A 288,358-nucleotide genomic window follows, 5' to 3' on the forward strand; every position below is an offset into this window, starting at 1 on the left:
TTTTTCTGTTTATAAAAACTGTAGTACGTAGTATACGTAATTCCGGTTCTCTAATTACATATTAGTTTGTGTCTTTCCACATACCTAATAATCTGGACGCAGTTATCTGGAGTCCACATGAATATAAATACAAATACATGTTGGAAAAACTCCAAAATACATTTTTAAAGTGGCTGTACCGTAATAAGTATGGTTACTTTGTAGACTTTCCATACGTATGTCCAAGTTTATTCTTACTTGGCATGTTAGGTTACGATTCCCTCGCAATCAGACGGGATATTTCATTAATTGATTATTTTTATGGACTATTAAGGGGTAATATATTTAATCCATCAGAGCTTGAATTAATTTCGCTATTAAATTACATGCTAATTCTTGTAAAACTATATGAACGCATTAGGTTAAGAAAATCTGTAATGTTTAGTTAGTATTTCGATGTAAAAAATATAAATAAATAAATAATAATGCGAGGCATTTAATATTATGGATTAATGATATCCGAAGACGACATCTGTGGTCACCACCCAAAATCAAGAACCCTGCATAAAAACGTATTTGCCTGTGGTATTTATATTTCACAAAATAGCCAATAAAGCAGCATCCCTAAGAATTTAACGAAGTTGGCAGCCTCCACTGCAATGAACGAAGTTGAGTCCAGACAGGATATTAAACTTGACACGGCGTTGGAGTGAGGGGAAAAAACGGGCAAGAGCGAGCGGGCTCACCACCTAGAGGGTTCTTTAGCTACGTATATCAAAATACCTAAAAAAATACTTTTTCTGTATTTCGTTTTTGTATATATGTACATTTTGTAAATAAGTTTCTATTAGTATATAATTTGATTATTTATTTTTTTAGTTTAATTAGTATTTAATTTTCTTGTTTCAAATATTGTATATAAGCTTATTATTATCCAATAAATAAATATCTCTTTTTCTGTCTAAAAAGGACCCTCAACTAACCGTGGGATATAATTAAATAATACCTACTATTTATAAATATATAATTATGACTGACTAAATCTATTACTCTCAAACGGTGTGCGACCACACATACAGCCGTCCTTCTCGGAGTCGCTGACCGGGCGGTTCAAACTCCCACTCATGCCGCCTGCAACCCTGGAAGTCCCCTTTTAGTCGCCTCTTACGATAACCAGGAGATACCGTAGCACTATTCTGGTACCGGAACTACAGAGACACTATACAAGTTCTATCTATCTATCAAGTAGACTAATAGTGTTAGTACCTACTACTGAACCTTTTTTTTTTCACGAGGGGGAAACCTTCAAAAGGTAGTGAGAGCGACACGGGGTTATGTGGTACTTTTACCGCACTAAAACCTCCCCGGTGGCCGTCCTCGGCGCTGCGTAGAGGGCTCCGTGATCTCCAAAGGAACGCGACCGGAGTCCTCTGTCCTCTGTCCTCTGCCCCGTCGGGCTCCGCCCAGGTGAGTTTGTATCACCACACTGCCTGGTGTATACGAGGAATGCGACCACACATACCGCCGTTCTTCCCGGGGTCGCTAACCGGGCGGTTCGAGCTCCCACTCTTGCCGCCCGCAACCCCGAAAGCCCCTTTTAGTCGCCTTTTACGACAGGCAGGGGATACCGTACCCTATTCTGGTCCCGGAACTACAGGGACAACCTACTACTGAACCTATGTTTAAAGTGGCATAGTTTGGGAGGCCTACGAGTACATTCCCTCTAAAATTCTTTGTGTACAAATAAGTTGTTAATATCCATAAACTTGGGTGATTTTTTATTTTCAACTTGAGAACGAAGGGTTCTTTTCGCGGAACCCTTAAGTTGTTTAAGAAAAGTTGATTAACTGCCAAGTCGATTGAAACCGCCCTCTAATGTTAATCTGCGCTCTTTGTACCAGCTTTCTAAGATTTTTTGTTTCACTTTTCAAAGCAATGACCCAATATTAGGGCAGACTGTTGGAGGCAGTTTAGGTTCAAAGTGATTGAGTAGGCTGACACTATTTTCGACTAGCTAGTTTTAATTAATTAATATAGGTGCCTGTTATTTAAGAAATATAATGTTTTAATAGAAAATCATATTAGGATAAAGATTTTAATAAACATTGTAACGAAAAATATTTTCTAAGATAATAGTATCAAGCGTTTCTTTGCGAAAATCCATGCAAAATGCGCTACCAATTTGTATGATAGTATTTTAAACCATGCAGTATGCACCACCCTCCCTCCTATTGTTCCAAAAAGGAGCGTCAAAGTAAATTGAATCACACAGCTGACTAATCGCTTGTTACATGATTTTAGGAATATACCAATTTTTTTTATTTATTATAGGAGTAGCAGACGAGCATGCAGTCCACCTGATGGTAAGTGGCTACTGCCGCCCATGGACATCTGTAATCAACCCCAGATAGGATTAGATATTCCTACCTGAGGTCAGCACAGATGCGCCGCTACCCCTGAGGACTAGTCTGTCTCCCTTACCACACACCCTTCAAACCGGAACACAGCAGCGCCTAACACTGCTGTTATTACGTAGAAATAGGTGTGGCGGTGGTGCCGCCGGAGTCGAACCACAAAGGGTTCTACCACCTTGAAATACCATCTATACATACCATACATACCATATTAGAACGGTAGTTTTAACTTTAAGATTTAGATTTTTTTTTTATTTTTTTAGATTTAGATTTATTTCGAAGCAATATCATTTGTAAAACTATTTTAGTTTTACAAATGATATTGTCATAAACAGCGGCAATAATTAAACTGTGTCGCCACTATTTACACCTACCTCGGAGTACGGAAATAAAATTAAGGAATATACAAAAATACAAAAACAATAACAAAAATACAATGTAAGGAATTAAAGTTATATGCATCTTAAATCTATGATGAAGTCCAAAGCAGATGTGGTGTACGTGTGTTTTGTGTATGTTGTAAGAGTGTGTGTGTGTTGGTGTGGGTGAGTTTATGTGCGTCTCATAGTTAGTAATTAGAAATAAGTGACTCAGTCCCACTTTATAAATATTTTTGTTCCCGACAGCCTGCATCAAAAACGTTCAATTTATTTAGAACTACACGCCTTCGCCCTTCACAGATTGACTGATCAAAGAGCCAATAGCGAGTAGTGAAATTAAAGCCTCCGGAACGATTAATGCAAGAATTATCCTAATGCCGGCAGTTGAGCTGCGACGCGCCCCGCCGCTCATCTGCATTTAAATTATGGATTTAAATAAAACTCCTAGTCAAATGAAAGCGGATAAAAATGAGATTAGGGGTGCGTACACACTACACCCATGTCATTTTGCGAAAATTAAATCCTTTATGATATAAGTACGGTGGCGCCATCTCTTAACAAGTTGCGGAATGTCGAGGCACCGGTATTTCTGGATCACGATATCGAAGGTTTTTTTAATATCCGGTACATATATACAAGCTCGGAACTTTGATTTTCGAAGCACATCCTAGGCATGATCCACTAGTCTGATGGAATCTTTGCCAAAGTATGAATGGAAATGAGTTAATTTGTTAGTTCAGACAATTCATCTTCATGGAACATGGTACTCGCTATTTCGTATTAGGTATATAAATACAGCGAATAAATTACATAATCCATTTATAGTACATTCATATAGCCGTGGATAGATTTTGTTTTGTGTACGTGTATGTATTAGGCAATAACCAACACATTTAATAGACTTCACAAAGATTTCTTATAAAATTTCTTTGGTCGTGTCGTACCGAGGATCGAACACTGAATCGTCATGCCAGACCCTTTCTTCTGGGCGCAAAAAAAGAAAGACCTGGATTTTAGAATGTTGACTACGATACCAGATAGTCAGAAAGAAAAATACAGAAGAATCAAATTATTTTTTGAAGTTCTAATTCTCTTGACGCCTTTCAGAAGAGTATTTTTAGCCAGACATAAGTTGCACACCGATGTAACACATAATTTTCATTGTAACCAGCGCCATCTAGATTAAAAACAAAATACTAACTCTTAATTAGTTACAGGCTTCATGCACGATCTGTATCTCATTTTAAACTGTATAAACATTATTAATAAGTGTAATGTGTCTCGACCCTACCCCAGGGGGAAGTTAATCCCTTTTATAACACACTAATTTTCCCGCGATCCGTAATTAAATTCTACTTTGAGCTAAACTTTTGCCATTGATAATGGCCTTTGATCGTATGGCAATTTTTGCTCAAAGCGAGGTACGAAAGTTATTGAAGAGCAGTTAAAAGTTGGGATTTGAGAGCATTCGATACTGCAGTTAGCGGATCGCTTAATGACTCGCGCTGATTGGTTTTTAGTTTGCTTTACTGTAGCCTCTTACGTAATGGTATACGATCCGATTTACACGAAGTTATTACTAATGAAGTTCTCCTAAATTTTACTCAAAACATTCGTGACTTCATTTTGGTCTACATTCAATATTAACTAGGTAATCATAACTCATTGTCCTCACGGAAAATGAGTTTTCTTCAGGATTCAGTTAATAAAAGTGAAAGCCTAGTGGTTAGAAACTTGGCCTTTCAATCGGGGATATCAAAGTTAAAACCTCAAGCATTTTTTAAGTTATCCGCGTATTAGAAATTAATGATCACTTGCTTAAAACGGCAAAGGAAACCTGCTGCCTGAGAAGTCTTAATAAAATTGTGTATCCATTTCGCATTTGCCCAGCGCGGAGGGTTGTGGCCTAAAACTCCTAAGCAAAGAGGAAACCTGTGTCTAGCATTGGGATTTTGGATTTCGGACATCGTACATCATAAAATCTAAATATATATAACTCAAAGGTGACTGACTGACATAGTGATCTATCAGGGCATAGCCCAAACCACTGGACGGATCGGGCTGAAATTTGGCATGCAAGTAGATGTGTGTTATGACGTAGGCATCCGCTAAGAAAGGAATTTGATCAATTCTATCCCCAAGGGGATAAAATAGGGGATGAAAATATTACTTCGTAACGCGAGCGAAGTCGCGGGCAATAGCTCGTGTATAATATAATCTAAATCTTTCCAAGTTATTCGATTAATTAACGCTAATAAAACTGCGTAATAATAACGAAAGGAATCGGAGAATATAATGAAAATGTAATAAAGAAAGACATTGGTCCAATTAACCCACGAACAGTGCAGCCCTAATAAGGTTTATTGAGGTTTATCAGGTATATATCGTTTTCCTTCTATATCAAACGACTCTATTGGGTTCTTTTTTAATATAGAGATAGCAAACAAGCAGTCCATTTGAAGGTAAGTATCAACTGCCACCTATACAAAATCTATGATCGATCCCAGATAAAATTAGAGTTCAATCTGAGGTCGGCAACAGATGTGTTGCTACCCCTGAGGATTAAATTTTATGTCTCGGATAAGTATAACTCCCTTACTACGTATATTCCAAGCCAAAATAATCGTTTTTTCGAGGGGGGAAACCTTCAAAACGTACCCGACGACGTGGCAGCGACGCCGGGTTATGTGGAATTTTTACCGCACTAAACCCAAAGGCGTCCTCAACACTTATTGGAGAACTCCGGGATCTCTGACGCGCCCACACCAAGCGCGATGCCCACACCATGTAGTGTTTATGACGGTATGCGATCACATATACGGCCGGAACGGAATACGGGACGGTTCGAGCTCCCACGCCGCAACCTCGCAAGCCCCCTTTTAGTCGCCTCTTACGACAGGGCCTATTCTAGTCCCGAAACTACAGGGACAAAACCAAAATAATCTACGTGCTTACTTAGCGTTACTACCTCTAAAGATTAACTAGGAAAACCTTGGATAATAAATATATCTCTCTTAAGGCGCAAATGATGACTATATTTTATTTGTATTTCAAAGCCAAAATAATATAATAACATACGCTTCCGTATATTCTATTTTTTTGTTAGTTAGTTTCATTATATTCTTAATAAGCAAGGCCAATAAGGCGGTGTGTCAGCCAGCGGCCATCCCGGAGACAAGTGGAGCGTCCGCACAATTGCGTGTCCGTGGCTTATTTATGGCGCGATCTGTTTCCCGGGACGCGGTGACAAAAAGGGGAAATAGTGTATTGGACACAAGTTTTTCTGGCAATGAAGACTAGCACTTTTGCACGACTTAACTGCGTAGACTATAACATAATACAAGTATCCCTATTTATATATTTGGGAACGTTTTAAAAAACACCTTGAAACATTTGCTTTATAATTTCTAACTACAAAGCCAAAAATCTAAATTTAATTTTATTGGGGGTTTACACATGTCTATTGGCGGCAGTAGCCACTTACTGCCAGGTAGATTGCATGTTTGCTTCTTTTATATTACCTATGAAAAAATATAAAAATCACCTGGCTAGGAATCGAACCAAAACCAAAGCTGTAACTCAACTTCTAGAAAGTGTAATTCACAAAAAAGCTCTATGTGAACATAAACATGTATAAGATAATATTTATTATATTTGGTAAAAAGCCCATTTTTCACTAAAATAGTGACTGGTCACTAACAGGATATTAAACATAATATATATTTACTCCAAAATATCATTAAATCTCCCTTATCACAAGCATCTGATAAAAGTTACACCATAAAAAACAAAAACAATATAGGAAGGTTGACGTGAGACGAATAAAGGCGCGGCCAATAAGGCAGTATGTTAGCCGACGGCCATTCCTGCTTATTTATTGCAGAGCGATCCGTTTTCCGGGAGCGGGAGACAATAAACAGAGGTAAGTGATATAGAGTTATTGACCACTGCTTTCTATATTGGGTACCTCGGTATCCTATGTTTTAGAAGTTGGAATAAATTCTGGTGTTAAGTTGTCATCGTCGCATATATATAAATTGTATTTGTAATGTATAACATGTAGGTACATAAGCCATTTGGAGGTAAGTGGACATTACCGTACATTTTTGATGTATTTTCGTCATTAATTTTGTTATTTTTTAATTTACAATAAAAAGTTATAGAACCAAAGTTATTCATAATTTAATTGGAGACCTTAGTTTTTTTACAAATTTTATGTGCGACGAATAGTTTATCTGTTATTGCGTGAAAACGATTTGCAAACCCTTTTCAAGATGGCGGCCGAGGGACAAGAGTTGCGACCACACAAACTTCATTTAGCTTCACACAAACCCCTCTTGACATCCACAAAGTAAAATTGCTCTGACTTTTGCACACTAAGGACCAAAATTGTAACAATGGAGTAATAAACAATATAGGAAGGTTGACGTGAGGCGAATGTACTGGTAGAGGCGCCCAATAAGGCTGTATGCATTACTTATTGCAGAGCGATCCGTTTTCCGGGAGCGGGAGACAATAAACAGAGGTAAGTGATATAGAGTTATTGACCACTGCTTTTTATATTGGGTTCCTCGGTATCTATTTAGCTTGTTATGTTATTGAAAACGGAAAACTTTTTTTAATAATATCGACGTGGAAGAGGGAATAAAAATAATTAAGATAAAATAAAATGTAAGTTTTTTATATAACGTGGGATTAGCAGTCCACCTGATGATAAGTAGCTACTGGACCATGAATAATGGACATGTATAATCAACCCTAGATAATAATAGATTCCTACCACGGATACGCCGCGATCCCTGAGAATGCTGGAATGCCTCGGAAAAGCATATCTCCCTTACAACAACCTACAAACCAGAACAGCAACGTCTAACAACATGTTATAAAACAGTAAGTGAAGCAGTGGCTCCACCGGATTCGAACCTCTAACGTTTTTCCACCTTTTAATTAACACCATTCTAAGCATTGTCGTTTGATTTACGCCTGCTTCCTCCCCGATCTCATTAAAGCGCTCTGGCAGTGTCTTCTAATTTATCCGTGACAAATAAGGGTTAAAAAGGAATAAATTAGGGTCTTAGGTAATAAAAATTAAGGTCCGTCTCCTACATTAGTATTATTGTTTTCTAGTATTAGTATATAGGGAACCCTAGTGGTAGAACCTGGCGGTTCAACCAAAGGTACCACCACACCTATTTCTAGTATGAAAATGTGTGGCATTCCTAGATTTAGAGATGAAGCATTATCGCTTCATCATTAAATTTAGTTCTCAGAAGTGTCTTCACATCGGTGATCGGCTGCAGGTCCTATTCTATTAGGCGTGCCATGGGTGGCAGTGGTCACTTACCATCAGACTACAAGCCACAAACTAAAAACAAACAAAATAAAATTAAATTGAAATGTCAAAATTCTTTGCATATAGACAATATTAATTATATTACTTCACGATGGATCACAAAGAAATCTGTATAGCAGAAGCTATATAACGTAAACAGGACGTCTTAGTAAATTAGTTAAAAAAATTCAAACAACGTCTACCCAATTCCGTTAATGCGATGACGATGAAAAATCCCCCCAGGTAAAAACTTCAGAGTACGGCAGGAAACTTTTAGGCCGAAAAGTTTGCTAAAAATATTAATATTGCATCCCTCGCATTTTGATTACGCCAGACAAGGACGGATGCTTCCCTTTGAAATCGCCTTACGTTTACCAAAAGACTTAGGTTACTTTACTTTAGGGTGGGTATTGAAAAGAGGATCCTATAGCGAGGAGCATTCAAATTCATTTTCGAATATCGGTATCAATTGTAGATTGTATGTATAGCGATGGTATCGCGTTCGAAGGTGGTTTGAAGCTATGAGCAAAGTTTGCTTGCAGAACCTTCCGTTTGGACTGCTCTGACCCGGCTTTCTAGCTTATTGACGATACTTTAATCAACAATCAACTAAGATTGTTTCAAAAATAAAAGCTGCCCAGTTGTCATAAAAGATTAGACTTAGTCATCAAAAGACATACTGTTAAGTATTCAATAATAAATTTAATAGGAATAGTATAAGATATCATTTGAACCATCATTGATCACAATAAAAAGATTGAGGTAGCTCTAAAGAATTTTTAAATTTTGATTTACTTTAATTATTTTATAACAATAATAATCTCAGATCGAGAAGAGATTTTTTTGTACACATTAAGTATGTTTAGATAAACTTCATCTTTAAAGCCATTAAGTAAAACTCTTAACCTGACGCTCTTAAGCTTGACGCTTAGGTATACTACAATGTTTTTTTAATTGTTTGAAATTAGTCTTGTGTAGTTCGCGAACGAACTAGTTCGGAAGAGCGCTGCCAGTCGAACTACGTGAACTAGATCCCCGATTTCCCGCTGCATAGTTAGTTAGCTCCTAACTGAACTATTTTATGGAAATCAAAAGGTATACCCTGTTTTAGCGCTCAAACATTTTAATTCATGTATTCCTTAAATCTTGTCACATAATCTACAAAATTCAAATCTACAAATTGATTCAAAAAAGGTACATCTTTCGCTCTTTTAGTTCATCTGTTCTTCTGTTCCCAAATCCCAACTGTTAGATAAGCAGCTGGGAGCAAACGAACCATAAGAGCTAACTAGTTCGTTAAGAAGCCTCGAACTAGATTGAGCGATCCCAGTCGCGAACTATTACACTTAAGACTATTTGAAATAGTTTTATTTAAAACATTGCAAATCTTCCCATTCACTAGAAGATTGGTTATCTATATAGCTAAATACAAAGCTAGCTCATATTAAACTTGTTCAAAGTGTTAGTTAACCTTAATTTAAGAGAAACAGTATTACCGGCTCTAGAACCAAATAGCGCGCGAAGTTCTAGCTGTGGGTAGTTGTTAAAACATCGATTCGGATGCAAATGCGGCGCCGAGCGCACTCGTTAAATGTTGTCGGTGCCTCTTGCGACTGTCTCGGAGTTATATCTTGACTTGGAGATTTAGATCTCGAATCATATACGCCTATAATATGTAGTATAACCTTAAATGTATACAGCGACAGCAGTTTTTCTGACACTTCACACCGCCATCATGTTCGAAATACCGCGATCTTTCGCTCGCTTTTGATTGGCGGAGCGTATGAGTGAGGTATCGCTCTGATTGGCGGAAGAGACCTAGATTTTAAATCGAGATTTAGCGCGAAGTTTGATTTTAAACTACTACCGTTACGAAACAAATGCACTGTTGGCCTATAATGGGTAACACCTTCATTTATCAAATATATTTCATATAAAATGTAGCCTATGTTACTCGTGAATAATGTAGCTTTCGAATGGTGAAAGAATTTTTAAAATCGGTCCAGTAGTTTTTGAGCCTATTCATTACAACCAAACAAACAAACAAAGTTTTACTAAGTAAAATATTAGTGTAGATATTCTACAACTGGCAATAATTTAGCAGTAAAGTGTTCGAAATTGATCTTACACTAATTCTGGAAATCCTTTTCAAGCTGATTCTGGAACTGAAAACCTGCTTTTTGCTCCAATGTAACAATGGCCCAGAGATACGAACAGGATTGCCAAACTCCTCCACAGGGAACCATTAAGTCCGCATCGGCTTGTATCACTAAAAATCGACCACAAAACTAACTTTACTTTGTTTTAACTAGTGCAATTTATTTACACCAACTAACAAAATCTCATTAGAGGACACTAGTTACCAACAAAAGTACTAGTTAAACTAAACTGGGGTTTACGAGGAACTATACGCATTTTAAACCCACCAATTTAAATGTGACCTACATTGCGCCTATATAAACCTTTATACATATGACTCGATCTAGAACACAACTATGTATTTTTAAATAAATAGGTTTGACTTATTACTATTTTTTTTACTTTTTTGTTGACAAGGGGCTGTCGGAGCGACACCAGATTATGTTATCTTTACCTGCTAAAACCCCCTGTGGCCATCTTTAGCGCCACACAGAGGACTCTGGGATCTGCATCGGAACGCAACCGCAATCCTCTGAGCGCCCTGCCCAGTCAGACGCTACCCTGGAGAGCTTTACGCTCATCCCATACATAATTTAAACATATTATTTTCACGTAACAATTTCATGTGTAAGTCCGATAGGAATATATACGACCATAAACGATTTTATAGGTTACATAAAATAAACTGAAGCCGCAATAACTCGGTAACAAATTAACCCTTTCCGTGTGAACGGGGTCGCTAATGCCCTTAAAGTCGTAGTACTTACGTGGTATCGGATTTTATGTACGTTTTACTTTTGGAACCCTGTAATATGTTTATGAGCTCCCGCTTCAGGATTTTACGTAGAAATCTTAGATTTTTAAAAAGTAAAAAGTAGTACTAAACTCAGTCTTAAAAATGAATCTTGAATGTCTTATCTAAGTTTAAGACAACATGAAGTTGAGACAGAGTGAAATTAATTTTACAGCTAAAAGTATTTTATTGTGTTGTGGCTGCCATGAACACCCACAAAGATACACATAGCCTACATGAACACCCAGATAAATCGGGATCAACGATAAATGAAACGAAAAACTAAAGGTATAAATTAAAATACCCCGACTTCAAAAAAAAAGAGCTACAAATAGCGGAACAGATTTTTTTATTCACAGCTAAGAAAATTAAATCAAAATTAGTTTATCCGTTCAAAACCTAGGATGTCACAGACATAAATAACACGATTCCTTTGCGGCGAGGGTTAAGTACACATATTAAAAATGTTATTACATTATCTATCGGCACCTTCACACCTATCGCATTCGCATTCGCAAGTAAAGTTGATTTAAAGCAGTTTGTCGTTGGAGGGTATGTATTGTCTATGGGCCAGTTCACATTTAGGTCTGCCTAATAGTTTTCCGTTTGCAGACTGTTTTCAGCCCGATATATTGATCAGCTACTTACAGCTGTCATATCTTGCTGTTCACACTAAGGCTTTTGTTCACATTACTTCACATCGACAGAGATAGATATTGATTGTCATTATAATGCGAACAGCAAGATCTGTGTCGGTGAAACTGTCGTCCCGACATAATGTGTCATTGTGGTTCGACTCCGTCGGCACCAGCACAGCCCCACCTATTTCTGCCTCATAATCATAAGGGCTGTGTGTTCCGGTTTGAAGGGTGTGGTAAGGTACATATACTTTTCCGAGGCGTTCCAGCTTAGTCCTCAGGGGTAGCAGCGCATCCGTAACCAACCTCAGGTAGTAATATATAATCCGATTTAGGGTTGATTACGGATGTCCATGAGCGGCAGTAGCAAGTTACCATCAGGTGGACTGCATGCTCGTCTGCTACTCTTATATTATAAAATAAAATGTGTACAGGCTCTGAGGGCCTGAGGGTTAATATATTTAACCTGTAAACTTTCAGTTGTCAAATGGGCGTTTCCCTGACAGAGCCGGGTAACGCAGACCCTCCTTTACCTTGTAGCCTGCGTAATTTACATTTCTTCCCCCAACATAAAAAAAACTTTTATACCCTTAAATCCTAAGCATTGATAAAGATCGGCTCGAGTTTTACTGAATTGTTTGAAAATCTAAAAACATGGTAAGTCAATATTTATTTTTATATTATTGATATTATACTTTGAAATAGCAAAATTCGGTACTGATACACTTTGCGTTTGGTGTTATTATTATACAGAAATAGATACATCCTAAAGACTAATTTGAAATGTTTGAAATGAACCCTTTACTCTTGACCATGTATGTCATTGACAGTACGATATTATCGTTCCTAAAATAGTGATATTTTCGTAACATTAAACTGTCGCTGATATGATTGCTCTATAGAAAATATGAAATACTTATACATATCAAAAAATTAAAATATTTCGTAATAGGACTAGGTTGCCGAAAAGTCGATTTTAGATATTATAAATTCATAATCATCAATACATCGACAATATCACTTGAATTTGTCCATACTACCGGTGTGGCAACATTTCAGGCCTTCGACATAAATATCGATATTGATGTCGATAATTTCACACTTGCATCCCTAACCATTACCGACAATATATGATATGACAGCAACATGCAAGTATGATATCGCGCGATCTGAATAACTAAGTGAGTGAATTTCCGTCGCCCGAGGCACCAGAATCGAGTCGTTCGGGCCCCAGACTTATTACATACCTCTCTGAACGTAACTTTGCTGCACATGCTAACTGACGTGTCTTACCCTTAACGGGTCAACGATTCGAGCGAAGTCGAAAACTATTACATAACTACGTACATAAGTACGAATGAATAGATTAGCATCGTTAAGCGACCTATGGTTCGCTTTAGTTATTCGCAGTAATTAATAAATAACTCCATATATGCGAAGGACCTTAGTGGTTCGAGTGTCGCCAGCACTGGTACATTTCAGTCCAACAGCTGTGTGACCGCGGCTTTATCTCTAAGAGTGAGGTAAAGAAATACTTATTTAAGTCAGCAGCGCCGCTTTATTTTTAAGAGTAAGGTAAGTAAATACATGGATGCATATATTAGGACTTCCAGCTTAGTCTTTAAATTAGTAATGCGTCTGTGAACTCCTTCGATCAAAATTCTCCAGAGGTACTCGTAAGGAAAATTATAGAAGAACATTATCTTCTTAAATTAATGCCGCAGAAATCTACGATAGAGGATCTTTGTTGCGAAGAGGAACCTGCAAAGGTATCTGGTCCCGTGAGAGCGACACGGGGTTATGTGGGTTTTTTACCGCACTAAAGTACCCCTAGTGGCCGACTTCGGCTCTTCGTAGAAGACTCCGGGATCTCCAAAAGAACGCAATCGAGTCCTCTGAGCGCGCTGCCCCGTCGAGCTCCGCCCAGGTGAGCATGACGTTCGCCATCCATACATACCGCCGTCCTTCCAGAAACTTTTTAAAGGTGGTAGAACCCTTTGTGGTTCGACTCCGGCGGCACCACCGCCACACCTATATCTGCCTAATAACAGCAGTGTTAGGCGCTGCTGTGTTCCGTTTTGAAGGGTGTGGTAAGGGAGACATACGTTTCCGAGGCGTTCCAGCTTAGTCCTCAGGGGTAGCGGCGCATCTGTGCCCGACCTCAGGTAGGAATATGTAAACTTAACTGGGCTTGATTACAGATGTCCACGGGCGGCAGTAGCCACTTACCATCAGGTGGACTGCATACTCGTCTGCTACTCCTATATCATAAAAAAAAACAATACATCATATGTGGTCATCATCCATTAAAGCTATCCGATAAAATGTAAAGTCGCAATCTACACCGATTGCGTTCTGACGACACCTTAAAGAAATATAAACTTCTCTATTCGCTTGTAGGTCGCGGTTTTCGTACTAAACTAACAAGTCTGAGTTATACTGATGAGCATACTTAACTATTGATATTTACTTATATTTTGCAAGGGAATAATTATTTATATGTGTATTGTGTATATTAGAATATGAAAACATATGTAAATTATACGGACTTTATGGTCTCAGATAGCACTGTTGGCGTAATTTTAAATATAGGTAATTATTTGAAGGTAGTAGAATCCTTTGTAGTTCGATTATGTCGCTACCACCTACCTATTTCTACTAAACAACAGTAATGGAAAGCGCTACTGTGTGCTAGTTTGAAAATGTGGTAACAAAGACATACTTACCCAAGGCGTTCCAGCTTAGTCCTCAGGTGTGAATCTATCGTCACCGACGTCAGGTAGGGATATAATCTTATCTGGATGGGTTGCTGATGATCTTAGGCGAGAGTAGCCTAAGTGGCTACGCTTGGGTGCTTGCCCACCTGCAACTCCTATATTATAAAAAAAACTTTTAGGAAAAAACGAACACACATGGTGTAGTTCTTATGTCCTAGTTTTAACAAATGGAATTTAAAAGTTATCCGATCTTATGATGATACACTTCTAGTATTCTTACTCACTAATTCCATACTTGTATTCGGATGCTATGCTTAACAACTCTACCTACCGATAATACCAACGTAGAGCTTGTGTACATTGCTACCGTTTGAGGGGAACTCTATTTCCTTTGTCAGCCTCACTGTGTGCACAAGGTTCATTATTTCTAGCCGACGTAGCGTGATCAGCTCTATGAAAGTAAAGCCAATGGATTTGAACCCAAAATATAGCCTGTTGTATTGTTACAATATGGATATTTTTATACAAAACAATTTTTAACCCTCCTCTGCAACTTTGTTCTACAATTTTCCGTAGAACCAAAAATAACAAAGTAATAACGAAAATAGATCAAAATTTGGAAGCAAATTTTTGTTTATAACTTTTTTCTGGTCTATTTATAGAAATATGACACAGAATTTGAAATTAATTAATCAATTGGAAAGATCAAAAACGAATACCCACTGAAATCGATCATTCAGTCAACATGAGTAATAATAAGTCTTAACCATTATTCAGATACATAACTTTAGATTCAGTTTGTTTGTAATTTGTATCTACAAATTTGATTTGTCGATCGATATGATAAATAACTTAACATATTTCTGTTTCCATTTACTTTTTATCCCGATGTTCACATGAAAATAAAATCAGAACTAGAGCATGAAATATTTCATAAATAAGTTTTTTATGCGTCCATGTTTATTATTATTTTTTTAATAATTAATTAATATAAAAATATTTACTGTTGTCTAAAATTATTTTATATAAATTTACTTTTAATTTTATTTTGTGTTAATAATAGTATTTAGACTGAATTGTTATTATTTTACTATACTTTTTACGTTCAAAACGTATTCTTGTTATATGTAACTTTTATTCCGAAAAAAAATATTCTCTTTTTTCTTTTAAATAAACAATAACCTACCTACTTAACCAACTAAAAATAAACAACAAAAGCAAAAGCGTACAGGAACAACATTCCAGAGGAATCGCTTCCTTTGTCTGATTCATAACTGCAATGTCCCTACAAAGTGCACACAGCACTCATTATTTGTATCCAACGTACCGTGAACTACAGTCGTGAAATCATGTAGTAGGTCGATACTTTGGACTACTTCTAAAGCTATAAATGGGTCTGAGCACTAGGTGGATACTTTTTACCTCTAAAGGTATAGAGAAGTGGGTCTGATTTTATACCCGCATAAATAATGACATGAATCTACTGAATGATTTCATTTTTAACCGACTGCGGTAATAAAGGTTTTCGAGCGTATGTATACTGTTATAGAAATGAGATTGTGCCATTCTTTAACATGTCTGTAGCCCAAATGGCTTGACGGATTTAACATATGAGGTGTTGTAAAATTCGTCCAAATTGTGGGATTGCCATAGGCTACAACCCTTCACTTTCAGTCAATTATTTTTATCAATCTAGTTTTTATCAAAACGCTTTTATTAGCTTGGGTTGTATCTATGTGTGTATATGTGTAACGGAATCTTTAAGCATAATTTTTACCAACTTCCACAACTCTGATTTATTTGAAACTTTGCACACGCATCAAAGACCGATGACAATGCATTATCTTTGTTTGATTAATTAATTCTCCAATTTATGAGTTTGTCCCAGACTAAAAATGAAAAAAAAATGCATGCAATAATAAGGTGCATTTTCCTGCGGTTCATAACTATTCTCTCCTAGATAATTGCCAATAGAATGATTGTAACATTTAAAATATCAATCACCCCATGCTTTTTTCTCTGAATTGAAACTCTTTATTCTTAAACTCTTTGTCATTAAAAATTATTTTCTAGTTTTTAGTTTGATAAGCAATAAAAGTGTGTTTTTTAGTTTTTTAAACTATTATTTATTTATAAGCTTTTATTTTGATGATAAATTACTAGTTATAACCATTTAACGCAGTCTCATAGAAGCAGTAACGTTCTATGCATCGAAAACAAGTAAACATTACCTGGTTGTTGTCAGTTGTGCCCACTGCTGGGCACGGAGCACCCCCCAGAGGAAAAGAACTTCAGCTCATAGTCCACTAAACTGACCACAGGCTAAATGGTTCACATACTTTTGAGTGCTTATAAAAAATCTCAGGCGTGTACGTCTCCTTAATCATTAAAGCAAGTAATAACTATTATTAATAAGCATACGGTGAGCAAAACTGTATAATTAAACGTTAGAAGTTTTGTGTAATATTTGAACGTACATTATATAATGTGTACGCCCCAAAATAATAGTAAGAAGGAACGGAGAAGTAGCGATCCTTTTCGTGAAGAAATAATATCCGTGTAACGTGCATCTAAGTGCACAAAGTTCACTCATTATTAGCCGCTAGCGAATCGTGTACTGCACTAAAGTCGTGAATTCATGAAGGTACCCACGAAGTTTTACTGCAGTCGTGAATACTTAAATTCATTTATACTTAAATTTTAATAGTTTGAAGCGTTCTCATTACAATGAGCAATTGCGCAATGAGTATTGAGCGTTGAGCATTGAACAATGAGTATTAATCAATGAGCATTGAGCACTGAACAATGAGCATGGAGCAATGACCTTGGAGCATTGAGCTATGAGCATTGAGCATCGAGCTATGAGCATTGAGCTATGAGCATTAAGCAATGAGCATTGAGCAATTAACATTGAGCAATGAGCATTGAGCAATGAGCATGCATGGGCATGGTATTTTAATAGAAGTTATTTTGAATATCATTTCAAACAGTTTTATATTAAATTACTAATACCTAACATGGTCTATATCGACTTTATGTAATAGTTCGTTCGTAAACAAGTCGGTCACGCTTACAATCCCGGGAAGCAATCTAATTGCAGGATTAACGCCGGGACTATCCGACCGTCGTCTTTAGATTAATTGGATACAGGTTCTGACGCTTCTATTCGCCGATAGGGACATTGTTACGAAATAATGTCTGCTTTAAAACTATCTTGAAATTGTTTTTCAGCGATAAATACGTATATATTCACATTTTATGTATTAAAAATGAAGTTAAAATTCAGTAAGCATAACAAATTAATCGTTTTATTGAATCAATTAATAAATTCGTTATATAAGTATTTATATAAACCCCGAATGTCGCTCTCCCTAGTTGATCCGGGCAATCCCGGTGGTAATAGTTCGTTCGTAAACAAGTCGGTCACGCTCACAATCCCGGGAAGCAATCTAATTGCAGGATTAACGCCGGGACTATTCGACCGTCGTCTCTAGATTAATTGGCTACAGCTTTTGACGCGTCTGTTCTCCATTAAGGATATTTTCACAGTCATACTCTCCTTTAAAAGTATTCTGAAAAAATTATACTACAATAATACGTACTACTAAATAAATGCATACATTTTTTTAGTACTCTACCCATAGGGAGACTAGAGTCGTATTTTAATAGGAGTTGTTTCAAAATTTCATTTTAATTACACTTTGTTCCTTGTATTATTGCAGGACCAGTATTAATCCTTACATCTGGACCGCGATTTCATACGGTACTAAGACTCACTAACAAATGTGTGTGTAATTTTGCTCATTATGTTACATAAAAAGGACATAAGAGTTTAAAAGTGTAGGAAGTCTACCAATCCACACATGGCCAGCTTGATGAATGGCCTTTTCACTCTTAGAGAAAACTCTTATTAAACGGATGATTAAAATCATGGATAATTATAATGTGACGTTCTACGAACTACTTTTAAACTCATTATACCCCGATTACACAGAAAATCTTTACAGCCATAACATCAAAATAAATGTTGGTGTTGACTAAAGACGAACCACAATGGACGTAATCAAATTATACGCTTTTAGCATCGAAGATTAAGGTTCAGATCGGCTTAGATTTAAAGATAGCCCAAATGGTCGTCTCCTTTATTTATACAACACGACACGACACTGGCGGTTATTTTGCCATTTTTAATCGGTACCGATAGAACAGGCTATTAATTTGATGAAATGAGACACAATTTATTTATTTATGAAGTATATACGAGCGACCACTACGCTATCACTGTTACATTACGTGCAGTACAATTTCATAGAATTATGCGTCCACTAATGTGTCGTGTCGTGTCGTACCAATAAAGAAGAGTCCTAGTCTCTGTACCAAAGAAATGACAACAACTTATCATAGCCGCCAGCGATAAATCGGATTTTGTCAAGAGCGCCATCTGTGACCAAGTCTTGCAATATTTGTTTTTCTCGACCTGCTCATAAATAATGACGTTCGAGTATTTGGGATCGGAATAGCAATTCCAAGTTCGAGCCACTTCAACTGAGTTGATTTATTGACGTGGGAAGGGGAACCGAAATCTAGTAAGATAAAATGTAAGTTTACTTATAGAATATGAGCAGACTAGCATGGCGTCCACCTGATCGTTAATGACTTATCTGTATTCACCACTGATAATAAAGGTTCCTTCCTGAGGTCGACCACAGATTCGCCAATGCCGCTGAGGACTAAGTTGAAATGCCTTGGAAAATGCCTAACTTATCTCCATTACCACAACAGTGCCTATTACTGCTGTTTTAGGCAGAAATAAGTAAAATTATTATTATAAATGTTGTTTAATGGATTTCTTTTTATAATATAGGAGTAGCAGACGAGCATGCAGTCCACCTGATGGTATGTGGCAATGTGTCCATGGTCATCTTTAAACAACCCCAGATAGGATTAGATATTCCTACATGAGGTCGGCCACAGATGCGCCGCCACCCCTGAGGACTAAGCTGGAACGCCTCGGAAAAGTATGTCCCCCATACACCCTTCAATTGGCAAAAATTGGTGCACGTAAAATGTTCATTATAATTTTTGTTCAATGGATTATCAGCTAAAACATCATACGACGTTCCCACTTAGTCGTCAGAACAACACACCTTTGACCGACTTCAAATAAAACACCAATTCCATCTGATTTTAATATCTATGTGTAGTGACCACTTAATTAATAGTAATTAGAGTAATTAAATAGTAATTGAATAGCAATATAGATTGCTATCTCTAAATTATACAAAAATATTTAGATGATGTTGTAGATATAGTAAATGATGTTTTATAAAATTAAAAACAGAATAATATGTTATTTAAGTTTCCCATATTCAAACTTCCGGTTTATACAATGAATATTTTATTACCGGAAACCCGGAAAGGATAGGAAATTGAGTTTAGTAATTATGTACATGTGTTCGTTATTTTTTAGTATTATATTATTAATGTAATCGAAATTAATCAAGTAGGTATATCAAGCTATACAGCCTAGGGCCGACATCGAGGGTCTGGATTCGATTTTTAGGCCAGGACCTCTGGAGTTATCTTTTTGTGCTTATTCAAAAAACTATACGAATGCTGCACCTAGAACCTGCGATCAAAATAATTAAACAAATCAAACATTTATAAAAAATAAATTCATAATCATAAAACGGTGAAACATCCAGTTTTAATTTAAATAAAGCACTGTACTATAGTACACCCTTTACTATGACTATGGACTATGAAGAAAAATAAATATAGTTCAAAAAACTAAAAAACACGCTTTTATGATAAAATCAACTAATAAGTAGAAAATAATTTTCAATCTAGGAATCAATTAAGGAACAGTAAATTGTATAATTGTGAAAAAAGCGTATACAAACGTACAATCCAAGCTAATAAAAGCGTGTTAATAATACAATTATATTCCTTAAATGTTTTGAGGTGTAAGATTTTATATATTTTGAATAATTCAAAAATAAAAGCAACAAAAGCTTAATGTTTCCTGAAACTCAACCTCTCATCTACACCACACCTATTTATGCCTTTAGTAACATCTATGGCCGACTTTACGTCTCTAATTTTATCTGGTGTCGATTGAAGATATCCATTACGGTGAAAGAATACTTGTGGTTCGACTCCGGCTGCACCACCGCCACACCTATTTCTGCTGAGGCAGAAATTGTGTTATGAGTAACAGCAGTTTTTAGTTTGAAGGGCGTGGTTAGAGAGATATACTTTTCCGAGGCGTTCCAGCTTAGTCCTCAGAGGTAGCGGTACATGTGTATCTGTCCTCAGGTAGAATATCTAATCCTAAGAAGAGAGTAGTAAGAGTTAATTACAGATGTCCATGGGCGGCAGTAGCCATTTACCATCAGGTGGACTGCATGCTCGTCTGTTACTCCTATATTATATAAAAATATCAAAAAAATCATGGGCAGCAGTGGCTACTACCATCATGGATGCATGCTCGATCGCTGCTTCTATATCCAAAACATTACCACATCCCATTCAAACGTTTACATTATTAGAGTAATTCTACATCATTATATTTTAATCACATTTAAAAATTACTTACTGATAATTGTAACAGTTTTTTTCGTATATCCGGTCAACAGATTATATTTAGTCAAAAACCTCCATTCAGGCCGTCACTTTACCTTCGCCGTAGGTCGACACATGTTTTATTTCAAACATGTATATATTATTTAAAAGTGCTATTTTAAGCTACATCATATATTGGAGCTGTTTGGTGAACTACAGCTACGAGATGAACAGGAGGGTAAGATTAGTATTGTTATCGCTCAGATTTATATATCTGTATACGCATACAGAGTTGCGCTTTGAGGGTCATGTTCCAGCTTGGTGACCTGACGGCTTAAGAGAGGACTAAAAGGGGGATTACCTGTCGTAAGAGAGGACTAAAAGGGGGATTCCGGGGTTGCGGGTGCCAAGACAGAGCCCCCAAAGCACACAGTTAGTAGGTAGCCTTTCAGTAGGCCTACCTCCCCTTGTAACCTCCGAAGTCGAAATATGGAGACAGGCATCAGGCCTATCGAATCGAATCGAATCAGGCTTATATAACCAAGGTAGAACCCATAGTGGTTCGACTCCGGCGGCACCACCGCCACACCTCTATGGAGCCTCATAAGAGCAGTGTTAAGCGCTGATGTGTTCTGGTTTAAAGGGTGTGGCAAAGGGGACATATATTTCCGAGGCGTACCAGCTTAGTCCTCAGGGGAAGCGGCACGGCTGTGGCAGACCTAAGGTAGGAATATCTTATCCTATCTGGGGTTGATTACAGATGTCTATGAGCGGTAGTAGCCACTTATCATCAGATGGACTGCATGCTCGTCTGCTACTTCTATATTATATTAAAAAAAAACTATTTTTTGTGACACAGATAGTGACAATCTCCTGGGAACGTCTAAAGGTACTTTACGAAGACCCTAAGTACGTTCATGTATACAACTTTTCATCGAGGCGACGCAGTCGGTCCGACCCTGTGTACTACATTGAATATTGCGGAGGATACCCCATCCATCTCGACAACAATTGGAGTGTATGTATTATAATATCTACATTGTTTCAAGCTTTATAAAATTAATGGCTAAGAGTAAGGTCGTTTGTCCACCGCACCGAGCCGAGAACGAGATTATTTTGGGGCTTTTAATATGTCGTGACGACGATAGTTTCTCCACCGCGACCGATATCGGTGGTTTATTTTGTTCGATCGATATCGGCGTGTGACGACAGTGTATGAACAAGTTCCAACGTGTTTTATATTGCTGGCACATCGGCGCGACAAAAACTCGGTGCCGATCTAGCGGTCACGCCGATCTACTCGAAATATCGGCGGCCGGGATGACGGTACTCGGGTGACGGACGTGCAGTGGACAAGCGGCTATAGTAAATGTATGTACGCTACTTCGGCGCAGTCATTAATTATCGGTATCAGCTCAGTGACGGTGGCGGTGGACAAATAGAGTTAGGTCTACTTTTGCAGCGATTAATTTGAGATGCAATCACAAAGATGCGAGATGTAGATATATACAATGACATATAAAAACTATGGATACGTTACATGCCCACTAACTATTTTACTTACGTATTACTATATTAACATAATAGATTCTATAAGGGATCGAGTTATTAGAACGATATGACAAAAAAGGCAACTAGTATTTGACATGTCTTTTCAAGTTTCATTCATACGTAAGTAGGTATTGACGTTAATTTTGCGCCTCTATCTCTTTACTTTTGGAAGTACGTTGGAGTACGTTGTCTTCTTGTCAGTTAAGTCATCATGGCGGACCAAACACGAAAAATAAATGTAATATAATAATTTCTCCTCACTTGTGATATGTGATTCCATGAAGCTTGTTTAGTTTTTCGTATAATCTGTACATTTTCGCATTGCACATTTTGAGAATTAGAAGACTAAAATAATGACGAATAACGTGTACGCAACTGAGTCGAGAAACTACAATTGTGTGTTTTTTTATGTTGTAAGTTTTGCCCGCTAGTAACGTATCTTTACTTATTATAACATTGGGCACATACAGTGGCGACACTGTCGCATCTCCCACGATCTACCCGATGTGTCACAACAGTTGCGCGTTAGTAGCGCGCGCGGTACGGAATTGCTACAAAAAGGGCCCCAGAGTAGCTTTTGGCAATGGAGAACAAAAAGTGTGCTTCTTTTCGGAAGCTAAAGAAGCAATCGAAAGCTAACTCGAATGCTAATCGAATCACACACGTTTGGGCGCCGGACCCACTCACTTTGATTAAGGACACTTGACAGCAACTGAAAATGAAAATCGGGATTTTTTTTTGTAATATTGGAGTAGCAGACGAGCATGCAGTCTACCTGATGGTAGACTGGCCACTGTCGGCCATGGACATCTATAACCAACTCCCGATAGGATTAGATATTCCTACCTGAGGTCGGCCACAGATGCGCCGCAACCCTTGAGGACTAAGCTGGAACGCCTTGGAAATGTATGGCTCCCATACCACACCCTTCAAGCCAGGACACAGCAGCGTCAGAAATAGGTGTGGCGGTGGTGCCGCCGGATTCCACCTTCAATAGATGTATGGATGCAGCATTAATGCAAAAACTAAAATGCACGTTTTCGACACCGCGGCCGAACGCAGCTAATTTAACTATTAAAATGTAACTATAAAATATATATCATGTATTTTTACACCTTATTTATATTTATTTATTTATTCCAGATCAACTTAATGGGTTACGAGTTTCTGAGCAACGAGTATAGACCTACTTTTGTCCAGGTCTATTTGAAACAGTGTGAATTCTTAAAGCTCATAAAATTAAATATCTTGTATAAAAGAAATGTTTCTGTACCGTTCGTCCCATACAAGTATGACACTTCTTGTCGGTTTGATCCAGTAAGTACTGTTTATATTATGGAACTTATTATATTGTATATTAGCAACCCGCCCGCACTTCACACAGGTACAATACAATAAATGTCATTTTTTTTCCACCGCCACACATATTTCTGCCTAATAACAGCCATGTTAAGAGCTGATGTGTGCTGGTTCGAAGGGTGAGGTAAGCGAGACATACTTTTCCGAGGCTTTCCAGCTTAGTCCTCAGGAATAGCGGCACATCAGCGGCCGACCTTAGGTAGGAATATCTAATGCTATCTGGAATTGGTTACAGATGTCCAGGGGCGGCTCGTCTGTTACACATATGTTGTTAAACATATTCTGGACTTTTTTTTTTAGTCAACCCATTTGCAATATAGTTTTTGACATATTTAGTTTGATATAAAAAACGTTACATCCATTAACTAGCTCGGTAAAGGTCGTCTTATATCGGGATCTTCTACTATACCTAGAAGTTAAAGCTTGAATAAAAACAAACTGAACATAATAAATAAATGCCATAATCATGTTTTTATAAACATGATCTATATACAAAATTTAAACATTATAGATGCTCGGGGCGCAAGTTTAATTTTCCGCCTGTAAAATTGGTCAACGAATAAGTCCTTCTGTAAGAAAGACAAAATGCAAGTTGTAATATGTTGCCGCCCCAAAAATTACCGCCTAGGCTAAAACCCCTCTGTACACAGCGCTCTACGCCCATGAATAGAACAGAATAAAATTTCCCGTTATTCGAAATACAATCTTCTTGAAAATTGTATTTGAATTTCTGAATGATATGTTTACTAAGTATAACTTTTCTATAATTTCTTTAATCCATTGCCCGTCCGCACGCTTGGCGTTTGCCGCAAACTCCAAAGCTCTACAAAAAGTTGAATTGATCAAAAGCTATGCTACAAGCCCTTGCAAAACTATACGAACCAGGTCAAATGTTCTATCCACACGTTTGAATTTGGATCAGTTTGTCAAGCGTGTGGACGCGACAATAATAAATTAGACAAATTCCTGACACTGTAACATGACTGTTAACGTTTCCTTTTTCAGGGAATATACTGCGGTGTAAATGTGACGTTACCCTCAACCCTCATTCCCTTTGAATTCATGCCATTCGAAAAAGGGCGTTTCATGGTAAATCATACATATAAAGGCAAGGCAGTAGCTATAGGAACGATGGACATGGAAATGAAAGTGTTGCCTCTTAGAAAAGTAAAGAATTAACCGAAAATTTTCCTTCAAAGAAAAATAAAAAATATGTAAGTATTGTGTTGCATATGTATTCGTCAATGTTGATAATTTTTCCGCGTAATGTGTTTATTCATCGTTAATTCGAAAACGAAAATATTTGTTTATTCATAAATAGTAACATCTTACTAAAGTAAGAATGAAAAGTCATTAAGTAATAATTCTGAGACTTATCCATAATTTTCCTGAGTCATGTAGAACTACATCTTCATAGTGAATATGGTGAGTGGAGGACGATGGCAGCACTAAAAATTAAATAGATTGATTCTTTTTACAGAAACATTCTTAAGCTTAAGTCGCTACAGCCCGCACCGATGACCGCCGCGCGTCGCTGACAGCCACCACATGTCGCCGGCGAGAGCTAATACTAGTGTGTTAGACTACTGTCGCTCGAGTGTACCTCCCTTACCACTCCTACACACTATCGTTAACTGCGGGGATGTCCCATCGCGCGACTAGCCGCTTTTCCAATATAATATTCAAGTGCAGTACCCTTACCAGGAGTTTTTACGTTTCGACAAATATGACTGTTTTGGTATTTGTTTACGTATTTGCCCATACAAATTCCAATCAGCGCCCCTAGCGGATAGTGTTAGAACTAGGAAATCGTATGGACCAATACGTAAACAAATACCAAAACAGTCATATTTGTCGAAACGTAAAAACTTTTGGCAAGGGTACTGATGATCGTACGGATTTAACCGACACAAAATTAAGAGGAAATGCAGTGAACCGAGCCGACGGTTAACCGCTAGTGCGTAGGAGGAGTTGGGCATACCTACGAGATTAATAAACACACAGATTAACAATCACACTAAAACATAATTGAGGGAAGGTTAACAGCCAATTAGTGATTTTACTGTATAAAATTACAATGACAGTATCCACGGAGAACCTCTGCGTATATAACAAAAATAAAAAACTGTGAAAAAACGCAGGGTCCTTCAACAAGGCATTAATGCAAGCTATAATCTCGCAAACTTTATTGAAATAAATAAATATATTATATGTTACGCATAGCACTTTAATGGATAGGTATTATAAATAATGCATTTGTAAATTAAACAGAGTACTGATGTGTTTTTAATTTCCCATAATGAAACATCCTGTACTCACATGAATAAATGATTACATACCCAAAATAATCTTAATGGAATTTAGTTATTTTTCACGTTCGTTTCTATTATGTTGAAGTATTATATTATTGTAATGATCATCCATTAAAAGTACGTTATGAAGCCGCATAGCATAAAGCCTGTTTATCAAAAGTCCAGGTTCGATTTTCAGACACGAAATCTATATGAACTTGCACTGATAATGGATTTCATATATAAATATATCGTGCGTGTCCAAAATACAGGGATACCAATAAATCTCACCTACAGGATAAGAGTATGTTATGTACCGCTGCTATTCCATGTACTTGTGACGTGTAGGGTTTTATTTATTTTAACTAATACGTGAACTTATGACAATAATAATTACACTATAAAGATTTTTATACTTGTAGATAGAGCGTAACGTATGCAACGACACGCGAAAAACAGCGCGTTCAGGGAGTCTGTCGCTTTGGCTTTGCAAAAGTGTCGCTTGCTCATTGTTTGTTATGAAAATTATTTTACTTTTGTGTAAATGTCTACCACATAATATCGCCATCGCCCAGGGTTGACTGGCAGAGAATGCCATTAGGCATTAAGTCCTCCCTTGTTACCCTTAGTTTAAGGTGTTTCAAAAATTAAATAAATAAAACCAATATGAGCAGCGCCATAGGCGCCTGTTTTATTTTTCCAAATTAAGGAAAACGCTGCCAATGTTTCACACGACCGACGCCTGCGACGTTCCAGACCGTGCCAGAGGTGTGCCCGCTCCGTTACCGTACTCAAGATTTCACCCTCATACATTTACGAACGAACGCGGATTTGGATTTGGATTGGATTTGGATTCTAATTCTTTCACGCTTCAATCAGCGCGGCTTTGGAATGCTTTTCCTGAGGAACTTAGATAGATGTGCTCGAAATAAACTTTTAAAAAGAATGACTTTGAATGTCACTATTGTAATTTAGTTCATCATTAGATATGGTGTCCACACCATTTTTCTTCATTTTCATGTAGTAATTTATTGTAAATGTATTTACTTCTTATCTATTTATATCTTATTCCTTTTTTCTTTTTTTTTCTCTCATTCTTTCTTTTCTATGTTCTCCGTTTTTATCATTTTATTTTATTTCCTATTTATATATTTTTTTAGTATAGTTAGTTGTACCGTCTTTAATTTTTCTGCACATCCCTAAGGTTGACTGGAAGAAAATGCTATTTAGCATTAAGTCCGCCTTTTGTACCACATTGTTTTTAACATGGTCAATAAAGAGGAAATAAATAAATAAACAAGGCCAATTAAATAAATGCTTGTAATTTTGGATTTGGTACACTGTTTATCTTAATTCTACATAATCCTATTTTTATCTATTTTAAAATGCATTTCCTGTAAATTAACTGTTTTATGTGTTTTCGGACATCACATTTATAGTTCAAAAGGCGTCGATTGACACAGTATTTGCCTTTCGTTATTGTACTGTGATACACGTTTTAAATCAAATATGAATTTATTTTTCAAAAGTGCTGCATTAAGCTGCATTATACATTGCCTGCCTGGCCTGTTTGTTAAACTACAGCTACAAGTTGAACAAAAGGGTAAGATGACTCAAAGCACATGGCGCCCATAGATAGGTGGAATAAATTTATAACGGTAACACGTGTAGGAATTGCCCATTAGCCGCCAGCAGACTATTAAAAGTTTCGCCTCTACCGACACTTGTAATTCCATACCCTTAATCAGGGCCGACCAGATCATTACCCATAGTACAAGCTTTAATTGAAGACTCTTAAAACACCCTCTGGGTGTTTTGGCGAAACAAAAGATCGTCCACGATATATTTGCCGCCCCTAGAAATCTGCCGCTCTAGGCTTCAGCCTACTCAACCTATTGATAAAGCCAAAAGGCGAGGTGTGTAAATTCTACCAATCCACCTTTCCCAGAGTAGCAGATTATGACGGGTATACGTCATAATCTGCTACTCTCACACAGATAGAAAATTGTATAGTTTAATAAGCTTTCAAACTAAAGAACCACTTTTAAAATCAGCGAAGTAACTGCATATAACTCATATCATTAATCAGTCTGAAATGGTAATAATGAAAGTACGGAAAGGAAATACATATATACGAAATTTGTCCGTGTGATGTCAAGCTAACGAGATTTTGTATAATATGGAAATATAAAAGAATGATGCTTGGTACCAGCCACAGATGCGCAGTACCTATGGACTAGTCTGCCTTTGGCCGTCATATATCTATGCTATTGCGTCTAGAACCCAAGACAATATATTCGCTTACACTACACGCTAAAATATGTCTATATTTCATTTCTAAATTGATTAATTACTGGTTAATTTTTCCATACACCATTTCTAAACACTAAACCGGCTCCACGATTTTTTGTGAGGGTCCCTGGTATTCCTTAAGATGGCCCTGGATTTTATATACCTCCACAGTCTGAAGAGTTTTACATGGAAGCTTAGATTTATAATATGGAAATAGGTAACGACCTAGAAGTCTGTCTAATGGTAAATGGCCACTGCCGCCCATGTATATCTATAATCAAACCCTGTCTCAACTAGATACAAGTTCTGCCTGTGTTCTGAGGCGTTCCAGCTGTCAGGTGTAGCAGCACATCTGTGGCCGGCCTCAGGTAGGAAAATAATCATATCTGGATTACAGATGTACATGGGCGGCAAGTCAGTCACCGATGCTTTACTCCTGCTGAGGGCTAAGTTGTCACGCCTTTGATAAGTAAGTCTCGCTCACCACACCGTTCAATCCAAAATACAGCAGCGGTTAACTCTGCTGATATTAATCAGAAATAGGTCTGGGGATGGTGCTTCCTGAGTCGAACCACAAACGGTTCTACCACCAAAAAAAGCTCATGATAATCCCTATAATTTCTTATTTTACAGGTAACTTTGGTCTCTTACGAACGTATAGTGGTACTTTACGAAGACCCTGAGTACGTTCATATGTACAACTTTTCATCGCGGCGACGCAGTCGTTCTGATCCTGTGCACTACATTGAATATTGTGCAGGATACCCCATGCATCTCGCCAAAAATTTAAGTGTACTATATTACATACCTTCTATATCAAAAACTTATTATATAACCCATTAATTTATCAATAGTTAGTGACCATATAATTTCTAAATCGAATAGTGGAGAACAAAAGTTATATCTGCAAAATGAAGACACTAATGAAAATGTCAAGCGAGTTTCGTTATTACATAAAAAGAGGATAAGTAATATTGAATTATGATTTATTAAAACTTTTAAAGATCACATTACGAAAATATTTACAATACGCACTACAAATTTTTAAGGTTGAACAGCCTTAATGTTTAATTTAAAAAATACACTTCCTTTTAATGCTTTATCTATCATTGCAAATATTGTGAAAAGACTTACACCGGCAGTGAGCGCAGGCCCTAAGCCTAAATGCAATTAATTAATACTGACCGATCATGGTACGTGTGAGTTATGACCGAGCTCATCTTATTCCTTAAAAAAACCTTATACTTCTTATCAAACTAAAGTTTAATGCAATGAAATGATAGTATTTGGAAAAGTTTGAAATGGAATTTTAATAATTACGTTATCTATTTATCTATTCCAGGTGAACGTAGCGGTTTACGAGTTTCTGAGAAACCAGTACAAACCTACTTTTGTCAAGGTTAATTTGAAACATTGTGAATTCCTACAGCTTATAAAATTAAATATCTTGTATAAAAGAAATGTTTCTGAACCGTTCGTGCCATACAAGTATGAATATAACGGTACTTCTTGTCGGTCTGAACCTGTGAGTACTTTTTATATTCGTACTGTTTCTGCTTATATAGTACTTGCACATGGGAATTTGGTTACTCATCAATTTATACTCATCAATCAAACAACAACAATAACTTTTACAACAAATTCTTCACAATCATTTCAGTACAAATAATTCAGTACATAAACATAACTGGTATAATAATAGAAAAAATATTAGAAATTAAATTAACTTAAATACATTAAGATTAATCAAATCATCTTTAATGTACAAATCTATCACATCACTTTCATTTCATACTATTACATATATATTTTAAGAGCACAATTTTTAAGTAGGTGCGTAGTCGGATTTGTTTATGTTAGTTTTTTTTTATTTATTTATTTTGGAAAAATAACAATCTAATACGCCCCTGTACAAATATATTAAAAACTAAACTTAATCTTTAGTTACACACATTATATGGGTCTTTAGTTGCCTGAAATAAAGGAATTTTATTTTATTTTATTTTTATTTTAGTTGACATTTAAACGTAGGTAATAGAGAGAGCAAATTATCATCCTGTAAGAAACACAGATTATATAATAAATAAGCTGTAATTTGTAAAATATTGCCGCCCCCATTTATATCGCCCAGGGGCGGCAGTCTCGACATTCGTATATTATGATTCATAGTTACTGTAAGACAACAACCAAGATGACGTTGATACAACATAATTCAACATTAATAATTTCAGTTACTCTTAAGATTTACCGTACTTCGGGCTTTTACAATTACATATTTATAGCTTTGACTAACTTTAATCTGCTATTATACAGGGTGAATTTTTCATGGCCTAATGATGCAGTTTTAGTTTTTTTATCAAAATCGGCCTTGTAACTTGTAACATTTTAGCATTCTTCGCTAATCTTTATAGTTTCGGATTTGGCCCTGAAGGCCCGTTTGAAAAATTCACCCTGTATATAACAGCCGGATAAAGTGATTATTTTATCACATTGTCAGGACAAATTAGTTATTATACATAATAACCAGTAATTATATACAGGGTTATGGAAAATTCGATACATTCCCTTGGAGGGGTAAAAGTAGAGCTTATTTGCAATAGGTTTTGTCACTCTCAGAAAGGCAAAGAATTAAGTGAAAATTTTCCACTTGATTTTATTTTCATATAATTTCGAAATTCTTGATCCTAAATAAGAATAATAGAAATTATGTTTTATATAATAATACGCCATCATAATATCACATTTTATTTCTTTGTAGCTAAACCTCAGGTATTCTATATTTTATATTAATGTTATAATAATTATATTTAAATGCACAAACTATATACAGGGTGAATCTCCATAAAGTGCACATATTGAAACAGGTAAAATTAAACCGCATTTTGTCGACAAAAATAATAAAAAAAAATTTTTTTGGGTTTTACGACCTTTTGAAGTTTTTTTTTTGGAATTGTGCACCTAAAGTAAATAAATCGCTATAACTTTTGAACTAAAAGAGTTATCATGTTCAAACAAAAATTACAATGAATGCCAATTATAGGCCGTACTGATCCATGAAAAAAACAAAACAAAAAAGCTTATCTTCCCAGAAAAAAATAGTCAGATTAGTGTGAAAAAAGCAATTTTTTTAGGTTAAATTTCAGTAATCGTGAATTTCCTCAAAATAATCTAGGTATTTATCATGTCCAACTGACACTCTTTGACAGCTTTCAGAAATGCATTTTTAGAGCGGCCAGACTTAGTTATTGTTCTGAGGGCCAGGCTATTAACGCTATCTTTGTCCATCTCTCAATACGATAAAGGAATTTAAAGAGTACAAATATAGGTTAATTAGTACCGAGCATAAGTACTACGCGAAGTCTCTTAGAGATTAAAGGTATAGAAGTTTAAGCCAAAGAGTATACTGGTAAATGTTGATTCGAAAAGCAGAAGGCACATCTAACAAATTGCTTGAATTAAATCGCTTTATCCACACGCTTCAATAGGGAATATAGAATTAGATTTGGTTGTTATTTTTTTCCTCGGTACATTACGGTTCTGAAATTACATGTAAACCATTATTTTTTCTTTATTACGTATTAAACCGTTTAAAACTTTAATCAAAAATCGTAAATTATGCGAGCGAAATTCAAATTTGCAAAACGCATTCCCATTGGTGGAATCGAAAAATGACGTCACATAGCGTGTTACGATGTTTATCGGCGTCGATATTCAAACTGTTTAAGAGAAAAATTGTTTTTGTCTATATTCCTACAGTGTTATTTATTACCTAGTGCGATTTGTCTACATAGTATTATTAGGAATAATCAAGAACAAAGATTGAAAGTAGTTTTGTCAAAGCACAATCGGACTATTTACCTAAAATATGCAAAAAGAATAAACTGGTTTTTATTCATAGGTCAATTCAGAAATATTTAATTGATCATAACTTATTTTGTTAATATTCACCTATCTTTATAATATTATAATAGATTATAATGCATTTTGTGTGTTTCAAATAGATAGTGTTTGATGTAGAAGTCGATAAGTACCTAACGAAGTAGATGATAAGTGCAATATTTTAAAATTATTTACCTAAAATTATTGTTTGTTACAGTAAATGCAAATGTTAATGCGATTTTGGAGATACTTTATCTGTTTCCTAAAATATAATGTATTTATAGTAGTGATTTTGCACAATAACTCTAGGAAATATTTATAAAGTGGTTATTGAGCATTTCCCATGATGTAAATAGAGAAGAAACCTGAAAACGTTTAATAATACCTTTATGTGCATACGGTTATCATCAATATCAATACAAGTCACGCTACGTGATGTCATTCAAAGAGCGCGTAAAATGGCGGCGCTCAAATGTAAAATTTTATTGATAATTTAAATAGTTTTTAAAAAAATATTTCAAACACTAATAAAATTGTTCACATTTTTTCTGCGTTAAAATGATGTGATAAATGGTTTAAAATACTAAAATAAAAATGTGCATATTCCCTATTTTAGATGTATTTGCAAGCGTGTGGATGCGGCATTAAATTTGAAGGTATTAAAAGCCTGAATTAACATAGATATATGATAAAAGCTCGAATCTTTATTTTCTCTTTCATTTCCTTATGTGGGGAATATGCGAGGTATTCATTCATATTCATATTCATTCATTTATTTGCTTATTTGGTACAATCTGGGTTGGTAGGAATATTAACAATTTTCCTCACACTTAGCTTCATGGAAGCATGCAAAATTTTAGAAATACATTATAATTATATACTAATGATTACATTACATTGTATTATTCAATATGGATTAGAAAATTTACTTAATGATAACAATTATTAAATTTATATTTTAGCATTAATTTTGTACATATTTAATCATAAATAAAGTCAATAATGTCAATAAATGAGTTACAATGTCAATAATAATAATAATAACAATTTTATAAAATATTATGTCAATAAATACAATTAATTAGTTAAGTAAAGTTATGTCATGTTTTAATTAAATGTGTAATGAAGCCTCTTGGTGTAATTTTTAATTTTTATAACACAAACTAGGTATCGCGTGGGTGCGCGAGCTGCAAGCAGCTCGCGGGGAAATGTCTTGTTTAGTTTTGCGTGCAAGATTTTTTACAATTTTTTGTTTCTATCATCGATATACTACTAATAAAGACGGTTTCTATATTGAAAATTTATTGAAAATTTGTTAATTTTTGGGGCCGTTTGTAAAGGATACGAGTTAATATTTGCAAAATACCAAGAATTTGGGTCCTGATTTTTTTGTCTAAAAGCCATACATTTTAAAAACATAATGACACAATAGCTTGAAATATTACATTCAAAAATACTTATTTATAAAACTTGTTATTTTTTGCATGGCAATACTAAAATATTTTTTTACCAAAATGTGTAGTCTATTAGTACATACGCGTCATACATTATAAGGCGTTCAAAAATATACAGCAACTTGAAATATTACATAAAATAGTGCATATCGACCCAGGAATGCGTTATTGCTGTTACGCCAAAAAGTCTGGAAATACGTTATATACATATTTGGAATCAGATTTTTTTCTGTGTTGAATGATCTAACACTCGTGTAGCTCCAAGAGCATTTTAAATTCATTTACAGCGTAGAAAATTTCAATGAAATGTTTTTTTTCGACCTTAAATTGCAGTAACCCTGTAAAAGTCCTTCGTTTTATTGTACTGCGCCTGTTACACTAATTTCACTATCAAAACATTTAAACACAACACGGGTTACAGCGTTTTCGCGGTCTGAGAATTTTAGTCCCAGCTCAGTTACAGTATTTACGCGGTATGAGATTTAAAGGCGAATTATAGTTACAGCGCTTATATGGTATAAGAAATACAAATATGTCATATTTAAATCCTTAATTATGTAAAATAAATCACTAAACTTTTAATCTTGTAATGGATACACACATATAAATATGGACATAAAAACTAAACCTAATCACTTGTAATGGACACAAAAACATATCTTACAACATTTTAAAGGCATCCAATATTTAAGTTTCACAATATTTACGATATTTTTAAATGTACTACGTGTGCTCGCGCCCTTTTGACGGAGGCGACGAAAATGTTCCATTTGCCGAGCGGTAGGCGAAGTGGCAGGACGTGTAAGGTGTTCATTAAAGTACATTTAATTATTAAAAATAAGAAGCATTTTAGGTATAAATTGAATATTATAATTACAGTATTTGTTCAGTAAAAAATTGTAAAAATTTAAGCTATTAATGGCAAAAAGTGCTAGGTAGGTATATTTAAAATTATTGCTTCTACCCATTTTTTAACGCGGAGAAATGCAGAAGAGCCTCAATGAGGATTCATGCATATCAGATCAGAAGATCGGGGGAACAGTGGTATGTCAGACTCTTACCAACTAAAACTCCGCGGCGTTCCTCTGGACGTTCAGAGACGGTTCACGAGAAAGCACGGCACGGACCCGGCAACCAGACACTTCCATCCATAGCGCGAACCACCAGCACTACCTCTAGCGTGTGCTGGGCCATCTCTTCGAGGTAATCGTCACAGTGATGGCATCTGGCCGTCGACACCCGCCCGATCCAGCACAAATAATTCCAGAAACAACCATATACCTAGAGTACGTGTGTCCGAAGGAAAGACAGGACGCCCTTGCGCTTACATAACCACTTCTCAATAACGCACGAATTGCCTCAATAGTCCTCAGGACGGCTCTAGGATGCACCAACCTTGAGTTCTACGTCTCGGTAACCCATTGGCGCAGCTCAGCTCTGTGTCTCTCCAGTTCCTGTCGCACGGGCGGGCGGCTCCAGGATTGGTGTGTTTCCTCGCGCCAATAACGTAGCGACGAAAAGGTCATCGCTCCTAAATCCCAGAGCAAACTTCCCGCCAAGACGTAGGCTGCCTCACATGAGATAAGGCAGAAAATCTACCCAAGGTCGCCGCCGACCTCAGGCGCTAAGGGGTCCATCCAAAGCTGGGTCCGACATTTCACCGGCTATTCAGGATGAATCCCAGATACGTTCGCAACGGCCTCACGTCGATACGAACTTCGGAGACGACGATTTAAGCATCCTGGGGCGGCGCCTTCCGAGGGCCATGAAGCATCGCCATGATTGCCATGAAGCACAGTTTCGGATTTTTCAAGATTTTTAAACACAACCGCCGTACGCGGCCCACTATGAATACCGTGTAAGCGGTGACGCGCAGGAAAGCATCCCTATGGTTTCCGCTACAGACAGTCATCAGGGTGTCGTCTACATAACGAACTATGCTGACACCCGGAAGGGGAGTTCCTCGCAGCACTCAGTTTTAGTCGATATTCCACAAGAGAGGACCCAGCATCAAACCTTGTGGAACTCCGCACCATATTTCCCGCCGACACCACCGGTCTTGGCCAGGGTATTCCACCATACGCCTAGATAAGTAGTTCCCGACAATCTTCTCCGGGAGAGCCTCCGTGGTAATGGGACGCCATTCTCTTGCAATTCCAGGGGCGGGTGTCAAACACGTTGGCCATATCAAGTGATACAGCCAACATTACCTCACCCCGGGTAACTGTATTCTTCGCCAGGGACTTCGCCTACTGTACCACGTCTGCGGTGGATTTCCCTCTGCGAAATCTCAACTGGTTGTCAGACAGATCCAGACCGACATCTTCGAGGTGCGCGTCCTCGTCAAGCAACACGACGGAACGGTACGCGGATGGGGTTGCGCTGGACGCCCTGCTTTCCAGGAGGACCAGACGATCTGTCTTCCACTGTTGTAGTATTCTGGACTGATACCCATCTATAAATCAAGGTTTAATGTGACTGTTGTGAACGCCTTTGTCCAGTGGACGTCTAGACTAAGGTATAGAGATTTTTTTGTGAGCTTTGATATATAGGTGTATCTAGAGGTTGTTAGCATGATCGGCTATTGAAACCACGTAACATACGCCAACGGTTGGTCAATGTTATCGTACCGAACTTTCGGGCTTTGCTCTTCGCGAAAGGTCATGCAACATACCGGTTGACCCAGATACTCACCGGACATTGCCGTTTTGGTGAGTATTTAAAAAGGATAGAGGGAGATGACGGCATAGCACACGCTGCAGTACTGCCCAGCGTGGGAATCTCAGCGGCGGTTCCTCTTGACAAAAGTGGGACCGGACCTGTCTCCAGCACCATTATTGGAGCTATAGTTAAGCGTAGCAAAGCCTGGGACGGCATGATCACGTGCGACATTGTCATGTCCACGAAGGAAGACACCGAGCGAGCTAGCACACAGCTTGGAGGAGGAGTCGCCGCGGGCATACATAACTCCCATCTGTCCCTGTAGTTCCGGGACCAGAATAGGGTTACGGTATCCTCTGCCTGTCTTAAGAGGCGACTAAAAGGACTTCCAGGGTTGCGGGTGGCAAAAGTGAGAACTCGAACCGCCCGGGCAACGATTCCGGGAAGGACGGCAGTACGTGTGCTCACCTGGACGGAGCCCGACAAGGCAACGCGCTAAAAAGACTTCGATTGCGTTCTTTAGGAGATTTAAATTTCGAGAGTTAAGGTATCATTATATTCGTCTCAATGACCCGAGTGTCCTTAGATAGGTGTTAGAAAAAAAAATCACAATGGCGGATTTTTGGCGCGAAATAGTAACACATTTAAAAAATAAAGTTAACCGAACCTATCGAGCAGGGTATCAAATGAAAGGAAATTAAACGGAGATTATAAAAACATATTTGTATATATATAAAACAGCAAGGTGACTGACTGACTGACTAACTAAATGACTAATTCATTTTTCGGAAATCAACGTACAGTCGAAACCACGGACCATAGAGTTCTGAAATTTTGCACATAGGTTCTGTATGTAGCGTTAATAAGTACTGAGGAAGGAAGAAAATTCTACCCCTAAGAGGGTAAAATAGGCAGTCATGTCAGTTTTTTTTTTCAATCCTTTAATTTTGAAGCAACTACTGTAAAATGTATTATTTGGCTTCCTGGATAGGAACAAGGACATACCCATTTATCCCCCCTTCCTAAAAATCAACCCCGTAGAGATAAAATCGGGGTTGAAAGTTCATTTGAACAACCGTCAATTTTGAAGCAAACGCTATGAAATTTTGTATCTGGTTCGCTGGAAAAAAAAAATGAAATTCTACCCCTAAACGAAGTAAAATAATGTTTGGAACTTTAAATTACTGAAGTTATATATTTTATGGAGCATAAATTGTGACTTTTTTTTTTCGCGAAATAGTAACACGTTTTAAAAAAGTTCTACTTCATCCTTTTTAGTGCATTCGTATTTTTGATTTTTTAATAAAATTACATGTTTTATATTTTCTTTCTTGTTCTAACCTAACCTAACAAATTCTACATACCTACTATCTTTTTCTGTACTAATGTTACAAAAGTAAAAGATTATTTTTTATCATGATTCAAATATATATAGTGATTGAAGGTGGTAGAGCATTTTGTGGTTAAACCTCATAACAGCAGTGTTAAGCGCTGCTGTGTTCTGGTTTGAAGGGTGTAGGTAAGGGAGACATACGTTTCCGAGACGTTCCAGCTTAGTCCTCAGGGGTAGCGGCGCATCTGTGACCGATTCCAGGTAGGAATATATAATCCTATCTGAGGTTGATTACAGACGTCCATAGGTAATAGCCACCCACCATCAGGTGGACTGCATGCTCGTCTGTTACTCCCATATTGTGAAGTGTAAAAAAGTGAGCGCTAAATGGCCGAATAGACAGGTGGTATCCCTGTATCATCAGGATTAAGGAGTTTAATATTGAATATATGCGCAAGCACAAATAATTTACTTTTATTAAGTTGAAAATAATTGTATATTAACAGGGTTGAGTAGGTTAAATTTGTGGTCAGTACATGGATGGGTGACCGCCACGTAATGTTATTTGTCTCCTCAAACGTTATCGTGCTTTTGAATTTACGTTCAGCTGCTGTTTCCAGATGTTAACATATAAGTCTGGTAAAACCTCAAAAAATATTGTTTTAAAAATTAAAAGTTTTAATGTTATTGGATATCCACAACCACTGTTTTTCTTATATGAACTAAAGGATTTACTTTACCTATTCGACTTTCGTTATTATATCGGACCATCGAATCTATATACCTACCTGTAAGAATCTAGACTGTATTTTGAACTTCACGTCAAATTCAATTCTGGGAATTCTGGAATATCAAATTCTGGGAAGTAATGATAAATGACAAACTAAAGGAAAAGCGTAAATTTTAAGAATATACATATTTTTTCATATTAATTTGGCAGTTAAGTTCCCGCCATTCATTAATTTAAACATCTCGCGTATTAACAATGTTTTTGGTCTAATATTTCAAATCATTCAGAAGCGGACGTTTTGTTCTTCTAGAATTTATATTTTTATGTTTGACTTAGTTAAGGTTATTTTTAGGGCCATTGTAATAGATTTTCAACTTGCTCTGCGCGGAGTTTCGTTTAATACAAATGTAAAATTGACAATTTGGGAGAATGACTTTTTCAAGTAAAATCCTAGTGATTACTTAACAAAAAGATATAGAAAATCATATGTAACGTTGAAACGAAGTTGTAAAAAATAAAAAATAAAAATTTACGTATTAATAAATTATCTATTTTTATTTAAAATATAAATCCTAAAATAAACTTAGTTGCCAACCTATTAGTTAGTCATACTAAGCCGTATGTCACGGTCATAACATCGAAGAATTAGTTGATTAACCAACAAATTACTTCCCAGAATTTGATCCTTATAAGCGACACTATCAGATAGTGAAATAATATAGAAATTTATTATTTTCCAAAATGAACTCGTTCGATTCTCGGCTAAGGAAGAAGATATTTTAAAAACCGAAAGATGCAGTTTTAGTTTTTATCAAAATCGGCCTCGTAACTCCTTTCAGCATTTTTCGCAAATCCTTATAGTTTCGGATTTAGCCTTGAAGGCCTATTTGAAAAATTCACCCTGTATAGGTGTATCTGGAGGTTGCTAGCATCATCGGCTATTTGGACCACGTAACATACGCCAACGGGTGGTCAATGCTATCGTACTGAACTTTCGGGTTTGGCTCTTCGCGAAAGGTCATGCAACATACCGGTTGACCCAGATACTCACCGGACATGGCCGTTTCGGTGAGTATCTAAACAGGATAGAGGGAGATGACGGCCCTACGAGGATTCCGCATAGCACACGCTGCAGTACTGCCCAGCGTGGGAGTCTCAGCGGCGGATCCTCGTGTCAAAAGTGGGACCGGACCTGTCTCCAGCGCCATTGTTGGATAGCTCCAAGATATACCTGATGATCACCTGCGACATTTTCAAGTCCACGAAGGAAGAAGCCGAGCGAGCTAGGGAGCGCGCAGCTCGGAGGAGGAGTCGCCGTGGGCGTAGATAACGCCCATCTGTTCCCGTAGTTCTGGGACCAGAATAGGGTATCCTCTGCCTGTCTTAAGGGGCGACTAAAAGGGGCTTCCGGGATTGCGGGTGGCAAAAGTAAGAGAGCTGGAACCACCCGGGCAACTACCCAGGGAAGGACGGTAGTATGTGTAGTCGCATACCGTCGTGCACGCCACACCGAGTGGTGAGCGTCACGCTCACCTGGGCAGAGCCCGACGGGGCAACACGCTAAGAAGACTCCGGTTGCGTTCCTTTGGAGATCCCGATGTCCTCTATGCAGCGCCGAGGATAACTACCGGGGGGGTTTTAGTGCGGTAAGAATCCCACATAACCACGGGGTTATGCTATACGGGATTATGTATATGCTGTGGGAACGACACGGGTCGTTCCCACAGCATAGGGTATCTTTTGAAGGTTTCCCCTCTTGTCAACAAAAAAAAGGTGTATCTTGAGGGAAGTATTATAGGTACCTTTTTATGTAATATAGGAGTAGCAGACGAACATACAGTCCAGACAGTAGCCACTTACCATCAGGAGGACTGATAAAGCCTTGTACTAAAGTAAAAATATTGTTTAGAAGAAACAGACGAGGAAGATGTTGATGTATAAGAAGAGTGATACCATAAGAGACAAATTAATCAATGATGAGATGAAAGGTTTTATGAGTTGAGTTGAGGCGTTAAAAAATCAGAAAAGTTTAATTATAACGTTTAAGTGAAAATTATTTAAAATTACGTATAATGTACGATTTTTTTCTTAAGTCATTTAAATTATATTTAAAACGTTAAAGAATTACATTTTCATTACCTGCAATAAAAAATAAAGTAAGATTTGAAAGTGTTTTAATTTTAGACCAGATCCCTAAATACGTCTTTTTATTTTAATATTAATTTTGTTTATGCCACAATTTACAGCATTTTTTTCGGATCGGATTATAGCTTTTTAAAGTAACAATGAGTTAAAAATATGATGTTTACAGCATATACGCTTCCCAAAAAAAGAGATTACATATGCATAGTGCATATTTTTTTCGTATGACAACACTGAAATATTTTTTCACACATTGGTACAGTATATACCTAAGTACCATTAAGCGCCATTAAGTACCATTAAAAGTGAAAATCATGAAAAAAATCTGTATGCCAGTGTTGCCAGTTGATTAATACGACAATGGTCAAATGTCATTACGGCATTGTTAACGACAGTTAAAACGGCTCGCCTGGCGAGATACCTTATATAAAATAAAATTCAAAGTCATTTATTTTCAACAAAACTATAGATATGTATATAAACAACATTCTAAACTAAACTATATATATTATACACCTAAATAAAAAACTTTATAAAAATACTAACTATAATTAAATATAATAGGCTTCATCCAAATTGTTGTCCTTCGGAAGAGTTCCCAAAACACTGGCGACATTACCCCGCTGAATAGCTAAGCTTATTCTCTGTCCGAGGTAAGTGCCAGCCCTTTGGTCATTGGTGCACTCGATCAATCGCTTGGAAAGATGTTTATAGAAAGATCGAGCGTCAGAACCCCACGGTCCCATTGTCTCCACGCCAAACGGCAAAAATATGTAGTCTCTACTGAGACTTGCATACTTCTGCAGTTTGCGTATCTCAGCGTCGGTAGCCACAACACCAGCTGCCCTTGATGATAACGTAAGATGGGACGGTGCCAGTGTGTCAACGCACGTAGCATCCCACACAAGACACCTCCCATTCTTCCACGGTATCAATGTCAAACCGTCAGGCCTCCTGCCATCGTCACGCACAACACCGTTCGGCTCTAATTGAGCCGGTACGTTGACGGTAGCAAGAGCCCTGCGGATGACATCATTCAAGGAAGCGTGGCGCGATTGGCGACCGGCGCTGCGCCGACAAGAGAGACCGTGGTGTCCCAAGTGGTCTACCTGAACTCCACAAGGACAACAATGTGGATGATTTAAAGTTAAACCCAGTCGCAGGCTGACGGCAATAGAAAAAGACGTGTTATCCAAAACCGTACCAAGATTACTCGACGGAATTGCATGTAACCAAAACCCCGACTCTTTAACAGAAACAGCCAGAAGACGAGCACGCTCAGCAGAACATGTACTTGAGTCTAATAATGATGTATGAGTCTTTCTGCAGAGCGGCTCGTCCCAGAGTCTTTGAACTGTCAAGTCTAAAGGGGGGGATACGCCAGGGCAAGCTTCGGACCACGCGTCCCTAGCCTCCGCACAGTACGAGATTTCTGTACGGCCTAAAGATGCATCTGTAATTTTTTGAAAAAGAGAACTCGTACTGTGAACAGAAGACAGGAAAGCAGGTAAAGCAACCGATGAAGCTTTCCTGATCCCGAGACCTCCAAAACGTATAGGTAAGGAGGCCTGGGACCAGGATCGATATCTAAGTTGCAATTTAAAATATTTGATAATGTACCCAAAATTTGAGAATCCAAAAATGACAGTAAATTTAAAAATTTCCAAGCCGGACAACATCTTAAAAAATATGTAAATTTCGGAACGAAAATACAGAATCGAATAATTTGATATGCCATGTGAATTTTGATTTTTCCTAAACGTTCAGAAACAATATCAAATTTTGATAATAGTTCATCGAAAAAAGGTGGAATAGAATCTTCTAATACGGGAGAGCCCAGGAGACGAAGCGATTTTTTATCTACAATTTTTAAATCGGGGGACAATGAATAAAATTTGTTTAAAACTATTTATATCACGGCGTGCGTAAATTGACGTTTTACGCACGCTTCGCGTGCGCAAAACCCCCATTTCCGACCCCGTAATATAAAATTTTATACAACACGCGGACGAAAAATGTTTTTCTGACTCGTGTGATTGCAGTCCTCGCCTGCGGCTCGGCCTGCAAACTCACACTTGTCAGAAAAAAATTTTTCGTCCTCGTATTGTAATGTACTATTCTCTTTCAGTAGCAGGTAACATTTCCGAAATAAAGAGTTCGCATTTTGAAAAATTTAATTCCAATCCAATTGATTTTAAAGCATTTAAAAGGTAATTAAAATCCTCAAAAACGCCAGTAGCATCGCCTCCTAAAGTCCCGTCATCAAGATACCACATGTTTAATTTGGAATTTAGTTTCGAAATGATAGGATGAATGGCTAAACTAAAAATGGCCGGCCCAAGTGGATCCCCCTGTTGACAGCCGACCGCAGACTCAATTAAATTATTGCTGTATAATAGGTGTGATGGAGCACCGTAGCATTGAAATAAATATGGGTAAACTTCCGGAATAACTGTTTTTATTTCTTCCAACAAAATGCTACGGTCGACAGAGTTGAACGCATTTTTGACATCAACCTTCAGAACAACATCACCACCACCGTTAGTTAGAAAGCTTCTAAGGCTGTGAACCGCTGCCTCGCAACCTCCCTTCGAACCGAAACCTAATTGTAAAGGTTGAAACTTTTTTTCCAGTGTGGGGAGGACATGCCTACAACATACCTTAGAAGCTATTCTCCTTAAAGTATTACCAACGGCAATTGGACGAATACTCCCGTCTTTCTTTTTTAGGGCGCATAAATTTGCACCATAAAGGAGGTTTGTTACTTCTGGATTCACCTTTCCCGAAAGCATAAAATTTATGAGGTTAGTTATGTCGTTTAGTAAGACTCTACCGGAGTCGCCGGTCACGCCGCACACAAGATCTTTAAAGTGTTGTGGCGTTAAGGCATCCAAACCACCAGCAGAGCCATTTTTGAATGACATAATCGCCCCATAAACATCTTTATGCGAAACGGTCAGGGAAGGAACATTTAAAGGTGAAGAAGATCCAAGAAGTAAAGGAGAAGTTGGTGATGGGTGTTTGCTCCGAAGGGCTGAAAGTGTTTCTGAAGAATCGGGGGCGACAACATCATTTGAGAAAAGGAGAGTGGAAGCGCCTTTAATATCTCCGTCGCTAATTTTCTTTTCAACGGTGTGAAAAATGGATGATGAACGAAGTGGCTGTTTTGTTTCTAACACATTATTAAAATTAGATCTCAAGCAATTATTTTTAATTTTTTGTGTGATAGAGGTTTTTTTTGTTAAAGGATCTGTAGCGGCATGTAAAATGTTAAAAGAAAATGTCAAATACTGCTCCCAATAATGTGTAGAATTTTCCTTTATAATATTATTAATTAAATGTGACAATTTTGTTGCAACGGATATACGAGCACCTTTTGGAATGCGTTTCACAATCGGAGTAGAGGTTTTTAATTTATACAAATATTTCCAAAAAGGCTCTTCATTGTAATTTTGATCAGAAAGAGATTGAGTAGGTGGGTTAACTAAAGAATTACTTAAAATTGTATTAATGGATTGGGAAGCTTTATGACACTTGCTAATATGAATATTAAGGCCTCTACGACCTTTGAAGTATTTAATTTGAGAGCAGTGGGGGCATTGAAGGAAATCAAATGACGTGTCGCCAGAATGGTTACAAAACGCCGATGCATTGCTTGGCCCAGGTACCTGCGACATGAATTCAAATTATATAAAATCTAAAATAATTATACTACATAATTTTAAAATAACATTATTAAAATTAATTAATAAAATGATACAATTATAATAAAACTATGAATAGAAAAATTAAACTATGTTTATTTATAAAAAATAAGACTAAAATTTGTTGGTACCTAATATTAAAATAGACAATAATTAGCATATATGTACACAACAACACTAAATGTCTTTATCACAGAGACTGAACCAAAATGCACTTCCAGGTCAAAATATGGAGGAACTCTTGGTAAGAGTACATCATTGGTAGTGTATTGGCACTGATGTGGCTTTTTAAAGCCATCTGCACTGCTCTCACTGTTCTTAAATACCTTTGCACAAAAAAATCGACATTCAGTGGTATGTTTTCTTATTTTTTTTTATGAGATTCTCAAAACGATATAGGGTTTTTCCGCACTATTTATTCACTCGTATTTTCTCTTTTGGGTAAAATTTCAGTCCATAATTCCACAATTTTAACAAAATTGAAGAAAAATTATTTTATACGTTTGACAACGTCAATCAAACAAATAAAATAAAATAAAATTAAAATAAGTATAATATTTAATATTATAAATGTAGGTATATATGTGTAATAATTCATAAATAATAGAGTACCCGTAATGTTGGTAACACCACGCCGTTTTCCCGCGCGAAGGGACGGCGCGAGGCGGGAAAAAAGCGCGCGCGCACCCAGTGTGGCCGACGAATCCTTTGAGCGCGCACAGGCATCATGAAAATGTCCAAATATACATCATAGATTATGGCCCTTCTTTAGTAAATTTTATATTTTAACCCTCTTTAATAACTCATAAAAATGTAGAAGATTATTACATTTTATATCCTTTACTTGAGTACGTACGACATCCACAAAATCTGTTTCTCTGTGTCTGTTAATAAATAATTATAAATTATTACGTAAGAAGAGAATCTAACATCTTACGTCCCTTCCCACTATGTGCATGGTAGGGCAACACTCCAAAAATAATAATCACGAGTAACATTCATATAGGTAACGTAAGCCGCAAACAATTTAACACATACAAACAATTTAACTCAAATAAATAGAATACTCAAAAACTCAAGTCATAAATAATTTCAAACCAGTTATTGCTTTCTTAACATACCAATAAGTTAGCTAATTAAGATTGAATCATATATGTACCTTTTTAAACGACTCATAAATAAATTTCGAAATATACTTATACCTATACTTATAAACCCTGTAATCGATAACCATTACTTCTCTCCAAATAATTTAAACAATTTGTCTTGCTTTTCTTCTTTCATATCTTATGACCCTTCTATGAACTCTGACTATGAATTCTTCTACTCCGAAATGGTAACAAGTGATTTAAATACTTTAGTGTTGAATGCCCAGTCCATTATTATTACATTCCAAAGACCACAGGTATTCTCCATTGTTTGATCCAATATAAACATGAAAACAAAAATAAAACTTGCAATTAATTATATTTAAAAATGTAACTAAGTAAGTACAAGCTGTAACCATACTTTTCCAATTGTTAGTAACGTAATGGATACTTAGGAATAACGCAAATAGAACAAAAATTCAATAACCTAATCCCTTTATTATTATTATACGGATAATATAATGTTAAACAATATAACATCGATAACTTTAAAAATCAATATTGCTTTCGAATATTATCAGCACAATAAGCCCAAGTACTAATATAGGACTGTTTATAATTATTCGTAATATACGTATAAATATTTAACACAAACTCCGAAACGTTAAGTGTTAAATGTATGACAAAATATTAATAATTTGAAGCATGCAAAAGTTGCCTTATAACATTAAAGTTCTTCTAAACAAATATAACATTTGCTCATAACAACGGTACTGCCATTTTATATCTCGACTGTGTAAGTAAGAACTTCTAATATGATTAATATTTTAAAATTAAATAATGATTTATAATAAAATAAGGTAAAATGAAAACATAAATATTTGACCCAATCAAATTCCTGTAAAACGGCCGGCTAGGCTACTACATGCCTATTTAATAAACTCAGATAGCAAACTTAAGACAATCTGTACCAACCAACATTTGTATCGATTCTTAATTTGTTGTATTTAAATATATCCAATAAATTAACTTACGCAGTTTTACGCAGGCGATCCCACTGGCTAAATTGTTGGGGGTGTCTCCAATGAAAGGCTTGAATCAAGCTAGTTATTTTTATTTAATTCCAAGACCTACACAAACATCGTCCTTGACATCTGCCGTTTCCCGCCATAATACCCTTTTGTTTTTTTTTTAAATCACGAGTACAGCGTTACTGCCAATTAAATATGTGGCCAGCATTATTTTTCGAGTGAAAGGTTTTAAACTAATTTTAATTTAATTTATTTTTATAATGTTGAACTAACGCAGTAAGGTATAATAATAAATGTGACCTTACAATAAATACTAAGAAAAAATGTAAAATGGTGCCGGTCATCGTGGTGGTAGACATTAAAGTGAGAGAAGAGCCTGAAACATTGCATACAAAAATGCATATGTATGAAAAAATATTTTTTTGGTTGACAATTTTGATATATTTTTTTAACAAAATGTTTTTTTTTTCAGACTATAAATACCTACAAACACCTCATACTTTGTAATGATATCAAAAGAATACAAGTTTGAAATATTACATACAAAAATACATGCATATGAACTTTTGTATGACAACACTGATATAATTTTTCACCATAATATTCAAACTGTTAAAATCGACAAACACCTCATTAATTGGAATGACGTCAGAAGGAGACAGCAGCTTGAAATATTACATACAAAAATGCATATGTATTTTTTTTTATTTTTTGTATGGCAACACTGAAATATTTTTCCACAAATTTGTACAGTATATATGTACCATTAAACGCCTCATACAGAAAACATACGTCAAATGGTGCCGGTCATTAAAGGGAAACAACAGCCTCAAAGTTTACATCCAAAAATACAAATGTATGATTTTTTTTGTATGGCAACACTTAAATATTTTTTTCAAGAAAATGTGAAGTCTATTAGAACCTACAATCGCGTCATACATTATAAGGCAGTCAAAAATATACAACAGCTTGAAATATTACAAAATGCATATGTATGAGAATTATTATTTTTTGTATGGGAATACTGAAATGTTCTTTTACCCAAATGTTAAAACTGTTAGTATCTACAAACGCCTCATACATTGGAATGACATCAGAAGTAAACAACCGCTTCAAATATTACATACTAAAGTGCATATGTATGAAAAAATATATTTTTTGTATGGCAACACTGAAATATTTTTCCACAAATTTTTAAAGTCTATAAGTACCATTAAACGCCTCATACAGAAAAATGACGTCAAATGATGCCGGTCATAGTGGTGGTGATCATTAAAGGGAAACAACAGACTCAAAGTTTACATCCAAAAATACAAATGTATGAAAATTATTATTTTTTGTATGGCAACACTAAAATATTTTTTTATCGAAATCTGCAGAATATTAGTACCTCTAAACCTCTCATACATTCTAATGATATCAATACAAGACAACAGCTTGAAATATTGCATATAAAAATACATACATATGAAAATTATTATTTTTTGTATGGCAACACTTAAATATTTTGTTACCAAAAGGTAAAGTCTATTAGTACCCACAATCGCGTCATACATTATAAGGTTGGCAAAAATATAGTAAAGCTCGAAATATTACATACAAAAATGCATATGTATGAAAATTATTATTTTTTGTATGGCAACACTAAAATATTTTTTTATCGAAATCTGCAGAATATTAGTACCTCTAAACCTCTCATACATTCTAATGATATCAATACGAGACAACAGCTTGAAATATTGCATATAAAAATACATACATATGAAAATTATTATTTTTTATATGGCAACACTGAAATATTTTCTCACCAATTTATACAGTCTATAAGTACCATTAAACCCCTCATACAGAAAACTGACATTTAGTGATGCTGGGCATGGTGATGGTGGTCTTTAAAGGGAGACAACAGCCTGAAACACCACATAAAAAAATACATATGTATAAAAATTATAATTTTTTGTATGGCAACCCTAAAATATTTTTTTATCAAAATATGTAGAATATTAGTACCTACAAACGCCTCATACATTAAAATGACATCAAAAGGAAACAACCGCTTGAAATATGACATACAAAAATGCACTTGTATGAAAATTATTATTTTTTATATGGCAACACTGAAATATTTTTCCACCAATTTACACAGTCTATAAGTACCATTAAACGCCTCATACAGAAAACTGACGTTTAGTGATGTTGGGCATGGTGGTGGTGGTCTTTAAAGGGAGACAACAGTCCGAAACACCACATACAAAAATACAAATGTATGAAAATTATTATTTTTTGTATGGCAACCCTAAAATATTTTTTTATCAAAATATGTAGAATATTAGTACCTACAAACGCCTCATACATTAAAATGACATCAAAAGGAAACAACCGCTTGAAATATGACATACAAAAATGCACTTGTATGAAAATTATTATTTTTTATATGGCAACACTGAAATATTTTTCCACCAATTTACACAGTCTATAAGTACCATTAAACGCCTCATACAGAAAACTGACGTTTAGTGATGTTGGGCATGGTGGTGGTCTTTAAAGGGAGACAACAGTCCGAAACACCACATACAAAAATACAAATGTATGAAAATTATTATTTTTTGTATGGCAACACTAAAATATTTTTAATCAAAATGTGCACAATATTAGTACGTACAAACGCCTCATACATTTTAATGTTACCAATACAAGACAACAGCTTGAAATATTACATACAAAAATACATATGTATGAAAGTTAATATTTTTTGTATGGCAACACTAAAATATTTTTTTACCAAAATGTGCAGTCTATTAGTACATACAAACGCGTCATACATAATAACGTTGTCAAAAAATAACAACAGCTTGAAATGTGACATACAAAAATGCACATGTATGAAAATTATTATTTTTTGTATGGCAACACTGAAATATTTTTTTACACGTTGGTACAGTCTATAAGTGCCATTAAGCGCCTCATACAAAAAAATGACGTCAAATGGTGGCAACAGCTTGAAATCTTCGATAATCCTGTAGAAAATGCATTTGTATGAAAACATTTTTTTTGTATATGGCAACATTGGATTTTAGATTTTTTACATAGGGTCCATTTGAAATAAAAAATATCTCCCATACATTACTTACATGCTCTGTCTACGGTTTCCGCCCAAGTACTCAAAAAGTGAAAAGCGTGAAAAAAAATTCTGTATCCCAGTGTTGCCAGTCGATTAAGACGAAAATGGTCAAATGTCATTACGGCACCCATAAAAAATAGTCCTGTGAAAAAATTTAATTAAAAATATTTCTCCTTCTACTTTTCACATTTTTGAATGAAAAGTTCCAAAAAATGTATGAAAGGTGAAAAAAAGAACTTTACCTGGCAACACTTCGAGCCGAGCTCCATAACCGCTCAATACAAAGCGACTCGCTCAAATGTTGCCAACCTCAAAATATTTCACTTCTAAAAATGCATTTTTTCGTACATTTTACAAAATGGCTGATTCAAGGTCCGCCATCTGGTTAAAAAAATATGACACTGCCATATGATAAAATTGAGGATACAATCCGGCCAATAAATCAAAAATATCGAAAAAATATTAATAAAACCACCGCGCTACGACCCCACAAACACACCTCGAAAAATGAAAGATTTCAAAGTCAAATATCTCGGCGGCCATCTTGTTTTTCCATTTTTTTTTAATTTTATCGTAACAGTCGTCCCACAATTAGTCGAAAATGACACCAATCTCAGATAGGCGCGCAGAATAAAAAAAAAGTTGAAAATCGCAGGAGGGCCGCCATCTTGAATTTTGTATGTTTCCCATTTTTCCTATAACCACCATAATATACCGAAAAAATATCTCATACATTATTACTACCCCCCACCAATAGTTTAGGCTGGGCTACTCGAAATGTCAAAAAAGTGAAAAAAAAAATCTAGCTCCCAGTGTTGCCAGTTAATTTGGATGAAAATGGTCAAATGTCATTACGACCCCCCTGACAAATACCCATGTAAAATATTTTCATTAAAAATGTTTCTCCTTCTACTTTTTACATTTTTGAATGGAAAGTTCCAAAAAAAGTATGAACGAAGAAAAAAAATCATAAACCTGGCAACACTTCAAGTCACGCTCCACAACCGCCCCATACAAGGCGATTCGCTGAAATGTTGCCAACCTCAAAATATTTCACTTCAAAAAATGCGATTTTTCATACATTTTACAAATTGCCTGACGAACGATCCGCCATCTGGTTAAAAAATTAAATAAATCCAATTTGATAAAATTGAGCATATATCCGAGAAAAAAAACGAAAAAAATCAAAAAAATATTTAAAAAAACACATCAGCGCCACCCCGCGAACACACCTCGAAAAATGAAAATTTTCAAACTCAAGTATCTCGGCGGCCATCTTGTTTTTTCAACTTTTTCTAATTTCATCGTATCAGTCGCCCTCAAATTAGCCGGAAACGATACCGATCTTGGATAGGTGCAAAATAAAAAAAAAAGTTGCCCAATCCAGCTCGGCCGCCATCTTGAATTTTGAAAGTTTCAGATTTTTCCCATAGACACGGAGGCAAACAAAAAATTCCACTCATACATCAAACCCACCCCCCACCACTCCTTCAGGTCGATGAAGTCGATTTTTCGTAAAACTGAAAAAAAATTCCTGCGGCCAGTGTTGCCAGTCGACATCGACGAAAATGGTCAAATGTCATTACGACAGCCAAAAAAAATATTCCTGTGAAAAATTTTCATCAAAAATATTTCTCCTTCTACTTTTCATATTTTTGAATGAAAAGTTTGAAAAATTGTAAGAGTGGGGAGAAAAAAACTCAAACCTGGCAACACTTCGGGCCAAGCCCCACGACCGCCCCAAACAAAGAAAATCGCTCAAACGTTGCCAACCTCCGAATATTTCACTTCAAAAAATCTGTTTTTTTCATACATTTTACAAATCGCCTAACAGACGACCCGCCATCTTGTTGAAAAAAAAAATAAATCCGATTTGGCAAAATTGAGGATATATCCGAGAAAATTTTAAAAAATGGCAACAAAATATTAAAAATCCCAAGAGATACGACCTCCCAAAAACACCTCGAAAATTGAAAAATTTCAAACTCAAATATCTCGGCGGCCATCTTGGTTTTTCATTTTTTTCCAATTTCAACGTAACGCCCACCTAAATATTATTCGAAAAAGAAACAAACATCAGCATAAAGTCAATAAATGAAAAAGTTAAAAATTTTAAATCGGCCGCCATCTTGAATCTATGGCATCTCATATTTTTCCCTTTGCCTCGGGGGGGAGAGGAGAAAACCCGCCATAGACAACAAAGTCGCTCCTAGACGGCATCATGGAGAACGGCGGTCATTCCTTACAGGATTATATATATATAATATTCATTTACATGGTAAAAGCATTTTTCTATAAGCCATGCTTTCAGTGCTTTTTTAAAAGTTGTCTTGGATTTCTCTTTAAACTCTATGGGTAACTTATTATAAATTTTTATAGCCATAGGATAAGCGTTTTTATTAAATTTCACGGTCTTTGCTAGAGGCAACACTAATTTATCGTGAAATCTTCCCCTATAATCACAGTTGTCTTCTCCTTTTGTAATAAATAGATAGCTGTGATAATGCACAAAACTACACATTTCAAGTATGTATACACAAGGCAATGGCAATATTTTTAGCTCTTTAAACAATGGTTTACAACTGGTTAGACTTGATACGTTGTAAATAGCGCGAACACATTGTTTTTGTCCAATAAATGCTTGATTAACATCTACAGAGTTACCCCATAGTATAATGCCATATTTTAAAATAGAGGCCACATAGCCATGGTAAGCAATCAATGCTGTTTTTACATTAGTGATTTTAGACAAGCGCCTTAAAGCATAAGCAAATTTATTAATTTTATTGCAAACCATATGTACGTGTGCCCTCCATGTACATTTGGATTTTTTTCTCCCTGAATTTGGCGAGTTTGGCCTGGAGAATTAAGGAAACGAGCATCGGCAACCCTACTTGTACGTCAATTTAATGTCATTGCAGTCAAAGTCATCTGTCATTTACGGATAGATTATTGAGTTATTGAAATTGTTTATTTATAGCAAATAAGGAAAGAAATAGAATTATACTTTCTTTATTACTTAAATAAATAAAGTAATAACAATTGCTTTCGCACGTCTCTTAAAGCGCGATAATTCAACCACGTTTCTAAAGTTAAGAAAACCTTCAATGTGAAATATTTAAAAAATGGCAAAAAATGTTGAAAGTTACCGAAAGTGAATGTAAAGCAGCAATGAAATGGAGCGAGGCAGTTACTTTAAAATTTGTGAAGATTTATCTAAAGCACGAGTGTTTGTGGAATCCGTCGAACCCCGGCTACAAGCTAAAATATAAACGAGACACGGCCTACTCCGACATCTGTTCCGAATTCAAATCGTGTACAATGAAGTCCATGAGTATACCTGAAGTGAAAATGAAAATTAAGAATTTGAGGACGACGTACGTTCAACAAGTACACAAGATCCTTCAGAAATCAAGTCCCGATTATATTTATGAGCCCTCTTTGGTTTGGTTTCATGAAATGGACCGCTGCCTTAAACACATACCAACTAATCGACATTCGGCTTTTAATTCTGTGAGTTATTCTATTACATCAAACATGTCTTAAATGTTTAATAATTATCACTAACACAAATTTATCTCTATTGCGATTGGATTGTAGGTTTACATATATGTATGTTTATTGCAAAAGTTACATATGACTACTCTTAAAAAAAAAAGCCTTTTGTGGTTCAACTCCAGAGGACCACCCCCACCTATTTCAACCTTAAAACAGTTCTGTAATATTGCTGTAGTCTAGTTTAAAGGGTGTAGTAAGAGATATTCCAGATAGCCCTCAGGGACAGCGACATACCAGTGGTTAACATAACTTGGAATTCCAATTCTAACTGTTGTTGATAAACTTATAATATTAAAAAAAATATATATATAAGATAATTCCCTGCTGATTTCTTAATATTATGGTTATTCATGTTTACTCTTATATTTTTCAGTCACAAAAGACACCTGAAGTAGATTCTTCATGTCAAATATGGGTTGACCAGGAATCTCACAATGATAATGAAGATGAATTAAACTCTGGCCCTTTGACTGCACACACCGATGATGATTACGACGACTCATCTCGTCCTGAAGAAACCATCTCTCAAATGAAAAAGGAAAGGCAGTTAACATCGTATAAGAAAATAAAAAAGAAAAAATTTAAACATAGAATACCTGTACAAAATTATTTGACAGATTCAGACACAATCAACGAAGATGAGTTTGATATTTATGGGAAGTTCATAGCTGCACAGCTTCGGAAAATGGACTTGCAAAAGGCTTTAAAGCTGCAACTACATATACACACTCTAGTTAGTGAAGCTAGGATCTCGGACATTGTGGACTAGTGCTCAGAGAACCATATTCTAATTTAATTTTGTTTTGTGCAATAAAAGAGTTAGTATGTTTCGGGATTTTACTTCCAACTTAAAATAACATCATCAACTTCTATCTCTCATAATATGCGGCTTGTGGCGCAAAGTAAATTTACCATCGAGAAAATAGGAAGGTAAATAAGAAAAATAACTATGTAAAAACTACACAGCTTTTAATTTTATTACTTCAAAATTTTAATTTGATTTTCTGTTTAGTGTTTAAATTATGTAAGATTACACAATAAATGACCGTCTAAAGTTTAGACTAAACGAACCGCGAATTTGATAAGTGGACATTCACAGTTTATACCGACAGATTGTCAAAAGATCTTGGACCGATCTAGTAAGATTCTAGCTCAGGACGATTCAATTATATGTAGTCTGCGGTCCATTGAAAATTTTAGATTATTTCATTCGATTTGTTTCATTTGCTGCTCTATGAATAATCCTGTGATAAAAATGTTTTTCATCTTTCTGTAGGAAATACGTGGAAAGTTTACAGTCTATAAATAAAAAAGAGACCATTAATAGAAAAACTACGATTTTTTACCAAAATAGGTATATTTTCGAATCGAATCAGTCTTGTACCTTTGGCATTCGATTAAAAAATCGAGTAATAGAATACACATCCCTAACTCGTCAATCTGAATCTTGAAAACGATGCCTATTGCTTATCTATAGTATATGTCAACTGTCATGTCATGTATGTCTATAATAATAATGTGTAAATGTTAATTAACAAACAAAACATTATATTTGAAACGCTATACTGAGCTCCTACCTGTTGTAGCCATGAGGTGGAGTGAAGACGAGACGTATAAATTTGTAAAATTATATTTAAGTCACGAGCACTTATGGAATTCCGGTCATCCGGGTTACAAGTTCAGAGAAAAGAGAATACAGGCATATCGAACACTGATATCAGAGTTTAGAAATGTTACAGGCATATTCCTTTCTGAATCCGAATTGAAAGTGAAAATAAAGAACCTTAAGTCAACTTACACGCAAGAATTGACGAAAATAATACATCGCTCCGCTCCAGACTGCGCTTACAAGCCCACGATTAAATGGTTCGCATTATGGCACAAATGCTTCAAAAACACCACTAGAAAGCGAATTGAAGATCCGCAATATGAGGTAGGTTTACAGAAATATACATTATTTTGAAGGTGATAGAAGTCTGTGGTTCGACTCCGGCGGCACCACCGCCACGCCTATTCCTGCCTAAAATGGGAGCGTTAATCGCTGCTGAATTTTACTTTCAAGGGTGTAGTAATTCTTTAAGGGTAGCTGCACATCTGTGGCCGACCGCAGGTACTCTTATGCACTCCTATATTATAAAAAAATGATTTTTTTGTTGCACTAAGTATTACTGATGGAGAATTTGAAAGATCATACAGCTCAGGTAAGATAATGCATCAGGATAATGCTCAGGAAGCATTATTTATCTCTATACAATCATTAATGTAGAGATGCACTGTCTGTCTTCATCCATGTAGTACCCAATCTCCATTGTACAAGTCTTGTACTTCATAACTTGGTTTCCAAGTTATACTTCACTTGACCAAACATAGGTCAACACTTCAAATATTATAAATGTAAATTGATGGTGATTGTTTTCTATCAGCACTTATCATTTAAAAGAAAGTTTTTAATTAAGAGAAGCCGATCAGTACATATTTACCTGTTATCAGCAGTAATTTTAATCCACAACCTTTTTCAGGAAGAAGACCAACAAGAAGACCCATCTGAAAAGATATGGGTAACTGAGGGCATGGAAAATGTGAATGAAGAAACAGATGGAGACCCATTTGTATCACAAGCTGATGAAGACTATGGTTTTATTTTAAAGTCGGAGCCGAGTGAAACACAAGTGAAAATTGAAGACGCACACAACACATACAAAATGAAACGGAAAAAAATGAAGCGTAGAAGTCCCAGCACCGACCAATCAGACCAGACATTCAGGGGTAGTATGGATTCCAGTGTAGATGCTAAGGAGGATGAATTCGATATATATGGCAAGTATATAGCATCACAGTTACGGCAAATGGATTTGCAGAAAGCATTGAAACTACAACTTGATATACAAAGCCTGGTGAGCGAAGCCAGGATCACAGACCTAACACGCAAACATTAAAGCAAACGTTTTTAGAAATAATCACATATCAATTTTAAAATAGTGCATTAATTACAATTTCTATGTAGGAATGCATTTGATGTTAGCAGTTGGAAATAATAGTGTGTGTAAGAGTAATGGTTGTAAAATAGCGTAATTTAATAAATTATTTTTGTATAAAATTCCAAAAAATGGGACTTACATTTCCACATGAAATATATTATTTCATTATATGATTTTATATGTATCTGAATGGAAACTTATGAAAATGAAAATTTTTACCGCCATTTCATTTGGATCAAGTTTGATTTATTTATTACCAACATTAAGTAGGAGTGTAGTCAATTTTATAGATTCAACAAAGTAGTCTTAGTATTAAATAAACTTAATAGAAGGATAGTTTTTATGTCTCATATTGCACACATTATGTCAATTTAGAATAAGTACATTATATGTTTAAATACAATAAACATGTAATATATTACTTTAATCATAATATGTAAATAATTAATTAGTTACTTAATAGTTTAAATGTTTTTAACATATCCGATAGAAGTGATATAAGTTTAGTATGACTAGACTGAAATCTAAATGTTGAAAGTCAATGTGCATTGGGTATAAAATTCTTCATGTGGCTGCATTATCATTATCATCATCATCCTTGATTGCAGTGCAAATGGGCACTATAGTAGAATAAACAAAAAAATGTCTTAAATAGTGTAAGTAGGTAATAGTGCTGTAGACGAAATTAATTTTTATAAAATGTTGAGTATCTTAGGGTGGGTTGCATCATGTAACTTTAACATTTACAGAAGGCTAACCAACGGTCAAATGCATGGTTAAAAAATAATTAGTTGCACCATTAAAGTTGAAGTTGAAATTAAGTCATAACTTATACTTAACTTTAACCGCTTGATTTCGATTGGTTAAAGTTACTGTATTTGTCAACTTCCATATCTATCAATTTCGAATAAAAATTGCGGTAACAGCGACACAAATGACTTTAATGACAAGTAAATTGATGTAACACAGAATTCTAACATTCCATCGCTACCATCAAAATTATTGTTATATTTAACTTTAACGCAAACTTTAACCGGGCTTTCGATGCAACCCACCCTTAATGTTACTGGCAATATTGTAGGGTTGATACCATCTATTCAAACCATTAGTTAATGCAAAACGGTTTTAATTAGTTTTAATTATATTTCAAGCAAACCAGTTTGACTGTGCTGGAAATTCCACAGCCATTCGGTGTAAATCAGTATTATGAAGAGATGTTAATATTTTTTTAAGTTATAGATATTGCAAACCAATACCAGTTCATCTGATAAGGATCACTGTCTGATCACGGTATTGGTATGACTCCAGGACATCTATATCCAAACGTAATTATGACATCAGACAAAATGTGTTAATGTCTTCAATGGTCATGATGACAAATTTTGAAGTCCCCTTCTATAATGTAGGTACATGTCTACTGATTCCAAAAATCATATTATTTCGGCAATAAATTCAGTATTAACGGAAATATTAGCATTTTTAAAACAAATTTTGAATTAAGCGCCAAAACGCTCATGGGTGTCATGGCGTCCGCAAGTGACGTCACGCTTCGATATCCCATAGAAAAGTTCAAGCAATACGGACACGCCAAAAAAATTACGTCATTTCGCCCAGATTAGCGTTTTAGACAAGATGGCCGACTGCATTATTTTATAATCTTATTTTATTGAAAATATAATGAATCCTAAAGTTTTTATTAAAACTGGGCTATTTTTGAGAATGCTTTCAACATATTGTTTTTAAATAAATCATTTATTCTTCGATTTTTTAATACTGTCATCATGCCCATTACATTGAAGTCATTAACACATTTTCAGCACTAAAGGTACCAGGTAACAGAACCATTATTTGTACATTAATATGTATTTAGTGTTGCCAGGTTGCCACATATCATGTATATATGTATAGTTATGAATGTTATTATATAATTTTACGTCAGTAGAGGAAATAAAAGAGAAAAATTGCAAGTCTGATTTTTTATTGCTGTTACAGCATCCGTTTATAATACAAACAAACATTATCGCTTACATTTCACAAGTGAAAATTCAGATCGATCCACTTGTACCAATCGTTCCTACAATTCGCGCTCGTGTTTCGTATCCAAGTAATATGTTCATGAAAAAATATACATTGTGTCTATGCTGCTGACATTTTCATATCCAAAAAAAGTCTCTCAGTGGGTAAATCACATCCAAATCTAAAGCTAGATTAAGTACTTGGTGTTATATAAACATAACCAGCGTTTTTAATATAACCAAATAAAAAATAAACAATGGAAGTCTGACTTCGAAGGCAGTGCGCATTCCGATGTTAAAAAAAAAACTAAACGTCTAAAAACTTAGGTTTAAATAATATTTAAAGTGGGTTTACACGCGTGATCGCCCGCCAAACACTAGTGAAAAATAACGCGCGACCGACCGTGTAAGCCGACCCTGAATACGACTAGAGTAGACGACAAGCAGTGTCACAATCTCAAAAATAATACATAAATTGACAATCTGACATTAAATCCAATGTGCGTACATATTTTTGGCCAGTCTGTGTTGTCCAACTCCGGCTTTACCACAAAATGTTATCAACATAACATTTTTGTAAAAAGCAAGTTGCGTTTGTTGACAAAATATGACCAAATGTCGTGGTTGAGCAGAAGCTATGCATATTCTAGAACTCACGTATGCAGCCAATTCAATTAGAACCAGTTTGACAAAAAAAAACAATTTCCGTACAACAAACACTTATATATAAGAAAATCCCCAGAATCGATGAGATACACTACTGGTACCGTAAGATGTTGACTAACCCTACAGTTGATCGTATCTTTGACTTGGTTTATTATGCAAACTGGTATCTTATATAATATTGTGTAGTTATTAAACCACATTATAAAATGCTACTAAATGCCGCGGTAAGAAAATTGGTGGCCCTTTGACTAGGTGGGTTGTCAAAAAAATCTGTAGGAAATCCCTAAACTTATAGATCAACTGTCGAGTCATCATGAGGGTATTTGAAGATTATTTCTGATGAACTGATATCCATTCGATAGAAATGCAATAGGTAGACTAACTCTTCAACGAGGACCAATTGAACAGAGTTCAACACAGGATGTTTTACAAGTACCAAATAGTGATCTCACCTCTTGAAACTTATATTAACGCTTTAACACAGCTGATCATATTGTTGGATATATTCAACAACGTAAATACATAACCATAAACAAAGAAACCAAATAAGACTCCTAAAGTGGTCCGGTGTAAAGTGGTACGCTGAGAACGCACGACTGCATACTGTATACCTTATATTACGAGCTGACACGCCAGTCATCCTATATAAGGAACACAACAAAATTATCTTAGGTCTGCATTTCTCACCTATTCGATAGACTTGATACCTGAAAGTGTGTTGCTTTAGATATCTATTTGGTTATTTTGTCTGTAACAATAGCGATAATATAAGCCTCAGATTTTAATTTTAAGATGAAATAAGTTTTAAATTAAATTTATACAGGCCAATTTAGAGCTTCAGTGTTCAACATTTTAACAATAATTAAATACAAATTCACAATCTCGTGTTCTCATTCTTCGATCAGACTAAGATAATGTTTTAACACAAAAATATATGTATTTATTGTACTATTAAATGCAAGAGACCTTTGAATTAACGTAAGCAGGGGTTATAAAGCAAAGAATCTCAATTTAAAACATAAAAATACCATAGTGTTCATGTATGTAACAACGCATAACTAAAAGATTGCAAAGTCTCAGAAAACTGTGTTAACTTTTAAAATTCTTATGTGTCTATAATTACTTACAAAAATCCAGGCGAATTTTTCACACACATTTTAACAATATTGTTGTATATTTACTTGAAATCTGAAAATATATATAAATAATATTAGCTTGCACGTTATTACATGAACATTTATAAGCGCCTGCCATCACAAGAATACATAAACGTGGTGTCGACACACGGAAACTGAATACATATTGCAGTTTTCTTATCTTCAATTATGACATCAGTGTTAAAAATCCTCACTCGAAACCGAAAAATACATTTGAGTGTTTTATTGCTGCTTAAACTTCCGATGAAAATTACTCTGTGAAACTGCAACTCATATTCTCAATATTTATATATTTTGCAGTCATATAATTAATAGAGAGGACTCGAACAAATATTCACCTTGTTCATAGTTCCAATAAATACGTACAATGAAAACTGACAGAAAAATACTATGTTTACTTGTCGCATTTTTATTTAATATACTATACCACCCTGTACATTTCGGAAAATATATTGAATGTAAAAAAACGCTGCATAATAATTTATTTCATTATAGCGACACCACCGCCGTATAAATTTTGGTGAAATCTGACATCTATTATAGTTCAAAATAACATAATAAAAATAAATGCGAAAAGTAAACACTATTTGAGAAAATATCCAAAACCTCGTCCTAATAATGCTCGCAACTCTATTCACATCTGCGTAGTACTTTCCAACCGATAACTACACTAACAACAACATAATAATGCCAACACGCATCGCCAAATTACGCTTAAAACTAGATATGTAAAAATATACTTACTGTAAATATTATGCGTTCAAACCACAATATACAAAGTAGATAACAAATTATTTTTTTAATACACATAGAGTTGCGAGCACTGAACGTGTACGCACCAACCACCATAACTTTGCACTTCATATGCGAATAACGCTTTTATACGTTTACGAAATAAGTGTGTGGATGACGTAATGCGATCACTAGCTAGCTAGCTAGCTTGGCTAGCGATGGCCATAACCCGTGGTCAGGGTAGAGGGGGGCGGACTAAGCTCGTCGGAGGTCTTGGTGTAAATGTTGAATGAGACCCGAGGCGGAAAGTTGTATGAGGCCCTTAGTATAAGAAAGTGATTAAATTTTTCAAGCTTTTACAAATGTCTACAAGGGTAATTGCCCTCTGGACCAAAGGTCCAGAGCGGACCGCCCCTGCGTCCTCCGATTAATCTGCCAGTAATGGAACGAAGTTATTTTTTAGCGCATTTTTTTATCTTTTTGCGGTTTGTTCCCAAAGACGGCGCCACTAGCCAAAAGCGTCAGCATAAAAGTATTGACTCTTACTTTTTAATTAGATGTTATTTGCATTTAGCTTTTTAACACCCCACATGACGCCTAGAACGACCGTTCCACTTGCTCTACCCGACACTGAACCTAGAACAAAGTATGCTGGTTGGTGCGTTCACTACATAACTTAACACTGCCGCCCACCGGAAGAATCAGTCAACACTTCAAACACAACTGTCATGGCTTTTACAACTGTCAAGTTGCGTGTCCGCAATTTTTTTATCAATTTTTTTAAATCTCAACAAGAACTGCACGGCGTCGCCGGTTCGCCTCGAGATCGCATGCACGATTCTATGCGGTAATTTAAAAATATTGCTATAAAACATCCCATTACCATCAGTTTTTCAAAATTTAAAGCTTGTATCTTGAAATAGAATGTACACACGATACTTAATCTATCCTTTCTCAAATATCAGGACGTTAAATTGACGGTTTCGTGTCCTTAATAACGTCTCCATACTATCCACGATCGTCTTACGATCCTGCCATCTTTGATTTGAAACCCCGCGAAATATAATAAAGTCACCGTAGGGCTGTCATCGCGTAAATTACCCCACAAAAAATACAGATACCCCGGGTTAAAGATCGTTCCAATCTTTTGCGCATCTATGTTGTCATATACCGAATTGGGCTTAAATGCAGTTTAGGAATTAATGTTTAAGTATAATTATCTTATTTATTACTGGTCATTAAATTAACCAAATTTTGTTCTGGCACTGAAAAGAACACGAGCACTTTTTTAATTTTTTTTTGAATCATTTATAAAGTAGGACAAATCTAAAGAACCCGGGGCGGATGGCAGCCCTATATCACAGAATCGTGTATGGTTGGCCGACCGGACGCCGCGCGCAAAACGCGAAAATTTCGACTAAAGTCAATAGAACTACAATTTAATACAAGACAGGAGACTCAATTCAGATCTCGATTTGTACATTTATCACATAAAATTTAAAAGAACACGCGTTTCATTGCAGCAGAGACGTACGCGGATGGAAGGACTTTCCGTGGGACACGTTGATAGAATTATCGAAATCCCCAAAAAACTAGACGATAAAAAACTCGTGACTTTTTAATAAATGTTAGTCACAAAGTTGACGATACAATAACGTTTTTACATCAATCCATTCAATTGGAAACCAAAACTGTCGCACGTAACTTGTAACGATCACAACAATGAACGGAAATGCAATAATTTTATCAACCGCCACTCCAATACAATAAAAGGTACCACAAGGTTAATCCAAATGTTTCATCGATGAAAAAATAAACGCTCTGATATCTATCTCGTCGCGTCGTATACGCGGTTACAAAACTAACACATTCGTACTTCTATTTGGGTTCCGTCGTACCGATGTTTGTATGGACGTTTTAAGTAACAAACGGGGACGCGAAAGAACGAAGTAGAAAAAAAACACAAAAAATGTAATAATAATAATAAAGAAACAATTGAGATCAGTGAAAAGCCCATACAAAAACCAGTATGCGCGATGCGGCCGCCGGGACCGAGCGGCGCTAGTGGCGACTGCGAATGACACGTACTTGTTCACGTACCATTAGGCTAACCGCCCATTAGCTACTCTTCCCTAGTTAAAGTTGCTTAAGGTTGTCGGTCGCTCAAACAACATATTTGACGCTTGAGTGTCAGCGGATTGAACGAATGTTCAGCTTACGCGATTGTAGCCAATGGTCGAGCAGCCTTACAGACACTCATAATTGTCATTAATAAAATAAAACAATTTTGCCAAGTATTTGTTTACGTACATTAGAAATGGCCAGTGATACTCAGATCATAATTTGTTCTAAGTCTGCCAGTATTGAGTTTATTACTATATGGTACTAACCACAGTACTGATGCACGAGTTTCTTATTTTAGTTTCACTGAGTTTCCAATGACAACGGCGCTAAACAAGGTCTTACCTAAGAAAATTAATACGTGTTAAGTACGTGTCATTTATTACAGACATTGAACGTGCCAGACACGGACCGTAGCAGACAAAATAATATTTTTCCATACAATATTATTGAAAGACAGCTTGTATCTGCGAGGCGGTGTTACAATAGATATAAATACGTTAATATATAGTATAGGAAAATATTTTTTGTCTACCATGTTACATCTCTGATTCGTTTAATGCCTGCAAATATAGACGGAGTCTTAGTGCCTTACCACCAGAGATGTGCGAGGTAGCTAAGCTATAAATGTATCAAATCCACCAATAAAATTGCTTATCTTATAACGAAATTTCAATTAAAATCAAGCAATCCTATTAGAGGATTTGACACGTATACATTTCTTAATAGCTTAGCAAATTGATTGAAAGGCATCTAAAGGGCCTGTGCTCACTGCCGGTACGTCACAACAGGATATATTAGTGCGAATGGAACTGTAAATTAGCAGTATGAACATAGATTTGACTAAAAATACAGCCAAATATAGTACTTCCTATTTGAAATGATGTACAAAAACATACGGTACGCTTTAGCTCACATCCTAATTCCAGATCCATTCCATACTGTTAATTTACAATTCCATTCGTTCAAACATCCCTTAGGGCGTTTGTCCACTGCCGCCGTCACCGTACCGTCACCGAGAACGAGATTATTTCGGGCCCACTTTAATATGACATGTCAAACGTGCTGTGGACACGCGGCTATAGTAAATTCGTTCGGCTCGTTCTCGGTGATGGTCCGGTGACGGCGGCTGTGGACAAACGCTCTTAGTGTGACATACCAGTGATCACAGGCTCTAACACCGCAGTTCCCAGCGTAGAGCGGGGTGTGTTTACGCCAGGCCTAACACCACACTTCCAGGGGTAGAGCGGGGTGTGTTCACGCCAGGCCTAACACCACACTTCCCGGGGTAGAGCGGGGTGTGTTTACGCCAGGCCCTAACGCCGCAGTTCCCGGGGTAGAGCGGGGTGTTCACGCGTCGGAGCAGAGCTGCTTGGGCGTGTAGACGGAGGCGTTGGGGTCGAGCGGGGAGCCGTCCGACAGCCGGAGCTTCGACACTGCGCCCGCGGCGGGCGCCATGAACTCTGTCGGCATCACCGCTAGCATTTGCGCTTTTAGCTCTTCGAGTTCTTTCTCTTGTCGGGTTATTAGACCTGAAAATTAATAGTGTACATTTTTTCATTAATACTGTGTACACAAATGATTATATTTGTGATTTTCATATATCATTTAGGAGATAGTCAGCTGTTGACACTCAGTCACTTAATCGGGAGACCCAGGACTTATACATCTGATTACTTTTAAACATTATCTGGGTATTAAAAATAATTACAACTTGTTAAAACAGTATTTTCGTCAAAAAGGAAAACTGTGTGACGGTTCTTAAGCAGGTAGGTATCTACCTGCTTAAGAATTCTTTTAATAAAATCACTTAGCTAATAACATACGGGCAAACACTCACATACAGAAGCGTGCACGTACGTGTACGTAACTATGTACGCACGAATAGAAAGAAAGAAAGAAAGAAAGAAAGAATACATACTTCCAACCCATATACATATAGCAGCGCTAAGCTACATGTTTCTTTCACAATCAAGCCGAATTTGGCCTTCGTTTCGCAACAACTTAAGGCAAAAACACATGTCGTCAGCCGTGGATTTCTAATGACTTTGTTTGTATGTTTGTCCTTAGATCGACATTCCTGTATTTGTATATTTCTTTATATGTATACGTTGATCCCCTGCTGCTAGCTCGCCAGCCCCCCACTATTGGGGGAGACGCTGCAGCCGCCGGCACCGTCGTTTTCCCTCGTCCCACGCGGTGTCCCAACACGCTCGACTCACCTTCCTGTATCTGCATGTGTCGCTTGGCGTCGCCGAGCGCGGAGAGCAGGTCGAGCTTGACGCGCGTCTCGGCGGACAGCGAGCGCTCGAGGTGCGCGGCGCGCTCCTGCAGCGCCTGTAACGCTCCCGCCAGCCGCCCGCCGCCCGCCGCGCTGCTCGCCGCGGGCAGAGACGCTGCGGCCGCCGCCGCTGCCTCCTCTTGCCGGGTTTCTAGTGCTCGCACCTGCAACGATAAGGGCATGTCTCTATACTGTCTGCGTGGAGACTCAGACGCACAAAAGGGAGGTCTTCTGATGTCGACGTCATGTTCATCACCTTAAGTTTAAGTAAGTTAAGATTGTTCATCCCTGCTTCCTCTTACGACAAAATATTAAACATATTTTAATACATTTATTTTTTCAATTTATTAACACTACATGTTGTTTGTTAAATATATATTGCGTAATTTTAACACCCATATATTGATTAATCAACCTGAGACAAACAGATTTGAAGTTGAGTACAAATAATTTTAACTCACTTCTAAAAGGTTTTAGAAGAATTGGGAACATTTTTTTGAAAATGCAAAAAAAATGTTTCAACATTTAGCTCTTTAGTCGTTTAGTTACAGCTTAATACTATAGAGCAAAAATAGGTGCATACTGTACTGTACTTCAATTAATGAATGATTCAATGAATGATACTCTAATAAAATTAATTTACTTAAGTATTATTTGATACTAACAAAACAACACAAATGTCCTATAATTTAATTTTAATCTGTCTCTTTTTCATTATATTTAAACATTTCCTCAAGGCTTTCCATCATCAACACCCCACCGCAGCATACGCACCTGTTCAGTGGCGTGCTGCAGGTCGCGCTGCAGCTGCGCGGCGCGCTCGCGGGCGCGCTGCAGCTCGCGGCGCAGCGCGCCCGCCTCCGCCTCCGCCGCGCGAGCCCGCGTCGTGCACTGCTCGCTCTCGCATTCACCACTGTGGATAGAATTTAATTACAACCTTGACTTTTAGACCAAGAGATCTGCTCTTCTAATAATGAAGACTTTATCAAAGCAATAGTTAATAAAGCCGTAAGTAGGTAAAATTTGTACAATTTAAAATTTCATAGTCATCAAATGTAATTTCTTCACAATACTTTCCTACAAAATTAAAAGGAAATGTAATTATATTTTGTCACTAATTCATTTAGAAACTTAACGTTTAAATAAATACTGAACATAATAAACATCAACATTATTTTTAAATTACAGATTATTTTTCGACAAAGTAAAGTATCTTAAGTGTAAATAATTAGATTTTTTATATAACACAAAACACAAATAAATAAACATAAACAAGCCGCCAAAACATACAGTTTATTATATTAATATTGAGGTTTTCAATTAACTTTTATAAGTCAAACATAGGTACAGGTACCCTTACAATAAAACTACAATACCTCTCAAACCTAAATACAACAACAATATGAACTAACAAAACAACAATATGAATGATAAAATGGTGTACAATAAGAGTCGTAGTGCGTTACCTGGGCGTCTTGTTGGCGTTCCTGGCGGTGCGCAGCTGCTGCTCGGCGGCGGTGCGCGCGCGCCGCTCCTCGCTCAGCCGCCGCTCCAGCGCCGCGCGCTCGCCCGTGCGCCACGTCGACACTCTGCGGACATTACTCTGTTATAGTTACTGCCATAGATAAGTATAGATATCAACGCCTTGTAATTGATGGAAGCCATTAAAACGGCTTAAACGGCTGACAATTCTGTCAGCCGTTTAATGGCTGTCATGGTGTCATAATTTACGCGGAACCATGCCTACAAGCGCAGTTAAGTAGTGCACAAACACGAAATCGAAGAAAAAGTGCGGGGAATATCGTTTCATTCGTAAATGATCTAAAAACTACATCTTTTAATATTTTCCAAACACGAAAACAGATGGCAGTGACAATTTCAATTGTCAAAACTGTTGAACCTCAGCCAAAAATCTTATAGTATCTGGGATTGATTACAGATGTCCATGGGCGGCAGTAGCCACTTACCATCAGGTGGACTGCATGCTCGTCTGCTACTCCTATATTATAAAAAAGTACGTACTTGTATTGCAGCGCCGCGAGGAGGCGGTTCGCCTCAGCCTCGCTGCTCTTCGGTGCATTCGCGTGCTATTCGTTGGTTAAAATACTTACCGTAGTGACATCACAAATCAGCAGTACGTACTTGTGTTGAAGCGCGGCGTCCCCTGCCGCAGCTGCGCGTGGTCGGCGCGCGCTTCGCCTCCGCTTCGCTACACTTCGGTGCATTCACGTGCTGATCGTTGGTTAAAACATTTACCGTAACCACGTCACATATAAACAGTACGTACTTGCGTTGCAGCGCCGCGAGCGCGCGCTTCGCCTCCGCTTCGCTACATTTCGCTGCATTCGCGTGCGTAACATATTTACCGTCGGTTAACGTAGTGACGTCACACAGCAGTACGTACTTGTGTTGCAGCGCGGCGTGCGCCTGGCGCAGCTGCGTGTGGTCGGCGCGGCGCTGGCGCTCCGCCGCCGCGGCGGCCGCGAGCGCGCGCTTCGCCTCCGCCTCGCTGCTCTTCGCCGCGGCCAGCTCCGCTTTCACGCGCTTCAGCTCCTCGCTGCACTCGCGTGCTGAACGCTGGTTGAAAATCAATCATATTATTATTGATCCTATTTATCATATCAAAGTTTGACGACGATCTTGGAAGAAAGAAGCAATAATTTAGCAAAAACGAATGATTGAATGAATTTATTTATTTGTAAAAGCATACACGAGCATAGTATTTATAAAGTTATTAATACATAATATTTGCATTCAGCATACAGCCTACCGGCCTACCGATTGATCCGGTCTACAAATCTTTAGTTCGTTTAATTTTGATAGACACGTTACATAAAAGTAGAAGTGAAGGTTACAAATTCACCACCCTTGCGAAACTATGTAGACATAAAAACCTGAAGTTATTTTAAAGAAACCAGTTAACAAAGAGTAGCAATTCGCCGAACATATCTGTGCATGTATGTGCACACACATTATATGTATGATAGCTATAATGTCAGTTAGTAAGTTACTGCATACAACCAACCATTTTTTATTTCCTATGATGAAGCCTCTCAACTGTTCTCAGAGAATTGTCTGCTTCTCTACCCGTTATTAGCAATGCTATAGAAAGTTTTATATGTACCTGTTCTCGTTCTCTTTCTCTTTCCCTCTCCCGCTCCCTCTCCTTCTCTTTGTGATTACTGTTCTCTTTGTGATTCCTCACACTTTCTTTTGTACTTTCTACTTCTTTTTCTTTTAATATTTGTTCTTTTACTGGAATCATCAAAAGAATCATTTCAATAAGTATCCATATATATTTTATTAACGATCTATGCTAATTCTTGCAAGTTATTTCTTCAAATGTAGATATACTAAAAAACTTGAATTTGGAAAAAAAAATAACTTAAATATTTTTAATTTTCTATCTGAAAATGTTTTTAACCATAAAAAGTTAAAAGAAATATTATTCATTTATACTCACTATGTTCTGTACTCTTATGACTATGACTATCAATGCTATCTCTTTCCTTATCTTTATCTTTGTTTTTATGTTTTCTTTTCTCTTCCCTTATACTAATAGCCTCTTTCTTTTCACACCTTGACGATTTTGCACTACCTATAACAAAATAACAAACACACAAAAAATTATTTCATATTAAGTTCACATGAAAATTTATAGAAATAAATAAAATTTAAGTGTATGTTATTATAATCGAAAAACAATTATTATTTTTGTATGTCTGTCTGTCTGACTGTTCCGGCTAATCTCTTTAACTTCTGGACCAAATATTGCCAGGAATTCCATTGACAGTTAGCTAATATTATAAGCTTGGGCGTTTATAAACTTGGGCTATTTTTATTTAATAAAAAAAGGTTTCTTTGGAAAACAAAACAATAAATATCCGAATAATAAAACAATAAACCGTGGGGATCAGCTCGTAAATGGAAATGATACCGAAATTCGTTAATTCATATGACAAACGAATATATTCATGAAACTGTAATAGGCAATACAAAATCATCAGCACACCTTTACTACTTTGGTCGTGCCTGGCGTCGTGCTCGTCGGCGCCCGCGCCGCTCGCCGCGCCGTTGCTGAACGCGTGCGCGCTCGTATTCGCGCTCGTGTTCGCACTCGTGTTCGCGCTCGTGTTCGCACTCGCGTTGGCGGCCGCCTGCGCCGCCTTGTCCGCCGCGAACGCAGCAACCAGCTTGTCCCTCTCCCGGCTGAGGGTCTGCTGTGCTAGGTGCTTTTCTAGTTTTTCTAACTGAAATTGAAAAAAATGTCGTTATAAATTTATGAAAATTATGCATCGCGTTTGCCAGAGAACACTTACACGTTTATTGACATAGTACCTATTATTGTAGTTTCAATTTGGAGCATCTCAATATTAATTCGTTATAATTAACAATATCTTTTATATTACAATTTTAGCATCATTCTATCTTTCAACGTTTGTGCTTGTCATGCCGCCAGAAATAATTGCCTCTTAGTTTTAGTAAATAAATTATGCGTTACGTCATTGCACGCTACCTCGACAAATACTAAAAATTATACTTTCCCGAAAGCAACAAGAGAAGTACTACTTCTAAAAATAACCAACCAAGACTAACCTTAACGTGCAACTGCGCATGCTCAACACACAGCCCGTCCGACTCTGCGCGCAAGCAGCGGCGCTGCAGCGAGCCGTTCATGTGCCGCGCGTCCGCCGCACCGCCCGCGCAGCTCTCCACCGACCCTTTGCCGACGCGCTCTAGTTTATTACTTCTAAACCTTGCAATAATACCAACCTTAACGTGCAACTGCGCATGCTCAACACACAGCCCGTCCGGCTCCACGCGCACGCAGCGGCGCCGCAGTGAGCCGTTCATGTGCCGCGCGTCCGCCGCGCCGCCCGCGCAGCTCTCCGCTGAACCATTGCCGACGCGCTCTTCTTTACTTTGATTCTGGAAACAAGTGATATACTGTAGTCGTTTCTTAGGTGTGATGTAGATACAAGAAATTTGGGCGTATACTATAAACCATCAATAAAAAATGTGGAATGTAACTTTATGTATAGATCGCTTAAGTAAGCGTTAAACGTTTAAAAATTGTAATAGAATTAATGTCGTATAAAATATATGGCCTAAATTTTTTTCGAAAAAAATTCGAAAAAAGAGGTTTTCCGCTTGTAGTGATGTCTACTGTACTAAAATTATTTTCCATATAAAAAAAAAAATACAAAATTTATTAAACTAAATTTTATTACTCCCACGAATCTATGTTTTGTCACCATGTATGTTTGTTACAAAGCATGTGTAAATTCTAAGATCACAAAGTTTTAATGTTCGTCATTATTAAAACCTCTTCATGAAATATACAAAAAAATTCAGGCGTTAATTTGGGGATTTTTTTTGCAGAAAAAATCAAATGAACCACTACCCTCAACGAAATAAATCTACATTACATTACCTACAAATTGGATAAATATTGTGTTTAAACGTACCTGATCGACTACCGCGCTCTCGGGCAGCGCGTCGCGCATTAGCTGGAAGTAGAACTCGTTCTCGGCGCGGACCTGCCGCTGCCGACGCAGTCGCAACCTCCGACCTACATACGCCTAGAAAATAAAATACAATTAAGTTGTACATAAAGTTTAAGTCGCTTGCTCTTATGTGATAGTTGTTCAATAAGACTGTCTGAAACCAGTGTACAGTAAGGTGTTTCTAATTTTATAAACATCATTAAACATAAGCTGTCTGTAAGCCACTTGCACCTTTTGCTTTCTAATTGGATGGACGGAAAACAATTCAATAAAGATCTATGCCTAACAACTGATGAGTTGTTGAAACGTATTGTTTTACGAGATGAAGCTGAAGTTACTTAATTCCCGTTAATCCGTTATTGAAGAGTATGTGGGAACATTTCACGGTTTTAGTTTACTCATAGGACACCCCGGATCGTCAAATAGATCATAAGGCAGCACAGCGCCGCCGAGCGGGCCGCCGCGGACCCCCCGCAGTGCACCCTCATGTACACCACCAGGCACACAGCGCCCCGCCCACACCCACCTTGACCCCGAAGCCGAGCGAGAGCGCCGGGTAGCCGACGCAGTGCGCGGCGAGCGGCCGCCACAGCTCCAGCGGGCCGCCGCGGGCCCCCCGCAGCGCGCCCTCCGCGTACACCACCAGGCAGCATAGCGCCACCGTTGGCAGGCATATACCTTTGTCTGCAACTGTACAACACACATACATTTCCTTTTATAAGTTTTGTTTATATAATAAATACTTCTATTTGTTCTGTTTATACGCCTATGGATTACAAAGGGCGCACTTAACGCCTACCCATTTCCATTTTCGCATTTTCTACCAGTAAAACACATTTTTGGGCAATCAATCTGATGAATAAATGAAAATCCTGTCGATCGTATCATCTTAATTGCCTATACAACATTCCTCCAACGCTAGTGGTTTGGCAAACACAACTCCTAGCTACGTCGTTTATTACCATCTATTTTCACACGACATAGATGTTATCTATTAAAAATTTCAAGTATTTTATGGGTGGTTTTATAAAACAGTTTTTCATCAGGTACAGAAGTTACTATTTCTATTACTGCTAAAAATTTTAAAAATATATGTGTCTGATAGAAGAGTGTGATTAATTATAATTTCGACTAGTTGTAAGTCGGTCTGTATGGTAATATGTAATGATAAATGCTAAACACTTTGTTGGCTCTTTAACGAGAATATAAAGGGTTTTTAGAAAATACGGCTAATTTATAAACCCAAAATTTGCAATGTTCTAGCATCAAAAATTCATAATACTTGTTAGACAGAGGATGCGAGCACTAGCGATTAAATATATCTATAACTAGTTACATGATCCTAGTGAAGTGTGCATAAAATATCATAATCGGAGTATGAAAGAGGACACTATCACTTCTTATTCCACGTTCGTGGTAAAAGCGTCAGCAAATTAGAACTGTGAGAACTTACGAAGCTCAGTACCGTTATCAGTGAAAATGCATTTAGGTATACGTGAGTCACATTTGCTTATCACGTCATATAAGATATTAAAATATGATGACTGATGAGTATAGTGAAGGTAGATTGAAACAAACAACTTAAGTACTGAAAGCATGCAACATATCCAATAAACCTTTTATGTAAGTGTATACTGTGTATGTAATTGTAATTGTTCCTACAATGATTCTCTAGTTGTTAAAACTACCCTTGTGACGCAGCGATCACTACATCGGCCAGATACACATAGGTTATTGGGTTTGATTCTCGGCCAAAAAACATGTAAACATACATATCTTATCTTGGTTTGGGTGTTTGTATGTACAATCCACAGGACCCTCAAACAGTGAATCCACAGAGTGAACCCTTATGTATTATATGAGTTCTAATATAGAAAGCATTATTATTTATGACTTAAAAGAAAGAAATTACACTTACATGTGAACCACACATATTGTACCCACACATAGGTACTTGCTGCGAAGAATATATATTGTAGTGGTATAAAGAAGAAACATATCATGTCAGACGTCAGCGCTATACAGATGAAGAATACTGAGAACGCCTGTGAACAAAAAAATATTTGTTACAATACTTTAAAAAGCCTTATAGCCCTAATAAGCTCATTAATCTACCTGGTAGCCTCTACTGCTAAGGCACATTCTACGTAATATTTATTATAACACTATAGAACTATTGTGCTTGTATGCACACTACATTTTTATAAACATTCATTTGATGAATGAATGAATGGATTATTAATTGCATTCCCGGTTAAAGGATAATTTAATTTTAATACACGCAAGAACAAACAATGTTTAATAATATTAAATATACAGCTAATAATATTATTAGCTGTGTGGTGTTGATCGAAATATTTATCATTTATCATCTTTGCAAAATTGTCCCCTACCATTATGACTAACCGGAGACTATTTTCTACATAATAAAATAATATGAAAAATAAATAAACACTAATAATAATGAATATCTCAAATGGCATAAATTCAAACATAACTTACAAGTCCCTGATATTTGAAGGAGTCATACACAGATCTGAGCATCATCCAAAAGGGCCAGAGGAACTCGAAACGGAACTCCAGCATGTAGTCGGCCATCACGACCGTCGCCCAGATCATCACGAACTTCAGGTACAGTATAGAACTGAAATTATTGCAATTTTTTTCATATTATAAATATTAATCGACTTATTATATAGTTATGTGGTGTGACGTCTTTATGATCGAAACAAACGAGAATGCAGTCCATCTGATTGTAAGCAGACACTGCTGCCCGTGGACTTCTGCAACCAACTTTATATAAAAAAAGAGTTCTACCTGTAGCCGATCACTAAGAAAAGAGAACTGATGGAACAAATTCAGGAAATGGGCAGTAATCTCCATGTCAAGTTGTTCATCTATGGATTCAACAGACCTATAAAATAGAAAACTATGTAGTGCTGCTCCCACATTGCACCATTCCCTCCCTTCCTATGTATATCTGGTGGACAAGACTAAAGATTCTTCCTACAAGATATAGACCTACTGTTGCCAACTAGATCCACAGACGTCCACGTGATCCACGTGATAATGACAAAACACTCATAGTTAGAGGAAGGAAAATCCTCAGTGAATGCTAAGTATTTTGATTTCATTGATATTTGATAGGACAATGAATGATTTTAGAAAAATTTTAATGTGAAAGCCCACTTACATAAAATATTACAAATAAGTCCTTAAAAATAACGACATACATGAGATCAGATTTACGGAACTTTTTTATCAGATACAAAATAAATCATAGACATTGAATAACAAGTAGATGATATATTAATTGTTCTAGTAATATTCCCATGTCTCATCATTTTTAATTTCAATAATGATGAGTTAATTGGAGCTATTAATACATTACATAAGGAAATCCATTATAAACATTTATGATTAAGGAAAAAAGTCATTAAATCGGTCATGATATAACCTTTGTTGATGTATATGTTAGCTCTTATATTTAAAATTCTATATTTGACTTAAATATATATATATATATATATATATATATTTAACTCTATTTGCCTGCAATCTGCCTCTCAAGGCATTTAGCTGGAGGTTATGTGGTTTCTAGTAGGCATGCATGGTTCACGCCCAGTGGCGCACCCATTTATAAGTATACCCTGGGAGGTAATTCTTAAGAAAGGACTAGTCCTGGAGAGCTCTCCTTTTGATGCGCTTAAGGTATGGGTGGACTTTATTAGCTCACTGGCAAGCACATTTACATAATGCCTCATATTTATGAGATTCAATTAACATACAAACAAGAATCTGCCATAACATATAGATCACAATTTTGATTCGATGTTATAAATTAAAAGTATTGCACAATTAGAAGCAATCTTTCCTCCCCATCTTAGGGTTATTTATTATTATTATTATAAGAGAAACAAGTAGTCTTTGATTTATTTATTTTTGATCACATTGGAGCTTGGGGAGTTTGTGTGATGGTTATGTCAGCAAAATGTATGTATTTTTTTTACCTTACCTCTAATAAGAATTTCAGATTCTTGCCAATACATCCACAGATACTTTGCATAAAGATGGGAAAAGTGGGTCAAGATGTATAGAAAAATATGATTTTGTCACCCAAGCGGGACCCTAGTCTGTCAATAAAGTTTCATAATTTCACAAAAAGTTGTGTCACATTATTACTTAACATTTTTATTGATTATGATAACTAACATAAATTCAGTGTAATCTATTACATAAAAGAATTACAACAACAATGTTATCTAGTGGGTGGATTGATAAATTTTACAACATTTCTACATCATACCCTTGATCTTATGATAATGTCTTATCTACTTACTTTTTACATTATTTCATAATATGGACATTTATAAATTAAGTAGTAGTTAGTAGTAGTAGTAATATCTTAAACTAAACAAAATATCATATTTTATATTAATTTAATAGAACCAATGAAATGATGCAATTTGTGAACAAAATCCCAAAATTCTTCAGCTTCAATAGGGCTTTAAACTCTATGAATTGTGGTGTACTGCTAATGTATTTTTAAGTAAAAAAGGCTTACAATGATTTCTATGAGGTAAACAAAATATGTTATCAAAGCTTGATGCAAATAGTAACATAAAAAAATCACTTGTACATGTTTGTATATTTCTTTCTTATTCATGAAATCCACTTACAGCAGCCAATTTTATGATGGTAATATATTAGGAAACAATATATTAAATCCAATTAAAAAACTGTACAAGTGATAAGCCTGGAATCACCCAACAGGTGGCATTTACAAAAAATAACTTGTTTCAATTAAAATAATAAAACATTTATCATTGCTTTTTATTTATATATAAACAGTGGAACTTATTTGAATGTAATTTTGTATGCAGATGAGCTGCAATACAGTTCCATTGTCAATATAAACATCTCAATTATGAGTGTTATGTGGTGACAACAAAACATCTAAATATGAGTGTGCGGCACATCCCGACAGCAGGCGGAGCCGCACACACGTGTGAAACGAGTTTCTTTTTGCTTTTTTTCGTCCCAACTCCCATGTACGAGAGTTCGAAGCGCCAGATGGTATACTCTACCCACACATAATCGTACCCCTTGCACTTAGTAACTATTTCCTTCCAAACCTACACTTATCTCACATACTTCCTATATAATATAACTGCAAGTACGATTATTTAAACCAGAAAATACTTCTCCACTCACTTTCCGTACATTCCCTCGGTGATTTTTGTGCGCTTTAGAGGGCGCCGCATCTTTCCTGATTCGGCATTTCGCCTCTTCATATTTTTTCCTCCACCGTGTAAATCACGAATACAGGCTCTCAGTTCACAACACTTCACAACGATACATGTAAAACAACAATGCTCAAACGAATACTGCTTTTTGTTGTCAATCGGCCTATGTCCAGAATTTACGAGGGAGATGGATGAAATATCGGCAAGCTCTTTTTGCGTTCACTCACAAAATAATAATGTTGCCATATTAAGTACTGACTATTCTACTAAAATAGTTACGTACAAATATTATTGCATTGTTACGTTTCACTTGCGTCAACGCAAGTTGCGTCATCGATGTAGGCATTACTTTAAGCTATGGCCGCACTATGGTTTTTGCCGACAAAATACTATACATATTTGCTAATCATGCACGTGTTACCAATTTTCATTTAAAATCACAGCTGATTTCGTTCACTAAAGAACAATCGCAATAAGTACAAAAGTGCAAAAAATGCAAAAGTTCTTGTTTTGTTATTCAAATATTAAGAAGTAGTAAACGTTTATTAAAATAGTCTCTCTGAATTTATTCGCCAAGAGCTTTGCATCTCAATAAAAAGTATAATAAGTCTAAGACACCTACTGTTGTCATCGCTTCAAAACATCGTATTTTTACGATCCGCGATATCGATATCCTGCGACATCCCTATCTATGAATTACATATTATCATATCATACCCATTATACATAGGGACTATTTTACTGAGCCAGTCTAAGCACGTTACATTTTTAAATTAACTTGGCTTAGAACATTCATTCATCGAGTTAAAATCCCTAAATATTTTATGGTGATAATCCGTCAGATGTGAACACACAATTTTATGTAAGTATTTTAGAATATAAAAATATTTCAATCTTTTCCAAAACAAGTGTACTAAGTGGCAATACTGAATTTAAATATAAGTGAAAGTTAAAGCACAGACTATTATTACATTTTTGTGATGAATATGAGGCAAATGTCAAATCTATTCTTCTTCTATATCTATAATTCGACCACGGATCTGTATCAACATAACATAAACTCTTGTTTTTACCCGACTGCCAAGGAAGGGTTATGTTTTTCGCGCGTATCTTGTATGTTTGTCTTTCTTTATTTGATCCGATCTAACAAACGGCTGGATGAATTTCAACAGTTAAGGTGTCATTATATTTGTCTCAATGACCCGAGTGTCCTTAGAGAGGTTTTAGTAAAAAAAAAACAAAATGGCGGATTTTTGGCGCGAAATAGTAACACAAGTAAAAAAAAAGTTAACCGAACCTATCAAGTAGGGTATCAAATGAAAAGAAATTAAACGGAGATTATAAAAACATATTTGTATATATATAAAACAGCAAGGTGACTGACTGACTGACTAACTAAATGACTTTTTCATTTTTCAGAAATCAACGTACACCCTAAACTAAGGACCTTACAGTTCTGAAATTTTGCACATAGGTTCTCTATATAGCGTGAATAAGTACTAAGAAAGGCCTTTTGGAAATTCTACCCTTAAGAGGGTAAAATAGGGGAAAACAGTTTTTTTGAAATCCTTTAATTTTGAAGCAACTACTATAAAATTTTGCATTTGGCTTTCTGGATAGGAACAAGGACGCACTTATTTATCCCCATCCGAAAAATCAACCCCGTAGAGGGTAAAATAAGGGTTAAAAGTACATTTGAACAACCGTCAATTTTGAAGCAAACACTATGAAATTTTGTATCAGAAAGTTGGATAAAAATAATGAAATGCTACCTCTAACGAGGTAAAATAATGACCCAAACTTTGAATTACTGAAGTTATATATTTTATAGACCGGAAATGGTGGATCTTTTCACGAAATAGTAAAAATAGTTTCACGAAATAGTTTCACAAAAAAAGTTCACCAAACCTACCGTTAGTAGTAGTAGGATGACAAAATAAAGGAAATTAAGAGGAGATTACACATACATTATATAATATATCTTTTATATAAAATTTTCATTTAAGTTACCGTACTCCTCCGAAACGGTTTCAACGATTTTCACCAAATTTTATATTCATATTCAGTACGTCTGAGAATCGGCCACTATCTATTTTTTTTACCCCTAAGTGATAAGGGTTGTTCACCCTTCACCAACATTTTTTTATTTATATGGTTACACAATGTTTGCCGGGTTAGCTAGTACATATACATGTACATGTATATACACATCGAGATGACTGTCTGACTAAATGAGAAAGTTGCTGTGCCAGAGATCAACGCAAAGGGAAACCGCTGAACTTAAGCGTGTTGGAATTTTACACATAGGTTCTTTTTATAGCGTAAATGACACTACGAGGATAAAATATGATAATATTGTTTGAAGATCTTTTGTTTTTGAAGCAGACACCTACTATGAAACTTTGTATTTGGCTTTCTGGTAAAAATAATGAAATGCCTATTTCACTGCTTTTGGAAATTCTACTTCAGCCTTTTTGGGGCAGTCGGGTTTTTTTATTTTTTAAATTAATTACTTGTTAAAATTGTTTTCACAGATCTGTAGTGATTGTTAATTTATAAAATTAAAATGAAAACCGCCACACTAGCCGGACTTTGGCATTGAGATTGGGACTGGAGAACTGACAGGTGTCAGATAACATATTGCCAATATTGCCGTGTGCCATATTATGTCAAGGCAAGTGTCATGTCATCATATCGGCTAAATGTCATCGGATGAATAATAATACCAATTTTTGTGAGCCATTAGTAATAACTATATGAAGATAAAACAATATGCATGTTTCAAGTACAGCTAACTACTGATACTCTAATCTGTGGAAATAAAGAGATTGTCCACGAATACGACATTTCATTACTTTTCATGTTTTACTTTGCATTCATATACTGTTAAAATGTGTGCACTGAATGTTAACAATTTGGTGAATACAATAAAAAAGTTTTTAGCATCGCAACATATGCTAGCGTACGAACCATGGATCCAAGGGTTTGTTATGCATTTATATTCAAATTTAGAACAACTCATAAATAAATAAAATCGACACTTAAATTTACTTTACCATTCTTTATTTTCTAAGTAATGATCTTTTAGGCCTTATAATTACTATTTAAATTAGTAAAATGTAAGACAATTGTTTTGATTCAGATTATAATTACAAATATAAACTTTGCTGTAAAATAATTTATATCCTTCTTCAAATAACAGGAATAGGGCAATAATTTCAGGTGTGTAGAATACTGTATCGATGATGTTTCAACTGATGTTAAGAAAATTCAAGATTTTGCGCAAGAGCAATGGTTGCTTCACGACTTGAAAGAAATATGCCCGGGGTCCTTGCCACCTAACCTGGCTGCAGCAAAGAAGACGGTGCTCAGTGGACACCATGTATTGCAAATAAATGGAGCTTTAGATATAAGTAATCCCTCTTTCTGTCTTATAATCATAGTGTTAGCGCTGTTATGTTTACCTTTCAAAGGAGTAAAAGCATAATCATTTGAAGAAATCTAACATGGTCCTCGGAATATCAATCTCTCTGTGTCCATCTTAAGGACTTTAATCTTATCACGGATTACATTTGTGAACTGCAATCATGTTTGCTACTACTATATTATAAACTAATTAATTCTATTTAGAGACACAGTAAACTAAACAAGTATAGATATTTCTCATATAAGCGGCATTATCCATCTATTTTAGTTATTTAAGATTTTTTTTTTTATAAGCAGTCCATAATAATTCCTAGGTAAATTTACCCTGGTGGATTTTTTACTTTTCTGAATTTTTTAACTTCATTGTCACTCATAATTTACCATTAATCTGCAATTTTATGTCTTTTGATCTTCAAATTTTGCAAAATACTATTAAATAATTCATAACATATATTACTGTTTATTATGTTTACCTAATTCTTTGTTTAATTATGTGCTTAAAATGTTTTAGGTGTACCAGCTTATCAGCAGTATTTAAAGATGAAAAAGACTGATTTAGAGAATATTAAAGCTACCATGAATCCAGAAGAAAAAATATCTAGTAAGAGGTGAACCTTATTTTCCATGTAAATAAGCTTCATGGTTTTTTATTGCATATTTTATACATATTTTAAACTGTTATTATAAACAAAAGTATTTAAGTACTAATACAGTTTTTTATATAGTAAAAAAATCGTCAAATTTTATAATTATCATTATGATTTTGTATTTTGATAACTTAAATTAGATTGGGCTTAAATCTTTATAAATTGAAGCTTATTTCTATTTTTACTTTCAGAATGTTAAAGCTTGATATGACAGATGGCAAACAAACAATATTTGGGATGGAATATGATACATTAAGCAAACTGAATGCTGATATTAAACCGGGTTCTAAAATATTGATCAAAGGTAAATATTTAGGTACAATATAATTGAAAACTATTTTTGAGGGAAACTTGATTAAAAAGTATTCTTATGCATTTAAGCGTCAGTAAAAGGTAATATGATAAAAGATAATGAATACTTATCAAAACTAGCTAGAACATAGCATTATCTATTCTGCATCCTCAACATTAATTAGACTTATGTTGTATCAGATCCACCATTACCAGGCCCACAATGCAACTGTGGCGACTTCCCGCTACTCGTTAAGAGATGGCGCTATATGTATTCTGAATCACGCTATTGAAGTTTTCTCAACATCTTGCATACAAGCTCCGAACTGAGACTGTCGGAGCACGGCCCCTCCCTGGGTATGATCACCAAGCCCACAGGGAGATATCCCTTATCCAAATAACAATTATAGTAAGAACTTATGTTTGTAGGTCCTGTCCAGTGTAGGGAAGGCATGTTGCTTTTGACTGACAAAACAGTAGAAATGTTGGGTGGTGAGGTTCCAGAAATGGCAGAAACACAATCCTTAGCTGCACAAATTGCTTCAAAGTTGGGTCTTCCAATGATAGAATGTCCAGGTATGTAAATAATAGTATAATAACTGTTAATAAGATTTAATTAAAAAGTTAATCTTGCATTATGTCTAAGCCAGGATATGAAATATGGTATTCCATGGATTTATTGTTGGTAAGCCCTTGCTTTTTACATTTTAAATGTGAATGATAAAAGTTGTCGTCATTAACCCATTACTGTCTCACTGCTGGGCACGAGTCTCCTCGAGAAGGATTAGGCTATAGTCCACCGCGCTGGCCAAGTGCGTATTGGTAGACTTCACATACCTTTGAGAACTTTTTTTTAAGATTATCAGGTATGCAGGTTTCCTCACGATATTTTCCTTCACCGAAAGTGATAATTAATTTGTAATATGCACGTAACTTCGAATAATCAGAGATGCGTGCCGGGGATTTGAACCTCGAGCCCCTCGATTGAGAAGCCGGGTTTCAACCACTAGGCTATCAGTGCCGTACAGTCATCAATCCCTATGTTAATTATAGATTTTTCTTTCTATTCAGATATGGATATCATGGCAACAACTGCAGACAACCCATCTACAATAGACAATACATCAACCACACAAAATAGCAGTCGACAGAATGAAATAAGCAGACAAACACCTCAAGTCAACTCCTCAAATCAACGACAAATAACTACCTACCCAGTCACAAATCGTACAAATGAGACACGTAATCATATTGATCTAGATGTATATGCCTTGCCACGAGATAATGTTGGCAAAAGGCAGTCAGACGCTGAAAGCACAGCTCCCGAGAAAAGAATTAAAGTCGATAACAGCGCAGTTAACCCCAATGACTTCCCAGATGATGATGAATTGGCAGACTTGTTCCAAGACGAAGACTTAAGGGAAATTGAAAATCAGTTTGAAGAAGAATTCAATGAGAGTATTGAGGAGCCGAGCGGTCCAGTGGAATTACCTTCCGAGCCTTTTGTTTACATCAAACAAATAAACGAATTGAGTGATTCGGCGAAATGTGATAAAGTTTTTCGTGTGAAAGCACAAATCTTAACGGTTCTCAAGAAACTTACGTTAACTGATAGGTGGAACCTGAGGTGTACCTTGACTGACGGCACTGGCTGCATAGATGTAGATATTTCTAGCGACATTCTGTCCGACTGCCTTGGTTTCACGCCACAAGGCATAAGAGAACTTAAAAAGCAAATTTCAACAAATCCTGATTTAAAAAATCAAATTAATTTGGTAAGTTTATTTGAAATATTGAAGTATTTAATGTATAAATTTACTAACATAATAATTTAGTAACGAGATTATTCTGTACATTGTTTCAAGCTCAGTTCTCAGTAGTAGCAAAGTCCCTGTAATTGATTTCAGATAAGTTTCATTTATACAGACTTAGCAGGTAATTTCTCATAGCTAAAAAACATGTAATTACCTATATAACGCAATCAGCTTATGGCTAAGTAAATTTAATCTTTTTCAGGCATATGTTAAGACTTCAAATACCCTTAAAACACTGTATTGCATCATGGAGTTGACCATGTCGACCACCTCGCCCGTAATAACCAGGCTAATAGATTTCGAAGATTCTCACATCGATTTACTAAAGAAGAGAATAGACAGAAGTGGATTATGAAATTTCATGTGTACAGTACCTTGTAATTTAATTTATTATAAACAACAAATATGAAATAAATATGAAAAAAAGTACTCATTGTGACAGAAACTGAAGTTAGAAATATAACGAAAATGAAAAACAATTGACTTTTACAACTATATTTTAATTTAAATACACCTGTTCATAACACAGTAATATGTGTGTGGTTCAATATACAAAAAAAATATCAAATACATATAACATAATCAACACAAGCTAACGAACTGCACAAGACACACCAGTCCTGACAAATGCAAACATTATAACATATACCATCAAGAAGCTTACCGTAACACTAAATAATTTTAAACTAAAATCAGTAGGTCTACTGTAGTATATACCTATATACACAATTATGTGTTACAAGAGAACATTTCCACATCACATTATGTGATGCACTTTAGTTGAGGAGTGCTTCACTTGGCGTAAGTGTATATTTGTATATAAAGGGAATGTGTGGACCCTATATTAGCTTTTATTGCAAATATATGACAAAATTAGCAAATTTACTCCCTTGTTTTCTTACTTACAGTATATGTTTTAAATCACAGATTTCAGTTTCAAACCGTCCACACAAGATGAGAAAACTTAGTTGAAAATAATTTTATTGACAATATTGTGAAAATCAAGAGGGTGCCAGACCATGTGTGAATGGCATGTGTTTGGTATTTCGCAAATACGCCAAATACTTTGCTAAACACAGCGGTACTGTTATATCAATACGTTACACCAAGTGAACGCTCACAGTTACATGCATAAATAACTCAAAAAATAACTATATATGCTGACCATGGTCAGACATAGAGCAGTCTACTTTGGACATATTTGTGAAAATAACACCATACGTTAACAGGCGCTACTATTTTCGTTTACAAAAGTATAATAGCGCTACTAAAGTAACCCAAAGACTTCAACAATTTCTTCATATCGATAAATCTGTAAACACGCCACGGACGGAGAACTGCACTGTTAGTTGGCATTAAAAATACGCACTTTATACACGCATTTTAATTGGACGAATAATTTAAAACGACCAGCTTAACTTGAACTATGTGACAAACAAGAAACTAATTAAAAATAATTTCTTTTTTATATTTGCCACCCTTATACCTGACACCGATTTTAAAACAGAATCAATAAACAGTAGCATTTCTAAGAACAAATTTGAAACAAGTAAGATCTATTTTACTAGTATTATAAAAAATTGTTTTGCAAGTCTTTAGGTTACTTCAATGTATGAGTCAAAACAGCTCAATTAACGACTATCGCCTGTATTCTGCTAACGTTGCAAATAACGTTAATATAATTAACAACAAGGACAAATCAAGAAAATGTTTTTAATTACTACACCACTATTAGGTATCAAGTATGAAATGTATAAATGTGAACCTTAAGGGCATTCCTTACATAATCGTGGTTTAAAACTAGTGTTACATTAAGCCTCTTACGGCCCTAAAAGGCTAGCTACTTTTAGCAACGGCATTTCGATCATTATCGATGCATCACGATTTTGCGATTAGCCGTGTTCGGTAAACGCACGTTTAGCGATTGCATTAATTCTGCTGCTCGTACATTGGGTTTGGTTTATCCGCTTCCGAGAAGTAGCTTAATCGTATATTACCAATGTTAAAAGTAGCTAGTCTGTTAGGGGCCTTAGTTCAAACGCGATTAGTCGCACACGGACACAGCATTAAATAAATTGAGCACTCAACTTCAAATCATTATAATAATGTTAAAACTTAACGTTTCAATCGTTTTACAATCATTGCATTGATATTACGAAACTGTGTTGTAGCCTGATATCGTACTAAAGAGTATATTTTATTCAAGAATGTTACATTTTGAAACTGTGTTTTATACAATATTACGTTGTATTGTGACAAGTGTCCATATTTTCGGATAAATCATGACATATATTTTTTTAAAACATTGTATTGAATATGTGATGTGCGTCGCATCGCGATGCAATGTCGTTGTCGTGTCGTGGTTTCACGATGCACGTCGTAGATTTACACGACACGACGTCGCAACGTTTCACGGGGCGACATCGTATAGTTACGTTTTAGCCTCTTGACGAGCCTTCAAGGTGTCCCAATTGACGATTACTGTTACGGCGATTTTGGGCCAATCGTAACTCGTCAATATTTTAATATCAATCAGAATCAATATTCCATATTTTGATTAACGCCTTTGATCGGTCCTAACTTTACATTCGACATTTACGTTAAAATTCGAAATTTATTACACTGAATATTCATAATGGGAATACGGGTAATCACATTTTCAGGTAAGATGGGGTCAAATTCAAGAACGCTACTAGAGGAACTTTATTTCGTTTCACTTCAAAATGTACTAAGATCTAGGGTTGTAGCGAATACCAAAATTAGCGGCAGCACATGAGTTTTTATTATGTGAGCTATTATTTATTGTTACGTTCATGTGGTTGCAAAATTGCTAGAGGAAATCTGGCTATTTAAGAATTATGTGTTATGCAAATACTGAAAAATTGCGGATTGCGATCAAGCGAGTTTCGTTACAACCCTAGCAAAATCTTTTACGATCTTAATATTTTAAGATTATTAAGCCTAACTTCATCTAAGACAAATATTGGGAGATCTCATAACTCAGAATGTTTACATTTAATCCATCGTTGCTGACAAGTTAATGCTTATCGCATGACGTCATTTGTCGTAATTAAAAAAATTGCAACATTGTCGCTTGGTACAAGTTATAGGCCATATTTGTTGATAAGTAAGACATCAAGTGCATTGTCTTTTGTATGCATATGCATGTCTTATTCGCGCATATACAATTGTCTTTAACGATCAGGGCAATTTGTGAACATAGCAATTTTTTACACGATTCGTTTATTGTTGAGAAAATTCATTTAAATTAATCATTCCGTAATTAATTTATACACAAAATTAACATTAAATTGACACCTGAATGGAAGACTATGCCATTGAATAAAAACATTAGATAGGTTAAAAAAAGAGAACATTGAACATTACGTATAAAAAGAATCTCACACATTACCTACAATTTATTGTTTAAATAACGTTTGCATGATGTTAATTTATTTGACTAAAAATTTGCTCAACTTTAATTTATTACGTAACAAATCTTCAAATAGATTTCACATCATGGTACTAAATTAATTATACAAAAGCAATGGTTGGGATTAAAATGAAATCGAAAGTTAAATAATCATTCGTTAACACTAATTGTATAGTCCAAGTTACGGCACAACTGATTTTATTTCCTACGAAACGTTACACAATATCTCGAGGACAACACGAGAATATTTAAATATGAGAAAATACTTTGAGATATATAATGCTTGTATACCTGTTTCATATCACTATAATATTGTATATGTAAAGATACACTGATATACGGCCGACGATGCGGCGCCCATACGACATCATAACGAGTCCGTCCGACCTCGGCGCGCGGTACACGATTCCTGATCGTAAAATAGAATAAACAAGCCGAAACGATTACTACATGAAGCAATAAATAAAAATTAGAGAATTACGTTAGTCTAAGAACACTACGACACAGCTTTCAGTAATCGGCACCAAAGTAAAAGAGCCACGATTCCACCGGAACACTTCTCGGCGAAGGGGATATTTATAAATAGTTAATTTACAAACTGCGATCGCGAAACGATCTGAAAAGGGCGGTCAACGTGAGGTACAACACGGCGGCCGAAACGAAACAAGCCGAAACTCGGAAGCTATTTACAGCGCATTCGGTAAAAAACGTACGACGCCGCGCGCCCCGCGAGCGCCCGCCCGCCTCGCGCGCCGCGCCGGGCCGCCGCGCCTATAGGATCCGCTCGTAGAACAGCAGGTAGGCCTGCGCGCGAAGCACCTTCTCCTCGCTCACCTCCGACACCATGCTGTCCGACACGTAGTACCACCTGCCGGGCGGCGCCTCCGCCGCGGCCGCGCCCTCGCCCGACTCGTAGCCGGACAGCTCCGAGTCGGAGTCGGGCGCCGCGTCGCCGCCGGCCGCGGGCGCGGGCGGCGGGCGGTTGGCGCCGCGCGGCAGGAAGCTGCGCCGCCCGTCGCCCGCGCGCACCTTCACGTACGCCACGTAGTGCCCGCCGTGCATGCCGCCCGAGTGCTCCACCACGCCGTACAGCGAGTACGGCAGCTCGCTCTGCCCGCGCGACACGTTCGCCACCCGCTTCATTTTGTCCATCGCGCAGAACGGCGCCAGGTCGAGCACCGTCGGGAAGTCCACGTGCTTCGACATCTTCCGGAACATGCAGCGCGGCCCGATCTGGAACCGCTTCAGGTGCAGGATGAGGATGGCCGGCGGGCTCGACACGAGGAAGCGCTTCGTCGCGTTCGTGTACACGGTCTTCCCGTCCTTTCCGTTGATCCGTTCGGTGCACGTCTCGCAGCCGACCTTGTTGTTCCCCGTGAGCAGTTCGAGCGCGGTGAACTGGGTGAGGCACGACTGGACGCTGCACTCGTCGTCGTCGCAGACGTACCGCGGGGACAGCGGACTCTGGCGCGAGAACGACAGGATATCTCGAGAGACGTGCTTCTCGGCGTCGATGTTGTATATCTTCGGCCGAGGGACCGAGGGCGGAGACTCCAGCGGACCAGGTTCGGGCGGACTGTCCGGCCCCACCGGCGAGGGATACGTGGGCTTAGTTTTAACTTCGGCCATATCGAGTTTCAACTTATCCAACTTGTTCGAAACGTCGTGGTGATTGTTAAGATCGTTATATAGGGAGTCCTGGGACCCGTGGTGGTTATAGTCAGAGTTAACCAAGATGTCCTTGGAGCCAGAAGCTCCCAGATCGCGGGAACCGATGTCGTTTGTGTATTCAGGAGCGAACGATATTCTTGAAACGGGTCTAGCGTCCTCATTCTTAAAAGGCGATAATTTACTGTGTTGTGGACTGGATAGGTCTAGGTTAATTTCGCTCGAGAGTGAGCTATGACTGCCTAATTCCTTGCCATTGATGGGAGAGTCAACATTGTCGACAGTCTCTGTCGAGTTGTGTTTGGTGGCTTCTGGACTCGCCACACCCGAGTCGGGATTGGACAAGTTTTCGAGGGAAATGAGGGGCTTGTAATCGAGGGGGACGGCAGAGGCTGCGGTGTCTTCGAACTCGATTTTGTCCTTATCGGTAGATTCGGGAGTATTATCGGTTTTCTCTTTATCCAAGTCTACCGGGCTGGTGCGTATGGAGTCAGAGCTGATGACTTTCTCGGAGTTGTAACCAGACTCCATGTGGTACGCAGCGAAGTTGGCAGCGGTGTGGGCCACGGGCTGGCTGGCCGCGTCGGGCGGCCGCGGGACGTCCTCCAAATTGTCCTCCACATCTGCGTCAGATTGTTCTGACGACGATTTGCCATCTTCCTTAGCACCGTTAGTTTCACCGCATTTATCTTTCGGGGTGGTACCTGAAATAAATTTACTCCATATTATAATCACATTAAATAGTGTGTTTGTGTTCTAAAGGTGTTTTGCAAATGATTATGTATTAGCTGTATAGTTAAAAACAAAAAGAAAAACAAAAAAAAAAAAGAAACAATAACAAAAAACGTAAGCAATCTACGTACAGGTAGGTGTTTATAAAATATGTTTGCCTAAATATATCGTGCAAAATACCACCTTTGTTTTTGCGCGCCGCCTTTTTCGCAGCAATTCTCTCTTTCTTCAGCTGAAGTTTAGACTGTTTGTTGTCTTCAACCGAATTGTACGAATTCTCTTCTGAAAATGTGTTCTCCGATCAATTTTTGCGCCTCAGTGCTCTTACCCAAAGGCTTATTGGGGAATTCTTTAATATATTAGCATTTGGGTAAAATAAGTTAGCGTAAAACTATTATGAAAGTAAATAATAATGATATGAGAAAATCAAATCAATATGTTTCTACATTGTGTTATGTCAATATTATTACATTACTTGATAAATATTTGGTGAATGGTTGAAAATCATTTTCAATGAAAATAACAAAATTTAGAATGTTACATCATTTTCACATTTAAAATGTTATTGGAATACATCCATGTAACAATATAACAATTGGCAATATTCCCAAATACTATGATTGTTTAAAGTATACCTATAACATTTTATGTTATATAGATTGTTGTCTCATTTAATCATTATTATTTACTCACGTAATAAATCAACACAAATAAACGGGTAGCAAAAACAAACACTTAAAAACAGATGCAAAAAATAAACTTGAAAAGTAGCATGTTCTGAGACAATAATAATTGAAAATGAAAACATTTAGAAATTAAGAGAGTTGTATACCTACTCTGCAAGATCTTTGTATTAGCAAACTAAATAGATCATTTACGATGCATAAACTACAATCTCCACCAACCACCAAGCATAACTGCACATAAGTCATATTAAACTGTGACTGGGATATAGTATTCGAAAATATTGCGAAATATACATCGCCCAGCAAGATGGTGAAATGGTTCTACATTTATGTGCTATTTCAGATTTTGTTTTTACTCATTCTCAATTGGCGTAATAAAGTATTAATAATCAATCTATCCAATTTTATCCAAAAATTGACAATTTCTAGCAGACACATATTTATTTAATTAAATTTTTTTGCATATTAAAGAGCAATCTTAATGCCTGATGGCATTATCTACCAGTCAACCCTGGGTTGATGTGGAACCCATTTGTGAATTTGCAGCTGAGGTACATAACTTAAAAAAAACAACAAACAATAATAAAAACAGCAGATACTGTCACAGTCAAACTTTTGTAAGAAAAACGTTGGATAGATAGATTATCAATAATGGCCATTAGACATTTTATTATGCTACTTAGCTGTACATTAATTGATTGTGGGGTGAAAAGTTTAGTCTAGCTAGAGTTAGCGAGTCATGCCATGGGTCCTACCGTTGGGTGTTTTCCTGCGGACGACGGCGGGCGGCTGCGGGCGGCACGCGGCCACGGGCAGCGACAGGTCCAGGAAGTACTCCACGCGGTCCGACTGGTGGAAGCACTCCTGGCACTCCAGCGTCGACACCAGGAACCCGCGGAACACCTGCAACATTATTATCTTTATATATATATTTCTTATGTGCGTGTGTATGTCACTAAACTCCTCCTAAACGACTGGACTGATTTTGATGAAATTTGTTGTGTGTGTTCAAGGAGACTTGAGAATGGTTTAGATTCACAATTTAGTCCGTGGGAAAAGGTTTTTTTAATTAATTTTTAATTCGTAAGTAGTTATAGAATCGGAAACTATGCATTTGATCAAGTGATGATCTTTAGCAAAGTTGTTGGCCAAGAGCCCACGAGGGTTTGGGAGTTGGTAAGACCAATTTTCGACAGATGGCACCACTGTCATTCCAACGCAGGTACAAATTTTCCGATTTATGTCATATTATTTCTTTAAAATGTGGGCGAAACCGCGGGCACCACTAGTCTTATATATAAAATTCTCGTGTCACACTGTTAGTTACCGGGCTCCTCCGAAACGGCTTTACCGATTTTCACTAAATTTTATATGCATATTCAGTAGGTCTGAGAATCGGCTACTATCTATTTTTCATACCCCTAAGTGGTAAGGTGTTCACCCTTAACATTTTTTTATTTATATATGCTGTGTTGTCAAGTTTGCCAGGTAAGCTAATAAAAGCGATTGTGGTTCGACTCTTTAATAATAACTAACTAATTTTCATCATGTTAAAATGGAATTCCACTTATAGATGGAAATTGCAATGTTGACTGTCTTTGTGTTTACAACACCTGCACATTTGAGAATGAATCATTTATATTATTATTTCTTTGTGTTCCATAGTAAAGTATGTAAGTTAATAGTAAGTTCTTATTAGGAAAACATCCATATCAGAAGTAATTGTGCTATTCAACTCAGCATTTTTATAATGAAATGATTACTTCTGGAATTCCAATTACATATTAAACCAAGGTATTTACCTGTTCTGGCCTCAACATGGTATCTGAAGCCTGTTGTCCATAGAATTTGACCTTCTGTTTAACTTCGCCGTCAACCTTCGCGGGGTCCACCTTGGAGCTCATGCCGAGGCTCTGGAGTATAACAGACTGGTATCGACGGAGATCCTCTGATCTGGAATGGTGGAATTTTATATATTAGAAGTTGAAGTAGAAATTTACTTGTACTTATACAATTCTTTTTTTTTTATAATATAGGAGTAGCAGACGAGCATACAGTCCACCTGATGGTAAGTGGCTACTACCGCCCATAGACATCTGTAATAAGCCCCAGATAGGATTAGATATTCCCACCTGAGGTCGGCCACAGATGCGCCGCTACCCCTGAGGACTAAGCTGGAACGCCTGGGAAAAGTCTGTCTCCCTTGCCACACCCTTCAAACCGGAACACAGCAGCGCCTAACACTGCTGTTATTAGGTAGAAATAGGTGTGGCGGTGGTGCCGCCGGAGTCAAACCACAAAGGGTTCTACCACCTGCACTATTCAATGATAAATAATCATTTACACATAAAATCACGTGTAATCAAATTTAAATAAATTTGGAGGGCTATAGAGAGCGTCATTTTACCAAAATTCAAGTCACCATTGCCATCCTACATATCAAAAAGAAAAATTGTATGTTCCTTATATAATTACTTAATATAATATAGTATATTTATAGCATTGTTAAGTTTTAACTAAAAATGTCAGGAAATTACATTAATTATTACAAAAAATTATTTAAAGTATGTAATAACGTATAATGTTATCTAATATGATGTTGTTAATATTCTTATCTCTTTACCTTTAAAGAGAATAATTTGTAACAAAAAAATAATAACAATGTAGTATTAAGGTATATAATACTAAAATAGTAATAAATTTAACTTATTTCACTAATATAAGGATTTTATTTAAGTGTATCTTTAAAATACCTTATTTTTTCAAATAAACGCTTAATGCCAGAAATGAAATCTGAATGAAGTCCGAATGTTAGGAATGACAAGTGATTATTCAAAAAAAGTAACTATAAATATGATAGAAAGAGCCTCACCTGACAGCTTCAAGCATATGCCGCAAGAGTTCATGCGAGTCATGCTGGTCACCACCACCAAACTGTGGCAGTTTGTTCACCAGCGCCGAGAGAAGCTTCCTCGGTGTGTACACACCACCTTCACCTGAAATGGATTTAACATTAAGTGTTATATAAAGTGGTTATCGCTCATTGGCTTTGTAAATGTTTCAGAACAAGTCAGGTCACTATTTATTTATTTATGAAACAAACAAATACATAGTGCATTAAGTCTATCTTAAAGATAATACCCAGTAATAACAATTCAGTAAAGTTTCCTCTAATTACTCAAACATAGAAAAATGGAGCAAAAAAGGAATGGAAAAGGAGCAATATCTATTTAAAATTAAATATTTAAAATAAGTAGTACATAATTACACTATTAATAAATAATAATAACAAGGAAAAGAAAAAGAAACAATTATTAGTTTGGTATTAACAAAAAAGTAATATTTGTTTGCAACAATTAGCTGTAAATTATAAGAACACTTAATCAGTTGTAATCTGTTGTTTACTAATCAAAATACCATTTGTAAAACTTTGCCAAACATTTGACTATTCTTATACTGACTAATCTTCAGTGGATTTGCAGTATTGGTGCAATTTTAAAGAAATATCATAAACAGTTAACTGAGTAAACTCCATAGTAACATTAATTATTATTTATCTTAAAACTTATATCCCATTCGAAAATTATACTACTTATAAACTATAGTACATTAAACTTAGTAAATAAGTAGATTAAGTTTAGATAAAATTGTAGATTTTTATATTTTTATCTCAGAACACATGTGGGTTTCAGTGCCCAATATAGGATGTAACCATGCCACATTATTATTTCATAACAAACATTACACACAAGTGTTGTTGTTGCATTCAAATTCAACCTTGAACTGTTTAATCAAAATTCAACCTTCAGTCAACTGAATGCGGTTGAGAAAATTTACCTCAATAATCTAGTACAGAACAAAACAATACAACATACATCAGACACTATCCACACAGTTTTCACTTTCACAGAATTGGCATGAGAAAGTGGCACATGGTTATTTTTAGCATATCCTGAATATAGGTGAACTAAAACTAGTCATTCTGATAATTAGATGTAGCGTCTTATGCATCTGTATAACCTTGTATAAGACATACTTCCTTTGTCTAAGTGTAGTCATCTGTTATCAATTCTTAATAAACCTATTGTTTATATTCTTTTGTGAAAACATTGACTGATGCTATCTATTAAAAATTATGTAAAACTCTGAAATGGATATTGTGTAACAAGGTAGATAATAAATGCAAATAATGCACTTTTTTCGTTGAACAATGACGACAGTCAATAACTGATTCAATTGTATTTACTGAATAGTTATTAAATAATTCATTAAACTGAAATAGATCTTCAGTATACAAATAAATTTACATTTCAAATGTACATGATTAATTAGCTGTATTCACTAATGTATACACTTTGATTAAACTGTTTTTATACCAACTTTTAGTGAATCCATAGGCCTTAGTAGATTATTGACATGTAAAATGAATTTATTTGACTTTTTGATTGATAAAAAGTTTTTTGTGATGCTTTGGAATAATAAAAAAAAAACGGTTGTCTGTAAAGTCGGTTTACTGACGACAGTTGAACGTGACAACGTCATAAGGAAATACTGATGGAATGGTTTCATTTTTCAAAAGAAAATTTTAATTTTATTTATAATTAATTTATTGATCAAGGAGGTAAATACGCGAAGGCCGATTGTGCCTCTTTGTCGCTCGTTCCGCGCTCTTGCTTGCACTTCAAGCCTTAAATGGAACGCCTCAGAGCGAGGTAACGCCGCATGAGTCATGTTTTTTGGTGCGTGCAGCCGGCTCCATCGAATTATAAGACATTGTCACGTCAATAAATGAAAAACATACCTGCTTGCAGCTCTGCTAATGTTTCAGCTAATGTCCTCGTCAAAGTGCCCCATTCTCCTAATTGTCCGGTAATTGGTGGTAGATCTACCTCTTTGGCTTCCTCGTCATTCTGTTCTGGTTTCAGCTTCAGCTTGCCACCAGGCAATGTGAACCTTTCCCCCGGCAAAGCCATCTCTTGCAAGACATTTAACAAATACGGAGTTTGGACCAAACATTGAATAACAGAATTAAAAAAGCATGTGTTCCCTAAATTAGTCAGACCTCTAACCCTCGGCAGGCTGATGGCCATTGCCTTGTCCTTCCCCTTAATTTCCGTCTTTATTATGGTCTCTGTTATATTTGGATCATCTAAACTGTTGGCAGCTTTAGCATCATAGAAAAGTTCAATGGGGGGAAGTTTAGGGTTGCCATTGGCCTGCTTCTTGAGGTACTCTATGCACTCGTGCAACTTCTTGGCACTGGATGCAGTGACTTCATTGTTGCAGTAATAGCAATAAATACCCCAAGTGGTGGTATTGGCTGTGAGGGCATGGCAGTCAGAGTGGGGCGTGTTGAAGTGGTTCAGGGCGTGCTTGTTACGTGCTCGGCCACAAAGTTGCGTGCCACAACGCAAGCACATCCACAACGAAAGGTCCTCCTCGAAATTCGGATCTTCCACTTCGGTTTTGGGACTCTTTTTGCATTCCGAGCACTCCTTTTCGAAGCCACCAGTCTTCAGAGCCTTTTTCAGCTTCGTGAGATCGACGGCTTTCGCGACATGAGGGCATGCGGACTTCACGGTTTCGTCGCAAGATTCCGTGGACTCGTCCCCGTTCTCGCTAGGGTCGCTCTGTCTCTTTTTCTTAACCATTGTCGCGTTAAATCGGGCAGCGGACCGCCTGCAACGTAATCAGATACACTCTTTAATAATAACCATACGAACACAAAAAGAACAAATTGACAAATCTGTGTCGATAGCAATGGCACGCGTGACAACGCACATTCACCACGATATTCACGAGTTCCCGTCTAAATAATACGGAACTAGTGTAAATTCATCGATATAAAACTTACAGTTACATGCGCCAGCAAATTTTTTTAACTAAAATCGTCACGATAACTGAATCTCCAAATTATCTAAAATTTTGTCAGAAACGTAAACCACGGTCGTCAGACATCTTTGCAACTTTACAATGTTACCAATATTAAGAAATGAAAATAAAGATTTCCATTCATTAAAATCGCTAATCAATTAAAAATCGTTAAACCGTGAACGAATCGTTATTGGTCAAAACCCTAGAATTTATGTCAGTAACACGCCACCTGGTGGGGAACAGCTGAGATAAAAATTTGAAACGTCAACATGACCGTGGTGGAAGGAATTTAATCAAGTTGTGTATTTATATTGATTGCGTTAAAATTTTATAGGTGAACCACCGTATTGGCGCGCAAAGTGAGCCGAGTGGAGTTCAAATATGTAGTTTTAATATAGAGGTCATAAATCGACACTCGAAGTCATTGTCAGTGATACGAAGTTTAAGTTGGAAAATTTGCCACTATGTCGCTCCCAGGGAATGGAATATTTGTTGTGCAAGGGGAGATGGCCATGCTGGTTACGGCGATGCGCCGAAGTACCCGTTGGGGCTCACACTCTTTTCCTAACGAGGAGTATGATGTCCTGATGAAAACCTTCCAAGACCTGAAGATAATCCTCAACCAAGTTGACGACTTACGCCTGCTGGACCCTGCTACATATTTGAGCCCGTTCTTAGAAGTGATTAGAAGCAAGGACACCACGGGCCCAGTGACCAGTCTGGCTCTATCAGCTATACATAAGTTCCTGTCATATGGCCTAATAGGTATGTTGTTATCTTATAAGGTGCTATTATCATTTCATTTATTTTAAAGCAAAAAGTACAATTCGATGTAAAAAATTATATTTTTTCATGTGAAGAAAATCAGCACTCTTCTACAATTTACAAAAAATCCTATTATATGAACTATAGTTATGCTAAAACATTTTGAAAGGTGGTAAGATCAATTGGTGGTATGAGGAATGAAGGCAATTAATTGAAATGTTATCTTTCACATAAAACACATTTAGAACTGTATATTCATATTTAAGACTCGAAAAAAGTACTTTGTCAAGAATCCAATAAAATATTGTGCTTTTAAACATTAAAATAAATAACTTTCAGACCCCACACATCCAAGTGTGCCGGCAACAGTTGAAGACATAGCGGATGCTGTGACCCACGCGAGGTTTGTGGGCACTGACCACTCATCAGATGGAGTTGTCCTCATGAAAATTTTACAGGTAAATGACACTTACTTCCATGAAAAATAATCATTTAAGAATACTGTAAATATTTTTAATTTGTTTATTAATTTAATTTATATTTAAAGTTCTTATAATGTTAATAAGAATGAAATATTTATGTATCAAAAATATGTTTTTGTTGAAATCATTTCAATCAATCAAGATTTGCTGTGTGTATGTTTGATGTTCCTATAATCCCCCACCCTAATATTACAGAGAATATTAATAATGCTTTAAAAAATCATGACTTAATATTTTCTATTACATTTATTTTATATTGCATCACATGTGCAATATTTGTATTGAAAAGTGGAAAATTTTAAATGTGAATAATGCCATATGCAAGTTTCGTAATCATTATTACAGAAACCGAAATGCTACAATTTCTTATCATATTGGTCTGACTTAATTCTAAACCATGCTTCATTGTTAATAACAAATTTAGATGTCTAAAGTTTATCTACATCATTGTTATTTTCAAACAGCAATAATGGTAGTTTTTATAACAGGTACTCCGCACGCTGATGTTGAGCCCTGAAGGTGCTATGCTGACAGACGAGAGTGTGTGCGAGATCATGCTAAGTTGTTTCCGCATATGTTTTGAGACAAGGCTGACTGGTAAGTTAAAACATGTAAAAAAAGGCTAGAAATATAACATACAAAGATGCCTATTGGCCTGTTAGACTTTTAGCCTTTCCAGTGAGAATATTATGTTAAATTACGTTGCCTAATATAGAACACTGTGTGCACTTACGATATGGTTTAGAATATTAAATGTTAAATTTTAAAGTTTGAATCCAACAATTATGGAAGTTCGTTATTTCAAGTTCATATCTCTCTATTGCGCAGTTTACAAAATACTGCTTAGTCAGGTTTGCCTTTGAAATCGTAATGTGCAATTTAAATGTGCAATGAAGGACATTAAAATTAAACCCACTAAAACTACATTAAAATAATATTGTAATTTATAATATTATTATTTTTCTCATTCACATATAGAGCTACTTCGGCGCAACGCTGAACAGTGTCTCCGGGACATGACTCAGTTGATCTTCATGCGGTTGCCACAGTTCACACAGGAGGACACTATGGCCACCTTCACCACTGTTGGCTTCTCACTCAAGAGAAGAGAGAAAGGCACTAAAAAGAAGACAGTTACCGGTTCACATGGTGAGTGCTAAAATTAGATTTTTAGATTTTCATAGATATAACCGACTAATCTAATGTCTTAATCATTTCTCTATAGAAACACAGATAGATCTAACACAGTATAGTATGTAATACATAAGTACTATAAATAATATACTACTTAAGTGATATAAGATATAACCCACTTATGTCTTTAGTGTATGGGATATTGATGTGCGTAACCAAATAAAATTATTCCTTATCTTTTCTTATCTATGTAATAAAACTTAAGCACCAGCTGATAATCAATGATAATCAATAAACACAAATATTAAATTAAGCACAGAAATTAATTGTACAATGTGTATGAAGACAACAAGACAGTTTTTGCAAATCATCTTCTAGGGGGCGAAATAAGGGATGAAAGACGTAATATATTAAAAACATAAAAATATTGAAAAAAAAATTAAAACGTTTTTTAGCCATTTGGTAAGCTCTTAGCATATTAATTTATGATCTAAATAACTTCTGTACATATAGCAAGTATGTGTTACATTACGAAAATAAATTCATGCAACTGACAACAGATGGCGTTGTGCTTTCCCTGAATCACGCTAACGTTTGGTCGTCGTAGGATGTATAAGAGCGCGGAGTTACAGGTTATGGTCAAAAAGGGTGTTCGCCGCTTGGATGGCGCGTGTGCCGATAACGGTGCGCGGGGTATGGCCATCAAGACATACCCAACACGTAATTTTTGTTTTCGCGGGGCAGCTGGCTACCCTTATGTACCGGCGCCTCCTAGAATGAATAGAGCCTTATAAATTAAATAAGGTGCTCGTGCCGCCATGGTGTCTACCAGAATCTTGTCTATATAAAAGATAAGAAAAGAGATAAAAAAATAAATTAAATGCACAAACAATATACAAATGCACAAATAATTTGACGAAAATATATTAAATTTATGTGTGATATCAAATTCATTATCAATTTATCACTCAATATAAATGATAATAATATTTTTATCAGTGATTGACTGATTCATTAAAATGAATATACTATTTGTTTCTTAGATTTATTATGAGAATATAAGATTTTATTTCTTACTATAATATATAAAAAAGACATCACTTTTACCTAATATTTTATTGTATTTTTGATATTATTATTATGTATGTAACATGTCATTTAATATGACATATATTATTATGTTGTATATTTAATAAACATTATTATGCATTATTCTATTTTATTATTTTTTAATAAGCTTCTTATTTATTTTAATAAAAGCATTTTATTAACTTTATTTATTAAATTTTGTTTCAGGTACTAATTCATTGGAAAGGAAATCGCCAGTAGAACATGTAACTAACGATGTAGAACCTGAAACTAAGAAATCGAATGTTGTATCTAGGCTAATGTGAGTATCTTAATAAATCTAAATATATATAACTCAAAGGTGACTGACTGACATAGTGATCTATCAACGCACAGCCCAATGTACTGGACGGATCGGGCTAAAACTTGGCATGCAGGTAGATGTTATGACGTAGGCATCCGCTAAGAAAGGATTTTGATCAATTCTACCCCCAAGGGGATGAAAATATTACTTCGTAACGCGAGCGAAGCCGCGGACAAAAGCTCGTTATTCAATAAAGTTGCTTTCTATACTCATTCTACACTAGGATTCCCTGTGTCGTGGGTGCCATGGACACACAAAACAACAAACACCCAAATTCATCATTCAGATATCTATCTGGCCGGAATCGAACCCAGCGTTGCTTGTCAGACCGGTACGGTTACCGCTTCGCCACGCGTGTCGTTAGTATACGAATTAGTACAATTCAATCCTTACTTTTGATAGATGTTTTGACTGTGTCGATTAAAGATTACTTTTTTTGTATAACAATTTATTACTTATTAAGTTATTAATTATATTTCATTTATGATGCAATAATCACAATACAAGTATAACATAGAGCAGGCTTTGAGTTCAATCATAGACAGGGCAAATATTTAAATGATGACTTTTTATTTTCTTTCTAATTCTCTGTATTTGAGTTCAGGTGTTTGTGTGTGCCATCAATCTCAACACCTAAATTCATATTGTTTTTTTTTAATTTTGAACCATTGAAGACCGTCTAAAAATATTCTATTTATCTTTACAGCCAAGACAAAAACTTAATGAACGAAGCAGAGATAACGATAGAGCCTGTGGACCAAGTGAAGAGTCCGACCAAGAAGCACGCGAGGCACTCCTCCATGGACCTGGCTAATGGTAACACCTCCATCACGCAGCTGCTGGAGAAGTGTGTGAACAAAACTGAAAGCCCAGAGAATCCGGAGAGTCAGGAGGACAAGGAAGTGCAGGAGGAGAAAGTTGAAGAGACTGCTGAGGAAGTTGCTGAAGGTTTGTTGCATTTTGATTTTGAAGACTGAATGAAAGATTGGAATATAGAAAACATTAATTCACATATATATCTGTAGCGCATTTCAATAAATTAATTAAAAAGTAAATATGATAAATAAATATAAATAGTACGAGTAGCAAACACAAACGACATTAGCTAAGAACTTTACTTTTCTGAGGAGTTCCAATCCAACTTTCGCCTCAAAAATGACGCCCCGCACTAATTTTATCTGCGGTGGATTACATATGTCCATGGGCGGCAGTAGCCTCTTACCATCAGGTGGACTGCAGACTTGTTTGCTGCTTTTTTATTATAAAAAAAACTTACTTATCTTATATACATATTTATATATTTATATCCAGCTCCAGAGAGTCCAGAGCAACCCCAGCAAGAGCCAGAGACGGAACCAACAATAACGGAGCCCCAAACCGAGAGCAACGACAAACTGGAGGAGTACGTGAACCACCGCGGCGTACGGTTCACGCCGCAGGACGAGACGCTCAACCTGCAGCCGTACGGGCTCGTGTGCGTCAGGGAGTTGTTCAGGTATGTACTTTTTGTTAGTACTGTTTAGTATAGGCGACCTGCGCTGTCGAATTTGGCAAAAATTTTAAAGGCCTGGCCAAACAGAACGCGCATTCTAGCACAGCGCTAAGCGTTAGCGCTAGAAGAATATCCTGACTCCGCGCTCTAGTGCCGAGTTGTGTTGTACTAGTTACTACTATGCAGTCACACAGAGCGAGTACCACCGCCACACCCACTTCTGCCTAATAACAGCAGTGTTAAGCGCTGCTGTGTTCTGGTTTGAAGGGTGGTAAGAGAGACATACTTTTCCAAGGCGTTCAAGCTACGTCCTCAGGGGTAGCGGTGCATCTAAACCGATCTTAGGTAGGAATCTAATCCTATCTGTGGTTAATTACATATGTCCATTGGCGGCAGTAGCCACTTACCATCAGGTGGACTGCTCGTCTAGTACTCGTATATTAAAAAAATAATGTAATAAACCCGGGCCTTTGATGACCCAGGTTCCTGATATCGCTGTGCAACCGCCTGGACGCGCAGAACACTGCGGCCATGCTGCACCTGGGGCTCAGCCTGCTGGGCACCGCGCTGGAGGTGGGCGCGGACCAGCTGCAGCGGTACCCCTCGCTGCTGTACCTCGTCAAGGATCCGTTGTGCAGGAACCTGCTCAATGTGAGTTGCAGACCATCTGCATGTGATCGTCTTCAAGTAGAAGGTTACAGATGTCCATGGGGGGCAGGGACCAATTACTTTTTTTTCTTTTGTTTTACTATCAGGTGGACTCCATGCTTGATTGCTTCGAGCATATTTAAAAATTTTAAATGTGATTCTAGCTTGCTCTTAATAGAAATTATTAACTATTGTATTATGTGCGTTTTCTTACCTTTGCATTTCTAGAGTAGTCTAACTACAAAGACATGATTTACTATATGGAGAAAAGTAAAAGTGTATTGTCCGCTCTGAAGTTGTTGCGAGGAGGTGTAGTTATACAATTTACTATGACGACACCATTCATTTCTATATTCAGAGCGGACTAGCAGTTTAACGCGGACTTTACATTTTTAAATTACGAAAATACAGATAGGTCAAAAATCATTAAAATGCAGTTATCTGAGTATTGGGGAGCTAAGGCATCCTTCTAGTTCTAGCAGCCTCATTTAATATGGGTTACATATGCATAATTATTATAAATATATTATTATATAATGGTATAGAATTTTACAATAGTTCAAATTCCTAATTATATATTTTCTATTCTCAGCTCCTCAGCACAGACAGAATATCAATATTCGCGCTCGATCTTCAAATATCGTTCTTGCTCTTCGAGGCGCTCCGATTCCACCTCAAGTTCCAAATGGAGGCATACTTCAAGAAAATACTGGAAATCATATCCGCTGACACGACTAACGTTATGTACGAGATTAAGGAGTTTCACCACCTGGCACTAGAGAGTCTATCCCAAATGTTCAGGATACCTGGCCTATGCACCGAGTTGTATCTGAACTATGATTGTGATGTCTACTGTTATAATGTCTTCGAGGAGTTAACTAAGGTGCTATCGAAAAACGTGGTTTCCTCAACCGACTATCACACACATGTGCTGTCTTTAGAAGTTCTTTTGACCATCATCGAGGCTATAGAAATGGGGACCAGTCAGAAAGAGACTAAAAGTGATGAAATAGCTATTATAGAGGAGGAGACAATCAAAGACACGTATGGTCGTGGTGGACACGTGTCGTTGGAGCTGGGCGGGCTGGATGATGTGTCGGTGGTGAGTGATCACGTGACGCACGACATCAGCCAGTACTTCGGCGGTGGGCGCACCGGCAGACACAAACCCTCGACCGACCTGCCCACTGAAGCGGAGCTGGACAATATTAAGAATATGAAAACGGTGCGTTTAATTTTTTTATTTTATATGATTATGAAATTCAAGTAAAAAATCTATGTAATGGCAAGTAGTCACTGTCGTCCATGAACATCAATAGTTAATCAAAAGTAACATTGGAGTCCTATTTGAAGTCCACTAAAATGTGATTAGACTCCAGGACTTAGATGGTATACTTTATTTTAATTTTTATCTGTATATTTTCTTTGGTCCCCTGCCTACGTCTGCGAGCAATTTCTCAAAAATTAACTATCAGAAAATTCTCCAAATACAGTCGCATTTAATAGGGCTACCTCCACAATACATATTTAGGAAAGATGTAATAAAAAGAATTCGCTATTATTTTTTCGTAATTTATATTGGTATTCTTTCCAGTGGGTAACCCAGGGCACGAAGTTGTTTAACCAGAAACCGGAACGCGGTATAGAATTTCTACAAGAGCACGGTGTGCTTGCGACGCCATTAAATCCTCACGAAGTCGCCATATTCCTCAGAGAAAACCCCGATTTGGATAAGAAAATGATTGGTAAGTGGCTTATATTCTGTCCCATTTTTCGGCTGAAAATATTTTAAATGTGTACGTGTTACTATCACATTCATATTACTAAAATATAAATTGACATGTACAATTATTCGTATATTTTCAAATTGTATTGTGTATTGATTCAAAAAATTCAACTACATATCATAAGTAGACTGTTTCTGAAAAATAAGTATGTACACTAAGGATTGGACTTTTACATTTCAAGACATTCTTTATAGATCTTAGTGCAAGGACAACCTAGTGGTAATCCAAAAGCATTGTGTTTTTGGTATGTCTTTATCCATACTAATATAATACAGAATTTACTTACGCATTGTTATATCTCCGTAGGTAGTCTTCTACAATCTATATGTTGATGTTGAAAGAATGTTATTGAATTCTCGCTAGATGTAACTAAAAAATTAAAAATCTTTTCAAGTTTTCCTCTATGCTATAATAGTATTTTACTAAAGATTTGCGATGGATTTTTCATTCTATCAAAATATGACGCGATTTTCCATATAACCAGGCGAGTACATCTGCAAGCGTTCCTCCCGCGGCGACGAGGGCGAGGGCGCGGAGTCGTCCCCGAGCGTGCTCAGCGCCTTCGCCGAGAGCTTCGACTACGCCGGGCTGCGCATCGAGCAGGCGCTGCGCCTCTACCTCGAGACCTTCCGCCTGCCCGGCGAGGCGCCGCTGATATTCCTCGTCATGGAGAAGTTCGCGGAGCGCTGGCATGTTAGTAGTCTTCGCCGTTATTATCATTATTCTTAATATTTAATGTCATAGTCATTATCATTGTTGTAACCAAGTAACCTTTATCATTATTCATAAAATTGACAACATTACTCGTAACATCATCATTATTATCATTGTTTTTTCCGTCATCATCATATCATAATTGTAATTATTGTCACATTTCATCATCTTTAGTATTAAAACTACTTCGCAACAATCCGCTACAAACAATCTTTAGTCAATCACAATACAATCTTTAGTATTATCAACATGTCTTGAATTATTACCCTAACATTCATGGGTGTGGGTAAGTAGACTTCTTCGCACATTTTACAAAAAATATGGGGGTACTTATTTATGATGGGTTCAAATTGATAAAACTGTGGAGCACCAGTGCAGTGTGGTAAGGTCATTTTTGAGGCATCTGCAACAGTAAAAAATATATCGATTTCATATAGGGCTTGTCTTTCTGAATCCGAATCATTTTTCAAGTTCTTGGGTATCTATAAAGCCTTGCTCATTAAAGACATATAAACCATAACAAACAATAATCAACTGTATATTTCCTTACAGACGACAAACGGCGAACCATTCGCTAACACTGACGCGGCGTTCCGTCTCGCGTATGCCGTGATAATGCTGAACATGGACCAGCACAACCACAACGCGAAGAAGCTAAACGTGCCCATGACGGTGGAGGACTTCGTGCGCAACCTGCGCGGCTGCAACGGCTCCGGGGACTTCGACCAGGCGATGCTCGAGGCCGTGTTCCATTCCATCAAGTGAGTCGCGTGTGACGTAAGCAGTGGTCGCGCTGGACCATGGACCAGCACGACCACAATGCGAAGTTGAACTTACCCATGACGGTGAAGAACTGTCCACGGTTAAACGGGTAGAAAGAATCTTTTGTGTATAAATAAATGATAAACAACTAAAGTTCATCATTTCATTCATTAATTTCATTTCATTTAATTGAAAAAACGGGTTGTGTTATGGCATTTTGAAGGTTTTAAGACAACTTTCGTAGGTTTTAGACAACAAGCGTACCTAAATGCATGCGCGCGTGACTGTGACCGTAACTTCGCCGGCGCGTGTGAGTATGACTAACTGTGACCGTGAGCTTGTTCGCGCGTGTGTATGTGTGAGTGCGTGCGTACGTGCGTTGGGGTGAACGTGAAATTGCATGCCTTATCCCTACTTACACGTGTGCCCTTCCCCCAGGAACGAGGAGATGGTGATGCCGGCGGAGCGCGTGGGCCCCGTGCGCGACGCGTACCTGTGGCGCGTGCTGCAGCGCCGCGGCCGCACGCCCGCCGCCGCCTACCGCGCGCCGCCGCCGCACCACCCGCACCACGCACGTCTCCTGCCCGCTGTGTGCCCGCTCGCGGTGAGTGTGTCCCCCTCCCCCGCCCCGCACCGCCCGCACCACGCGCGCCTGCTGCCCGCCGTGTGCCCGCTGGCCGTGAGTCACCACCCACCTCCCCTGCCCCGCCCCGCACCGCACGCACCACGAGCGCCTGCTGCTCGCTTGCAGTAAACGTATGCCCCGACCCCCACTTCGCCCCGCACCGCCCTCACCGTGCACGCCTGCATCCCGCCGTGTGTACGCTACCACAGCAACAGAAGTTGGAAGACCAGTCGTGTGACGCGTACCTGTGGCTACTGCTAAGTGTTCCTATGCGCGACGTCCTCGCTCACCCAATCTTAACCATCCTATCAGCACCACGGATGTTGCGAACATCTGCATCTACATCTAATTTGCATTCATACCCGTATTAGATTTATTTCGTGCGGTTACAGATAACGATGACGACATAGATAACAGTGATGCTATTTTTCATTAGTTATCAATATTGTAACTGTAATTATTTTGTGTGCAGGTGACAGCCCTATCAGCGGCGTTCGAACGCGCGAGCGCACCGACACCAGAGGAGCTGGAGTCGGGGGCGGGCGGCGCGCTGCTGGCGCTGGGCGGGCTGGAGCGCTGCGCGGCGCTGCTGGCGCGGCTGCCCACCGCCGCACTCGCGCTCGACACGCTGCTGCTCACGCTATGCAAGTTCACTGGCTTGCTGGCGCCGCAGCACGCTACGTACATCACTATCGGTTAGTGTTGAAATAACATTGAGGTAGCTATCGAGATTGTGGAGCGCTGCGCGGCGCTGCTGCTCACGCTCTGCAAGTTCACCGGGTTGCTGACGCCACAGCACACCGCGTACATCACTATTGGTTAGTGGTTTTAATATGATGAAAGTAGCTATCGAGGTTGTAAATCACTTGATGGTAAACTGGCATTGTTGCCTGTGTAGAATCAAGGTTCTACCGGGAGTCGAAGATAGATGGGTTGTCATGTTCACACAGATGGTCGCCTCATAATATATAAATGAGCCATCATCTTAATACGCTTCCGTAGGAATCATATAACTGGTTTATGTTAAAAATAGGTGTGGCGGAGGTACCACCCAGTCCAACTATATTAGATGCTGCAAAATCGCTAGTCGATTCGAAAGTCTGACTGATTCGAATCAGTCCGACTTCGGTCTTCATAAAAAATCTACTAACAATATTCGTTTATTATCACATCAATTATTTAAGTATTAAATTGAAACGCCAATTTTATTGTATATCCAGGAGTCTACCTGGGCCAGTCGAGCAAAGCGCAGCTGGCGTTGCGACGCTTGTGCAGTACGAGCGCGCGGCACGCGGACTGTGTACGCGGTGGCTGGCGGCACCTGCTTGACATCGTGCGCACGCTCTACGTCGGCCGTCTGCTGCCCAAGGTACGGCACTGCGCGTGACGTCACTACGCACAGGGTACGACGCTAGGGCTGGCACACGTCCCCGTCAGCTGGGCACCTGGCCGGGCGAGCGGGGCGCAGCTGGCGTTGCGGCGGCGGAGCGCCACGAGTGCGCGGCTCATCCCTGCGACTGACATCACTTTACGCTAGATATGACACTAAGGCTGACCAAACATTGACTGTCAGGCGCGTACCGAGACAAACGCATTACAAAGCGCAGCCGAACCTGTGGCGGCTAAAATCACGTGACGCACAGACATTGAGGGTATGTCGCGTGAGGGTGTGTGGCTTAATTTACTGGTTGCATGTATATAGGGCTTCCTTCTTCTTTTTATCACTTTCAGCTCTCGCTACAGGTAAACACACCTTTATACATCCCGTCATTTGACGACCAACGAGGGGACTAAATAGTGCGATTGTTTTATCATTCGATTGACTTTCTCTTATATTTTGTAGAGTCTAATGGAAGCGGAGGACTACCTATCGGCAACGGGCACGGTGCCGCTGATCCGGGAGGCCCCGCGTGGTCCCGACTCCGGCATCCTGTCCAGTCTGTACTCCTATATCGCTCTGGGAGAGTCCGGTATGTTCAGTATCTTAATTTTATATTTATTTACTATGATATGTTGTGTTTGTACATTTTTGATATTATTTTTTACGCGCTACTCATTTAAAAATGTAATATGTTTTTAATGTGAACACTAATAATATAATTGCAAAAAGTTAGAATTATAAGAAAAAAAAACTAGCGAAAAAATGGAGTCTGTAGCAGTTCTTATAATCTCTTCTATCATTGTATGCAGAATTCAAATTGATCAAACCATCAATATCGGTCGACTCGGGGCAACATTTTTAAAATTTAAAAAATTTGTTGGCATTTAGGTACTGTCCAGCTAATCTTAAGAATATTCCTCCAAAAGCGGTTATTTTTAATGATTGAAATGACATACAGACACTTCGATTTTATATATTTATGACTGTCTGTGTCAGGTATCCGCACGCCCACGCCGCACGAGAAAACGCTGATCGACGCGGCGACGGAGTGCGTGACCAAGTGCAACTTCCCCGGCCTGCTCATCACAGAGACTAAGTTCTTGCAGCTTGACAGCTTGCAGGTAATGCTTGTAATATATTTATCATTAATATGGTCAATATAACCCTTTAATATACGACTATATCGGCAACATTGGCACTCTAATTTGTGTATATAACAGCAGTGTTTAGTGCTAACGGGTTCGTTTGAGTGGTAAGGTAAGGTGTCACACGAAGCATTCTGGAACTCAATTCTCTGATTACAGATGGCCGTAGGTTATGGTAACCACTTACTATCAGGTAAACTGATTCGTTATGTACCTTTTTATTTAATAGTCACAGGCGTTTTGTATGTATGTGTTTTAAATTATGACAGAAAGCATATTATTATCAATTTGTTTCAGGAATTGGTTCGTGCCATGGTTGCAATAGGTACACCCCCGGATGCAGAGAACTCACAGCTAAACCCACAGTTAGAAGACATCACAATATTCTTCCTGGAATTACTCGGACAAACTCTTATTCAAAATAGGTTCGTTTAATTCTTTAATAATCATTACTCCTCCTAAACACTTCTTCACTACACCTCGGTTTTTTTGACGGTCTATAAATTGCTGACCCAAAAAAACTCACATATGTGTGAAGTTTACCAATCCCCTCTTAATCAGTGTGTTAGAATATGAAGTAAGCCCATTTAATTTGGGGAAAAAATATATTCCCTGCAATAATGTAATGACAGTACTTAGAGATAAAAGTTTTTACCCCTTTTTTCAGAGATCGTTTATTATCAGTATGGGATGAAGCGGGCCCGCACCTCGAGCAACTAGTCCTATGGGCGGGGGGGCGAAGCTCCTCCACACTGACCAGGGTGCTCACGGCGCTGCTAAGGACCTCTGCCCGCCTGATGCGGTGTGAGGTCTGCGCCCCACAAGTGCTGCACCATCTGAAGCTGCTGTACAAGCTGCCGTATAAACTGTTCTATCAGCAGGCTGATGTGGTGAGTGGAAAAAAAAGATGGGTTAAGAATTTAGTGGTAACGGGGTTTTTTGCAACTTATTAATTATATTAATAGTTTCTTTAAGAGATATGATGAGTTTATGAAATATAAAGTTTAAATCTGTATTATTTTTTTTACAGATTTGTACATTACATATTTATAACTTTCAACACACATAACACACAAAATGAAATATACTTTTTGTACCTATAGGTCCCCCATACCATATGCTACCCCATACTTTAATTTTATATTAAATATTGCAGTAATTCTTCGTTACTTAAGCACTTTGGATTGAAATTTAAAATGTTTATGTGCTAAAACGGTGGATGAATAATACCACTTCCAATAGTAAGGGCATATTATGCCCTTACTATTATCAGGGTATTGGAAGCGGTGATATTTTGCTATGAATAAAAAGTGGTTTCTTAATTATTCATAAGTGACGTTTGTTCTTGCAGATCTCCAGCGGTCTGTACGAGCTGGTGAAGACGTCCGCGCAGAACATCCACAGCGGCGAGGACTGGGCGCTGCTGCTGGCGCTGCTGGCCGCCGCCGGCGCGGGCGCCTGGCCGCGCGACGCCGTCAGCGCTGTCGCATCCAGTCAGTGTTTTATAAGCTTTTATTTCATTTTTAGGGTTCCGTACCCAAAGGGTAAAAACGGAATCCTATTACTAAGACTTCGCTGTCTGTCCGTCTGTCACAGGGCTCTATCTCCGGAACCGCTAATAGATAGACACTTGTAATTTTCATCGAGTAAATAAAGATGGCCACTACAACAACAGATACTAAAAATAAAAAAGTTGAAAATAAATGGGGGTCGCCATACAAGAAGCAGCTATTTCTCCACGTTTTTCGCTTTGTCTATTAAATCGTAATAGGCAGACAGTTAACATTTTCACAATATATGTACTTCTATGGCTGCTATAATAACAAATACTAAAACTAAACATAAAATGTTAATAATGTATGATACGGAACCCTCCGAGTTTGAGTCTTCTCTTCTTCTTCCAGTCTCTGGTAAAACAGTAAAACAGGCTTTTGTGTACTTTGTTATAGTAATCGTGTGTAGCTATTAATAGTAAAGTGTGATAATTTATTACGGAATGAATTAAGTTCGATTAAATTTATTTTGATTAATATATTTTATAGTATAAATTGCCTAATAGAAATTAAATTATATTGTTTTTCAGCGTCAAGTCGATCGGAAGGTTCCGATGACGAGTACGAGAGACGGCCCACTAGTGTATCGTCGGAAAGTGAATTGTCAAATTCTCCGCAAACACAGGGTTGGATTGTGGTAAGTTTTAGTTCGTTTTAGTTCGATTCGTTCGACTCGATTTCATTTGTTTGACTCCTTTAAAGTGAAAGAAGTGTGAAATTCATACCATTAGGTTATCATATATATTTATTTACCTATTCAGAGAGTTCATTTAAAAAACGATTTAAAGAATTTTCACATGATAACAATTTCTACGACTGTGTGCGCAGGTGAAGAGCTCAGTGTGCGTGACGGAGGCGGTGTCGCTGGAGCCGGAGGTGGTGCGGCTGCGCGCGCACCGCGTGTCCGCCCTCGCGCGCTGTGCGGAGGCGCTCGCGCTCGTCGTGCGCGACGTGGCGCACGTGACGCCGCACAACTGCCGCGCCGCCGTGCGCGCGCTGCGCCTGCTCGCGCGCGCCACGCTGCACGACGGTACGTAGCCGCCGCGCGCGCCGCTCGCGCTCGTCGTGCGCGACGTGGCGCACGTGACGCCGCACAACTGCCGCGCCGCCGTGCGCGCGCTGCGCCTGCTCGCGCGCGCCACGCTGCACGACGGTACGTAGCCGCCGCGCGCGCCGCTCGCGCTCGTCGTGCGCGACGTGGCGCACGTGACGCCGCACAACTGCCGCGCCGCCGTGCGCGCGCTGCGCCTGCTCGCGCGCGCCACGCTGCACGACGGTACGTAGCCGCCGCGCGCGCCGCTCGCGCTCGTCGTGCGCGACGTGGCGCACGTGACGCCGCACAACTGCCGCGCCGCCGTGCGCGCGCTGCGCCTGCTCGCGCGCGCCACGCTGCACGACGGTACGTAGCCGCCGCGCGCGCCGCTCGCGCTCGTCGTGCGCGACGTGGCGCACGTGACGCCGCACAACTGCCGCGCCGCCGTGCGCGCGCTGCGCCTGCTCGCGCGCGCCACGCTGCACGACGGTACGTAGCCGCCGCGCGCGCCGCTCGCGCTCGTCGTGCGCGACGTGGCGCACGTGACGCCGCACAACTGCCGCGCCGCCGTGCGCGCGCTGCGCCTGCTCGCGCGCGCCACGCTGCACGACGGTACGTAGCCGCCGCGCGCGCCGCTCGCGCTCGTCGTGCGCGACGTGGCGCACGTGACGCCGCACAACTGCCGCGCCGCCGTGCGCGCGCTGCGCCTGCTCGCGCGCGCCACGCTGCACGACGGTACGTAGCCGCCGCGCGCGCCGCTCGCGCTCGTCGTGCGCGACGTGGCGCACGTGACGCCGCACAACTGCCGCGCCGCCGTGCGCGCGCTGCGCCTGCTCGCGCGCGCCACGCTGCACGACGGTAGCGTCCCATCAAGCAGTCACCACCACCGTCTCCATGAACACCACTAACATGACTCACTCCATAACCAGCACTGTCACACATTAGCATCACAATCACCAGCCTCACCACTACGTGCACGTTACAATTTGCAGTTCGATCTCTACAGTCAAAAAAATTATGATTACATTTCTGATTCAATCAAGTTTCACGATTCAATCTCTTTATCTTAATATTTTTCAACACCAGGTAAAACAAGTAAATCCCGGGAGAGCCGTAAGTCCCGCAACAGCCGACGGCGCGGGGGCGACGACTCTAGCGACGAGGAGCTGGACACCACGCACGAACAATATCACAACGTCAGCATACAGGTAATATTACTGCTATTTAACTAGCTTTAATTATATTATTCGACTCAAAGGGCCAAAAATAAAAACCTTATTTAGTTAAAAATTTAGATAAAATAACTTTATTTGCAATCAACACTATTTATTTTGTATATTTAATCATGATTAATTACATGCCACTAAGAAATTAATATGAAAAATAATATCGCAAATTTACTGTTTCAGTTACTAGACCTAATGCACACGTTACATAGTCGCACAGCGCAAATATTTAAGTGGTGGAGGGACGAGTCGGACCAGGGACAAGGTAACTTAAATTCCATAATCAAACTCAAGATTAAGTAATCTTGAATAAGATAAGAATTTAAATTTGTATTATATTTTCTAGGAACAGAGGATTACGATCTTTGGGAAGTGGCGTGGAAACCGTTGTTACAGGGAATAGCTGAATTCTGTACGGATAGGCGAAGAATGGTATGTTATTTTTCTAATTTTACGTGAAGGGGTATATTTAAATTTCGCTAAAGTTACACGTCTTTTACCATGGGGATTTTTTAAAATAAATTTAACACTAACGCGACACTCTCAAATAAAATCGATACTATAAAGTAGTGCTACGTCGATTTGATTATTTCTAAATTTTTTACATTTATTATATAAAATAGATTTTTAAATCTAAATGTACTGTTTAAATTTTGAAATTAAAAAAATAGTTTTCATAACTATCTCTTAATTAATAAGCCTGATATTGCTTTTTGTTGAACGTGCTAAACATCTCCGTTTAATTTCCAGGTGAGCAACAGCGCGATCGCGTACCTGCAGCGGGCGTTGCTGGCGCCGGCGTTAGCAGCGCTAGGCGGTGCGGGGTGGCAGGCGTGCTTCGAGCACGTGCTGCTGCCGCTGCTGCACGACCCGCCGCGCCGCGCCGACGCCGCCGCGCGCGCAGACACCGTCATGTGCAAAGTATGGCTGTTCTATTTGTACTTGTTAGTGCGTACGTATGTAAGTGTACGTGCTTGGAGCGTCAAGTATGATTGCTGTAATTGTATGTTCGTGCGCGGCGTGTATGTGCTTGGAGGACGTATTGTCGCTAAGAGGGACAGATGTTCGGCAGGTGAGTTATACAGAGTTTGGATGGAAAATAATGTATACATTTATATTTACAAATGTATACATTATTTTAGTAATAAGAAACTACCGTTACTAAAAATTAATAATCGACTTCAGATAGCATTATAGTTTTCTTTGAAATTACCTATAGATACATTATCACTTTTGAGAATTAAATTGAAATGCATTGTAAAATGTTTTCACCTTCAAATTTACCTTAAAATTATATAGCTAACAGACATTTAATCGTATTTTAATTATTGCAGTATTTAAACTATTTGGTAAAGGGTATGCCTATGCATACCCTATACCAAATAGTTTATATAGCATAGCACATATATATTATATGCTGTTTTAATATATCAATTTTGTAGATAAAATAAAAATAAGTGCATTATGAAAGTCTAGAACCTGTACGCGTTCCATTACATGAATTATATGTATGTTTTTTTTTATATTAAACCAGTAGTGTAACATTAAATCTGTGAACCAAATAAATAGAAAATAAACGTGTAAATGTATAAAGGCCATGTTTGTGTCATAGATAAGTATAGATATCTCACCGCCTTGTAATTAAAGGAAGCCACAAATGGCTGACTCATACGTAAAATGGTTGACTATTTTCCTAATACGTCTCCAACTGTCGTGGTATAACTTACGCGGAACAATGCCGACATGTGCAGTTAAGTAGTGCAAAAATAACACGAAATCAAAGAAAAAGTACGGAGTTATAATATTTTTCAAACATGAAAATAGATGACAGTGACAATTTAAATTGTCAAAACTGGTTGCATTTTCTTGTTTGGAGAGAGTAATCTTTACTCATCTATGGTTTTAGTATATCAATTTTGTAGGGAAAATAAAAATAACTGAATTATAAGTTCGAGCCTGTACGCGTACATGAACTATATGTATGTTTTTTTTTACATTAAATAAGTAGTATTATATTTAATTTATGAACCATTAAATAAATAAATAAAAAATGAACATGTAAATTATAGATTAGAATTTATCTATGGTGTAAGTTTATAGATAGTGATAGCCTAGTGGTTAAGAAACTCGACCTCTCGATCGAGGGGTCCGAGGTTCAAATCTCAGGTACGCCTCTGATTTTTCAAAATTATGTGCGTATTAGAAATTAATTATCACTTGCTTAAGCGGGAAAACGTCGTGAAAAATCTCAAAAGTATGTGAAGTCTACGCACGCACTTAGCCAGCGCGGTGAACTATGGCCTAATCCTTCTCATTCTGAGAGGAGACCCGTGCCCAGCAGTGGGACAGTAATGGGTTGATGATGATGATGTAAATGTATAGAGGGCATGTTTGTGTGTTCATAAATGCGCAAGTGTACAAGTAGCATGTCTGCGCAGGTGTTCCTGCAGCACCTGCCGGCGCTGGCGGCGCGCGGCGCGCTGGCGGCGCTGTGGGCGCGCGTGGTGCGCGTGCAGCGCGCGCTGCTGGCCGCGCCCGCCGAGCCGCTGCGCGAGGCCGCGCTCGAGTCGCTCAAGAACATGCTGCTCGTCATGCACTCCGTCAAGGTACAAACACAACGCATTACCGCACTGACACGCGCAAACACAACATTTGAAGGAACAAGCTCGTTGAAAACTGAATTAAAGTTATTTAGTTGGTGTCCTCGCCAAACTTCTAGTCCGCTCTGAATGTAGAAGTGAGTCGCGTCACAACAGCAAATTTTTATTAAATTAATGGAGTAACAAACGAGCTTATAGTCCACCTGATGGTAAGTGGCTACTGCCGCCCATGGACATCTGTAATCAACCCCAGATAGGATTAGATATTCCTACCTGAGGTCGGCCATAAATGAGCCACTACCCCTGAGGACTAAGCTGGAACGCTTTGGAAAGTTTTTGTCCCACCATATCCTTCAAACCAGAACACAACATCGCTTAACGCTGCTTGTATTTGGCAAAAATAAGTGTGGCGGTAGTGCCACCAAAGTCAAACAACAAAGGGTTCTACCACCTTCATATCAATTAGTTAGCTTACACTCAATTATATTAAGTATCATAAATATCAAGACTGCGAACACATTTAAACTTCTCCATTACAAAGTTTTACGACATAAATATAATGTATAAATCTATATCAAAGTCTTGAAACTATGATATTTTAAATAACTAAAATCATAATACTATTCATCTCTAGGAATATAATTTATGATAAAAGTAAGAGTAAATATCGCATTAAAGTCATCCAATACTTTCCGTTATTGAATATCGCTTTATCATATTTTATCAAATATAATTTAATATTTTTACCGCTTGTTAAAGAAGTAAAAATTGAAATATATTGTAGTGTTTAAATTTTCAGATATTTAGTAATGGAGATGGTTACAATGAATTGTGGTATATCACGTGGGATCTTATTGGTGAATTTCTACCCAATTTGAAGGATGAACTGTTTCCCGATGGTAATTATTATTATTTTGTAAATAAACTGAATTTGAAATAGCATTTAGAAAAAACGTATTTATGCACAAATAAATTTGTGTATCTATTTTATTTCTTTATTATTTATCTAGGAATTTACAAGTTGTTAGCGCATACATCATATTTTATATTTTATTTTGTAAGTAATAATATATTACCATTTAAAATGATATTTTTCCAGCCAACGACAACGCGCGACCGCCTCAAAGCGTGCCGCCCCACATGCAGACCGCCCTCCCCACCACCATGCCCACGCTTGTGCCCATCGGACCCCCCAGTATGCCCAGCAACGTACCCATATTACCAACTAACACCAACATGACCCAAAATGTACTCACACAAAACCTACACCAGCCTACCATTCAGAATATTACACCCAATAGCCAAACATTTGTTCAAAACAACGCCAATATTGCTTCCAGCATCGCCCCACCGTACACGTCAAACATTGGAACCAATATCACGCAAGTAACGAAAACCCAAGTGCCATCCCAAATGTCTCCCACGCTCCAACCTCATCCCATTCAAATCCAAAGATCATCGGCACAGTCACCAAACATATTGGTCGCGTCGATGACCAATTCACCAGTGAATATGGGGCACACTTCTCCCTTAATTGGCCAAGTTGGTCAATTGGCTCCAACAATGACATCTAGTGTAATTCAACCAACTAGCCAATCAGTACAACCAACAGTGGTGTCCTCCGGGGTTCAATCCGTCCCGGTCAGTGGGATGGTTCCCATAAGAAATCCTTTATACGACCAATCTGGGTTGACCTCTTCTGTACTATTGCAGCCTTTGAATGAGGTAGGTTACCTAATTTAATAATATGAAATAACCTATAATAATACACTTTAAAAAAAAATCTTCACTATTACTATTACTTTAATATTATTTTTTTGCTAGCTACTTCTCTACTATTTTTAGTTATTTTCTCGTTGGAATTTTGTACTACAACTACTATAGAGTTAGCAATACAACTGTCATGCCAACATTTTATTTTTGTGACTCAGTTTCGACTCAGCTGAAAGCACGACACACATTTCTTACGTTTCCTTATTGCCTATTCTTAAATACTAAATTTATTTATATCTAAATACTGCTAATCGATAAGAAATTTACTAATATTTTCGAATGTTACAGATGGTATCAACACCAATAGGAATATCGTTGCAAGGGCAAACTCCGATCCTATTCTCGAGGCCAGTCGAAGTTCAACAGACAACTGAACCCAAACCACACACAAACGACAAGGAACCCGACATCATAGAGCAAACACCCAAAATATCCCACGAAAACAGTTTAGACAACAAGGACGTTTACCAGAGCGAATTGTATGCTGAATACTTGACGAATCCGTACAATGATGCTAAAGAAGTATCTCCCAAAGAAGCCACTTTATACGATCCGGAGGAAAATCGTCACGTGCCCGTCACGAACGATCAAACGGTACCCGATCCGGAACGACAACAGTTAATCACGCAAAAATCCTTCAGCGCGAACGCAACGCCCATGCACACGAAAAATAAGGCCCAATTCGGATCAACGGATAACGTGAGGCAGGAGTCGAGTGTGTTCAACTTCTCGAGCTACTTCGGTTCGGTGAACGAGGCGCTGTCGCCGGGCTCCGAGGTGTTCGACACGCTCATGTCGAGCCAGGACGGATAGCTGGACGACTGGGCGGAGCGAGACGTGGGCACGTGGTTATGATAGTGCTCTATGGACTATAGACTAAAGTCATAGATTTAAAGCGTTAGATATATCTGAAGTGTGTAAAGGCGACGTAGATAATAAAAGAAAATTGTAATAGTGTGTAATGTAATTGTGCTTCATCTAACGATTAAGAAGGTAGGCGTTAACTCCACAAGCGATTAATAAAATGATTTCGTTGCTATGGAAGTTGGCCAAAAAATTAACAATAGGTCTTCCTTCTACAACATTATTTCTCGTCTATTCTAGGGTGGGGGTTCTGAACTCCTTACCCTTATGGTTGTTGTCCTTATAATCAACTCGTAGTTATAGGTATCTATAAAGCGACAGCTTCCGTTAAAAAATAGTTACGGACATATCACGCCTCGTTATATTTCCGTCTTGAAATGTGACGTCATGAACAACTAATTTAGTTGTGAGGCGTGTATCCGTCCGATCCGATAATTGTGCGAAATAATTGCCGTATTCGCTTGTGGGGTGCCTAAAGGGGATTCGTTTCTCCCTTTCCTATATTTTTCTTACTACTGCAGAACTTTTACTATACGTTTTTCTAAATTCTAATTGAGTTTGTGCATTTGATTTTCATCATATATCTCTTGTTTTAAATCTATGACTAAAATAAATACATGACCCCATTCTACGCCGTCGACGTGGTATATTGTGTCCGAAAATATAAAAGCAAAATTTAGTATGTACTTTTAATATTTATTTTCTTCAACATTCCAAGATCAATTTCAATAAAATCCGAAAGGGCAAAGTTGTTGTATAAATACCAATTTTGGAATATTTTGTTTGGATTTTTTTTATGTACTTTCTTATCCCTTTTTGTATTAAAATATTGGATATTCAAATATAAATGAAGCCGGATCGGTAACCTATTTAGTAGTTTTGCTTTTTAAGGATTAGCATCACAATACTATTTTTAATTCTCATATATAACTAATTGTATGACTAACTCTAACTATTGTATCTAATCATCTTCAATCTATATGTTGTGTCATTAACAAAATCGTGCATAGGTAATATACTTGATGCGAATCCTTAAAAACAACACGAATGTTTTATTTTCTTCAATTTATTTCTAACATGTATTAACTTATCTTCCAATCTTAAATTATTCGTATTTATTGCAACATTACTGGTACAATATAGATATATGGAATTTTAATAAAATTATTGTTTGAAAAGTGTGCATATTTTATGTGATTAAATGGCAAGCATTTTTCTTTGTAATTATTTAAATTATTGAAATCTTGTCAGCTGCCTTCGGAACATCCTTTATTTATCCATTCGTTTTGGCCTGTAAATCTAACCTAATATACAATTTATGACGGAATGCAATATGCATTTGGCATTCATACTAAACTAGACATTTACCTATTCAAATGTCATTTCCCTCAAGAAATTGCAAAGCTGCCCAGGACAACACTCTTCTCTATCATAAAAGTTATTTGTGTTCAATGTTTCTTATGAAGTTCTATTTAGTTCGTGTTTTAATATGCTAGTGACATTTTGTATAAGTGTATAATTTAATGTATAAAACTAAATTTTCTCAGGGTTACTAAAAGTTGGACTGTCGAGTGTATATTATGTAACTATATACAATTACCCATTGTTTCATTTTTGTATAGAGAGTTATATACTTAAATATCCATGTAATATAATCTTTAAAGTTATTGATAATAAAATCATGTTTAGCAAATCGATATTTCATTTTCACTATATCAGTTCAATTATTGTAATATATATATGTATAGGTTCTGTTGCTTTTAGGTTAAAATGAATGAGTTTTATTACTTATTGCAGCAGAATCCCTATTCGTTTCTGGGTTATGAAGAGATCAATCATCGAGCAAATAAAAGTGCAAGTTATATAAAAAACCAACAGTATATTTAATAATTAATTTACATTATTTACACGCACTTTGTACAAATATCGAGAGCGCCTTCACAGAAGGCAGAAGAGGCACTTGACCCACTTAACACTAATAGTTTATAACTAGTCTTTGAGACGGTTCATTATAATTTATCACACTCGGGAGACGTGGAGAGGTCGCTTATAGTAGGGGTGGTGGGAGCGCAGCAGTGGGGGTGCGCAACACGGCGCCTTGCGTGGTGGACACAGCGCCTTCCGCCACACCACCGCGGACTTGCGCGACCACGCCCACGCCCCCGCCGCGATGCCGCACGACAGCCACAGGCACACTGACACGCTGCTCGAGTCCGCCGCGTGCTCCACGTTCCCCACCTCCAGCGCAGCCAGCAACGCCAGGTTAGTCTGCGCTTCCCTCCGGCGCGCTTCGAGAACTCTCGCGCCGCTCGCAAACGCAGCTAATACTAAGTAGAGAAGTCCTCCAGCAGCCGCCCGCGCGGCCAGTCTTCCCACACGCTTTGCACCCCTCGAATCGAGCGCTCGGCGCACTCTCATTATTCCAGGACACGCTCCAACCGCCAGAGCGATTGACGTCACTAGTAGAGCTCCTCGTGGTACTCCAATCAACGCTGCGGCGGCAGCATCTGATATTCCACAGGTTCCAGTTAATTCGTCAGCTGTTACTCTACGCAACGCTAGAGCCGCCGCAGTCCACGCGCCCGCCCAGCCCCACGCCACCGCGTGAAGGTACGCCGCTGCCCGTTCTAACGCTTCAGTGGACCATTCACTGGCCGCAGTTAAGTACCACGCGACGCAGGCATTCGCAAACCAAGCGTCAGCTGCTAGTGTGAAGTAGTAGGTTAGAGAGAAGAATGCCACGCATGTAGGCGAGGCCAGCCCGTCAACCGCCAAGGTGGTGCCGGCACAAGAGACTACTTTGGCGCCTAACCATCCTCGCGTAACATAAGATAATGCTACGATAGCGTGGCAAGCCGCCATCCAAACGACTGGCCTCTCGGGATACCGATATCTGGAAGGCTCTGCACAAAATGTCAACAACGCGAAGGAAGTCGACAGTAGAGAAAACCAAGCGAGTGTATTGATCCAGATCTCTGCTATTCTCTTATCGGTCTGTGAATATCTAGCGTGTTGTCCACACGCGGGCCAACATTCTCCAGTCGGAGCTCTTGTATGTGCGGGCGGGCATCCGTGCTCCCTTAACTCGTGCTCGTGGAACGGCCAGCGAGGAGGCGGCGGTGGTTCGGGTTCCAGTTCACTGGCATTAGGAGGCCGCATGCAGAGCCGTCTATTCGGCCTCAGGGGAAAAGCGGCACAGTCCAGCATCACGTTGGGAGACAGTTGCTTCAGTTGCTCCTTGCAGTCTTCGACGACCTCCTCGCACAGCGCCCGACAGGCGCTCACGGAGCCCGACACCTGCTCCGAGCACAGGGGAGCAAAGGCCGAGCACAGCAGAAAGCGCGCGTGAACCGAACAGTGGCTCGAGAGAACGCCAGCGAATGAAGTCATCTGTAATGAAAGGAAAAAATACATTTATTAATTTATTTCGCACATAAAACATCTCATAACAGTTTTTTTTATAATTAGCATAAAATTATAGTAATAAAATTTATAGCAGACTATTAATCATCTTAAAATTCAGTGGAACAGTAAAATTGTCTTTTAATCTTGATACTTAATAAATGTAAAGTTTCAAATTTATTTATTAACTTCGTCGTAACCTATATTTTATTAAATGTATGTTTACAAAGTACGTATAATTACATATTTTTAACTTTTTAAAACTAACAAAGGGCAGCGTTCCCGTGCCGTGCCCAATGTTAGACAAAAACACGGCGCGAATGACTGTTAATGGTGGGACAAAGGCAAGGTCGCATGTGAGGTGTGTTTTTGCGGAGCGACGGATGTCGTGGAATTGATTTGAAAAGATTCGGGAGCCAAGGCGCCCGATTGTTGTTTGAAGGACGGGCGCTATAGAATGCGAGCCACGTACTCGAGGAACGGACCAGAAAAGAACAGATTGCGTACTTATTTCTCCTTGTCTGGTGCAAATAAGTATACTTAATTAGAAAGGGATGACGAGTAGTAAGTTCGGACTGGTCGCTCCCACGTAATTTTGCTCCTAGTTTTGTTTTGTGCCTCCGTTAAGACGGGCTGTCATTCCAGCTCAATACTGATGATTCTTAATTAATACACGGTACAGTGTGGAACGAATTAATGAATATTGCGCTTGTCGATTTTCATTCATACATTTACATAATCAACCGTTTCTTTAGTCGGTTGTTAATTGAGGTACATAAGTCGAATATTAATTAATTGAAATCCGTTTAATTTGACGATTTAATGTATTTTTTTATAAATTTAATGAAATACGTCGACAGAAACTTCGATCTTGTGTCAGTCCTTGGGGTAGCGTTACTAAATGTAGTAACAATAAAGTAGCAAGCCCATTTCCCATCTTTTGCTATACAATATTGTTGTCGTTGAAAGGCACAAATAGAACGCCATTCATTACACCTGGTTGGAAGCCACAAAAAGAATTACTTCACGGAACGGGTGGCCTTGGGGAGCAATTACAAATTTTAACTGATTTCGTGGTAGCTTAGTAACGGATGTTCCTCGCAAAATTACTATTCAACAAATTTAAACCCGTAAAATGCATTAGCAATGTATGCGAACATATCTATGTAAGTACGAAAATCTACATCTGGTCACCTATTTTCACTGTTTATTTAAAATCTAAAGCAATATATTATGCCGGAATATGTTTTGGTAGACAAGTTAAGTAAAGAAACAAAATGTTTTGTGTGCTATTAAGTGCCCTATTCAAATCCAATAAAAAATAAGAGATTCGCTTTTTATAACACTTAAAGGATATGTCTCAACTGACGGATAATTTTAAGTTAAAAGGTTTAAAGAACTGCCAATTCTATTGTCCAAAATTGTGAGTACAATGTTCAAGCCTCTCGAATATCCATTTCACAAACTTCACATTGAGCTTAGGATTAGCAAAAATACCAAACAGTTTACCTGCCAGAAGGGCTGTACACAATCCTATTAGGGAACGGTAGATTGCACTTAAACTGAAACGTTTTCTTTTTTTCCTGTTTCTTGTAGAAAAACGTTTCGTTTTGAGCCAACAATAGTGAGCAAACACGCGTGTTTGCCTTCGGAAAAGGTTTAGGATGTCGGCACCACTTAAGATGTTTAAGTTAAGGGGACGCACTCGGGTTTTGGATTAAGAAATATATTTTATGCTTTGTACTTTGAATGGAGATACCAAATAATCAAAATAAACATTTGATTAAACTAGTTTTTAAAGATCCCCAAACCTTTATTTTGGACATTTTTACATTTTATTTAGAATTATGTTTGCATCAATATGTGTATTTAGATGCAGTGCAAAAAATATCTCAGAATCCACAATGTCAAATGAAAAACATTTAATATTAAGTTATTTCACTCAACGTAACATGATCTTTACAAACATTTGTTCAAGCGCTCTCCTTTTAGATGTCTCTGGGTCACATACAAGGGATTCTATTGATACAAATATACTGAGAGCTGACACAGTTGTGAAGACAACTCTATGTTCAACGTAAAAAGTTCAGAATTGTTAGACGGCTCGTTGGCAAGCACTTATAGTTTGTTTAGTTTAGGTAATCTATTGAGTTACCCGATTCTCGGTACTTAGCTGTATTATTTATTTGCTTGGATAAACATTTGATATTTGAGCGCTGACTGGTGAAATCGTGAAAGCCTCATTGAAATTTAGTATGAGCTCAATGTATATGTTAATATTTCTTAGTAGGGCGTAAATATCCTGTTCGAAGTAGTGCTTTGTGACTAAATGTTTATGATATTTGTGCCCATATTAGGTATGTATAAGTATCACAATATCATAGAAATCTAGTTTTAGGGCATTCATGAATCCACTGTAATATGAAAATAGTTTCGTACCTATACTTCATTAATCTGTAGCTGTCTATTAGTTAGCGCGACTCATATAGGTTGATATTACAATCATTGAATGCAGTTTCAACTTGTAACAACAATCATCTTACTTAATGTCGTATATATCTTAGCTTCTTGTATATTTTTATCTGCCCATAAACCAAACAGTAGTGTAACATTGTCTCTATATTTGATGCAACACTGGGAGACAGGCAGCTTTGACGAGTGCACAACAAAGGCAGACGGGGGACAAAAAATTAATTACCGACGTGAGCCGAAAATAGCCGAGCGCAGGCGCACGCTTTGATGTCTTGCTCGGCGGGAAATGAACGCGGGTTGCAATGCGCGTACAGATAATTAAGAAAATAAATAGGCTGCATGTTGTGTTAAAGTCTGTGAATTTGTTGAGTAGATTATAGATTAGGGCATACAAAAATTTGTAATAAATTCAATACATAATGGCTTAGTGCAGATATGTAATTGTTTACATTTTACATTTAATAGGTGTAACCTCATGTAATATTATTGAATATAATAAAAAAAACTCTCAAATGTATGTGAAGTCTACTAATACGCACTTTACCAGCGCGGTAGACAATGGCCTAATCAATAAGTAAGTAAAGTACCTACTTGTACCTATGTTTCTAACTTCACTCCGGAGGGACCACCGTCGACCACTGATTTACTGCATTATAAAAGCAGCATTAATAACAAGTGCCATATTGCTTTGATTTGTAGACTACGTATAATAAGGGAGAGTCACACAAAGCAATCCCACTTATTCCTATGTGGTCTTAGACCTTACTATTTCAATTTCTTAGACAAAATCATTTTCACAAATTCGCGACATGTCGTTCTGTTCTCTCATTCATTGCTTCATCAAACAGAAACATAATTTCAGCGCGCTATCTCTCAACCTCTTAAGCTGTTTAATTGATGTGAATTGTTGCGCTCATTTTATCATCAGGCTCATGAGTGGTAATACAGATCTCAGAAGCGGGCCTTTGATCGCATCTACCTATCAGTTGCTTTGAAGTGAGCGCCAAGATGTACAGATAATTGCGTGATAAGGATGTCGATTGATCTACTTGCACTACTTACTGTGTAATTCTGTCAATTGTTACTATGGACTAATGTAACTACTGTGTATGTAAAGCTACGGTAATGGAACATGAAAGTAAAATAAAATACACTAAGATCAAAAAACTTAGCCTTTACAATTAACTTTATTATTTAAAGTTCAAATTATGAACAGTGGAATAAGTACGCGAAAAAATATTTTAATAAACGCTTTTATACTTATCCAGACGTAGAACGATAATCGAAATCGTAGACGCCTGCCTGGCCGGGAATCGAACCTGAAACCCTGTGTGTGGTAAATAAATGACCAATGTGCCACACGAGACGTCAAACAATCTATAGACAACTTTTCCGTAATTTTATAACTTAATACCATACAACTCAGAGAAGGCGGTTAAAACTAAGTAGTCGATTAAAACATAAAACGCAAGCAAAACCACCGACATCGCTAGTTCAACAATAAACCCGCGGCCGGTTTACGATAAACTAAAAACATGCTAAAAACCACTTCGACTCTCAATTCGCGCGGCGCATGTGCGTGCCACAGAGCGCATAAGGTACAGACATTCCTTCCTCATTGCTACTGGAAGTGGATGAAAATAAACTGAAATAACGTCTTTATGTGGCAACTGTACAACAATTTATGCATCAAAGCAACGTAACCCGCAATCATATTTCAATCAAAAGATCGTAAAGTTTTATTATGAAATAAAAAAAAATACTTTTACGTTATAATTTTATGCTTCTGTCGGCGCGTTTAGCCATTCTGTGCAATTATATCAATCTTAAGCTCGTGTTGGCTGTAGGTACATGTGTCATTTCTACACGAAGTATGCTCTGTAGCACTAACAAAATAAACCAAGCGGGTAATTCGAACCGCTTTTTATCAACAAGATGCGCGCTTCGTGTGTTTATCGGCGCGATCCTTTGATCTCCACCCCGCAATTAGGGTTGGCGAGTTATGAGTTAATTAAAATTACCGGTACACCGCCTGTCTGGTTTCTGTACGTTAATGATTCTTTAGTTTGCTGAAATGTCAAATTAGTTGACTGGAACCTTTATGTTGACTGCTAGGGAAAGTCTAGAGGGTATTCCACCACATCAAAGAATATGTATTAAATAAGGAATTGACGGGTTAGCGGCAAGGGCGTTACAACTGAGTGATCAAAGGGGACAACTGTATTTCTAGGGGAGGGAGACAGCTACGCCTTACAACTCCAAAAAGCTTTGACGACTGTTCCATGATTACAACCGGAAATACAACTGGCAGCATGAAAGAGCGATCGCCACCAGTGATCACCTATGCAACTCGAAACCGCTCCTGACGTTTCTTACTTTGTATATCGATTAAGATATGCTTACCATATAGTCGTAGGACATCGCATGCTTCGAATTCCTTACGCAGGGTGGTAAAAGGTTGTCTTGGGCCAAGTTAACATTTTATTTTCAAAGCCATTAGCCGTCACTAGGAGGATTACGTGAATAAAGTTTAACAGTTACATGCGTTTAAACGCAATTAAGTACTTTCTATCCATTAAAATTTATAGCCTTTTGGATAGGATTAAAAACTATAAAAAGCCCATTAGCCGTCCTTCTAGACAGGGGTCTCGCGACCAATGAAAGGAGGTCTGAATCATTTATGAGGCAGTGTGGATTGGATGTCAACTGACTTTTAACATTTGCAAGACTGAAAATGTTAAAAGTCATCTTTTTTATTTGATTGGAGTAGAAAACAACACAGTTGACCTGATGATAATTGGTAATTGATCACCTGTGCCCATGACATCTACCAGCTTTATAAAGAATAAGGGTTCTACCAGAAACCGTTAAATGCGTTGCTTCTTCTGATAACTACTATTACCCTCATATGCAAGACGGCCATGGGCCTTTCGAACCAAAGCCAATTTTTCAATAATTACATTGAACAAACGTTAAATTTCGATTTATCCTATCTTTCTAAATTCATGTATCTTCAAAATACATTCATTTCCGAAAGTCGGTTCGGCATTGAAAGTGGGATCTATTCTCGCCAGTCCATAACGCTAACATCGGATTAATTGGGGCTTTACGAGCGCCGACGAAGTATTTACGACGGGCCTTTACGGCCACACTGGACTAATCAACGAGCAGCTTCAGGGTTACAACGTCACTAGCACTTTGTACACAATTGTTCAGAAGCTGCCTAGAATCCTTGTATACAGGTTTATAGTAGTAGTTAAGAAGAAATTCACCATTTATGATGATGAAGTTGCAAAGAAAAGTGATATGGGCTCGTGCTGTAGTGAATTCTAAATAAGATTAAAGTAGTCTTAACCGGGGAGAGGATTGTATTAAGCCCCACCCTTTCGAAATCACAAAAAAATGGAAAGCAGAGTTCAATCTTCACGGAAGGAAATATACGGCCCTGGATTGGAGTTTTATCGTACAGCCATGTATGCAATATTGCAATGTTAGATCTGAGGATAATGCCTCGGTTGCCACGTCTGTAACACCCTACAACTGTGTTTGACACTGTAAAATAAAAAAGAGCAATCCATCGCAACTGGTGGTTGTGCCTCATCGAATCATAAATTTCCTACCACCTTTCACCTCCAATTTTAATTTAATTTAAATACAACATGAAAGGAACGAATTAATCGACCCGAATATAGCTGTACACGTGTTTAACCAGAAAACACATGGACATTTGTTCAAATATCCAAGTAATTAGACGATTACAAAGCTATGTTATTGTGTAACGAACTCAATCAAAATTCCTTTATCAGTCTTAACTGAGATTAATTAGATAGAGCATTCGTCCGTATTGCGAGTGCAATGCCCTTTTCGTTATCTGTAGCAATATCTATAGAGTAGATGTTGCCGCCATTATTAAGAATTAACACGGATCGCTCCAGCCCCAATCATACCTGAATCGTCTTCGAGGCCTGTCGAATCGATTTTTTAAAAGCGGACATAAGGTAAATTGTGCTTTATTGTGTGGAGATAATGGCTGAAGCGGGTGCAGATGTAAATTTGACAGCAAGGTCTATCAGTCGATCGTATTCTTGTTTTACAAACTTAAAGTGGGGATGTGTAAAGGAGATTCAACTTTAAGTTGTGTTTTGAAGGGTTGTGGTAATAGTGAAGATAAGTTGGTATCGGAGAAAACGGTCGAGAGTTCCGATTATGAATTGGCCACGCTCCGCCGGTCGGCTCCGCTTTTATACTCTCCAGATGAGATAATACTCATTTCCTCGATTCGTGTTACTTAAATCTTTTGATTTAATGCGTTTACGTTTTTTTTCTCTATTTCAACTTGATGGGTTATCATCAATTATGTTTTGTCTTTAATTAAGAGTAGACTGTAAGACTGATTTATTCATGCAGAAATAGAATTGATGTTCTGTTGAAATGAGTAAAAATACCTTACATAGAGAACGTTTCAAATTAGATATCACAACGTAATGACGGCAGATATTGTTTTACGCTCCTTATTAATAATCGATCGAACCAATGATTCCCTAGCAAAAAAATACATTTAACTTTCGTTCATGTTAGACATAGTCAAATTTCGATCGAGAAGAGCGTTAAAGATAATGATGTTAGGTTTGGTCTGGTACCCCCATTGGTGAGACATAAAATAAATTGCCAAGCAATAGTCAATGCGAAGGTTACAAAAATATCCGTTTAAAGTGCTATTATTATAAAGTACTGACAGACTGACAAAGTTCCCGCTCCCCACTTAGCGCATCATAAATCCTGTGAAGGGTTCCGTCAACACCACCCTTTATATGTCAGTGGACGCATCGTATCACACTATAAGTACACATCGTGAATCATATAGCAAGTCGAGAAATATTTGTTATACAATGATAACAGGAAGATGGTTTTACTACAACTTATTGAATTCCCAACTAATCGTGACTTTAGTGTTCTAAACGCGTCGATATTGTGCATTATTTTCAAACGAATCTACGGTTCATCAGCTAAGTGCTCACTGTGTGTAAATTAAACAACTATTATGCTTAAATTAGATCCCAAATTTACTATATATGAAGCCTTAACTTATAAAGGAAATAAATACTATAAATTAATTATCCTAACTAATATTATAAATGCGAATCAATTGAGTTTGTTTGTTTTTACTTTCACGCCTTAACGATATGCCGATTATCATGTCTTGTGTAAAGTACACACGTTGTCAAGGGTTCAGAAAAGGACATATGGTATTTTATATGCCGAAAATAGTACCGTACCCGAGGCATAGATAAAAACCTTTCGCGAGCGAAGCTGCGGGTAAAAGCTAGAAGATACATAAACCAACCAAAGGAATTTGTCTCATATACTCTTCAAAGCATAAATAAGCCACAGTCGACTTCCCCCGTGCCATGTTTCCGAGCGTAGCTGACATAGCAGGTTCGGTTCCCGCTTGAGTGCGTGCTACACATCACTGCCTCAGTTCGCTCCATTTGTCTGCCCATTGATTGATTTCCGAGATATTTTGGGTTTGAGTAGTTTATTACTTATTTATGTTTAAGCAAGAAAGTGGCAAGAAAATAATAAGATCCATACTACCTAAGCAGTCTTCTTATTTTCGGTTTTTAATTCGTCTATGAACGGAGTGAGAATTTAACTGAATCCTTGGAATTTAAATTAAAAATTCCAGAACTCCCTCCCACACTTCTCTCCTACCATTAACATTGTCAAGTTTAAACAATCGATTATTTTGCCCTGCATTTCTATATCCCTTACGAGAAAAGCCTGAGATAACAATAACAAATTAATAACAGAAAAATATAATGTATTTATTTACGAGTACCTAAACCACAATTTCTTCAGTGGCAGATGTGTATTAAATCTTGAAAGAATAAGTAGCACCTTTATACATTTCTATGTATAATCTGTAATTTATCTTCGTCTACAAAAGCATTACATTAGATAGAGTTGTTTCAAATATAGTACCCAAGCGTAGTAGAGTACATACGCGTATTTCCGTGCGCCCTACATAGAGCTCGCTCCATTGATTAACAAACCCACTTCCTGGGTACATGTGATCTCGTAGATTGCTGTTATTAAACTCACGATTACAACGGATAACAGTAAGTACATTGTTATTACTTGTTATCTATTCCATTACCGGATCTTCGACATCTATAATTGAAAATGGAAGGACTGAATTAACATCGTTACTTTTAATGTATTTACTGATTTTTGTTCTAGATATTTGAACGAAGAGAAAAGTTGTCTCTAAAATTGACTTTGAACTTTTTTAATAACAATCATTGATTATAGGCTTTACAATTTTGAGAACTTTTTTGAAGTACTTTCAAGTGTATGGGTTTCCTCAAGTTGTTTTCCATCACAGTTACAGCGAGTGATAGTAAATTTCTGCTAGACATAACTTTAAATAATCAGAGGTTCGAACCTGTGACCTCCGGATGGTGCGGCCCAATTTCAACCACTAAGCTGTCACTGCATATCGTTTTCTATTAACAAGAGAAAGCTATTTAGATGGAAGTGTCCTGTGTTTACACAAAGAGGTACCATGCAACAGGAATTCCTCTATCTTATTTATCGTACTAATCTCAAACAACAGAGACAGTAGCAATTCAGCTACTTAGCTACTCCCGTGTTTGTGCGACACACTTTCCTTAACAAACCCAACATTAACTGAGTAGATTGTAACATTTTGTCACCTCAAAAATGTAGGAATTTTATACGCTCATAATAAAGTTTATAGTTCATTAGGCAAGTACACTAATCAGTTTATTTCTTATTCTAAATAGTCGAAGCTAAATAGGCACTTTTATACCATAGAGAGCTAACCACCAGATAAATAGTACTAGGATCCTAAGTTTCGTGAATCTCATTTTTTTGTTTAAATCGGAAGATTGCTTTATTAATTGCATTCTCATCAACAAAAGTTAAAGTTACAAGCTTCAATATACAATGATGGTACAGGAAACATACATAGTATATTAGGTATTGATAAGCTGCCAGAAATAGGTACCATATAACATGAAACTAACAAACTCTCCACGTGTATTAGAGCAATTAAAAAGCTCATGTTACAAATACAACACGTCGTCGTAAGCCAGCTGTTAAACTGTCACATCTGAAAACATTTACTGAGGAGTATTAGGCCCCCATTCAGTGCTCCAATGAAAGCAAACATTGTTTTGACGCAACGGAGTCTCATAGTCTCAACGCATCCGTGGCGCCAGCTGTTATCAGCTGATAACCGCATTCGTGGAGATGTCGTCTCACCACGACCTCAATCAGTTGTTTAGCTCACGTTTTTAGTGTACACCAGTCATAGAAAGTTTCATGATCATCATATTCTTGAATAATGAAAGAAAACGTAATTGAGAAGTTCACAAAAGTGTGTGAAGACTACCAATAAATGCCTTGTTGTCAACATGTTTAATGGCCTAAGTTTTTTTCAATTTGGGTAGAGACCTGTGCCTTGCATCGAGACATTAATAGGGTACTGATAAAAATATAAGGCAGAGGCAGTCGCCTAACTACAAACTAGTAGTATTACGAACTTAAGAATTAAGAAAAGCGCTGAAGGCTGCGAATCACCCAAAATATTAAACGCTGTCAGCGACGTCTCAATGATACTTTCAAATCAATATTTCATCTTACAGATGCGGTGTTTTATGTTGCGTAATGCTTGCAATCTTGTGAATTCTAAAAGCAATGTATTACCATGTAACACATTTCGAAAATATTTAGTTGCGCACACATTACCTAAGTTACGCCTGGCCATTGCCGTTTCACAAGGCTAAGTAAACATTGACCGTTTGATCTTAACTACTTTGTAAATTGAAATCTGCGCAATATTGGAGAAGCCTGAGTCAACAGCCGCTCATGGCTATTGCGAAATCGAATTGGAAAGCTATTTTTAACTGAAAATGGAACAAAGTTTAACTTAAATTTGGGATGTTTTTAGAGATTCCTTTTCTAGCAATGTTATTATGGCAGCCATAAAACACAAAGTAGTAGAGTACTTACGTCTTCTAAATTCGAATAAAGTGATTTTCTTTGCCTACTGTAGATATTCAGTTTTAAATTTTCAGAATAAAGTGTTCATGTAAGAATGTATATTAATTATGTAATGTATGTTTATTAGGGTGTAGTAGTACCTACTACTGAATACCTTCAACATAGTTCTCAGAGGTTGCAACGCACGTGTGATCGATCAATCATATTTGCGAGTAATTACAAATTTAAATTTATGACAATGACCATTTATCATCAGTTGGACTGCATGCAAGTATGCCATTTCAGTTTCATAAAAAAAAGACTATGTACGAGTAATTTATATCTTCAATCTGTTTACACATTACTATGCATCACGTAGAACAAACTAGAAAGTTTAAGATCATGCACCGAAACTGAAAGTACGAAGATGTACGAAACAAAACGCTATCTTCATCTAGAAAAACTAACTTGGGCGCTAGCGCACGATCTCGTAATTTTAAGGAGATACGATCTCGTGGACGCATACCGGCCGATTATATTCCTTTTAAATCACGACCGCTCCGGCGTAATGAAGTTTCTTTTACTTTCCAATCTAATTGTGGAGTATCTTCACAGATATGCAAGTCTTGGTTTATGGACAGTTACAGTGAGGAGTTAAGGATTTAAATTCAATGCTTTTAATCTGCTTGCTCGAAATACTCGTCTTTTTAAAGAGTTAGGATATTAAGAACGCATGTATGGATATTCAGTGATGGCTCATTGGATCGTTTGTTAATTAAAGCATTGAAAAAACTAAATTGATGACTGAAAGACATAGCATAGCACACTATGACCGACATTCCTGTAAGAACAATTGAAGTTCAAGATAGTCAATTAAAATTATGTTTGGAACGTATAGAAAATGTCAGATCAAATATTTAGGGATTGAGGAGATACAAAACCAAGTATTGGAAATGCAAACGAGATAAAAATTGACAGTTCTCGTAAACAAATTCCCAACCAATTACAATTCCAATGTATATGCAGATAATTACGAAAAAATGTCTCAACAGAATTCTTTTACATATTTGCCTTACGAATCTTGCAGGACAACCCGCTCTTCCGATAAAATTCATAAACAAGCAAGAGCAAAATGAGACCGAGTAGGCAGCCGGCGCCCACCAAAAAGCAGCAGTGACTCAGTGAGTACATTTAAATGGCAATTTATTTGAATGCGATGCAAGGATAAAGCCTGACCATTGATGCCGCGGCCGACGTGAGCCCGCGGTGTAATTGACAAGTGTACGGGCCGCGGTTGGCGGGAGATTACTTTTTAAACCGCCGACGCTGGCTGAATGGATCGCGGAACATTCGCTAGATATTGAAATAAGTTTAAAATTTCAATTTTAAAAACAAAATTCACACTGATGTTTGGCTGAATGGGTCGCGTAAAATTTGCTTCATACTTTAAGTTTTTAAAAACAGATTCGGTGATGACACTTGCCTTCATGACAGCTGATTTGTCATCAGTAGGATAAAAATGTAAGTCTGAAAATGCGAACGCAGAAAAAAGAGCTTTCGAGAATCGATTCTATGAGTATTGTAATTGTAATTGTAAACCCTTTCATAATATAATCAGCAGGCATTAATATACTTAATTAGCTACGAATTTAAAACGATTTAAAATTCAAATTTAGAATTTGTTGACGTTCGCGTAAGTTCCGATGAGGATCTGACGTTTTCGCCGATCGTGTGCCCGCGCTTTTCTCGTTTAAGCGACAGACACCGCAATGAGGTACTTAAAAGGTACCAGTTGAATTAAATGGCAGTTAATGCGAGCAGGTTTTTCAGTGTTGCGTGTACCTATACGAGGGCGATAGGATCTCTACGTTTCTTATTGACGGCTCGCCAGAGTCGCCGGACATGAATTTTCATTATGTCGACCGGATAGACACAAGGATGTGAAACTGCACTTGTGTTTTTACTGTTTTAGTTTTCTTTTCTTGTAATTCAATATAACTACTTTCTTAAATAAATTTCAGGATAGATATTTTACACACAATAAGCATTTTTTACAAAATTTAGAAATAGTTGTTTCTTACGCCGCTTATTAGTAGTTGAATGAGAATAATTCTGTGGAGAATCTGCCGTTTATAAAAAACACGTATTTTTTTGTTAAGGATATTTTTTTATATCAATTTATATACGCAAAATTACGAAACGCAATGAAATCAAATCATGTTTCCCAAAAAAATTGCTGTCCGATACATGAAATCGGATCATCCGTTCCCAAATACCGATCCCGGTTCCTCAAGCCCATCGATCGACCGGCACTATCTAATTGGGCAACATTCCTCGCCCCGCCGCCACGCAGTTAGACCATCCCTATTATGTAGAGCCGTGATGCAACCGTACGGCTCATTTACACACTATTAAAACGTTATTGTACATTGATGGTCTTTGTAGCCTTTATTTCGAAGACAGGAATGAGTATGATGTTCTTTTACTGGCTCATTGTACTATCATCCAAACAACGTACACAATATGTGTACGTACACACATTTTATTTATTATTATTAACTAAAATTGTCTCATTCATGAGTGCCATGGATATTTTGTATCATCCAAACCCAAAAAGATTTTGTTAAAATTCATAACTTAACATTTACGTTCGTCCAATTACAAAAATATGTACTTCCTCTTTTCCTTTAACCTAGCGTTCAAAAACGTAAAGTAGATTCTGGTTTCCTCTGCTAATTGATTTAGATATTAATTCGTAATACATTTCAGTTCTTATAATACAAAGTTTCTTACAACATAGGTAAACTCGGTAAGTCTGTATCAAACAATACTTCAAAACACTTAACACCCACCTAATACATATAATCCGCTAAATACCTGTATTACATCGAGTTGAATGCAAAACCAATCGCATACATCTGGGGTCGTCGAACGAAACGAAGCCACAAAGCGGCGCGCGCGCATCGACCGCCGATACGCCTTTGATGTGCCGACACCCCCTTTGATACTAGCGCAATTATCGTATTGTGCAATTAATGGTAAGCTTCGGCTATCGTGGCGTCTAGTTATCTCTTTTATTGTCGTTGTATAGGGATTCGAAATGAATAGCTATGGTACTAATAAAAGTATTGATTACCTAGTTATTTGTTACCGTTATTTAGTATTTTTTTAGATTTGTCATATAGGTAGTTCTTAAATTGGTTTTTTGGTTTGAAAACTATTTCTAAAATATAACATCCAAGATATGACTGATGAAAGTATTTGTGCAAAATACACTTCAATCGTTAAAGTTAATGACAATTTAAAAACATAAAATTGAACTTCCTATCAACATTAATGCGATGGCGTCCATAAATAAAATCTTCCCGTACGGCATGGAGCACGTCGACTATATTTATGGTTAACGAACCAGTTTTTGAATAACTTAGCACGTTTTTTAGTAAAAAAGCGTGCTTTGTGTGGCCGCCTACCTGCTGTAATTAGGCGGGGCAATTTGTTCGTTTCTTGGGCCTTTTTGCCGTTTTTGCCGCGCAGGCGCCGCGGGCCCGGCTCCGCTTAATAGTTGGTTGCGTTTGAATTTCGATTGTGGATTGCGTGTAGCTATTAACGTTATGACAGGATGCGGATTTATGTCTCATTCTGAAACGGTTTCGCTGTAGTGTAAGTATTAAAACATCAAATAACATTTAGTACAGTACGAGAGTAGGTCGGTAAAGAAAATGTAAAGACAAGAATTTTTTTTATTGTACATTCGTAATTTCGATTGAAAGTATTAAAAAAAATTGGATAAATATTCTTTTTTGTTCTCAAGATAAAAGGGTATGAGAAATGAAGCTAATAAAAAACATGTAAAGAATTCAATACTTCGCCCCTTTAAAATCTAGTAACGACAGAACAATAGACCACTTTCATAGACAAAACGAATTCTTTAAAAACTTTCATACTCCCAACTCGGTGTAGCGTGTATTATCCATACCTGGGATAATGAAAGGGGGCGCTTCACGGAAAGGCCCAATAACACCTCGGTTCTATCCCGAGGCTTCGAAAAAGCCGGGTAATTTGTGGACAAAGAAGCCGGCAGATGTGGGGTAATGGGTTATCATGCAACTATTGCAGTACCGTTCAAATGTCTATTGTTTTCCTTTGGTTATTTTTAAGCTTTTTACGCAAAATAAATGGGTTGTAGTCTTTCAAAAGATTTCAGAGTTGTGTTCAACGTCCTAAGTAAAATGATTACAAAACTGTAAAAGACCTACAATGGTAGCACACCATTGTTGATATTTTTTGTTGCTTCTTATTATGATTATACCATTAAGTAATTAATATTTCAATTTATAAGATCATTTTAAAAATATACAATCAAAGCATATTTATACCATTTTTGGTAAAACAGTTTAATTTAACGTAGATAAATTGAAATTAACGCAGTTTTTGCGTAGCGATATCTAAAGAAAAGCAATTGATTTTACCATTGTATGATAATATTTGATAAATCGATAAATAGTTTAGATTACAGCTTGTGATGTCAATGACGCCTAAATCATGCTTTTATCTTGAACGGTGAGATATTACATGTTATTGAATATTTTGGGTTATGGGTTATGGGTTAAGAGTATTATTTTAGGGTTATAACACGTAATTATGTATTTTTAATATAACATTAAAGGTGCAAATGAGTTCACAGTCCATCTGGTGGTAAGGGTTACTGCAGCGCTTAACACAGCTTTTTTAGACAAAGTTAGAAATAGATGTGGCAGTGGTGACTTCGGAGTTGAACCACAGAGGATTCTACCACTTTCAAACCTTCAATTAGTAGTACATTTTGAGGATACTTGGTTTAGTTATTTTTTCACTGTGGAATAACTTTTGGTTCATCCCATTAGTTAATTTCGGATAGAAAAGTTGTGAGAGGTTCTGGTTCTAGGCAATAAATTTTATTGAATCATGTTATTTAAACCAAGATAAGTAAAATAAGCAATTTCTTACGTAACGACAAAAATATCAAGCACATAACGTGTCTTGGCAGTAAAATTAAAAGTTCAGCTTGCAGGCAACTTGGCTTGAACTCCCGTTGGCAAGCACGTTAACGAATGGAAGTAAAGTTCTTTAAAGTTGAAAAGCTTGGCCAAATTTCAATGTGCTGGCGCAAACGCAAACTTGGCAGTAAATACACTTTGGCTGTGCACTCAGCAGTAATTGCCGTGGGAGCAACGACCGATGGTTGCCGCCAAATCAGATGAAACTTTCGTGAATGGACCGGCCCACTGTAGCTAGCCCGAGATCTCAGATAAAGGTCGATTTGTACAGTTTAGAGGATGCCACGATTTCTTATGGTCTACTTTTAAGCAATTTTGTTCAGAAACGAATGTAAATGTGACTTTTTTACCTCCGCTAACTTTATTTGAAACATTTCTATTGATGGTATATTATAGGTACCTATGGTATTTTTAAGTCTATTAATTGTAAACGAGCAATTCTTGTAAATGTACTACATTTAGCTATTCTACATTTTCTGAGAAATATTCATGTACCTACTGTAGGTACCTACCTATAGGTACTTTCTGGCATTATAGTTCATTTTAGCGATGGGCGATTGTTCTAAAAAAAACAATCGAATAAATCGACAATCGACGGAATCAACAATCGATTGTCGATTTATTCGTAGTACCAAAAAAACAATCGAATAACAATCGACGTTCGAATAACAATCGACGTTCGAATAACAATCGACGTACGAATAACAATCGACGTACGAATAACAATCGACGTACGAATAACAATCGACGTTCGAATAAAAATCGACGTACGAATGACAATCGACGTACGAATAACAATCGACGTTCGAATAAAAATCGACCTTGAAATAACAATCGACGTACGAATAAAAATCGACCTTGGAATAACAATCGACGACCGAATACAAATTATACCGCGCGGCCACATGCGTGTGCTCAGGACAATGTGCAGGTGCGTCGTGTTGCAAAGTTATCGTCACTTGCCACTGGTTGGAAAATGTAAAGTATTGTATTACATTTTAGTCAATTGTACTATATATTGTTGAGAAATAATTATACCATAAATCATTGTGTATCAAATACTATGGAGTATCATCGATAATCCAGATGTCGTAGTCATCCCCTAAGTTCGTTTCATGACAACGTTTTCAAAAAGGTCATCTGAAAAATATAATATACGTCTCTATGGCGCATATTATAGAAAAAGATTATCAGAAAATATAAAAATAATGTTAACAACGCGAGTAGGGTGTGAGAGTGTGTGGCCACGAGGCGCAGTGAGCAGTGCGAGAAGCAAGGTGTGGACGCACCATTAAATAACGGAATGCAACGAAGCAGCGGAAGGGTGCACGACGCACGTGCGCTTCACCCACCAAATATATAAGACTGACTCAGATTTCTTAAACACAGAAATTAGGGGCTCCTCGCTGCTAGTAGCTTTGTGTATACTAAATAGTTGACCAACAACCAAATAGCTTCGATAGTTCCATTTTTACCTAACAATCGCGTATCGCTTGACTGCGCTGTTACTAGTTTTGCGTGAACTAAACAATCGACCAACAATCGAACAATCGAACAATCGACCAAGAATCGAACTATCGAACAATCGAACAATCGACGAACAATCGAACTATCGAACAATCGACGAACAATCGAACAATCGAACAATCGACGAACAATCGAACAATCGACCAACAATCGAACAATTTCGATTGTTCGATAGTTATTCGAATACAATCGAAGAATTTCGATAGTTATTCGAATACAATCGAACACAATAACAATCGAATAATTCGATTGTTTTTAGTAACAATCGCGCATCGCTAGTTCATTTCAAATCTAAAAACATACACTTTTATGGTATTATAATACTTATTACTAGTTTTATACTTCGGAACATAGGCGCTTCTTTATTTATTATCAGAAATTCGATATTTTACATATCGCTATGTACATTTACGTTGTACTGTACGTGTACATGTACATGTACGTTGTGTACATTTATACCAACTAAGGGCTTATTAAGTTGCAAATCGTGAAACTCGTGAATGAAGAAACGCTATGTTAGCGGTATGGTAGCGTCGGAACGTGATTGTCCCATCTCGGTTTTGCGGTAAACTAAGATTGCAGATAGGCGTTTTTGTGAAACATGACCTTTTTTGTGTATTCTACTTTTTTACCGCCGTAGAAAATAGTCAGATAAGCTTGATAAATGCTAACTTTGAATACGGTTGATGCGCAGAAATGTGCGTCACTTAACCTCACAAAATCAGATGGTTTATTTTTCATAGTAAATTTTAAACTTAATTATTTTTAAATATAGAATGCCACATTTTTAATAACACATTTTTAATAAAACATGTATAGTCCGCGAAAAATTGCTAGTCTGCTCTGAATATAGAAATGAACTGCGTCGCCATAGCAAATTGTATGACAACACCTGCTCGCAACAACTTCAGAGTGGACTAGCAGTTTGGCGCGGACTATACCTATACCCAAAAGTCTATAACACGTCTTTTCCGTAATAATAATTAATCAAGATTCATTGACAAAGTTTCGTAATTCAGTAGAATTAAATTAATCAAAATGTTTATTATTACGTTGTCAAATTGTTTAGAGTTGCAGTGTACGATTAAATTGGTACGTCTTTCCTTCTTTGCATTTGCATGATGAGTTTATCTGTAAGTAGCTGTACATTTTAGACTTTATAACTAAAGATATATAGTTTTTAAGGAAGATGTTATTAATGTACAACTGTTGATAAACCTGAATAAATTAAAAATAAAAATACCTTAATTGTACCTAAATATCGTACCCACCATTATATTGTACTCTTACCTAAATACTTAAATAGACACTAAGTTGAAACGCCTCACGTGCATGTTGCCACGCACACTCATACAGCACTCCACGTGACGTTAGATGTGTTATATGACCCCAATGCTCTTTGTGTGTAGTGTCAATTCTCACCATTAGACTTAGTTCTCGAGTTCAGACACTCGGATCTACGTTAAAAAGTTAAGTTTGTAACATAAGCCAATTAAGATTGTCATAATTAACTTCAAATAAGATTAGGTTCCTACATGAGGTATGTCACAGATGCGTTGCTACCTGAAGACTAAGTTAGAACGCCTGTGATTGAAGGGTGACAAACTTGTCAATTCAAATCGGAATAGAGCAGCGCTTAATACTGCTAATAATAGGCAGAAATAGCTGCGGCGTCGGTCTCCAGAATCGAAGCACAAAACTAACCGTTATCACACCTCAACCTAGATACTAGATAGCAATAGGTAAGCTAACAATAGATGAGCGATAGCGGGTTCGATTCCCACGCTGTCCAGCGACAATCCAGTTTGCGGGGTCGTGGATCGTGATACAATTTGCAATGTCTTCTTGCTGCCCTGTATTGTGTACTGTTTTTGTCGTTCAACAATTTTAATCGGCATACATTGGCTCAAGTATAAATATTTCAGATTGCAATTAGATGCGTCTTGTCAGTTATGTTGGTTGGTAAGTAATTTTAGTTTCCGATCAATTATTAATAACGATAGGTAATAATATTTTACATCTATGCAATAAAATAGATAAATTGTGTCTGAGCTTCTACGTTTATCTGTACCTTACCAAAACAAAGTATGTTTTCATTATTGTTCATGTTTACAGGCTAATTTGGCTGCTTTTGCAACGACTGAATCGATTTTAATGACACCCATTTCAAAAACGAAGTTATTTTTCACGGAATTTTGCGAAATGTGCTTGGCCCGCCCGCTATATACCACACTATTACTACATAAAAATAGAGAAATCAAGCATTTTAAATCCTCTAACATACCAACATGAGTACCCTACAATCTAGTAATATTCTGCCGCAGTAAGCAGACACATTATGAATAGGATTTTTAGTGCTTACATACCTAAGCCAGTAACTGGTACCGTCGGTTCAGGTTACCGAACAAAGCACTATAAAGATAAAACGAAGCGGCGGAATGTCCGAGCTCGGTAATTATAGCCGATTCAGTTACTACACAGACACCTGAGACCTGGGGTCTTGAATACGACCCTTTAGCGGAACTGGCCGGTTAAGTGTCAGCAGGGAATATTGCGCAGGTATCATAAAATAGGGCTGTCATATGTTATAACGTATTTGTTGTTAGGTAACGTGCGCTGTTAATGATAAACCTTATAGAAATCTGAAGATTACTTGTTCCTATATACAGGTTACTACTATACTCTTTGATTACTCATCAGACAAAGGTCGATTTAAGATCAAAAATGTATGTTGCTACATTAACATCATTTTGCATACATTAATACGATTGATTAATTGTTTACCTCATGTTTAAAAGGATTAGCCCCTGTACGTGTGTGTTACAGACAAAAACATCTATTTAGAGGACGAATTTTTTAAACATTTTATCACTTTCTCAGTCCTGTTACATAAGGAACTTCAGTAAAAAAATATGCTTCCAGACCCAATGGTTTAATGTGAGTTGTTTATCAGATATTCATAATTGGAATCAGTTGCTTGGATCAACAATAGCACTGATCGAAAAAGTTGTACTAATTAGGTTATATGGAGATTCATTTCTTGAAATCACCGCTAATTCAGCACAGACTCAGTTCCTCAATCCTTTCAACCTATACACGTGCCTCGCACTAAAACCCCCCCCGGTGGCCGTCCTCGGCGCTGCGTAGGGGACTCCGGGATCTCCAAAGGAACGCAACCGGAGTCCTCTTAGCGCGTTGCCCCGTCGGGCTCCGCCCAGGCGAGAGTGGTGCTCGCCACTCCGTCTGATGTGCACGACGGTATGCGACCACACATACCGCTGTCCTTCCCGGGGTCACGGGGTCCCGGGGGCCGGGCGGTTCGAGCTCCCACTCTCGCCACCCGCAACCCCGGAAGCCCCTTTTAGTCGCCTCTTACGACAGGCAGGGGATACCGTAGCCCTATTCTGGTCCCGGAGCTACAGGGACAAACCTATACACGTGCCTACCACACGAACTATACCCCATGTCTGCTGTATATATTGTCGTTCAGCAAATTTCATAGCACGAGTTATCTGGGCCGTTGTATCGCATCGTATCGCTCCTTTGTGATGCCGCGATACCTCGCATTAGTCGATACACATCGCCACTTAAGGCCGATAGCGATAAGGGATATAAATAAAAATAAATGGCTCCTCTTGCTGTAAAGATACCGCTATCGTGGCCAGGTAACGGATGCCGGTAGTACCATCGATTCGCTTCTGATCTGTTTCAAGCATTATCTTTGGAGTTTGTATCTATGAGCTGCAAATGTTGCTAATAAGAGAATTATAAATACATAATATGACGGTCCTTTCAACGTTACAACCTTACAACTTATGTTATGTATTAACATAGAGTAATAAATGTCACGAAGTACCCTATAACAATCAGGAGGCACGGTAGTGCCTCCGCCAAGTCGAGCCTAAGTTGTTCCCGAAACGTAACTTGTAGCCCTAAAATAAATCATTGCGTGTATAGATAAATAATAATAATTACGAAATACAATTGTAATAAAAATGTAATTTATATCAAAATCAATACGAGAACGAAATAAGTTAAGTTTCATCTAAAAATCTAAACCGTAGATCGCGTACCAAATAGAGGATAATATTATTAAGTATGATACAACTTTTGTATAAAGTGTACCATAATAAATTTCTTATTGTATTATTATATTATTTATCTTTTAAAGTATCTACATAGTTGTGACAAGATTTTAGTACAAAAATTATTTTTGATAAAATTGAAATAAGTACATGTACGAAATTATAGAAATCAGTTTTTTTGTTGTTAAAAATTGCCAAGAAAAAGAAAGTGATCAATAATAGATAAATAGGTGAGTCAGAGAATTGCATACCTATTATTTTACGTCTTTCTAAAAGTTAAACTTATTAAATCTATGACTAATCGCTAATAGCATTATCAAGTATGACAACTGCGTTCATTAATTAAAAAATGATTTTTATCTAAGTTTTTTAGATAATACGCCATTAGTACTAATGGAAATATTAATTATCAGTTAAACAAAATTAGTACAGAAATAAAATTAGAGTCGGTAACTTATACAGACTAATCTATCTAAATATATATAACTCAAAGGTGACTGACTGACATAGTGATCTATCAACGCACAGCCCAAACCACTGGACGGATCGGGCTGAAATTTGGCATGCAGGTAAACATTATGACGTAGGCATTCGCTAAGAAAGGATTTTGATCAATTCTACCCCCAAGGGGATAAAATAGGGGATGAAAATATTACTTCGTAACGCGAGCGAAGCCGCGGGCAAAAGCTTTTTCAGTACAAAACAAAGGAATCTGCAAATGTTAAGATGCAAATTGTTAATTAATATTTAAAATAAGATGTATTTATTACACTTATTTATATTTTAAGTACACAGCACGTGTCATTTTCATTAAAATTACCGAAACTTTGAACATTGGTGAGTTCAAAGTTCCGTTCTAAAAATGTTTTTTAAAACTGCATGTACTATTAAATAAGTACCTACGTACAAAATTACATTTTGATTAAAATTGTGAATTTCAGAAAATTTAAAACATCATTATTTCGTTCTTAAAAACGAAATTTTAAATTGTATGTTTTTAGATACATCTATACTGTAGGTACCTACAATGTATATATATATGCTGTGAAATGCACAGTAAATTCGCTCTAAGATGGTATCCTTGCTCAACCGGCGATTATGCCTAAAATAGCAAGCGTGAGAATACGACTGCCTACAAATGCCTCTTGATGACATTTCTGATAAACTCAAATGTACCGCTTGACATTTGAGGCAAATCTCGCTAGATTTAACTTCAAACAGATTTCAGAAATGTGTCGCAATGTTTTATAAGGCTTACGTTTATTATTTTTTCTAATGAGTTGAGTGAAGCTATGAAATACGAGATGGTCATAAAAATACTACTCCTACTTAAATAACCTCATATGCATGATTGCTTTTGGTGCATCTTTGATAATTAACACGAATAGAACATTTTTATAAGGCCTTAATATACTATGGACATTTTTACCTATTAACATAATACGTTTAATGTCGAAAACTTGTAAATAATTAAAGTTACATTAAATTTGTACTTCTCACAAGTGTCAAAAGAGATGCCATTCTTTAGCATAAACTTTATATTTGTCTAATAACATTGTAATAAATTAATATTATTTATTCCTATGTATGTAACTTGAAAGTTAATAAACGACTGATTACTACATATTGTTACATTTTACGAACAAAACGAACAATCTATCAATTTCGCTATAAAATTTCACTGCATCATAAATGCGAGAGTGTGAACGCAGCATGTATCCGCGAGCATGTGAGCGCGGCGGTACGCAAGGCCAACGTCCCTACAATCAAGATCGGGCCAAATCGGCGCGTTTGATGTCCGCCGCGCGATAACGCCGGCATATTGTTGACGACTTCATGTCGCTCACATAACTCACACCGCCCACGAGCAAACAATGACTTTATGTCCTTTATTGTCGCCATAAAACCAATTTAGACCGGCCGATAATGTTGCGCTACTTCGAATTTAGAATGATAAGTCGTGCGCTCGAAATGTTTACGTGTTGCTTGATAGATTGACAATGTTCCGTTTTGTAATTGTTAATACGGCATATTTATACATCCAAAAATATTAACGACGAATTTATGTTTACTGTTGATGAAAAGGGTGAAACAAACCTCTTGACCTTGCCAGAGAAGCCTTAAAAGACGCTTGTTTATGTATTTTTATTTCGTCGTTAGACGTCGTTTTATTCAGATAAAGTTATCTTTAATCATCACCTACAAACACAAATTCAGTTGTAAGCCTAAAAGATCAAATTGTCATTTGAATGTCACAGAAAGAGGATTCGCAGTTAAAATGTTTATCTCATATCATGTTATTATATTAATGTTTATCTTATTTAAGTTAAGTAAGATATCTTTATATAATATAGACTTGAAGACATAGTTGACCGATATTGCAGAAGCACAGAATAAACCAGTTAGTCTTGAAGCTACTATTTTTACACTTGAGTTATTTATAATAACGTAAAATTGAATCTATTAGAATGATTTTTTTAACGTATGGTGGAGAATAAGAGTATGTCCTAATTATTGGGTATTTACAGATAAAAATTGGATGAAATAAAAAAATCTTGGAAAAACATTATACTATTATTAATATAAAAACATAATTAATATTTTTACGTTGTTTGAAGTTTTATACAAGCTTATTTTGCAAATTATAATTTTAAATCAGTATTTGGATAAGGAAATATTTTATGAATAGAGTGAGATATGAAAGCACCCTGTGGGAATAATAGGCAATCCCATTACAAAAGAGTAGCGAAAGTCATTCCCACTCCCATCCCATAGCACCCCATGACATAGATCCCTATCAATGTTACAACCCATTAAACCCATTCAGCAACCAACCGTAAATCTCTTCCCATAAGGGTCTGAGATCTACGCAATCACGGATGGATTCCCATAGAAATAATATTACTGAAAGATTTACAAAAGGGGTCGTTAAACTTTGATGAGATATGGAATATACATGTGATTTATTGGTTTGATTTTTGGAAAGGTAAACTACCAGTAAGCTTAATTAATAAACATTGTTTTAGAAGTAAAATATGACAGCTTATGGAATGTAGAATATTAACTAGTGCTTATATTTATATTATACGTATTTTAAATATACCTATTTTCGCAATATATACGTAAAAAATGCATCTATAGATACGAAATTGACGCGTTTTTGAGTTTGTTTATTCCATAGTCTTTATGATTCGGTTATTCACGCAATTTTTATTATCTTACATTTCCTAAAGTATAATTAGTATGTATATCGCTAAAACACATGTATTCCTTAACATTTTTTTAATAAAATCTGTCAATTAATAATGGCATGTTAACATTTCAGAGGCCGAAATTACACGAATGTTTACTGAATTCGATGTAAATAGCTAATGTTCAGGACATTTAAACACCTTTACATAATCCAATGATACCCAGATAAAAACAAAAACAGTTTGTTAATAGGCTAAGAAGTTTCAAAACTATTTTACTCACCGCTTCTTCAGCTTCTTTCTGATCCCTGTGGCCCATGAGGTTGGGCATCGCCGTCCAGTTGTATCCTAGATCCTGGCACTGCTTCAGCCTGATCCTCTCGCACTTGCCACCTTCCAACTCCTCCTGGTCGGCCGCCACCAACCAGGCGAGGAAAATAACACAGAAAATCCGAGACATTATGCTCTCACGTATACAGGATGCAAAGTTAAACCAATATTTTGTGTCATATTCAAACAATTCAGTCACAAAAAACACTAATGATTAAAGTATCGTAAACATTAACTTATAAGCGAACGCTAACACGTCTTCCCGTCATCGCAGCTCGGAGCGGACTGAATTCAAATTTCAAACGCGGCGCGGCGAGTCAAAGCCAAAGGAAAGAACCGGTCGGCGGGCGGCCGGTGCGTTCAGAGCCGTGCATATGTTTCGATAAAAGGTCTGACTCTGTCTGAACGCATGAACAGGGCATTATGATGAAAAAACGACGAAAAGGGCCTAATTCGTGTACGGCTCACTGCAATCAGTGGGAGTAATTTTGTATCGCGTCGCCGTGCTATGCGCGGGAGAGAAAGGGACGGTAGAGACAATGATGCACATATTAAATTAAGTGTATCTGCCCGTAGGGACGGATTTTATTTTACGAAATTGCTGCAATAAAAGTGTTGGGCAATTGAGAGGTCCAGAAATTTTATAACATGAATCGGGATTGCGCTATACAGACCGGGAACAGGTTTCTATAATAATGATCTAACTATCTATTTCCTTATAAGTTTCATCCGTTAATTTTATGCGCCAATATATTAAACTAATATTTGGAATAACATAACCATTCCACTTAAAATGTACGTATGGATTGTATTCTGGCAGTAGAGTCTACTCAAGCCGTGTTTATATTTTACGCATACATTTGCGAAATATCGTAGAGATCTTTCTCAGGAATCAACCCTTCGATCACAGCTGGGAAGATGTGCGAGATACCCGCGACCTTTATCGCCCACTCTTTTATCTTGCGCACCAGAGTCCCAAGTAGAATACACAATTAGGCCCCCTCATTACATCACTCCAATAACACCTTTGATATCGTAAACCAAACGAAACATTCTGTGCTCTATCTGAAAGTAACTAAAATCGAAATTAGTTAGGCAGTCGACCATCTTTTTTGCTGGTCACTGCCAGTGTAAGCTGCTCCGTGAGTTTAAGGGAAAATGTTTCATGTTGAAAGATATTCAGAGATCGGGTTATAGTGGTCGGTGGTATGAATAGTTGCATTGTGAGAGCGAGAGGGCGCGATGCGCGTCAAAGGCGCCGCCGGCGGTGCGCGTACGCAGTCCGGACGAGAGCGGAATGCCTAATTAAGGACGCATGCGTGGACTGTGGGGTGTGGGGTTTGGTGCAAACAATACCAGTAAGTATTCATTAGTCATAAAAAGATATATTGAGAGATTTTTTTGTCAGGTGATTATAAAAAATCAATGTGTCATTCATATTAGGGGTTTACCGTTTTGTACATGTTTGTTACAATGGTCAATAAGTGGCATTACAGAAATCCGGACTTATTTTCCGGTCAGGTGAATACATAAAATTGGATTTTTGATATATAAATCTGTTCTTTGGGCGTTTTCCATGATATCTTTAACTTAACTTAATGGACCCCTTAAAGGGAGACCCCTTAAAAATAATATCAGAAATAGTATTGTAACCTACATACCGGCCACCCATTCAAGTGACTTGGTATTCGAATCCGAACGAACTGCATTACGTATAATGCAGTTTTTTTTTTCAAAAGGATTCAATTATACCATTTTAAAATTTTAACTATGTACTACGTTGAATAATGTTAAAGTTACACGAATTAGAACATTCAAATCGCTCTACTGTAAAGTTGTGAAAACGCACTTGCACCAGTTTACGTAGGACCCGTCGCTTTGACCCCTATGTGAATCCTACTTTGAGCGTAGGTATAGGTAGCTTCATCGATATCTACCTACTATCTAATACAGGGCACAACTAACGCTTCTAGCGACAAAAAAGGTAGTCCTTTCCACTCAAGGACCGGTCCCGTGTTCGATATTTTCATTGAACGATACGTATCAAGCGCGAATCGCTTTCACAAGCAACTTGAGCCACATAACAAGTACATTCGGCTCGGAATCGTAATTAAAACGTCAGATAGGCGGCGCGATTGACGGCACATGCATATGTGTGGCAGGAAGTGCCGCCCAATTGTAATGCACGGGCCACTATCGCCGAATATCGATACTTTGTTACGACGACATATATACGCTTGAGCCGTCTGCGACGAAAGCGATATGCACGGAATAGAATTGGCCGCATGTTTATTTATTTTGCTTATGAAATTAGAATAGCAAATGAGCTAGCATTCTACCAATCGTAAAATATTGTTGCATATAGACATATTATAGATATCTAATTTAATTATGTCGTCATCGTGCTAACCAGCACAATGAAACCTCATTACTTTTCCACTGCTGGGTACGGGTGACGGGCTTCCTCACAGAGGGATTGAAGCTATATTCCATCGGACTGGCCAAGTGCGAATTGGTAGACTTCAAGTTAACACATCCTTGAGAATATATTTCTTTAATTTCAAAGGCGTGCAGTTTACCTCACGATGTCTTCTTCGCCGTTATAGCAAGTGATCGTTAGTTTCTAATACGCATATAACTTAGAGGTCGAAAGTCGAGTTTCAAATTAGATATTGCTATTTTTTAACACGCTTTTATTAGCTTCAGACGTATGTATGTTGGTATGTTAGTATGTAACGGAATCTTTGAACATGATTTTAACCCCCTTCAAAACGTCGGATTAACTCGAAATTTGGCATACTTATTAAGGACCGATGACAATTCAATATTTTAAACATTAATAGTTTTGTACCATTGTCCTTATCAACATCCTCTGGATTAACGATTTTCGAGGCGAGATTTTTCAAACACCTTCAGCAAAGTTCATCGCAACTTTAGATTGCAAATAATTATTGCTATTTAGTTTCAATAGGCGTAACTTTTATATCGTGATTTTTAGTTTAGAAAATAATAATGTGATTTCCCTATAACTCAAATGTTCTGAAACATATCTATAATGCGCTCTTGTAGAATGATTTTTAGGATTCCGTACTCAAAGGTTAAAACGAAACCCTCTGCGGTCTGTTCGTCTGTCGTTGGGCTTTATCTCTTAAATCGTAATAGATAGACACTTGATTTTTTTACAAACGATGAATAATGGTGGTCGCTATAACGAGAAATACTAAAAATTAATAAATAATTATAGTTCAAAAAACTAAAAAACACGCTTTTATGATAAAATCAACTAAAAAGTAGAAAATAATTTTCAATCTAAGAATCAATTAAGGAACAGTAAATAGTATAATTGTGGAAAAAGTGTGGGGTGCTCCATTTATCAGGTTCGAAAAGCACCCCACACTTTTTCCACAATTATACTATTTACTGTTCCTTAATTGATTCTTAGATTGAAAATTATTTTCTACTTTTTAGTTGATTTTATCATAAAAGCGTGTTTTTTAGTTTTTTGAACTATAATTATTTCTGTTGTTACTTTGTTACGACGATGACACAAATACATTTCAGCCCTTTGCGACAAAAGTGACATGCACAGAATATAATTGGCGGTTGCTTATGACATTAGAATAGCAAATGAGCTAGCATTCAATCAATCGTAAGTGATTGCCGCATATGGACATCAAATATAATTAGGTACATTAGGTACAATGAATCAGGATTATTGTCCTGCAGAACGTCGGTCACAGATAAACAAGGTATAGGTAGGTACTTGATAAGTCTTACGGTCTTGAGTTGCAATTTTGAAACCCCTCATGTGGATAAATGCTTGTCTTTAAACTAGAACTCAACAGCGTTTGATGAGCCTTAAAAGAGTTGATTTGCAATTCCCTGCTCGTCTAAATAAACAATTCGTAAGGCAGAAGCTTTTATTTATCTTAATTACCATCCTAAAAAAGGTGTCAACTTTTTTTACCAGTTTTCTACTGAATTCCACTTTGAGTTATTAAAATTTGAGCTCACACCATAACTTATTATGTAAATTTATTTAATTTAAGCATTCATAACCCACGATTTATAAATACAGTAAAACTAAAATTTATGATAATATATGGCACTAACTAACAAGTATTTTTGATGAAGACCTACATCACTGTAATAAATAATTAAATTTATTACCCTTGATTGATGCTGACGTGGTAATAGAAGCATAAGTGAATGGACTATTTCATTAGTCGGAAAATATTTTCGACTTTCACCTTTTAAAAGTACAAGAAAACATTAAAAATTTTTGTCCCAATTGCGGCCCTAGTTGACATACTACTATTAGCATCGACGATTCGTGACTGTATCGATGCTGGATGTTTTGATGACTTCCTGCTTCGGTCGTGTTTTTTTTATAATGGAGAAGTAGCAAACGAGCATGTAGTAGACCTGATAGTAAGTGGCTACTGCCCATGTTCATCTCTCTTCAACCCCAGATAAGAAGGAAATTCGTTGATCGCCTCGGATAAGTATGTCTCACTTAGCACATCGTTCCAATTTTCCGAGTTTCCAAGCGCTTCTGTTATTAGGCAAAAAAAAACCGTGGCAGTGAGGCTCTCGGAGTCTAACCAAAGAGACCTTCAACCGAAAAACATTTTAACGATTGTTTAAATACTGCATCGTGTCCAAAAGTAAATGGTCTCTGCGCTCAAACATGTGCGGTAAGTAGCGTTTAATCGGTACATAATAGCTTCGGAAAAGCAGCTAATTCGTCGATCGCCGTTGCATACACACGTCGTTACATTTACTTATAGTAAATGTACGCAGAAGCCCTTAATGCTTATAAAGAACAATTAAGACTGTTAAGAACTGTCCACTATTTATTGCCTTTTGTTTCTTTTACTTGTCAATAAATTCTTATTTAATTCTTCATTGGCAACTCCAAGTACCGTCATCTATCAGACCCTAACTGACCGCCACAAAAATAATTGGAACGAAGTAATTAAATTATTTTAAGGTCCTTTCGCCAGATGTTCTATGAATAAAAAAAAATGGAATTGAATGTTTGCTTGCTATTCGATTTCTTATAACTGACAATTATGTAATTAAAATGTAATTAAAAGCTAAAACATTAGTAGACAAAAATTAAATAATAAAATAACAAATAAAAATAATTATATTATTTATCGTATTTAGTACCGAATTGAAAGTAATACTCTACTAACTTTACTCTCTTATACTCTTCTTCTCTACTCTATATAAGTATTCTAATCTAGTATTCTAGTAGTAGTATTATAGTAGTAGTAGAGTTATTCTCTATAATAACTATCTTTTATAATAGAATTTAATAATAAAAATAATGAATGGCCTCAATCATCGTCACACTTATTTCCTAACTGAAATTACGTATTAATTTGTTAAAGCGAAAACAAACATTTCCCATGCGAGCTCCGTTCACGAGCTCGTTATGCGGAGCGTTAGCAGAAAGTGGTCCTTCCAAAAAGCCGCCGGTACAATTACCGCGAGACTGGCGCGTCCCGGGGTCGTAGACACAATTAAGTGAATTTGCCATGGGACCGCAAAAACGAGATGCGTCACTGGATGGACAGGGTGGCCAGGCTTCTCGTAATTACAGGACAATATCTTTAACAATGGACGAATGAAAGGGATCGTAGACAGGTTTTTTTTAACAAATTTCAAGCCGTGCGAAATTTGACAGTTACTACTGACTAACCTTTACCTAATTTGTATGGTATAGTTTTGATTGCAAGGATTGCCTCCACAGTCGAATGCACAATACTTATTAAGTAATTGTTTTATTAGTATTCTTTCAATTCTACAGTTGCCGTCGAAAAAAGTATCATCTATTGAGTAATCAATATAGTCCACCCACCTATCACTTTTGAGGTCTACTGCTGGTCTTCCACTCATAGTCCTGCAAATTCCTCAACTTTGTCCTCCAAATATAAACGTTTATCATTGTTTTATTCCTGTCAACTGCTTAGAAGGACACCTATGCTTATTTAACTGAACGTGTCAAGTCTGTCCGTCAAGAATCTTGAAACAAAGCGAAGCCTTTAAATTCAGGGTGTTTGGAAAAAATCATCTGAGACTCATCTCGTAATCTAAGATTTCTAATTAAAAGTATTCTCTTTTATTCAAAATCCAGCGCCGTGTTCACCTCCTTTATTTAAAATCCAGCGCCGTTCTTTATCATGGTGTCCCCATAATGGTGGTACAATTTGAGCGGAATGCTGGCGTCGACAAAACGTCGTGATGCAAAAACTATGACGAGCGGGCTCGGTCGTCCACGTTTTTGTCTCTCGTACACGGACGCGGAAAATTCGAGCCTCGCTATCGTCATTAGACATCATTACGTACTATCGTCATAAATTGAGACCGAATGCCTAATCACAAGAAGCTAATTTACTTGGCGAAGCTTTGTTTTGTTGTTTATATCTCCTGATGGTCTTGGTTTTTTTATATATAATATAAGAGTAGCAGACGAGCATGCAGTCCACCTGATGGTAAGTGGCTACTGCCGCCCATGGACATCTGTAATCAACCCCAGATAGGATTAGATATTCTTACCTGAGGTCGGCCACAGATGCGGCGCTACCCCTGAGGACTAAGCTGGAACGCCTCGATCTGTCTCCCTTACCACACCCTTCAAACCAGACCACAGCAGCGCCTAACACTGCTGTTATTAGGTAACTAGGTGTGGCACAATTTTCTTGATGATGCCCTTCCTCCTTATGAGGAGTGATAACTGTGGGCTAATTAATGCCGGACTTGAAATACCATTACGAATTTATGTACGTAAATATATACTTAAGACTTTTTAATTTTATATTTTGAATCCTAAAGTATCTAATGTAACATGATTTCAAAATAGGAAATATTTTATTACCAAATGACGGAAATGCTTGAAATTGATACTTGCCAACAAATCTAGTTTAATTCTGTACCTATCGAGAACCACATCCTTCCTTTACTTAATCGCTTGTAAGGCTTCATAAACAGGCTTGAGTATAAAAATGTAACGAGGTAGGTACATAGATACTTCCTACTCTATATTCATTCTGAAAATATTATCTCTATTGTAAATATAGGGCATTGCAAAGGAAGGATTAGTTTCAATACTAAAATTACAAGTTGGAAAGTCACGTATTGTGTGACTTAAATTTTATGTGACTTTATAATTGCTAATCGTTTCATTGTATGTAGACTTGTAGTTTTTGTCGTAATACTGAGTAGCTTTTTACCTTTCAGTTTTTGTCATTAATTATTGCATTATCATTGTATTTAAATCCGATTCAATACATAGGTACCTAGTTTCTCAGTTATGAGAAATGATTAGGTGTCGAGGTGTCGACTAGACAAAAATAATTTCTCATTCAGTAGTTTTTGCAAACTCATCTCAGGCTTTTGTCAGCCACAAAGGCGGTCGGGGCGAGCGAAGAAAGTACCATCGCGTAGTAGAAAAAACCTGTAATGTAGTAGACGTCATGGGGAGTTCCGAGGTGTTAATGTAGCCCCCCGCAGCGCGCCAAGGCGGTGGAGTCGCCTAATTTATTCCGATTACAACAATTAAATCCGTATTAGGGACTCTTAATTACAAATGTGCAATTTATGTGAGTGACACAATGAGGTAATGTTTCGTTTTATGTTTCGGCGTTGTTTTTATTTAAAAAAAATTGTTAAGCGTGGGCATTTACATGGCATTACATGTTACATCAGCATAGTATTCTTAAGCTATCAGACATGAAGTTAGCAATTTATGTTTTGATGGATTAATTTATTTATGGATTAAAAAATAATTTGTAAATTCGCTCTCTGGTAGTGTGATCACGTCGAAAATACAACAAAAAAAAAGAGTTAGGTCATTCGATTAAAATCTACAGTAATCTAAACAGACAAAGTTAAAAAACATATTTACTTCTTTTATCTTTCGGTTTTGTAAATTAGTAAAATGTAAATATCTATTCTCGTAGTTATATGTTAATATTACCGAAGTTTCTAGTGTCTGCTACATAGCTACATAGAATTAATAAATTATAAACCTATATTTTATCAATTAAAAATTAAAGAACATTCCTGCGCGATATTTGGATTTCAGGGCAAAGATTTTAATGACGACTCCACAGCCCCGGAACAGCGACGTTCACTTCAAAATGAAACACAATGATAGTCTGTGGTAACATGTACGCGGCGTGACCCGGCGCCTGCGCGGGTTGCCGCACTTACATTATTCATGTATTCGGGAGCTGTCACCGTCGGTCACACCGGAATTACAATTCGGGGGAGTTGACACTGTGACGGGCGGGTTCGAATTGTGTTTTGAGGACGAGATAATCTTGGGTGAGGTGAAACATTGGGTGAGGTAACCCGTTGCAAAGGTGGTAAGAAGGGGCGGTAGAAATGCAAGGGCTCCAAAGAACCTGTTTTTGTACGTTTGATACTTGACTATTATTGCAGCCATAGTGTGGGATCATAGGAAAAGCATTTCTAATAAAATATGTTAAGATAATCGGGCTTCGTATAATACAGTATTTAATCTATGTAGTAGTTAATACAGCTAGAAAGACCACTCGTGGTGGTGGTAATGTCAGCAGAAACACTGACAATCGTAGATCATGGAAATAGGGGTTTGTTCATCAACATTTGAAGTAACAAATAAATCACGATATTAGTATTTATGTCGCATTTAAACTTACTCTTTTGTTGAGCACCGCAAGTAAATTACGGTTATGGAGAGCCGGATATGAACCCGTCATGTTGAAGCCAGACGTAATACTGATTGTTTACGTAGATACCTAGTTGACAAAAAAATCCTCATTGTTGTATATAACTTCCGTTTTTCAAATTCACATCTCATTTATTCAAAATTGATTCATATAGAACACTATTTGAAAGTCAAATCAAATCAAATCATTTTTTTTATTCAAAATAGGTTCTTTACAGAGCACTTTTTGAATGTCAATACAACTACCACCACTTCACAAGGTGATTCGTTATGGATAAGAAGCGGCGAAAGAAATTGCATAACACACATCTTTAAAAAAAATGTTTTTTACAATGTCAACTTAACGTAATGGTACATGTGGAGCTGGAGCTAATTCAGACCACACCGTTCAGTCAACAAACTAACACAGCTTCGGAAGATGTTTCGTTGTGAAGAAGCGGCGAAAGAAACTCTTTTATAATCTATAGTTTATTGTAACAACCAATACATGTAGGTAAGTATAATACGAATGTTATATTTTCAGCAACAAGTTAAGCCTATCAAATATTTTACGTTTCGTACACTCGCTTTTATTTTCTTCGAACTTCGTACCCGTGTACCTGCCTATAACCTCAGTAGACATCAACATAAGTTCAAATTTAATAATTAACAAAATAATTTTTACATTTACAAGTTTTATTACATGTTAGCATACTTATCGATGTAATACTATGTATATTTTTGAAGTATTTACATAAAAGCGGCGTCGTTTCATCATAACTCAACAAACAAAAAATCTTTTACCTAAAACTTTTTACACATTTATATTTATACCTTTAACGGTTCGACGAATTTCACACCCACGGAACGTCGGGGTCTATGAAAGAGGTGTTTATGGGTTATTTACCATTACAATAGCACCCAGGCTGCTTTCCAGTTAATATAGATGTAACGCTTATTGCAATGTAGTATTGGTTAGTTTGCTTTAAAGATAAAACCCTTATTGCGCAATTAGAGAAAGGGTTTAGGGTTTATTTTGTTTACGGGTAACATTGGCCTGAAATAATAAAGAAAGGTTCATAGAAATGTACATAATACTTTTTAAAAACGTAACTGTGTTTTATATTTTAGTTTGTTTGTTGAAAGTTATTGTTTAACCCGTTGAAGGAAGCGGCACCGATAGGATTCTTAAAAGTGCCTACTTTATTATTTTTACATTATCAATAGAAGAAGCGAGCAAGCAGTCCGTCTGATGATGATAATTGAAAACTGACGTCCATGGGCATCCATAATCAATCTCAGATAGGATTAGAATTTAATCCAAGTTTGGCAATACCTATATGCAATGCATCCTCTGAGGGCTATGTAGGAAAGCCTCTTGTGAGTACTTTTTTCTTACCACATCCTTCAAATCAGAACACAGTGTTAATCAGAAAACGGTAGAACGGTGGTGCCTCCAGAGTTGAATCACCAACATTACATCTAAATATCTTACATTATTAAATTTCACTAATATCATTTTATTTCTTATGTAAGCAATAAAAATAGCAAACGAATATAACGTAACAGGAAAATATTGCCCCTATGCATGAGTTACCATTTACAAAAGGGTTGAACGGTTTTTATGGAAATTTCGCGGTGAGAAGACTCTGGCAATTATTTACGTAGGGGCTTGTGTCGAATTGTACAGAAATAACAAAAAATGGATTTCTTTTTTAAAAGACTAAAGTAACCAACGAGCATGCAGTCCACATGATGCAGTGCCACCCATAACATGAACAGGGTACGAAGCAGGACGACGCCTCATATGTAAAGTGAGTCAGCTAGCATCCACCCTTTTATTGAATCAGAACTGATTGACGCTAGAACTAAGTGTGGCGTTATCTACTCCTATACCACCTTTCTTTATTCAGAAGTTTGCAATAATTTATATCTAAGGATCAAGGGGACCAGGAAAACATTCTAGCAACCTACCTTCTCCTTTCTTTAATTATAGTGAAATTTGATCTCAGCTACTCATTTTATGGGCTTTATAGTTTTAACGACAAGTGTGTGGGGTTGGGGACAGGACTTTGATGTGAAGAAGCCATGTGATATTAGTAGCTCCCAAAAAAACGATCAAAGCGACACTCGCGCTGTCTTCTTTTAGAAACCCTTTAAGTTTAACACTCTTCCGCTATTAACGGTTGAAAACAAAACAACAAAAAATACTTTACAAATATTAAAAGTCCTTAAAGACAAAACGCTAGAGGCGTAAGTTGCGTGTAATTTTTTTTACGTCAAAATGAAGAGTTAATTCTAAAAGCATTTTACTTTTTGCCTTACCGCCGGGTGGAGTAAGGGTTAGAATTGTGCAATCGAGTATCGGGGTATCGGTAATAAACTTTTAACATGACAACACGAAATTAAGTATTAAAACAACATGGTGGGAGACAATGCGCGGCGAGCTCAAAGGGTCGGCGGCGCGTTTGATGTCGGCGCGTTGGTTAATTTTACACCGGCTCAGTGCCCACACCAGTTGCGCTGTGCAACCCGTTCGATTAACAACAATGCATTTTATTATTTTAACAAATATATGGAGAGGTACGATGAGGCTTTAAAACTAATATATCACTCCAGGTGATATATTAGGTAGGTAGGACACCCCGAAGGTTTTTCTAGATATATCTAGGGAGTTTTGAAGACGTTTAACATTTTTTGGCACATTATTAGAGATATATTTTTTTTAAATTATCAAGACAGATTATTTACATCTATTTTTCGCTGCTAAATTGCAGGGGCACCTTTTTTTCATCGTCATTATTTATCATCACTGATCACCAGGCTTCAGAATAGTGATGCATTGAAAATCAATACTTTGTTAATAAACTTTTTAATTTTTACTGCAAATGACCTGTAAATGAACTGTAAATCTTGAAGCCATTTAAAATATTGTTTACAATTCTACTAAAGTAGTATGTTACGTGGTTAATGTAGGTGAACATGAACGTTTTCTACTTGTACAATATTAATGTGTTATTTTGCGTAAGTCTTAAAAACAACGCACAAAGAAACATCATGGGAGCTGCGTGTGCAAGCTTAAGTAATTACTTCTAATGGTCTGATTAAACGATTGCAGAGATTACATTGGCTGTAAATTGATTTTACATGTATCTGGCAATGTTACTGTTTACTTATCTTGATTGTAATCGATCATACCATAGTACTGACGTCGTTGGTATAGGTAGGTATTGTACCAAATTGAAGTGACTAATAAACATTAAATTATTACTCGCCCCTTGTTTGTATGTACGGAAAAATATCATCTAAAAAGTTTTTGCCTAGCGCTAACTCAGCCTCTACCTATATTTTTATCGGAGGTCCGAGGATCGCATCCTCTAATATTTCTAAGTTGTGTGCGGATTGAATAATAATTATTACTTGCTTAAGTGGTAAAGCAATTTATGCATCGCGAGGAAACCTGTGTGTTTGACTATTTTTAACAAAAATCTCAAGATTGTGTCAGTCTACCAATACGCACATGACTAGCAAGGTGGATTGTGGCTTAATTCCTCTCAATCTGAGAGAAGACCCAGCAGTAGAATGTTGACGACGTTTGTGTTATTGGTGCCGCCCGATGTATATTTTGAGAGAGTTGTTTTCTTAAACAATACTTTACGTATCTATTATTATGACCCGTTCAAAGATTATGTGTCGACAAATTTGGACACTACTGACGTAATAAAACAAAAATCGCTATTATGTCTTGAAGCCCGCATATGACTTTGCGATTTACCTTTCGTGGTACCACGCATATCAGTCGAATGGCTAGTAGCATATCGATGGCGTGTGAGCCTCCGATGTGGCTGTATTCGCTTCCTGCCGCCGGCGGACCGTGAAACGCACAGGGTGTAAACTACCCCGGCAATGTCGACATGCTCCACGGATTTGATGGAGGTAGAATTATATTTTTATTATGACGTATTTCATACGGCATTATTTCCATTACTGGTAGTAGGAATAACATTGGAATTTGGATTTTTTCCTGAAAATACAAACATTAGGTATATTTAGTAAAAAAGCATTGAGTGGGTACAAAATATATTTTATATGTGTTGAATGTTAATATTGAATGTGAAAATAAATCCAACACATCTCATAATTATGCTAAAATCCCTCAAGTCTTTGTGGCCGCAGGTCGTGCCAAATACCCTCCGTTGTTGGATAAAAATACTAATAGCAACTAAGCATTTAGTAGCATATTTCATAAATTTATACAATTTCTTTAAAACTCTTATTTTATTATACGTTAAATGATGTCGTCAATCCCAAGTGCCACCTATCGGGAACATTTAATAACGCGATAAAATCGATTACGCAAACGCGGATACCAATCAATCGATAACTGTTTTGTAGACGATTGACACTGATTGCGATTGATTGGGTTTCACGTAAGATCTTCGATATGTATAAAAGTTGATATTCATCAACACTTAACCTTTGATAAAAAATACTTAGAAAAAATAATGCTTAGAAAAAAAACATGAGTTACGCAAGCTGAATCAAATTTAGATGCTAAAGTATTTAATAGAAACAACATTTGTCTTATAAATAAATCTAGATTAATTTAAATTAAGATCCTGTAGTCGCACAGGTCTCTATGAAACAGAGAGTTGTCGGTCAAGTCATAAATTCTGAACTTTGACTTCTAGTATAGGTTTAGGTGTTTATGTACTGTTTGTTTTATTTTTGCAAGATAATTTTGTTTGACTTCATGCATTGAATTTTGAAATTAAACAATGCTTAATTATTTATACATAACAATTTATTAGAATTCCGTTTCATGTTGATCACGCAAATCAGATTTTAAAATCTTATTCTCAAGTATATCTGTAAGATAAATAACGTTTTCTACACTCATAGCTCCACACAGGATTCCCTGTGTCATCGGTGCCATGGTTGCACACAACAATGTGTACTTACATAAATACCCAGCCTCGGAACGTTATTCTAAATCATCATTGAGTTCTGTGAGCTGTCTCGCGAAGGTCATAGGTAGACGGCAGTCACTGCGTGTCAGACCATATAATGACCGCTCCATCGCGCAGGATAAAATATTTATGTCAAAAATCGCTCACCAAGGAAGTCGCGTGCAAAAGTTAGCTGTTAAATAAAGCGTAGGAATCGGTGAAAGCCAATGGTATATTGAACGTTTTATAAGGAAGTTTGACATTTATTTTATGTTTTAATAATTTTTATATCATCAACCCATTACTGCTGGGTACGCGGTTTCAAGCGCAATTGGTATGTTTCGAACAATTTCGATTTTTTACTTTCTAGCGCTGTTTCTTTTTTGTTGAAAGATACCTTGTGCATTTTAATTTTATTATGATACTTTGAATGATTCGTTGTTTTAAAATATGATTTATTTCGAGACATAATTATTATTTTTGGTTAAATTGAACTTATCTTATTAGGTATATAGGACATTCCAAATTATCTGGCACTGACGTGAAAGCCCCGCAGACCAACACCAGGTGGACTGTAACTGTGAAACCGTTATTAAATATGTATAAACGATAGGCAGTATAGGCGTATACATAACGTTCATATCATAGAGGCAGCGGTGCCACAAAGAGCCATCTGCCTATCAGAAGACTCGGTTAATTAGCCCCCTCCCCACCCCCCACCGGCGTAGCAAATTGCAGGCCGCGAGAACGCTTAATGATAGCTTAATTGCCTGTAATTCGAACCGATGTTAGTTCCACAACAAAATTATAGAGCCCCCGTGCACGGAGGTTGCCGAGTGTGTGAATTCCGGTTACTGTTTTCGTAATGCTTTCGGTCGAACTCGGTACAATATGAAAGCTCGGGTTTTACCGGAAAAGATTATAATTAAGAATACAAAAGAGGAATAAGTAAAATTGTCCTATTGCTCTATGTTTAGGGCCAAAAAGAATAAAAAGTAACTTAGATATACCTAAGAATAAAAAATGTTTGTGCACTTGATCCTTTTTCAATGCTCATTTAATCTTACGAATTGCTACAATTTTTATCCAGTGTGCTAATTTCCTTACATCATTGTACGGCTATAGAAGATTTAATTTAAAATTAAATTAAATTAAAAATTAAAATAGTTTAAACTTTAATCGTTATGTTTGTAGTCCATGAGCAAAATGACTATGACATAAGGACAAAAAGTCGTACTTATGGATAGACAGAAGGTTGGATACAAACATAGACAAAATTATAAAGGTTTCGTTTTTATATTAGACACAGAACCTAAAATTCGTCATAATGTTGAACGACGAACCCAGACTAATTCATAATAATTTCTATCCCATGTTTCTATTATCTCGAATGTGGGACAATTCGACATAACAAATCCACCTGGCTCCTAAGCCGTGGTTCATGGCTGTTCGTAACTCGAATTGATAGCAATTAAGAAACGCGTGGGACGGCCGCCTAATGGTGGTCGAGATAAAGTGGTAATTAACGAATCAATTCGATTATAGTCGGCAGCTTTGTACCGCGGAGTAGGCTAGGAGTTTGAGCGTAAATTACTTCACGTTTATTGCCACATAAGCGTCTAGGAATACGATTCGGCGTATGCTTGCAATTATGAAAATGGAATTCATTTATCTGTGCACTAAGTAGTTATAGGTAACTGATAATGCCGATGTTAATTGTTAATATTTTTTCTTTTAAGAGCTGTTTATTCACTAAAAGTCTTTATCTATTACGTAATTACTTTAAAATTAGTAAGTATATCATCTGATAATGAGATAAAAGTATTGAATTTACTTTCAATAATATGTAAGCAAAAAGTGGTAATAGTCCTTCCTATAATTTACCCCCCGGTAACCTTAATTAAATACTTAATAATTAAAATATCGACAGGCAAGAGCCGAAGCATGCCGTACATTCACTGTTCTTTCGACGTCATTAAGAGTTTCTTTTGTTACAAAAACGTAATGACCGATGGTTAGACGGAATAACAATTAGCAAGCGGCGACAACGACTTTACGATACGTAATTGTGGCCAATTACCATGGAGCACTTGGACTAGTGACGTGACAACACGGTTTTAGAAAACTATAAACAAAGAAATAGATCGATAGAAATGAAATAATCGGACAATATTAAAAACATATATTGCAATAAATATAAAATTAGGTATGTTTTTCAAAAGTTTGGATTAAAATGTTTTATTAAAATAATAATGTAAGTTACCTAACTCCTACCTAAGGAGATTAAATCAATTAATCCATCAAGAGTATAAACAAGGACTTATGCATGCCATTTACAACTTGCCATGCCATTTTGAACAACTTTATTATTTATGCATGCCAATTTTTTAAATTGATGTTAAAAATATTTAGAATTTTGATTTTTCATAACCCAAACTAATCCGCAATGTAAAGCATGTCGGAATATCCAGGCTTCCCCAATAGACAAGCCAGTGCCCGGCGGTCGGATATAAAAAAGGGTTCCAGCAATATTTTAAAATTTCAATCGATACGTACCATAACATCACTATACCAGCAAACAACTCGCAGATACCACCCTCGTAGTAACTACAGTTTAACTGAAATACCATTGTGTGGTTAAGCTTGCTACGAAGAATCAATTAACTATTTCGATATAACAAGTATTATATCTATTAGCGATAAATTACTTTTAAATCGTTAAATACAAATACATTTAACTACTTAGGGACCTATGTAGTAGCATGCCCTTATGCTTTTTATGTATTTTTAGAAGCTTTCTCATAATTGACTTATTTGCTTTATATATTGTATTGGAGGGTCATCTCTAGCAATACCATTTAGCCTCAATATATTGATCTAAAATCACATTAGAGGCGTTTGGCGAATGACAATGCATGATTAGACTAATGACGTCATTTTATACTCCCCAATATGGCGGACCTATTATTTTTATGCACCAGTAGCATTACCATGAGATGGCATAGAAACGCCACTATGGAAATGGTAAATAGAAAACTATTGTCATTTTGCTAGTGAATAACATAACTACTATCGTTACGGTATTTCTTGACAACGTCTGTCAAATTAATGACTCATGGGACCGAATTTGTATGGCAATAGATCATAATGACATTCGCTAGCGATTTGATTTCGATAGGTTTTTTACGTATCGAGTTACGTCACTACGGATTTAAGTTCTACGAGTAACCAGAGGCGCTGTACAATTTTTCATACATTTATTTTACGCAGTCGCTAGCGAGTAATACTTTTGTAAACTCATGGTAGTCCTACACCTTGAGAATAGTATTTAATGAAAGGGTTTTCTAAGAAGAATACGATTATCAAAATGACGTTACTAAATAGCTTATTTCTAAAACATTTTCTTAATAGAAATTTATTATCCTTATAAAATATGATATAACAGACGAAACATTCCAAATCGTAACACACTCCCGGCCTAACGGAACTGGAAATATTCGAACAAATCTTTTTGTCGAAATAGCCAGTAAAATTTATTTCTGAGCTTTGAGATATCGTTCTCATTGACATTCGAGTCCAAAACGCTGGCCGTGTTATCTGCCACTAATGAGAAGTTTCAGCGTGTTATCTCGTATGAATTTATAGAATTACATCTCTTAATGTGAAGCAGACATTTATTTGGATATAACATGAATATATGGTATTAAAGATTAGGACTTATTTAAATCTATGCGTAATATTGCAGTACCAAACGAGAAAATAGAAAAGGTACTAGACTCGTTTTTGCCTATTTAAAATGAAGTAGATAATTTAAGCAGAACTCTTGTTTATTATCTGTTATCTAAAAGTTATGATAAACTTTCAGATTAAGAATAGGTAGTAAACGTGTCTTATTTTATAAAGAGTTGTTGATATACTGCCTGATAACCTATCCACAACTAGCTTGATTGATGGCATGTACGACATTTAAATAGGTTAACTTAAATAAGTTATAGGTAAGTTTATAAAGAAGACAGCGACACATTATTGCAATTAGGAAAAATACTCTGGTGGATGGACGGTTTTCGATTGAGATGGGCTTAAATATACACTTTGGTGACTAAAAAAATTTAGAGGTGACGAATGGACCTACATCATTTTAGATATTAGGGGTCTAAGAATCTCATATTTTTTTTAAATTTTGCCGCATCCTTGAAATGACAGAAAGATTTAAATACCTACATGACTTAAGAAGAAGGACTTGTGCGCTTTAGCCTAGGTATATATCCTCCAGATATTAATATATAATTATTAATATATAATTGATTTATATATAACGGATTAATATATAATTGAGTGACATCAAAAATGCTTATAGTTATGTTCTAATACATGAATCTATATGCATATACATATTTTACCTACTCGTCAAATATTAATTTGAAACACATTAATGAAACAAATCATAGCTACACATCACGGATTGACATCGTGCCGAGCTGAACCCATCCCAAACACCCACACCGTGGTTATTATTGTCAGCAATTATGTGGCTTTGTTCTCGAGGTGTTGCTGGCGCCGGGGGGCGGCGCTAATGTGAGAGCTAGGGATCCAGCGATATTATATTGTTTGAGTAGGGTTGCTCTTTTAGCAATTTAAGATAATTGTCTAAAGTTTTAACCACATATTTTGTTATTAACACTGGCAATTATAGATACTAGGTAACTCAATTTTTGTGTGATTATAGTGCAAGCTTTAAAGTGTACCTATTTAAAAATATACTTATTATGTGTGAATTAATTAGTATTAATTAGTATTAGACATTAGTAAGATACATTTATGGCACGGGTATCCTACAACTAGGGTACTGGACACCACCACGTTGCTACAATACGCGTCGATAGAGCGTAATGCGTATTGATTGATGGAGACCAATACCATCTATATTGGCGGGGCCGAAATAGAGCTATATTTTTTCGAGAATAACTCATTTTGTCACAAGTTGATAATTAATCTTTTGAATGCACAAATACGTAATAATAACAATAACGTATTTGTTGATAAACTAATAAATTATTAGTAATAATAACAAAATAACTATTGACAATACTAATTTTCCGCTATGCGATCACCCTATTACGTGAGTAATAAAACCTAACCCTAAATTAAAACATTCGGAAATGCCAAGACTTGACTTGAAACAATAAAAGTCAATATTTATATTGTAACTATAAAAAAGAAATCTGAAGATTTTTACTTTTACACTTCCTATTTTTAACATTGGATGGAGAGAAAAAATGTATGTACGATTAGGTACCTAATAGATATTAGATACTTATTATGTTTTTTGTCTTTTATCTTTAGTATAAGATAGCTGCTTCACTGTCGATATTACAGGTAATGTTTAGTAGTATTTACCTACATGTTCAATTTTCTCACGATTTCTATCAACAATCAAGTCAACAACAATCAAAGTATCAAATCGTTAACTTTACAACAATTTCCTGTATCTTTGTTCGTTGGTATATTGCCGATTTCTATTCTATATTGCGGTTCGTCTAGACGTTATGAAACTATTCGCAATTCGCAATTAAGTATGTGTAGTGAAAGTTCTAATTAATCCAATGCAATGTTTCATTGTATTGTAATTTGCAACGGGCGGGTCATTCGATTGTGTCTTTATTGCTACGGCTGTTCATTAAGAAATACTTGTAAGAGTAGTACAAAAGAATAGCATAAATTATAACTACATTAAGATAAAAAGCGGCAATTAAAAATGCATTTAGAAGGAGAATTTTTATGGCTATCGCAAAACGAACACTAGGAATGCAGAAAACGTGTAAGCATGTCTGTATGTATGCAGTAAATAAGAAAATGATAAGATCTTTTGTATTTTTTGAAATGTTGCCACGTTTTTGTTAATAGGACACAGTGAAAGGCCTATAAAAATGCAGAGTTCATATAAATAAATCTTTATTTATGTAATAAAGCCAGGCCGACGGCATTAGTCAGGAAATCAAAACGCGCCGCGAAGTTGTGGGGAATCGATTGGCCACACTTCGCCGCCGAGCCAAAAGCAAATTACCTTCTTCGTTGTCAATGAAAAAAAAACAAATGGCCTTCCGAGAATACGGCCGCGGTTTCAACTCGGATCGCTCACATACCTATCCTTTGTATGTTAAGAATAACGAATCGCCACCTGGGCCCTAATTCTGTGATTTATTTTGCACTCAAATTAAGTTAAAATCGAATCGATGTCAGATTCGCCAAAAAGCCAACGATTTTACGTTGTCATTGTCGTAAAAAATTGCTCGCGAAATCATTTTAAAGCAGAGTTTAAGATGAACATATTTGTATGGCGGTAATGTTTGACCTTAAAAAGTAATTAATTGGTCCGTCCTAAGGATCATCTAGCTCTGACGCACTGTTGAATTTTAGAGAATTCGTCAAATTAAACCAATATTTGGTTCGTGTAATTCATGTTTCAGTCGACTAATACCCTTGTAGCTAAGCGATAAGTACTTAGAAAATAAGGAATTAAATACATTGGATATTTTTTCTATTGGTATTTTATAAATAATTTATACGAATATTATAAGTTACACCCACATTGCACCTTAACTATAAGTTCAGTTACCACTTAGTTCGTATAAAAACCAAATTATTACTGGTCATAAACGTATTTTTTTATTTCAGTAACGTAACTCTATCCAGACATCGATAACATCAGATTGTCGATGAATTTATATCTGCGTTTCAATCGGCTGTAAGTCGATTCGTTCGATTAGCCGCGGACATAAAAAAATAAACAAAAACCAACCTGAATCCGCAAATGGCTTTAATGAGCTATCGGGCGGAGTATCGGCGCTTAATTAAAACACCGAATGACGAATAATTTGTGTGATAAATATAGCTTGAACTTCGGAACTAGAAATAGACGAAATCCTTTTAGCGACTTCTTAAATAAATCAGTTAATCTACATAATACAGATGCATACACGATTTGTAAGCCTTTATTTAAAATCATAGAAGTTATAAGGTGTCTTAATTGTGCATCGTTGATCTTAGAATACTATACACGTAGGTATCATGAACTATGCAATGCAATAGGCTACAGTAGATAAACTTGCTGAAAATCTCAAGGATTCGTGGATGAGTTCCATATTGCATTGCAATTCCAATTTGCATGCATTCCAATTGAGATAAAGTAAGACTACCGCTCATGGCCATTTCTAATCATTTCCAGTAAGAGTAACAGTCAAACTTGAGTCAAACTTTGTTGTCCATGAGGATTAAGTTAGATTGATTTGTATAAATGTCTCACCCCTATCACATACTCCAAGCTAGAACACAGAAACTTTACATTACTGTTATAAGACAGATAGGTGTGGTGGTAGAGCCTCCGGATTCAAACAAAGGCTCTAACATTTCGAAAGTAGGTATAGAACGTGAAAATCCATTAAATCCACATGAATATTAAGAATAAAAATTAAATTCAATATTAGTTACATTATAAAACAAGTAAATGTAGACCACAAAACGACTTAATGTAAGAGCAGTCTTAATTAATAGCGTACTCTACTCATATAAAAGATACCCGCGATGGCCGGCCGGTTGAAAGCAAGGCGGGAATAATTACAAACCTCTAAAACAAAACTAAAAGCACGTAGATTAAAAATGGAAGTGAGCTTTCAATGACGACTAATGAATGCCCTCCATTTTGTCTTTTTTTCGTTTTCTTTTGCTTTTACATTGAGGTATGGGTTATGGCGGTCTGGATACGGCATTTGACGGTAGAGAATAAATTTATTAGTTTTTGATTTAGAAGTGCGTACTGGTAATGGAAAGGTTAAAGAAATATAAGTGTAATAAAATATTGTTTTTGAAGATCGTTCAAATCATGTGTTCATAATTCATTCATTCGTTAAAATTAAATCAATTAATTATCTATTTTCAAGTACCTGGTACCTGGGTATTAAAATTTTCTTCGGAAATTTGTCACTTATAAGTAGAGACCGCAGTAGGTAGTTATGTTTTTCATATTTTAATGGCAAATTTAAAAGTAGATTTTTTAGGACAATAAAATATTTTAGAAATCGCGCATCCAGTCAGACTTACTCCAAGTAGAATCGTGTCCGAAACAGTGACGTCAGCGTATTTTTTATCGATTAAAAATATCTCGGTGGGTTTAATATCAATATCTTCAAATAATTTGAGGCCTGGAAATGCTTTTTGCTGACGTACCTACGTCCGTTACTATTATTTTGAGCACAAAGCTCTCAATATCCTGCTGGATTTGTAATGTGAATTAATAAAGTCCGCTATTGATGTTAAGAATTAACTACAGATATAACAATATGAAATATGTGTATTGTCTATACTTTTTTGCTAATTATTTAGCGATCTGCTTAAATTTTTATATAATGTCAATTCCGTATTTAGTGTAGGTATTTTTCCATGTGTGTAAGTATCCTGGACACATAAAGTTAAAAATACACAGTGGAAACCAGAGGGGAAATTCTTTTGAAATCTTTATGTTACTCTTTTTACTGCGGCCATTAGGAAAAGAGCGTAATGAGGTAGACAAGTACCTACTTACTTACTTTTAAACCTTAAATTTTAGTGTTCATCTATAGTATAGTAAATAACGAGCAATAATATTATACACACATTTATAAACATTCTCAACATAAATAACAAGTTGAACATTAAAATAGCAAAACTTAACAAAAAATGTATTTTACATGTATTTAACGGCCCGCGTGGCGGAGCGGCCACCATACCGGTCTGACGCGCAAGGGGTCCCGGGTTCGATCCCCGGCCAGACAGATTTCTAAATGATGAATTTAGATTTATGTTTCTGGGTCTGGGTGTTTGTGTATTTGTCTATGTGTGTGTCCATGGCATCCACGACACAGGGAATCCTAGTGTGGGGCTGTGAGTGTAGAAAGCGTTTATTAATTACATTAGTTAACTTGAAACTATAATGTATCTACAACTCATACTTCTTTAAGTACGTACAGAACTATTAATAAACAAAGAATAAAGTCTCTTGTATTTTTTGTAAATCCCACAGATAAAGCTCGAAGATAGAGCCCATCTAACTCGACGAAGGCGTCGGTAATCAACCACACACCATAATCAAATTGTGCCACAAAAAATATCTAAATCATCGGCGGGATGCGGCCGACATTAGTGGTACTGGCCACTCACTGATGGCGCGCTCCATTCTTGCTTTTTGTTACAAATCGGATTTTACTGAACATAGATAACATATTTTTTTACGGTTAACTTTTGAATATTTAAAATCGGTAAGATAAAAAATTCCATTCCTACCTTTAAAATGAATTTATCGAAGTCAAATCATTGCATAAATTAAAAAGTACTTTATGAAGCAAAGTTGAACTTAAGTACCCATATTAAGTAAAATATTAACATTTAAAATCTGTAAGTAATTAAAAGACCGGCTCGGCAAAAAGAAACCAACATTCAAATTGATATTCATATTTTAATTGCATTGCCAAAATTACGAATTTGCGTAATAAAGTCCGTTGAGAAGGGTAAAGCTCGGGTAAATCAAAGTTACAAATCGAATAGGTATATAAATAAAATATTTCACTATGGCCGAATGCAACGCGCGCCGAGACATCGCGCCGCGGGAGTGAAAAAGAAAAAAATAAAACAAAATGGAGGCATCGCGCTTTGTGGCCGGCCGCCATTACCAGAGTCCATTACCTTGATCGTAATTACGAGTCATTAGAGATCTGCCCGCTCCCGTGGGGTATTAGTGCGCCGCAAGAGATATTGCCTTTTAATATCTGTAGTCTGTAGTCTGTACAATCAAGTTTGGCATTGAGGACTATTCGCAGTGTTGTGTATGACATATGTATGTTACGTCACAGATAGTGATGTGCCAACAAATCCTTTTTTTACGTTAAAAGTAAATTCATTGAAGAAGAAATGATGTTCTTACTCAAAAACCAGCTCAGAAACAGTTACCTAAAAATTCTTAGTATAATGCATAGGATGAATATCTAGAGGTATAGGTAGGGTACTATCACAAAATCTAAAGCTTTGGGCAAATAAGATTGAGGCTTTGCAATGACTATAAATATGACCTCGTTTTAAAAATTATAGGACATATTATGATAACAGTTTTAAGATCTTTGTTAGTTATATATCCCATGTTTAAGACTAATTACTACTGATTATGGCTAGGTGCACAATAGTTTTAGTTTTAGGTGCCTACTTATTTTTATTATAATGATTTTCCCCAAAAAAGATTACACAAGTTTTGATATCCAGCCAAACGTTCAAATGTTTTCGATTTCTTTCGGGGATAAGTATTCAATACTTATCTTAGTGAGACTGTCATCGTAAAAACGTATCAAAGTATTTTCTCATTTTATAACTTAGTATGGTAAGATTTATCTAAAGTACGTGCTTTTATTATACCCCATATCAATATCGAGTAACCCAACACTACTTTGCAAAAAAGGAATGAGTGCGGTCTGAACTTATCAAAGTGAATATGTCAAGCGACGCCGGCGACGTGCAATTAATTTGCAAGCAAGCAGTGTGAAGAGAACTCGAGCAGAGAAAGCTACTTTGTAACTGCCTTTGTTTTGCAGGATTTTTGTTATATTCTTGGATTCATAAAATATTAAAAAAAAAATGTGAGCCGTCACGGGACGCCTGGCAGATGTGAAATGTCGACATTATTTTGTAAAAGTAATATGCAGAAAAGAACATATTGTGATAGGAACTAAATATGTCATAATGATAAAATAAAATATTACGATTTTTTTCCAGATAACGATGACTATTTATTGAATTCGATTATATATTCACTACTGCATATAGACTGTATATATATACCATCGTATAGCGTGGCGCCACGGCATGCGTCGCCACGCCAGAAATCGGTTTTACGTGCGGCTATAGATGTTTCACATCAAAAATAAAGTGTTAGGTAAACAAAGAAAGAAAGAATACAATAGAAATAAGCAATAAAGAAAGAGGTAAGTAAATATCGACATTTCGGACTTTTATCTTTGTTAAAACAAGTCACATGGTCATATGTCATGATCTTTAACTTTTTTCGAGATCTAGAACATTCTCAATAAACCGCGTAACACTAAGTCATTAGTTTGCCACGCAAGTTCCAGATTCGATGCTCATTACCGGTAAACACTTCTGTACCTACTTATCTGTGTGTCCATGCTTCATGATAAAAGGAACCCTAATGTGTCATTATGATTACAAAGCATTTAGACTTAGAATAAACTATTTATGCCTTAATCAACTCAACTTTACGTCTATATTATTAAAGATCATAGGACAACTCGGGATATTATAATGTGAGAATAATACACGCAAGTCATTGTAATTAAGGCCTTACAATACGAACCGATCGCTGATACCATTGCAATTTGGAGTTACGATTTAATCTACCGCCTTTGTACCGATGTGAAAAGGGACATCACTCGGTGTGCAATTCTGTATTGTAAGCATTGGTCATTTTATAAGTCATCATTTTATAAGTACTTATTAAGTGCGTAGTAAGGGATATACTTTTCCGAGGCGTTCCAAGTTATTCTTTAGGGGTAGTACCCATGTCCGACCTGAGGTAGGAATCTAATTTTTTCTGTGGTTGGTTACTGATTTCCATAGGCGTCAGCAGCCAGTTAGGTATAGTCCGCGCCAAACTGCTAGTCCGCTCTGAAGTTGATGCGAGCAAGTGTAGTCATGCAAGTTGCTATGGCGACGCGATTCATTTCTATATTCAGAGCGGACTAGCAGTTTTACGCGGACTGTACCATTGCGTACACTGCATACTGCATACTCCTTTGCGCCAATGAGTTTTCGAATTCGGCCTTCTAAAAAAACTATGTAGAAATGCGCGCACGTAATTCCATTTGCACATGCAATAAATGTACCCCTCGTAGGTATAAGGCTTGAAAAATAAAAAACGAACATACTAGTACATATGTACAATTAATTTTGCGGTTTCGGAGCGACCAATTAAACTGAATGTTTATTTCTTCCCGCTAATAGTCGACAGAAAAAGTATTACGAATTACCCCGTTTCGAAGTATCCCACGACGACCGGATATTTTATTGTTATTATGTGTTATCAGCTTCAAAACTTTGGCCGGGTAGAAAAAAATAATTAGCCTTGTGACGGTTCGCCGACAAAAACTCACTTATACCTCACGACACGCGAACCTCTTTTTGTCGACAGATAAAATCTAAATGTAATCCACACTGCACTCTTTAATTAGAAACATTACAAGATTACAATCTTCAGATATTATTTATGTCTTAATATCAAGTTTTTTGAGTCGCGTGTATGGAAAGAAAAAATGAATTAATTCTCATGGAAATATTTAAATTGGGGTAAGTGATTAGGTAATGTGTTTTTACCAAGTAGGTTTTGCTATTATTCTTTAATTAAATGGTTCATATTTAGTAGTTACATCAAAATAATATTCAATTAAGTAGTAGTTATAAATCAGCTTAATGATTTAAGTTTTAATTACTAAATAAGTAAAGGTCGAATGCTTTGCTAATGTTCTGTTTATCACATAATATACTTACGTCACGTTTACTTTACGTTACGTTACGTTAGGTTATCGTATCGTCCCCGTGTCGTGTGAACAGCTCTATATGATTGTTGAGGTGTAATTTGGTACGGACGAGGATGCTAGTTTTTGTGGTCGGAATATTGTCATTCCAAGGAGATTTCCAGCTAAATAGACGTAGAAGTTTTTATAACTAGATGACGTTTTTGAAGACTTTTAATGACGGGTTAGATGTCCCAAAGATCGGCCTCTAATGTCCCACATTTTGACGAAATCGCTCCAGAATATTCCATTTATTTCATTACCTACCAATTACATAAGGCATTTATATTTGTCTTGTTTTGTTTAGATTAAATGGTTTTCGGGACAAACTTACTTACGATTTAATGATACACATACTAAATATAAACTTAATATAAATATTATCTGCTTCGTCAACCCATAACTATCCCATACATAGTCTACCGCGTGGCCAACTGCGAATTGGTTTACTTCCCACAACCTTGAGAACATTTTTTTAAAACTCTCAGATATGCAGGTTCCCCCACGTTGTTTTCCTTAACCTATAAAACAAATGATAATTTGTTAGTTATACACATAAAACTTCAAAAATCAGAGACACGTCTGGTATTTGAACTTCGGCGCCTTGATGCAGTGGCCGCGTTTCAACCACTGGGCTATCAATCTTCGAATACATTCTCTTAAATCGATAAAAATAAATACAGATTTATCGATTTTATCGTACCTACCGCTTCCGTATCATTTTTTTCCTTTATCGATGAGTTACGAGCGAGCTGGACCACTCAGCGGAGCGTTGGAGGTCTTTTTATTGTAGCAATAAATGTTTTCTTCGTATCCATAATAAAAACAAAAAATATTCACTTTTTGAATGAATTACGCAATTAATTATATATGCCCTATGCACCTATATCATTATAATATTGCTTTTAAACTTTAATTCTTATTCGTTTCATGTGTAGGTAGAATTAACGGAATTTGGGCCTTTGATTCAGTGAAGTAAACCATTGAACCTCTCTGTAGAAAAAGTGGAAACTAAATTGATCACTGCTTAATTAATAAAAATACTCTTCTATTTTATATGAACTGTACCGGTTTCGTTTTTAAATTATTGACACTACTAAAGTAGAGTTACAAAACGACCTAAATTAGGTACATTTGTATGCGAATAATATGTAATGTAAAAATGAGAAATTAGTAAAGGTCTTCACTTAAATATAACATACAATATTATATATTTCCATACACATTTTTTTTCCGAAATACGAGTACCCTCCAATTATATCTACCTAGCTAGGTATTATTGGAGACACTTCTGTCGCACGGACAGCGAATGTCAATTCTATTTCAACCTACTAACTTGGGCTTAAGTTTAGTACCTTAGCAACTACTATAACTTTAAACATAGTTTAATAAACATACAATACGCAACATTCCCCACTAGGATATAATGATCTAAGGGTGTTCGTTCTCATATATTTATCAGCGCGGATAGCTATCGCATTGAAGGATCAAAGGCAGTGGTTCGCAGGATGGCCGTTCCTCAACATCAAAGGGCAGGGTGTATTTCCACCGCGTAAAGATATTGTCACGCACGAGTGATCGACGGACAGCACAAAGATGCGACGCGGCGGTCGCTTTGTGCGTACATCTCTACGTAGGGTTATCACAATTCAAACCTATATTTTATTTTATTGAACGCTTATTTAATTGTCATTATTATTATTTTTATTGATTCCTAATTTTCTTCTCCCTTTTACGGGGTTAATCCTTCAGACCCACGGGTTATTCCCCAAGTGTATCTGAGTGGTTTATAAAGTGGGTAAGTCAGTCATGTCTGTCGTTTCGTTATCATTATTTGTTAGGAACTTGCGTACTATTCGACAGGTGTTGAGTATGGCGGCTTTTTGCATTGTGTAATATGTTTGAGGTGGAAGGTTAAGGATTTTTAAACTATTTAATAAATGTTTCGGAATGACACCTGTAGTGGAAAGTACCAGAGGCACTATGTAAACTGTCTGTAGATTCCAAATTCGAAGGAGTTCTTCTTTTAATTCAATATATTTGCTTAATTTTTCGGTAATTGACTTTTGTATATTGTGCGTGTTCGGTATTGTAACATCTATTAAAAAGGCAGTTTTAGATTTTTTGTCCAGTAAAGTTATATCTGGTCGGTTATGATGAATAGTTCGGTCAGTGAGGATGGCACGGTCATAGTACATTTTAATTTCTGTGTTTTCAAGTACAGGTTTTGGCATATATTCGTAGTAGGGTTTAGGTTTTTCGGTAATGAGGTTGAATTTAAGGGCCAGTTTCTGATGTATGAAGTGTACTATTTGGTTATGTCGATGGGTGTAGTCAGTCTGTAGTAGAGATGTACAAGCTCCAGTTATGTGTTGGATAGTTTCTGGCTGCCGATGACATTTCCGGCATGTATCAGTTTGTATGTTTTCTTTGAGTATGTATTTCTTATAATTTCTGGTATTTATGACTTGATCCTGTATCGCTATTATAAATCCTTCTGTTTCTGGGAATAGGTGTCCTAGTTTGAGCCATTTATTCGAAGCTATTATATCTATGTGTGGTTGTTCAAGGTCATATAAATGTCTTCCGTGAAGTTCTTTTCTTTTCCATGTCTGTTCTTTTTGTCTTATATGTTCAGCAGGTGTTTTAAATTGGATTTCTCTGTGTTTCAGGTTGAGGGGTGTATAATTATCATCTGTATCTATTATTGCTAAATGTACTGCGCTAGTTTCCATTTTGTTATAAAAGAACTCTCTTAAATTTTTTAATTGTTTTTGCCAAAGAATTATTAGATCAATAAATCCTCTTCCTCCTTGTTCTCTTTTTAATGTCATTCGTTCTATTGCTGATTTTGGGTGCAGGTAATTATATTTTGTAAGAACTGTTCTCGTTTTTATTTCTAAATTCTTAATATCTGTCTGTGTCCATTTAATAATACCAAATGAATATGTTAGGATTGGAATGGCGTATGTATTGATCGCTTTTGTTAAATTACGTGAGTAAAGCTGCCTCTTGCATACTTGTTTCACCCTCCTAATGTACTCTGAACCAAGTTCTTGCCGAATTTTTGTGTGATTTATAACTTTTGCCTGTAGGATACCTAAATATTTATACAAATCATCTTTATCCATAGCAGTGATAACTACGTCTTCATCAATATTATAATTGCCTCCAGTAATTTTTCCTTTTTTTATGTGCATAGTTTTACATTTGTCTAATCCAAAAGTCATATTAATATCTTTGCTGAATTCTGTGGTTACCTTTAACAGTTCTTTCATTTCTTTTTCAGTTTTGGCAAACAATTTGATGTCGTCCATATACATTAGGTGGGAGATTGAAGTATCACGTGTAAGACGGTAGCCTAAATTATTTTGTGAGAGAAGACGTGAGATTGGATTAAGAGCCATACAGAACCAAACAGGGCTTAAGGAGTCTCCTTGAAAAATGCCATTTCTAATGCAGATTTTCTCTATTGTCAGCCTTTCTACACTTGCTGTCAACGTTAATGTAGTCTTCCAATTAGCCATGGCATTCTCCAGGAAGGATATAATTGCGGGGTGTATTTTATAGATGTGTAATACGCGGATTAACCAAGAATGAGGGACACTGTCAAACGCTTTTTTATAATCAATATAGGTAATGTTTAGGTTTCTGCTATTTTTGTGAGCATGTTTAAGTATGGTGGAATCGATAATAAGTTGTTCTCTACATCCTCTGTGGTTCTGGCGGCATCCTTTCTGTTCTTCGGCTATTATATTGTGTTTTTCCAGGTGATGAACTATTTTCTTTGTGATGCAGGAAGTTATTAATTTGTAGATGGTTGGTAAACATGTTATAGGTCTGTATTGAGACGGATCTGAGGTGTTTGATGATTTTGGTATCATGTACGTTATTCCTGTAGTTAAGAAGTGTGGTAGTTGTACAGTATTATGAATTAAGTCGTTAGTTAGTTTTGTAAGTATGCCATGTAGTGAGGTGAAGTATTTAAGCCAAAAGTTATGTACTCCGTCTAATCCTGTCGCCTTCCAATTTTTTAATTTTTTAATGATTACAGTCATATCCGTTTCTGTTATTTCTGGAAATGACATTTCTTCTATTTGATTCCACTTCTCTGTTTCTTCGTCTATCCAACCTGCTGAGCTATTGTAGTCTGTTCGCTTTTCCCAAATTGATGCCCAATATGTTCTTAAATCATTGGCACTCGGTATTTCAGATGGGCTCACCTTGCTTTTACCACTTTCGTTCATAGATCTGTAGAACCCTTTCTCATTTACGCTAAATAATTTATTATCGGTCTTTCTTTGGAGTGCTTTCTTGTATCTGGCTAGTCTGTGTGATTTGAGAGTAAGTTTCTGCTTAAGAGTGTCTAAGTATTCCTGTCCTCTAGTATTTTCTGGTTCATGAATTGTGTGTATTTTGGCGTTTTCAAAAATTACTTTTACTATTTCTACTATTTTTTTAGATCTATTGCCTTTAATGTACTGTGTTAATCTACCTATATTTGCCCTCAGTTCCTTAATGTCATTTTCTAATCTCATTTCCCATGCAGGCTTTCTGATGCACTGTTTTTTCTTTTGTGTATAGTTAAATTCGGTTTCAATCTTGTATCCCATCTCTTTACTGATGACAAATCCACTGCAGTAAATAAGTGTATGTATTTGTGTTAGATCAGAGTCTAATGAATAGGATATTGGTAAAATATTATTATTAAAGGTATTTACTAATGCATAGAGCTTCTTGTTTGCTTTTAGGCGTGGGAGTTTAGGACGTGTTAACGGGTCTGTGCCTGAAAAAGTTACGAGCGCAGTTTGGAGCTTTTCTAAGAGATCCTGTGTATCAGTAGGTGGATCACAACTGAGTTCAGATTGATCTATATCTGGTAGAATAGGGTTCGTTATAGGCGTTATATGAGTTTGGGTTGAGTTATCTTGTAGAATCCTATGAGATCGTGATACATGTGGAGTATATGTAGGTCTTGAGTTTGTTGTTAATGCATATTGTGAAGTTTGAGGGACAGTATGTGATGGACTTTGGGACGATTGTATAAATTGTGAGGTATTACAGGTCGTGAGATTACTACTTTCAGCCTCATTTTTTAATTGTTCTGATACTTCGGTCTTTATTTGTTTAATTACCGCATCTGAAAGGAGTTTATTTCTAAGAATTGCTCGCATTTGGTCGGAAATACGTTGCTCCGTAACTTTTACGTCAGGATAATTAAGTTTAAATCTGTCAAATAGCCGCTTTCTGTATATAGTTTTATCTGTTTCTAATTTAGTGATATAGTAATATGTGCGCATGATAAACAAGTTTACATCATCATTCCATCTCATGCGCACTCTCGGTCTCCCAGCCTTAGTGGACGCGGGTAACAGGGTGTTCCTCTCCCGCGCAACATCTAAGTTGGGTGTTTCTAAATCTCTGACCTCCTCGTCAATTGAAGCTAATGATGGGGTATATGATACTGTGCTCGGGCTATACGGTTCTATTATGTCTGATGTGGCTGGGGAGCTACTTCTGTACCTATTTTGGGTCCTTCTACTACTTCTTCTAACTGGGTTTATATGAATTGACTCTAATCTTTCATTTTGTGATTGTTCGTTACTTGACGAGGAGTGTGGGGTATCTATTATATCTACAACAGTTGGAGACTGGGTAGTTTCGATATCATTTTTTCGGTTTTTATTTTGTTTTATTTTACTTCTTCTCATTTGGTTCCCACGAGAAGCTAGGGACTTGAAGTCAACCACGGCAGAGCCCTGCGTTCACCGTGGCAAGGGTAAATGAAACTGGGGGTCCCCTGGTACCCAGAGTCCGCATACTAGCGACTGAGGTTTCCCTCAGCCACGTGACCATCAGCCACGCCGCCTTTGGCGTATGCTGTTTCACCTCAGGCTTGAATTGGCAAGATGGGCGCCATTAATTAGAGCTTCGTTAGTCACTGGTAGGTTATAACTGATAGACAGTTGCCAGCGTCCGCCCCCTACGTGGCATCGGTGGTCATGCCGGACGTGAAGTTAGTATTGTTTTAGGGGGCTTATTATTATTATTATTTTGTTAAGAGACTTTTTGTTCTCGACTCGAGTCGGTTTTATGTGAAAAAGGTACGGGCTTACGCCAAGTAACCTTATTCATGTATGATTGTGTGATTGGGGTGAGTGGTGATGAGTGTATTTGGTGAATTGTGTGTATGTGTTTGAGTGTTGTGTGCAGTGGTGTGTGTAGATGAGTTTTGTGTTGCTGTGTTAGGACGGGCGTCTTGGTGGTTTTGAAGCGTGAGGGTGGTCGGGTTTAGGAAACGGCGGACTATGGAACAGGTATCTATAACAATTGATTTTTGCATTGGTATGTATGTATTTTCGTGAAGGTCTAATAATTTTAATGCAGTTTTTAAAGTTTTGGGTACTACACCCGTTGAAGAGATGATGATGGGAATGATTCGTACGATATCTTGGTGCCACATTTGTTTAATTTCGTCAGCCAGAGGTATGTATTTCTGAATTTTTTCAGTGTGTTTTTGTTTCAGGTTATGAGTGTTGGGTACAGTAATATCTATAAGGTAGGTGGTCTTTGAAGATTTCATGGTGAGTGTAATATCAGGTCTATTGCTAAGGATGGTACGGTCGGTTATGATGTCTCTGTCCCAATATAATTTTGCAGTGTTATTTTCCAAAACGTTCTTAGGTTTATATTGATAATATGGTGTGTATGATTGAAGTAGTTTATGTTTGAGGGCAAGTTGTTGATGAATGTGTTTGGCCACGTTATCGTGGCGATGTGTGTATTCTTTATTGGCTAATACACTACAGCCTCCTGTTATGTGATCTATTGTTTCTGTGTTTTGATGACATAGCCTGCATTTATCTGTATCTATTGTTTCTTTAAGGATGTATTTAGAATAATTGCGCGTTTTGATGATTTGGTCCTGTATTGCTACGAGAAAACCTTCGGTTTCGCCGAATATGTTACCCTTGGTGAGCCAGGTGCAGGATGCATTATAATCTATATGATCTTGCTCTAATTGATGGGGATATTTACCGTGTAATGCTTTCTTCTTCCAGTTTTCTATTTTCTGATCATCTTTAAGAATTTTGAGTTTAGGATCAAATTGACTATTGCTTAACTGTAGAGGTGTGCCAGATTGGGGTAAGTCGACTATTGCTTTGTGAAGAGCACTTTCATTAGCTTTTAGTAAAAAGTAGGTTCGTAAGTTATCTATTTGTGTGTAGTGGAGGTTTTTTATGTCTACGAAACCGCGACCTCCTAGTTTTCTCTTGAGGGTAAATCTTTGTACGGCCGAATGAATGTGGTGGATATTATGTTTGTTGCTTATCGATCTAGTTGCTGTGTTTAAGGCTTCTAATTCTGTATCGGACCACTTCACGACTCCAAAAGAATAGGTTAATATTGGTACTGCGTATGTATTGACGGCCTTTATCTTATTTTTTGCGGATAATTGGGTGTTAAATATTTTATGTAGTCTGTGTTTGTATTTAGATTTTAGTGTATTTTTTATATTTGCATGATTAATGGAAGTACTTTGTTGGTATCCTAGATATTTGTATGTTTCTCGGGATTCCATGCTGTCTATGGTTCCCCCCTGAGTTTCTAGTTGAAATGGGTTCGTCTCTTGATGTTGCCCTTTGATAATGCTATTGACTTTACATTTGTTGGTGCCAAAAGTCATTTTTATGTCTGCGCTGAAATTTTCTGTGAGTCTAAGTAGGTGATCTAATTGCTGTCTGTTAGCTGCGTAGAGTTTAATGTCATCCATATATAGTAGATGTGTTAGTTTGATGTTAGCATTTCTATCGATGACATACCCAAAGTCGGTTTTATTAAGTATCCTCGAGAGTGGATTAAGGGCTAGACAGAACCAAAGGGGACTTAAAGAATCGCCTTGGAAAATACCGCGTAATATTTTAATTTTCTGTGTACAAAGTGATATGTTTTTTGTGTGTAATGTTAATTTTGTGGTCCAATATTTCATTGTATGTAGTAGAAATTGTATTAATCTATTGTCAACTTTATATATTTTTAGGATGTGTATCAGCCAGGAGTGAGGAACGCTATCAAATGCTTTTTGATAATCTATATATGAATAGTACAAGTTTCTGTGTTTTTGTTTTACTTGATTGTGTATTTCAGTGTCTATTACTAATTGTTCTTTACAACCTCTTGAGCCTTTACAGCAACCTTTCTGTTCTTCTGGTATTATGTGATTTCGTATGATATGTGAATTAAGTTTGTGTGCAATGATGGATGTGAGGAGTTTGTATATAGTAGGAAGACAAGTGATTGGTCTGTATTTTGAGGGATTGGTCGTATCACCATCTTTTGGTTTCAAATATGTAATGCCTTGTGTTAAGAAAAATGGGGTGTCTTGTGGGTTACTTAGGATATGGTTAAGTGCATTTGCTAGATGTTCATGTGTTGCTGGTAGATATTTGATCCAGTAATTTTGAATTTTGTCGGGTCCGGGGGCCTTCCAGTTTAAAGTTTTTTTAATTGCTACTAACACATCTTCCTTATCGATAGTTATTTCAGGCATTGCGTCTATGTTTTCCATCTCCTGTTCTTCTATTACAGCCCAAGAGGTATGTGTGTTATGTTGAGTTGGAACGGACCATATGTTTTTCCAGTAATTTTGGATATCAATTTTTTCGGGAGGTTGTGAAATTTGTATTTGTTCTGAATTAAGTTTTTGATAGAAAAGTTTCTGGTTGGTGTTGAACAATTTATTATGTGATTTTCTTTCATTACTTTTCTTGTATCGACGCAATCGTTTAGTGTATGCTTGTAATTTTTGTTTGTTGCTATCTAACTGTTCTAATATCTCATCTCTGCTTCGACTATTTGGATTAATTTTCTGTTGCTTCTTTAGACTGAGATTTCCGTTTAAATATTGTGATAGTTGTCCTATTTCTTTTCTTAATATTGTAATCTTGTTTTCTATCCGCTTTTCCCATTGTGGTTTCTTCTGCTTTCTATTACTATTGTTTGTATTATTTTCTAATGTGTGAGGATGTTGTGTATGTATAGTTGTAACAGTTTGTGCTGCGCAGTATATGATTTCATAAATTTGTTCTATAGTTATTGAGCCCTTATTTTGTAAATATTTATTTATTATTTCGTTCATGGAATTTAATGTTTTTATAAAGTTATGTGTTATTTGAGGTTTTGAGATGGTGGGCCTAAGTGTTGGATCTGTTCCTTTATATTTCATAAGCATTTCTCTAAATACGTTTTCTATTTTCTCGTACTGTACTAAATTCGATGGCTGATTTGGTAGTTCAGAATCTTGTGTTTGCATATGTTCAATGCTTTCACAGGATTGATTTGCTTGTGATGTTGTGGTAGCGTGATGTGTGATAGATATCGTTTGTTGTAAGTTGAGTGTATGACTGTGTGAATCTGTGGTTGATTGACGGTTGTTTGTTAAAGGTGAAGTGTTAATGTTAGATTGATGATCTGTATGTCTAGCAGTGCTGTGATCATTCAATCTGTTTGAAGTAGATGAAATAATTAATGAAACTGACTGTTTTATTTGTTCTCGTTCAGTAGCTGGTATTCTGTTGTTCTTATGTATCACTCTGATCTGATCAGCGAGACGTTGCTCGGACAAGTAGCTCAGTTCAGGGATACTTTCAGAAAATGTTCGATGCAACTGTGGTCTCCATGCAGTAAGGTTAGATTCGTTTTGTGTGACTACGTAGTAGCAACGGAGGAGTTCTTTGTTTATGTCATCAGTCCACTTCATCCGTTGTCTACTTCTTCCAGCAAGGGTGGTTGCAGGTAGCATGTCCCGCAAAACACTTCTCGCTGGTGTGTGAATGGTGTGTGATGGTGAGTTTGTGTGGGGAGTTACGCGGCTAATTTGATCATTTTGTATATCACGCGCGGGATTTATGTTGTCAGTGGCGGGCACAGGAGAAATTGCATGAGCTTCCTGTGCAACATCACATGACAAGGGTGTTATAGTAGATGAACGTGATGATGATGGGTGAAATTGGTATGAGTATGGTGATGAGCTAGGTGATGGAAAAAGACTATGTGTAGATGATACGGGCGATGATGGGTGAGATTGTGTGTGTGGGTTATCGACTGCAACAGTACTCGACTGGGCAGTTTTATGCGAGACGTTGCCCCCCCCCAGAATACGTGGGGCAGCCCGAACCAGAAGGTCCGGGGCGGGATTCTCCCTCCCGGGTACCCGCCTGGGGTATTTGCCTGTTTCTTAGACGCATCGCATAATTTTGGGTACTATTGCTCTGTTGGTCACTGAAATAGTGTAGCTGTGAGCTATGCAGTGTCCGCCCCTCACGTGGCAACAGGTGGTCGTGCCGGACGTAGAGTTAGGTTTATGAGGGGCTTATTATTATTATTATTGTCATTGTCATTATTTAATTGGCATTTAGCATTGTCCTGATGACATTCAGGACCAATGCAGCTGAGATTAAGGTTTGCAGATTCTTTGGTAAATACTTGTATAAAAGTGTGTAATAGGTACTTACTGCATCTTTGAAGTCCCATGACAATCGATTCACCCATTTCAGACTTTTTTATATTTTCATAGGTAAAATATACAAAAAATTAAACTTTGAAAATTTACGAAATACGATAAACTTAAATATTTATAAATTGTGAAACATTGAAGTATTAGGTATCTATGTATTATTTTAGTATACAGCAGCATGATGGTGTTTTGTTTCTTTCTTTCATTTCAAATCGAATGTTTACAAGCGTGCCACCCCTACATTTTTTCCCTTTATGTAGTAGCTGAGACTCTTCATCATGCGGACGATTTGTGCCCACAGCCGCGTGACGATCGGCTTGACAACGTCGGGAAAAAATTATATTATCTGTAATGAACCGATGGGCCGTCCGCGAGGATTAACCTCAATGCAACCATTAAACCCATTCAGGATCTGAATTAAACTTAATGGTACATTTTTTCCTAAATGCCCTCTGATGTTTTATTTTTGTAACATTGACGATGTTTACTTTTTTTGAAGCTGTTTATGGAATTGAACGGATGTGACATTTTTGTGGGTATGTAGGTACTGTATACTTATGGAATATGGATATTTTTCTACGGTTGAGTAAATGATAGAGTATATTTTAAGTAATAAACGCTTCTGTAAGAAAGTTCTAGACCCCACATAAATATTATAATTTATACTTACGTAACTTAATTTTCCACCGATAACCATTAGAACAATTTGGTAGAGCGTGCTCCAGCCCTTTCTAGTTGTGGTTGCAGACCAGTATAGATAAAAAAAAATAGTATTTGTTATGTTAGCAGCTATAAAAACCTCCATTGTGAAAATTTCAAGTGTGTATCTATAACGATTAAAGAGATAGAGCCTTATGAGAGACGGATAGACAGCAGACATTTAATAAAAAGGTCCCGTTTTTATCATATAAGTACGGAACCCCAGACAGGATTGCAGCTACTCATGCATAGAACCAAATACGATTGTAAAGCTAAATACAATTGTAATTACTTTTATAAACAGCTGGCTTAATACGTTTTCATTAGTTACGCAATTTTGCATTTCTAAGCGGTCAGCTGTTGCCACCGGAAATTGGTTTCGATAAAGCTTTTATCGTTATACGAATATTGCTCCAGGACATGGGGTTACATTGCCTGTATCTATGTATAATATGAGTTGTCCCTTATCTCTACCTACCTTTTTACCGAAGACTAACTAATGTAGAGCAGCGATGCATAGATAGGTACTTTATGTAGGTAAGTAAAATATATATGTCTATTTTATTACATATAACATGTTTATTATAGTTATTGATTATATACCTAAGTATACCTAATTCTACGTTAGTAAGTAACTAAGTACATATTGTTTCATTTTATTTACAAGGACAGACAAAATAAGATAAACAAGTTATATACTACTATTTGCTTAAATTTTCAATATATATCTAATTAATTAAATGTATATGTGTATACCTATTATGTATGTATTAAATAATTAAATATTGTTTATCACATAAGTAGATAAACATGACTATGCTGAAAAGAAACTTCGCACAGAAATCTATAAAATAAAAGACGCATTTAAAGTTCTTATACATGATGGTGAAAAATATCTTCAGTTATAATGAATGTCGCAATTCGTTAGCAGGTGCGTTTTGAAATGGCAAAGCGGGCCGTAGCGGGCCGCAACCGGGAATGGACATTTGTAATAGCCGCTAGCTTATGCCAGCGAGTTTGCCTGTAACTATGTAATAGCTGTTTTAAATACAATAAGTTAGTAAAGTTAAAATTTATGTACCTAAGCAAAAAAAAATACATTGTCTACATAACTGGTTAGTAAAACTAAAGATAAATCTACAAAAAATCCCGTTGACACAATTGCATAATGAAAAGGGTTTTGATAAGATTTTGGATCGGTTAAAATTATTAGCAATTAATTAAAATTGTTGTATGTAGATACACAGTTTATAATTTATATATGAACGCTTGAACCGTGATTTGGTGCTAAGACTTTATAGTTGGTAATATAGTTTAGAGGAGTAATTAGGCCGAGGTGAGCACCACACAAAACCTCCCGGCTTGGTGATCCTCTATAGCCTCTACAAAACTTTATTTTGACCACAAATATGTCGTCATCATTTAAAGCTGTGTATTTCGTAAAAAATAGGTAAATCTCAAAGTCAAATTGCTTGTGATAATGTTACAAATAAATACACAAAAAATATTGATTTAAGCATAAATGTATACAGACACACAAGTCAATTTGATCTTTCAACAACTTCGCTCGCGCTAAAATTTAACCATTTGGTAGTACGTAAAATAAAAACATATTATTAAGTATGCCATTCATTTTAAAGACAAGCTATCTAGCCTTTCATCTAGAATGCTTAGGATGCTTAAAAGCATTTAACCATATAAAGATAATAAAAGTTGCGACAAAGTTACTTTTGTCTTTAATCTAAATACATACTATAGGACTATACTAAGTATTATAATATTATTTAACAGGTGGTAGAACCCGTAGGTAGAGGGCTTCGACTCCGGTGGCACCGCCACACCTATTTTTTGCTTCACACCGTTTAGCGCTGCTGTATTCTGATTTAAGGAGGGTGGTATGGGAGACATACTTTTCCGAGGCGTTCCAGCTTAGTCCTCAGGAATAGCGGCGCATCTGTTGCTGACCAAAGTTAGGAATATCTAATCCTATCTGGGGTTGAATACAGATGTCTATGGGCGGCAGTAGCCATATACCATCAGGGACTGCATGCTCGTCTGCTACTCCTATATTGTAAAAAAATAAGACTATACCTACTAAGCAGGAATTATTAAACATCATACTATCGCTAGAGGTTAACTCAGTGCATCTGTCTTCGGACAGTTCAATTAAGTGGACTGAACATAATTCTTACAGCCATCAACATTAGCATTAAACAGATAACTATTGCCGTAAAAATTATAGCTTCATTATCTTAATGGCTTAGCATGGGTCTTAGAAAAATATATAAACGTTAATGTATGTGACATTATAGATATATTACCTACAAAGGTATTGGATCGAATGTAAAATCGGCAAAGTGCGAAATGGATTGCAAAGTTTCCTAAGAAGATATAATATTTGTGTTATATACCTACCTACTTAGGTATTTTCTAAGATAATGTGGTTTAAATTTTGTTGATGCTTGCATTTATCGCAGCTTTTAAATATTTTATTGAGAAATTGCGTAAGTAATTGAGTATTACCATGATTAAATAATAAATACAAGTATTATAATTGATTTTTCATATAGATAGCTTGTGGACAAATATGGCATATTTATTATATTAAAATATTATAATTGTCTTATAAACCGCGAATATGAAATGGAATGACATGTGGATATTTATTACTTATACAACATAATACCTATATTCATTTAACAAATTGTCATTTTTATAGTAGGTAGGTGCATAATGCATCTTCTAACTTTGTAGATAGGTTCCAACGTTGGTTGGTTGGTTGTGTGCTTGGTGATAAAATCAGTGATGAGTATAAAAACGATTTTATTGAGTGCTGCAGAACTAGTATGTACGTGTGAATTTGTGTTGTAATTGCATGCGGTGCAGTAAACTAGCAATTAACTAACCAGTTAGTGTAATGAGGCCTTAAGAGGAAATCGAGTCTAAATCATTAGGTAAGGATCACATATATCTACAGACATTGAAGGTGCCAGATACAGATCATTCCTTCAAAGTCGGCGTTGCATTGGTGACTCCTCTGGTGTTGCAAATGACCTTATGCAATATTGACTACTTTCGATCGGCAACACGACTGCTTTATCGTTAGGTTCCACTATAAATGTCCCTGTAGTTCCGGGACCAGAATAGGGCTACGGTATCCTCTGCCTGTCGTAAGAGGCGGCTAAAAGGGGGCTTCCGGGATTGCGGACGGCAAGAGTGGGAGCTCGAACCTCCCGGCCAGCGACCCCGGGAAGGACGGCGGTATGTGTGGTCGCATACCGTCGTGCACACCAGACGGTGTGGTGAGCGTCAAGCTCACCTGGGCGGAGCCCGATGGGGCACAGCGCTAAGAGGACTGTGGCTGCGTTCCGTTGGAGATGCCGGAGTCCTCTACGCAGCGCCGAGGACGGCCACCGGGGGGGTTTTAGTGCGGTAAGAGTCCCACATAACCCTGTGTCGCTTCCACGGCACCGGGTACCTTTTGAAGGTTTCCCCCTCGTTAACAAAAAAAAAAGTTTCCACTATAAAAAGAAACATAACTGACACCGGCAGACACCACTTTAGACTTGTGCCAGACACGGGCACCCTCAATGTCACACACACGGGGGTGCACAGACACGGGGACAGACGTAATATTTTTCTATACAACGTATGTTAAATTATTTATCTATCGTAATGTTTGTAGATATAAACGAAGCCTTAAAAGTGTCGGTGACTCGATACACGTCTCGTTGATAAAACACAACTTCACAATTAAGTGTACATTCCCAGCATTATAATGTGATTTTTTAAACTTTTTCATCCATTACGGTGCCTTTAGCCCGTTTAAATGTAAACAGTCAATTAATTAATGCAAGGCGCGTAAGTAAAAACTCGTTATTGCAGCATAAAGTATCATGGGCGCATTTTATTGCTATTGCCTTAATTAATACAACCCTTTCATTTTGCCGCTTTTTGCCACCATTGAACTGTAATTTATTCACCGGTCTCTCATGTTCGCTTGTCCGTCAATTTAAAGTTCACGTGAAGGTAATTTATAGAGACATTTCTTTCGCTGAATGCACCTGAAGTTGCATTTATATAAACGTCATCGCCTAAATTATGTTATAAGTATTAACATGTAAGTATTATGTTTTATATACATTATTCTTCACTTCGCTTCTGGGAACGGGTATTTTCTTAAAGTAGGTAACAGTTTAAGGTCTATAGCGGTGGACCTAGAGTTTAGGCCACCCAGGCTCAAGTACAGTTTGGTAGACATCACATACCTTTGAAAACTTTTGACAATATTCAGGCATGTTTTCACTCACCGCAAAAGAAAGCGATAATTACCTTTTTTCCAAGACGCATATTACAAGAAAAATCAGAGGTGCGTGCTTAGAATTCTAAATAATTTTCGGTTACAGATGAGGTCACAGGTGAGGTCGGACACAGATGCGCCGCTACCCCTGAGGACTAAGTTGGAACGCCTCGGAAATGTCTGTCTCCCTTACCACACCCTTCAAAACGGAACACAGCAGCGCCTAACACTGCTGTTATTAGGTAGAAATAGGTGTGGCGGTGGTGCCGCCGGAGTCGAACCACAAAGGGTTCTACCACCTTCAAAATAGTAATTAGTATATCCTAAACCTAAACCTATTGATTAATTCTTGTGGGTCATCTGCCTACTCGCTATCGTATTCCAGTTTCCTCTAATCCGCATTAGACCAGTAGAACATTAATGGATTGTATTTACATTATTATTAATCTAGTCATTTGTATGTCTGTACCACGCTTGTGCTAGGTACCAACACGAATAATAAAAGGAAAGAGGTTGGCCAAATTGTCAGATTTATTTGATTTATGTTTCATCAGTCCTTGGGAATAGAGCAAAATCAAATCGATGGTTATTTAATTTTTCATTGTACCTATAGCAAAAACCTTCCTATTAATAAGAATATTAAAAAAAAACTTCCTAAAATGTCAACGTGAATGCATTAAGATGGTTATACTACGTACTTACCTACATGAATTAGGTACTTGCTAAGAAAGTAAGTTATAAACTTATAAGGAATAAAACAGCATTCAGTTTGACATATTATGTACCTGTTATGTAAAGAAAACCATACCTACTCTGTCGTATATAATCAACTAGTTACTTCGTCAACAAACGAACCACCTTTCCTGTTTCTATTAGAGGCGTGTAAGCAAGGCATAACATAACATATCCCTGGCTATAAAAAACTGGACGTGACTTGTGAGCGGCGAACTCAAGATGGCGGTCTCATAATTAAATTGCGATAAATGTCAGCGCGATAAAGGCCGCAATTTATAGCCCTTCGATGCGCCGGCGCACGTCCGCCGGTCTGTCTGTTTGCTTGCGCCGTGGTTAGGTGGGAGGCATGATATGGCAATATTGCATTAGGTGGGAGGCGAAAGCCGTAGTGTGGAACGATAAGTAAAATTAATTAAATATGAAAATTATAACTATGTAGTTAAACATCTTAATTATATAAATGTACCTATTCTTTCAAAATTGATCCAAGAATTATTAAAAGAAAGTAAACGGGCGGGGCTCTCAATAAACACCGAAAAAACCAAGTTAATGACCAATAGCAAACATGTCGAAATAACCGTAGAGAAACACACACTTGAGTACGTGGATGAGTATGTATACCTGGGACAAATTATTTCGCCTCGCGACCAAATGACAAAAGAAGTTAACAAACGTATTGCAAATGGATGGAAAAAGTATTGGTCGCTGAAGCAAATCATGAAATGTCAGGATTTGTGCATGAATATAAAAGGTAAAATATATGACATGGGCTCTCACTCAAGCTCACCGAAATAAACTACAAAATTTTCAACGTGCAATGGAAAGAAGCATTATTGGCATCAAGAAAACAGATAGAGTAAGGATTTACGAAATAAGAGAGAAAACAAAGAGTTAAGTTTTCAGATTTTCTAAAACATTTTTCATTAAATTTTGTAAGATTTTTTTATGTTATGTTCTCTACTTCTACAAATAAAGGCTATTTTATTTATTTTTTTATTATTATTTTATTTATTTTTATTTTATTCTTTCAAAATGTTTTCATTTGTTGTAGTAAATTTTAACATTTTAAAGTGTAAAAAGCACTTAGTATGATTGTAACGATACGCAAAATATTTGATTACTAGAAATAAATTATGTCATTATTTTTATACGAATTTATAGTTGAATAAATTTATACAATATGAAGAGTATTATTAAATATTTTGTAATAAATAGCTTTAATTGTATACGAAAGGTATATTCATCATTATATAACGATTAAAAGCTCTCTCCTTTTTAACCGGTGTTTTATCATCCACCAACGAGTCCATTATTCGCTTTTAAAATATAATAACTACATAAATTACCTGCTGGAGTAGTAATATATAATAGTAATCAACAGGATTACACAAAATAAGTTATAAATAACTATAAAGTCTTGCCGTAAAGTTTTTTACCAGCTATTTTTCTTCCACTCACGCCATGAGCACACATGAGTGTGTTGACAAGTATTTCCTGCAAAACACATTTCCCATTGGAAGTCCGTCCTGTCCGTTTACTGCTCCAGCCTACATGTTAGTACTTACATAATTGAATAAAGCAAATGGCTCTTAATTCTGCACAGGGCCCCTTGCCGCGTAATTTATTGAAAATTGCTCAAGTTTATGATGTCGGCGATAAACCCGTGCAATTAGACTCCTTGAGAGACCGCCTGTTTACATAATGTAATAGGCAATAGCCGAGTATCTGCCCTGTATGCGGTGGATTTATTTTCTTCCTGTTCCTTATTAAACATAAGCTTCTGGAATACATGCTTTTGTAATTTTTCGTCCAGATTTCTAAGTAGATACTTCGGTGTAAAAATTAAAGTAACTTCTACTTATTGTGATATAATTTTTTTGCGTCTCCACTGGGGTTCCCACAGTAGAAGCTACAGAATAATTAGACAATATTCGGATAGTTTTAAAAATAAGCACATGATTGCAATTATTGCACACAACGTCGTTACCTAATTACCAATTTATCTTTCTTATACACCCCACGTTTTATAGAATTGTTCAATCAATAATCGGTAACCATAAATCGTAGACACTTAACAACGCATTTATATTTATAAACATTACCATTATACATTATACGTTGGAAACATATAATAAAGTATATTATTTGGATTTGTAGAGAGCTTGAGGTATAAATTGTTAATCAGTAATTAAAAAAAATGTGATTTTAAAGGTTTTTAATATAACTATTTTTGATTGTTCTCAGATTTAAATTCAATTTAACCCTCAGGAGCAGTAACGCATCTTTACCAAAAAAAAAAATTATAAATCGATGTTGTTATTTCTGTTCCCTATAAAGTTTCTTTGTCATTTAAATTCCTGTCCTAAGATTAACCAACGTTAACATTGTAAGATTTGCAATTAAAGCTCTGCCATTCACGCCCATGCCGCTAAACGACATTTAACATTGTACAAGAACGTAATCGCCCATTTAGCCCTTTTTAGTTTATATTTACGATATTAGTGCCATTTGGATTTATTTATCAGGATTTTATTCGTAACTACGGGATATTTTTCTGTTGTTTTACGACGGATATTACAGGTATCCTCAATTACTTTACCATCCAGCAATTTAGAGTAATTTGAGCACTAAGCTTATAATTATTTCAACCATAAGAACTTTATATTTTAAGCAATAAGAAGTTATTCTCAGATTGAAAAACTAGAGTTCTCTCACTGGATTCAGATACTCTACACTGAGCTATACTATTCTCTTTACGAATCTATGAAATCTCAGTCTACGGACTATAAAGTCAAATTACAACGACGAACAATAGAAGAGAGACAAAAACGAAACTTTACATTTTAAACATTAGGTACAGGTAGGTAAACTCTGGGGACTGTGAAGCCTAAATTGGGTTTTTATCAGTCTGTAAAGAGAATCTTAATGAACTTTTAGTAATTAAACTTTCAAACAACTTGCGAAGGAGACAAAGGTAATTAAGGACCTAATCTAACTTCGTTGTTTGTTTTTTGTTCGTCTAAATGATTTACAATATTCATTTCTTTTAATAACGTGACAAAATATATAGAAACGACGACCCGTGGTCACCATTCAGAGAGTCCACTTAGATTTCCGACTAAACAGATGTCTAAATGTTAAATTTAACCTTATGTTCTGGGTCTGAAGTATTTCTTGTGTATGGAACCTAAGTCGCTGAATTAAGAATTTTATTTTTATTTTCCATAGCGACATCTACTGTCTAAAATAACTACTAAGAAAATTCCAAAGCGCAAGGTCTAGTGGATCGTAAGAATACTTTAGTATAATTGCGTACAATTACCTCTTCACTAGGCTTAAAATGGCCGATGGCCAGTGAAGCACATTAACCAGTAAGTACCTACGCGATGTTATTCACTTCCGTTATTTTAACTGCACTTTACATATTTTGTATCTGTACTATCAAAAGTACTTATATAGTACTGGTTTAAAAATGTGAAGAACCAATGTATATCATATAATTGTTTTAGTAAACATTGCAGGTAAGTGTTTGTTGAAATCGACTTTTTATTAATATTTTTTAGTTGTTACAGAATCCTTCGTGGTTTGATGCCGGTAGCAACACCGCCATACATATTTCTGTTATACCGAAACGATTGCGTGTATTGGTTTGAAGAGAATAAGACAGAGCTCAGGAAATGCAATGTATCTGTGATCGATTTTAAGTAATACCTACTCCAATCCACCTTACTACACTAGTAGTTGACTACAGATATTTCATGGGCTGCACTAGCCCCATCACCATCACTAAATACGACTCAGGTTAAACACGTATTTTTTCTAACTACAAGGATATACGTACTCATTTCTCATTGTAAGTAAGAACAAAGAGTATGAAATTAAAAGAAATAAATATTTAAAAGCAAAAAGTTCTTATCGTCCATTTCTTATCTTTAGATGTATTATTATTACTGGAAATGTCCAGTCACTTATCCGACCAGCCTTTTTTACTATTCTTTTCATGCAATTAGTTTAATGAGTGCGGTATTTTATTTAACAAAGTTTTAAATACAAAAGTAAAACGGAAATTGTATCTTTACATTACTCTTTTTTAACAAGGCACAGATAACGTATCGCTAGAACGTTTCCTTTTTAAAGACAGATAAAAAATAATCATCATGCGCAATGCATAGACGTGCCTTTAATGTTATTAGGTACCTACATTATGATATTATCTACATGTTGTACTTAGATGAGTTACTAGGTATGGCGCATCCATTAAAAATACATATATAAAAAAATAATGCAAAAGGGGGATTTTCTATATAATTATGACCATAAAGCTTTATGTGGGTAGTGAGCCAAAATTTAGTTTTAATAAGCTTTCTTATCCCATTCCTGCATTAACCATTTTTTAAAAGATTATTTATCAACCTTTATAAATAGAAGTCAAGAATGATCGAGAAAAAGTATCTACCTATAAAACATAAGTTACTTAACATGAAACTAAATATTTTCTTTACTTATACTAATTTAAAATGAAAATAATAAATAAAACATATCCCGATATGTCTGAAGCGAAAGAAATACGACATCATTGATTGTCTATGAGCGACAATGTTATTCGAAGACTGCGCAGGTTTCTGGGCAATTCGAAACAGTTGAATATATTTTATGCGCGAGCGCCGCTTCGTGGAACAATAATAATAATCGACGCAAGTGCACTCAATGGGAAATAAATTATACACGTCGCTTAGGGATTGGCTGGATGCATCGACATTAATATTTATTTGCTTTTCTTTGCCCTTTTTAACACGTCGCTGTAACCACAAATAACACATTAGATAAACGTGACTTTATTGAATTGTTTTAACGAACGTGGGAATATATGTATAGGAGATGGATTTATATGAATACATGAGCAGTAATATCGCTATCGATATGTTTTAAGACGCAGTGTGGTCGCCCTAGCACCGCCCGGAGCGCTGCGCGTACGCAGCGAACGTCGCAATTTCACCCGTGTGCCGCGCACCGCTCGCTTATTAAATCCTTCCGCCCCGCCCTAATGCCCCCCATTACCGACAATATAATAAAACGCGTCCCAAGATCGATGGATCTGTCCGTCTGCCCGTTCCCCGTAGCCGGCTATTAAAGAGACATTAACGTGTTTTGAACGCACAAATACTGGGTATGTAATTGAATGTCTACCTGCGGGTAACGTAGGTGTTTAAGGACTGCTAGTAATAGGTTAGGCTATGTTTATCATTATGTCCACTAGAGCCAACTTGTACGGCTTAAGGAATGCGTTAGAATAGAACTTATGGGTAACTATTTCCTCATACAGACGCCACTGACGCTTGTGCTAATTTTGACTTCCTTATTATAATAGGTAGGTACAAACGACAATGCACGATTTATTTTTTTGCGTCTGCTAAACATAGATTAGTAAAGATACTTCGCCGCCTTGAAATTGAATGAAGCCACAAACGGCTTATTTTAGTAAGTTCTTTTTTTGAATCTGTTATCGTCGTTAATAAGAAGCTTGGATATTAACGATATCACATTTTTATAACGTTACATTAAAGTAATAAGTGACTCATTTGATACTACAGTTTAAAAACAGATGCGGGTAGGTGAAGTGGGGACGACACCTTGGCGGCGCTCGAATTAACAGAGAGCGACATTCTGGTCGGAGACTTCAGCAAGAGCAGTCGAATAACGGAGATACTTGTGTAGTTATAATACTTCTAATCACTAGTGTGAACTTACTTACGTATAATTGTTATATCGTTACTCTGTACCGTTTATGTGACTATATTATTACATGACTTCAAGACCTACAAGATGAGTTTGATTTCATCAGAAGTGTACAAGAACCAGCTCACAATCATGGACGGCGATTCGTAAGTACGAACATACTTGACACAGGAATAAAAACCGTGAGTTAAAACATTATTATGTCATATGTGAATTCATCTTGGTAGAATAAGTAAAAATGGGGGTAGATAAATGTCGTTGATGTAAGGGAAAACTCATTTGAATTAAGAAAATGGATAGATTGAGACTAGTAATTCAATGAAATGTTAATACCCTCTGAAAATGATATACTTAAATTTTGTGAACAAACTTTACTCTTATCAAATTACTTGTTAACATTGTAAACTGAGGTGTTTACTTCAAAATAAGTGCATTTTCTGTGAAGAAGTGTCTAAAAGTAATTTTGCAAGGCAGTTCTTGTGGTAAATCTGTCCATTTGGTTAAATTCTGTGGTGTAAAAAGTAAATCCTAATTGTTCTAAAGTTACACCTACTTTGAAATATATAGAAATACACGTACTTATGAAAATATTTTAAGGATCTTTAATCTTAAATGTCAGGCTTTATAGATATGGGAACCTAATGGTTGTTAATATAGGCTAATGTACGCCAGAAATTGCATACAGGTTAGATTTGAATTTATTTTTGATAACTTTTAATGTTTCAAACGGGGTTTACGTATATGCGTTTGTTTTTATTGTATGGAAGGGACTATGCGGTAGCAACAAACGCAGTTACAGAGTACAGTATACCTACTTGATATAAGTGACACGTTTATTAAGTTGCAAAATTTTGATTATTCATAATTGTACAGAAATGTATAATATCTACGTGGTACATATTTAACTGCCTGCAAAAAAAGTATCACGACCACGGTATTGAGTGGCTGAGTGTACCCAGGAGGGAAATGGTAAATGAGTTTAAGGTTTATTGTTTTTTTTTTTTGGATATTAATTGACTATATTTAAAAATAAACTTGCATTCACATCTACATTGTTCACATTTTCATTTTATAAATCAATGAAAGTTTCCTTTTGATTTCATATACTTGATACGTAATTGTTATGAAAGAAGCATACGTACGTTGCCAAATTTAGATTTCCATCAATTCTAGGCGAATTCACGCAGTACTGTGTACTACTGTGTTTTGACTCCCATAAAGTATAAATGCACATTAGTTAATGATCTATAAGAAAACTGAGAAACTTATGCGCAGCGGTCTTTGGAATATTATATATAAAAATATCTCTCTTATCTCCCATTCTACTTCAGACTGACTCACTTATACATAATATTAAATGTCTGTTTTAAATTTAGTATGCAACGTTTCGTTTTGTATTAATATTTCTTTACATCTCGTAATTTTAAATCTTTAAATTTCAATTTGAATTTGACACATTACACGTCCTTTTGGTTTGAAAATTGGGCACTATCAAATACTGGTAAATGAAGTTTGTACCTTAAACGTTGAGACGCTTAGACTATCGATATTATTAATTATGTGAGCCATTTACGAAATGATAAACGGGATCCACTTTGTATGGGATTGAGAATAAATTATTTTAAGTAAAATAATAATAATAATAATAATAAATTGATGCTTTTATAACTTGAGCTTAGTTCTATTTACAAGTTACAGCAATTAAGTTATTATACGTATTAAGTGAGAAACGGTCACTGAAGCCTACATAAATTTAGATAGTCTCTTGTATACCATATTTAAAACGAGTCTTGCCTGCGACTTTGTTCATGTGGAGTCAGAATATAATTTGAATTGCATTTTTAAAACGAGTCTTGCCTGCGACTTTGTTCATGTGGATTCAAAATATAATTTGAATTGCATTTTTAAAACGAGTCTTGCCTGCGACTTTGTTCATGTGGATTCAAAATATAATTTGAATTATACAATGCCCTCTGTCAAGATCACGGAGTACGTTAGTAATTTGGAATTGTCCATTACCTGGTCATGTAATGTTTTTTAAAAAAAATGTATACTTTTGACATCGACTTCGTAGTTTTGGTTTTAATGCATTTTCAAGTATACAAACCGACAGACAATTTTTCTTTTTCAAATATATTCGATGTAAACACGTGAAGATTTCATTCTTATTATATGTATATCATAGCCAAATGAATAATAATGTAATCAAATAAAAGCATAGGTACATTTCGATGGGATTTTCTTATACAATAATTTACTTTTCATATAAATTTCATACGGTTCACAATTGCGTCATGTCTAGGTTTTCTCTATAGAAACATCGAGCATCTCCTTGAGAGTGTTGGTTGTAAATGATACATATTATATTAATATAATCTATATAGATATTACGCACTAATATAATTTTTATTACAAACTATATAAAAGTCAGGTGAAGCCGAGGCGTTTGAAATATATATAATAAATATGAATTGTTCGGTAATAAGGTGTATCATAAGATAGTTTGACTAACTGTTTGTTTGGCTGGCTGGTATAAAATCATGATCAACTTTAATAGACCTTTTTCAGGTCATAGAAATTTTAGGTTGTGATTGATAAGGAGCCACATGTTATGTAAAACAGTTATAGTTTTAAATCTGACGATCGTGATGAGACAAAATTAGAATCGGACAAGATTATTAAAATCATGTCATGTCATAGGTATTTCAAAATTTTTAAATAAATCTGACCGTTCAAAGTAGGTAAAAATCGAATTCAAATATTCCGTTACATACATACAGGTCAAGTTAATAAAAGCGTGGCAAAAATAAAAGCGTGTTTAAAAAAAATCTTTTATCAGTTGTAGACACAAATAAGTATAGTTAAATAATGGCCGATTTCTGAAGTCATTTTTCTTGGTAGGTAGTTTACGAGTGTGTATTCAATAACACTATCCGTTTGATAACTACCTACGGAAAAAAAAATCCGCTTCCGAGGAACTCAATGTAAGACAAGGTCTGTTTAAACTCCGTTTAGATTAACGGACCATTTTAATGTGTTTATTCTTTCCATAACATTATTTGATTTTTTTTTAAAAACGACGTTTGCGTAAAGTCTAGCAAATCTTCCTTAGTATAATGCATAACTTTTACAGTAAAATAGCCCAAACTATAACTTCCTTATGGGAATCTTAATTTAAAACTTTTGGTGAAATAAAAAAAAAAAAAAAAAAAAAGTTAAGTAGTTAAGCCATACACAATTGACAAGTATGTCGCTGACGTGAACGCATGGGTCCTTTGCTTTGTTAATTAAATTTTGAAATTCATGTAATACTATGTATTATTATAACTGAATATAAATTCAATTTAATGTAATGAAATTTCTTTCTGACTTTCAAAAGTGGGTTATGTGGCCCTACTTTGAAAGAAATAATTTGAATTTGTGATAAATAACGTAAAAAAATTGGGTTCATACAACTTATACGTGTTATATTGTGTGAAATTCATGGTTAGTTTACCATTATTTAGTCTTTAACTTTGATATCATTCATTTCAAATATTCACGATATATTATTATTTTGATACTGCTTCATCAGTTGATAAAAGACGTACATTGGAAAGGCAACTATTTGTATAAAATAACATTGTAATAATTAAAAGAAGTACTAAGTAGTAATAAAATAATTTTATAATAGTATTTTGAGTCGCACAGATTCATTTAGTGGCCAACTATAGATCTATCTATCTATCAGTATAACAGTTATTGAACAGGTTGTTGAGCATTCCGAAATGGACTAATAAGATAAACGTCGTTATTCTGATGCGTAACTTTATCGAATCAATAGTTGTTGGAGATTTAACTATTGGACTTAGAATCCAGACATAAGTAAAGTGGGCAGCTAGATGTTGTCATTACTGTAGGTGTAGGAAACTTTTTTTAGTTTGATTTTTATTTATCTGTAGTTAAGATGGATTAGTGCAGATGCCTCGAGCAGTGTAATGTTCGCGGGTGTCTCTTGGTGATGCATATGGTTGGGTGTATGTATGTATGTATGTTGGGTGGATGTATTACATTGAGTGAATATTGCATTTTTAGAGTAAATTTGAGTTGAGCACTGGCCGAATGTTATCGTAAACAAGGTATAAAAACTGCGGTGATACATGACTAGAGTGATCCTATATGAACATCACCTAGTTTAAACCGTGTGTTTTATTATTTAACAATGGTCTAATGCATTCGCTTCAATACCTGTCGCGCATATGACATTTATGTAAAGAGTCCTTATGAACTATGCCTGCAACAGAAATCCGTGGTGAACACTGTTGGGGCAGATTTATAACCTAGGTAATACACAACTAGTGTGATTCTATATGAACATCACCTAGTTTAAGCCTTGGTTCGGATCAACAGTTCGGGCTTTTTACATGCGAGTCGGTATTGCAAGAAAATGCGTAGAGTTTAAGCCATGTTTTTGATAAACAGTTCGGGCCTCTTACGTGCGAGTCGGTATTACAAGAAAATGTGTAACTTTTCTGGACTTAGGCATTAAACAACTGGTTTTCTTTTGCAGCTCTTGCATCAGACCATACACGATCGAGGACGAACGTGTGAGCAGGACGGCCGAATGTTATCGTCGTTAATAAGAAGCTTGGATATTAACGATATCACATTTTTATAACGTTACATTAAAGTAATAAGTGACTCATTTGATACTACAGTTTAAAAACAGATGCGGGTAGGTGAAGTGGGGACGACACCTTGGCGGCGCTCGAATTAACAGAGAGCGACATTCTGGTCGGAGACTTCAGCAAGAGCAGTCGAATAACGGAGATACTTGTGTAGTTATAATACTTCTAATCACTAGTGTGAACTTACTTACGTATAATTGTTATATCGTTACTCTGTACCGTTTATGTGACTATATTATTACATGACTTCAAGACCTACAAGATGAGTTTGATTTCAAATCCTTGACAAATAAAAACATTTTTAGAGAAAATTTACGAATAAATAACTAATTTACGTAATAATTACGTAATTTACGTAATAAATAAATAATTATTTCAAATATTTTAGGAACATTTTAGCACGGAGACGTGGCAAAACTTTTTACGCAACTATTTCAATTCTCAAAACTGGGTACATTTTCTTGTTAGGAGTGCGTAATCTTTACTAATCTATGCTGCTAAAATAGACATGCCTTAGACTTCTTTAAATTATATATTGGGTATTTGTATCATTTTTGTAAGATTTTATTATCTCTGTACTTAAGGACACCTACATAATGCGCCTTTATGGTCGTGTTATGATCACAAAGTTGTTACAATACTTGGTCGTCCTCATACATTACGGAAATTAAAACTTTTTAGTTCACATACGTACTTACTGACATTCGTGATGCACGTGATCACTGCTTCTAGATTAAAATAGTGAGTTTATGGGTTACCTTTATATATGCTATCATAATGCATATCTCTGCAATAACCCTCTTTGATGCACGATAAAAGGTTCAGTTTTACGACCTAGCGGATAGTAAAACAATAAATAGGTATGTAGGAAATTCCTCGTCGGCATACTCATGAGAATTATGATGGGCGCTATTGTTGCGAGCTCGCACGGTTATATGAAGACGTAGAATAAACTTATGGCATCGCCATGACGCTTTTATGACCGGCGGCTTTCCTTTGAGTTGAGGCTGCTCGCTTAGTGCTTGAGACGGACGGAAAATGTGATATTGCTTATGAAAGAGCCAGTAGGCATAGGCAAAGGGCCTCCTTTGCCTATGCCTACTAGTGTGTTGCTATGAAGATTGTGGACAATCGAAATATTCTTGTTTCTGCATTTGTTTCAGCTTTAAAAGCTGGGATAAACCTGGTGTGTGAAAATACCTCTGTGGAGTCCGTGTAGATACCTATCTATCTAGTAACTACTCACGAATATAAAAATTCGAGATAAAGTATAGTGAGTTATAGCCCAATTTTTGTTGTTAATTTCTTCTGTATGTAATTTATGCAATTTTGCATATTTGCATGGCTTAATTATATAATTTAATTTAAACAATAGAAGACATTTTGTACCCATGACTTTACAGTAACCACTGCACATTTATTTGGTCATCTTGCATAATAAATAATTATCGCCATTTTCCCAATATTTACATAAAATATACTCTATGTTTCTCGCTCCGCTTATCACCAAGCTACACGCGTCGGTATCGCAAAGATGAGCTATTGTTGCTGTTGCATTCGGCACACGCGTCCGCGCTATTCATAAACGCTTCGTGCCGATCCATACAGTACGTTATAGTTATTGATGTTGAAAACACGTACCACTCAATGTCTTCTCTACTATATCTAGTATAGCTATATTATTTACAGTGTTTCAAAGTGACTAGTATCACTATTAAGTTAATACAAAATGTTGACTATTACATTGCCTAACCGTGTATTCACAATCGCAATATAAAATATTACTAAGGGTTCTGACATATTCGACAGTTCAAATAGGATATCCAGATGTACAACCTGTTACGTATATTTTTCAGTTTGAATAATAACTAAAGAAAAGTAGTCGTCGAACCTCTGGCCAAAAAAAATAAATTAAGTAGTCACATTCTCCAAGACTATGTGATAAAACGCTCTAAGTTCATTATACCTATTATATATTTTTTTATGTTTGATAAGTAAGTAACAAACTTATTTCAATAAATAATGAAATAAAGATGGCAGAATTCTATTTACCCTCGCACGTTATTATGTGAGCAAAATACATAAGCAGCCATTTTGGATTAAGTCAATAATTGAGACAGGTTTTATTCTACAAATATGAAAGAAGTCAGTTTTTTAAAAACTCTTTAATAAATGTACATAAATAGGTTAACATTTTCATTAACACAACATTTTCGATACATATAATAGTAACGTACTTTAAGGTTCATATGCGTAACATATTATTCTTATCTATAAGACATAACAGTTTTTTTCCTATGGATATAATTAGCGTACAAACCATCTATAAGTAATTAATTATACATGGTCATTAGGGTTCACAGACATCCGCAATCACAAAGCTTATTGACATTTTTAATTGGAGCTATGGTTTAATTTTTTTACCTCTTTTCTGCTTTTCATAGGTTGTCATTTGTGTTATGACGAAAACATATTTTTTTAACCGACTTCAAAAAAGGAGGAGGTTACTCAATTCGAACGTATATATGCTTTTTAATTTTATAGAGTGTGTTTATGAGTTATGACGTCATATAGATGTTTTAATTCGGGCTCCCCTGTCCTCCTCGGGAGATAACATACGAGCGACTCGCTGACGTTACAATGTCATCAGTGACTGCCGCCAACAGTGTGCGACAGTCGCGAGTATATAAGAGCCCTAATATTAAATAATTATATGGTGACCGGAAGGAAACTGATCTATCTCAGTCTTTGGGAAAATTACCTTTAAAAAAATATCCCCTTTTTCTCTGACAGAAACGGTTCAACCCACGTGAATATTTACGTAAACTTTATAATACCTAATATTGCGTGAATGTTTATCTATTATTTATCATACACAACATTATAAATATAGTATGCGAGGCTATTAATATACCATTGACAACAGTAACACGCGCATATAAGTGTATAAAACAATATAACGGCAGTTATCAGATATGACAGTGACGCCGCCACGGTAAAACCTTATTTTAACACTTTCATGGATACAAATTTTCATGTCTTCTCAGAGACTCCTCTGGCTAGTAGGAGTTGAATCAACAAAAAAATGTTTTTTGCAAAGTAAAGTAGGTTTTAATTTGAGTAAGTACGTCAACTCTATGTTTATGTGTTAAGAACTCATTTTAAACATAACATTTATTTTAATAAATTTTATGTGTAATAATTCGCATGAATTACAATAAAGAAACCTGAATTGATTTTAAAACACATACCCCCTTTACAAAAGTAAGCAATTTAGATAAAATTACTAAAAAACGGCGTATATAACACTACTATGACCCTTTATTATATTATCTAATACTTCTATAGTAAGTTACTCTACTTATCATTATCACATAACAGTTTTCAACTATTTTAACATTGTGTATGTTTCTCAGTGCATATCAAATTCTATTTTATTTCAATATAACGTATTCTAGGCACTATTAGGATCAATCCTTGTATGAGGTTAACTAGAAAACATAGATTAGTAAAGATTACTCACTCCTAACAAGAAAGTGTAACCAATTGAAATTGTCACTGTCATCTATTTTCGTGTTTGAAAAATATTTAATAAATGTAGAAATGTTTAAATCATTTTCGAATGAAACGATATTTCTCCGCACTTTTTCTACGATTTCGTGTTTTTGCACCAATTAACTGTACATCGGCATTGTTCAGCGTAAATTACACCATGACAGCCATTAAATGGCTGATACACTTGTCAGCCGTTTAAGACATTTAATGGCTTTCTTCAATTACAAAGCGGTGAGATATCTATACTTATCTATGCTAGCAAAGTAAGACATTGCCTAGTGGTTTGGATTTTAACTTTGGGATTTTAACCAGGGATGGTTCGAATCTCACCGATATTTTTTGTGTATTTTGGAATATAATTCAACGCTTTGATAGCAACGGAAACGTTAAACAATTTAATGTCAGACTTCTCCATAAAGTTCACAAAGGTAAGGTCTACTATACTACCAATTGCCATACCATATTGGGTCAGTGCGGACTAAGGCTAAAACTATTCTCAGTGGGTTCGAGAACCGTGCCCAGAATTGGGATTAAATGTAGGTTAGGTTAACTTGTATAGTCCGCGTAAAACTGCTAGTCCGCTCTGAATATAGAAATGAATCGCGTCGCCATAGCACATTGTATTACTACACCAGCTCGCAACAACTTCAGAGCGGACTAGCAGTTTGACGCGGACTATAACAAGTGTAAGTGTATATAGCAATTAATAACTAACATATGCTCCATTATCACAACGTTAGTTAACATTAACATCTAAATATTGCTGAACCGAAGTTAACCAAAGGTTAAAAAAATATTTAATCTATTATATATTTTTACTTAAATATCGGCTATCAAATACGTATTTAACTACTTATGTTTATTGAAATTCACTCTGAAGTTTTAATTTGGCTTAAGTTCCATTACAAAAGAAAAAATCAATACTTTAAAATATACATTACTTATAGTAGTAAGACTATTATATCTAGTTAAAACTTTAATTTAACATGTAAAGCTTGCTCTTTCATATAACAATCAAGCTAAGAACCACTGCAAGTTAAATTAAAGCTAATGAAAATATATTTGAAGCAAATAGTGCATTCGGTTGGGTAGGGAGATTTAGAGTAGGATTGAGTAAGGGTTGTATATAGGTGGATAGGGTTACAATGTAAATATTTGTGTTTAGCAGTTTTGAGTAAGGTGGGGGAGGAATGGAGGGTGGGTGGTTTACAGAAGTGAATAATTTGGATACATTGAAATGCATAGGGTACCAACATACGTACATTTTTAATTTTTGATGTTAGATACAGTAACGAGAGTACTGTGGGGGTGAAGTAAAATTTTTATGGGAACGGGGATAGAATGTGGATGAAATAAAAGTGTGGTGCTACAGTTGTGGATCGAGGGTACACCAGGTGCATAATGATGCATCCTATTATACCGTGGCTACACCTACACTGTCCACAGTATACTTTTACACTTTCATGTATATCACAGTTACCGGAGTGTTGAGGGGGTGAAGCGAGGGCGTGACACAGTTCCGGTGACTTGTATATTTCCATGTTTATCATAGTTGCTGGTGTGTTGGGGGGTGAAGCAGGGGTGAGCGGGGCGGGGGTGCGGCGGGCACTAGGAGGGCATCATGCCCTGGCTGCGCTTCCACTGCGCACCGCGGGGCGGGGCGGGGGGGCGGCGGGCACTAGGAGGGCATCATGCCCTGGCTGCGCTTCCACTGCGCACCGCGGGGCGGGGCGGGGGGGCGGCGGGCACTAGGAGGGCATCATGCCCTGGCTGCGCTTCCACTGCGCACCGCGGGGCGGGGCGGGGGGGCGGCGGGCACTAGGAGGGCATCATGCCCTGGCTGCGCTTCCACTGCGCGCCGCGTCTCCGCGCGTGGTTGCCGCGCGCCGCCTTGTGCCGCTCCTTGCGCTCCCGTCCAGCCAGCACCGCTGCTGTCTGCCCTTGACCACGGGGACCGCCCACTACGTCGTCAGACCTGGGGGTATATCATACAATCAATATTATACAAAGGTGGTAGAACCCTTTGTGGTTCGACTCCGGCGGTACCACCGCCACACCTATTTCTACCTAATAACAGCAGTGTTAAGCGCTGCTGTGTTCCGGTTTGAAGGGTGTGATAAGGGAGACAGACTTTTCCGAGGCGTTCCAGCTTAGTCTTCAGGGGTAGCGGCGCATCTGTGGCCGACCTCAGGTAGGAATATCTAATCCTATCTGGGGTTGATTACAGATGTCCATGGGCGGCAGTAGCCACTTACCATCAAGTGGACTGCATGCTCGTCTGCTACTCTTATATTATTAAAAAAAAAATCTAATAGCCGTATATTGTCTATAAAACACATAGTCTCGATAATGAACACACTTGTACTTTTAAACTTTTAGTCTTAGCTTGATGTCACAAATCCACGGTAGATTATTGCAATTAGGATATAGGATCATAAGAATATTATTAAAATGACACTCGAATCATACCATATTAAAATAGTCGCCTTATAACACGAAACTTGTCCGGTATTATTTATAAATGGTAGTTTAAGAACATACAATTTCTTTAAGTGCGTTATTAACAAATAAGAATAATTGAAAAATGTATAATATGTAATATGAGTAAAAATGAATATAATCATATTTTAATTTGTTCACCGTATTATTTATTAAATTGTAACTGTCAACTATTAACTCTATAAAAAAATTATTGGACAAATATGACATCCATCATTAACTGATTTTTATTCAGAAATAAGTAAACTGGACAAACAGTATCATAATAAGAGACGTAGCAATTGATGACTACTGGTATATCTATTACAATAAACAAAACATCTACTAATTCTGTATATAATAAGTAGTATATTACCTGGGTGGAGGTCTGTACCCCGGTTTGCCCCGCCGCGCCTGCATGTGCGCCTCCCTGCGCGCGCGCATCTCCTCAGGATTGACGCAGAAGTCCATCTTGTTTTTGCTACTACTAGGTTTTTCTTCCTCAGGCTGTTCTGGTGCTTCTTCCTCCGACGACTCCTGCAATCATACATTTATGGTAAGTTTATTAATATTTATAAAGAACGAAATAGTAATTTATGATTAAGCTTTTTTGTGGATTAAGATTTCTTTAATAAACTATTCTCGAGCAAACAATATTTTGTATACTTTTCGGTTTATTTAATATGAATGTCTCATGTTTTGTGTGTCAAAACATGAGACATTCATATTAAATAAACCGTCTAGCGTCACCGTTTTAATGGATATTAACATATGAGGCGTTGGACTCATTTATATTCTGGGTCATTACCCAAAATTTAATTACCCACCATATGTGGTGTCATTCGTTTATTTTGGGAGTGATACAGGCCCCATCGGCCACAATCAACAACGGTATTTATTTGTACAATTCTACCTCCTGTTCCTTCCTCGCGTTGAGTAGAGCTCGCGGCGTGACAAGCGGCCGCCGTGGTTCTTCAGAATCAGCGGCGGGCGCCACCCCGTCCGAGTCGTACGTGTCGTCGTACTCGTCCGAGTACATGCGCTCCTCGTCACACACCAAACTGTAAGGTAGAATCTCTTTAAAACAAGAGTCAATTCATGCGGTAGACTTGCAGAGTAAAACACGCCACAGGAACAAGTTTTGACGTACCAAGATCGCCATCAAGCAAAATATAACGATAGACACTAATTGGTACTACTAATACGCAGGTGACAGATACGCCATAACACAAGTTATCATGTAGCGAGGCACTCACAGATGATTGTCAGGTAATATAGAGTGCACGCGCGGATGGAATTTGGTTCGAAAAATTTCAATACAAGAACTAGATTCTTACGGTAATATTGTATATATTTTTTAAGTATGCAAGTGTATGCCACATACTGTACCTTCTTAGCGAACAGGTAAATTTTATATCAACTCAATATATTTGGAGTCAATGAGTGGAGTAATCTACATATAGCCAACCTTTAAAATGAAATTAAATATATTTATTTTGTATACGCCTATGGTGGCACTTACAAATTGTGATTGGAATGCAACCTTAACTGAGAAGATCTGATAAGAAACTCATTGGGTTTGTCTTTTTTTTTCATATAATTATTGAAGTATAATTATAAAGATCACCTACTTATACTTGCTGTAGATATCAAGCCTGCTCTTAACCGCCGTCTTATCATCCAGCATGGCACTCAGATCCTTATACTTGGAGCGTTTCTTCCCCACGTGTATCCGGGAGAGGTCCACGTCGTCCCGGGTCATGATGTCGAACTGGTCCCCGTCGAACACGTTCAGCCGCTCCACGCCCGTCTCCAGGAACTTCTGGTCTAGCGGGTCCTCGGGGATGATTGGCATGTTTTGGTCTAAGCCTGGAACATAGGAAAATTGCAATTTTAGTCTCTGAAGGAATAAGTTAACCTGTTTAACCAACTCGAATTGTGTGTTTTAGGGTCTATTAGCAAGTTTTGGTTGAAATCTCGGAAATTAATATAGTAAAAAAATAATACATAGCACTTTACAGTCCTTTGTAACAGAAAGTTTGCAAAAAAAAGTAACTATAATTTTAGTATTTTTATAAAACTGAAAAACAACCATGTACCTAGTGGTAAATACCGCTAATTAATACCTATAGTCAATTCCAAATAAGATTGAAAGATCTATCCATCGTCGCTCACATAGCCTTTTAGTGCTAAGTGTTTAGTGTTTTAAGGCTAAAAAGAATACATTGGGTTCCTACTGTAACACATCTTTCACACAGAAACTTTATATTACTTTGTTTAGTAGAAAAATTGATCCACAGTTGAACTACAAATATTACTACTGCCTTTACCAAATACCTTTAATCGCAAACTATATATTTTATATTTATAATACCTTCATCAACAAGAAAAAACAAACTGATCCCATACAAACTTACCTTTCAAGGATTCTGCTAGAGTACCTTCCAAGAGGCTATTTATAACTCGTTCCGAATTAAACCCATAATGCTGCAGACATTTCAAAATGAAACCATCTCCTAAATGTGGAAGAATATCCTTAACTTCACTAATTAAAGACTCTTCCCTAATATTATCCGGTATTTCGATGTCTCTGGACGGACCGGGCTCATGGTCTATGGTTTCAACATGGCCGTTCGTTAACACTTCAGTGTTGCTAGCTAATAAATCTTCAGGCACAGGTTCATCTATATTAGAATATATTGCTTGTAGAATGAAATCAGTCTTTACCGTGTCGCTGTGTTTTTATAGGAATATGATTTTTTTTTAATTTATAAAATCATTGTTAGTTATATGCCAAGGTTTTAGTAAAAAAATATATTTTTATTATGGAATTGATACACTTCTTTTGGATAAAATTAAAATTTTAGTAAGTTTTGAGATTAAAAAGCAATCTTTTTTCATGCAGATACAGTATTAATCTTCGTTTACTTAGGTCTTAGACAGAGGTTTAAAAATTATCAAACTTTTTATTTACAAAAAATCTATTGATTTTCCACCTCGTATCATTTATGCTGTTTAATTAATGAGATTATTTGATCAGTAAGCAAAAAAAAAATGTGTTATAAACCCCAATAGTCCTGACATACTCTTCAGGAAGGAGTAGCATCAGCACAGACTTAGTCGTTTCTCATCAGGAGGGTATACCAGCAGAAAAAGATACTTAGCTGCCCCTCATGAGAAGGGTATACCAGCAAAAGAAGATACTCAGTCTGAGTATCTTCTTTTGCTGGTATACCCTTCTGATGAGGAGCAGCTAAGTATTTTCTTTTGCTGGTATACCCTTCTGATGAGGAGCAGCTAAGTATCTTCTTTTGCTGGTATACCCTTCTGATGAGGAGCAGCTAAGTATCTTCTTTTGCTGGTATACAGAGTATCAGAAGGGGTGTACATAACAAAGGATACATGTCGGGGTAGGCCTGTCGCAGCAGCTCGAGGTCGTCGTGCAGCGGCGCGGCGGCGTGCACGTCGCGCACGAACAGCCGCTCCGCCAGCGCCTCCAGCACCAGCGCCAGCGCCGCCTCCACGTGAGACGACACGCTGCCCCTGCACCCCACACAAACATCAATACCACCATCTACTTCGGCGCCTTGAAATTGAATAAGCCACAAAAGGCTGATTTGTCAGTTTTTTTTTTAATTCTTGACAAATTAAAAATGTCCTAGGTCAGCAGGCAATACAGTGCAACAACAACTACAGTTATTGCTTATTCGCTGCTAACTAAAACCTATTGAATATACAGGGTGAATTTTTAAAACGGGCCTTCAGGGCCAAATCCGAAACTATGAGGATTAGCGAAAAATGCTGAAAGGAGTTACGAGGCCGATTTTGATACAAACTAAAACTGCATCATTAGTTTTTTAAAATATTTTTTTCCTTAGCAGGGAATCGAACGAGTTCATTTTGAAAAAAAATGACACTTCTATATTATTCCACTATCTGATAATGTCGCTTATAAGGATCAAATTCTGGGAAGTAATGTTATGTGACAAATTAAAGGAAAAGGAAAATTTTGAAGAAAATACGTATTTTTCCATACATTGGCATACTAATCCTTAAGGATTATACATAACAAATGATTTATGTATAATTCTTTAGAAACAGACATAAGTCATACCATTGAAGAATTTGTTGGTTAATCAACTAATTATTCGATGTTATGACTATGACATACGGCTTAGTATGAGAAAGTAATAGTTTGGCAAATAAGTTACCGCCGTTTTTAGGATTTATTTTATAATGAAAATAGATAACTGATTAAATAGTAAATTCTTATTTTTTGTTGTTTACAACTTCGTTTCAACGTTAAATATGATTTTCTATATCTCTTTTTTTAGTCATCACTCGAATTTGACTCTAAAAAGTAATTCTCGCAAATTGTCAACTTTACATCTCTGTATTAAACGAAACTCCGCCCATAGCAAGTAAATCTATTTTAAGGTCCTAAAAATAACCTGGGCTAAGTCGGACATAAAAATATAAATTATTGGGAAACAAAACATCCATTTCGAATGATTAGAAACATTGAGCCAAAAAAAATGTTAATACACGAAATGTTTAAATTGATGAATGGCGGGAACTTAACTGCCAAATTAATATGAATAAATATGTATTTTCTTAAAATTGAGGCTTTTCCTTTAGTTTGTCATTTATCATTACTTTCCAGATTTTGATCCTTATAAGCAACACTATCAGATAGTGGAATAATATAGAGGGTGCATTTTTTTTCAAAATGAACTCATTCGATTCCTGGCTAGGGAAAAAGTTATTTTAAAAAAGTAATGATGCAGTTTTAGTTTTTATCAAAATCGGCCTCGTAACTCCTTTTAGCATTTTTCGCTAATCCTTATAGTTTCGGCTTTGGCCCTGAAGGCCCGTTTTAAAAATTCACCCTGTATACAGGGTGAATCTCCATAAAGTGCACATATTGAAACAGGTAAAATTAAACCGCATTTTGTCGACAAAAAAAATATAAAAAAAATTAAAAAAATTTTTTTTTGGGTTTTACGACCTTTTGAATCTTTTTTTGGGAATTGTGCACCTGAAGTAAATAAATCGCTATAACTTTTAAACTAAGAGGGTTATCAGGTTCAAACAAAAATAACAATGTTTGCCAATGATAGGCCGTACTGATCCATGAAAAAAAAAAACAAAAAAAATCATCTTCCCAGGAAAAAAATGTCAGATTAGTGCAAAAAAGCACTTTTTTTAGGTAAAATTTTCAGTAATCATAAATTTCCTCAAAATAATCTGGGCATTTTATTTTTTTATTATTATTTAATGCAATTCTACGTCGTATTAGCTTTCAAACACTAAAAAAACCACGCCTCTAACTCAAGTATAAAGTTTGCTAGGAACGTTTCAAAAAAGACGCGACGCACGTGCGCCCTAATAAAACTGGTATAGTCCGACCCATAATTAGATGTCCAAAATATAAACAAAGGAAACTATCAAAAATATGTTTTAATGGTAAATTCATGGTAGTTTCTTATTTTTGACGATATTAAAGTGATAAAATAAATCTTTAATAATAATTAAGATAAACTTTTTTGTTTTTTTTTTTTCATGGATCAGTACGGCCTATGATTGGCATTCATTGTCATTTTTGTTTGAACATGATAACTCTTTTAGTTCAAAAGTTATAGCGATTTATTTACTTTAGGTGCACAATTCCAAAAAAAAAACTTCAAAAGGTCGTAAAACCCAAAAAAAAATTTTTTATTATTTTTTTTATTTTTTTGTCGACAAAATGCGGTTTAATTTTACCTGTTTCAATATGTGCACTTTATGGTGATTCACCCTGTATATGTTATACAATGTTAGAATTAACAAACCAAATAGAGCACATATCGAAAACTTTAAAGAACGCTTTAAATGAAGCAATACTCACTCGCCATTAAATATACAGTTTTTGTACACCGCCAGCACCTCTCTGAACAGGTCAATGAACTCAGCTCTTGCCATATCCAGGTAGCGCTCCACTTCCGAGTATGCTGCGCTACTCTCGTCACCAATCTCTTCTAACTTCTCATACAGATGTGGGATGCCATGCTCGTAAAGCTGGGCTACACTGAAAAAATCATAATCGATCTAGAAAACTGGTAGAGACTACTTCAATTATATGCCTGAGCTGCACTGCTATCTGAATAGGGATCAAACCTGAACACTTTTGCGCGTCAGATCAGTTAGATGATCGATTTGGCATACAGGTCGTTATTATTTACATTGTTTAAAATAAAACAGACCCACTTAATAGCTAACTATTAAACAATGTCTTTATTGTCTTTATTGTACACACTCGAGTAGCATGATTAGATAATACTTCCAAAATTATGTGAATCTACATCACAACTTTAACAATGTGACAAACAAGAATTTAATATAATATTTATAACAATATCATAATATCAAGGGGGCATAATGATGTCAAATGATTTCATGTTGCAACCGTTACTGATGATCCAAAATATCAATAGTAACTATTGAGAGATAGAAAGTGTAGTGACAAAAATCAAAATAGCAAAGGCAAATCACCTTAAAATAAAATTCTTTTTCTTCAATATATGTGCAGATTTTGGATATGCCTCAACAAATATCCTTAACGTCATGGCAGTGTCTAGTAGGTGTATGACCAGATCCCTTAGTACATTAAAAGTTATAGTTTCTGGACCCTTGGAGTCTGTTGGTCGATGGATCTCACCAAATCCCTTGAAGGTTTCCGGAAGGTTTGGAGGTTCTTCACTATCATAGTCATTGTTTACTTGCAGTATAATATATTTAAAAGCCTGAAAATGAAAATTTTATGATATCTTCTAATTTATTTTCAAATCTGATCAACTTAATATTTCACCCACTTTGGAACAAAGTGTTTCAAATCTAGTGGGTAAAAAATTTGGGTTCATACTTCAAAATATAAATGTATTCTATATATTTTCATACTTTGAAAATAGTATTTCTTTAGAAATAGACATTTTTGTAAACATAAAATACATTTAGATCGATCAATCAATAACATGTTCAATTAATAAGTGAATATTATGCAAACAGAATGTCCACCAATCATGACACGTGTGAGACACGGTTGTCCACACCATACGCACTAAACGTGCGTAAAAAATAAAGACATGTTGGACACGGAATTTTTGTAATTTTTTTTTCGCACAGAACATACCTCGTTTACAAACCCCAGTGCATACTCAGCGTCCCGCTCGTACCGCGGCTGTAGCGCGAACACTGCGTCCAGTAGCCGCGACACGTGTCTCAGGTTGTCCGCACCGTACGCCAGACACGTGTCCCATATCACCGGGATCGTGAACACGAAGTTGTTGTATAACAGCTCACCCATGTATTCCTTACTCATCCATCTTGACTATGAAACACAAAAGCAATTTATATTTTATATAACATGTTTAAGCCTGATTCTACCTTATAGCAGCAGAATAAAGTATTCTTGTGCTCCAGTTCAAAAGGTATTGCATAGGAAAGAAACCACAAAAAGATCCAACATTATACTCAGATGTGTTACTAACATTTGTAGGCCATACCAATTACTATGTAGTCCATACTTGGAGTTGATTAAAAATTACTATGATAATTAGAGACCACTTGAAGTGGACCATATGTTCGTTGGCAAATAATCTTCTATAAAAGAAATTGTATCATGGAATCAAATAATTATAAACTTTTAGAAACTTACTTTACTCTCCTTATTAGTGACAAGTCTACTTAACACTACTAGAACTAGCCTCCGAATCTCCTCATATAATTTCTGAACATCTCTGTTCTCATGTGGAGGAATGTACGGAGGGTCTGCTTCCTGAAGAAATGACACCAACATGTCCACACAATGTTTATGATGTAATATTGTGCTCCAAAATCTGAAAAATAAAGAATATGAAATGATACAGATTCAAAATTTAAAATTAATAATATTAAAAAAGACTGTTGAAATTTCATATACAATAAAATAAATAACCATAGAAATTAAAATACCCAAATAATTTAAAATTTGATAATAACAAACTGCTAATCATGAAATACAATCATGAATAAGTACATATGTAGTAAAACATTTAACATCCTGTAACATGATTATATGCATCAAGGTGTTGCAATGATTAATCAATATCACTAAAAATAACTAATAATCTATTGGCTTACATCCAAGTACCCTTCTATTTAAACACAGTTATGATTTTTTTATTGAACACCATTTTCATGTTATTTGCAGAATTTAGATTCTTGGCCTTAGGGCCATTAAGAAACTTGATTTGTAATACATGACAACAGTAAAGTATTGTTAAGTAATGACATTAGTATATTTAATTTGATATGTATTAACTACTATAATCCTTGTATACCAAAAACTAGTAATAGTAGATTAAACTAGGGCTTGCTTATCTATATAAGACATTCAAAATTGATTGTATCCTTACTTGTGGTGTTCAAGGCCAAGCAACCACTTCAAGTTAGCCAAAAAGATATCCATCTTAGACTTCCATGCATCAATTGCACCTGAGATTATAGAACTGCCAGAAGGAGGCCTCTCATACATTATTAATTCCCTTTTGTCCACCCAGTATGGATCCTGAAATCAATATTACATCTGTTAAGGAGTGTAAAACAGTTATAGTAATGGGAGATGAGATGGGGAGAGTCCCCAGGCCAGATGGGTCTCCCCATGTAGGATGAAATCATGTATAGCCTAGCTAGATTATTTTATTTCTCATAGATCATATGACTGGAAGAGAGGTTATGCTCCAATAGTCTCAGTTCAATAATGCTTTTTACACTCAACATAAAACATAGATTTATAGCAACGATTGTCAAAACAAATTCAAATGGAAACTGAATGAATTAACAACATATTGTGAAATAGTAATTAAAGTACACAATACTTATAATTATTGCAAAACAGAAATTAACATTTAAGCGGAACATTCAAAATGAATACTTAATGCAAATTGACATAAAAAAGGAAGACTTAAAAAGTATCTCATTAAACTAAAAGTACCAAAGTTTTAAAGTTCTAAAAGTCAAAAGGTTAATTGTAAAATAATATTACCAAAGCTTTGATATGTCGAATAACACCAGAGTTAGACACGGACAAAGTTACTTGCTCCACGGGCAAATTTTCAGGGTTCTGAAAATATAAATATGAAAATTTTGTCGCGTTGCACTTTTCATTGGCATATTGCGGCTTCTTACATATTCAAATTAAGAATAGTAGAATACTCACAAGAAATTCGACATGCTGATTACTCATTTTACGTACAACCAAATATTAAACAACAAAATAAGACTACACTTATATAAAATAAAAACTTTTATTACGTTCACGCCTGTAATATAAATCTGCAAGCAGACAGAAAACCAGACGCAATATGTCATTCACTATGTCACGAATCCATCAACATCGTCAACATCTTGAACTTGTCATTCGAATGTCAGTTTCTTTCTTTTCTTTCCAGTTCAAAAAGTTCTTTTCCAGTATTTCTTAGCTTAAAAGCCAACATAAAATGACTCATTATAGTATTAAAATTTTGAAGATTTGAAAGTTATATCATGTTTTAAAAATATCGTGGAAATATTAGTATGGACCCATATTATTTAATTTAAAAGCATATTGATATAATAAAATATAGGTATATCTTTGAAAATGACCACACGTTACCAATATTTTGTGAACAAATACAAATAATAATTTTCACTTTTTTATTTTTCAACTGACATCTGATGATTTGACACTCTGACAATTGACAAGTCTGACATCATAGAATTTTGTAATTGTAAAGAGCGGTTAAAAGTTAAAACTTAAAAAAGAGAATACAAGGGCGTATGGGTGTTCTCGTATTATATAGTCAGAATGAGGAAAGCAGGTTCAGATCCAAAAGTCAAAAAGACCCTTGTTAGAAATTACGAGCAGAAAACACACCGAGAGCGAGTAATCTATGATGTAGACGCATCTTCTTCGAAGGCACCTGTAGTCTCGAAAGAAAATCAACTTGAACATCCAACACTGTGTTCAAGTGAAGCATTAGCTAAGTATTTGGTTGATGCCAAAAAATCCTTGCCTTCTGTCCCATCAGAAGATCTAAATGTTGACAAAGGGCAGCTGACGGCAAAAGTATGAATATAAGATGTTTAACACTTTTTTATTTTTATTTTATCTTTAATCTGTTTGTGAAAGGGCATAGATAGATACATCAACTCAAAGCCCTTGCATGCCAGGGGTTGTGGTTTGAATCTCCAGTCTATTTTCTTAGTCTTTGGAAACCTATTGTTAGATTTTTTTGTGATTTTAGTAGTAGTAGTAGTAGTAGTGATGTCTGCAATGCACTTATTTGTGTATTATAACTACATTGTTATGCTTACACATTAACAATTACGTGGGATATTCAATCTTTTTAATCCTTCTAAAGCATTAAGTGTTCATCTTTGACTTACCTCAGGGACATGATGTTATCTGCTTAAGGTTCATTACAGATGTCCATAGAAAAATCTTTACTTAAATATTTACTGTTAGTGGAATTGCATGATTATGTAGTATTTAAGTTTAAAAATACAACAACAAATGTTCAGCCTTACTATAAATAAAAATATTTGAGCTGTATTTTGAGTTAAACCTTTTCATCTTAACTTTACATTTTCTTTACAGATGACAAAAAAACTGAACTTCCATTTCAATGACAGGATATTCCGAAACTTAGTTGAATTAAATGCTGACACAGCTAGCTTGAAGAGCAAAAGAGATAAGAAACCTAGTAGACCAAGCAGTGTAAAGAAGGATTTGGAACCAAAAATAGAAGATTTCTTTGATGATGAAGATGAAATTGATGTATGTCCGAACATACCTGTGATGAAACCTAAATTTAAACCCGTTCGACCAGTTGAAAATGGACAATTACATAGAATAGTTTCATCCTTTGAATGCTTATGACAAAATAAAATTATTATGTACTTTTTATTTTGTTTAAATTATTCTGACTTAAATACTATTCATAGATAAAGCTTTCTTGACAGTTTGGTAAAAATAAGATATTTTATATCATAATATGGTCCATATTATATTGTCACTGGAAAGGCTTAAAGTCTAACATGTAACGGGGCTGCAGACTTTTAGCCTTTTCAGCGTAGATTAGTAAAGATACTTCGCCGCCTTGAAATTGAGTGAAGCCACAAACGGCTTATTATAGTAAGTTCTTTTTTTGAATTCTTGACAAATAAAAACATTTTAGAGAAAATTTACGAATCAATAACTAATACTGCGTAATTTATAATTACAATGTACAATTTACATAATAAATAAATAAATATTTCAAATATTTTAGGGACATTTTAGCACGGAGACGTGGCATAACGTTTTTACACAACTATTTCAATTCTCAAAACTGGGTACATTTTCTTGTTAGGAGTGAGTAATCTTTACTAATCTATGCTTTTCAGTGACAATATAAATTTGAGCTATAAATTTAAATAATTACTGGAGTATACTTAAAACAGGCATAATATACATAATATATTCTGACACCTGATTTATTACAAGTATTCCTTTTCCTTTTGAAATATTTAACAATTGAGTTGTAGGAAAAATGAATATGAAATTTAATGCTCGAATAATTGAATGAAAATGTAGCCATTTTTTTTCTAATACTTAAAGTAGGTATTACGACTGTCATGTGGGGTATTTACCAGTACGCATTTAAAACCCAACACTTAGTTGGGGTATTTACCCATACTTCAACAACATACTGTATTTGAAAAAAAAAAAAAATTAAAAATCCCGCCAGGACCTTCGGTAAAGTTGGTGCGTTATTTGAAAGATGTTACCAGCATCATTACATAATGTTAAACGGTTAATTTCCTAAGGAATTTATTCTAATGTACAATTAACATTAATTTATATAATATATTAATAGTATATATAATCCTCGGATATTTATTAACTTAAACAATATTTCTTAAAGAATTTTCATTATAGCGTTTGTTTATTTTAATTTTACTATGGCAACAACATATGATTCTCTTATCACTCGTTCAGAAATTATGGCTAGGACTTTACCCTAACTAAAATCATAATTTTATATCAACGTATCAGTTGAGTCATAAGTTGCAATAATTAATATGAACATTGGGTGCTTCTATACAAATCTATAAATAAGTAACCTGTTCTCCATTTACGATTAGTTCGATTCTGAACACGCGCCGATACGCTCGTTTTGAAGGAGAGGGATGCTAATACTATAGTCGCATCTCTTCTATCACCTGCAGTTTGCCAATAATTTTGTTTCATTCAGCTGATTCAAATTCAGTCAATTTCCTACATTTGTTCGTAGTGGTTGTGGCTTCGGTTTTTAGTGGCGTAAATTCTGAATAAAGTCTATTTTCCTCTTAATACTTAAAAGAATATCGCAATGGCTGAAACGGAAATGATATCTAATTGTGACAATAATGATCAATTTTTCGAAGGTGTCGAAAAGTTAATTGAAATTTGGTTTACGCCGGCTAAACATGCAGACTTGAGAAAAATTACTCGGTGAGTACAAGAGATTTACGTACCCGTTTTAGCAGAAGTACCTGCCAATTACCAAATTTGATCAATTTTACAATTTTAAAAGAATGTTATTATAGGTTACCGGTGATTCGCAAATACTCAGTAAGCTGTACAGTTAATATATCGATTTTTATTTGCAATATATCGTGAAACAATTCGTTTTCTGGCAACTGTTTTTTATTAGCTAATAGATTAGACAGTTTTTGCGCTATTTATAAGTGATTGATGCGGTTAGTGGTTGTTGTGGAATGTTCTAGAATCAGCTGATCTGTGATGGTGCCGGCTAGCCGCCAGTCGCGCTTGGCATGGGGCTACCATCAGCAGACATCGAAAATAGCGCGCTATTCGAAAAGTTCAAACGTACTGTTTCTTAGATAGTCAAAAGTCATAATATTTACATTTTATTTTGGGAAATAAATAAAAAGACAATGTTAATAAGTCTCTTTTTTATCATACATTATGTTTTTGGATATAGGTACAGGAAATAAAATATTTAACATGCTCAAGGAAAAAAAGCAAATTAACTATGAGATAATATTGTATAAATAGTACAAGGTTTCGTACATGTGTATTATAAAATTATCACTTATACAATTACAGTTATATTACTTTAAAAAAAGTAGCTCAGGACATGTTAAGATTCTTGTCAAATTAATGTTGCTGGACCACACATGAGCTACAAACCTGTTTCAAGTTAATTAAAGAGCAGACTTTCAGAACTTGTTCCACCAAAAACTCCTTAACAATTTTGATGAGAAAGCACTCACATGGTTATATCAAGTTCATGTTCCGTCATTCCCTACTAAAAATGGTTTTTATTATACATACTAGTAGCCTGGTTATTAATTCATGAAAATATAAATATTATATATTTATATGGATAATATGTTATTTATTACATATTGGGATTACAGCATTTAATATATATTTAAAAGAAATATATTAGTTTTTTTTACTGTATTACTTTGTTACAACTTCCTGAGATACAGATGCATGAGCATTGGAAGAGAAAATTATAAAAATTAAATATGTATGTATGGGCCATTAGGCCCAGTGGGCATTGAAAATTATATTACAGTTCATAAGTATTTTCAATCACGCCAATTACTTATTCTATTAATAGCTTGTAGTAATTGTAAGACATAATATTTGTTTGCAAATGACCCTTTCAAAATAACATAAGAAATAAGCACTTGCAATGAATAACATTACAATATTTTTATGTCCTACTGAATTTTTAATGTCCTTTATTAATGAACTATAAAATTACATGTATGTTCATATGTACATGTAATTTGTATGCCTCATTATACTAATTGTAATCAGTAATGATTATTTAAATTAAATGTAATGTGATGTTCTATTGCATGCCAAATAAAGATAAGAAAAAATATTAATTAATGACGTTCCAGCCTTATACATATAATGACATTATGTACACATAGATTAAATTCATTGTTATTTGAAATCAAATAACTCGAAGAAATTCTTAAAATTATAAGCTACCATGTAATTGTATATTAAGCAACAACAACATAAGCAGAGATAGCCGTGTTTTGAAAGTCAATATCTCACACCAGGAATCCAGGGTTTGATGCTCTGGCATACAACTGTGACCTCTATATTTAAGTTGCAAATTAAAAATTAATAATATGATTTGATAAATGAAAATATCTTTAGGTAATCACAATGACTCTGACAATGATTCTGTGAAAAAGAAAAAGTTTTCAAAGATCTGTGAAGGTTACAAATTCGTACTTCCCCAAAGATGTGGTGTATGACTTCAACCCCTTTCATCCTAAGAGGATATTTATGCCCAGCAGTGGGCTTTTTGCAACACTTTGCAGATTTTTTTACTATTTGTTAAAGTTCTTGCTTAATTTATGATGTTCTGGCCTAGACTTTTGTTGGTACATTCCAAAATTAATGAAGGTTCTCCTTTTCAGTCAACAATGGGAGAACGTGCTGAAAATCGTCCGTTGCGAGATCATTTCTTTCACGCAGAGCGAGCAAGTCGACGCCTATGTACTGAGGTAAGTTATAAAATGGGCATTATGTACTTTTATTACCAATTGTAAGTGTGGCAATACATATTTTATAAAGTTTATTTGTTCCATGATCCTTAACTTCAGTTTTATTTCGAAATCATGCAGACATACAAACAGTTTTTATTTATTCTTACACACAATTACGTTACACAAAGATGTCAATAATAACAGTGATGTATATATTTTATACATATATAAAATAGGGTATGTACATCTTAGTTTCGGCACGTACATTTTATTATGGTATCGTTCATTAAACATTATTGTCCCAGTTAAAATACAATACCAAACATTGTTTTAAGTGTGTGCTTTAAACATTTTGTTATGGTTTCCGGAATATCTTAATTTGGTAGTGTTTATTTAAATTACGATGTAATCTGAACACGTACAGGCCATATTATCGTGTTCCACCTTCTGTTCCACTTACCGTAATACTTACTGCAATATATGCCGTGGTCTGTTCTTGCGAAGTGCAATAAATGATTTTATAATAAACAATAAATTTAATAATATACAGATATTTTCCCATCCGTTCAATATATTCATCAATTTCGAAATCGAAAAAGCGCAGCTGTTTCTGAAAACGATAACCGCTAAGTGTAGTATCCAATTCAGTGCTTCAACGAGCGCGTGAAGCAATCTGTCTATTTATTTGTAGGGAAGATGCAGCTTACATTTAAAAATTCGATTGTCCATTAATCCATACTTCCAAAATTGTGCATTTAGGCATCACGGTAGCGCTTGGCATGTTCTAATCTCCATTAAGTTGACAAAAAAAAGCAGTGCAAAACGGAAGGACTACATTAATAACAGAAATTTTTAAATCGGTATAGTTGTTATCGAATGAATGCACTTAAATATTTTATGGAAAAACTCATAATTTGTGAACAAACATGCAATTATGTTTCTAGTAAGTTTATTGAGTTTTGCCAACAAAAACATAAAGTACCTACGATTTATTAAAGATATTAATTATAACATTCTCATTATAATTTGGTTTCATCATTATTAAAAATGGAACTTAAACATGTAAAACTAATCATTCCGTACTCTGTAGGTACTCCTTAGTCGGCACTCGACCAAATTTATTTTCGAGTACCAGTGGGAGTCGATTGAGCCACTTTGGTATTATTAGAATAAATATTATTCTTGCACAATAACAAAATAGGAGTCAGTAGACAAAAACTTTGTCGTTGGTTGAAAATACTTGGAGAGAAATTCTGAGGTTTTTGTAACGAAAGTGGTAAAGCCCTTCGTGGTTCTATTCGTGGATTAAAAGGGCTGCTATGTTCTTGTTTGAAGTGTGTAATAAGGCACGCACTTAGACAAATCGTTCTGAATGACGTTTCCGGGGTGAAAAAAAATTGCATCTATGGCAGGAATCGAACCTGAGTTTGGTCATTGGCGTCTGGCAAAGAGTTTTATTAATCTTAAACTTAATAAAAACCATTATTTAAAATCTTGTCTCCTTAATCTGTCTGTTTTGAAACACAAAATTTTAATAATTAATATTTAAAGATAAAAATATAAAATAATCATTTCAAAAAATACCAAATAATACGGATCTTTACGATCGCTATAATTCTTAAAACGTATTTTTAATTTTCCGTTTTATCAATCTGTCTCTGTTAAGATAGCCTACACCCTAACAGTCTCCTTTATAGTTATAAATAGAATCGAGAGAAAATACGTTATTATAATTTATATTCCAAAATTAGTTTCGATAATACGTTAGTTGGCAAAAGCTCGTAAGATCTTCCGACGACCTCCATATGTTTTTATGAAGGACGGCGCATTTGCGATTTCATACTGATTTCGCTGTACTCTTAAATTGACCGAAATTAATTGAGAAAGTGACTATATTGAAATAAATTTTATCAACAAGCGTTTATTCAACTCTTGTACTAACGCTCTGCTATTTTATATTTATTTATTATTTCTGTCTGCTAAGAATGGTAAAATCTTCGATTATTGTAGAAATTGGATAGATTCAATATTATAAACGGGCGGTATAAGAACGGTTCTTAGCAAGAAGAGTCCAAAAAGATATAACACAACGTGAATATTTGCTTTAGAGTAGTTTAGAGGTTACTACATTCGGGTTTATTACTACAAATAGCTGTAAAAATTACATAATTATGTGTTACAAAAAGCCCATGTATTAGCTTTTTAATACGTCTGACTAATTAATTTACAATAATATAATTACTCGTACATATCAGGTTATTACGAATAAAGTGCTATTCTGGAAACAATCCTCTGTAATACTAAGTAATAACACAGTAGTGTATATGTACTGTGGTAATACTATGCATAAATAGATAATTTATATAAGATATCTGTTATCTTGTTAGGGTATCGCTAGTTCATATGAGATAAATATTTAACTGTTTCTTTAATTGTCGTAATCTATGCCTATCCAGAATAATGTAGCTTGCTATCAGTGGTTCGTAGTTCTATTCATTAAAATTATATCAGGGAACTAAAGTATTGTAATGGACACATTTTAACGACAATTCAGATCATTAAATACTTAATTTGCGTTACGTTACCGTGGGAACTTCAGAATTAAATTTATATAAAAACACTCATAAATAGAAAGGCAACATTGATAATAAAAATCAAGTCAAACCATAGACTACATTTTAAGTTTCGCAGACACAAACATTCGGTACCTGAATTTCTATATACATAAATATGATATACATAGAATCATGGTAGGGGCCGTTTATGCAATTGCGTTTTATACCAGCTGTCTCGTGGCTAAATGAAGATTTACGGTCCATTCGACCCACGGTTCGCTTCTCGGCCAGGGTTAAGGTTTCCGCTGTCATTGTCAGGGTTGACTGTTGACTTTAACATAACAAATATGTACATAATAGTGTTAATATTACACATATGGAGGTTTGTAAGTTTTGATATTTGTTTTTTTAAATATAAGAGTAACAGATCAGCATGCAATTCACCTGACGGCAAGTGGCTACTGCCGCCCATGGACATCTGTAATCAACCCTAGATAAGATTAAAACGTACCTAAGATGGGCTACAGATGCGCCGCCACCCGTGAGGAGGAGTATGTTTCCCTTACCACACCCTTCAAACCAGAACACGACAGCGCTTTACAATGCTGTTATTATGCAGAAATAGATGCAGCGGTGGTGCCGCCCGAGTCGAACCACAAACTGTTCTACCACCTTTAAATTATTATTCAATCACACAAGAACAGCTGATCGGATTTGCATTAAATTTTATCAACAGATAGTTGAAAACCTGGATTAAGATATAGAATTTTCTCCATAATTAATTATGATAATATGATTGGTGAAATTTTTTATCACAAAGTTTTTTAGTTACTCATAAATTTCTAATTTTTCTCTAAACCTAATTCTGATGTCCAGGCAGATGAAGTTGCCAGTATTCCAGTTTCCAATTTTAAATTGAAAGTTATTTCTGCCGTATAACAAAAGTGTTTTCCGAGGCGTTCCAACTTAGTTCTCATTGGTAGAATGCATTTGTGGACAGTCTCCGGTAGGAATCTTATCCTGGCACGAATGGATTATAGATGTTCATGGGCAGCTGCCACTTACCACCAGGTTCACTGAATGTTGTTATGCTATTCCCATATTATAAAAAATCAGGTGGACTGTATGCGAACGAGCATGCGGTCCAGCTAACGCTACTTATTACTAACATATGCAAATTTTGTTAATACGTCAAACTTTGATACATTTATTTGAACACTCCTTATCTACGCGACGCGACACGACGAGTAGTATTTTGGTCACAATGTAGATATTTGGGTTATCTTCAACCTTCGGGGTTATCGCAAATTAATTCCTCTATTCGCCACATATATCATAAATCATAATTTAAGTTACATTTGTCCGTAATTTGTAATTTTTCATTCACCCGCATGGTCATATGCATATGGTTCAGGCTTAATCCCTGGCCAGGATGTCTAACTAATGAACTTAATTTTTTACTCTGGTTTCTCCTACTGGTCTCAATTATTATGAACTTGTCTTTGAATGCGTAAATGATGTCACAATACAGAAAATGTATACGTACAAAACGTTATTTAATTAAATATTTATTTACACGATAAAAGATAAAGATAGTAGACATCTGACAAATCTCGCACATAATTAGAATGTTCTAGAACGTTATGTTGTTGCCACCTTTGAACCACAATCGTGTGGTCGGTTTAATCTCGTAAACGCGTATGGCGAATGACCCTCTGATTGTGACGCGTTACTCTTTGTCCCGAAACGACTGTAAGAGCACGTGCCGACCGCGTTGACAAATCCGCACGCTATCAGCAGTCTGCGCCGCTATCAACGTTGAGACTGAAAGGGTATCGCGGGTTATCGGTTGTAGTACTACGCGAGGATGGTCTGACAACTGTTGCTAGGCACCCAATCTAGAACGTACAGTCGCAGGTCACTTTATACCTACGATAAGTCCGCCGTTCCTACTGTCTCAAGATCTATTTGAAATTTTAATCGGCGAGAACTTTATAAAAAAGTAGAGCAAGGTTACACCAATGACTTTGATTTTCTTAGATGTTTACTTCCCAAACGGCTTGGAGCAAAGCAACGTTTTGAATTTCTAATGCTGCTCTTATACAATAAACGGCCTGGGTTTTGGTACTACAATTGTGCTAATAGGCCTGCAAAGTTAACGTTTTAGTTTTAAACTTTGCTATTCAATAAGCTGTTAGGCATATAAATGAATATAGTTGCACTTTGTATTTTAGTAAACCTTTATTTGTTATTTTATTTTTTACTTATCTTTTTATGAGTTTGATGATTCTCGTAGTGTTACGATCGCAATACTGGGCATACATAGGGCTCCACATTCCATCCCTGGTTAAGTAGATTTCATTTAGAAGTCTAGTTAATGTATTCAGTAGATTACTGTTTTGATTATCGGCGTTTGTGCATTCATCTTTATGTGAGTCTATAACTATAAAACCCACGAATTTAGGTAATATTGACTTTTTGACTTATTTGATTAGCCTATTTTGAATATTAGTGTTTATTTTGGTAGTGTAGTTTGTGTGTGTACTATGGGCTAGTGTAGACAGCGTCATGACGTCATAGTTCGTATCTATCCTCTTTGAGATCGTAAGTTCGGACGTTACAAAAATATTTACCATCCGTTTTTCGATAAATCAACCGCCGCTGGATGGAGCTAGTTTCTCTCCGTTATATTTTTGTGTGTGGACGTAAGCGGGTGCTCACACGTAATCCTACGTGTGTCGTGTCGACGTCGGATGACGCGCCACTATCGGCGACGAGCCAAATACCCGCGACAGTGAAAGTCTAGATAAGAGCCGCTTCAGTGTCTGAAAGCTGTGATATGAAAATAAAAATGATATCTCGGCTAGACTCGGTCGGAAAATACTAGGTAATTGAGTATGTTTGTCAAAAGTTTATATTTTTATTGAATTAGTTATTAATAGACAAATTTGGCATGTAAACATTTTTTAAACTGAAATATTTGTTTTGGTGTAGCTAATGTGTAAACTCTTGATTTGATCGGTAAATCAAGGTACATCTGAAGATCTATTTACTATCATTTATTTATTGCCAATTTATTTATGAAAGATTTTTTTTTTCTAAAATACAAAAAATAATGTAATTTTAAGATTGAAAGTTAAAGATGGTCGTGATAAGAGATGTGGCTTATCACACCTTTTGGTATCAACATGGTGTCAATCACTTAACAATGCTATGAGATGCAATTTCTTGTTCATCCCTTAATCTCCCCATAAATAGGAAAACCTACAAGGATGTGTGAAGTCTGTGTAATATCTTAATCGCCGGTCTTGATGTCGATAACATCCTTAACCCTCAATAATTTATCATACCATACCTGTCTCAAACCATGTCTGCCACAATATTTATTTCAAGTATTCTGTTCTCGTCGAGATTTCATACACATAACATAACACAATACAGATTTACATAATGGTTTATAAGTTAAGTGAGCCATTGTATTCACCGCACCATAAATACAATACTTAACATATATATTGCTTGTTTATTTCAAGGTGCATAATAAGAGTTCTGAGTTATGTAACGTAGGGAGTTCATTTTTGTATTACAGAAGTAGGAAATTAAAATATGGTCCACGTATCGTAAGTGGCGAGTGCCCAGGGACATCTATAATAAATAGTCAACCGCAGGTATGCCTAGAATCTTATTCGTGGCCACCCATAAATGCGTTGCTACCCCTGAGCACCAAGTTGGAAAGACTCGTGTAAGTGTACCTCTTACTACCACTACTTATAATACTGTCCAAAGTAGTACACGACAGCGCTTCATATTGCTGTTATAAGCAGAAATAGGTGTACAGTTGGTTCTGCCGGAGTCGTACCAGAAAGGCTTGTATACATTCATGAAGGAAGCCATGAAATGGCTTAAACGGCTGACAATTCTGTCAGCCATTTAATGGCTGTCATGGTGTAATTTACGCGGAATAATGCCGACATGGCCAGTTAAGACACGAAATCGAAGAAAAAGTGCGGAGTAATATCGTTTCATTCGTAAATGATCTAAAAACTACATTTTTTTTAATATTTTTCAATCACGAAAATAGATGACAATGACAATTTCAATTGTCAAAACTCCTTACATTTTCTTCAATAGAACAGAAAAGGCAGAAACAAGAAATGTTAGCAAATGGTTGTATACATTGTATACGCCTCAACATAAACACAACATATCGTATACATGCATATCACTAGTTTATATCTATGTTCCAAGAGTTCAAAGTTACGCAACGTCACTAGGCATTATGATGCGAAAAGCGCAGACAGCTCAATAAATTGAAGTTGATTCAATTCGATCGCATCGCAGCCGCTCATTCAATTGGATTGAACGAGCCCCGCGATTGAAATAGACTCGCTCCAGAACGTTCGGCGCCCGACGCCCGTTACGTAAGCACGAGACGTTTTCAGACCAAAATGAGACCAAACAAGTAAAGTTTAACTCGGTTTAAGAAGAAGTCGGTTAAAATCAGTTCGGTCAGAATGGGAAAGGCTTAAAAAAAGGATTTTGCCTACATCTTTCTGGTTGATATGTCGTGTGAAACTCTAGCCTAGTCATGGTCAGTGTGGTCATAGCGACTCTGCTTGACCACTTCGCTGTCATAGTCAGACTGGTCATACTGAGTCTGCTTGACCACTTTGATGTCATGGACAGAGTGGTCATATTCAGTCTGCTTGACCACTTTACTAGTTAGCTTAGTTGTAAGCCGGCGCTATATCATTTATGTGGAGGTGAAGTAATTATTAATTTGTCTTTAATCACATCAAAGTATAAAAAATTGCTCATTACTATTATTCCGATCGTGTACCATGAGAACAGGTCCATAGTAATTGCACAGTATTCTACACTGATGGCCTCACACTATGTCTTGGGTACAGTGGAAACACAAAGAAGAATAAATAAACACCCAGATACAGATGATTTACAATAATCCATAATTTAAATATCTCTCTAGCCATGGCTCTCGAACCCGGGACGCTCTGTATGTCTAAGCTAAAATTTCACACGTACACGCAACTACTGCACGAATGCACGATATGGCTGTAAAAAGTACATGTAATTAATAAATTTTCCTACACGTCGTAATTAATAAACTCGTGTTAATAAAACAGATCTAAGTGCACGTTGGTAACAAGATATCTACTTTATGAACCACATTGTTTACGGAACACAATATTGTTTTTATAATATAAGAGTAGCAGACGAGCATGCAGTCCACCTGATGGTAAGTGGCTACTGCCGCCCATGGACATCTGTAATCAACCCCAGATAGGATTAGATATTCCTACCTGAGGTCGGCCACAGATGCGCCGCTACCCCTGAGGACTAAGCTGGAACACCTCGGAAAAGTCTGTCTCCCTTACCACAGCCTTCAAACCGGAACACAGCAGCGCTTAACACTGCTGTTATTAGGTAGAAATAGGTGTGGCGGTGGTGCCGCCGGAGTCGAACCCAAAGGGTTCTACCACCTTTCAACTGTTCAATTGTTGTTTATGTATTCTCAAAAATGTTGTTTAATATGGACGATCATTATGTAAGAGCACTTAAATGACGTAATAAGAACTCAACATTTATGTAAATGCATAAATGGAGATGGACAGAACATCAGACAGCGGAGCTTTGCAATAGGGTTCCGTTTTGACCCGTCGGGTGCGGGTACCAAAAATGGTTAATTAAAGTATTAAAAAAGATATGTAATAAATTACTAATAAACAATGCGCAGGAGCATATAACTCGGCCTCTAGTTAACACCCGTCAATTTGATTTGCGGTAACCTTAACCTGCTACAATGTCACTTAACTCGAACAATAAAGGTATATCCCCACTGTAGTGCCAGCACTCGCACTCTTGACTATTATTTTTGATCAAGAAATATGAGTGTCTATTGCCAATTCAATCATATACAAAGTGTTGACTACAGTCAGAAGAAAACCACGCCATGGCAGTGTGAATAGACCTTAAAATAATAAAATTGTTGCCTAATTTATATAATAATACTAGCTGACTAAATAAAAAAACGCTAAGGGTGAACAACCCTTATCACTAAGGGGTATGAAATATAAATAGTAGGCGATTCTCAGACCTACTGAATATGCATATAAAATTTAGTGAAAATCGGTAAAGCCGTTTCGGAGGAGTACGGTAACTAACATTATGACACGAGAATTTTATATATAAGATATTGGTGTCAAGTTTTTGTCAAGTTCATTATACTAAGACGTTGTATTTTTAGAACAAATTAAGCAAATACTTACGTAATTCTATTGAGGTAAATTTCGCAATGTAATGTTAAATTTGCATATCAATTTTGGTACCTCAAAATATTATATGTCGGTAAATGATTTGTCACAAGCCTGTTGAATTGTAGAACAAGTCTCTGAATAACAGACCGGCGGTCTAGATGTAGAGCTCGGACACTCCGAGGACAATTGAGTGGCAATTGACTCTGACACCGCCTGCGACACCCTACCATCAATCAGGACTAAGTGGCTCGTAAGAGTAAACAGACTGCACTCAGTCGCAGTTATATAAGTTATCGTCATTGTATACACAATTTTGAGATGTTTTTCACATAGTAACAGTATGATAATACACACTATAAATACTCAGCATTGATGTATAAAAATAAAGTGTTTTACAAAAACTTTTGTGCAAAAATATCTCTCTATCTGCCTTCATAGCCGGCATTTATTGTATTATATTTATTGTAACATTTCAATTTCCAAGGGTGTTCTTATCACGATCGTGCAAGACGTAGAATAAACTTCTATTCCTCCTGAGGTATTCGCGGAATGCTATGACATGGGGTTCGTCAAAAAATATGCAACATCATCTTCAATTAAAAACTCCTTCAAAGCGATCCATTCACCTCTGGTTTTTCAAATATCCATAAGCAATGATGACTACTTACCATCATGTGACCGTGTTCCATCGTCTACCGTATCATTGGTTTTGTTGAAATATATGTATAACATACAACATAAACATCATTATGTGACACCTATGACCTACAAATATAACGAAACGAAACGAAATAATTAAAAACTATGTTTTTTTTACATAATATTTATTCTAGACCATATGTTCTTTTCGTGATACTTTACAGCAGCATGGTTACTTTGCAAATATCTTATAATTAGTTGCATTGTAATTTAAATGAATATGGAAAAAGTTTTAATTAGGTACATGAACAAATTCGTCATGGTTATTATTATTTGAACTGAGTTTTGCCTCTACATCACTGACCTTGTTTCAAAGATCTAAACATGTAGCGGTAATAATTTCTTCAGCAATATTCTTGCTTACTTATTATGTAGGTACTAAGAGTATGACCTAATTGTTTGTTGTAATGAGTGAATTAAAGTGAAGGAAATAATTTAGTATAATTACATTTTTTATACTAACGTTAATTTTTCATTTGCGCTCTTTTATAAAATTTATTGATTTTATGAGATTTATTGCGTCAGAGAAGTGTTCTTAAAGTGGGTAGTATGAAAATATACCAAGTAAAACAAGCACAAATTTCTTTTTCACCAAAATCTTAATAAATAATTCTTTAGCGATTTTCAGGGGCAAATTTATAGTTTTATATCGTATCTTTAAGTCATCATCACCTTAGTGGAAAGTTGCCATGGAAACGTACCGTAATTTCCGATGCGCAAAGTAAACAGTGCGAGCAAACGCCGGATTATGTGGAGCCGAGAATGATGTTGATGACGAGAGATGTGTCGATGCGGATTAAAGGGGTAGACGACTGAAGGGTTAGGGCTGGCAATACATGACGCTTATTTAATGTCTGCTTTATTATGTTATTTAACTGATTTAAAAAAAAATAATAAGGATAATTTTGCACAAAATATCATCTTTCTATGAGGAAAAAGGGGAGAACTCTACGTAGGTAAAACCGATGTTTTTTAAAAACAGGCTTAGTCAGGACTTAGTCGTGATTGCAGTCAGATTTTGATGATTCCTAAAATATGTGTTTTAGCATTTCATTTTCGTATTGTTGTACATTGCAATTGCAAAGACCAATCGCTGTCAGAGTTCCCAACTTCTAGCAACCCTATTAAACGCAAAGTGGAAATGAGCGTCTATTTGTACTCTGGCCTCGGTACTTTGCCTTTTTTTACGATTCCTCGCTTCCTGACGTTCCATTACGCCGGCGGAAATTTCTCTCCGATGAAAGCTGAATGTTTTTCGTAACGGCAAGCTTTGGGCGCTCGTAAATGTTTTTTATTAGTACTCCGTTCCCAACATTCGAATCTATTTTTATATTTTTTGTTTGTTTTTAAACATTGGATTCCCCAGCGTTCATAGAAATGTTTACGTGTTTTTGTGCGTGTTACATGCGCGACCTAGATGAAGACCGCCGACGCTGCAGCGCGTGTTAACTCCACGCGCGCCCTCAATTTAGATGTAGCTGACGCGACATCAGCATTTAATAATTTTCATTTGAATTATAATTAGAATTATTTGTCATTATATAGCTGGATCTCACATCGACCACTATAATCTTAAATTGTAATTTAATTAGTTTAATAAATTAGTTTAAAGTAACTTTGGTTTTTTTTGAGTCCTCCGGCTGTCGTTAACGTAATTGGCGCAGTCGGTAGGATACTTCGAAGCAGTGGTTAGGCTCTAGAAGACCAAGAAATCGGACAGAAGAGGACCAGCTGCGTACACTATCAAGTGTTTCGTCGAGGTATCCCGAACATCGTACGTTCAGCCGAGGCCGCACTCAGAAATCAGCGCCGAAAAAGACCAGAGAAGACACATGTAAGTGCTTTGAATTGCATTTTCTTTTCGTGTTGTCTATCCCTTCCCACCATTTTCCATCTAAGAAAACTCGGGGAAGAATCTGTCTCTTCAAGACAGATTCATAGAAATAGTGCTTTGGATTATAATAGAAATTTGGATACATTAGATTCGGATTCTAATAATTCAGATTCATTAAACTGTAGCGTAGATTTAAATTGTTCTAGCTTATATTTAGATAGTACGATAATTAATTTAAATATGGACCCAGATACGATTTTTAAGGCTTTACGCTCAGTCCCAGATTTTGACGGCAATCCTAATATTCTCACACGATTTATAAGATTTTGTGACCAATTAGTACTACAATATATTAAAAATGATCCAGGCTACGAGTTGACGAATTTATGTTTAATAAATGGCATCTTAAATAAAATTACGGGCGCCGCAGCTCGTACAATTAATTCCAACGGCATTCCCGATAGTTGGCTAGGTATTAGAGAGGCCTTAATTAATAACTTTGCCGACCAGAGGGATGAAACTGCCCTCTACAATGATCTATCTCTAGCGACTCAAGGTAACGACACCCCTCAAGAGTTTTATGACAGATGCCAGACCCTTTTTAGTACAATTATGACATACGTTTCTTTGCATGAGTCTGTGGCTACAACCATTGAGGCCAAGCGAAACCTTTATCGTAAATTAACCAAGCAGGCGTATGTCAGAGGTTTGAAAGAACCTCTCGGGTCCCGTATACGGTGTATGAGACCCGAAACTATAGAGAAGGCTCTGGAATTTGTCCAAGAGGAACTTAACGTGATGTATCTTCAGAATCGCAATAGCTCTTCCTCGGACCGGCGTCCACCTATCACACCACAACCAACACCAAAAGTACCGTATTTTAACAATTATTCTGTGCCTAATTTAAATTCTCCCGGACCAAGCTGGCAGAGGCCTGCCCCCACGCCTGTTAATGCACCCCAGCATTGGCGTCCCCCTCCTCAATCTAACCAACCCCCGCAGCGTATGTTTATGCAGCCCACTCGTACGCAGCAAATGTTCAGAGCTCCCCCTCCAAACTATAATAATAGTGGATTTAGACTTCCTCCCAGGAACGCCCCTCAGGCTACAGGACCAAAACCTATGAGCGGAGTTAGTCATTTTACACCTAAGCCGTTACCCCCGCGAATCTCTGGTCACGATTGGCAAAGATTTGGCAATCCCCCTCCATCTAACTACTTTAAGACAAGAGAAATGAACTTTAATGAGAGTTATGACTACGATGACTATAATTATGATTATTATGACTATTATTATAACTATCAGACCGACTATACAGAACCTGACTATAATAATTATTATGACTACCACACTGTACCAGACTACCACTACGAAAATTACCCTCAGTACTGTGAGAGTCAGGGCTCACGTCCCATGCACTCTAAAGAACCGCCGCAACCCTCTAACAGAAAACCCGAGAAGGATTTTCCCAAGGACCACTGCGAAACCACACCAGAATAGAACTTAATTTGCAATCAAAAAAAGAATTACCATATATTCAGTTCCACAATCCACCTCTTAAATTCCTTGTAGATACCGGTGCAAACCAGTCCTTTATAAGCCCTGAAGCCGTAAATACTTTTTTCTCACACATACAAAGAAACTTTGATCCTTTTGAAGTCACTAATTCGCGTGTGACAAGTACGCATGAACATTCAATTACTATACCTAGTTTTCCGGAATTCAATAGCCAGAAAAATATTAAATTATTCATATATAAATTTCATAACTATTTCGACGGATTAATTGGCTTAGATTTGTTAGAAAATTGTAAAATAGATTTAAAACATAACCTTTTGTTAACTGAATTTGCAAGTATACCGTTATTACGTTATCAGTGTAGAAAACCTAAGTCAGAAGAAATTATTCCGGCCAACTCCTCTCGCCTAGTGACCATCCCTATTCATCACCCTAATGGCGACGTATACATCCCTGAACAGTTTTTATGCAATTGTGTTATACACGAATGCATTACGACAGTGACAGACGATACTGGTATAGTGGAGATCCGAAACCCGACAAACAATGACGTATTACTTACCTTTGACCGACCAATGACTATTGAACTCTGTAACGCAGAGTGTACCCTTAAGGAACAAGACCCAAGTCGCGTTAATGACGTACTAGCCCGACTTCGAACTGACCACCTAAACCCCGAAGAACAAGCTAACTTAAAGACCTTGTGTGCACAGTATGCCGACGTATTTTATATAGAAGGAGAACCCCTGACATTTACCAACAAAATCAAACACAATATTAGGACCCATGACGAAATCCCAGTATATACCAAAAGTTATCGCTACCCTTTCGTACACCGACAAGAAGTTAGAGACCAGATAGAAAAAATGTTACAACAAGGCATAATACGACCTTCGGACTCTGCTTGGAGCTCGCCTATTTGGGTAGTACCCAAGAAAGCGGACGCTTCCGGCAAACAAAAGTGGAGACTGGTAGTCGACTTTCGAAAACTTAACGACAAGACTATTGACGATAAATACCCCATCCCTAATATTTCAGACGTCTTAGACAAACTTGGTAGGTGTCAATATTTTACAACTTTGGACTTAGCCTCAGGTTTTTATCAGGTCGAAATGAACCCCGACGACATCCCTAAGACCGCGTTCAATGTCGAACATGGGCACTTTGAGTTCTTACGCATGCCCATGGGACTTAAAAATTCTCCATCGACGTTCCAACGAGTCATGGACAATGTACTCAGAGGACTTCAAAATGAAATATGTTTGGTTTATTTAGATGACATCATAGTTTTCAGTACTTCTCTACAAGAACACATGTTGAATCTCGAGAAGGTTTTCAGTAGACTTCGAGAATCTAATTTTAAGATTCAGATGGATAAATCTGAATTTCTAAAATTAGAAACAGCCTATCTTGGACATGTAATTACTAGAGAAGGCATCAAACCGAACCCTGATAAAATTAAGTCCATTCAAAATTACCCAATACCTAAGACAAGTAAAGAAATAAAACAATTTTTAGGACTTTTAGGCTATTATAGGAAATTTATACCGGACTTTGCACGACTGACAAAACCAATGACTAAATGCTTAAAAAAATCAAATAAAATAACTTTAGACTCAGAATACATTAACTGTTTTGAGAGATGTAAGACTTTACTGACTAACGACCCCATTCTCCAATATCCCGACTTTACAAAGGACTTTATCTTAACGACAGACGCTTCTAACGTAGCGATAGGAGCCGTACTTTCACAAGGTACTATAGGTTCAGACAAACCCATCTGCTATGCTTCTAGAACCTTAAACGATAGTGAAATGAACTACAGCACTATCGAGAAAGAACTTTTAGCCATAGTATGGGCGACTAAGTATTTCAGACCCTATTTGTTTGGACGAAAATTTAAAATTTTGACTGACCACAAACCCCTCCAATGGATAATGAACCTGAAAGAACCGAACTCTAGACTGACACGATGGCGACTTAAACTGAGCGAATACGACTACACTATCATTTACAAAAAAGGAAAATGTAACACCAACGCAGACGCCCTATCCCGAGTTCAGATTAATAACGAGGAAATAGAATCCCTCCTTAGAGAATGTGGAATCGATCTATCCACGAGACCTGAACCCCCTGGATCTTCAACAGCCACCATACACACATCCAATGAAGACCCTATTTTAGAGATCCCCATCACAGACGAACCCTTAAATAAATTCCACAGACAAATTTGCTTGACAATCGTAGGTGACATTAAACGACGGACAACAGTTACAAAACCTTTTGACACGCACACACGAACCCACATCCAAATCTCCGAGTCGACTTTAGAACAAGACGTTGTCAATGCAATTAAAGAATACGTTAACCCCAAAATAAAGACCGCCCTTAAAATCACACCACCACTAGGGATGTATTCTGTTATTCCAATCCTTCAGAGGAACTTTAGAAACTCGTCTATGAACTTAGTTTTAGCTAAAACTGAGCTAGAAGACGTAAAGGAATATCTAAGACAACAGGAGATAATAAAACACTATCACGAGGGAAAGACTAACCATCGAGGCATTAATGAATGCTATTTGTCCCTCTCCCGTCGTTATTACTGGCCTAAAATGAAGGAAGAAATAACCAAATACATAAACGAATGTACAATATGCGGACAGACTAAATATGACAGAAACCCTATCAAACCACAATTTAATATCGTACCACCCGCAACTAGACCCTTTGAGATAGTACATATGGATTTATTCACTGCACAGAATGAGAAATATTTGACCTTCGTAGATTCCTTTTCAAAATACGGACAAGCCTATCATTTACGTGACGGTACAGCCCTCAGTATCTTACAAGGATTATTGACCTACTGTACACATCACGGACTACCCCTGACTATAGTGACCGACAATGGAACCGAATTCACAAATCAACTTTTCGCCGAATTTATAAGACTTCACAAAATTAACCACCACCGAACATTGCCTAATTCACCTAATGATAATGGAATCATAGAACGATTTCATTCGACGTTATTAGAGCATTTACGTATATTACGACTTAGACAAAAGGACGAACCGACAATTAATCAGATGCCTTATGCGATATTAGCATATAATAGTTCAGTACACAGCTTTACTAAATGCAGACCCCACGACATAATAAGAGGACATTTTGACCCTAGAGACCCACTGGACATTGACATTACCGAGCACTTAATGCAACAGTATATCTTAATTCATCGTGAACAAATGAAGACTGTATACGACTTGATAAACGAGTCTACCACAGCTGACCGTAACCAATTAATGAATAACCGAAATAAGAACCGCGAACCCGAAATAGAATACTCACCTGACCAACAAGTATTTATTAAAAACCCATTAGCTAATAGACAGAAACTAGCACCACGATATACACAGGATACCGTCCTTGCCGACCTCCCTATTCACATATATACCTCAAAAAAGAAAGGACCCATCGCTAAATCCCGCCTTAAACGTGCGCCTAAGAAACCCAAATAAAATTGTTACAGGTTTCGACTGGTACTGTTAGCTCACCTGACGATGGCGCTCGAGATAAGACTGGAACCACTTGACAATGGACCTGGACTACTACCCTTTAACCTTGGACAAACTAAAATTATTACCCATTACCATTCTTTTGCACAGTATATACAGCTCTCAGACTTGGAAAACCAACTTAACTCTATTGACAACCAATTGAACTATTTTAAGACTGAATTAGACAACAACACCCTACCCATATATGAACTTCAAATTGACTATTTGACCTCCAAACTTATAAAGATAAGATCCCAACTAAAAAGCTTAGAACCTAACCGCACAAAAAGAGGTATTTTCGATGGATTAGGATCATTAATTAAGAGTGTAACTAGTAACTTGGATCATTCGGATGCCGAAAAATATAACAGCGCAATAGAAATATTAGAGAATAACGAGCAAAGATTGTTATCTGAGTTCAATAATCATGTTAGCCTTAATAAAGCCTGGATGGTTCAACATTCACAATTGATTGACATCTTAGTGGAGAACCAACAGAAGTTAAATGAAACATTTAAATTACTTTTAGATAAAAATTACATTTACGAAGTTAAGTATGCCAAATTTGCACAACTCTTAGCTATTATCAGTGAAAACGCTGAGGATTTATATTTAGAAATAATTAAACTAGAAAATATTTTAGCATTTATTCGTGCATCGAGCACTCATCATAGTATGATAAGTATAGATAACTTAGAACATATGTTAACTAAACTTAGGAAAATTTATAGTAGTAATGAGATATTAGATGCTGATTTAAGAGAGTATTATAACGTCATTAAACCTGGTAGTTATTTCGTTGATAAACGATTAGTATTAATATTTAAATTTCCGATTATATCCCCGGACACTTACGAATTATTTCGCCTTTCCATCGTTCCTAACAAGTTCTTACAAACCTTTTTACCTCCGTATCCTTTCATGGCAACCGATGGAAAAGCATTCATGTACATGGAGGCTGAATGCCCGAAGTTCGGTCACCACCTTCTCTGTGAAGAAAATATTAACCATCTCTTAAGAGAGCACACTGATTGTATCCAGAGCATCATTACGCACCAGCTGATAGATAAATCCTGCAGTCCTACAAAAATTACAGTCACCAAGGAGGCCATGGAGCAGTTGGACGGACAACACTACACTCTTTTCTTCCCACAACCTACGAAAGTGGATTTAAAGTGTGGCCGTGAAGAATACTTATCTCTTTCTGGAAGTTATCTCGCCACTATTCCATATGAATGTTCCCTGCGTACAGAATCTATCACAATCATTAACATCAACGATGAAGTAAAAGGACAGCCACTGAAAATTACGGAGATCCCCAATCATCACATTTCCGTAGACGATAGTAATATGAACCAAATAACTCTTAACTCCGTCAACCTGAAAAGTCTACATAAATTAGAAGACAGGATATTTCTTCAGAAGCCACTCACCTTGGACAACACAAATTCTTCACTATACCATACGACGCTACCCTTCTACACTATTATATTTGGGGTACTCGCAGTCACCGCAGTTATAATAATTCGCCGCTATGTGAACCGCACTACCGCTACCTCTGAAAAGAAACCAGAACCCAAAAAGGACGAGGCTCACACCTATGCTACTCCTGAAGGATCCAGAACCCAGGAGGCCGTACCAGCAACATTTTCGGTCAAGGTACTCAAATAGTTGCTGCTCTGGGGGTGGAGGTGTTACATGCGCGACCTAGATGAAGACCGCCGACGCTGCAGCGCGTGTTAACTCCACGCGCGCCCTCAATTTAGATGTAGCTGACGCGACATCAGCATTTAATAATTTTCATTTGAATTATAATTAGAATTATTTGTCATTATATAGCTGGATCTCACATCGACCACTATAATCTTAAATTGTAATTTAATTAGTTTAATAAATTAGTTTAAAGTAACTTTGGTTTTTTTTGAGTCCTCCGGCTGTCGTTAACGTAATTTGCGCCTTCCTGGATAATAAGTATGTCATTAACATGTTACGTCAGTGTTGCATTTTGGTGTGTAGAGCTCCGCCCTGGACTATGTAAGTATAGTTTGTTAGTTACTTTTACATATTTGATTTCTATGGAAAAGTATGGAAGGTACATCTTTTAAAAACCATCATAGTTCAAGAAACTTTTTATTTTAATATTGCATTAACATTATTTTGTTTCTTACCACGACCTCCTTAAAACATTATTTTCAATGTATGATTAAAATAATATTGTTTTAAGACATGGTAACCCCGCGGAGAATTTGATATTTTTTATCATTGTCAAACTTTCGGACTGTTTAGAAAGATAGATAGATATGAATAAACTTATGAGTACATCCTTCTCACGTCTTTAAAATATGACATAATATGAAAATGTAATACGTACAATGATAAAAATGTATAGAATTTTCCTAGATAATACCCAAGTGTTATGTAATAGTGATTTCTAATTGATAACAAGTAATCCATCATCGATAAAGGGCGTCGGCCTGTTAGGGCGAGAGCATACAAGTCAGGCCAGTGAAATGTAATTTTTGAAATTATCTACACTATCTACACTAATATTATAAAGAGGAAAACTTAGTTTGTTTGTTTGTTTGGTTGTAAAGAATAGGCTCATAAACTACTGGACCGATTTTAAAAATTCTTTCACCATTCGAAAGCTACATTATCTACGAGTAACATGGCTATATTTTATATGAAATATATTTGATAAATAGATTTTGAGGCGGCACAAAGTTTGCCGGGTCAGGTAGTGTTTTATAAAATTGTATAAATGATAATATGATGTCATCAATAGAAGTCATTATGTCATTAGAAGGTGGTAGAACCTCTTGTGGTCTGATTCCGGCGACACCACCGCCACATCTATTTCTGCCTAACAAGAGCAGTGTTAGGCGCTGCTGGGTTCTGTTTTGAAGAGTGTGGCAAGGAAAACATATTTTTTCGAGGCGTTCCAGCTTAGTCCCCATGGATAGCGACACATCTGTGGTCGACCTCAGGTAGGAATTCTATCTGGGCGGCACTAGCCACTTCCATCAGGTGGACTGCATGCACGTCTGCTACTCTTATATAATATTAAAAAATACGATACATGCTTACATAACGTATCATAGTGCGTCTTTCTTTTCGAATTGTTTTTTTTACAATTTAAGAGTTACAATAACTATTTTTTATAATTTCATGCTATTTCAGTAATATATTTACTGAGTACCTTAATTATAGACATTACCATTATGAGCTCACTAATACATATATGAGTCAAACTCAAGTAACCGACTTTTCCAATCTTATCTGAATTCCGCCATAAACCTTAGTATCAGAAAACCTAGTGCTTTAGCGCGTATCTCGTACGGCGTAATCTTTGTTTATATTATGTTTATTACATGTAGATTTGTTGCGCAGATTTGTTTCGAGTGCCTCTAATGCGGATGGCACTTCAAAATTCTGATTTGTTTCGTTTGGAGCGGGTTTTGGAGAGGTTTTACTTGATATCTATTGTATTAGGTACTCGTTACCGCTTAACACTGAGGCTTGTAGTAGCGGCAAGCGGTCTGGCTATCGTTGGGGAAGTTTTGATTAGCGGCAACGGAAAAGTTTGATTTTGGATGTTTACGGGAATTAAGTTGTTATTCAAGAGGTTGGTATTGGTGGAAAGAATTAATTTTATTGGCATCAAAAACAAGTTTGTTTTTCATACTTCGGGCTTAAAAGCGCCTATTTAACTAAGATGATATGTTATTAACTATTATCCTTTTTGAAGGGTTCTCTAAAGAACCCATCTCGAACTGTGGAAATCTATCTCCTAAATTGTCAATATAGAGCTAATACTATGAATACAATTGCTGTAAAATACGAACAGACGTATAGGAAGACATAAAAACTTCGTTTTATGAATTTACCTAAGGAACCCAAAAAAGAATAGGGACGCAAAACAGATTCCAAAAATCCTTTAACTGAATTACTAAACGCGGAACGCATTATAACAAAGCTAGGGTGCATGGTATCGATTGGGGTGAATTACACTATCATGGCATCGCGCTAAGTAGGTAGCCACCCCCGGGCGGGGGTGGGGAAGGTCAAGGTGGCCGCGGGCGCGCATGCTCGGTGCAGTGGGGTGCAGTGCTACTTATGTACTTAGGTTAAACGGTAACGTATGTGACTCATTTAAGCGAGCGATGCCTTCCTGGTTTTTCCGAATGTTGCTTTATTGATTATTTCTTTCAAAATACTTTGATTTTGGGTTTGAATTTCAGTGTGTTTTACGACGTACCTATGTCTACTTATCTATATTGTAGAACTATTTTGTTATTTTAGTTTTATGACGAAAAACGGGGAAATACCATAATAAAAGTTAAACTTTGAACTCGGGTAATTCAGACCGGGAAATTGCCTTCTTAATGAGATAAATAATGTTAATAAATAGAAAGCACATTGAATTGTTTTGATTTTACCTAAACAATAAAATTTTGTTACATAAAAGTTTCTATATAACTATAGTAATAGGTACATATATGTATTTGAATATCTTTGTTTTATCCCCCTACTTTAAGCGACATTTTGTCTATTTTTGGCTAAAATTCAGCCACCCAGTATTGTATAAAATATTCTAGAAATTCTCTGTGTCGTGTCCTGAAATATGACGTGGAATGTCAATATTTTCTACACAAAAGGGTGGGTAAATTTTTCGCGCGAGAGAATTTCCAGCCCGTTGAGTTTTCACTGCGTCCAAAATATTCACCCTCCGATATTTTGATGCCTTTTGATATAAATAGAAGTTAACAAAAAAAATCATATTGAAACCATAGAGTAAGTACCTTAAGTACTTTTGAAGTCGATTTCTTGTGGCTGACGCAAGGGTGACAAGAAATTATTTTTAATTATATTTTACTAGTTAATCTCTGTGCTTTCGTCTGCTTTATATCAGTGTCTCGTCAATATAGTTGCATAATATGTCTTAAAACTTGTCTTAATAAATGAGCTCAATCATCAGAAACATTTTTGAAATACCTATTCAGTCACTTACAGCGTTCAAACAAGTAATCAATATCTTCAGTTGAATAATATTAGTATTTTATAAAGGAGGTTTCGATCCGGCTGTCTCCGTATACCCACCCTCCTCAAACCCCCAAAGAGTAAGTGGCCGCTATTACCCTAGAATCGCAACGATCACCGATCGTTAATTTTAAATCAGCCACTTTACAATTTATATGCAATAAATCATTAGATATGTATAGATAGAAGTGTTTATCTGTCTATCTTGTTTTTTCGAATGTAATCTGTAGGATGCCGAGTTCGTTGACATTTGGCTCAGACGTACACGACGGTTTATTTGGTTCAAGGCGGTCCGATTTTTCTATTGGGCATAACAGTTCCCACGTTATATCTCCGACAAAAATATTAAACGTCACGTTAACCTTCATATTTTGTTAATCGTTAATGATTAACCTATTACCAAAACGATAAGTCATTAATGACAGATCAAATTGTCAGTTTTTCATCAGTCGCTCTCAGATTATGAAAGATTAAGATTTCGCTATTTCTGTTTTTTGCGATCTAACACTATGCGGCAGTGAACTATCCATAGGTGGTAATAAGTATCCCTAGGTTCCCTGGTATCCCTGGTTTAAATTCGGTGTCTCAATTTAGAGGTCCGAAGGTTGAATTCAAAGCGCGCGCCTCTGATTTATTTAAAGTTATATACGTATTATTAGGCAATTAGCCCTTGCTTTAATAGTGAAGGAAAATATCATAAGGAAATCTACTACTGAAAGTTCTTAAAAAGTTCTAAAGACACGTGAAGTTTCTTCGTCGTGTCGCGCATTAGACAATGGCCTTAACTCTTCTCTTGTGTCCTCGTGCCCAACGGTGGGCCAGTAATGAACTGACGACGACGAGGACCTCAAAAGAGAATAATCGTTGACTATTTAAACAGACAAGGCATTTCTTTTGTCTCATGAACATTCAATTACATGAAATATAGTTTTTCTTGTATAATTATGGACATTAACACGTTCTGCTAAAAATAACGCAACGTGTTATTTATATTTATCGATTTCGCACATTGCACTCTTCAAGCGCATGCTCTGACTGTGTATATAAATTGTGTAATATGCTGTAAAGATTTACAAGAAGTACGTTTAAAAATATATAAGTATCTTTTTTGTAACCGTAGTTATGTTATTTTATTTGAAAGTTGCTGTAAGTTTATGTCTAATTAAAAAAAAAAAAAGGTTTTATTCACCTTGTGTAATTAGGTACTAGAAAATATACGCGACGAATATTTAACATCTTTCCAATTACAATTAAAATTATAGCATTATGTGTGTTATACAAAACAAAAAAGGAGAGTGCTTAAATTATAGGATCTGTTATTCCCAAAATTAATACCAATCCAACGACACTTCCTATGTTAAAGTCTGTCAAGCCGTCTGGTCAGCAGAGCGTGCCAAAGTGTGAGATATAAATATGTAAGGAAAACATTACCCATCACAGTCAGGTAAAATTGTACAATAAAGGAACGACGTGATATAATAACATATGATGATAGTTAATTTAGTTTGATAAAGCGCGTGTATGTATGCGTGACCAAAGCAGTGAGGCAACAAAACAAGACATAACTGAGGTGTATTTAGGGTTCCCAATCCACCCGAATTGCCCGGGAGACTCCGGTAATAATGCTTAACCCTTCCGATCTACCGGAGAGCAATAATTTCGTCGGTTTTTACAAAAATTAAATGCATCCGTCGCTCACTCGTACTTATTACTCACTTTTTTATTTTGTGGTGAAAAACCGACAAATATTAGATGCTGCACGAAAACGAAATAAATATAAATATAAAAAAATAATTAATAAATCATTAATATTATCATAAGCATTTTCTTTCAGCTCAGGTAAATTTCTTAAACATACAATTCTCCAGGGCTGGTCCTTTCGAGAGTTGGCAACTCTAGGTGTATTCTTTCGACTGTTACGAAACCGGGCCTCACCTTGAGCCCCGTAAGGCCATGAGCAAAACGAACATTTATTTTTATCTTCATCACATTTTGTGCAATATTACTTATGGTGACGGCACAGTTGGGCATGGACAAGTTTTTATGAAAGCTAAGCACATTACTTAGATGATAAATAGACAAAGACATTTAAGGACATTTTTAACAGACTTCCCAAAGGAAAAAGGTTAACTATTCGTCGTGTATTTTTTCCGTGTTGTTTGTCAACCGATTTTTGAAGTTATACTTCTTTTGGAGAAGAGAAGCTAGTACATATTACAAGTTTTTCAGAACTTTTCATTTTTAGCTCTAACATACGTTACGTTTTGCACCATATCATCTTCAACATAAACAAAATAAAAATATTATTTTTATTTTGTAATAGTTTCACTTCATACGCGCATGTACATATTGTTCCACTATCTAAAGATTATGTATTCTGAAACACTGATTTTAAGACTTTTTAGAAATGAAGAATGTTTTGCAGCTTTGTTAGTTGACTGTTCTTTACATTTTTCCTTGTTTGCGCAGAATTATGTTCGTTAAAACTATTATATACCTACTTACTATGATTAGGAGGACATGCATTTTTTTATTTACTTACCTATAATAAAAGTTATTATTCTGAGAAACTAAATATATAGTTTTAAGATATAGAAGTGAACTGATATGAAGTGCATAGCCAGCTGAGGAAAGCCTGTGACAGACAGAGAGTCACCACAGAGAGCAGGAACATTAATCAACACTTAGTCGCTATCATAAACACATTAGAATATTCTATATCACTATGGACGCTACCCTGAAATAGGTATATACCCCGAATATGCCTATCCTGCAACACCAAAAAACTAGACACACAAGTGGGCACACTTGTTCCCATTTTTAATTTGATTAATATGGCGCCGGGGAAAACATAAATCGAGAGTTTAGCATGATTTTATTTACCTATATAACGATGTAGAGTTTTGAGTTCGTTATAATTTAATAGTGTGAAAACACGAACGTTCGCGTGTTTTCATAATAAAATCTTTCAAATTACAATTTCAGATTTAACTTGTAAGTACTTTATGATGCTTAAAAAATGCTGCTTAATTTTTATTATATTTTTTATACGGGGCTTTTTCCCACGGCTCTGCCCACGCGAACAGTTTTTGTTAAGGACGACATTCGACAAATCCTTCAATGTACACAACATTAGGTTGTGAGAGAATTATGTTATGAAAAAGAAAAGGGGACTGGAGTGAAACTTACATATAACTTAAGCCGAATATAAAGTAATGTCTGTAAAAATACGCAAACATTACACTCATAGGAATGCTAGTGACACGTCAATAAGCTAACGCCCGATTCTAATATACTCGTACATTGTAGCGAATGTTTTGCCTATTTGTAATATGTAAATTTGCCAAAACTATTATGTTTAATAGGCACAATTGTATAGATTGACTTATTAATAACCTGCGTTAGAGAAGACACAAACATTTTGAAGGTGGTAGAACCCTTTGTGGTTCGACTCCGGCGGCACCACCACCACACCCATTTCTGCCTAATAACAGCAGTGTTAGGCACTGCTATGTTTCGTTTTGAAGGGTGTGGTAAGGGAGACATACTTTTCCGAGGCGTTACAGTTTAGTCCTCAGCTTATTCCTATATTATAAAAAAAAAGTTTATGGAGACAGTATATGTTCAATTCCCCCATCATACCATAATTGAATGTGTATCTTTAGGTACACATGATCAATGTTTGTACACAGATGCACGGGCAACAGGACTCACGCACGCATGTAGACACGTGCAATCAAAAATAGTGCCGGTGTGTTTGCCAATTGCTAGTTCTCTTTGCTCATTGCGCTTGTTGTAAGTGGGTTCCGCGTGGAGACACCAAGACTTTGCTTTATGTAGGATTTGACCTGTTACATTATCATCTCGACGGTAGGACTGTCGCTTATAATCCCAATGTAGGGTCCTCGGTGTCGTAGGTTTCATGGACAGAAAGTCCTAATGCACCCCAATCCAGGGACATACACAAAGTCCAGACAACATTCGGACCAGAAATCTTAATTAAATACTTGAGCTGGTAATGGTTAAGCAGCTGTTTCTGTCTTTTGTTTGAGCTTTGCAACATAACATGGAAAACGAAGGAGATGTCCGTCAGCTACCTCAGAGCAATCACCATACATACTTGTTAAACATTGTGAATATGAATACCAGCCCAAATCGTACCACAGTTAAAAACAAATAAATCAATACGTTAAGGATTGAGAATACCTAGCAGGAAGACGAAACATGCGTTAATTATTGCATACATTAGCAAGTACGCTTACAAATTATTTCGCTTCTGATAAATAATGTTCTTCAAATTGGTCAAAAAGTCATGGTAGTCTTATCAAATACTTCCGCGTCTTTTTGCCTGATACGAGAAGGGATTATGAGACGGCATACATGCTACAAGTTATTTATAGTATCGCTATTTATATAGCGCATCAACGTGCATGGGACGTGTGGCGTACATAACTCTACAGGTGGCAGACGTTTGTGTGGTTTGATCTTATTGTGGTTGGTATGTCACCGACTACATTTGAGTGTGACAATGAAATGTTCCATAGCAACGTTTTGGATGTTGGAGTGTGAATACATATTTTCTATATGATTAAGTGTGTCTGAATTAAGTCTGTGTTTTAGCAGTGGAAGTAAAAAAAATGTATGCAGTTCATCTGGTGGTTAGTGGTTACTGCCGCACACTAAGATTTTAATATAGATTTTTGAAGGTGGTAGAACCCTTTGTGGTTCGACTCCGGCGGCACCACTGCCACACCTGTTTCTACCTAATAACAGTAGTGTTAAGCTGCTGTGTACCGTTTTGAAGGGTGTGGTAGGGGAGACATACTTTTCCGAGGCGTTCCAGCTTAGTCCTCAGGGGTAGCGGCGCATCTGTGGCCGACCTCAGGTAGGAATCCTATCTGGGATTGATTACAGATGTACATGGGCGGCAGTAGCCACTTACCATCAGGTGGACTGCATGCTCGTCTGGTACTCCTATATTATAAAATAATATAAATAAAAAATAATAGATCCGGAGATACAAATGAGTTGCTACGCTGGACGAGGCAGTTCGAACACTTCATATGAAATAGAAATAAATCTGCCGGTGATGCCTCTGATGTCGAACCATTAAGAGTTCTACCATCTTTAACAATACCAGGTAAACATGATCAACAAGTAGAACAGGTAAAAACTTTCGTGGCTAGCATGTCGTGGAGGCATCGTTTTGCCTGCGACTGCCTTATAACAGAAGTGCCAAGCGCTTTTCTGATCTGATTTGGAAAGGATTACTAGGAAGATATACGAAGTATTTTAACTTACTTCTCAGGGGTTTTGAACTGATCTGAAAGGATTTGAATTCTGTTTGGGTTTGATTATAGATATACGACAATTACGACTTACCATCCACCCGGCACATACTCATTTGCCGTTTGCAAGTTGATTATTTAATTGAGTACTTACTATGAAGTACTTACTGTTATGTCTACTTATAACGAATGCTGTATTGTTCGGTTATCACAATAAGTGGAACTAAGTATCTCCATATTGTTGTGTGGAGTTGTAATGAGTGATGTGTTGTGTACGTGAGGCAGGTGGCACGCTGTCCGTCCCGGGGAGTATCGATCGCCGTGCGCGCGCTGCACTGTGACGCAGTTATAGTGTGGAATGGCCACGCTTGTGGATATTGTAGGATATTCCACATTTTTGGGAAGATTTGAAGTTAAATAATAGTTTTCATTTTATAATATGGGATATTAAAATGAATACATCTTGGCCGTATTTAGACTTTTGAAATATAATTTCAAATCATTAAATTATTGCCGTTATTTTATGCGATGTTTAATAGAATACTCGGAGCTGACGCAGAGAATGTAATGGTTAAAAAAATGTATTACTTTATATAATGCAAATTCAAATATTTTCGCCAAAAGGAAGTAGGAACATTTTTTTACAGAGTACATAATACAGACGTTTAATTGGTGTCGCTACACTTTCCATTAATAGTCCGTTATTTATGGAAAGTGGGTACACCCTTACGCAGAGCTCGATGTATGTTTACATCTTCACACGAATCAAGACTCGTTACTTCGTTTCTGCACTAGTGTTCGCTTTCAAATTGTGTCATTTTTTGCGATTATTTGTGTATATCCTTATTAGTATGTATGGTTGTTAAATTCTCACTTTATCTATTGCAATTTCTACAACATGTAATAATATTTAGAGCACTTATTTGATAAAAGTAAATTCCAAAATAAATATGTATTTCATAGGCCTAAGATATCATCAGACTAATGAATTTAGATGTCTCTTATAACATTAAGATAATAAGCGTAGTGTTATGTAACACATGTTTTATAACTGATAATAGCTGTAATAGTATTTTTAAGCTACAGATAATATTATTAATGAGTGACTTTGAAGATCTACTCACAAGCTACATTACACGCTCATATGAATCCTGGAACGTTCATACTTAAAAATTGAAAACGTGTTCTCACGAAAGTACAGATGGAGTGAAATTCGTTTTAAACAGTTAATTCATTATCCTCTCTTCATTAGGCCCTAGTGGGTTCATCTGAATAAATTTATACCCGTAAATAAAATTGTAGTAGTTAAGAAAGACACTGGACAAAATCAGGCCTGTAGTTTTCTTAACGTTCACCATAATATGTGAAGTATGCTTATCCGCACATGGCTAGCATGACGAAGCATGGTCTGAAAGATGCGTATGCAGAAATGGGCCAGTAAAGATTAATATTAGTAAATGAACTATTTCCGGGTGTCACCGAGGGGACGAGACATGATATTCCTTATGGAGTTACATTTGTGTCAAGGCTCTGATCGAGAGGTCAATATTCGGCCACCTCGGGAACATTGGCCCAATTTGCTACTGACTCTAGTTGACCCGCGGAAATTAAGGGTTAGATTTGAGAATATTTATGAGTTTAATGACGTAAGCTAATGTGTATATCTAAAACTATGGATTGCAATTAACAATGTTTCTCATACTGTCGTTTTGAGAAGAGATTGGCATTAGATTAATTACATAGTTGAATTTAGTTTGTCCTCAATTTAAAAAGTCCCAAAGAAATAATTGTGTCAATACGCAAATATTTCGCCCGGACTAAAGCTTTTTTGGGATTTTGTGCTAAAAATGTACTGCCCACTTTTTACTTTTGTTTAGTACCTAAATATCTTTTATATTGTGCTCGCTTAGTTTTAACGGATTGATTATCATCTATCCCATAATAGTTATAGGCTGTCGTCTCATTTGTCTTCATCTCATGAGTGGAATGTATTGTAAAGATAGGGAGCCCACTACATATTAATACCTCAAAATGACTATTTTTATTTTTATTTTTACGTATAAAGGTTTTATTATTTTTATGAATGTGTGTGTTGTGTGTCTCTGCAGAATTGCAAACTATTTTGTCCTATATTCGTAGATATAATATAGGGTAGTTACATAATACATAGGGGCTGTCAAAGGTGGTAAAATTTTTCGTGGTTTTATTGCCGCAAGTATATTCGCATAATAACATTAACTGTTTGTGACTAAATGATATACCTAATGTTATTAGTTTTTCAATATTATTTCCCAGGTCAAGTGTCAGTGTTCTGTCTTATCTATGAAACTTTTTTCCCTTATCAAACTTGAAGAACATGTCATTGTTTTAACCTTTGTTCTTTGTTCTCGCGATAATTCACAATATGTTTTATCACTGAACGCGAAACGTTCTGAGAACTGTAGTATGTATGAATGATTACGTTTTATTTGCTTTATATTAATTTTTGATGTGTTATGTTAAGTTCGAGTACTCAGATATACAATAATTTACATATCAACGACTTTTTTATGATAAAGTCTCAAACGAGCATACAGTCTTTGTATAATGTGGCCATTGGCCATTTTCACCAATGTACATTTGTTATTGACCCTAGATTTATTTAGAATACCTGTAGACGGCCGTAGATGCGTTGCTATTCCTTAGGTTGGAAGGACCCTTATAAGTGTACCCTAACCACGCCTTGAAAATCAGAACACAGTATAGCTACACTGCTTTTATAATGCAAAAATGGTATAGCGGTGGTACTTCCAGATTTAAATCATGTAGCCTTCTATCATCTTCAGTGATGGACAGATTACAAACGTACCTAGTCGGCAGTAGCCACTTGCGATCAAACGGACTGCATGAGTGCATACTCGTTTACTTTATTGACACTAATGTGCAATAGGCTAAGACAAAATCTAATCAAATGCCATATTAACCCAGTTTAAGCTGTTTGCCGCTTCGGATATCCGTAACTGAACAAACGTCTTATAATTAGGTTGTCGCTTAAATTAGCCGATAACTTCTCGTCTGTTTGTCTGTGTGTTCAATTGGGCTAATGTTTACTCGCGCTGTAGAATCAATGTCAACGTGGAGTACGAGTATATTGTAAATAATATTTGTTGCGTTGCATAGAGTGCAATGTACTTAAGTTTTGGTTTGTCTTTAAATTGTTAATAGTAGGTACTTTATTTTAGCAGCGTTAGTTCGCCGAAATTATTATTTTTGTTTCATGATTTTTCTAATGCGTAGAGCGCTATGGTTAACTTGTTACTGGTCTCTGATTTTATTTATATTGTGAAACATAAAGCATTTTTATTGTAGCATAAAGAAAGTATTTTTAATAGTATATACTTATATGTTTTACACGTAGGTACGACTACAATTCATAAAATGAAATCTGAATTTTGGGCCCTTGGTCAAGTGTTTTTAATGTTATGTGCGTATTAAAAATTCATTGAAAGTGAAAGAAAATATCTTCCGAAAATCTAGTAAAAGTTTTCTTTAAAAATAAATGTTTTCAAAGGTACATAGAGTCTACAAATCTGCTCTTCTCCAACGTTGTAGACTATGACTAATCCCTTCTTGTGAGTAGAGGCTAGAAGCTGATATGTGCGATTGTTTGATAGACAGACAATCGATTAACGACAATAATTAACGATAACTGATGGAAATCTTTTGTTATCAGTGTTGACTGCTTCGTTACCCACATACTTTCACTTTCTTTTTTTTTTAAAGCATTAATTGTATTGTTCCAGCGAGAGCAGCATGTTCGTGTCGCGCCGCCGTTGGATCCTGAAGACGTGCGGCACGACGACGCCGCTGCGGTGTGTGCGCGCGGTGCTCGCCCTCGCGCGCGACGCGGCCGGCCACTCGCGCGTGCACAACGTGTTCTACTCGCGGCGGGAGTTCGCCCGCCCGGCCGCGCAGCTCCAGCCGCACGATAACTTCGATTCAGAGGTAGGTTTTGATTTGGTTGCACTGTTGTGTGTAAAATAGTGTTTAGAGCTACACTGCTCTGGTTTTGAATTAGACATTTCGAGAGGCCAGTGCTGCAACCGCATGATAACTTTGATTCTGAGGTGGGTTTTGGTTGCACTGTTACAGGTTATTCTGTTTAAAGGAGATATTTGTCTCATAATATGAGTGGTAAGGGCTCTTGGTTTAAACGAGATGTTCAAAAGTATTCAAGGACAGAAACTCGTCTGTATCCGACGTAATATAAACTATAATCTTAAATCTTATTTGGGGTTAATCATAAATGTCCACGATTACTGATTACAATCAGGTGGCATTGTAGGTCGTTTGCTACTTTACTTTGTTAAAATCTTATTTCGTATTATATTATTATATTCCGTAATCTTAAATGTACATAGTGGTCTCTGTGACTCGTCAAATATGTTTTATTCGAGACGCGAATTTAAGCGATGACTACCAATTAACTCATAGTTTTCTCGCGACTATGTGCGATCTACAGCCAAGTCCAGGTAAGTAAACATTTAAAGTATGTTTCCTGTACAAGATAGCTGCCAATTTCTCTGTATAGATGCTAAGCGTCGCATTCGATTTTATATAATTAGCACTCGCGTGTCTGCAATGTGTTTGTCGCGACATAGTCCACGTGGGCCGCCACGCGGGTGCAGTCGCATGATTAGCCTTGTTCACAACTAATCTTGTTCATTCCTCTTACAATGTAACATAGTTACGTGTGCGTGGCATTGGTGTGTGGTTTCTTAGTACAGTGCGTGTTAACGATGCACGAGACCGACATTCACTCGTGCATGCTTAATGTCCTATTGCAAACAATTCCACGTGGCCCTGCAGCAGTTTTGCCAATCTTTCGATTTCGACGTAACTTTAATGGCGTATGTTAAAACTGACGTAGGCAAACGCTCGTGTGTTTGAACGCGCGATAGATTTTTACACGCGCGGCGGACAACGGACGCACGGCGGGGGTGTAATATTGGGTGCCCACTGGCATACTATTTCTCCAAATTAATTTAACGCGGCAGTTAACGCAGTTTTGGCATGCTTACGCTTTTGGAGGCTATCTTTGACGTGTGTGGCCAGCACGCGCGTCTTAAACGCCCAAATGCATTTACTCGCGATGTTCTTTTTTGCGAACCGTGCGCGGTAGGGTACAAGTGGCACACGTAAGGGTGGGACGCGCGTGTTGTAACGCCCGCGTTGGAGTGATGACCCAATCGAAAAGATATTTTGAAAACAATTAAACGTGGACTACTTTGAATAAATTTGTATTAGTAAGAATTTGTAGTGCCGATCTGCCCTATAGAAGCAAATTCCTATACCTTATGCTATTCTTATGATCTGCAAAGTACATATACGGCAATAAACTATTACCACGAATGATGTAATACTCCTAACAAGAATGTCATATTAATTACATTAAGCAGTTGATATGAAATATCAGCAAAAGCTATTCTTAGAAGCATCTTACGTTGTTTACGAAAACGCTCATCTCGAGCGAATCTGAGAAGAATAAACTCTTATCAGAGCTTATACAATGACACAATTGTTTTATCTACTGAGATCCGGGAATTCGAATGTACTCGTCATTCGTCAGAATTGGAGGAAATGACAAAAAGAATAACAATTTTTCTACCATATCAACCATATAAAGATTTTCTATAGCCCATTTCTTTTTCAGTTCAACTTTTCACGTAATATCACGTGACGTTGGTGTCGCCCATGTACTTTTTGTTATTTTTAAAGTATGCATATATTTTATATTAGTTACGTAATATTTTATAAGGAAAGTTAAATATTTTTAAGGAAAACTTCATACTATGTTGCGCTTGAAATCCCCTTAATAATAGGTAGTCGTATAGTCTTTTAGAGTCAACTCGTGACTCTAATTACGACAGTAAATTTTACAAAGTAACTTAAATATACCTACATGATGCGGTATAAAAAAAATATACCTGCTAGCAAGACATTTGTAGCCAAGTATAACGTCAATCTTCTGGGTTGATTAAGAGTCCACGGGTAAGTAGTGATCGCTTACCGATAGGCAAACAGCATCGTTTGCATTGTCGATCGGTACCTAAATTTGATAAATGGTAAATAATATAATATTATTAATTATGTCTCAATCAATTACATTTTATGAGTCATCGTACACATGTCGCAAGGCGGCAATTCTCTCGCGCGTGCATTGATTAGCCCTCGCGATAATGTAATGATTGATCCATTCAACTTGTTTATCTCGTGTTATGCATTCAGAGGAAAATTTATTTACTCCTATGTATATCCACATGTGTAACCTTAGAATATTAAATATGTAAAGAATACGTGTCGATTGTTGGTTGTTCGATTAATGATAGGACAGCCATGGGGTTGTCGACGCAATATCTATTGTTATTTTGTACAATTCTAGGTAATTTAGCTTCAGAAAATATTTGAAAAATTACGCTTTTGGAGTTATCTGGCTCGAGGGACCATTTGGTGAATAAGGATCGAACCCGGAACTCTATTGTCGTAGCTGCTACTTTCTATACCTATATAAGGTCTTCACGTCTTTAGTGTCTTTGTTGGTTCACCTATATGGTAACATAGGTAAACCAATTCCTTACCCATAGACAACATACACGAACTAGTATGACAGGGTAGTAACCTATAGACATAGATTAGTCTATGGATAATTAAATACCATACAAGTTCGTTCCACTTAAACGCGGAATGTAAAGATTGCATCATATGTTATATACGTTTTAAAGCGATTAGAGGTGTGTAAATATTTGAAGCGATACAAGAAATTGTGTCCGTGTACAAATAAATTTATTTGGTTAATGTTATTATTAGGAAATATTTATATAATTGTGTTGAATATTGCTTATGTTTGTTCCTTGGTCATATGGAGGACGAGCTAAAACTCTAACGGAATGAGGGGGGGAGGTGGAAGGGGCGGTCCGCCCGCATTCCCAATCCATCCAGGATTGGGGATGCCCGAACACAGTTGCTAAAAAACGAAACGTTGCAACTGACTAGTTGCTACGTTGCTATTCCTAGGGACTAGGGACTCCTAGTCCCTAGGAATAGCAAAGTATATATTATGGTCTAGTTCAGGTAAGACTTTAATTATTTGGGGTTGAATGCAGATGTTCACGTTAGTTCCGATTTACCTAGATGCCATGTACACTATATGCTCGTTTTCTACTTCTGTATTATTAATAAATACGAATATTATACACACAAGTACTTTAGCAAAGACTGTAAAAAATAAGAGCACATCACTATTGAACAATTTAGCTAGAACCGCAGGATGGCAGCTATATATAGCGTGTTCAGCTTTATGTAACTGTCACTCATCTGCTAGCCACAATCATGTAATTCGATGATTGCTTATGTAAGGCGGTGCTCGGCGTATTCGGTTGTTTGGAGACGCGAGGGGGACTCATCCACACCATGTTATATGATATACATGATGTATGTAATATATGTATATGATGATGTGATCCTGTTACTGTAGCATTTTCATTGGAAAATATGCCTATTTCTAAAAATATAATTTCTGCGACAGCGGGAATATAGGTACTCTAACTTGTAACTTTACTAATTCCCAAAATGGTTAGAACTTTTTCCTTCCTCTCACATTCTTTTTTTACAATCTTATATTTATATATTAGGCATGTCATTTATTTATGTGTTTGAAGTGGCGAATAAGCATAAAATCCTGATGATAAGTGCTCAGTGACATAGACGGTGTCGAAGAAAACTGTCATCGAATTCAAATTGGAATGACATGCTACTTGGAATCTGTCACAGATACGTTATTTCAACACCTCGTATAAGTGGCTCTCCGTTACCATGCTCTTCAACAGAAAACTTCCAACGTTATCGTTTAACAATAATAATATAATGAGGCAGAAATAGGTGTAGTTATGGTGACTGACAGTCGAACCGCGATGGATTCTACAGTCTCAAAAGTACATGTATAGTACAAGATACTTTATACTTGTGACATATTGTAAAAGTATCCCGTATGGTTGTTGCAGGTGGAGCTTCTGGACTCGTTCTTCGGCGACGGGCGCGCCTATATAATGGGTCCGGAGAAGGACTGCTGGTATTTGTACACGCTGCTGCCTTTGGAAGGTAATCATTGATTATGATTTTCCATATTCTCAACACTTTCGTTCAACGCTCCAATTAATACTATTTCATCTTCGGTTAAGATTGTACAGGAAAGATTCCTGCTTTTCAATAAATAAAATAGTAAATTTATTACGGAAGAAATCCACCTGATCTCAGATCAGTCATCAACTCTAGATTGGTTAATAGTCCTATCTGATATCCGCCTCAGATGCATTGTTGCCACTGAGGGCCAAGTTACGTTGCCTCATACGAGTATAAGTCCTTTACCTACCATCTTCGAACCAAAACTTATCAAATCAAAGCAAATCAAAATTTATTAAAAATGGGTTCTTTACTTTTTAAATGTCAATACACTTGTGGCGGTAGCACTTCACAAGGTGTTTCTTTAAGCAGTGTTTGATACTGTTATTAACCAGAAATAAGTGTGACAGTGGTGCCATAAAAGTCTAACTGCAAAGAGTTGTACCGTAAATAATTAACGATTTATTTAATATTTGATCACAGGTACAGTGGATGCTCTGGAGAAGGAGCAGCACGAGGCGAGCGGGGCGCGCGACTCGGAGCCTGACCAGACCATCGAGATCCTCATGTCGGACCTCGACCCCACCGTCATGGACATCTTCACGCGCGCAGCCTCCGTCGACGCCGCGCACGCTACCAGGGTGAGACACCCTTCATTATACTATTGTCTTAGACTTATCCTTCTACCTTTGTTTGAGTGGGCCCTTGGATCCTTCAGCTCGTGACCAGTGACATATCACATACACAACACTACAATATCTTGCTATTAGCCTGTGACACATTCAACATACACGTTAACCTTTTTAGCCTTGATCAATGTCTTAATCCTTCTTGAGTACCATTTGAGTACATATCTGGGACAGTCATGACATTTTCAAAACATAATCAGTAGATTAAGATACCACAACCCTTAGTCTTTTAAGAAGTGACCTATTAGATATACACTTCAACACTTAATTAGTGATATCATAGCCTCGTGGTAGGTGATACTTTGAATGTGCCCTCCTACCCTCAACCAGTGGTAAAGACAATATAATCCTGTCATCTCATTTCTTAGCTAGTAACTCATTGGACCTCCCATTATACTCTTAACCAGTGATAGGGACAACACAACAGTTTTGTAAAAAAACACTGTCTTTTTCCCAAGTGCCCCCTAGAAGTGTAACTTAAAAAATACGAATACGAATCGTGTTAAATTGTAATATGTATTTCAATCAATATTTTAAAATTTGATGTTATTATTTTCAGGAGTCCGGAATTGATAAGATCATTCCGGGGATGGTGATTGATGACTACTTGTTTGATCCGTGCGGCTACTCTATGAATGGGGTCGCTAAAGATGTAAGATCACTTTGCAATTTCGTATATTTTTATTTTCCTATATTTCCTCCATTATAATTCTATGTCACATATCATTTGTTTCAATAAGGTTGTAACCCAAAATGGCAATCATTTTTGTTTTTTACTTACACACCATAGAGAAGGAGTGAGACGTATCATTTGACTACAATCTTTATTGAAAAAAGTTATGCCAATATGTATGAAATTCTTTTGATACTTTTTTTAACGTATTTCAACAATTTATTAAGAACAACTTTTTAAGAAGATACCTTTTTGAATATTTTTTTATGCTAACAAAGGGAGAAAAGGATTCGCCATCCGTAAGTTTAAAATATTATCTAAAAGCTGTTTGTAGTTGAATAGGCCTTCATATTGCTCCTTTTTTATATTACATATTTGCTTAATGCTTAATATGTTAATGCTTAAAAGTAATTGGACAATTATGTGATGATTACTTATATGACAAATTTAGCAAATCACATTTTTTATTAATGTGTTTCATCTAATCTGGCGGGTTATATACCGATTGTTGGCGTGGTGCAGACATCAATCAAATTCCCGCCATATATCCGTATTAATTTCGAAAAACTATGTATTATTATAAAGATTTAATCTATACATATGAAATAATAAATTTGTTTTGTTAATTTTGAATATCATTATCTTTTTAGTCTTAGAACTTTGTTAGACAACGTTGGGTAGAGTATTAACAACGCGTGTCAATCCTTAGTTTTCATAGTATGCGCAATGTTATGTAACGTGTCCGTCCGTGTGTGCAGGGGTGCTACATGACGATCCACATAACGCCGGAGCGTTCGTGCTCGTACGTGTCGTTCGAGTCGAACGTGCCGGTGGCGAGCTACGACGGCGTCATCGCGCGCGTGCTCGCCGCCTTCCGCCCCGCCAAGTTCGTGCTCACCGTGTTCGCTACGCCGGTGAGGATTGTATTGTCTTTGTTCATTTATTTATGTTTTTTTTGTTTATCAATTTAATTATGATATATGTAAATGATTTTTTTTTTATATTGATTCGTTTTTGAGGAAGTTTTATACTGTTAAGTGTGATACATATACATGTAGACATTTTAATCAAACAAAAAGTTATCGTAGGGAGTGATAATAAGCGGTTTGTGAATCAGGGAATCTATTTAGGTTCTTGCTAAATTTGTTATTTGTTAATTTGGTGTAATAGTTGACAAATACTAACTAAAAGTTGACTGGCATCGATAAAATTTTGCAATTAATTTGCAGCACCATACAATTAAGGTCAATTATTATTAATTATTATATTAAGACAATAGTAGGTAACACATTTTTTTCGTACACTTGGTGAATAAACTACAATACTTCTATATTCGAAATTTTAAATATTTTTTTAAAGTCATTTTCATGTGTTATCTGTTAATAAAATTTATTTTAGTACTTACTTACTTACTCCGTTGGCTCGTCGACCCGAAGTGAGTCTTGGCCTCCGATACGAGAAGTCGCCATTTCTCCCGATCCTGTACAATTTATTTTAGTAACATAAATTATTTTGATAAATTTAGTTTCTGAATGAATAGCATGCTGAAATTGATTTGAGACATCGATTTAGAGATATAATGGATTCGTGTGTATGCGCAGGACTCTCCGGGTGCGGAGGCGCCGCGGCAGCTGAAGCAGTTCTCGTCGCTGGGCGGGTACGAGCAGAAGGACGCGCAGCTGTGCCGCTTCTCCGGCTACGAGCTGCACTACGCGCTGTACGCCAAGTTCCCGAGCTGAGGCCGCGCCGCCCCGCCCCGCGCGCCGCGCCCGCCCCGCCCGCACCGCCCGCACACACGCCGCAGGTAATATACCACCATGCACTCCACAGGCACGCTTCTGCACACATACACTGCACGGCACAGACTGCATCTACATCCCACCTCCATCTACACACACACACACACATCTCACGTACACCCCGCCCTCCATAGTGGGTGCACTCTGTACCACGCCATCGCGCACTACACACTCTGTAGGTACATTCTTCGCCCCTCTCGTACCCTCCGCCCCATACTGCGTGCACACATCTCTAAGCCGCCCACACTAAACCGTAGACACCATCCATGGCTGTAGTATTTTTTTTTAACCTATGCTAACCTCCTTCCACCTTAACATTCCTCCTAACATTCAGCTTTATTTTTCCCTTTGACAATAAACTTAATTTCCTTTGACAATAACGTCATACTAACGCCAAACACAACAAACTACTTTCAAAAGACACATCATGAAGAGTTTTTATAAACATAGTTTGGAACAATTGTCTTGTCGTTTTTGTAAAAATATAGTCGTTTGAAATAATGACATTTAATCTGTGCATTTTTGTAGAAATACAGCTGTTTCAATGTATTCTTCTTTTACGGATGTAGGTAACGAAAATGTAAATAAAATCTGTCATTACAGAGATATCGCCATGCTGCTGGCCGCCGTGCCGCCGGCGCCGCCGCCCGTGGACCCGCCGCGCCGCGCCGCGCGCCCGCAGCAGCGGCCCCGCCAACAACAACAACAGCAACAGCAGCAACAACAACAGCGACAGTCGCAGCCCGGCGCGCTGCTGCTGCGGCTGGCCTGCGCGCTGCTGGCGTGTCGCTGGCGCGCCAGTGGCGCTTGAACCCGGCGGACACACTTCGGATATACGGCACGCTACGGCCGCGCTCCACTCATACTACATATCGATAATGCCGCTAAGTATTAGACAATATTTCAAAGTTATGTGCGTATTAGAAATTCATTATCACTTGCTAAACGGTGAAGGAAAACATCGTGTGGAAACCTGTATACCTGAGAGAATTACAAAAAATAATCTCAAAGATATGTAAAGTCTACCAATACGCACTTGGCCAGCGGTGGACTATAGCCTAATCCTTCTCATCATGAGAGGAGACCCGTGCCCAGCAGTGGGACAGCAATGGGTTGATGATGATGATGATGATGATGATTAGTCAATCACTTAGATCGTCGTCCACGCACATAGTCCACGCACGAATGCGGTCTACGATATAAATGGCACATTGTCATTTCTCCCGTCCAGTGGAACGCGGCCAGATGTAGTTAGCCTTGTATGCGCAGTGTTGGAGCTGTAGTATCGCGGCGGGTGGCTGCCGCGCCGGCAACCTGCGCCGGCACTCGCTACTTACATTTGAACTCGTCGAACCTCCTGGATATTGTAGCCAACACATTGTACCCCGTAACTTTAGTAGTGTAACATAAATTGTAATTGGCCACGGCGTTTCAATCGGGCGATCGCTAATCTCAGTTGTAAATCTAGAAGTAAATGGAGCAAAAACCCCAAACCAGCGTTTTGGCTGGCTGTACATTGATAACGCACATATCTACAGACGGCAATAACCCCATAGTTGCTTTGACCGCTTAAACACGTCATTTTTGTAAAAGTAGTGCGATTACATTATTTGTAAACACAAAATCGGATTAATCACCCGTAGGGGGCGTCGACCCGCCTCTCTTAGGTCTCTTGCACAATTTAACATTAATCGGAATTAGGGTAGAAATTATAGATGCGCCTAGTGGCCTTTTTTGTACAAACCCTGATCAATTAATTGTAAGATAGACTTCTAAATCGTGTGAATAATACTCTAGTAGATTTTTATCTATTATTCCTAGTCTGTAGGTTCGAGATTCGCTTCTCTCACGCAACTCTATCGCTTCGGGATTGCCAATTTTGCCAAACCTAGTTCGGTAGAAAATTAAGACAATATTTTTCTATCTCTAATCTACAGACGAGCGTGTGTACAAACTAAAGTTTAATTACGTATAGTTAAGACTTAGCTGTGCATGCGATGAAACGGAATTGTGATAAAATTGCTAGCATCCGAAACGAGAACGTATTAACGTAACGGGGAGCTGTGCCGAGGCGGTCCAGTTTGGTCACAGTTTCATTTGAGCGTGTGTCCGGCCCTAGAGCAGGGTGCCGTATTATGTGATGTAACTATTCCATTCCATGTTCGTGATCCTAAGTGATAGTTGATGTACTGAAACATTTAATGGTAGAACAATTGTTAACATGTACCGTGTTTGAATGACAAGACTGTTCGCAGCGAATTGACGGGAAAATTGCAATTTTTCTCACATGTGGCTAAACTAATTACGATGTTATTATACATTACATCCTCTTCTTATATGTAAGCATACTCTATTAATACGTACGTTATTGTATTTATATGAAGATCTGTATTATTATTGCTACGTAGCCAAAGGCTGTTGTTATGCATTAATTAAACTTCGATACTAAAGAAGTGCCATATGCTTTGTAATCGTCTAGAAATTTTGTAAATGGTTGCTTTGTTTTTGGAATATTATATTTTTCTAACTCAACATAAGTGTAGGTATCTATTTTTCGTAGTAAAATGACACTTTAAATCCTAATCGAAGATAATTTCATACAATTTTGAATTACTTGACTTTGTTAGATGTATAATCATAGCGAATACTTATAAGTTGCATTGTAATCAGAATGATTTGACATTTTTATGTGAAATACAGTATTCCATTATATATAATCATATTTTGTGATCATAGCTCTATTTGTTAGAGACATTTAATTATTAAAATCGATAAGACGTGAAGAAGAATCGAAATTATTAATCGATGTTAGTTATTGTTAATCAGTGTTACTACAACGTTAGATTTATTAGATTCTTACATTATACTTTAGATGCCCTATGAAATTAAATTTATAATAGATAAGTGTGATCCTTAGAAGTAATGTGTAAGTTAAAACGACTATGTTCCCCTGTAAATAGTCAATTTGTTGCGAATACTAGTGTACTGAACATACATGTAGGACGTAGCTCTGCGGGGCGAAGCCGCGGCCGCGGGGCGCCACGTGGCAAGAGATTTAATAATCTATAATAAAGATTTCTTCTCAGTTATTATATATTTTTTTTATTTTTAACATACCCGTCAACTTTCAGATCAGTATTTTTAAGCACTACTTTGGGTTTGTTCGACAAATTTAATTATTTGCTACTGATTTCATTTTTATTTTGTTAGGGCTGTTTTATGTATTTATATTCTTTTCAGAGAAAAAAACACAAAGGTACTTTAAAGTTTTTTTAATAATGTCGCCATCACCAAACATACATAAACATCACAAAATAGTAACAGTCTTAAAATATTTCATAAAAAAACCTTGAAGCCTCTAAATATTATTTGTAGCAGAATATAACATCTATACAATCAATTAGTTAACTGTAAAAATATATTTTAAAATTATTCTGTGTTACTCTTACTAAGGAACGTAATTATCACTCTAACAATAATACAAAAGTATAACACATTTTCTGTACAGTTAAGTACGCAATATATAAGAAATATAGTTATAAAAAGCAATTAAATACTGCATCACTTCCATTTGGTTAATATTGAATTCAAATAAATAGTTATACAAAGTTATAAATTATAAACTTTGTCCCAATGTTAAATTATCACTTAAGTAATATGATTAGTTACGTATACAACAAAACAATTTATAATACTTGCATCTTGTCTTTAGTTCCTGAAATATATAATTTTAACACCACTTTCCATTTAAATTACTACAATAGGCTAAATTCTAATAGTTAAAACACATTCTACGAATCTTGTGTAAAATTTATTGGAACAAATTTAGCGCCAATGATAATAATTAGTTAGTACCTATTAGGCTTTATTATTAGTTTTATCCTTCAAATAATTTTATATGGATATATTGGCCCCATTTTAGCAGTTTAAGACAATCATTTTCTTTATTCATTACGTACCTATTACTTTGATTTAAAAAAATATTAATATTCAGAATTGACAGATGAGTTGTTTTCCTAATGAAAAAAGTATATAAAAGGATGTCATAGAAATTCTAATCTGTCGCACATTTGTTTTTCGACACTACCCTTTCGTAACGAACATTATGACGTAACTAACACCTAGCATTGGAGGGGGCGGCTAGTTTTACTGGCAGTGGCAGTTCGATCGTAGCCTCTGACCGATGCGCATGCGCTCCACGTGCTCAATGGGACGACTGCGGTTATTTAGATTATTAAATACAGATTGAGTTCGTGGTGTTTTTGTCTCCAAATTATCTCTTCGGTCTTATAGTCACGAACCGCATGCAATTATATAATAGAGAAAGTATCTGAAGAGACTCGTGCCATGTTTGAGCCATCCGCGACCGTTACAAGGAGATGATTCGGTGTTAGGAACAAAGGGGTTAGTATGAGATTATCAGTGAATCTTGCAGGGCGGCACGAAGGTTCCTATGTGAGCAGCGACGGCGAGGCACAGTGCGTCCTGGCGCGGGGCGGCTACCACCTGCAGCCCCAGCGGGATGCCGTCCGCGTTCACGCCCAGGGGCACCTGAACAAACACCAATAGGATTAGTCACGTGTTTGTATCCGTCTTTCTGTCTGTTCACCTGTCTGCGTTAATGTTAATTTAGCGGACAGACACACACACACACACACATACCAAAAGATAGAATATTTTCGTATATGTACATACATATACGAAATATTCTGTATTTATTATATTATATATTTTACAGCATGTATGTTTACGTCTTTTTTGTCTGCATGAGTGTCCGTCTGCTTACATGCCTCTATCTGTTGTCTGTTTATTTATATGTATTTGTCTCAGTTTATTTATTTGTCTTTTTTCTTCAATTCTCAATATCTAATAATGATACGTATGTGTGTTTGAATGTATGATAGAATGTCAGTGTGTATTTCTCGCTTGAACATCTTACCTGTGCGGCGGGGAAGCGCAGGGCGTTAAAGACGCCCCAGTAGGCGAAGTTGAAGGGCCGCAGGTACAGCGAGTAGTGGTAGGGCGCGGGAGCGGGTGCGCTCGGGAACAACAACACGCCGTCTGAGCCCAGCTTTTTCTGTGTACGAATACAAAAATATAAATACTGAAACCAAATAATTTATTTCATTCACGCATTCTACCTATGAAAGTATGCACAAAAATAAGTAAATTCAAAGAGTTTGCATGTATGAAAAAGTAATCATATAATATCATAAGGAGTGTGCAATTTATAATCGTCATTCGATGGCAAATGATCATCATCATACAGTCATCGGTTTTTGTAATTAACTCTTAATAGAATAAAAGTTTTACTAGAGGTCGAGTACTACGTGTCGCTTAAAGATTTAGGAAGATATGCGAGGTCTACCATAAAACTAAAAACACAGCAGCGACGAAATTCAAAAAATAGTCAGCGACATCGAAATAAACAAATACCCAGACCCTTATACCACAAGGTGTACTCACAATGAGGTCATCGGAGAGGTCCTGCGTGAGGCTCTCGGCCCACTGCGGGTCCACGGCCGGCACCACCTGCTCGTCCAGCAGCTTCAGGATCGCCGCCAGGGTGTACTGCGAGTAGCCGACCGTCTGCAAACGAAATTATTAGTAAGTAGTGGCATATAGAACATAGCGATACTTATTTACATAGGTTCAGTAATAGTATTCATATGATTTTAAGCTTTCTACTTAGTAATTTTGATTTTATATAAAAAAAAAATGTGTGTGTGTCAGCTACGACGCACGATTGGAGTTTACTCCTTACGAATGATAATTATGATATATATCGAATAGAAAAAAGGGTAGGTAAATGAACGCATCTGCTAAAATGATAAGAGAAACAAACATATATCTGTAATTATTCGGATTATTTATATTACTTCAATAATGCGTATTACATAAAGTATGTTACAAAATAATATAAAATAGCGCCATCTAGTGGCAAGTTTTATAAATTGTAAGTTTGCAAGTTTATCAATCTATGTATTTTGGTTCCAAATATTATAATGGTAACTTAATATAATTGTTTATATTAAAGTAAATTTTAATATAATATAATTATTTATATTTAAAACAATGTTAAACGTTTTATAACTTAAAACTTAATAATTATAATTTCTTTATAAAATATCCTTGTTGCAATTTACGGATGAAATTTATATGAGACTCAATAAACATGTTATTATATGTAATTTGGATTGTTTCTGAATGTTTTATAATTCTAGAATTCATTTAAAACGTATTGCTAATTTTATATAACTTATTTTGAACATAATTCATTAGCAATAATTCTGTAATAAATATTAAATAATACTGTTTTGATTTTGCCCGTTTATCGTTGATAGATGGTGCTGATCAATAATGCATCGATTTTTAATAGTTAAATTAATATATCAGTAACTTACAAAAGCCTCTTTATGTTAAAAACTTATTTTGCTAATATTATTTCTTATTCAATTGCTTACTGATTTTATATGTTACTCTTCTTTAAAAACGTTTATAAAAGATTGTTAATCATATTATGGCGCCAATGTTCATATTTTTCAGTGTTTATAAATGATCAAACCTATAACTTAATTTATGCAAAAATGTAAACAAATTAGTTAATGACGTTTTAATGTTTTATATATTGCTAATTATTTTTATTGTAATAATTACTTTCATATTCATATTTTGATTCATATTTTGGTTACCGTTACGCCTTAACTTTTCGTGTTACACTTGATTTTACTCCTCATAAAATTTCCGTACCGGGCCTTATAACTCAAATCGTTTCTTAAGGAGTAAACTCCAAAAAAAAATCACTTTATATCATATAATAAATCATGTTTCAGGTGTTTATTTTTTTGTAGTGATTTTTTTATTCCACATTTAATTTCTTATATGGGGACAGTAACCCTTTCCCACAATGTGGACATCTTCAGATTTTTTGATTACAAAGCCGACGTTCATTCATTCGAAGATTCGTTCAAGCATTGTTTAAATGTAGTTCATCAATTATTATATTTATTTCGTGCATGAATTGTGGGCGAGTAATATGAGTATAATATAATATGAATTGGTCTATGTAATACACAAATTGTGGTGACTATTATGCAGTGTACCTTCTTAGCGAGCTCTATCAGTCCGTTGGCCTCGCCCTGGTTGTTGGCGAGCAGGCGCGGGAAGCTGTCCACCTCGCGCGTCATCCAGTGCCGCCACAGCGACAGCATGTGCGCGAAGCCCCGGTGGTGATACGGCCGCGGGGACTCCGCCCCAGTAGACAGCTGCTCCACCACCCTGGGTACGTAGAATAATAAATAAATCACGAGGTAAGCGTATACCCATAGATGGCGTCGTTAATATTTAACTTAGAGCAGATGGCGCCACTGGTCTACTAACGACATAAAAACCATCCTAAGTCAAAATTATACTATAATCACAATGTAAGTTTTTAACCACAGATGGCGTTGTTACCACTTTTAACTTAGAGCGGATGGCGCCACAGGTCTACTAACGACGTATTTTTTTAAGCAGTGATTGTTAACTTTGGGCAGTAAGACGTTCCAAAGAATGAAATACATATATACAAATACGCTAGAAAAATAGTCGGATAAAAATTATTTAAACTTATTACTATTTTTTTATAATATAGGAGAAGCAGACGAGCATGCAGTCCACCAGCCTGATGGTAAGGAGCTACTGCCGCCCATGGACATCTGTAATCAACCCCAGATAGGATAAGCTATTCCTACTTGGGGTCGGCCACAGATGCGCCGCTACTCCTGAGGACTAAGCTGGAAAGCCTCGGAAAAAGTATGTCTCCCTCACCACACACTTCAAACCAGAACACAGCAGCACTTAACACTACTGTTATAAGGCAGAAATAGGTGTGGCGGTGGTGCCGCCGGAGTCTAACCACAAAGGGTTCTACCGCCTTCAAAAATGATACTTTAATCACGATGTAAGCGTTTACCCATAGGTGGCGTTGTTACATTTAAATGAAACTTAGAGCAGATGGCGCCACTGGTCTACTAACGACGTGATTGTTAACGATTACATACACTCAAAACATAACACTCCAGATAATAAAAATATTAAAATTGATTATTGTTCATAGACGGTTGTTATCCTGTATTCGGACATGTAAATTTTTTAAAACATATTGTATACAGGAGAATGATATAACGAATATACCTTTTCATAGCTTTCCTGAGATCCGAGGAAACTGGGCTCACACGAAGATCCTCAGCAGTCTCCACATAATAGAATTTGAGATTCTGTGAAACAGATGAATAATAAATCAAGAGGATTATGGTAATAAAATAGGACTCTATGTTCTGTTATATTGCTATTCGATTTTTATTTTAATTATGTTAAGATTCCTATAACTATTTAAATAGTAATGTTAAATGACTTAATCATTATTATAATGAACAGCCCAATTATTTGTCTTAAGATACAAACATGCATCGTTTCTGTACTTTCAAGTTGAATGCAGTCTTATAAAACTATCAGATAAACGCTACTCTTTATGCTGTCATCACCAGGTGGTAGAGACCGCGCCAAACTTCTAGTCCGCTCTGAATATAGAAGTGAATCGCGTCGCAACAGCAAATTGTAGATATTAAGCAGCAAGCCGAAGACAGCGCGGGATCCCCCCCCCCCCAGGCACCCTCCGCTCCCCACTCGAGCCCGCGGGTATAGCTGTGTGTTAGTGTGCGCTTACGTTGCTACGGAGTATATGCTTGAGGTAGTATTCGACCTCATTAGCTCTCTGACTGACACCTGCGGATTAACTTCAAAGCGGACTTGAAGTTTGGCGCGAACTATACCAACACTCCTTTACCATCCCTCCGCCATCAAGTAACAAAGAAAATAGTTTATTCTGGAAAATCGCAACACACAGTACGCATGCAAGCAACCAACAACGTAATTAAAAATAAAATGCACGATTGAGACAGATAAATAAATAAAACAACTCACCTGCACGTTTATCTTCCGCTCGAGCTGCAACAGCGGCGCTCGCTCGGCCGCCACGATGGTTGTGAGCGGCGCTAGATCCTCGCAGTGCTTGCTCACAAAACCGATCGAGGCCATACTCGATGTCTCTTTGCCTGTACGTAGCGCTGAACCTACAGGCAATATGGAGTTTAACTTCAACTCATATTATGTACAATAAGCTAGTCATAATTGGCTTTCTTCTGAAAAGTAGGGGAAGCTTAAAATGAGGTTTGGTAAAAGGATGTATGTGGTTAGCGGATACACGAGTAATATGTTATATACAAATTACACCGCCCATCATAGTAATATTCACAATTTGCAATTCATGGTGATTTATTTATTTTTGTAGTTTAATATTTTATTTATTGTCTATTGATCGATTTGTATCATTTACAAACTTACTTCATTTACAATATTATTATAGTAAATGAATATTATACCTTTAAGGTTGGTGTGTCCAGCGGTGGGGTTGAGCGCGAACAGGCCGCAGTAGAAGCCCGGCATGCGCGTGGAACCGCCGATGTCCGAACCTATCACATATATCACATAATAAATCATATTACGACTCTTATTACTACTGAAAACCATTAAGAATAATTAATCGTCACAAATTATGCCCTAGAAAAATTGTCAAATTTCGAACTTGGTATTAAAAAATATTACTAATGGATCTTATGGAGCTGACAAAGGAATCAAACGCGCAAACGGTCAGGTAGTTAGGTTTGAACAGCACTCGTTTATTTTGAATACCCGACTTAGCCAGCTCAAAAAAAATCCCATCCTTCTGCTAGAGTACAGATAGGTTGATATTTTTTTGTAGTTTCTGATAATATTTATTCAAAACCAATCATATAAAATTCTCTACTAAATCGTCTTGGAAAAATACAAATTACTCATAACTTACACAGCGATATGGGACAGGCAAGTGCAGCAGCTAACGCCGCCTCGCCGCCGCTGGAGCCGCCCACGGTGCGGCCGGTGTGGTACGGGTTGTTGGTCTGACCGAACACCATGTTGCGAGTCTCCTGCCTGGAATGGATTTTTTTTTATAAATTTTGACGACCCGCGTCGCGTATCGGTTACAATACCGGTCTGATGCGCAGAGAGTCCCGGGTTCGATCCCGGGCCAGACAGACATCTAAATGATGAATTTAGGTCTCTGTTTCTGGGTCTGGGTATTTGTGTATTTGTCTGTGTGTGTGTCCATAGCACCCACGACACAGGGAATCCTAGTGTGGGGCTGTGAGTATAGAAAGCGTTAAGCGTTATTACTTTTTTTATAATACGGGAGTAGTAGATGTAGTCCACCTGCAGTAAGTGACTACTGCCGCCCATGGACATCTGTAATCAACCCCAGATAGGATTAGATATTCCTACCTGAGGTCGACCCCAGATGCGCCGCTACTGGCTAAGCTGGAACGCCTCGGAAAAGTATGTCTCCCTTACAACCCTTCAAACCAAAACACGGCAGCGCTTAACACTGCTGTTATGAGGCAGATATAGGTGCGGCGGTGTCGCCGCACCTATATCTGCCTATAATTATCGTATTTATTATATAACTACTCGTTATAAATTATTTTTAGCATTTTGGTTTTTACATATACAAAAACCCGACTGTTAAAATGATAGTTACTACCACGATAGAGACGAATCAGATGACATCACGACATTTCATATGTTAAAATCCATCAAATCAATTGGGCTGAAGGACATGCCAAAGGATAAGGTATACGTACATACGCTCGAAAAACATTACCCTATACAGGCTGATGGTGGTAGAAGCCTTTGAGGTTCGACTCCGGCGGCACCACCGCCACACCTATTTCCACCTAATTACAGCAGTGTTAGGCGCTGCTGTGTTCCGGTTTGAAGGGTGTGGTAAGGGAGACAGAATTTTCCGAGGCGTTTCAGCTTAGTCCTCAGGGGTAGCGGCACATCTGTGGGCGACCTCAAGTAGGAATATCTAATCCTATCTAGGGTTGATTACAGATGTCCATGGGCGGCAGTAGCCACTTACCATCAGGTGGACTGCATGCTCGTCTGCTACTCTTATATTATAAAAAAAGGCTTGTAAAAAGTACTATCCAAGTTATAAAATTCTTGCGTGTTATATCCATATTTCATGCATTCAAGCATTGTAAGTCCAATTCGATTTGATCCAAATTCGATGTAATTGAATTTGATTAATCAAGAGTAATTCGTTCAATAGAGTGAAAACTTTTTATATTGTTCTTTACACTTGATAATAGATTTTAGCGAATAATAAAGACGGTTCATTCAAATAGTTGTGTAAAAATATAAAATTTTGCTCATTTATAAATAGTCATGTAATATAAATAGTATGTAAATGTCTATAATTTATATTTAAATTTAAACTGCATATTGCATCTTTTTTCAGAGTAATTTATTGAATTATAAACATTAAATTTTTAAATGTTTATCATTTATCATCGGTCGGTGTACAAAAATCTAAAGTAGGTACGGAACCAATTTCAATAAGACTCAAAACCAGGAAGTTTTTGATCAGACCTTAACTTTTAGGCTGCCTCTAGGACTTTACCTTCGAAGTTGAAACAGACACATATTTATAATAATGAGCAAATAATCAAGTTTGTCGTGTAAGCGAACGGGTTTGGCGAGCAGGGTGCACTCGCGGTCACAGACCCACTTACAGCAACACATTTAGCGTCCAACCGGTTTGGAGGTGGCCATTATTATGTAATGGTGTTGTTTTCTTTTTTACGATTTCCTGTTAAAATTTCCATATTTTACTACAATATTTCGTCCCACGGCTGGCCTGATTATAGACAGACAGGGTGTACTCCACCACATTGCCCCAACGCCGATTGCTGCATTGTTTAAATTAACCATCTGTTAACTGGCGCCCGTTAGGAGTAAGAAATCCTTGTAAAGCCTATAGCATAACGTTGTCACACTCCGTCTGAGATGGTATAAAAATTAATTTTAAAAAATACTTTTCAGTCTATATGCTGTCCAATGAAGTAAAACTTTGTCAATTACTCAAATTAACAATATAAAGTAAACTCTAAAACAATATTCGTTATGATGTTATATTCAATTAGTGTAGAGTGTTGACTAACACTTCAGCAAATTCATTATCGGGCTGGTGTTACCGGTAGGCAAATTTAATGAGTACTTAGTGCTTTTATGGCACATAAAATACAATGTACGTACATAGATACAATGACTACTTGTGCCCAAGAAACTTTTAATAAATCCTGCGATTTAAAAAAAAAAATCTTTATATTTTTTCATTTTACATTCGTTTTCTTTTTGTATGAGATGCCTATTTCTGTTTTATATTTTCCCGTGACCAATGTATTTTTGTTTTTCAGTGTATGTATTGCAGAGAAAAACACTTAGAATACAATATAACAGGAGGTAGGAGGAATTCCTGGCCACTTGTTAATCTCGGATATACCAATAATAGTGGATACACTCTTTTGGGATGTGACAACGTAACAAAACCTCACCAGTCGTTAGTGACATAACAAACAGTTTTGAAGGTGGTACAACCATTTGTGGTTCGACCCGGCGGCATCACTGCCACACCTATTTCTACCTCATAACAGCAGTGTTAAACGCTGATGTGTTCTGGTTTGAAGGGTGATGTAAGAGTGACATATTTATGCAAGGTGTTCTAGCTTAGTCTTCATGTGTAGCGGCGCATCTGTGGCCGACCTCAGGTAGGGATATCTAAACCTATCTGGGGTTGATCACGGATGTCCATGGGCGGCACTAGCCACTTACCATCAGGTGGACTCCTATATTATGAAAAAATAACAACTTCTCGCCGATCGTCAGTGACATAACTACATGACGTAACACTCACCACTTGTTGATCTCGGGCACATTGGTAACGGCGACGGGTATAGCGCCCGCCTCCCGCAACAAGCGAACACACTCCGCGTCCTCGGGCGCGCGGACGTGCTTGCGCGCCAGTATGCCCAGCGTGTGCAACATGCCCGCTACTGCATGGCTCTCCTTGGCCGTGAAGGGAACACCTGAGGAGTATGACATGTTTTTTCTATAATATAGGAGTAGCAGACAAGCATACAGTCCACCTTATGGTGAGTGGCTCCTGCCGCCCATGGACATCTGTAATCAACCCCAGATAGGACTAGATATTCCTACCTGAGGTCGGCCATAAATATGACTGAGGACTAAGCTGGAACGCCTCGGAAAAGTGTTTTACTTACCACCCTTCACAACTAACCAGAACACAATATGAAGCTGAAATAGGTGTGGCGGTGGTGCCGCCGGAGTCGAACCATAAAGAGTTTTACCACCTTCATGGTTTTTGAGGTCGTTAAACATTTTCATCCCCTATTTATGTCGCTGAGTGGGTGAATTTTGAACTTCCCTTCTTAGCATTCATCTATGTTATGCAAGGATCGGCGGTGCGAAATTTCACGCTCTAAAATCCCGTTGTTTAAGCAAAATTTTCACCGTAATCGTAACAGCTTTATATATTTTTGTAATGCTATAAACATTATCGTTGATTGATAGGCACTTTTTATTTCGTTTTTTTTTGTAGGTTTTATTAGGTATTAACTTCGATCACTAATAAGTAGTGATCGAAGGGTATTAAGCATAAGTTTCATTCAACATTCTACAGAGGTGCAGCAAGGTGACTTTCCAGATCTGCACCAGATATAGAAGAGTCTGGCTCAGCAGTGGGACATAAAAAAAATGGTGCAATGTACATATTATGCAAATAGATATTACCTTTTTGCTACAATGACCACTTGGGTCACATAGACTCCATTCTTCAATCAATTAGTTATACGTTGGAGATTCGAAAGTGCACTATCTGGTGTAATATCTGTATACATAGTTTGTATAGAAATTTTAATGAAGGCTAGTGGAAATTTTAAACCGGATAATAATACTCTTAAGGCAGTAATGTTATTGTTATGGCCTCCCTATATGAATATATTTAAAAGAGAATGCCTCGTAATATTTTTTACGATATGTTTTGAAATGGAAATATACTAAACCATTACAGAATTGACGTAAAACTCGTTTGTATTCTTATTTTTATAACGGCGATATTTTATCAGGCCTGTATTGTAAAAAATATTGAAAGTAGTATTCGATGTGTTGTACATAAATTGATGATTTACACATACATTGTTGATTTTTGCAATCATCACGATCATCAGTTTGTGTGAAAATGCCATGAATATTATAATAAATATAAAATCGTATTTCTTTTACGATTTTCTACATAAAACGTACATACCTACTGCTTAAACTTAGTTAGAGGCATGAAATTAATTGCAATTAATTAGGACTTAAAATATTAAAATAAGGATAAAACGTAAAACAAAGGTTTTTAAGATATATTACATAGCGAACAGGAATTACAATCCCGCACTTTCATAATTATACGGGATTTTTGCTGCACTTTCTTTAATATATATGCGGGATCTAACAATCCCAACGTATATGTCGTTAATTACAACTTGTATATTATTATATAAATATAATAATAATATAAGAAAAGAATTGTTTTAAGGCAAATAAAAAAGTAGCGACATTTTTATGTTAAGTGTTAAGTGCATTCATATTAAATTTATTTATCCTTAGCTATAACTCTCTTTATGTATAATTAACGTAAGACAGACAATAGCGCTTCTAGAGTCAAATACTTTGTATGCAAAATGCCTGCTATAGAGGTGAATACAATGTGAAGTCACATGAAATTTAATTATTCTGAATATCAATTACCTTTTGTTAAATAAAACAGTTTTATTTTATTATGAACACTCTGGAAAATGTCAATTTTATTAAATTTCCTTTGTGTGACATTGAAAAAGCAAACCATTGCAGATATTGCAGTTCAACCGATGGTAAATGGTGACCAGGATCGAAGTCCTATTAAGGAAAACCACAGATGCTTTGCTGATTAAGTTATTACAACAGACTGTCCTTTGTTGTCCCTTACCACACCCTTCAAACCAGAACACAGCACTGCCAAACACCATAATAGGGCAGTAATGAGATATTAGTGATCCAATCTGAATATTTCTAGTAAAACACTCAACACAAGCTATTTTATAAATTATTAATGAGAAAATTACCTAGGAATGGTCTCTTCTCAAAATATTCCTTGGGCTGTCCATTTTCTATGGCTTTGTCGATCTCGCGGGCTTCCTTCAGCGCGTCTTCGAACCGCTCATCCGTCACAGCGTTCAGTATTGGATTTACCTAAAACAATACAATGAAACTTGCAATAATTATAAAAACAAATACCTGACTGCTAATAAAAGTAGCCTACAGTCACTCCCAAAATTTAGACGAAACCAACGACAGATCGTCATTATCATCAACCCATTACTGTCGACTGCTGAGTACGGGTCTCCTCTCAAAATGAGAAGGATTAGGCCATAGTCCACCGCGCTGACCAAATGCGTATTGGTAGACTTCACGTACCTATTGGATTTTTTTATAAATCTCTCAGGTGTACAGGTTTCCTCACGATGTTTTCCTTCACTGTTTAAGCAAGTAATGTATGAGAAATTAATTATCAACGACAGATAACGACACCTTATGTGTTAAAATCCGTCAGGCCGTTGGGCTGTAGAGCTTGCCTAAGAGACATACCTATAGGTATTATATGATGCACATACATGAAAACATACGCTCGACAAACATTACCTCTCCGCACCCTCTGTACTCAGGTAATATAAAATATATGAAACTCAATTCAAAAGTCGTTGGTGTGATTGACGTCTGTTTAAGATATGCCCATAGAAAAAGTTGCGAATGACGTAGGTTAAACAAGGAACGAAAAACATCTACAAAAAAGTGCGCGAGTACAAAGTCCTAAGTCAAGTTACTTATAATAACAAGAATATTCACATAAAGTAGATATGTTTTTGCTCATGATCAATGCGCAATATTTTAAATTATAGTTTCAATCTATTCCCATAGTAGTCTTGTAATTAAATAAATAAACGCGAAATTATTTTAAAATGCCAGAAGCGCAATGTTATTTCATGTAATAAAGGAACTTTGGAAAATATTGCACAGGCTTTAATCTCGTTTTGTTATTTTCTTTTATTAATATAATATAACAATAGCTGACAAGCATGCAGTCCAGCTGATGGTAAACGACTGCTGCATCCCATGGACATCTGTAATCAGCCCTGGATTAGATTACTAACTGAGGTAGGCCACAGTTACACCGCTACCCCTGAAAGACTCAGAAATGTATGTCTCCCTTACCACATCCTTCATACCAGAGCACAACAGCGCTTAACACTGCTATTAATCAAAAACAGGTGTGGCGATGGTGCCGCCGGAGTCGAACTGCAAGAAGTTCTACCACCTAACAACTCTTATAAAAGATATGTATTAATAATAGAAATACACTTACAGCTTTTATCCTCTCAATGCAAAACGTGACCAGCTCCTCAGACCTCAACTCTTGCTTTCTGATCTTAGCTGCTAGCGAGCATGCACTCTCTGCTAGCACGGCATGCCTCTTCTCCAGGTCGGGGATAGGCTGCCGTCTCCCCTCCCAGTACAGGGAGAACAGGAAGTCCACAAACATGTCAAAGATGACTCGGAAGGTGAGGAATGCATGCTTCAGGATATTACCCGCCATGCCTCTGACTATTTTATTTGTTTTCGTGTTTCGGTGCTGCACAAACAAGGTAATATATATGTAACATTTAAACTAGACCCATTAATTTTTCAATTATATTATTATGTTTTGTACAAAGTTGCATATCCGTTTACATATTTTATCTTTTCTAAGATTATTTAGATTAGATAATGCATAATGATCATTTTTCATTAATAACTAATTAACATTAATACTATTATTAGTATGTTTGCTGTCTGGTTAAAGCAGGTGGTGACTTAACAGATAATAAAGTTAAAAATAAAATTTGAATGATTACATCATAGTTCCTAATACATAATATACATAGTTCAGATAAAAAATTCTAGACAGCATTTTCATACAGATAACACTAAGTACCGGAGGCACTATCAATAAGATAGGTATCTATAAAATACTTTATATTCAAAGAAAACATTTTTTTTTTTTTAACTCCTTATATCCTGCAATCTGCCTCTCAAGGCATTTAGCTGGAGGTTATGTGGTTACTAGTTGGCAGGCATGGTTTACGCCCAGTGGCGCACCCATTTATAAGTGTATCCTTGTAGGCAATTTCTAAGAAGGGAGAAGGTCCTGGGGAGCTCTCCTTTTGATGCGCTTAAAAGTGTGTGTGTGCAAAGAAAACATACTACACAAAAATTGAGTGACACAATTTTATTACAAAAAAGATTTATAGCAAAATGTGGGATCAAATAAATATTAATTGACTATAACTTTTGATATACAAGTGGTGGTAAACATAGCTAAAATTTAATATTGATTTATATGTCCCACATGATAAATGAGCTAATTTTTTATTGTGCTACTAAGATTCATGGCAAAAAGAGTCAATTGCATGGTTAATGGAAATTTCCATTAATTACTCCTATTTTTACTATCACACCTTGAAACCTGTTAGTACTTTTAGTTATTTATAAAAGTAAACCTTGTCTTTATAATTTCAATGTCACAGTAAAGTAAACAAAGTACATAATACGAAAGAATTAAATTGCCGTAAACTTATATAAATTATATTATAATGGAACTGAATAAATTAACTGTGCAACCAAATTGTTTAAGCACTCACTGTCACAAACAATGTACTTACTTAACTGTAATTCACTATTATTTTTATTTAATGGTTATTTTTATTACACACAACACACACAGTAGTTAGAAGACTACTGACTAGACTGCTGCATTAAGTACATGCATTCATAAATTATTCATAAGTCAAACCTATCGGCAAGTTGCTTTGAACAGATCAGCCACTTGAATTGTGATAACTTTATAACTGATTACACGTTTCACCTTTTTAAAAACACAATTTGAGTTATCAGTATCACAACTGGGTTCTACAATTATAATAAAAAATTATACAATAAAATATTATAATTTAAATTTTTGACCTAAGAACACGACTTACACGAGAGATAATTTCTTTTTTCGCGGTTCGCGCGCTCTCTGCAGTCATTACTCGACAACTAACGAATACGATTTTAAAATAAACACAGCGTAGGCAGAGAAGGCCAGCGGTTGACTTTCTTACTTCCTAATCCCTAAAGGTCTCGGAAGTTCTAAATATTTACGTAACAAGTTCAAAGTGCAATATCCGCGTACTACAAGTACGATAACTTTTCAAGGAATCATACTATAGAATTTCACCGCAACTTGGTGAAAGGCAAATAAGTTTGATGGAACTTTAGAACATAAGCTGAACGGGAGGCATTTGGTTTGTATCATAACTTTCTATTTGTGTGTGTTACTTACTTTCACTCTCGTAGCACCAAATTAATAAAATAATCTTATTAGGAAACAAAGTGAAAGTTTTGTTTTTATTTATTTACAACACGATTAAAGTTTAAACCTGTTAATCCTGTTATCACTTATCAGTGTTGTAGTATTTTGAACTATTTTGTGATTTTGTGACAAATGACACGCATGACATTTGAAAATTGATTTTGACGCTATTTTTTTAATTTCGTTGACTGTTGATGATGCTCAGATATCACGTTTTCATTTATAATATGTACATTAACATTACTGTAAGACATATATTTTTTAAATGATAATAGGGAATATGCACATTTTTATTTTATTATTTTAAACCACTTATTACATCGTTTTAACATAGTAAAAAATATAAACAATTTTATTAGTGTTTGAAATATTTTTTTAAAAAATATTTAAAGTATCATTAAAATTTGACACATTTGAACGCCGCCATTTTACGCGCTCTTTGAATGACGTCACGTAGCGTGATTTGTATTGATAATGATGATAACTGTATGCACATAAAGGTATTATTAAACGTTTTCAGGTTTCATCGCTATTTACATCATGGGAAAGGCTAAATAACCACTTTATAAATATTTCCTAGAGTTATTGTGCAAAACCACTACTATAAATACATTATATAGTGTTTTTTCCTTTGCAAAAGATGCGAAAATACGAAAAATGTGGTGCAAGATTATAGGGAACAGATAAAGTATCTCCAAAATCGCATTAACATTTGCATTTACTGTAACAAACAATAATTTTAGGTAAATAATTTTAAAATATTGCATTGATCATCTAGTTCGTTAGGTGTACTTATCGACTGCTACATCAAAGGCTATCATTTGAAACACACAAAATACATTATAATCTATTATAATTTACAATATTATAAAGATAGGTGGTAGTCAGTAGCCACTTACCATCAGGTGGACTGTATGCTCGTCTGCTACTCCTATATTATAAATATTAACAAAATAAGTTATGATCAATTAAATATTTCTGAATACCAGTTTATTCATTTTCTTATTCATAAAACCAGTTTATTCATTTTGCATATTTTAGGTAAATAGTCCGATTGTGCTTTGACAAAACTACTTTCAATCATTGTTCTTGATTATTCCTAATAATACTATGTAGAAAAATCGCACTAGGTAATAAATAACACTGTAGGAATATAGACAAAAATATTTTTTCTCTCAAACAGTTTCAATATTGACGCCGATAAACATCGTAACACGCTATGTGACGTCATTTTTCGATTCGACCAATGGGAATGCGTTTTGCAAATTTGAATTTCGCGCGCATAATTTACGATTTTTGATTAAAGTTTTAAACAATTTAATACCAAATAAAGAAGAAATAATGGTTTAGATGTAATTTCAGGACCGTAATGTACCAAGGAAAAAAATAACAAGCAAATCTAAATCACATGCATATTCCCTATTGTAAGGCGGAGATTAATATTACTATTGATAAATAAGTGGACGAGTATTATTCACAGTTTTTACGTTATGTCTTATGTAACACGTAAACAAGTGAAACAAAGGTCGTAAGTAGACATAGTAAGTAGAACGCAACAGACAGAACATTTGAACCATTTTAAGTCTTTAGGTACACATTTAAACAAGCACTTATAGTATTTCTATGTATACAAGCATACAACAATAAACTATTACACGTACATCTCAAATCACTATTAATTACATATCCCTAGGATATGTAATAAAGCTATAAAAATATTTTAGGGTCATGATCACTGGTCGCTGACTTTGTAATTAAATGTTAATTATGTAAATTATTGTAATTAATTTCCACAAAATAACAAAGGTAACAACATAATTTAGTAATTTTCATAACTAAAGCGAAAGTAAAATGTAGGTACATACTTACATAAAAATATATTACAATATAGGTGAGTACCTACCTACTTAATGAAACTTCTGAATCAAAGTTCAGAATGAAGTTAAATTTATCGGTCAATTTTTTTATATTATGGAGTAGCAGATGAGCATGCAGTCCATCTGATGGTAAGTGACTACTGCCGCCCATGGACATCTGTAATCGACTCCAGATAGGATTAGATATTCGTACCGGAGGTCGGTCACAGATGCGCCGCTACCCCTGAGGACTAAGCTGGAACACCTCGGAAAAGTATGTCTCCCTTACCATACCCTTCAAACCAGAACACAGCAGCACTTAACACTGCTGTTATAAGGCGGAAATAGGTGTGGCGGTGGTGCCGCCGGGGTTTAACCACAAAGGGTTCTATCACCTTCAAAGTCTACCAATTAAAGTGGAGTGGATCTTCCAGTCCATCCATTCTTCACCATCATTGATATCATGATCCAGACAAATGTATTGGATATATACCAAACCAAACCAAATGAGTCTGAATTTTATAGTTAGAAGTTGTTACGAATAAACACTAAAGAATTTCGCTTATTTTCACTATCAGACTCATCACAGATATTAATATCCTTTAAAAATAAAGTATAAATTTATGATAATGAGATTTTAAATAGACACGAGTTCAAGGAAAGTCACCATAATTTATTTAAATTGCGTCTTGAATCCATTGATAAATTGAAAAATGCACAATAACATAAATTGGGTTTGATATTTTTAAACAATCATTACAGTGCCTTTTAAATGGTTTTCACAGCATTAACCGTCCGTATATAGATACCTACGCACCTTAACTTTAGGAGGATAAATTACGTCTGTTAAACACTTATTAATGTGTAAACAACTCTATCAAAATATAAAACTACGCTGTTCATATTGCATAATTGTGGCTTACTTGTTTTTGCCTCTTTGTGTAGATCACTACCTATATTGCGCAATGTTAATTGCGTGAAACAGGTTTGGCTTAATCGTTTTTGTTACTTAATTAAGGTATTTTGCTGCTTAATTTTTAATGCCATTCTCTTTTATTTTAAACCTCTACATATGTTTTTAAAATCCCTAGCGTAGGGAATATTGAAAATAAAAACAAAACTGTAATATGTCAATATAAAAATATATTCACCAGAAGCATTAATACTTACACCTTAAATCTAAAACAAAAAATCACTGCTTCACTTTACAAGCCATTATAGCACCACTAAACTTTTCCTCTAAGTATTTAGCGACGGACAGGCAAAGATCGTCGTTGTGTGGAGCCGCGAGCACTTGGATCCCGATGGGGAGGCCTTGGCCGTTTGTGCCGAGAGGTACCTGAAAAAATATAAAACGACTTACTTGGAATATAAGATAACATTTACATAAAAATACATAAATATTACAACACATAAAATATACCTAGAAGTTGCAAAATATCATACAATGGAACTTTGTAAATTGCCCATTTCCCGCCTAGATTTATGTAAAAATCCCATGTAGGTTTGAAGACCTACCTCAGACCTGAGATTACCTGCTACCCCTTAGAACTAAGTTGGAATACTTTGAATAGGTTTCTCCCTTATCAAACCCTCCAAACACGAACGCAGCACTTAACTCTGCGGTTGTAAGACAATAATATACTTAATGCTATGGCTAACAGTATCGATTTATTCACTTGCACGCAGAATGAGTTCACAGAAGCAAATTATAAATTATAGTATCAATGTATAAACTATAGTGTTTAATAGAACTAATTAGGTATATATGTTATATGTTAAATGTAAGTTTCTACGAAATACGAGACGTGGAAACACACAAAGAAATAAAAATACATACTGAAAATAAAAATCTATTATTAATAATTTGGTAATTATGCAGTTTGGCTACTTTTCCGAAAATCAATGCAATATATTTTTTTTTAGCATGGGTAGCTTCAATTAGTCTCCATTGATGATATTCCGTCGGGGGAGGCTAACATTGCATAATTACCTTTTTTTTCACCCTTTTTAGTGATGACATACTAAAGTCTATATTCATATAATATAAAATTGTATAAACGTGATCATGAATAAAGGTAAGGTCTGGATTGAACCCACCCGCTCGCAGGGCGCTCCCGCGCCCTGCTCGCTTAGTATTATATTGTCTTATATGTTCCAACCTAACCTAACCAATTCAATAGAAAATGTTAGCCTCCTCCGACGGAATATCATCAATAGTGACTAATTGAAGCCACTCATGCTAAAAAAAAAATTATTGCATTGATTTTCGGAAAAGTAACCAAACTGCATAATTACCAATAATTTCGACGTCTACATAATAATATGAGACCGATATGGTGATAATTTAGTCACGAGTGAGGTAAATATGGAAGATGCTAAATATTGAACGACTTGGCATTAACCTACATCGATGATAGATTAAATATTCAATGACTTTACACCTGACGAATGACAAAATATCCACCTATTGAGTAAGTAGTTGATAGAACACGATTAAACAACGCAAACCGGTTTAAAAGTAAGCAATCGAAAGGTGGAAATAGGTAATTAATTAAAATTCCACGTGATTAAAACTGACTAATATCTATCTGACTGCTTACGTCACATTGTTGGTTTCAGGTCTTTTGCAGCAAGCGGAGAAGGCCGAAGGCCTCTATCACGCCGCTACAATGCTTGTCGAGAGGGAAGGCTAATGTTCAACCCGTACCAAGTATTAAAAAACTACCTATAAGGCACTCGACAAACTTTTGAGGTTTGTTACTCCAATCCCCCAATGATAACAACCAACGGCTTATCCAACTACTGACCGCTGTCGCTGTTGCTTAACTTTGAATATTGGTTAAGATGTACATAAGCCATGGACAGCTCGTTGTAAAGACGTAGTGGGACTCGTACCTGTGTAGCGGGGCACTTGAGCACGTTGACAACATTGAAGTACGCGATGTTGTAGGGCCGCAGCAGGCAGGAGTAGTGGAAGGGCGCGGCGTGCGGCGCGCTCGGCAGCAGCAGCACGCCGTTGTCGCCCAGTTTGCTCTGGGAAGTTATGTTGTGAATACTAATCAATCATGAATACTAGAAGAATCTAAATGCGTTTGACAATACAATATTTATTGAAAAACTCAACTGAAAAAATTGTTCATTTTATTCGAAAAATAATTTGGGGCCAGGGGGCCTCCACTCCTTTGATGCCCCCAGGCCTTTAGACCTCTAAATCCGGCCCTGCTCTTTGATGTCATGATATGATTTTCTGACCGTCCTTGATACGTATTAATTTTACCGAAGGATTCGGACGGAGTAGTTTAAAATAAGACTCTAGTGGTTTTTCGATACTCAACCTTTGCAATCACCAAAACATTTTATTTTTATAAGATAGCAGACCGGTGGCATAGAGCACGAAATCCATCTGATGGTTGGTGGTACCTAACTGCCGCCTATGGACAGCTGTAACCAACTCCATGTAAAGCAGGGGTTCTATCTGAAGCCGATCACAGACGGCACCACTTCTGAAACTTAAGACTGTCCTCATATGTAATCTAAGTCAGCTGGCATCCACCAAAATGCAGAATTCCTTCACGCTAGAATTAGATTTGGCAATCATACTTCGAACCATACTGGTTCTACCAATTTCCAAAATCATTAGATTTTATAGTTACAACGACCTTTCAAGATCAGAGATCATTGGACAACAAGACCATTTATCATAAGATACCTGCTCAAATATAGATATAATAATTAGAAATTTATGAGTTATCGTATACGGCTTTGAAACTGAAATATAATACATAATTGTTACTTACAAAAAGATCTTTTTTAAAATTCTTTGACATTTCTTCAGCCCACTCAGGCGCAGCTTTTGGCATTACTTTTTCTTCCAAAGAGCGCATGATCGTGAAAAAGCAGTAATTGCTAGCACCAACAACCTAAGAAACACCAATGGTATAAGTAAGTTTAAAAAACCTTTGATATTTATCGATTTCTTGAATTTATTAAATTCAGTAAGAGAAATTGTTTCTGTTTTGGCATTGTTAGTAATATGCAACTCTGCCTAATTAAGTATACATATACGTAAATATAAAAATTAGTAGATTTTTGCTGATCTATTTTGTCGCTTCCGTTATAACCCGTTTACTTCCTTGTCTTCCTTGTTTTTGGAATATATCATGTTTGATGAATTCTTTTTATTTTTAAATATATCTTCCGCGTTGAAAGAAACTGTACTACAGCGTCTATTTTTGGTAAGTAACGGAAATGTCGCGCGCTGTTACGGAAGTTGTAGCGAGTAGATCGAAATTCGAAATACAAAACTTAAAATTGTACTTTTTTATTACGAGAACGAATTTGTATATATGCTTATTTTATAAGTGCACTATTCTTGACGAGTAAAAAGGCAACAACTTATATAAATTGCGACATTAACCACGCCATCTTGACGACTCGAGAAGACACCGCCACGTATGGTCACGTACAAGTAAACAGGCATGTTTTATTTTTCCATCACAACAATCTATAGAGGCGTAGGTGTAGCTAGAGGAGGAGAGACTGGCGCTCCGGAATATTTATTGGGGGTAGCAAAATTTCTCAAAAGATCTTGTTTCGCACTTATTTCTTACAAGGCCGAAACAACTGCAGTCTGAGGCAATTAAAATCCATAACACTTGAATGTACTTTTTCGTACTAAGTAGTATAACGAACCTACTCTAAGGTACGTAATTCCGTACACATTTACCTTCTTAGCCAGTTCCACGTAAGGGTTGAACTCCCCCTGTCCGTCAGTAAGCAGTAGCGCGTAGTTCTCCGGCTCCTTGCTCATCCAGTAGTTCCACAGCTTATACATGTTGTCGAAGCCCTCGTGGTGGTAGGGCTTCGGAGTGTTCTCTGTGCTCACCTCTTGTCTGATCGTTGAGACCACTCTGTGGGAGACCGATATGCATAATCACTGGCCGAATAAGGGGTCCCTGGTCCTCTCCAAATGCCTATAAGTTCTCGCGTAGACATTTGTAAAGACATAAGTCAACGGGCATTCCAAGATATTTGACGATATATTACTATACTTTGCCTCTACTTTAAGTCTACCCGGCGATAGAGCGATTTATTGAGATATTAGTTATTCGAATGTAGTGAATCAAGTAAAGGAATTTACCTGCTTAATGCATTTGTCATTTCTGCCCTCAATGGGCTTACGAGGCAATCGTTGCTATTGTCCAGGTAATAAAAGTTAATGTCCTGAAATCAAACCTAATATTAATAAATAATTACTTAAATAGATTTACGAAATCAGCACTATAAAACAGTTAAGTAGAGTCCGCGCCAAACTGCTAGTCCGCTCCGAAAATAGAAACGAGTTGCGTCGCAACTTGAGCAAATTGTAGGTATTAGTGAGACGAAGACAGCGCTATACCTATTATTGAACGGTGAAAATTTTAAAACTGTTACCTTCATATCAGTTTTCCTGTCCAATTTCAAGAGCTTGGCTTTGTCACCAGCGATAATATTAGTCAACGCGGGCAGGTCCTCCACGTGTTTGGATATGAAGCCGAGACAAAACATGGAGTCGACATATTCTTTCCGAAAGAGCACACCTTTAAATAAAGAGATAAACAGACTAATTTATAAAAGGCGTTCCAATTTAGGCCTCAGGGATAGCAGCTCATCGGTGTATTCATCAACTTTCTAAGTTCATGAATACACCGTACAAAATATGCTACGACGTATATAGGTATACGAGTAGTCTTTGATAATCAGTCAGCCATTTCTATCAAGGATAGTAGGTAAACTGAACAGGGAGTAGGTTATCTGCCTTGATTAGAAATTGGCCTTACTTTTAACTTAACTTCGAGAGGTGCAGTAGTTCCAGGGTGTTTATTGAAAGAGCTACCCAGGATCTGGGGGCACAGTAGTGCGCCCGCCAAGTCGAGCACAAAAGCGGCACGGCCGTACCTTTTCCCGAAGCAGTTCAGGCCATTTTCGACGCACCTCTAACATCGTATTCTCAATATAATTATTACTGCAATATTTATTTTATAATTATACAGAGTCATTAAAAATGGAGCATACCTTTGGTACTGGTGATGTTGGCAGTGGGGTGGTGGCCGAACATGCCGCAGTAGAACGCTGGCATTCGCGTGGACCCGCCTAAATCCGAACCTGATTTTAAAAAATCTAAATATTTATTTCATTCATTAATTTAATCGAAACCTTCGTCTTCGTCTTTCTACCTTCGTCGCCGCAGATGAAAGATGGTAGATAGTTGACGTTCAAAAAGAACTCTATATGAGTAAATTTTGAAAAAAATTTTTTGAAAAGATTGTACAAACGGTGGTGTCCAACACAATACTTATATCTTAATTAAGTACCACATTTCAAAAATGCTTGTGTTCTCTTATTTCCGCACGTTAATCTATGAGAGATTGAAACTTTTAAGAATTCAAATCAAAAGCGGCGAACCATTGTTTACGTGTATGATAAAATTCATTCCTCCTGAGTTAAGTTCCAAACAAAGTGTATCTTATTTTCATATAATATTTCATTTTAGTAATTTAGTAAAGGAGGCATTATTAAGAAGTGACAGACTAGTGATTATAAATCGGTCTTTCAATTGCATTGTGTAGTATTATAAATGGATTATCATTTGCTTATGAATCATATGCTTTTCTATCTATCTTCTATCTATGAAGGAAAACATCTTTCTATCTATCTATGTATGAAGGAAAACATCTTGAGAAATGATATGTATCGTCAACCCATTATTTTTGTCACTGCTGGGCACGGGTCTTCTCTCAGAATGTGAACGCACATAACTTTTTAAAATCAGAGGTGCCTGGGAATTGAACCTCCGACTGTTATTGAGTCGCTGCGATTTAAAGACTAGTTATAGTTCTAGACTAGTTATAGTATAGGTTATAGTTCACAGTAAACTTACACAAGCTGATGGGTGTGGCGTAGCTGGCCATGAGCGCGGCCTCGGCGCCGCTGGAGCCGCCCGGCGAGCGGCCCGTGTGGTGCGGGTTGTTGCTCATGCCGTACACCGGGTTGCGGGTCTCTTGCCTGGAAACAACCATGGATCACAACTTATTATTTATACTAGTTATTAGAAACAGACGAGCTTGCTATGTATCTTGAATGTATTCACAAATTTCAAATGAGCTTATTTTGTGAAAGTTAGTTATAAATTAGTAAGTTTAGTAATATAATGTAGAAATAACAAGCTTGCTATATAATTGTATATAATACAATTCATTTTTAATACCTTTCAGAAATTAACTTATTTCCCCAAAGATCAAAATCAAATCAAAATCGTTTAATCGGAAAAGGAAAAAGCCTTAGAATACATACGTGATTAATATAAGGATATGGACACACTTGTACTTGGTGATGTAAATGTAATAAAGAATCAAGTATTTATTTAGCGATAAAGATGCATAAGTACCTATTTATATCGAGAGTACCTACTTATAAATTAGGTAGCCTAGTGGTTAAAACTTGAGGGGTCCGAGGTTCAAATCTTAGGCAATTAACACACCTGAGTTCATTAACACTCGGTGCTCAAGGTTATAATTTACTTATATTACTTCCAGAGTGCCTTTGTACGTACGATTTCATTATATGTGTTTTTTGATGTGAAACATCTATAGCCGCACGTAAAACCGATTTCTGGCGTGGCGACGCATGCCGGACGATGGTATATATATACAGTATATATGCAGTAGTGTGTACGGTGTGGCGACGCCTCGTCATGCGCAAAATTAAGTAGTCACGATTTGAAATAAATTCGTAATTTTTTGCATTTAATGAAAATAAATGTTTATTCAATAAATAGTCATCGTTATCTGGAAAAAAATCGTAATATTTTATTTTATCATTATGACATATTTAGTTCCTATCACAATATGTTATTTTCTGCATATTACTTTTACAAAATAATGTCGATGTTTCACATCTGCCAGGCGTCCCGTGACGGCTCACATTTTTTTTTTCTTCTTGTATCTATATTGTGTGTGCATAAATAATACATAAATAAATATATTTCAATCTTATAAGTTTTACACATTCAGTTAGATATGTATTTTTTATTCATAAATAATTTAAACATAATATTTATATAGAAAATAATTTTATTGACAGTCAAGGACAAATTCTATTGTTAAAAATGATGGTCTATATTTTCTCACTATTCATAAAATTGAATTACTCACTCTTCATAAGTTTGAATTAGGCAGATAATTATTTTCGAATTGAAATTAAATTAGTTATTAAAATATGTAATGACTTATTCAATGAAACGATACCACGCACATCTTAGGTAAGTATATATATATATAATATATATATATATATATATATATATATATATATATATATATATATATGGTCTGAAAAAACTTTGAATTTAATTAAGTTTCCACTCGATAATATTTTTTATATTTGTCGAAGTAGTAAACAATCACGTATGATATCTTGTCGTGATCAGATCACTGTCACTTCTGGACATCTGTAACCAACTCCATGTAAAACAGGAGTTCTATCTGAACCCAATCACAAATGCTTTGCCGTACTTATAAGGCAGCTTGCTCTTAAGCAGTGCTAAGTGCTGCTGTGTTCTGGTTTGACGGGTGTGGTAAGGGAGACATGCTTTTTCGAGGCTTTCCAGCTTAGTCGTCTTGGGTAGCATGTGTGACCGACCCGTTTTTTTTCATTTTTTTTTCTCGAGAGGGAAACTTTCAAAAGGTACCCGACGACGTGGGAACGACGCCGGGTTATGTGGGATTTTTACCGCACTAAAACCCCCCCGGTGGCCGTCCTCAACGCTTGTTGGAGAACTCCGGGATCTCCAACGGAACACAACCGGAGCCCTCCAAGCGCGATGCCCAGCGGGCTCTACCCTGGGGGAGCAGTTTTCGCTCCTCCCACACCATGTAGTGTTTACGACGGTATGCGACCACACATACCGCCGTCCTTTCCGGGGTCGCTTGCTGGACGGTTCGAGCTCCCACTCTTGCCGCCCGCAACCCCGGAAGCCCCCATTTAGTCGCCTCCTACGACAGGCAGGGGACACCGTAGCCCTATTCTAGTCCCGGAACTACAGGGACAATGTGTGACCGACCTAGTATAAAATATTTCAAATAATAAAATATAATCACCATATAAGCATCTCAGGAAGATTACTGGATGCGAGAGGAATGGCACCAGCTGCCTTCATCAACACGATGGCCTCGCTGTCCTCGGTGGCTTTCTCGTTGCGACGGCACCAGATCCCCAAGGTTAGAGGCATACCCTTGATCGCCTGCGATTCCTTCGTTGTGAAAGGGACGCCTAACGAAAGATAATTTATGTTAACTTTTAATTTTTCAAATAGAATAGATGTACTAATTAGTATGGTTAAGTTGTTTTAACAGTGATGAAAGTATGGTATGGAACCTAACATGTTTCAGAGTTTTGTTAAAAAAAGTTTTGAAATTAATGTGAAGTCACAATTCACACTTGACCTGCGTGGGAAACTATGGCCTAAACGCCTTTTTTCTAAAAGTAGACTCGTGCCCAGCAGCAAAACAGTAATGGGTAGATAGTAGATAACGAGGTATATAAGTGAAACAATATTAAGGCGATGTACTCGTACAATAAGTTGGGATGTCTCGCGGGAGAATTTAGGGGTGCATATTTTTAAATCATCTTCATCATCAACCCATTATTGTCCCACTGCTGGGCACGGGTCTCCTCTCAGGTTAAGGCCATAGTCCACCGCGCTGGCCAAGTGCGTATTGGTAGACTTCACATAACCTTGAGATTTTTATATACGAATCTCAAGTGTGCAGGTTTCTTCACGATGTCTTCCTTTGCTGTTTGAACCTTCACATTTTTAATTTAAATGAAATATATAACTAACCTAAGAACGGTTTCTTGGCCAACTCATCAGACAGTCCGGCTTCGATGGCTTTGTCGATCTCCTTAGCTTCTTCCAGAGCAGCCTCGTACCTCTCCGCCACGATCGCATTGATGGCTGGGTTTACCTGGTTACAGAGTAAGGATTAAGTTGGAGGAACTCTTTGGCGTTCGTCTACGGCGATTAGAACAACACCTGTCAGTCTGCAAAGTGATATGCTAAGTACTATGTTCTTTTCCTTGTAACCTTGTGACACTTGTCATCACTAAGACGTCTATTTTCGCCTTAGGTATAGCAGCAGTTTCGAGCTGATTGTATTCTGGTTTGAATGGTCTTGTAAGGCAGATTCGCTTTTTATAAAAGGTGTTTTATTTTAAGCCTCACAAGTGGTATCACATTTTTGATTAATTTTAGGTACTTAGTACTTGTTTTCTACATATTTGGATTTGGTTTATTTTGTTACAAATGTTTAAGAGCTACAGTGGCACATTTGGCGTCAAGTGAGCTGACTCTTATTTTTTTTCTACTAAGTAAGTACTATTAGACAAACACTAGGTGAAAGAATTTTAAAATTTGATTACGGCAAAATGGCTATGTTTAGCTAGGTATATTATTCGTTAGCGTTTTTAATACCTACTTTATCCAAATAACAAACCTTGCAACACATCTGTGATCGTGTTTTGGGGACCTATGACTAATATTCTATTTATAATCAGATATAAATAGATAATTAGATGTCGAAACATATATTGATTGTGATACAGATCCAAAACCAGTTACACTGGATTAAACAAAAATACTAAATATGCTAATCTTTCTCCTAATGTGATCGTACATTATCACTTCCGAGATACGACATTGAGAAACATTGACGCCGACTTCTATAATATTTTATTTTATTTAAAAAACTTTTCAGGCAAACTCCGGCGCATATTGATAAAAAAGTTCGCTTAGGTAATTCAACTAAACATTTAACAATGTCTACTGACGGGGACAACTTTTGATAATAACAAAAGGTGTCCCCGACAGGTAATAGGCAAATGTTATCAATGGAATCCTGCAATATTTATTGTACTTACTTCTTTTATCCTTTCAATAACAGCTCGGACCAAATCTTCGGATTTTAACTCCTTGTTTTTAATTCTTTTGGCCAGTGTAGTGGCGCTCTCGGCAAGGAACGCATGGTTTTTGCTCACGTCCGGGATTACCTGCTTCTTATCATCCCAGTACAGGGAAAAAGCGAAATCAATTATCTTGTCAAGCAAGAGTCGGATATATATCAATATAGTTTTTAGCACCGATGACATCGTGCGCTTACAAATTCTGTAACATAAAAAACATGGCATAATGAAGTAATGAATAACAATAAGGCGCGAGTCAATTGTCTTACACGTGAATATAATTAATGCGTAAATTTTCAAGGTTTACAATTTAATATTAAGTGCATAGGAGTAGTTGAGGAAATTGTGGTAGATTATTTCATGGCTAGACCGTCAAATAGTTACCAATCTACCTACTGATACTTTTTGCGCACCAGGCTTGGAACTAACGTTACTGTTACTGAGCACTGAGTTGAACATCTAAAGAATTAAATCTACTAATTTATCTTGGCTTACAATAAGAAAACTCAAAATATTTTATTCTGTTTATTTACCAATATTTTATTCTTGCTCAAAGCCATAGGTCATTTTTAGTGCTTTTCGATTAATCGGCTTATACTCATTTTCTGGTTCAAATCTTCTCTAAGGAAAATACATTTGTAACATAAACATGAATTATAAATACATGCATGATAATTATATAGAACTTATAGAAGTTGCTTTGACTTAGTTGTGCATACGTTGCGTCGTGCCGTCAGCTATTCTTAAAAATAACAATTTTGTAGTTTCATGTTAGGTACACAACTTTTATTCCATTGATAAAAATATTTGTAGCTGTTTCAATTTGTATTTTACACAATAACAAAACCAATTGGTGCAGTGTGGTGGATATGAAACTGGTTGCGAACATAGTTGCGACATGGTTGCGACCAAGATTTTATACTTATTGTGCAGCCAGTTCTGTAGTAATTATGGTAATTTCGTACTTTGGCCCCAGTTTATAAACAGCGTATTTCAAAAGATTTTACATACGATCATCACTATACTTAATTGATTATATTTCAAATATTATATAATTAAATTAACTACGACTGATTACTTACAAAAAAAACCATTTAATTGACGAATGTTGCAAGCGCTTCTGAACTGTAAGTCGCGGTGAGTTGCACCATTTTTATTGCAAAAGTAGGCAAAGTGGAATGACCACAATAGGCCACAGTGGCACAATATCTACACGAAGACCTCGTACGGTATAGTATACATAGACAAATACTTGTTTTGAGTTAATATAATTTATTTTAATGATAAATATTAGGGGTTAGGATATTATTTTGGATTACATAGTTTCACTAGTAGAACTTAGCGTTCTTCGACTGCATTCAGGTTCTTGGACTAATAATTTCTATTCTATCTTAGCTAACTCTATCTCCGAGAAGTTTTATAAATACATTAAAATAAATTAAGTTAAAGTGTCTATTAATAATATAAGAGTATCAGCTTGGCAGTTAGCTGATATTTTAGAGAAAATAATAAGTGTTCCGCGAAAAAAGCTCATGATTTTTTTCATTTCCGAACATTAACACTTATAAATAGGGTGAAGTCGCGGGACGTAGCGGATAGCTCG

General features: G+C 36.5%; 11 protein-coding genes, 1 long non-coding RNA gene, 1 other non-coding gene and 1 pseudogene across 20 annotated transcripts in view; 7 read left to right on the forward strand and 7 right to left on the reverse strand.

The window, feature by feature from the left end:
- The first annotated feature begins 7,106 nt into the window (after window positions 1-7,106).
- On the forward strand, window positions 7,107-26,141 carry LOC140753974 (uncharacterized). 2 transcript variants are annotated; one of them, XR_012103616.1, is made up of 5 exons: window positions 7,107-7,298; window positions 21,816-21,974; window positions 23,651-23,824; window positions 24,872-25,080; window positions 25,347-26,141. It is a non-coding gene; the product is annotated as an uncharacterized LOC140753974 (long non-coding RNA). The 2 variants fall into 2 exon arrangements; XR_012103617.1 differs by lacking the exon at window positions 7,107-7,298 and adding an exon at window positions 18,822-18,990.
- A 13,648-nt stretch (window positions 26,142-39,789) lies between these two features.
- Window positions 39,790-42,548, reverse strand: LOC140754073 (uncharacterized; annotated as a pseudogene).
- Window positions 42,549-52,502: 9,954 nt separating this feature from the next.
- LOC140754074 (uncharacterized) lies at window positions 52,503-59,826 on the forward strand. The gene is made up of 5 exons (XM_073088986.1): window positions 52,503-53,105; window positions 53,524-53,918; window positions 54,250-54,289; window positions 54,685-55,083; window positions 55,670-59,826. Exons 1-5 carry the CDS (start codon window positions 52,728-52,730, stop codon window positions 56,084-56,086), a joined length of 1,629 nt encoding a protein of 542 aa, XP_072945087.1. The 5' UTR covers window positions 52,503-52,727; the 3' UTR covers window positions 56,087-59,826.
- On the reverse strand, window positions 58,090-76,164 carry LOC140753943 (macoilin). The gene is made up of 14 exons (XM_073088795.1): window positions 75,822-76,164; window positions 73,110-73,251; window positions 72,526-72,652; window positions 71,134-71,297; window positions 70,569-70,682; window positions 69,874-70,029; window positions 69,113-69,350; window positions 68,564-68,698; window positions 68,225-68,355; window positions 67,505-67,677; window positions 66,567-66,689; window positions 65,875-66,013; window positions 65,042-65,264; window positions 58,090-64,351 (listed from the first exon to the last, which is right to left on the reverse strand). Exons 1-14 carry the CDS (start codon window positions 75,899-75,901, stop codon window positions 64,170-64,172), a joined length of 2,127 nt encoding a protein of 708 aa, XP_072944896.1. The 5' UTR covers window positions 75,902-76,164; the 3' UTR covers window positions 58,090-64,169.
- Window positions 76,165-78,513: 2,349 nt separating this feature from the next.
- RMI1 (RecQ mediated genome instability 1) lies at window positions 78,514-82,429 on the forward strand. 2 transcript variants are annotated; one of them, XM_073088711.1, is made up of 7 exons: window positions 78,514-78,836; window positions 79,076-79,266; window positions 79,791-79,887; window positions 80,118-80,230; window positions 80,647-80,793; window positions 81,289-81,992; window positions 82,234-82,429. In XM_073088711.1, the coding sequence occupies exons 1-7, from the start codon at window positions 78,745-78,747 to the stop codon at window positions 82,384-82,386; spliced, it is 1,497 nt and encodes a 498-aa protein (XP_072944812.1). In that variant the 5' UTR covers window positions 78,514-78,744; the 3' UTR covers window positions 82,387-82,429. The 2 variants fall into 2 exon arrangements, with proteins under 2 accessions (XP_072944812.1, XP_072944813.1); XM_073088712.1 differs by having other exon boundaries at window positions 78,836-78,972.
- Window positions 82,430-82,510: 81 nt separating this feature from the next.
- On the reverse strand, window positions 82,511-94,540 carry Usp16-45 (ubiquitin specific protease 16/45). 2 transcript variants are annotated; one of them, XM_073088607.1, is made up of 7 exons: window positions 94,405-94,540; window positions 93,352-94,229; window positions 91,423-91,546; window positions 90,353-90,503; window positions 89,306-89,453; window positions 88,048-88,146; window positions 82,511-87,836 (listed from the first exon to the last, which is right to left on the reverse strand). In XM_073088607.1, the coding sequence occupies exons 2-7, from the start codon at window positions 94,199-94,201 to the stop codon at window positions 86,236-86,238; spliced, it is 2,973 nt and encodes a 990-aa protein (XP_072944708.1). In that variant the 5' UTR covers window positions 94,202-94,229; window positions 94,405-94,540; the 3' UTR covers window positions 82,511-86,235. The 2 variants fall into 2 exon arrangements, with proteins under 2 accessions (XP_072944708.1, XP_072944709.1); XM_073088608.1 differs by lacking the exon at window positions 88,048-88,146.
- A 114-nt stretch (window positions 94,541-94,654) lies between these two features.
- On the forward strand, window positions 94,655-117,533 carry garz (Sec7 domain-containing protein garz). The gene is given in 30 exon segments (XM_073088609.1): window positions 94,655-95,189; window positions 95,529-95,647; window positions 96,160-96,268; window positions 96,650-96,820; window positions 98,102-98,195; window positions 98,944-99,185; window positions 99,549-99,732; window positions 100,212-100,380; window positions 100,970-101,602; window positions 101,972-102,122; window positions 102,649-102,857; window positions 103,431-103,639; window positions 104,079-104,244; window positions 104,738-104,960; window positions 105,486-105,634; window positions 106,109-106,235; window positions 106,643-106,767; window positions 107,089-107,216; window positions 107,459-107,681; window positions 108,143-108,284; window positions 108,875-108,981; window positions 109,173-109,396; window positions 110,474-110,585; window positions 110,787-110,868; window positions 110,950-111,035; window positions 111,354-111,524; window positions 113,042-113,209; window positions 114,003-114,102; window positions 114,303-114,928; window positions 115,265-117,533. Coding segments are annotated over 30 exon segments (6,075 nt in total). The 5' UTR covers window positions 94,655-94,888; the 3' UTR covers window positions 115,790-117,533.
- LOC140754189 (U11 spliceosomal RNA) lies at window positions 97,447-97,577 on the forward strand. The gene has a single exon (XR_012103631.1). It is a non-coding gene; the product is annotated as a U11 spliceosomal RNA (small nuclear RNA).
- Window positions 117,534-117,699: 166 nt separating the features above from the next.
- On the reverse strand, window positions 117,700-144,289 carry LOC140753718 (frizzled-10). The gene is made up of 2 exons (XM_073088481.1): window positions 143,844-144,289; window positions 117,700-119,230 (listed from the first exon to the last, which is right to left on the reverse strand). The coding sequence occupies exons 1-2, from the start codon at window positions 144,018-144,020 to the stop codon at window positions 117,860-117,862; spliced, it is 1,548 nt and encodes a 515-aa protein (XP_072944582.1). The 5' UTR covers window positions 144,021-144,289; the 3' UTR covers window positions 117,700-117,859.
- Window positions 144,290-202,154: 57,865 nt separating this feature from the next.
- On the reverse strand, window positions 202,155-212,247 carry LOC140753862 (activating signal cointegrator 1 complex subunit 2). The gene is made up of 13 exons (XM_073088667.1): window positions 212,067-212,247; window positions 211,893-211,970; window positions 211,264-211,415; window positions 210,525-210,705; window positions 210,000-210,197; window positions 209,363-209,613; window positions 208,719-208,898; window positions 206,234-206,374; window positions 205,249-205,565; window positions 204,463-204,700; window positions 203,745-203,892; window positions 203,208-203,365; window positions 202,155-202,328 (listed from the first exon to the last, which is right to left on the reverse strand). The coding sequence occupies exons 1-13, from the start codon at window positions 212,091-212,093 to the stop codon at window positions 202,172-202,174; spliced, it is 2,226 nt and encodes a 741-aa protein (XP_072944768.1). The 5' UTR covers window positions 212,094-212,247; the 3' UTR covers window positions 202,155-202,171.
- Window positions 212,248-212,570: 323 nt separating this feature from the next.
- Window positions 212,571-213,794, forward strand: LOC140753861 (uncharacterized). The gene is made up of 2 exons (XM_073088666.1): window positions 212,571-212,954; window positions 213,486-213,794. Exons 1-2 carry the CDS (start codon window positions 212,694-212,696, stop codon window positions 213,765-213,767), a joined length of 543 nt encoding a protein of 180 aa, XP_072944767.1. The 5' UTR covers window positions 212,571-212,693; the 3' UTR covers window positions 213,768-213,794.
- A 1,202-nt stretch (window positions 213,795-214,996) lies between these two features.
- SamDC (S-adenosylmethionine decarboxylase) lies at window positions 214,997-256,224 on the forward strand. 2 transcript variants are annotated; one of them, XM_073088929.1, is made up of 10 exons: window positions 214,997-215,363; window positions 217,328-217,414; window positions 247,948-248,149; window positions 252,205-252,301; window positions 252,806-252,963; window positions 253,571-253,663; window positions 253,963-253,983; window positions 254,443-254,598; window positions 255,286-255,488; window positions 256,087-256,224. In XM_073088929.1, the coding sequence occupies exons 1-9, from the start codon at window positions 215,242-215,244 to the stop codon at window positions 255,421-255,423; spliced, it is 1,074 nt and encodes a 357-aa protein (XP_072945030.1). In that variant the 5' UTR covers window positions 214,997-215,241; the 3' UTR covers window positions 255,424-255,488; window positions 256,087-256,224. The 2 variants fall into 2 exon arrangements, with proteins under 2 accessions (XP_072945030.1, XP_072945031.1); XM_073088930.1 differs by lacking the exon at window positions 253,963-253,983 and having other exon boundaries at window positions 214,998-215,363.
- A 2,516-nt stretch (window positions 256,225-258,740) lies between these two features.
- LOC140754023 (fatty-acid amide hydrolase 2) lies at window positions 258,741-274,011 on the reverse strand. 4 transcript variants are annotated; one of them, XM_073088925.1, is made up of 12 exons: window positions 273,869-274,011; window positions 271,871-272,137; window positions 270,573-270,699; window positions 268,319-268,490; window positions 265,370-265,494; window positions 264,906-264,995; window positions 264,448-264,596; window positions 263,659-263,741; window positions 262,587-262,761; window positions 260,950-261,072; window positions 260,423-260,560; window positions 258,741-260,034 (listed from the first exon to the last, which is right to left on the reverse strand). In XM_073088925.1, exons 2-12 carry the CDS (start codon window positions 272,099-272,101, stop codon window positions 259,903-259,905), a joined length of 1,545 nt encoding a protein of 514 aa, XP_072945026.1. In that variant the 5' UTR covers window positions 272,102-272,137; window positions 273,869-274,011; the 3' UTR covers window positions 258,741-259,902. The 4 variants fall into 4 exon arrangements, with proteins under 4 accessions (XP_072945026.1, XP_072945025.1, XP_072945028.1 ...); XM_073088924.1 differs by lacking the exon at window positions 273,869-274,011 and adding an exon at window positions 273,525-273,726; XM_073088927.1 differs by lacking the exon at window positions 273,869-274,011 and adding an exon at window positions 273,338-273,471.
- A 2,866-nt stretch (window positions 274,012-276,877) lies between these two features.
- Window positions 276,878-288,358, reverse strand: part of LOC140754024 (fatty-acid amide hydrolase 2) — a 12,579-nt gene continuing 1,098 nt past the window's right edge. Inside the window, exons 2-12 of the mRNA XM_073088928.1 lie at window positions 286,714-286,957; window positions 285,638-285,761; window positions 284,895-285,066; window positions 282,677-282,801; window positions 281,812-281,901; window positions 281,191-281,336; window positions 280,898-280,980; window positions 280,484-280,667; window positions 279,555-279,677; window positions 278,653-278,790; window positions 276,878-277,093 (exon numbers count right to left, since the gene is read on the reverse strand). Coding sequence (XP_072945029.1) covers window positions 276,947-277,093; window positions 278,653-278,790; window positions 279,555-279,677; window positions 280,484-280,667; window positions 280,898-280,980; window positions 281,191-281,336; window positions 281,812-281,901; window positions 282,677-282,801; window positions 284,895-285,066; window positions 285,638-285,761; window positions 286,714-286,941 — 1,560 coding nt within the window. The 5' untranslated portion in view covers window positions 286,942-286,957 and the 3' untranslated portion in view covers window positions 276,878-276,946. The remainder of the gene's footprint in view (window positions 277,094-278,652; window positions 278,791-279,554; window positions 279,678-280,483; window positions 280,668-280,897; window positions 280,981-281,190; window positions 281,337-281,811; window positions 281,902-282,676; window positions 282,802-284,894; window positions 285,067-285,637; window positions 285,762-286,713; window positions 286,958-288,358) is intronic.

Source organism: Epargyreus clarus, unplaced genomic scaffold (genome assembly GCF_041222505.1).
Source record: "Epargyreus clarus isolate Ecla_fem2 unplaced genomic scaffold, WU_Ecla_fem_2.2 ptg000027l, whole genome shotgun sequence".
Lineage (NCBI taxonomy): Eukaryota > Metazoa > Arthropoda > Insecta > Lepidoptera > Hesperiidae > Epargyreus > Epargyreus clarus.

Coding starts and splice junctions, on each gene's coding strand:
- LOC140754074 (XM_073088986.1), top strand. CDS start 52,728: ATGTTGAAAGTTACCGAAAGTGAATGTAAAGCAGCAATGAAATGGAGC. Junction 53,106..53,523: donor GACATTCGGCTTTTAATTCT/GTGAGTTATTCT, acceptor TATATTTTTCAG/TCACAAAAGACACCTGAAGT. Junction 54,290..54,684: donor AAAGATCTTGGACCGATCTA/GTAAGATTCTAG, acceptor AAATGTTAATTA/ACAAACAAAACATTATATTT.
- LOC140753943 (XM_073088795.1), bottom strand. CDS start 75,901: ATGAAGAGGCGAAATGCCGAATCAGGAAAGATGCGGCGCCCTCTAAAG. Junction 67,678..68,224: donor GAGAAAGAGAACGAGAACAG/GTACATATAAAA, acceptor ATTTTCAACCAG/CGTTCAGCACGCGAGTGCAG. Junction 64,352..65,041: donor ACACATGCAGATACAGGAAG/GTGAGTCGAGCG, acceptor ATTAATTTTCAG/GTCTAATAACCCGACAAGAG.
- RMI1 (XM_073088711.1), top strand. CDS start 78,745: ATGTGTGCACTGAATGTTAACAATTTGGTGAATACAATAAAAAAGTTT. Junction 79,888..80,117: donor GAAAAAATATCTAGTAAGAG/GTGAACCTTATT, acceptor TTTTACTTTCAG/AATGTTAAAGCTTGATATGA. Junction 81,993..82,233: donor TAAAAAATCAAATTAATTTG/GTAAGTTTATTT, acceptor AATCTTTTTCAG/GCATATGTTAAGACTTCAAA.
- Usp16-45 (XM_073088607.1), bottom strand. CDS start 94,201: ATGGTTAAGAAAAAGAGACAGAGCGACCCTAGCGAGAACGGGGACGAG. Junction 89,454..90,352: donor CCATGTTGAGGCCAGAACAG/GTAAATACCTTG, acceptor ATAATGTTGCAG/GTGTTCCGCGGGTTCCTGGT. Junction 88,147..89,305: donor CCGCAGGAAAACACCCAACG/GTAGGACCCATG, acceptor ACACATTTTCAG/AAGAGAATTCGTACAATTCG.
- LOC140753718 (XM_073088481.1), bottom strand. CDS start 144,020: ATGTCTCGGATTTTCTGTGTTATTTTCCTCGCCTGGTTGGTGGCGGCC. Junction 119,231..143,843: donor AGAAAGAAGCTGAAGAAGCG/GTGAGTAAAATA, acceptor CTTTCATTACAG/ATGACTTCATTCGCTGGCGT.
- LOC140753862 (XM_073088667.1), bottom strand. CDS start 212,093: ATGAGTAATCAGCATGTCGAATTTCTT. Junction 204,701..205,248: donor TCTAGCAGAATCCTTGAAAG/GTAAGTTTGTAT, acceptor CCTATGTTCCAG/GCTTAGACCAAAACATGCCA. Junction 203,366..203,744: donor ACGCGAGGAAGGAACAGGAG/GTAGAATTGTAC, acceptor TGATTGCAGGAG/TCGTCGGAGGAAGAAGCACC.
- LOC140753861 (XM_073088666.1), top strand. CDS start 212,694: ATGAGGAAAGCAGGTTCAGATCCAAAAGTCAAAAAGACCCTTGTTAGA. Junction 212,955..213,485: donor AAGGGCAGCTGACGGCAAAA/GTATGAATATAA, acceptor TTTTCTTTACAG/ATGACAAAAAAACTGAACTT.
- SamDC (XM_073088929.1), top strand. CDS start 215,242: ATGGCTGAAACGGAAATGATATCTAATTGTGACAATAATGATCAATTT. Junction 248,150..252,204: donor ACGATAACTTCGATTCAGAG/GTAGGTTTTGAT, acceptor TGGTTGTTGCAG/GTGGAGCTTCTGGACTCGTT. Junction 254,599..255,285: donor TCACCGTGTTCGCTACGCCG/GTGAGGATTGTA, acceptor GTGTATGCGCAG/GACTCTCCGGGTGCGGAGGC.
- LOC140754023 (XM_073088924.1), bottom strand. CDS start 273,572: ATGACTGCAGAGAGCGCGCGAACCGCGAAAAAAGAAATTATCTCTCGT. Junction 264,996..265,369: donor TGCCTGTCCCATATCGCTGT/GTAAGTTATGAG, acceptor TATATGTGATAG/GTTCGGACATCGGCGGTTCC. Junction 261,073..262,586: donor TGATAGAGCTCGCTAAGAAG/GTACACTGCATA, acceptor TTTCGTTTGCAG/ACGGTCGGCTACTCGCAGTA.